This window comes from Heterodontus francisci, chromosome 17 (genome assembly GCF_036365525.1).
Source record: "Heterodontus francisci isolate sHetFra1 chromosome 17, sHetFra1.hap1, whole genome shotgun sequence".
Lineage (NCBI taxonomy): Eukaryota > Metazoa > Chordata > Chondrichthyes > Heterodontiformes > Heterodontidae > Heterodontus > Heterodontus francisci.
In genome coordinates this window covers 22799934-23088291 of record NC_090387.1, presented here as the reverse complement: position 1 = coordinate 23088291, position 288358 = coordinate 22799934, and the positions used below count along the sequence as shown (strand labels likewise).

Sequence of the window (288358 nt, the reverse complement as noted above, 5' to 3'; positions counted from 1 at the left end):
TTGCTCTCCTCCTTTAAGATGCTGCTTAAAACCTACCTCTTTGACCAAGCTTTTGGTCAATTGCCCTAATCTCTCTTTATATCGCTTAATGTGAAGTTTTATTTTATTAACATGCTGTAAAGCACCTTAGGAGGTTTTATTATGTAGAAGTTGCAATATAAATTAAAGTTGTTTTTGTTGATCACTATGCAGGTGCCTTGCTGGAAATTGTCTGTGGATGTAGCTTAAGGACAGGATTAGTGTCAACTGTTATGTCTCACAAGCTTGTTTGACTCACACATAAATAATGAACACCTGGATAAGATACAGAGGTAATAGGACAAAGAACCAGGTGAGGAGGAGATAGAGGAGATACACAAAGCAGATACGGGCAATGATGGCCCCAACCCCACTCTCCAGTCTCCTTCTCTCACCTCTGCCTGACCCCAGTATCCCTTTCTTCCCCTGTCAGTCCCAATCCCCTACCCGCCATCCCCTATAGCCCTCTCTCTCTCTCTCTCTCAATGTCCATGTCCCCATCCACGGACCTCCCAATTCTCTGTAATCTTCTCTCCCACAAGCCCCAATCTCCTCTTCCAGCTTAGCCATGCCACGTTTCTGCAAGTCACACCTGGCCTTAATTGTAAGAATAGAAAAGCAGAATATTTCTTAAAAGGCGTGAACCTTGTAAGTGTTGCTGTTTGGAGGGACTTGGGTGTACACAAGGAACACAGAAAGTTAGCATGCAGGCACAGGAAGCAATAGGAAGACAAAAGGCATGTTGGCTTTTATTGCAAGGGGATTGGAGTACAAGTATAAAGAAATCTTGCTACAATTTTACAAGGCTTTGGTGAGAACACACCTGGAATACTGTGTGCAGTTTTGATCTCAATATTTAAGGAAGGATATACTTGCCTGGGAGGCAGTGCAGCTAGATTCGTTCACTAGATTGGTCCCTGGGATGAGAGGGTTGTCCTATGATGAGAGGCTGAGTAAATTGTGTCTATAAAAACATGGGAACTAGGAGCAGGAGTAGGCAATTCAGCCCCTCGAGCCTGCTCCGCCATTCAATACGATCATGGCTGATCTCATCTCGGCCTCAACTCCATTTTCCTGCCCTTTCTCCATAAACCTTCAACCCTTTACTAATTAAAAATCTGTCTATCTCCTCCTTAAGTTTACTCAATATCCTGGCATCAACCACACTCTGAGGTAATGAATTCCACAGACTCACGACCCTTTGAGAGAAGTAATTTCTCCTCATCTCTATTTTAAATCTGCTACCCCTTATCCTAAAACTACGACTTCTCATTCTAGATTGCCCCACAAGAGGAACAATCCTCTCTACAGTTAGTTTGTCAATCTCCTTAATCACCTTATACACCTCAATTAGATCTCCCCTCATTCTTCTAAACTCTAGAGGGTAAAGGCCTAAACTGCTCAATCTCTCTTCATAAGACAAACCCCTCATCTCTGGAATCAATCTAGTGAACCTCCTCTGAACTGCCTCCAATGTAATTACATCCCTCCTCAAGTAATCTCTGCATGTGAGAAGAATGAGAGGTGATCTCATAGAAACCTGCAAGATTCTGAAGGGGCTGGATGGGGTAGACACGGAGAGGTTGTTTCCACTGTCTGGGGAATCTAGAACACGGAGGAAGTCTCAGGATAAGAGGACGATCATGTAGGACAGATGAGAAGTCTTTCACTCAGAGGGTTGTGAATCTTTGGAATTCTCTACCCCAGATAGTTGTGGGTGCTCCATGGTTGAATACATTTAAGGCTGAGATGGACGGGATTTTTGGTCTCTCGGGGAATCAAAGGATATAGGGAGTGGGCGGGAAAGTGGAGTCGAAGCTGAAGATCAGCCATGATCGTATTGAACGGTGGAGCAGGCTCTACGGGCCATATGGTCTACTCCTGCTCCTATTTCTTATGTTCATATGTTACTCTTCTCTCAATATTCTTCAAGCCAAGTAGAGACAAGCTGGGCCAATGTGGGAGAGGAGCAAACAGTTGTCAACTAATAATTCACATGCAGGAGTGATACCGAAGCAGCAGATGGTCAGCAAGAGTTAGCAGGCAGTGACATCACTAAACAGTGGAGGGCTCACAGCACTGGAGAATGGTGACGTTAAGGGGTGCTGGGTAGTTTGTCTACATTGGTGGCCAGTGACATGATGGAGGGGAGGGGTGGGTCTGCTGGTCCGCAAGGATTTCATCTTCTATTCTGGGAGGCTCCCAGATAAGTCAGGAGGGTTGGCAAGTCCAACAATATTTGCTGTTTTTGGGAGCTTGCTGTGCACAAATCAGCTGCTGCGATTCCTACAATGAAGTACTTTTGAAATGTAGTCACTTGTAATGTAGGAATCGCGACAGTCATGTTGTACACAGCAAGCTCCCACAAACAGCAATGTGATAATGAATCTGTTTTTGTGATGTTGAGAGAAAAATATTAGCCAGGACACCAAGGATGACTGCCCTACATTTCTTTGAAATAGTGTCACAGGATCTTAAATGTTCACCTTAGAAAGCAGACAGGGCCTCTGTGTAATGTCTCATCTGAAAGACGTTGCCTCCAACAGTGCAGTACTCCCTCAGTACTAGCACTGAAGGGACAGCCTGGAGTTTTGTGCTCAAGTTAAGTTTCTGAAGTAGGACTTGAACCCACAATCTTGTGATTCAGAGGTGAGAGTGCTACCAACTGAGTCAGAAGGTTGTGGATTCAAGTGCTGCTCCAGAGACGTGAGCACAATAATCTAGATTAACACTCCCAGTGCAGCCTAGAGGGAGTGCTGCACTGTTGGAGGTGTCATGTTTCAGATGTTAAACTGAGGCTTGGTCTGTCCTCTCATGTGGGCGTAAAAGATCCCATGGCACTATTTTGACAAAGAGCAGGGGAGTTCTTCCCAGTGTCCTCACCAATATTTATCACTGAGTTAACAACATAAGAACAAATTCTGATCTGAAAGTCTTCGAGCTGAAACATTAACTCTGTTTTTCTGTCCACAGATGCTGCCTGACCTGCTGAGTATTTCCAGTATTTTCTGTTTTTGTTCCAGATTTCCAGCATCTAAAACAGATTATCTGGTCATTATTGTATTATTCTGCTATATATTCTGTAGCAAGCCTTAATAGTTACAAATCTGACGATTAAAATAATGGGAGTTTATTGAACACGCCTTCATATATGGTTTCCGCTACAATTCTCTATGAGGTTCTGTACAGATTATGTTACATCACTTCCGGCGATGATGCACACTGTCCATTTACATAATCTGCCCAGTAACAACTCAATGTTCACTATATTACATTTGACTACATCTCCCCCAAGTCTTTGATTTCTTTTTTCAGATTGATAATTGCCGTGGTGTTTTCACAAGTCTGCCATAACAAGCTCTTCTTTCTTTTGAAGGGGTTTGAGGAGTTGAGTTTTCTAGTTCCTCCTTCTAACCACTGTTTGTCTGCTTGCTTTCGTTAACGTGAGATCATTCCTCGACTGTTGAGATGATCTGAAAGGGTGTCGTCTAATACACTGACCACAATCCTGTTTCTAATCATCTCTTCCCATAAGCTGCCGTATTCACAATCCTCAGTGGGTTTATATAAATCATTGATAAATGAATCAATCCTTTGTGCTGAGTATGCTTATTAAATTTGGTGTGTTTCACAATGACATTTTCCCTTACATTAAAGTCTCGAGTGCCTTAATAACTTCTTTACATGTAGTCTTCTCTTCATCTATGCCTTGAGTAATGAGGATGTCATCTGCACACTCCCCCACTGTATACAATAACGTACTGACCTGCTCCTTGTCTGGCTTCTGCGCAAGACCCGATGCAGTACGATACCTCGCAAATCTCCGGAACCATCTTGGCCAAGCCTTGGCTACTTTTTCGAAGAACTCCGGTAAAGGTAAAGATTTCTCCATCTTTTCTAATTTACCGCTGGCCAACAGACCTGTCAGCCTTACATCAGTAGTAGGCAAAATGTTAGAATCTGTTCTAAAGGATGTGATAAACGGACACTTGGATAATAATAATCTGATTGGGCATAGTCAACATGGATCTATGAATGGAAAATGATGTTTGACGAACCTGTTGGAGTTTCTTGAAGATGTTACGAACAGAATTTGATAAAGAGGAGTCGGTGGATGCAGTATACATGGATTTTCAGAAAGCTATTGATAAAGTCCCCCACAAGAGGTTGGTTAGCAAAATTAAAGCACATGGGATAAGAGGTAATATACTGGCATGGATTAAGGATTGGTTAACAGGCAGGAAAAAGAGAGTAGGAATAAACAGGTCATTCTCGCGTTGGCAGGCTGTGACTAGTGGGATACCGCAGGGATCAGTGCTTGAGCCCCAGCTGTTCACAATATATATCAATGATTTGGATGTGGGGACCAAATGTAGTATTTTCAAGTTTGCTGATGACACAAAAGTAGGTGGGAATGTGTGTTGTGAGGAGGATGCAAAGCGGCTTCAAGGGGATTTGGACAGACTTAGTGAATGGGCAAGAATCTGGCAGATGGAATATAATGTGGAAAAATGTGAGGTTATCCACTTTGGTAGGAGGAATAGACGAGCAGAGTATTTCTTAAATGGTAAGAGATTAGAAAATGTAGATGTACAAAGGGATCTGGGTGTCCTCATCAATAGGTCATTAAAAGCTAACATGCTGGTCCAGCAAGCAATTAGGAAGGCTAATGATACGTTCACCTTTATCGCAAGAGGATTTGAGTACAGGAGTAGTGAAGTCTTGCTTCAATTGTATAGAACCTTGGTTAGACTGCACCTGGAGTCCTGTGTATAGTTTTGGTCCCCTTACCTTAGGAAGGATATTATTGCCATAGAGGGAGTGCAACGAAGGTTCACCAGACTTGTTCCCGGGATGGCGAGACTGTCCTATGAAGAGAGATCGGGGAAACTGGGCCTGTATTCTCTCGAGTTTCGAAGAATGAGAGGTGATCTTATTGAAACCTACAAAATGCTTAAAGGGATTGACAGGGTAGATGCAGGTAAAATGCTTCCCCTGATTGGGGAATCTAGAACTGGGGACACAATTTCAAAATAAGGGGGAAGCCATTTAGGACAGAGGTGAGGAGAAATTTCTTTACTCAGAGGGTTGTGAATCTTTGGAATTCTCTACCCCAGAGGTCTGTGGAAGCTCAGTCATTGAGTATGTTTAAAGTAGAGATTGACAGATTTCTAAATACCAATGACATAAAGGGATATGGGGATAGTGTGGGGAAATGGCATTGATGTGGATGATCAGCCATGATCATAGTGAATGGCAGAGCAGGCTCGATGGGCTGAATGGCCTACTCCTGTTCCTTTGTTCATATATGATATTCTGATAACCATTAAGGCTTAGTACAGACTATATGAGAGCATGACGGTTAAAATAATGGGAGTTTATTGAATACCTCCACCATCTAAAATTTCCTCTACAATTCTCCACAAGGTTTTGTATAGGTTAGATTACATCACTTCCTGTGATGGTACACACAGTCTATTTACATAATCTGTCCAGTAACGACCCAATGTGCACTATATTGCATTATACTACAATTATCACATTGCTGGTTGTGGGAGCTTGCTGTGCACAAATTGGTTGCCACTTTTCCCACATTAGAACAGTGACAATTCCTGAAGACTCACTGGGTTTGAATGACCTAAAAGTAATATGCCACCAGTAAAAGTTTGGATTATTACATCTATAAGAAAAGCAAATTTTCAAGTGGCCCAATGCAGTACTTGAGTTGTTATTTCAAAAGCATTACTTACCTGGCAGGGGAGAGACCATGATCAGTAGCCTTTGATCCTGTCCCAGGTATGCTTTGAGTAAAATAGCTGTAACCAATTCTAGAGCTTCAGGCCAGGGAATGCGCAACACTGTTCGGGTGGTGGTGAAGGACAAGGAAGGAGATGCACTGGTTGACCATACCTTATTCATCAAGAAAATCCTGATTGATTGCTGTGGATTCCAAGCTATGGACATCTTCTGCCTGCAGGACTTTCCCAGCAGTGGATATTTCGACGTGACATTCAAGAATGTGGCAGCATGAATCAGGTTCCTGAAGGTGTTCAAGGAGAAGGGAAATCAGGCACCACTGTCCATCCTCACAGTGGAGCCACTCTTCACGCTGCCATCACAACGTGACCGGGTGGTGACAATTCACCTCTACAGCCCCCACGTTGCTGTCGTGGATGTACTCACCTTTCTTGCCAGGTACGTCGACGTGGCCGGCAGCAGCACTGATGTCAAGGACCCTTTTGGGATTTGGACCAGCAAGCGGCAGGTCAAGGTGACCTTGAAGGTCGGTGCCAACGGAGCCATCATCCACCCTCCCTCGAGCTTCGCTATCGGGGGAAGTCGAGGCTTCTTGGTCTATGCAGGGCAGCCAGAGTTTGTCGCACCTGTGGCAAATCTGGCCACGTGGCAGATAACTGCAGCACAGTCGTCTGCAAAAACTGCAAGAAGGAAGGCCATCAGACCAAGGACTGTTTGCAGAGTAAGTGCTGCAACCTGTGCGGTGAGGCAGGCCACCTCTACAAAACCTGCCCCAAACGCTGCCTCAGTTATGCTCAGGCGGCAAGGTCCAAGGAACGACCAGGAGAAGGAACGACGAATGTGTCTGGTGCTGGGAAAGAGACAAGCAATCCTCTCCGCAGCGAAGAAAGTCTACCTGAGAAGGAGAAGAAAGGGGAGGCAGCTGAAACCAGTGACCCAACACCCACCCTGTGCCCGGAAACCCCTCCTCCACAGACAGAATCAATGGATGAGGAGGCAGCAGATGGACAAACAAGCCAGTGGCAAGTGATACAAAGGAAAACCATAAAGAAAAAACCTCCAAAAACAGAACTGACCACCACCCAAACCAGTGGCAAGAGGAGGCTACCGTCTGAGACAGACTACGGCAGCTCCTCCTCACTGGATGAGGAAGTGCCGGAACAACGGCATCTGCAAAAGAAGCAGCAGAACTCAAAGGAGCTGGAAGATAAAGCACCCCCCCCCCCACCCCGCCCCCACCAGCCCCCGGGCACTGGAAACTGTGATAGGCCCAGCGCGCCCCAAACCCAAAGTGCCGAACCTAGCGACATGCCCAGTGCACCTCAGCTCTGGGACACCAAGAGCAACAACACATCTGGTGCACTCCAGCTCCGGGAAGGCGGGAGCAGTGATGTTTTCGAGGGGGAACAGAGGGGAAAGATACCACAGCAGAGGACAGCCCCATCCTTGCTGCCTACAAGATCCCCCCGATATCACCCCAGCAGAACAAATCCTGCATCAGAAACCAGGAGGGGTTTCTGAGCCCAACGAACATGAAACAGCTTGTGTACACCATGGGTATGCAGGAACATACCGAAGGACTGGGATTAGCAAGGACAAATGGTGTGGGAAGCAACAACTAACTTAAAAATGGGTTTAACGATTGCTTCAATTAATGTGCGTAGCATTAAATCCACTACGGGATGTGTTTCAACCCTTGGACTACCTCGCCAAGGTCAAAGCCGACCTACTGTTTCTGCAGGAGTGTGGAATACCACACCTCAGCACCTACAGGCAATGGTTACGATGGTGGTCCCATGGACCATCGATCTGGTCAGGGGGTAATGATTCCCCTTCTGCTGGCCTGGGTATTCTGCTGCGGGGAGGTAACTTCACCATCTCCGAAGTTAAGGAGGTGGCGGGCGGTTGCCTCCTCGTAGCAGATGTAATTTACAACAATGCTCCACTCAAGTTGATCAACGTTTGTGCCCCAGTTCAATGCAGCGAGCGGCTGACCGTCTTCCAGCAGCTCCCACTGCTGCTGGCAATGTCCAGGCCAGTCATTCTCGGTGGTGACTTCAACTACATCATCGACGCAGCTGGACGATCCGGCAGAGATGACAGCAAACTGGACGCTACGTCCAGATTCCTAATGGAAACAGTAAAAGATGCCACACTGCCGACGTCTTCGGCAAACCTGCAAACGAAGTGTAGCGTGGATACACCTGGTCAAGATCAGACGGGTCTGCCCGTTCCAGGATTGATTACCTGTTTGTGTCCCGTGCTGTCACGGTCAGGTCCACCGACGTCAAGCCGGTGTTCTTCTCCGACCATTGCCTCTTACTGGCTGACTGTGACTTACAGGATGACCAGCGGGTTGGCAGGGGGACATGGAAGCTCAATTCTACACTGCTAACCCCAGAGAACGTTGAGGAACTCAAAAGGGATTACAGAGGTTGGAGAACCGCGAAACCCCTCTTTAAGACTCCGGCGCACTGGTGGGAAACGATCAAGGAGAACATCAAGATGTTCTTTATCCTCAAAGGTGTTCAGAGGGTGAGACAGAGACAGAGGGAAATGGCCTGATTCCAGAAAAGAATGCAGAATCCACTCCGGCTGCAGTCGATGCGGGTCGAGGTCAGGGAGAATCTCCAAGAGGTGAAGAGCCAGCAGGCCTCGCTCTTTGTCGTGAAGGCCTCCAAGATCATCTTCCAGTCCAGAGTCCACTCCGTTGAGCAGGATGAGATGTGCTCGCATTTCTTTTTCCAAAAGGTACACAGAGAGAGCTCTGTGATCAGCAGCCCGAAGGAAGAGGACGGCTCTGTGACGTCATCGCAGTCTGACATACTAAGGATTAGCAAATCCTTTTATGCTGGGCTGTACGACGTGAAGTACGGCCTTCCCCTCCTTCCTGTCATCTATCACGGAGGTCTTAGATGACAGAATGCGGGAGAGTCTGGACAAACCGCCAACCCTGGACAAACTTTCAAAGGCCGTCAGGTCCTTCGAGACAAGTAAATATCCCAGAAACAACGGCTTACAGGCCGAGTTGTATTTGACTCTGTGGGACTGGATCGGCCTAGACCTGCTGGATGTGTACGCGAGTATGCTGTTGGCCGCAGCATGCCAGAATCCATGAGGAAAGGCATCATCACCCTCATCCACAAGCGGAAGGGGGAGAGGGCAGAAATCAGAAATTGGCGGCCCATCTCACTGCTTAATGTAGACTACAAGATTCTGTCCAAAGTCATTACCAGTCGGGTCAAGTCTGCTCTGGAGTTGGTGATTCACCCCGATTAGACCTGTACTGTACCCGGCAGGAAGATCTCTGATAGTCTCGCGCTACTCAGGGATACGATCGCCTATGTACGGGACATGGGGGGGGGTGGACACCTGTCTCATCAGCTTGGATCAGGAGAAGACTTTTGACAGGATATCGCACCCATACATGATGGATGTGCTCTCCAAAATGGGGTTTGGGGAGGGAATCCTCAATTGGATGCAACTGCTCTACACAAACAGCAGTAGCACAGTCTCAATCAATGGGTGGGAATCAGAAAGTTTCCCAATCAAATCTGGAGTCAAACAGAGCTGTCCTCTGTCCCTGGTCTTGTTCGTTTTCTGTATCGAACCCTTCGCTGAGTCCATTTGCCGGGATGCGGGCATAAGAGGAGTGACAACACCAGGCAGCAAAGGCACTCAGGTCAAAGCCTCCCTATACATGGATGATGTCGCCATCTTCTGCATGGATCCGCTGTCCGTTCACAGGCTGATGAGCATCTGTGACTAGTTCAAACTGGCCTCGGGAGCCAAAGTAAATCACGGCAAGCGAGGCCATGTTCTTTTGGAATTGGGCTGACCGATCCTTTGTTCCCTTTACCGTCAGGTCAGACTACCTGAAGGTGCTGGGAATATGGTTCAGAGGGGCTGGGGCGTGCGCAAAAACCTGGAAGGAACATATAGCCATGGTAAAACATAAACTGAGCATGTGGGAGCAGCATTCCCTCTCCATTGTGGATAAGAACCTGATCATCAGTTGCGAGGTGCTCATGTTTTTACGGTATGTGGCGCAGGTCTCGCCCATACCCCACTCTTGCTCTGTGACGATCACTCGAGCCATCTTCCGCTTTATCTGGAGATCGAAAATAGACTGTGTCTGCAAGGACACAATGTTCAAACCTCTAGATAAAGGGGGAAAAATGTGCCCAACGTCGCCCTCATCCTGTTGGCCACTTTTGTGTGCGGCTGCATCAAGCTGTGCGTAGAATCCCAAACACCAAATGAGTCTACGTGCTGAGATTCTATCTGTCCCCAGTGTTACGAAGGATAGGTCTGGCCACATTGCCGTGGAACGCTCCATTTAGTTGGACCGTGCCGTACCACCTACCCTTCGTGGAAAAGTTTGTGCCGAGAAAACACCTTGGACCACCAATCCATCAGGCAGCGGTCTGCACAGAATGTCCTCAAAGCCCTACACGAAAAGGAATCTCCCTGCTCAGCATAGTGGGGAAAGTCTTCGCTCGTGTCGCTTTAAACAGGCTCCAGAAGCTGGCTGAGCGTGTCTATCCTGAGGTACAGTGTGGCTTTCGTGCAGAGAGATCCACCATTGACATGCTGTTCTCCCTTCGCCAGCTACAGGAGAAATGCCGTGAACAACAGATGCCCCTCTACGTTGCTTTTATTGATCTCACCAAAGCCTTTGACCTCGTCAGCAGAAGTAGTCTCTTCAGACTACTAGAAAAGATTGGATGCCCACCAAAGCTACTAAGTATCATCACCTCATTCTATGACAATATGAAAGGCACAATTCAGCATAGCGGCACCTCATTAGACCCCTTTCCAATCCTGAGTGGCGTGAAACAGGGCTGTGTTCTCGCACCTACAATGTTTGGGATCTTCTTCTCCCTGTTGCTCTCACATTCATTCAAGTCCTCAGAAGAAGGAATTTTCCTCCACACAAGATCAGGTGGCAGGTTGGTCAACCTTGCCCGCCTAAAAGTGAAGACCAAAGTACGGAAAGTCCTCATCAGGGAACTCCTCTTTGCTGACGATGTTGCATTAACATCTCACACTGAAGATGTGTCTGCAGAGACTCATCGACAAGTTCGTGGCTGCCTGCAATGAATTTGACCTAACCATCAGCCTCAAGAAAATGAACATCATGGGACAGGACGTCAGAAATGCCCCATCTATCAATATCGGTGACCACACTCTGGAAGTGGTTCAAGAGTTCACCTACCTAGGCTCAACTAGCACCAGTAACCTGTCACTCGATGCAGAATTAAACAAGCGCATGGGAAAGGCTTCCTCTGCGATGTCCAGACTGGCCAAGAGTGTGTGGGAAAATGGCGCACTGACACAGAACACAAAAGTCCAAGTGTATCAAGCCTGTGTCCTCAGTACCTTGCTCTACGGCACCAAGGCCTGGACAACGTACGTCAGCCAAGAGCGATGTCTCAATTCATTCCATCTTCGCTGCCTCCGGAGAATCCTTGGCATCAGGTGGCAGGACCGTATCTCCAACACAGAAGTCCTCGAGGCGGCCAACATCCCCAGCTTATACACACTACTAAGCCAGCGGCGCCTGAGATGGCTTGGCCATGTGAGCCACATGGAAGATGGCAGGATCCCCAAGGACACATTGTACAGCGAGCTCGTCACTGGTACCAGACCCACCGGCTGTCCACGGTTCCGCTTTAAAGACGTCTGCAAACGTGACATGAAGTCCTGTGACATTGATCACAAGTCGTGGGAGTCAGTTGCCAGCGATCGCCAGAGCTGGCGGGCAACCATAAAGGCGGGGCTAAAGCGTGGCGAGTCGAAGAGACTTAGCAGTTGGCAGGAAAAAAGACAGAAGCGCAAGGGGAGAGCCAACTGCGTAACAGCCCCGACAACCAATTTTATCTGCAGCATCTGTGGGAGAGTCTCTCACTCTGGAATTGGCCTTTATAGCCACTCCAGTCGCTGCTGCACAAACCACTGACCACCTCCAGGCACTTACCCATTGTCTCTCGAGACAAGGAGGCCAAAGAAGAAGCAGAAGAAGGATCTTGTCGGATGGTTCCCTGAACAGATTACCAAAGTCATTTGACAGAATGCCTCATCAGCAGAATTTTCAAACAAGCACCAAGATGTAGCTTGGCTGGTGGTGAGAAGGGCCCTCCCCATCAAGATCCTTCTTGCATGCCCAGAATATCACCGCCTCTGCACACTGCCCTCGAGGTGGCTTAGGTGGGGAAGAGACTGTTGCCCACCTCCTTCTGGAATATGCCTTTGCAAAGTTGGTGTGGAAAGAGATGCATTGGTTTTTGTCAAGGTTCATCCTGGGCAGCTCTGTTACACAGGACTCTGTGCGCTACGAGCTGTTCCCATGGAAGCACACCCAGATAAACATCAACTGTTGCTGGAGGACCATCAACTCGGTGAAAGACGCACTTTGGTCTGCCCGAAACCTGCTGTTCTTCCAGAGCAAAGAGTTGTCCACGACCGAGTGTTACAGACTGGCACATTCCAAGGTCCAGGATTATGTGCTGAGGGACACACTAAAGCTTGGGGCAGCTGCTTCAAAGGCTCAATAGGGAAAGGTGTAAGATCCTCTCGCCATAGTATACCGAGGTGCTGGAACCCATGGAAAACCTCTCGGGCTGTATGCTGTAAATTGCAAATGTACATTGCATGTAAAATGGAATAGCGAAGGTTGTGAGGCAACTCACTTTCTGTATGGAAGGAAACTGATTTCTTCTGCACTTTCTGGAATGTCAAATTGGAACTGGTTTGTAATGTATTTTTTTTTTACAGATTTTTATGAATAAAGTATATTTTGAGAAAAAAAAGTTATTTCAAAAGACATGAACCGTTTCCCCGCCCCCCACCCAGGTTGCAAGAATTTCTGCAATTTGACCAATGGGAAAGGCGAATAGATAAACAGCGGCGGGAGCCGACCAATCGTCGAGTAGAATGTCTCCAGAAGCGCGATAATTGCCCAATCGGAGTCCGCGCTGTTGGATACCTACGGACCATTAACAGAACAACACAGTTCGTAGAGTAGCCAATTGGAAAACAAAGAGCTCCGCGCTGCCGACCAACCGGAGAGCTGCGGGTGGGGGCGGGGGGGGAGGAGAGCGGCCGGGCGCCCACTGCGCAGGCGCTTCGGCTCTCGCGTAGCAGACAACATGGCGGCAAACGGGGAAGCATGAGTTATCTCATTCAAAAGCAGCAAAATGGCTAGTAACAATATAAAGGTAAGGAAAGACAGGCATGGCAGTCCCGCGTCATGGAAAAGCGTAAACCCAAGTGGAAAATAAACAACTCGGCCGTCGGGAAAGATGAGAGACTTTCTTTCTCTTGAGGATGAGTTAAAAAAAAATCCATGAGGTTCAGGTTTAGGCCCCGGGGTATTTTCTTCAGCCTGACTCCCTTCAGTCGCAGAGTTTTAGCCTTGGGCCCACACGATGCTGTAGTTTCTGCCTATCCGAAAGAAATATACATAGGTATAACAACACACGCCCGTCCTGGTTCGTTACGTTCCACTCTTACTTATCTGAAATGCGCCGCGGCCCTGTTGCAGGCCATTTTATATATTTCGGCTGCGTTCCAAAATGTTCGGTTCAACAAGAAAACATTGGAAGAGATAAGGGGAGGGTGGGGGAGGGGCGCATGATGATTCATTCCAGCTTGTGCTGTGTGTGCCGCAGATCAACCGAGTGCCCCGTGGAATTTAATTGGAAAGAATTCGGGCATGCACTAGGACGGCAGGGACGATGCATGGTTTTATCATTGCACGCCAATGAAACAAAAACATCAGGATCCATTTGTGTTTGTGTCTCTGAACATGTATCTCTAATAGTGAAGAATGGTCAAAATGGATTCCGACATTTGGGGGTTCTGTTTTGCACGTGGTGTGAACGAAATACCTTAGTTATGTCTCAGTGCTATAGTACATCCATCGTACATTATTTTTAAATCTAATTTATTACACACTACAAATAATATGTTGTCTAATCGTGTGTGTGTGTTATACACTTCTTTAACATCTAGGAAGTTTGGTAACAGTGTTGAGCTAGTTCTGATTCGTGCAACGTTTTTTCCGAAGAAATCAAATTAGTGTTGGCAAAAAATGTCCAATACATTAAAAGGTTTAATATGTAAATTGTAATCATCAGCATCACTAATGTATAAACTTTATTTATATTAAAATGAAACCTGACATTAAATATTGTCAATTCAATGCTCAAAAAATGAATTAAGAGAAACTTTTTATGGCGAATATATTCAAAATTGTCAACTTAATTCAATTTCTCACTTTCAACTGTACATTTAGAAAAACGCTAACTCAGCAAAGCTTATTGGTTGTTAGTGAACCTTTTAAACTGGGCTTATTTTGAGCTTTTTGTTTTTATTTCAAGTTAATTTGTAGTCAACTGAAAGGTTTCATAAAGATCCTATTCATTATTGTGTAAGAAAGTTCTGAACTGAAATTCAACTGGAGGTATGCTGACTTTCTGATATTTCAGTTCATGCACTATATTTATATTTATAAAATGAAACCTGACATTAAATATTGTCAATTCAATGCTAAAAAAATGAATTAAGAGAAACTTTTTATGGTGAATATATTCAAAATTGTCAACTTAATTCAATTTCTCACTTTCAACATTACAAGTCCATGTATGCACTAGGTTTTATATACAGAAAATTACTTTTATTGGAGATTAGGATTCGTGGGGGCGAGGGATGACTGAGAATTGGTGAGGTGATGGATTGGGGCTTGATTACATCAGCTTGACGTAAATCACTGGGAGTAACTCAATTTTAGACTTTAAATTGGATATGTTGCTTTTTAAAATTTAAATTAATTTTTACTGTTAATCAGTGACCAATGTGCAATCAATATGGATTTTCAGCTGTAAAAAGGGCTAAAATTAGATTATGGAAAATTTGCAAAGGGAGTATCACTAATAGTTCTCACCACTTATCAATATCAGTTGCTTTTTAAAAAATACTTATGCTTGAGAATGCAACAGTTGAGGTTTTGGTATGCCTTGTAGCACTTATAAAGAAAATCTCCCAAAATAACATCCACAATATGGTATCATTGATTTCTGCAGTCATGAAAATGCTTTCCAATTAATATTTTTATTGAAAGTTCTTTCAATTTTTGCCCAGTTTTGTTTTTATTGCCAAAACTAAAATGCTAAATGGAAATTGAAACTCCACAGTGGTGGTACTTTGAAAACCAACGCATGTTACAACAATAATCCTTTTACATTTATACAGCATCTAAGATGCGTTGGGGATTGTTTTTTGCATACTGAAAAGCAAATTTGTCTTAAACCGACATTGCAAAAGATTGCTACCACAGCAGTCAGTTGGACTTAAAAACAAGAAATGCCGGAACCACTCAGCAGGTCTGGCAGCATCTGTGGAAAGAGAAGCAGAGTTAACGTTTCGGGTCAGTGACCTTTCTTCAGACTTGCTGGTTGGAATGCATCATGTAAAACCTTAAATTGGTCTTGGGCTCTAATTTAAACACGCATGACTTTTAATCAGCAAAACCTATTTTATGACAAAAATGCTTTCTAGATTGGCACTACCGTTTCTAGTTTCGTCCTATTTTAGCCAGCAGCAGATAATTTATGACATTACAGTAACCTAAGGCTACTGCTATATTCAAAGCAAGTTAATGCCAGAAATTGGATAAGTGCCAAACCCTCCACTTTAATATAAAAGCAAAATACTGCAGTTGCTGGAAATCTGAAATAAAAACAAAGTGCTGTAAATACTCAGCAGGTCAGGTTGCATCGGTGGAGAAAGAAGCAGAGTTAACGTTTCAGGTCTGTGACCTTTCATCAGGTGATGAAAGGTCACAATCCTGCACCGTTAATGCTACTCCTCCACTTTAATACTTTGTGTGAAAATGCTATAACAGATAGGGCAAGAATATAGATGTTGAGTGTTATGTGTTAAATGTCTGAATTATTTTCTTGCTTTATTAGTGGTTTGCTTTGGGTGGGGGTGAAATAAGCATACCTTAATTAGGAAATTGTTTTGTCTTTATATTTGTAAGTGTAAAAACAAGATTAAATATAATATTGCAGGATAAAGCCATCATTACAACTGTGAAACTGACAGCAGCTTCTGACGCCTGCACATACGCAGTTAAAGTGGAAATTCAGAAGTTGCTGTTGCTAATTCCTTGCCCTTCCACAGGATGTGCTGTTGAAGTCCCTGCAGACGGCAATCTTTAGGAATCTCTTGAACTGAATGAACTTCCCCTTCTACGCTGCAGCGTTGCTGTTAAAGCGCAAAAGTTACTCATTGAATGAGGTGTAATTGGGCTTTTAATGGATTACTAAGTCATAACTACAGCTGAACAACCTCTTTGGCCCTGAAAAACTCATTTTGCATTTGTAGAAAGTCAAATTTTGACTTTGATAATTCTGTTGGTTTTTTTAAAGTTTGCTTTCTATTTCAGCTTGTCCCTGATTCCCATGTGTATGTCCCAATCTTTATTTCACACTCAAATTTATAAAACACGAATGATGATGAATGCATTTAAGTACTTGGATTATTGTTTGAGAGAACTTTGAAATTCTGTCAAGTATACCCAATTTCAGAGCATTTATTTATGAATCAAAAAGAGCAGTGGTCCTAATACCGAGCCCTAGGGGATACCACTGTACAGTTCCCTCCAGTCTGAAAAACAACTGTTCACTATTTGCTGCTTTCTGTCTCTTAGCCAATTTTGTATCCAGAATACCACTGCCCCTTTAATCCCAGGGGCTTAAATGTTGCTTGCAAGTTATAACTATAGTTTATGAAACATCATGGGTAGAATGGACACGTCCTGTCCAAAGATCTTCCTGTTATGATTTTTTTGACATGCATCTGTCAATACTTACTGTTGTAAATTGCTGTGCCAACATTTCCAATTTTGAAATGTCAACTCATACAATGTAGTTTAAGGTTTCACCATTGGGTGGCTATTTGAGCAAATTGCTGAAGGTGCCCAATTCTGTACATTTTCTATCTGGTTATTATTCATGCTTGTCAACAATTTAGTAATATAGTAAAAGTCAAGTATATATTCACCTGCTGTGAATGCCTTAATTGCTGTAATGTTTATCCTGTCAAAATTAAACAGTATTTCCTTGAACTTGATGTGAGCACCATCATGAGGGGAGAAAACTACATATTGCTGAATAGTGATTAAATTGTTTATTTGCTAATTCCATAACATAACTGTTGAAGATGGTGTGTTTGAAATGTTTGTCTAGGCCTTTTCAGAGTCTGACTTGGACTATACAATATTCACAATGTGTTCAAGCTCCTGGTGCTTTGATTTTATTTGCATTGAGTTGAATTCAGAAAGCAAACAACTTTTTCAGGTGGAGTCAGTGTACTGCTAACCTGGTGCCATGGTTGCTTTGATTACCGTCTAAACCTGTCACCAAATATATGCTAAATTGCATTGTAGGCTCCACCATAGCAGCTGGAGTTGATGTAAATTTTGGTCAGTCTTAACTGTATGGTCTTTAGTTAACACCTCACTCACAGGCCAGTTATCAAGCCAAATAAGTTGAATGTGAATTAATTGAGGTATGTTTTGCACAGAACTGGAACTTTGCACAATTGTTAATTTGTGGGTGAGAGGGAGACACAATGTTGGTGCTGGAAGTAAACATCAGTGTCAGGGATCTTCTCCTGATATTTGCTGCTGCCTTTGTTCATGTTTTACTCTACATAATTTCAGGCTTCTTTTGTTTTCCAGTTCACACAAAAGTTAGCCACTTCTGCTGGCAGAAGTTTACCTGCATAGGAGCCCAGCTAAATATTTTTGGCTACTTGTAGGGGGATCAGCAGTAATTGCATTAAAACCTGGTCCTTCCCTTGTATCCACTGTGCAAACCATTTACAAAATTATGAGGAGCATCGATAGGTTAGATAAACTTTTTCCCTTAGCAGAGGGGTCAATAACCAGGGGGCATTGATGTAAGGTAAGGGGCAGGAGGTTTAGAGGGGATTTGAGGACAATTTCTTTCACCCTGAGGGCGAATGGAATCTGGAACGCACTGTCTGAAGAGGTGGTAGAGGCAGGAACCCTCACAACATTTAAGTAGTATTTAGATGAGCACTTGAAACGCCATAGCAGACAAGACTACGGGCCAAGTGCTGGAAAATGGGAGTAAAATAGTTTGGTGCTTGATGGTCAGTACGGACACAATGGGACTGTTTCTGTGCTGTATAACTCTGACTCAAAATAATTGCAAAATAAATTAACTACTGTTCTCATCAGCATAAATGTATGGATGTCAGTATTTTCACTTCAGTCTGATAGTGGTGCCTGTTACTTTTCACAGCTAATTCATGTTCGCAAGCATTATGTATAATGAAAACTGACATGAACAATTATTAAATTGCATGTATGCTAAAATTCATAATTGCACCATGACTTTGTTTTACAGAATGTGCATTTTTAAGAAATGGCATATTTTTCTTTAGCTTTGAGTAGCATTGGGTCACTTGGCACAGAAGTAACTTGCAAATGGAAAGTGGATATATACTTGAAAAGGAAAGATTTGCAGTGCTGTGGGGAAAGAATGGGTTAATATTTGGATATGTCTTTCAAAGAACTGGCACAAGCATGATGGGCTGATTGGCTACCTTCAGTGCTAGGGTTCTAAGTTTGGGAGTATTTTTCTTTCCCATAATTTTCCTTATTTCTCCGAATGTAACATTATTTGGGTCCTATTTGCTTGTTCAGGCAAACAGCATCTCACTTGAAGGAGATCAGGGAGTTTTTCAGGTATCCTGTCCAAGATTGTTCACTGAACTAACATTTTCCGAAAAAAATTAACCAGCCATTGATCTCATTGCTGTTTGAGAGGTCTCGGTGCGCACAAAATTTTATTTGCTTACACAAGCCACTGCACTTCAAAGTAATTCATTGGAATGAAATATATTTGAGATACAAGTTGCTGTATAGGTGGGTCTTTCTCTTGGCTAAATTGGCACTAATTGAGGATTGAAAGAGTTTTCTTTGTTAGTACGGCCTAACTACTTTTGGATAAACTCCCTAATACATGGGAGGGGCATCCTATAGAAAAATCTTCAATCAAGATGTCTTGACATCTGATACCACAGTGCTCATTTTAGGAAGCTAGGTACTAGGCTAGCTTTGACGAGTATATGATTAAAGTGATAGCATATTCACCACTGTCTGAGCTAAGGCTGACAATTTAAAATAACTTCCAATGGACAAACTTTCCTCTGGCCCACCTTGCCACCATTTGATAGACTGCCTGTGACACTGCAACAGACAGAAGGCTCAAGTGTATCGCATGGTAGCTGGCCTTGGACCAGCTGGATTGTGGTAGTACAGTGGTTATGGTACTAAGTTCGCAATGCAAAGGTCATGAATTTGAATTCCATCTTGCCAAGTTGTGAAATTGAATTCAATCAAGCTGGTTATTTGGGCTTGAAACTAGAAAAATGATTACAATCTGTGGAATTTGTCATAAATCATCCCTACTCACTGATCTGCATGTGACTCCTGTTCCTCACTTCGTACTTGACTTTTAATACCCGCTGAGATGCCTGGCAAGCCAGTGAGTTGCAAAATCAAGCTCCAAAATGAAGGTAGCTCACCTTTTCAAGACAACTAGGGATATGTAATAATGTGGCCTTGCCAGGGTCACCCACATCTGAAGGGGATATTAAAAATAGCAAATAGATTAACATGCCAGTTGTTGAAGGTGAAATATAACAATCAGATCAGAATTCTGAGATGTAAATATATCTTCAAACCTCCTGTTTGTTAATGTTGTCAATTGAATTGCATTTTAAAGAATGCTTAACAATATTGATTTTCATCGTCATTAAGAGAAAGGATGTATATTTTAGTGTTCGTGTTTGCATCAGACACTTTCGAATTAGTTTAGATTTAACAAATCTCTACTATGTTCCATCTGACTGCAGCTGTTCTATACCAGCTACCCATTATAACCTGAATAAGCTTAGTGCTGAATAATGGCCAATTTTTGTGCTTTGGATTTGTTCCGATTTGAAACTGGTTTGAAATGACTTCAGCTATAGCTTTAAGGAAAAAGACTTTAATCATGCCTGCCTGGGTTGGATTTTAACTTGGCTCCCAGAGATAAAAGAATGGTGTTAATGACCAACTGTCTTAGGTTTATATAGATAATTTAAATTTCAGGAATACTGAAAGATGTGCTAGATGATGGAAACTAACTGGGCTTGTAGCTTCTTAACCATCACATGAGCACAAACATACTTCATCATGTTCCTTAGTCTCTGCTAATGCAAACCGTTTGAAATCAGTGCCTAGTTTTCTAAAATTGCATGCAAACTTAAAGTAAATCTGCAATTTTGTGCAATTGCAACAGGGACATAATGTTTTGTGCAGTAACTGATAGTTGTGTAACTGAAAAAAACTGAAATTGAAAGGTAAGACAAATGTATAATTGTAAATAGGTGGACAAATTGCAACTTTATTTCACCTATATAAAAACAACTAATAAGTAAGGTTTTACCAATCTGCATCCAGCATAAACAAAAAGAGCTTTCCTACCTCGCATGAAACCATCTGTGCAATGGTGAAAAGGACCATTTTGCGAGTGAGTAAAGTCTCAATTTTCCTTCATTCATCAAAGACATGCATATTATCTTTTCAATATGCAGACAATATAGCAAGCTAGTTCATTCACATGGTCTTTGTTACTAATTTTAAAAAGGGCCTGTTCCTGTTTTTGTAAACATAATTGTTTTTTTAGTGCCTGATTTATGGAAGCCCATCACCATGTCTAAAGCAGTTTTAATGTTGCAGTAGTGCAGAAGGACCTCATATCCAATATCAAAGTAGTCAGATTTGCTAAAGCATGGCAGATGGGGAGACGACTTGTTTTTGGGTAGGTTTTTCTGGCTGTGCGCGATCTGCAGAGCATCTCAACTAGAATATCATTAGCTTCAATTTAAGAACCTTTAAACTATGCTGCAGAGAAGTACACAGAATATATACCATTGTAGGTTAGTACTTGAATAAGGATGAAAGCTTCCTCTCTTTTGTGAAACTGGTAAAACAACGTAAGTTTTTAAATTTCCATTTTTGAAGGGAAAATCAAAAATTAGAGCTGTAACAATTTTTTCCTTCAGGGGTAGGAGATCCTTGGGTTTCAGTGCATTTTACAATTAAAATGTCTGTTTTGGGGCAAAAGGAGGTAATGAAAGAACTTGCATTCATATTCCATCATATTACACCTTATTACAACTTGGCATGCCTCAAAATGCTTTATAACCAGTGGATTACTTTCTTGATGCAACCACTGCTATGTAGGCTAGCATGGGAGCTAATGTGTGCTGTGCCAGCTACCGCATACTGCCAGTTGGAGTTAAGTTTGCATTGTATGTATTGTGTGAATGACCAGGACACTGTTTTGAACTCTGTCATAAGGTCCCAGGTTCAGTTTTTGATTTTTACTGAGTTAACTGATCTTGGTCATGGAACTAGTTGAACTACAATAGTGCTTTGTGTAAGGTTACTTGGGTACACTGCACTCCATTCCCTCATGATATGTGAAAATATGTTTGCAAATTAATGTTATCCATTCTTATCTAGTGAAATTTCTCACAACTGGTCTTGTCCCATGGTTTCTCTTCATAGCTGCATTACTGCTTTTGTGCTGTATCATGAAGTGAAAGTGATTGGTGTGTAGCCAATAGCCCAGAACTACTGGATGAAACAATATTACTCAATCTACAGCTGAAAAATTGATATCTGAATCTTGTTTACATTGAAGGGGATGAACTATAGAGCCAGTGACATTTGGTTTGTTTTAATGCTGCTTTTGTTTTGAATTACGCTTAAGCTTTTCAGAAATGGGGACTATTGATCAATTTTACACACCAATTTAACAAAATTTAAGTTTTCACTTCATGCTTTTCAATATTCTGGTTTTGAACTTTAAGCAGTTTGTTGGAGAATGGTCTCTATTTTCAGGATATTCAACAGTAAGTGCTTTAAAACTTTTTAAATCCTCAAAATATGAACTGAGAGACTTGTTTTTTTTTATTAATCAGACTCCATTATGCACAACAAAATAAAGTGAGTGACTAGTACAAATTTTTTGTATTTCATTGATTGGATTCCACAAATCTACAACCATGTGCTGGAGAATGACTGAGTTATGGTTTCAGGATAGACGATTGTGTAAGTGACAGCTGGACATAATGAGTAATCACAATTTAAGCATGTGTTTAGGAACATAGATTCCTTTCCACTGTCTTTCCCTTTCTGTTTGTAGGTAATTTTTTTGTGGACTGCTGATTGTTTCCCTGGATTTGCGATGTGCAAACCAAATCAGCAGAGTACAATGGCTAATAACATCATACAGTCTTAGTTATTGGGCCAGTCAAAAGTCAACATGTACAACACTATATGTTAAGATCTTATTTCACAGAGATGGCTGAAGATCAGTATGCTAATTTGCAGTGGCTAATTTACCATTTTGTACATCAACATAACCTCCATAATTATGTAAGCAGTCTTCTGCAGTCTTTCCTGTGATCTCTTACAGTGGTTAATGTAGGATGAAAGTGCTCCTATTTTGTCCATAGTGTGTTTGAATTGGTAATATCACCAACAGTTTAATGGTTCACACAAGCATATTGTGCAGTTTTGATAAACCGGTTTGCATTTGGTGATTTCCCAAAGCAGTCCAATCTGCATAGATCTTAAAATGGTGTTCGGTATGGTTAATAAGTCGATTTGTGATAAAATGAACTTGGTGTGTTTTGATCAGACTTGTTAGACAGGACATTTGCACGTTTGTGCTGTGTAATACATTCCAAGCTGAGTGGTTCTTAGTCAACAAGATAATGCTTTGAGGCTGAAGCCTTGTTTTAGGACTATTAGGATTCTAAATTTCTCTGTCTAGGCATATATGGGCATCTAGGAAGGCAAGGGCAGATGAGTGACCCACTCCCAGGCTGTCAATAATTACAAGCATTAATATTGGTTGTACCATTTTTTCCATGTTGGGTGGAAATTACCAAGCAGTAAGGTATGCATATTACTTTGTTCTAATCTCTGTAGTTATCTGCAGATTAGAAGAATGTGAGTGCCTCCTAATGGAATTCACTAATGTGAAATTGAGCCATTTTGTCCAGGAAGATATCTTAGTCTTGCTAAATCAGCTGAGCTCATCCAAAGTGGCATTAGGCATGGTGCAATTGGTCTTGGAACTCCTGGGCTAGAGTTGAAGCATGCAAGGGTGGGGGTGCAAAAATATCCAAGATTTTGCCAACGGCCTCTGCCACAAACTCTGTGCCCTGATGGTTGATTTATTTTCCCCTCCTGGTCACTGTTTGGGGCTGAAACAGATTGTTTGCAACCTTGCCTGCTATCTGACCTTGAGCTGAGCTTCTGGCGGCACATCCTCTCCACTATCAAGACTGCCTAATTCCACCTTTGCAACATCGTCCTTCCCTGCTCCTGCCTTAGCCCATCTGCTGCTGAAAACTTCAGCCGTGTTTTTGTTAACTCCAGACTCGACGACTCAAATGTTCACCTGGCCAGCTTTCCATCGTCCACCCTCCATTAATGAGCTCATCTAATTTTGCCGCTCATATCCTAACCGACATCAAGTCCTGCTCACCCATCACATTGGGTTCTAGTCCATCAACGCCTCGATTCTAAGCTTCCATTCTCATGTTCAAATTCCTCTGCGGCCTTGTCTGTCCCTATCCCATGTCTCTTTCAGCCTGACAATCCTCCCAAGAATACTGCATTCCTCCAACTCTGGTCTTTTATGAACACTGAACTTCCTGCACCCCACTCTTGGTGGCTGTATGTTCAACTTTCTAAACCCTAAGCTCTGGAATTGTATCCCTTCTCCACCTTTCCTCCTTTCAAGATACTCTATAAAACCTACCTCTTTGACAAATCTTTTACTCACCTATCCAATTATCTTCTCCTTTGGCTTGATACTTTTTATGCTCCGAAGTGACCTGGAACATTTTCCTACATAGGTCAGTGAGCTCGGGTGATGGGTGAGCAGGATTTGATGCTGGTTAGGAATTGAGCAGCAGAATTAGATGAGCTCATTGGTGGAGGGTGGGAGGTGGAAAGCCAGCCAGGAGAATATTTGTATAGTCCAGTCTGGAGATAACAAAAGCAGATGGGCTGAGGCAGGAGCAGGGTTGGCTAATGTTATGAAGGTGGAATTAGGCAGTCTTGGTGATGGAGAGGATGATGCCTTCAGAAGCTTGGCTCAAGGTCAAATAGGACACTTGGGTTCAACCTGCGACAGGGCCCTGGGAGGGGGGTGTAGAATCAGTGGTCAGGGAATGGAGTTTGTGCAGGGGCCAACGACAAAATCCTCCCTCCATCCTTGCATTCTTCAACTCTCGCTTAGGAGTTCCAAGGCCAGTTGGATCATGCCTATTGCCATGTTTTCCCATGGTAAAGTTGCTATTTAAATCCAAGTTGTCTTTTTAATTATTTTGTGTTTACTTTTCACAGGCAGTTCCTATACATTTTAGCGTGTATAAAATTGGGATTCTGAATTATGCTTTTTTGAAATGATCATAGTTACATTGAAATGTACTGGCATTGTGCATGCCAGTAATTAAATGCTTACAATAACTCTAAATGGCTGTATAGCCCATTTCCAAAAATTAAGGAATAAAAGAATAGTCTTAATCGCAGATGCTTCTAACTGTTTCAATCGTGATCATCTATCACTTGAAATCTTTTGTCCTTAAATCTGTATATGAATGACCATTCAAATTGACATGATTGGGTCTTAGTACTTAACCTGGGTACAGGTCTGCAGGATGTGACAGCCATTTTATACCTTATCCAAGAAGCAACTCTGTGAACTTGGGTCATGGGATGTTTGGTATTAATGGATGCCATTGTGGGGGAGTTTAGTCTTACCTGATGGCCTCACATATATTGTTTTGGGAGAAGGAGGGTTATTGAATAGTGAGGAGAAATAGCAAGCCTGACTTGTATTCCTCTTCCCAGTTCCAAATTAAAGTATAGGATGATTACCATATTTTGGCCGAGCGAGCTGATGTGCATTGTGGACAACAGATAGAAATCTGTGACCTTCCAGATCTATGTGGCTGTCTTATTTAACCACTGAGTCTCTGGTACTCGTGTTCTGGAAATATTTATTTAGCAAAAAAAATGTAGATTTTTTTTAATTTTTAGTTATTTTTATTTAAATTATTTTCTTGTCCCTAATTGAAAAAATTTTGGTGGGAAAGTACTTAACTTCTGCCATTTAGTGTTTCTCAAGTGTACTGGTACAATGCTATACATGGGAACCAGTTGGCTTCCTGGGTCTTGCAGAATTTGCATTGCATAGAAAAATCCAAATTGTCTAACTTTAATGTCAGGACTCTTCATAAATTTGTTCATTTAGAATTGAATACACAGCCGCTCGTGCTTTGTGAACCAAATGAACCACACACAAAAGTGCATTTCATTGTTTTTTTTAATCCTGCACTTTATTTGTCCTGTACTTAAATTGACTGCAAATTGCAACTAATGCTTTACTTGCACTATAAAATCCCTGTAATTTGATAGCTTTGCTGTCTTAATTATTCTGATGTCAGGGAGGTTTAGCAAATCCAGACTTGGCCTTCACTCCCCGGAACTCTTTCGTCTCCAGTGCTAGCTTGGCTCAGTGCCTACTTGCCTCCGAATCAAAGTTGTGGGTTCAAGTGCATAATCTAGGCTAACACTTGATAAGTGTTGAATTAAATATTGTGAATGCAGGATTTATGAATGATTTCTTTGCATTACTGATTTTCTGTCACAAAATGTGGGGCTGCCAATGACTATTGTCAAAACTCAAGCCGTGTTATTACAATGAAAGGTACTGCACATATTCTAGCATCTTGGCTTTTTTTTCTTTTGCTTCAGTTTTAAATCCTTTTGAAATGTTGAGTAAATTGGAGTTTTTTGTCATGGCCTAATCTCCAGCACTTCTAGTTCTTTGGGCAGACATTAACTACGATGATGGTCATTATGGAACAGAAGGAGGCCATTTGGCCCATCGAGCCCATGCTGGTATCTTCATGCAGTGAGATGGGTGCTAAGAAATATGATTTTTGATCATTTTGCTGCTTTTCCTATAGGTGTTTAAGGATGCATTGAAAAATCTAAGATTTATAGAAACTCATGAAGGTAGTTTGAGATGTGAGCGCTCGAAAAATGGGGAGACACTGGCAAAAGGAAAACTTTAGTTTGCTGAAAGTTGAGAGGACTTGCAAACTAAATTTAAAAAATGGCAATTAGCTGGATTATGTACAGTACCATTTATTGTGCAAAGTATGTAATATATATGAATATCGCTATGCCGATTAATGTATATTAATATATTAACTTCCCTTTGGTTTTCCCTGAAATATAACAATTTACCACTCTCATACCTGTAATTGGCCACTATATGGTGTATGAACAATGAGTCAGCTTGGAATTATCTTTCCTTCCCATTCATGTATGACTTCTTCAGCCACCATGTTCTTCGGCCTGCTTTGTGTATATGTTGCCATTTAAGGCGTGGGTTAAAACTTCCTTTGGATGGTGCACTCAGCTTCCAGCAGCACACTAAAGTTTCTTCATCTTACTGTTTTGCTCCTGTCAGTAAAGTAAATGTGTGCTGACATACTTTGTTCTAGTGATCATTTCAGATTTGCAAGTTGATTTATTTAAATATTCATGCAATATTTTAATTAATGACTCGATGGAAATATTACCTACTTTGGAACGTTCTTCTCAAGCAGTACCTTGAAATGTAACTTGCAGTTCAGTAGACGTTTTTCATCTTGTGCCTATGCAAGCTGAATGCCTCTGTCCACACTATTGTGCATTTTGGCTGCCACACTGAACACCGAGCATGTTACTTCTGCACCTCTCTGATCCTTGGATCATAGGAAATAGGAGCAGGAGTAGGCCATTCGGCCTGTCGAGTCTGCTCCGACATTCAAACAGATCATGACTGATCATCTACCTCTATGCCATTTTTCCCAACTATCCCCATATCCCTTGATGTTAGTAGTGTTCAGAAATCTATCGATTTCTGTCTTGAACGTGCTCAATGATTTCGCTTCCACAGCCCTCTGGGGTAGAGAATTCTAAAGATTCACCATCCTCTGAGTAATGAAATTCCTCCTTGTCTCAGTCTTAAATGGCTTGCCCCTTATTCTGAGACTCTGTCCCCTTGCTCTAGACTCACCAGCCAGAGGAAACATCCTATCCACATCTACCATGTCACGCCCTGTAAAAAATTTTGTAAATTTCAATAAGATCACCCCTCATTCTTAGAAATTCTAGAGAATATAGATAAGACAATCCCACCATCCCAGAAGTTAGTCTGGTGAATCTCTGTTACACTCCCTTTATGGCAAGTATACCCTTCCTTAGATGAGACCAAAACTGTACACAATACTGCAGGTGTGGTCTCACTAAGGCTTTATACAATTGAAGCAATACATCTTTACTCTTGTACTCAAATCCCTTTGCAATGAAGGCCAACATACCATTTGCTGCCTTAATTGCTTGCTGCACCTGCATACCAGCTTTTAGTGACTCATGAACAAGGAAAGCCAGGTCTATTTGGACATCACCACTTCCCAACCCCTCTCCCTTTAAGAAATACTCTCTGTTTTTTTTTCTACCAAAGTCTCTTCACACTTGGATTATATTCCATCTGCTTTGCTCTTTCCCATTCACTAAGTCTGTCCGAATCCCCTTGAAACCTCCTTGCATCCTTCTCACAATATTCCCTCCTAGTTTTGTCATCTGCAAATTTGGAAATATTACAATTGGTCCCCTTTTCCAAATCATTTATATAGATTGTAAACAGCTGTGGCCTAAGCACTGATCCTTGTGGTACCCCACTAGTAACAGCCTGCCATCCTGAGAATGACCCATTTTTCCCCCACTCTCTGCTTTCTGTCTGTTAACCAATTCTCAGTTCATTGCGGTATATTACCCCCAATACTATGTGCTTTACTTTTGTCTACTAATCTGTGTGGGACCTTCATCAAAAGCGTTCTGAAAATCCAAATACACCACATCTACTGGTTCTCCTTTATCTCTGCTACAAGTAACATTCTCAAAAAAACTCAACATATTTGTCAAACATATAATTTCCCTTTCACAAATCCATGTTGACTCTGCCCAATGATATTTTCTAAGTGTCCATTTATCTCAATCTTCATAATAGATTCTAACATTTTCCCTACTACTGACGTCAAACTAACAGGTCTGTAGTTCTCAGCTTTCTCTCTCTCTCTCTCTCCCTTCTTAAATAGTGGGGTTACATTTGCTACTTTCCAGTCTGCAGGAATCCAGAATCTACAGAATTTTGAAAGATAGCCACCAATGCACCCATTATCTATATCCACCTCTTTCAGTACGCTGGGATGTAGCTCATCTGGTCCAGGGGATTTATCAACTTTCAATCCAATTAATTTTTCGAGTTACTTTCAGTTCCTCATTTTACAAGTCCCTTGGTTCCCTCGTATTTCTGAGAGACTTTGTGTCTTCGTGAAGTAATTTTTAAATCTCTGCCATTTCCTCATTCTCCACCACAAACTCTTGTTTGAAATGCAGCAATACCTGGACAATATCCAGGCTTGGGCTGATAAGTAGCAAGTAACATTCGTGCCACACAAGTGCCAGGCAATGACTTTCTCCAGTAAGACAGAATCGAACCGTCTCGCCTTGACATTCAATGGCATTACCATCGCTGAGTCCCGCACTATCAACATTCTGGGGGCTACCACTGACCAGAAACTGAACTGGAGTAACCATATAAATACCGTGGCTACAAGAGCAGGTCAGAGGCAAGGAATCCCGTGGCGAGTAACTCACCACCTGACTTCCCAAATCCTGTCCATCAGCTACAAAGCACAAGTCAGGAGTGTGATGGAATACTCTCCACTTGCCTGGATGGGTGCAGCTCCAACAGCGCTCGAAGCCCGACACCATCCAGGACAAAGCAGCCCACTTGATTGGCACCCCATCCGCAAACATTCACTCCTTCTACCTCCAACGCACAGTGGCAGCAGTGTGTACCATCTATAAGATGTACTGCAACAACGCACCAAGGCTTCTTAGACAGCACCTTCCAAACCCGCGACCTCTATCACCGTGAAGGACAAGGGGAGAAAATGCATGGGAACACCATCACCTGCAAGTTCTCCTCCAAACCACACACCATCCTGACTTGGAACTATATCGCCGTTCCTTCACTGTTGCTGGGTCAAAATCCTGGAACTCCCTTCCTAATAGCACTGTGGTTGTAACTATCCCACATGGACTGCAGTGGTTCAAGAAGGCAGGTCATCACCACCTTCCCAAGGGGAATTAAGGATGGGCAATAAATGCTGGCCTAGCTAGCGACACCCACATCCCATGAATGAATTAAAAAAAAAACCTGCCCAAATTTCTCACTCTGGATAAAAGCTACGTAAAGCTGTCCATGTGTAAAAACAGGTCACGGAATATAAATACAAATTTGTTAAGAGTCTGGCCCTGTGACTTGTTTATAGTCATAGAATATAAAAGTCTAATTGGGCACAGTTTTCTCCTGAGTTGCAAAGACAGATTTACATCTGATGGGCTCAATATTATTTGAGGAATGAATGCTATTTCCTTGAAATCAGCCAGTTATAATTTCAGAATCTGTCATCTAAGGAAACAGCTTCCTAGCTACCAATCTTGTTCCATGGCAAAGTCCTTGTTCAGGATTTAAGTTTTGTAGCAACATTACGACTGCTCCTTCCTTGAGTCTAAGTTTGTGCAGTGGCATGCCCGTTGGAGTTAGACTGTGTAGAAACTTTAGAGGGTATAAACTGTTATCTTCGTCTATAGAATCAACGCTGATGAATTCTTTTAATTCACCTGACAGCTTTTCTAAAACATCATTCAAAGCTAGTGAATCGTCATTTTTAGCACAAACAATAGCTTTCGAATAAGAAGTTGTATGGAATAATCAAACTTTGTTGGGCTTCCCTTACCATCCACTGTTTTTGTTCTTGGACCAGATGTCGGCAGTCACATGTGTCATGTACCTCGGCATATGCTAGACACTGATCACTAAATATACCCACCAACAGACGTGCCCCTTAAACTGACCAATCCGAACAGTCAGACAAAAACTGGCTATTACAATGATGCAGAGCCATGTTCATGATTGAACTTTTGAGTTTCTGGTTAATTGCACTCGTGGGACGTTGCTGTGTGCAAATTGGCTGCTGTATTTGTCTCTAATGCTGACTGCGCTTAAAAGTATTTAATCGGCAGTGAAATGATTTTGGCCACCCTGAGGACTTGTAAGGTGCTATATAAATATAAAGTGTATATTATAAAAATATTAGAAAAAGGTTAACTACTTTCCTCATATTTTTAGACCTTTTGTGTTAATATGTTGAGCTCTGATCTTAGATTCTCGGATCTCATATATGGACCTAATCGAGTTTTAATGTGGCAGGGATCGTTTGAAAATGATCTTTGCCCATAATGTGCACCATGGCCATGTCATGCTAGGCTCCCACCTGCCAAGAATGAGGCACATCAATTTTGTCACGAATATCAATTTTTAACAGTTGTTGGAGCGAGGAAATGACTTGTTAAACAGATCAGCCATGGCTGGAAAAAAACATTTACATACCAACAGACATCGAAGGTGAGGAAGCGCGTTCCAGGGCCTGCTAAGGAGGATACAATCCACAAGGGCCAGGACTGGTTAGACCAGCTGCTCACATGACTACCTGGCTGTTCCAGCATTTTCTTTTGAACTGGCCACAGAGTTTGAAGAAAGAGTGTCTGGTCCTGGTCTGAGAAGATCTCTTCTGTCTGCTCCCATCTCTTTCTCAGAAGCCTCTGAAGACACATGAACCCCAAGAGGGAAAAGTCTCCTACATCGATCAAGGTTTAAGAAGAATACTGGGCCCCAACGAAAAGCAAGATCTACCTCCAATTAAGGACTCTACAGTGAGCTCGAAGAACCGTAACAGCAACTCTTCAGATATTGCCTCAAACATTTCCACTTTATTTTTCTTCTCTTTTCTGTCTCCATTTGCATATGTGTATCACGTATGCATGCTAGCGTGGGGTGCGTTGTGTATCCAAGGGGTCACCGAATTAGAGTTTGTTCAATAAATTTCAACTTTTCTTCTTTAAACCTAAGAAAACCTGTTTTTGCTGGTTTCTTTGCGTGAGAATTGGAAAGCGGTGAACAGGGATTCACCAAGGGGGAGCTAAGAACACGGTGTGTTTAAAAGTAAAACCCTGTTATGGTAAGACCAGGTGAAGGCTGAAAGAGAACCCTAGACCTCTTTCTCACCTGGTCGTAACAGCCATTTTCATTTTTTTGGGGTTTGAGCGTGGCATTTTGAACACAGACAGGAGCTCCATTTCTCTGTGTTGCACCGAAACTCAACCGCATACAGATCCGCACAGCTAGCATCTGTGAAGTTGACTTCTGATTTACATTTTTGCCATGGACTTATTATAGAACAAAGAACAGTACAGCACAGGAACAGGCCATTCGGTCCTCCAACCTGCGCTGATCTTGATGCCTGTCTAAACTAGAACCTTCTGCACTTCCGGGGTCCGTATCCCTCTATTCCCATCCTATTCATGTATTTGTCAAAATGCCTCTTAAACGTCGCTATCGTACCTGCTTCCACCACCTCCCCCGGCAGCAAGTTCCAGGCACTCGCCATCCTCTGTGTAAAGAACTTGCCTCGCACATCCTCTCTAAACTTTGCCCCTCGCACCTTAAACCTATGTCTCCGAGTAACTGACTCTTCCACCCTGGGAAAAAGCTTCTGACTATCCACTCTGTCCATGCCATTCATAACTTTGTAAACCTCTATCATGTCGCCCCTCCACCTCCGTCGTTCCAGTGAAAACAATCCGAGTTTATCCAGCCTCTCCTCATAGCTTATACCCTCCAGACCAGGCAACATCCTGGTAAACCTCTTCTGTACCCTCTCCAAAGCCTCCACGTCCTTCTGACAGTGTGGCGACCGGAATTGCACGCAAAATTCTAAGTGTGGCTTACCTAATGTTCTGTACAGCTGCAGCATGACTTGCCAATTTTTATACTCTATGCCCGACTGATGAAGGCAAGCATGCCGTATGCCTTGACTGCCTTATCCACCTGCATTGCCACTTTCAGTGACCTGTGGACCTGTACGCCCAGATCTCTCTGCCTGCCAATACCCCTAAGGATTCTGCCATTTACTGTATACTTCCCACCTGTATTAGATCTTCCAAAATGCATTACCTCACATTTGTCCGGATTAAACTCCATCTGCCATTTCTCCACACAAGTCTCCAACCGATCCATATCCTGCTGTATCCTCTGACAGTCCTCATTTTCCTCCAAATCATTTATATATACTACAAACATCAAAGGTCCCAGCACTGATCCCTGCGGAACACCACTAGTCACAGCCCTCCATTCAGAAAAGCACCCTTCCACTGCTACCCTCTGTCTTCTATGACCGAGCCAGTTCTGTATCCATCTTGCTAGCTCACCTCTGATCCCATGTGACTTCACCTTTTGTCTGCCATGAGGGACCTTGTCAAAGGCTTGACTGAAGTCCATGTAGACAACATCCACTGCCCTTCCTTCATCAATCATCTTCGTCACTTCCCCAAATAACTCAATCAAGTTAGTGAGACACAACCTCCCCTTCACAAAACCATGCTGCCTCTTGCTGATGAGTTCATTTGTTTCCAAATGTGAGTAAATCCTGTCTTGTCTCCCTCGGTATTCTGGGGTGGATCCCATCAGGCTCTGGGGACTTATCTACCTTAATGCTGTGCAAGATGCCCTACAGCACCTCCTTTTTGATAGCGACATGACCCAGACTATCTACACTCCCTACCCTAGACTCATCATCTACCAAGTCCTTCTCTTTGGTGAATACTGATGCAAAGTACTCATTTAGTACTGCGCCCATTTCCTCTGGCTCCACGCATAGATTCCCTCCTCTGTCCTTGAGTGGGCCAACCCTTTCCCTGGCAACCCTCTTGCTCTTCATATATGTAGAAAAAACCTTGGGACACTTCCCTGTGGGGTGAGGGTCCAAACAGTCCAATCTTACTGCAGTGTAGCACCTACTTTGTCAGTCAAGAAATCAAGGAGGTCTGCTGTTGAACCATGTGTGTTTCTGTATATTTTCATTCTTTCTTGCTCTTCTCCTTTGGCCTGAGCAAATACTGACCATGTGTGATAACTTTTCTCAAAGATAAGTATTTTTGTTCCTGTAAACAACACTACGTCTCAAATCTTACCTACATTGCAACCCAGTCTTCAACTTTTGCTTTCTTAAGTCATTTTTTGCAACTAACTACCACCTTTCAATCACTACCTGTTCAGGATCCTTCAATCAAGTTTCTGCACTGGTCAGTCACCTTCTCTTCATTTACGTACTATGTGCACCTTTTGATATTTGAAATTATTGGATCATCATCGTCTACATGTATGCTGATACGCAGCATCATTTCCATGTCTCTTTTGTCACCAAAGCTGTTTTCTTTTGCCTCTCCAATTATTACCTGCCTCTATCCCATCCTCTCCTTCACTCTCAACCCAATTCATGTTTTTATCGCCCATATCTGATGTCTCCTTTGTTTTCATTGCTTATGTGATTCAAAAACTAAGACATCCAGAATGTCTGACTCATGCCTAATCTATTGTGGAGTCTTGTTCCCATCATCTGTCTTTGATATGCTGCACTGGCTTCCCATATCTCAGAATTGACTCAATCTTTGCTTGGCGATTTGCTAGAGATAGTAATTGTTGCAGGCACAGTATACAGGGAATGGAGCTGGACGATACAAAGGCCAGTAGCAGGATCACTCATCAAATTAACTGCTCTGATCTGGATGATGTCCAGCTGCTTGAGTGTTGCTGTGGCTGCACGCATCCAAATAAGTGGTGAGCTTTCCACTGTACTCTTGACAAACCTTGTAGGTAGCGGTGAGGCCTGCAGGGATCTGGAATGTTGCAGACATTGCTCTGCTTCAGTTCTTGAGAAATATGGGCTATAGTTTGTTTACATTCAAAGTACTTTCAACAGTAAAACACGTTGAAGTTCTTGGGAAAGGAAGAGGCTGAGGGGAGACCTAACTGAAGTGTATAAAATTGAGGCGTCTAGATAGGAAGGCCCTATTCCCCTTGGTTGAGGGGTCCATAACCTAGGTGGCGAGGGGTTTTGAGAGGATTTTTTTTCAACCAGAGGGTGGTGGGGATTTGGAACTCACTGCCTGAAAGGGTGGTAGAGGTAGAAACCCTCATCACATATTAAAAAAGTACTTGGATATGCACTTGAAGTGCCGTAACCTACCAGACTACGGACCAAGAGCTGGAAAGTGGGATCGGGCTAGATGGCTCTTTGTTGGCTGGTGTGCACATGTTGGGCTGAATGGCCTCCTTCTGTGCTTTAGATTTGTGATTCTGTGATTAAAGCAAAAAAATCACATACTGGCTGTGTGACACCTATAATCAGTTATCTCTTGATGTTTAGTTCAAATTTTTAGGTTATTCAGTGATATAATGGGTGGCAGTTGGAGGCAACTGCAACCAGACATGCATTTCAAATTTGATTCCCTTGGTTCGTATAGAAAACCAGAGAAAATTGAATGGGGTAGTTTAACAAGGGCAAGTTAGAATTCTCTTTTCATACCGCATGTGATAGCAGTCCCAATGAAATTCATAGCTGATCATTGTGACTTGTGGCTTGAACATTTGCTGCATCAGCTTTTTGCATGAACTTTCACCATAACATTCTTCCAAAGCACCTTGACCTAAATGTACGCATTGTACTCTAGAACTTCATAAATAGCAATTCTAATGTAGGTGGATGCAAAATGAATCATTGTTTCCCATAAGATAAGCATTTGAAATAAATTGTGAAGTCTTTTTCAAGTATCATTGGAGTACAGTAGTTGAGGTTTATGTTCAATTTTAACTGCCCATGATGGTTGAATTCTTGTGTGATTTCTGTGCCTAGACAAAGTTGAGTAAAGTTGCCATTGTTTACCAGTGGATTGGAAAGGAAATATTAAATTGCCACTGAAAATTAAAATTTCTGGAGTGTGACATATTTAACCCATCTGGGTGGATTTAATTATATTTGTTAAGGATCTTTTAAGCATCCCTGTGTGGGTAATTTTGTGATTGAATCGAGCTGGATTAAATTTTTTTTTAAAAGCAGAGTTGTCCAACATACGACCCGCAGGCCAGGATCCGGCCTGCGGATGCAAACTTTACCTGGGGCTCCGTGACTGGAGATGGGAAAGTTCCCAATGACTTCTTGCAGAGCAGCCTTTTAAAAGCATTCGCGCTGTCAGTTTCACAGCTCAGCTGCTGAAGCAGGAACGTGCTTACCAACTTTGACAGATTCGGGGTTTTCCAAATTTTTTTAAAAAGCCAGCTGGAAGCATGTTCCTGCTTCTGTAGCTGAGCTGTGAAACACAGCGCAATCTTTTTAAACAGCTCAAAACTGGTCGTGGTTTAACAGAGACAAAGTGTGGGGGGTGATTTAACAGAGGGGGTGGTGGTGGTTTAACAGCGGGGTGGGGAACTGGAGGGAGAGATGGTGGGGAGAACCGGAGGCAGAGATGGTGGGGGGTAGAGATCAGAGGGAGAGATGGGAGGGAACCGGAGGGGGAGAGAGAGAGAAACTGGGGCGGGGGGGGAACCCAGGCGAGGGACAGATGAAGATCACTCCTGACAAATGGATATCGATCCAGAATACCCTGCCTTGCTACATCAAATGTGCGGGCAGAGATTGACTACTTATGCAAGCTGAAACAATGCCAGGTATGTCACTAAATCAGTTTTCAAGGAAGTGACGAGAAAGTAAGCCAATAAATTAGTCTTCTCCTTTAACGTTTCTTCACAAAAATGCACATTTGTTGTTTTTATTAGTAAGATAAATTTTTAATGCCTTTTATCTTCCAAAATTTGTTCATTGGCCCCCTGGGCCGAGCACAAATTGTGTTGCGGCCCTCCGCCGAAAAGATTGAACAACCCTGTTCTAATGCATCCAGTGTTTCCAGTGTGTGGAATTTGTGGGTAATTTTGATGTTATACGTTATGGTGTTGCACTGAAATTGGTGACAAATCCATACTGATATAATTTCATTATGAAGTTCATAACTTGTTACTTTGGTGAGAGGTTTAAAAATTCAGCAGCCATTTTGTTTGACTGGCTGTTATATTGCATAATCTTGAACAGCTGTATTCCCAGTTAAGACCAGTGAAAGTTCACATTTCCAGCTGTGTGGAGGGGGAATAAGGAAAAAAACAAACAACTGCACCCCTTTGTGTGCAATGAATGGGTTAGTTTGCCATAAGACTGTGAATTACCCTTTCATTATATCGAGTGATCATGTGCAATGCCCACCAGCTTTCCTTTTTTTTTTCTCTTTGAAACCACCCGGACGGACTACCCATTTTATTTTCCGGTTGAGTCCAAAAGACAATAAATACCAGGACCTGACTTTTTTGTTGAAGGCACTATTTATTTTACAAGTTTGATAATTAGACAGAAGCAGCAACTCAGAATACAATTATTTGGGAATAGTCATTCTTCAAGAGTTTTAAAATACCTTCAGAATGTATTTCTTGCATAATCTTTTAATTTTCAACACTTGGCAAGATTAATGTTTCATAGACTTCAATGTAATACTTGTATGAGTGAGGTGAAATTCCAGCCCTCTATACAGAGTTGAACTGGCCATTCAGGGCGGCGCAGTGGTTAGCACCGCAACCTCACAGGTCCAGCGACCCCGGGTTCAATTCTGGGTACTGCCTGTGTGGAGTTTGCAAGTTCTCCCTGTGTCTGCGTGGGCTTCCTCCGGGTGCTCCGGTTTCCTCCCACATGCCAAAGACTTGCTGATTGATAGGTTAATTGGCCATTATAAATTGCCCCTAGTATAGGTAGGTGTTAGGGAAATATAGGGACAGGTGGGGATGTGGTAGGAATATGGAATTAGTGTAGGATTAGTATAAATGGGTGGTTGATGGTCGGCACAGACTCGGGCCGAAGGGCCTCTTTCAGTGCTGTATCACTAAACTAAACTATACTAAATTTGACTGAACTGAAAGAGAGTTTGATATTAAGGAAAGATTGCAGGATATATTTTGGAACAATAGGCCTCTGAATAAAAAGCTCAATCAAATTTAAGCAGTACCATTGCACATCTGGTACATGGAATTACTTGAGTTGCTGTTCATTCTGGCTATGCCTTACATATCTACTAATGCACTGACTTAGGTCATCTGATAACCTTAAAACAAAGGTTCTTAATCTTGGCTAATCTGCAAGGGAAAGAGCCTGTTGGCTGCTAATAGTTTGCTTAAAAAACACAGATTCCATCTTAACTCTAGTTATTTCAGAAACATTTTTAAGCAGATCCTGTGTATCTTATGGCCATGTATAAAACATGATATGTAAGTTTTCCAGTTTTGTAAAACTGCTTTGACCACATGGATAATTTGCTAAAATTATCCATCTCTGCCTCCTTGTGTGAGGTCTCCATCATCATAGATGCCAGTCTTCAGTTAATTCAATTAACTTCACATGAGGCTATGGGTCCTGACACCATCCCCACTGTTGTACTGAAGACATGTGCTCCAGAACTAGCTGCACCCTTAGCCAAGCTGTTGTAGTACATCTACAACATTGGCATCTACCTAACAATGTGGAAAATTGTCCAGGTAGGTCCTGTCCACAAAAAGCAGGATAATTCCAATCTGGCCAGTTAGCGCCCCATCGGTCTACTCTTACCTTCCATCACTTTAGTGATGACTTTCATCAACAGTGCCATCAAGCGGCACTTAAACAGCAATAACCTGCTCACTGATGCTCAGTTTAGGTTCTGCCAGGGCCACTCAGCTTCTGACCTCATTACAGCCTTGGTCCAAACATGGACTAAAGAGCTGAATTCCAGAGATGAGGTGAGCGTGACTGCTCTTGACATCAAGGCAGCATTTGACCGAATGTGGCATCAAGGAGCCCTTACAAAGTTGACATCAATGGGAATCTTGGGAAAAACTCACCACTGGTTGGAGTCATACCTAGCATAAAGGAAAATGAGTGTGGTGGTTGGAGGCCAATCATCTCTGCCCCAGGACATCACTGCAGGAGTTCCTCAGGTCAGTGTTCTAGGCCCAACCCTCTTCAAGTGGTCTATCAATGACCTTCCCTCCAACATGAGATCAGAAGTGCGCATGTTCGTTGATTGCCCAGAGTTCAGTACCATTTGCAACTCCTCAGATACTGAAGCAGTCTGTGCCTGCATGCTGCAAGACCTGGACAACATTCAGGCTTGGACTGATAAAGTGGCAAGTAAACAACATTCAAGCTCGACACTACCCAAAACACAGCAGTATGCTTGATTGGCACCCCATCCACCTGTGCACAGTGGCAGCATTGCGTACCATCTACAAGATGCACTGCAGCAACTCACCATGGCTTCTTCGGCAGCACCTTCCAAACCCGTGACCTATAAGAACGAGGGCAGCAGGCATATGGGAACACCCACCTGCAAGTTCCCCTCCAAGTGTCGCACCATCCTAATTTGGAACTATATCTCGGTTCCTTCACTATCGCTTGGTCAAAATCCTGGAACTCCCTACCTCACAGTACTCAGTGTACCTGCACCACATGGACTGCAGTGCTTCAAGAAGGCTGCTCAGCACGACCTTCTCAAAAGGTATTCGGGATTGGCAATAAATGCTGGCCTTGCCAGTGATGCTCCCATCCCATGAAAGAATTAAAAACAAAAGTGGCAGAGTGGGGTTATTGTATTTGGGGAAAATATACATCTGTGCTTCTTAAAAATATGGTGTATACGATTATGTGAACTTGATTTTAAACTGTAAGTGATGCATGATGTTTCAGGTTGTTTATCGTTGAGATGAACCATATTTTTGTAATTGAGATCATGGACTTTTTAAACTTGAAGAATTTCACGACCTAAAATGAAAAAAATTATATCAATTTTATTTTGCTATTTTGTTTAATTTGGTATTATTTCTGGAGGAAATATACATAGGACTACTTTCCTGTTCACACAAATTCAAGTATTAGCGAATTAAAAATGGGTGTAGATTTCAAGTACTATATCTATTCAGAAGATTCTACTTTTGCAGGTTTGAGCGAAAATCAAATTGCAACAATGCATTCAACTGAGTGTTTTGTTATAGTTTAAAAATTCCAATCATCCTGGATCTGAGCAGTAAATATTGGTTTGACGCATAAGAAGCTGAGGGAAAAGTAAGGTATTTTGTCCCTCGAGTCTGCTCAATAAATGCATAGTTATCTTGAAACCTCTATAGACAGGTGCTGGACATAGCACCTTGGGCTTAAAAAAAAATTCTCTTGCCATTTTTCTACAATTTAATTCTCTCCTCTTTTTTGCCCTCCAAAAAAGCATTGACTATGTACCAATGTATGATTTCACAGGCACAGATTTCTGGCTGATAATCATGAGTTTTGGCAGACTATTTGATGTAGGATGAATCGCAGATAAACTTTGTTTCTTCCTCGGCTAATTGCCATGCACACCCACTTCCAACTGTTACTACTGGATAATCCACTGGCTGATTTCCTTCCACTCCATTCCCAGAGGCTGAGGCCAATTGAAGTGCTCCTAACATTGCCTCTCGTTGACTCGGCTCAGACTGGTTATCCAATCTGTAACCTTCCTGATTTGTGTTTCTCAATTGTTTGCTTTCCCCATTGGGTCACTAAGTTTATCCAGCAATGTTCCTTTTGTTTTTAAGTGAAAATGGCTATGAATATTCATCTCTGGAAGGAATTTTAATAAGGAAAGGTTGTTTTGGCTCTGTTTTTGTTGATTTCTATTTTGTCCTTCTCACTAGACAGCAGCAGTATAACTAATCCGTTCTTTGCCCTATAACACGACTAGTTGTTCAAATGCATTTATACAATTTACTTCAACGGCCTTTCACGGTAACTGATTCAATATATTTACCTGAATTCTTACCCTTGCTAATTTTCTAATTTTTAAATTAGATTTCCTAGTTTTTGAAATACAAGTCTCTGCAAACATTTGTCAACCCCTTGTTAATTTTGAATTTTAATTTACTGGCATCTAAGTTTTTTCCCTCTTTAATCTTGCTGTTTAGTGCAGATTTTTGCCTTCCCCTCCTGAAGATATTGACTTCTTGCTGTTCCACATGTGCAAACTTCCAGCAGGAGATGCTAGTTAGTGATCTAGAACAGGAACCCTGGCTTTTTTTTTGATGTCCTCTTTGAAGCTTTTAGTCATATGCAGTAATATTTCTTCGCAGCTCAGTGTCACATTTTGTGTGTTAAACGTGATGGGATGTTTTAGTATGTTGAGGGTGCTATGTAAATGCAAGTTGTTAATGTTAATTATTCCTGTGGCATGCTATCCCACACACAAGATGCACAAAGGAGCAGGTTTTGATTCATTGGAGACTGTCCGGTAACGGAAACTGCATTTCTTCTGTGGTTCTAGTTCAGTGTTGGGAGAAAGCCTAAAATTATAACAACTGTTCTGTGGAATTTGTCAAGGATGAGCAACATGACTATGCTTTTTTAAAAATTAGACTTGCTACTGGAGTCCTTAACCTTGAAGCAGTCATTAATATTAACATCAAAATTCCATTCATTTTTTAAAAAATTAATTCATGGGATGCGGGTGACGCTGGTCAGGCCAGCATTTATTGCCCTTGAGAAGGTGGTGGTGAGCTGCCTTCTTGAACCGCTGCAGTCAATTTGGGGTAGGTATACCCACAGTGCTGTTAGGAAGGGAGTTCCAGGATTTTGACCCAGCGACTGAAGGAACAGCGATATAGTTCCAAGTCAGGATGGTGTGTGACTTGGAGGGGAACTTGCAGGTGGTGGTATTCCCATGCATTTGCTGCCCTTGTCTTTCTAGTTGGTGGAGGTCGCGGGTTTGGAAGGTGCTGTCTAAGGAGCCTTGGTGCATTGCTGCAGTGCATCTTGTAGATGGTACACACTGCTGCCACTGTACGTCAGTGGTGGAGGGAGTGAATGTTTGTAGATGGGTGCCAATCAAGCGGGCTGCTTTATCCTGGATGGTGTCGAGCTTCTTGAGTGTTGGAGCTGCACCCATCCAGGCAAGTGGAGAGTATTCCATCACACTCCTCACTTGTCTTGTAGATGGTGGACAGGCTTTGGGGAGTCAGGTGGTGAGTTACTTGCCTCTGACCTGCTCTTGTAGCCACGGTATTTATATGGCTACTCCAGTTCAGTTTCTGGTCAATGGTAGCCCCTAGGATGTTGATAGTGGGGGATTCAGCGATGGTAATGCTGTTGAATGTTAAGGGAAGATGGTTAGATTCTCTCTTGTTGGAGATGGTCATTGCCTGGCACTTGTGTGACGCGAATATTACTTGCCACTTATTAGCCCAAGCCCGGATATTGTCCAGGTCTTGCTGCATTTCTACACTGACTGCTTCAGTATCTGAGGAGTCACGAATGGTGCTGAACTTTGTGCAATCATCAGCGATCATCCCCACTTCCGACCTTCTGATCGAAGGAAGGTCATTGATGAAGCAGCTGAAGATGGTTGGGCCCAGGACACTACCCTGAGGAACTCCTGCAGTGATGTCCTGGAGCTCAGATGATTGACCTCCAACGACCACAACCATCTTCCTTTGTGCTATGTATGACTCCAGCCAGCAGCGGGTTTTCCCCCTGATTCCCATTGACCTCAGTTTTGCTAGGGCTCCTTGATGCCATACTTGGTCAAATGCTGCCTTGATGTCAAGGGCAGTCACTCTCACCTCACCTCGAGTTCAGCTCTTTTGTCCCTGTTTGAACCAAGGTTGTAATGAGGTCAGGAGCTGAGTGGCCATGGTGGAACCCAAACTGAGCATCACTGCGCAGGTTATTGCTAAGCAAGTGCTGCTTGATGGCACTGTTGGTGACACCTTCCATCACTTTACTGATGATTGAGAGTAGGCTGATGGGGTGGTAATTGGCTGGGTTGGACTTGTCCTGTACACAAAAAGCAGGACATACCTGGGCAATTATCCACATTGCAGCGTAGATGCCTGTGTGTAGCTGTACTGGAACAGCTTGGGTAGGGGCGTGGCAAGTTCTGGAGCACAGGTCTTCAGTACTATCGCCGGAATATTATCAGGGCCCATAGCTTTTGCAGTATCCAGTGCCTTCAGTCGTTTCTTGATATCACGTGGTGTGAATCGAATTGGCTGAAGTCTGGCTTCTGTGATGCTGGGGACTTCAGGAGGAGGCCGAGATGGATCATCAACTTGGCACTTCTGGCTGAAGATTGTTGCAAATGCTTCAGCCTTATCTTTCGCACTAATGTGCTGGTCTCCCCCATCGTTGAGGATGGGGATATATGTGGAGCCACCTCCTCCAGTTAGTTGTTTAATTGTCCACCACCATTCACAACTGGATGTGGCAGGACTGCAGAGCTTAGATCTGATCCGTTGGTTATGGGATCGCTTAGCTCTGTCTATCGCATGCTGCTTGTGCAGTTTGGCATACAGATAGTCTTGGGTTGTAGCTTCACCAGGTTGACACCTCATTTTGAGGTATGCCTGGTGCTGCTCCTGGCATGCCCTCCTGCACTCTTCATTGAATCAGGGTTGGTCTCCTGGCTTGATGGTAGTGGTAGAATGTGGGATATGCCGGGCCTTGAGGTTACAGATTGTGGTTGAGTACATTTCTGCTGCTGCTGATCGCCCACAGCGCCTCATGGATGCCCAGTTTTGCATTGCTAGATCTGTTCAAAATCTATCCCGTTTAGCACGGTGATAGTGCCACACAACACGATGGACGGTATCCTCAATGTGAAGGCGGGACTTCATCTCCACAAGGACTGTGCGGTGGTCACTCCTACCAATACAGTCATGGACAGAAGCATATGCGGCAGGCAGATTGGTGAGGACGAGGTCAAGTATGTTTTTCCCCTCGTGTTGGTTCCCCCACCACCTGCCGCAGACCCAGTCTAGCAGCTATGTCCTTTAGGGCTCGGTCAGTAGTGGTGCTACTGAGCCACTCTTGGTGATGGACATTGAAGTCCTCCACCCAGAGTACATTTTGTGCCCTTGCCACCCTCAGTGCTTCCTCCAAGTGGTGTTCAACATGGTGGAGTACTGAGTCATCAGCTGAGGGAGGGCAGTAGGTGGTCATCAGTAGGAGGTTACCTTGCCCATGTTTGACCTGATGCCATGAGACTTCATGGGGTCCGGAGTCGATGTTGAGGACTCCCAGGGCAGCTCCCTCCCTACTGTATACCACTGTGCCGCCACCTCTGGTGGGTCTGTCGTGCCGGTGGGATAGGACATACCCGGGGATGGTGATGGCAGTGTCTGGGACATTGTCTGTAAGGTATGATTCTGTGAGTATGACTGTCAGGCTGTTGCTTGACTAGTCTGTGGGACAGCTCTCCCAACTTTGGCACAAGCCCCCAGATGTTAGTAAGGAGGACTTTGCAGGGTCGATGGAGCTGGGTTTGCCGTTGTCGTTTCCGGTGCCTAGGTCGATGCCGAGTGGTCTGTCCGGTTTCATTCCTTTTTATTGACTTCGTAGCGGTTAGGTACAACTGAGTGGCTTGCTAGGCCATTTTAGAGGGCATGTAAGAGTTAACCACATTGCTGTGGGTCTGGAGTCACATGTAGGCCAGACCAGGTAAGGACAGCAGATTTCCTTCCCTGAAGGACATTAGTGAACCAGATGGGTTTGTACAACAATCGACAATGGTTTCACGGCTATCATTAGACTAGCTTTTAATTCCAAATTTATTAATTAAATTCAAATTCCACCTTCTGCTGTGGTGGGATTCGAACCCATGTCCCCAGAGAAATACTCTGGGTTACTTTTTCTTTCTTCTTTTGGGCCTCCTTATCTCGAGAGACAATGGATACGCGCCTGGAGGTGGTCAGTGGTTTGTGAAGCAGCGCCTGGAGTGGCTATAAAGGCCAATTCTGGAGTGACAGGCTCTTCCACAGGTGCTGCAGAGAAATTTGTTTGTCGGGACTGTTGCACAGTTGGCTCTCCCCTTGCGCCTCTGTCTTTTTTCCTGCCAACTACTAAGTCTCTTCGACTCGCCACAATTTAGCCCTGTCTTTCTGGCTGCCCGCCAGCTCTGGCGAATGCTGGCAACTGACTCCCACGACTTGTGATCACTAGTCCAGTGATACCACTACGCCACCGCCTACCCGTAAATAAAATAAGACCTATTATAACAGCTTAATCGTAACTCTTCTAATGCTTTCCCACCATCCCATAATAACTCAAGTCATTAATAGAGTTAAAATTATCATAAGCTTATGTTCATCTAAATCGATGTTGAAAATATTTCCTCACAGTCAGCATTTAGTGAGCGGAGATACTTATTGCTTTGTACAGTCCTGAGAAACTGTAGTATATGTATTAAAGAATACATGCAAGGATTTAGTGGGCAGCATGGACTAGTGTTCTAAGCAATTGTGACAAGATAAACAATAGTAAATTATTTATATAATAGTAAATATATTTATATAATTTACTCCAGGTTTTAGAAAGTATGTTTGCAGTCAGTCTGGGCGAATAATCAATTTTTTCCCCCTTTTTTCTTTCAGTACATCTTTGGGGAGTTCAGCCCTGATGAATTCAATCAATTCTTTGTAACATCGCGCAGCTCTGTTGAGGTAAGTGTGCTCATTATGAGAAAAATCTGGAATTTTTCTTTCTTTATTTATCGTACGCACTAATTCTCAGGTAATCATTTTGACTGCATGGTTTTATTATATGTCTAGCAGCTAATTAACATGAATTCTTTCAAAATTTTTGACCAAATAATGGTACCAGTGATTGCTGGAAGTTTGGAGTTTAGTGCTGTATGTAGATGGACTGGTTGAGGACTTTTTAGATGAATAGGATTTTGTACTTTTTAATTTGCTGTTTCCAACCACTTAAAAGTTGTTTTTGGTTGAAACTGGGCAAGACGTTTGGAATGACCTTTGGAGTCCTAAGTAATATGAAGATGATATAAATATATGCATATGATGAATTAAAACTTAAATACATATAATGTCAACTTTCCCCTCTTGCGTTTCTTTGGATTAAAGGCCTGACAAAGCTTCATGTGTCTCATGATGGTTCTGTAGTACTGTCTACATACTGTAACTGCCACATTTCAGCTGCGTTACTGTAATGCCATACCCTTTTTGTTTTAAAAAAATAAAAACTTAGATTTTTACATAATTCAGTTAGGGACCCTTCACATGACTTGATTCGCTATCTACCTCAGATTACGGTTAATATTTACAGTTAGCAAAAGCTTGAGTAATAAACTTTCAAATGACAAAACATATTCAAAGTGGCTTGTACTAACATTTTGGGATTGGCTATGGTAGAACTTGAGACATGCCCATTTAACTGTTGAAATAGAGTGGCACTCAGTTGTCTTTAACTCAAGTCAACTTCTGATTTAGAAAAGGTCATGAATATTTTTAATTGCCATGCCCCGAGAATTGTGGAGCCTTTTTTTTTAAAAAAAAAAGGTGAAAAGTGGGCTTTCGGTCAAAGCAAGTTCACCTCTTGGTGTAGCTTTTTTTCCCCAACACTGACAACTCTATACTTCGTACCAAAAATGTTCATGCAGCATGATTAATAAAGGAGCAAGATAAAGACAGCAGCATAAAGTTTGCTTATTTTTCCTAAGTGATTCATTGCATTTAAAAAGTAACTTATTCTGTCAAGATATGAGGAATTTTGATGATATATGCTGTTTGATGGAAATTAAAGGTATCTTAAGTTGCTTTACGCATTTCCTTCAACGTGGTTATTTTTTTAATGCAGTTTTCTTGTGTAGGATGGAAGCTGTTCACATAATGGTCTGGATTTTGCAGGGGTTTTGGTTAGCGTTCACTTTCATCACCCCTCTGAAACTTACTGCAACTTCATGATTTAGCCCATGGCAGGCCAATGAGGAAATCCTGCAGTTGTGGTCTGTCACTCTCAGCTCCACCACAGGCTTCACTGTGGATGCATATTCCCAGAGGCAGCAATCAGTGAAATCAGTTGATGTGGTGAGAAATTCCTCCTTTCCACTCTCATCATGGTTAGATATCCCATAAACAGTTGCAACTTGTTCATTTAAGTGTAACCGGGTTTTTAACAGCAATGGGTGAGTATTAACTATTCCGGAATAACAGATTGAGTCCAGAAAAAAGAGCTTTATATTTGTGGACATTCTTACATGTTTCCATTCTGATTAAATACTAGATTTTTTAAAGCATCTACTGTCAACCCATGCATATGTCCCATTCTTTAATTTGCTCTAGGTATTAGTTTGAAAGTAATTTGATTTTGGTACTTTTCATTTCCTGGTTGGCTATCTGAGACTTCTTTAATGTAATTGGCTGCTTGGATAACTTAAATGACGTTATTGTAGCTCCACACTGGCGACCCCTGTTAAAGAACATTAAGATCAATTGCACAGCGAGGGAATTAAAGTTCTTACTACAGAGATTACTAGATCTCTCAGCGAGGCATTCTTCGAGGTCAGCAGCGAACGCTGTTGCTTCACCACTGACTGCAGAATCCAGGCCAATAAATTACTTGTGGCAATTGAACATGTGTTTGATCCAAAAGTTCCTCTTTGAAGTGTAGCATGGTGAGTGAGTAAGCATCTTAAACTCAGTTTAACTTTCATTTCCACGAGTGGAAATAGGTAGAAAATTGCATTGTAACAATCTCAGCAATGTTCCACTAGAGACTACTGAAATGTTAGATAACCTGCTAGCAACGTGTTGGTGGTACCTTAGGTCCAGGATGTTTGGACACTGCATTGGATCAGTAAAATGTAGCAATGTGACGGTAGGTCTATGACTTTAAAATTCTGTTCCTCCTGGATTGATTTGGGCTGAATTAGTTTTAAGAATTTTAATTAAAAAAGCAAGGACATCAAGTTATAACTTAATCTTGTGCATTTCAGTAAGTTCTGGACTGGACCAGGTTGTCATTGTCATTAAATTGTGTTGATCATAACAAAAAAAAATGCTGAAGTATAATGAAGTATAATGCTCTTTCTAATTATGTATAAAGAATAATACTAAACTTCTGTTTTCTGTTTGGCACAGCTCCCCCCGTATAATGATAAAGTCTTGCAAGTCAGTCAATCAGCTGGTAAGTGTTTGGTTTGAGTGTATTTGCTAATATTCCATTTCGCATGATAATCTGGAAGGATCTAAGAACTAGGATAAAATTCAATGTCAAATTAACTTTTGAATTTCACTTCTCAAATGAATGTAGTTAAAATGCATAAAAGCGTGCAGAGAGCGGGGATGGGGGGAGCGCGGCCGAAGACCTTGGTGGTGGCGGGTGCGCTCTCCTCCTTCCCTCTACACTCTCCTTCCCCACCCCCACGCTCTCCTTCCCCCCCCACCCCCACACCCCCACGCTCTCCTTCTCTTCAGACCCCACACCCCCACGCTCTCCTTCCCTTTCTCCCCACGCTCTCCTTCCCTTTCCCCCCACGCTCTCCTTCCCTTTCCCCCCACGGTTTTAAAATAAAAATCTTTGTACATTGTACCAATTGGTTTTTTGGAGCAAGAGGAAGGCTAGTTTAAAATTTAATGTGTAGCAGTTCTTAGGGCATGAACATTATGGCTAATTTTTTTTTTCATTTAACTAGGAGACGGAAATGATTCAGACGCTGAAGAAAATGAGTCTGAACCACCTGGATTGCAGGGCAGTGTTTACAAAGTCTCCAGTACGCTGAATCCACAGGCCCCAGAATTTATATTGGGATACCAACCTGTACAGAAATCCTTAGACAATTTGTCGGAAGAAGCTGCCTATAGCTCCATTGACTGCCAGTTTGGAGAGGATAATATTTCTCTGGACAGCGGCAATTGCCCAGGGAATGATGATCTCGTCTACCGAGGACAAGGCCCGAGGGAAAGGAGGAACAAGAAGAAAAGACCTCCTGGTTATTATCGCTATCAGGAAGGTGCGAGTGATGCTGGTGGTCCCCCTGAAACTTTGGGCCTTGTTAATGGACATGTGTTAAACTCAGGGCTAAATGCTATAAGCCCAGAAGAGGTTGAATTACTTGGCCAGAAGGAGATTCCTGAATCTCATGGAGCTATTTCTTCAAAAGCTAATCAGAGGACTTGTGATAGCCCTGAGAATGATGCGGACTTCATTAGTGGAGCCTTCTGTAATGATACAGTCTCTAGTGCACTAGATGAGGCCAGGACTGCTGAGCAGCCTGGATTTGAGCTTGAGGCTAACACTGTGGCTAATAATGAGGTTAATTCCACTCAACAGCCTGATCTCTCTCAGACTGGAAGGAGTAGCCCAGTAAGGACAGCTATTGCACAGTCATATGCAGGCACAGATATTACTGTGGATGTTAAAAATGACAGTGGACAAACACTGGAATCCTCTGGTGATAGTGCTGTAACACTTCCTAATACTTCTGATGGGGAAGGATTACATACGGAGACCGCAGAACGTGAGCAGGATAAACCAGAGGATGTATATGTAGTTGAGCCAGAGCAGACTGCCTTAGCTCCCTCTGTGGCTTCTACTCCTTTGCCTGCCAAATCATGGGCTAGTCTCTTCCACAATTCAAAGCCCTCTTCAGGACCTGTGGCCTATGTTGAGGCAAAATTCACACCAACCAATGCTTCGGTTCAATTCCCTGAAAAGCCACCAGAAATAAGAATGGATGTGCCTGTTCCAGTGTCTGAGGATTCTGCAGCCCAACAGATAGCAGGTAATTTTTTAAAATATCCAGAATAAAGGCACTTAAAACCATCAGTTCTCTTTTGCTATATATCTTGAATGGTACCAAATTAAATATTTGGTCATTTGTTAATAGGGTAGTTCTCAGTGAAGAAATCTGAGATTCGTTAAAGCCAACATTCCAGTACTCAAAAAAAAAAAAGCCTGAGATATGTTTGTTGAGCCATGCATGTCTAAGTAGCTACTTTTTGATTTGTATGTGTTGCTCTGCAACCAGTTGCTGTAATGTACAAGACAGCAGCTTGAACTTCAAAAGGAGGGTAATCTGAATGCCCCTTGCCTTGTGCATGACTAAGGTTGGCAACCGAACAGGAAATCAGACCCATGTTTTCATACCTGAAGTTTGGTCAAGTTGTATGGACTGTAAATGGTACTTCACTGTACATCTATGCGTGATGCATAGAAACCAATGTATTTTATCACAAAAATTTATGAGCTGGATTGTTAGTACTGCATTCATTTGGACCTGCAGCAATGAGCTTTGATGGCTCGTATTTATTAGGGCAAAGTAAGTTTTGTTTCCTTAGCAGTGACCACAACTGATACAGCCAGTGCATCTCAGTTGATGATTTTACACTCTTTGAAATATGTAGAAGATTCCAATACAAAAACACTTTTGCTTGCGATTATGCATAGTATTCTAAATCTGAGACTGAAAAAAATTGAAGCGTGATCTTCAATCACGAGCAGTGTCTGCTAACCACAGTCCCATTTTGTGCTCTGTGCAAATTGTTAAACAAGCATCAAAAAATTTTAGGGCTTGAACGCATCTGGCTAGTGTTATTGTTCCAGATAGCTTAATGAGGGTCTGTACAGATAACATGGCGACAATCATGTATATAACTGAGAGGAATGAAATGAAGTTGCATCTACTTTCCTTGAACATTATTCATTGTTATGGATTGGTGCTTTTTGAAACTAGCTAGCATCTGTTCACTACATTCAGCAGCTAGGCAAGGTGGCAGTGGATGCAGTCAGCAGGGCCAAGATGAAGTATCAGGGATGGACTGTAGGTCCTGTATTGGCTCATTTAATTACCTAGACATGTGGCTATCTGGATACGGCAGCCTTACAGAATAAATAGTTGTTGATACTCTTGCAAAGATTGGGACCACTGGGCAGTAGCCTATGATGGCCTTTTGATTTCATGGAAAAAAACGTTTGTCTTCTTTTCATTACTCTATAGAGAATAGGATGAGGAGTTACAGAAGGCATTAAGATCTTTTGAAGACTTTCCCATTTGCTTTTTAACAATTTTTTTTGCCACAAAAGCAGTAACTTGTGCTAGGTTATAGTTCTGTGGGCACTAGATGTCCTCTGCTACTTTCCATTAGTAACAATTCATGTTTGTGTCTGGATTATGAAATAGAGATTGCAGATCTAAGGTATACTATTTTAATTCCATATAACTCTTTGTAGTAAAATCTGTATTAACTGCAATTATTAATGCAAAGATATATTAAGAACATTGAATCAGTAATTCATGTGCGTGTGTACAGTTGTATTCAGTTTATTTCAAATTAAGTATGTTGGTTTTTCTTGAATAGAATTGCAGCTGTGTGTCATGCTAAGGAGACATTTGAGCTAATTGCTCATGGTTCAGAAGTAATAGCTCCTTTATAAGCCATAGAGCCTTATTTAGTTTCTGCTCAACTGACCCACTTACACATGGCCTGTTTAAAAAAAAAGCTTTTTTTCCCTGTGTAAATCTATCTGCATTAGCTGTCAGCTAATAGCTGGAAATCTCTGAACAGTATCCACTTTGTCAATTTTTAAATTCTGTATCCATCTATTTTTTCAGAAATTAGCTGGTGTGTATTTATTAAGTATAAGTTCCACATTTATATTTGTAATTTTCTTGAACCTACAAACATTTAAATAAATTAAACAGCCCTATCTTACTGTTACCACAAGATGGTGCTAGAAACCCACAATTAGTCCTTAATGCCAGTGATTTTGTTTGACATTGTTTCCTTACCTCCCTGACTGGTAACAAGTTTCTTTCATTCCTTTACTGTTACGCATCCTGTTCTTCTTGTTAGTCACTGGCTTTTATTTTCAATCAAATCATGTTTGATTTACCTTCTCCCACAATTTTTTTCTAACCTGTAACCAGTACTATTTCACTGGCATTATGTTTATGTTCTAGTGATATTAAATCCAATTTCCAAGTTATCCAGCTGTTTCTCATTAACTTTGGTTATATGTTGAAAGGACTAAGTAACAGGGCATTCTTCCATCATCTTTGGAAACTTGCCCATGGTGTTACATTGTTACCAAGTTTAGTTGGAAGTAGTTCAGGGAAGATTTACTGGACTAATACCTGGAATGGGTGGTTGTCTTATGAGGAAAGGTTGGACAGGCTAGGCTTGTATCTGCTGGAATTTAGAAGAGCAAGAGGCGACTTGATTGAAACATCAGATTCTGAGGGGTCTTGACAGGGTGGATCTGGAAAGGATGTTCCCCTTGTGGGAGGATCTAGAACTAGGGGGTCACTGTTTAAAAATAAGAGGCCGCCCATTTAAGACAGAGATGCGGATACATTTTTTTCTCAGGGTCATGAGTCATTGGAACACTCATTGGGAGCAATGTCTTTGAATACTTTTAAGGTAGATAGATTCTTGATAAGCCAGGGGGTGAAAGGTTATTGGGGGCAGGCAGGAATATGGAGTTGAGGTTACAGTCAGATCAGCCATGATCTTATTGAATGATGGAGCAGGCTCGAGGGGCCGAGTGGCCTACTCTTCTAATACATTTGTTCATATGTAGTTTAATTGTTGCTCACTTCCAAGAAAGATACTTAAGTCTTTTCCACTCCATTCGTTCCAACTCTTTGCGGTACATAAATTCATTTAACTTCAATTATATACTCAATTGCCATCTTCAAAACAAATATTATTTTTGTGTTCTTTTACCTTGCCAAATTGCATGTGTTCCTGCTGAAGAAAATAGAGTAGCAGCTTAAAACATTAAATAATGTTGCCTTAGAATCAGCATAACAGGACAGATTCCAGGAAACGTGGAACACTTGCTTGTTATGGTTGCATCAATTCAGTCAAAAAATGACTGTTAAGTGAAGTACCTGAAAAGTGTTATTTTCCAAGGCTTCACCTGTTGCTCACTGACTTTCTGCCGCTAACCATGCCCTCGCTATAGTATGTGATCACAGATATGCTATTCCTTTAATAGTGGTATATTAATGTGTTTTACATATATTGCTGGGAGTAGGATTGAGGAAAGCTGAGGTTCTGGTGTTTATCCTTCCTTTGTGTAAATGGAATTGCTTGGAGAGTAATGAGTGAGCACCACCAGCAAATTGGGTTTGAGCACAAGCTGGATTTGAAGTCTTAAGTAAGAGCCTATCATGTTAGTGCTTGCAGCTTTGAAGTGTAGTCGTTTGTACAGAGCATTTGGATATATACAAATTGCATATCAGTGTGTTTCACTAGTTAACCCATTTTTGGATCAAACTGAATGCACAATTCGTTATGAAAATGGCGATAGTGTGATTGCACAATAACATTCTGCACTTGCAAAGTTGTTCCATATTAGCTGTTCAGTGATTGTTCATCAAACAGTTGTTCATAAAAGGACAGTTCACTGCCCCAGTACCTTGGGTAGCAATATGCTATGCCACAGGGTGTCGAGATACTGAGTGTGCTTATGATGTCCCAAAGAAGGGCGATTCTTAAACTGAGCTAGCTTCCTGGATAAACTGAGACAGTGAGCATATTTGTGGTGTGTTTTCCATATTAGCTAGCCCCCTTAGTCAGATGTTGAAGCCAGGGCTAAAAGGGGGGGAAATATTTCAGTGCAGTGAGGGAAAATAGTTATAAGTATGCAGACGTAATCTTGATTAGAGTATGCTTTTTCGTAGCTGTTGAGCAAAGGTAACTTCAATTTTTTGATGTATTGCATTAAAATTAGTACATGGCATTTCGAGGATCGTATGGATATTGACTTCAATGGGTAGATTCAAATTCAATATATTAATCTTACAATGTAACTTTTTTTCTCCCCATATCTATAGAACTGCTGGAAAATGTGAAACTGGTACATAAACCAGTGTCTTTGCAACCTCGAGGTCTGATCAACAAAAGCAATTGGTGCTATATCAATGCCGTATCCTTAATATCTGAATATCACAATCTATTTGCACAGCTGAAAAACTGGAAATGAAAGCTCTAGTATTGAAAAAACAATTTAATTTTTCTATGTAGTATGATTTGAGCATGCATTTTATAACCATTCTCGTGAAAGGCTTACTGAGATAAATGAATTTTATAGTTCTAGAAATGTGCTGGTGGGTGATGAAGCACATTTTCAGTAAGTAATTGCATGCCACTGCTAAGGTATTGGAATTAACAGAAAGCAGTGGTGGAAATATCTGGAAACAAGTCCAAGGCAGAATTCTGAAACTTTTTTTAAGCTGGGCTCCATTACGATTCTTGTGCCGAAGATAAGTCTCCCTCCTCCCACACCCCTGAAAATGATCAGCAAAGCCTACATTTTTGTGGCCAATAGCAGTTTGCATTTATGTAGTTCATTTGAAGTGGAAATGCATCCCAAGGCATATCAGAGACATAAGTAAACTTAACGTTCAACCAAAGAAAACTTTCAAATGAATACTTTAGGCATTCCGTTAAATTATTAAAATAGAAATTGTGAATATATGCAAGCAAAATGTATAGCTTGAAAGCTATTAAAACACGCAGATTGAACTTGGATTGTTATTCAATAAAATTGAAGTACACCATTATTACAAGTCATTTTAACTGAAAAAGATAAAATACTTATTTGATCCTTGAGAATGCAACACCTATCGTTGTAAAATAATACTGGAATTAATAAATCTCTGAATCATTATCACTATTGAATCTCATTAAAGGGCTGAGATAATGTCAGATCTGGAGCTCATAGTTTAGAAAAATGATCTGAATCTCTTAATTAGATTACAACCTTGAATGCACTTCAGCTGGGTTATTGAGTATGCAGTATTTTGGGATAAAAGCATAAAATTAGCATTTATAGCTCTTTTCTAATATGTTGAAATTAGCAAAATTTAGTTATATTTTCCGAACTTTATATTCATTTTTTTACATTTCCAGAATTTGAAACACTTTTAAATAAGAACTAAAATGTTTTTCAACCCCCTCCCCAATCAAATTTTAGACTTTTTTATATCTGTTTTATCATATTAGCCTGTTTTATATCCGTCAAAGCCATGACATTTCATTTAGGTTTAATCAAGCTAGGTAAGATCGAGGTTTGCATTACATTGTAATAATTTCTGTGTAGTTGATGCGGGAAGCAGATGTAGAAGCTCATTTTAATGAGATGACTATTCATTTTGGATTACAAATTGCATCAATACAACTTTTTTCTCCTCTTTGTCCACCCATCTTAATTTGATATTACCTATCTTTAAAATGCCTACAACCTTGGGAGCATTCTTTTATTTTTAAGCTGCAGAAAATGTCAGCTGATGCCATCTATGAAATTAATCAGATTGTGATAAGCAATTGGTTATTGGGAATTATCAATATTGCAGTACATTCGAAAGGATTAAAATTATTCTACTGCAAATTGTTTTACTGTCCTTTTCCTTCAAACATCAGGATTTTAATTATACTGTACAAACTTAGTATTGGAATGCACTGCCCTCAAATTGCTTAATAGGACAAAACTGCACTTAACGAAAATAAAATTATGAATAAAACAGGCAAGCCAGTCGCAGGTCCTCGTTTGTATGGTCTTCAAAATCCATCAGAACTTTTTATACATATTTTGATGCAGTTTCTAGTTGCACATTAGAAAAATGTTTCTGCTGCTTCCACTTTCCAACTCTTGATGTGCTTTGCTTTAAGTACTGTGGGTTGCAAACCCATAGCAAATCAAAGTGAACTATTATCCCCTTAACTAATATGACATAGACGCTGCAAGCTTTGGTTGCATGCCCACCCATGTATCACCTGATGAAGTCTATTCCGATGTACAATGAGGCACAGAGACCTCGCAGTTCTACACCAATGATTGACAGCTTGTATGTATTGCATATATTTATACATGTACTTGAAATGCTTTGAAAAATGCTCGAGTAGTAGTTGTGGTCAGCTCTGGTCACTTATATAAACTTAAGTAGCTCAGACAGGACAGTTTGTGAATAATCAAATTGTGGTTTATCTGATACTGGTGCTTTCTAAGAATTTGTAGTCCAGTTTATTGATATGTTATTAGAATCACAGAATTGTTACAGCGTGGAAGGGGGCCATTTGGCCCATCATGTCAGTTCTGGCTCTCTGAAAGAGAAATTCCCTCACTCCCATTCCCCTGCCTTCTCCCCATGCACATTCTTCCTTTTCATGTAACTGTCTAGTTCCCTTTTGACTGCTTCAATTGAACCTGCCTCCACCACTTTCTCAGGCAGCGCATTCCAGACCTTAACCACTCGCTGCGTGAAAAAGTTTTTCCTCGTCACTTTTGCTTCTCTTACCAAATACTTTAAATCTGTGCCCTCTCGTTCTTGATCCTTTCACGAGTGGTAACAGTTTCTCTCTATCTGCTCTGTCCAGACTCCTCATGATTTTGAATACCTCTATCAAATCACCTCTCAGCCTTCTCTTCTCCAAGGAAAACAGTCCTAACTTCTCCAATCTATCTTCATAACTGAAATTCCTCATCCCTGGAACCATTCTCGTGAATCTCTTCTGTACTCTCTCCAGTACCCTCATGTCTTTCCTTAAGTGCGGTGCCCAGAATTGGACGCAATACTCCAGCTGAGGCTGAACTAGTTTCTTATACGAGTTCAACATAACTTCCTTGCTCTTGTACTCTGTGCCCCTATTAATGAAGCCCAAGATACTGTATGCTTTATTAACTGCTCTCTCGACCTGTCCTGCCACCTTTAATGACTTATGCACATATACATCTAGGTCCCTGTGCTCCTGCACCTCCTTTAGAATTGTGTCCTTTATTTTATATTGTCTCTCTGTGTTCTTCCTACAAAATGAATCACCTCACATTTCTCTGCATTGAACTTCATCTGCCACCTGTCTGCCCATTCCACCAACTTGTCTATGTCCTTTTGAAGTTCTACACTATCCTCCTTGATTGCTTTGTAATTCCAGTACAAACCTTCCTCCAACCCAATAAACATCCATTAACCACTACTGTTTGTTTCCTGTCACTCAGCCAATTTCGTATCCGTATTGCTACCGTCCTTTTTATTCCATGAGCTACAAGTTTTCTCACAGGTCTGTTGTGTGGCACTGTATCAAATGCCTTTTGAAAGTCCACGTACACATAAACAGCATTGCCCTCATCAGCACACTCTGTTACTTCCTCAAAAAACTTCAAGTTAGTTAAACATGATTTTCCCTTAAATCCATGCTGGCTTTCCTTAATAAACTCGCATTTGTCCATGTGACTATTGATTTTGTCCCGAATTATTTTTTTCTAGACGTTTTCCCACCATCGAAGTTAAACTGACTGACCTGCCGTTGCTGGGCTTACCTTCACACTCTTTTTTGAACAAGGGTGTAACGTTTGCAATTCTCCAGTCCTCTGGCTCCACCCCGAGTCTAAGGATGAGCCAAATATTATGGCCAGTGCATCTGTGATTTCCACCTTCACTTCCCTCAGTATCCTTGGATGCATCTCATCCGGCCCTGGAGCTTTATCCACTTTAAGTACAGACAGCCTATCTAATACTTCCTCATCAATTTTAAACCTCTCCAGTGTCTGTCTTACCTCGTCTTTCAACATTGCCTGGGTTGCATCATCTTCCTTGGTAAAGACAGGTGCAAAGTATTCATTTAATACCTCCGCTATGCCCTCTGCCTCCATGTGTAAATCTCCTTTCTAGACTCTTAATCGGTCCAGCTCTTCCTTTTACTACCTGTTTACTACTTATATGCCACTAGAAAACTTTGGGATTTCCTTTAATGCTAGCTGTCAGTCTCTTCTCATGCTTTCTCTTTGCTTCTCTTATTTGCTTTTTCACTTCCCTCTGGACCTTCTATATTCAGCCTGGTTCTTGATAGTGTTTTCTACCTGGCATCTGTCATAAGCACACTCTTTCTTAATCTCTATCTCTTTTGTCATCCAGGGAGCTCTGGATTTGTTTGCTCTACTTTTCCCCTTCGAGGGAACATATCTCGACTGTGCCTGAACTATCTCTTCTTTGAAGGTAGCCCATTGTTCATCTACTGGTTTTTCTGCCAGCTTTTGACTCCAATTTATTCACCCCAGCTCCATTCTTATCCCATTGAAGTTGGACTTCCCCCAGTTAATTATTCTTACCCTGGATTGCTCTTTGTCCTTTTCCATAGTCAGCCTAAACCTTATGATACAATGATCATTATCCCCTAAATACCCTCTTGCTGATACTTGATCCACTTGACCACCTCATTCCCAAGAACTAGGTCTAGTAGTGCCTCCTTTCTTGTTGGACTAGCAACATACTGCTGTCGAAAATTTTCCTGAACACACTCTAGGAACTCTTGCCCTTCACTGCCCTTTACACTATTATCCCAGTCTATATTTGGATAATTAAAGGCCCCCATTAAAACTACCCTATAATTTTTGCACCTGTCTGTAATTTCCTTGCAAATTTGTTCCTCCACATCCTTCCTACTAGCTGGTTGTCTATAGACAACACTGAGCAATGTAACTGCACCTTTTTTTGTTCCTTAACTCTAGCTAAATTGATTCAGTCCTCGACCCCTCTGGGACATCCTTTTTCTCCAGCACTGCAGTGCTCTCCTTAATTAATACCGCCACCCGTCCCCCTTTTTTCCCTTTCCTATCTTTCCTTGTATTCGGAATATTTAACACCCAGTCCTGCCCCTCTTTGAGCCAGGTCTCTGTTATAGCCACATCATATTTCCACATGGCATCTGTGCCTATACCTCACCAGTCTTATTAACCATACTCCGTGCATGCACATACATGCACATTAACCCTGATTCAGACTTTATTACTTTATCCCTTACTCTGACCCCACCAATTAATATACTATTCCCTACTCTCGTGCTATCTATCTCCCCCAGTATTCTGTGCACCTTGGTATTCCTCTCTAACACTCGCTCTTGGTTCCCACACCCCTGACTAGTTACCAGTTTTGCTTCCCTCCCATCTGAGCTCCCTCTCAGGTTCCCAAACTCCTGACAATTTAGTTTAAACCCTCCCCAACAGCACTAGCAATCTCCCTGCAAGGATGTTCGTTCCAGCCCTGCTAAGATGCAACCCATCCATCTTGTACAAGTCCCACCTGCCCCAGAACTGGTCCCAATGTCTTAGAAATCTGATGCCCTCCTTCCTACACCAGCTCTCCAGCTACTTGTTCAATCGCTCAGTTCTCCTATTCCTATGCACGTGGGACTGGGGGTAATCCTGAGATTACTGCTTTTGGCGTCCTGCATATTAATTTCCTTCCTAGCTCCCTAAAATCTGCTTCCAGGACCTCATCCCCCTTCTTAGCTATGTCAGTGGTACCAATGTGGACCATGAGCTCTGGCTGTTCACCTTCCACCAGAAGAATGTCCTGCAGCCTCTCCGTGACATCCTTGACCCTGGCACCAGGGAGGCAATGCACTATCTTGGAGTCATGTTTACTGCTGCAGAAACACCTTCCTGTTCCCCTAACCAATGAGTCCCCTATCACTACTGCTCTTCCACTCCTCTTCCTCCCCTCCTGTGCAGCTGAACCAGCTGTGGTGCCACAAACTTGGCTGTGACTGCACTCCTCTGAGGAACCATCCCCCTGACCAGTATCCAAAATGGAAAACCAATTAGCGAGTGAGATCATATCAGGGGATTCCTGCACTACCTGTCTGGTTTGCTTAGACTGCTTGGTGGCCACCCATTTCCTATCTACCTGCATGCTCCTAATATGTGGTGTGACCATCTCCCTAAACGTGAAGTAAAAATCGGAAAAGAAAAATTAGAAGTCTAAACACCATAAAACTTTGATAAAAATGTTCTCTAATCTGAAAATCATTTTGTTTTATTAATTAAATAGCGTTCGACTGATGAATGAGTTCAGTACAATGCCAGTACCCTCCAAGCCAAAGCCAGGTGAGTAATTTGGGTAATAATACATGAACTGGTATAGCTTTGTGGCTGTGTACTATCTCCATTTTATATATAAAAAAAAAATTATTCCAGAATCAAACTATATGCTATTTTACACAAAATGGTTTGTTAATTTTTCAAAATGAAAAGCAGAAAATATTCATGATTCAAAGTAATTTATTTTGCTGTGTAAATGCTTTACTTTTTCTGCATTGTATTAGAATCTCTTGTGATAATCTTTCATAATTATGTAAGGTACAGGTGATAAAACTGTTAAAGATATTCGCACTGGAATTCCCTTCGAACCAACCTACATTTATAGACTGCTGACGGTTATCAAGTCAAGTTTATCTGAAAAGGTAAGTTCAGGGAATTGTTTGCCCAAGAGTATATTGTAATTTTTTCCTAAATCCCCAATGGTTTTTTGGAGTTTCAGTAATATTGACACTTATCAAGCCCTTTTTAGTACCACTGCTATTGTTCTTTTGCAGTTTGAATATGCAGTGCTGCAGTGAAACTGTAAACAAAAGTTAAATTGAATGATGTAAGACCCTTGTGCTCATTAACAATCCAGATTGGCTTTATCATTTTTATAATTCATAATGGTAAAATCCTATATGTCAAAATGGAATTTAAAATGAAAAGGTTATTGGTGGCGCAGTGCATGGTGCCATGGATTGGGATGTGAGTTTATGCCCGTGACTTCTCCTCTTCTCTCTCCTCCCCCCACACCTGAGTTGTTCCAATCTCTCTCGTACCAAAGTGGGAGGTGCTGAAGAGAGGCCGTGCCCTTCCTCACAGAGGAGAGTTGTGACCGAGCCATGCTCTTCCTGTGATGATGAAAGGTATTTTTTAATAATCATTAGTTGTTTTCGACTGTCTGTCTGCAACTGAATTTTTAATTTTTCCTGCCCCAAGTTTCTACATATCAGTCGCTTTTCCTGATGAAGAGTGCTGGAGACCTGCTCCAATCTCTCTACTATTGCTGGTGCATAGTCAGCTGTTAAATGAATGAGAGTGATGACCCTCTAAGCTTCCCGCTTTCTAGAGAAATCATCCGGTGACTCCACCCATACTGTGAAGATTGGGAAATCCTCCACCTGTTCTCCCACCAACAACTACCCCCCCCCCCCCCCCCCCCCCCCAACCCCACCCAACTCCCTGGTTGGGAGTCATGGACATTTTGTATCATCTTCACAATGCAATTGTTGGAACACCAACATTGTACATCACTGTGCTACCATGTGCAATTGACTTCTTAATTCCCTTGCACTGCAAGAAACAAATGTCTTGTGGTATCTTAGTCCATCCGCAAGCACTTAAGCCTAAAATTACAAGTGCATTTGTAGCTTTTTCAAAAATGTTTCATGAGTGTTTTTCATCTCACTTCCTTTGCCATAAGTAGTCTGTTGTCAATGATTGAACTGATTACATGGAAGAGAAAATCTCAAAGAAAATGGTAAAAACCTGGTGTGCACATGGGTTAAATTTGTGATCGGATAATAGACCGATCTGCACATCAGTTAATAGATTTCTTTGTATAGAGTGCAGGTTTATTTATATTAAACACACCCAAAAACTTTCCAGCTCGATGTCAGTGGTCATAACATTTCTTGAAAGTTTTGCAAATAAAAGCTGGAACAAGATTGAATGCCTCCAGTGTGGCTATAGCTAAGCTTGTGGTAGCTAAGTAGCATTGGCCTTCAAGCCTCTACTATTTGACTTTCAGTTGGTGATTTCCTATAAACTCAATAAAGAAGGTTCAGCAGGATAAATTTACCATTGTGTTCTCTCCTTTGAATCTAGCAGCAAAGTTCATATATTATTTTGCCTAGTTTTTAAAAACACATCGAGGCATTTGTAACTTACTTATCCCTTTTTATAGATATTTTGGGCTTCATTTTCTGGTGCAAGACTAGCTAGAATTTCAGAAGTTTGTTGTATATTGTCAGTAACCAAAATTGTATCTTCAGCCTAGTTTTTCTGTCCTATATAAGGAATAAAAACTCATTAAAAGAATGCCTTTAATACTTTATCAGAAATTTTCCACTTGCCATTACTTGTTTTTCATTCTTTTTCCACTAAATTCATTTACAACATGGTGGAATGGATTTGGTATCTACATCAGTTATTACTTCAGCTGCATCATGACTGCTTCACTGCAAATTGTAAAGAAAGAAATAACTTGCATTTATATAGCAGTTTTTAATGTTCTCTCCACATTCCAGAGTGCTTCAATTAAGTAATTTTGAAGTGTAGTCACTGCTGTAATAGGGAAAGGCGGCAGCAATTTTTTGCACAGCAAGATCCCACACCAACAATAAAAGCTCTGATTTATTTTAGTTATATTGGTTGAGGGATAAATGTTGGACAGGACATGGGTAGAATTTCCCAGCTGCTTTTTAAATTGTGCCATGGCATCTTTTCCATCCACCTGTGGGGACAGACAGGACCTCAGTTTACTGACTCATCCGAAAGATGCCACCCCTCGGAATGCGACGCTCCCCCAAGTGTCAGCCTAGATTATGTGCTCACGTCTTGAGCGGCTTGAACCCATAGCTGTCTTGACTCAAAAGCAAGCATACGGACACATTTTATATTGGGGTTTCAGTCTGCAATGACTTGTGTTTTTGTGAACAAATGTTTTGACTGTATGTTGATTGAATTCAAGTAAGCCCAACCATCCCCCCCAAAGAAGACATATTTCCTTGCAGGGCGATTTGCCAGTGCTATTGAGGAGGGTTTGAACTAACTTGGCAAGGGTGTGGGAACCAGGAGGAAATATCAGAGGAATTCAAAATTGCACAGAATGCTAGGAGAACTCGATAGCACTAGAGTCGAGAATAGTAAGTTATTAGGTGGGGTCAGAGTAAGGGTGCAAGTAATAAGGTCTAAATCAGGGTTAATGTGCATGTATGTGAATGCACAGAGTGTTAATAAGTTCTGGGCGCTACACTTTAGGAAAGATGTGAGAGCATTAGAGAGACTACAGAAAAGATTCACGAAAATGATTCCAGGGATGAGCAACTTCAGTTATGAAGATAGATTGGAGAAGTTGGGACTGTTTTCCTTGGAGAAGAGAAGGCTGAGAGGTGATTTGATATAGGTATTCAAAATCATGAGGGGTCTGGACGGAGTAGATAGAGAGAAACTGTTCCTACTCGTGAAAGGATTTAGAACGAGAGGGCACAAATTTAAAGTAATGAGTAAGAAATGTAAAAGCGACATGAAAAAATCTTCATACTGCAAGTGGTTAAGGTCTGGAATGCACTGCCTGAATGTGTGGTGGAGGCAGGTTCAATTGAAGCATTCAAAAGGGAATTGGACTGTTACATGAAAAAGAAGAATGTGCAGGGTTACAGGGGGATGGCACTAGATGAATTGCTCTTTCAGAGAGGTGGTGCAGACACGATGGGCCGAATGACCACCACCTGCACTGTAATAGTTTGTGATTCTGAAGACGCATTTAAGATGCCTCATTACAAAACAGTACCCCTTACATGAAGCATTTTCTCTGGGTGGGTAATGTTTTCTGCTTCAACTGAAAGCCAAAGCTGGTAGCCTTCTTTCCTACACCGGTTGCTTTCTATTAGCAAAGGTTATGTAGTTGTGGCCATGTCCCCTGCATATGCACTCCAACTGTTATAGTTGTGTTGCTCAGGTCATACTCAAGAAAGCAGTTTCAGAAGTGGTTATACTAACTGCAACCTGCATTGCACCACACTCTGGGATCATGTCTTTTTCTGCTGAGAGGGAAATAGTTGTGCTCAGGTGAGGCCTGTTAATTTTGCTACTTTAGCAAGTTGACCCTGAAGCAAATGTCTTTCAAAGACTTTTCCTTGAGACAGCCGTTAGTACCATTTATTTTATTGTCTTTATGCATATTGCAGATATCCTTGAAAACCCAGTTAAGTTTTATTTTATGCTTATATTCTGTTACACAAATTTTTGTTTTTTAAAAAAAAAAGTATTCCCTCAGTTGTTACACACATGCCTCGGAATTAGAAGGGTGTTGGTTCAAGGATCGCACCAGGATTCGATGACTTCTTCTGAACTGGCTGTTCAGTGTGGTAATGAGAGAGTGTGAATGAGAAGTGATGAAAGATTAAGCCAAGGCTCTATCTGTCTGTTCCAGTAGCCCATGTGAATGCGAAAGATTTTAAGTCACAAACCTTAGTGGAGCTGGGTGTTGTCCAACATTCGTTGCTCATCAGTACAAAAAGAACTAATCATCTCATTTGCTGTTTGTGGAGCCTTATTGCATGCAACTAGGCTGCTGCATTTATCGATATGCGTGACTACTTCAGAAAACAATCCATTGTATTTAAAAACTTAGGGCGTTCTGAAAGATTGCATAAAATTCTATAATAATGCAAGTGTTATTTTTCCTGCTGAAACTTTATATCACTAGTTTCTTTTTGAGCTTGTTTTTTTTTAAACGTATGTTTTAATTAATGGGTCATATTTTCTTCTTCAGGGCCGGCAAGAGGATGCAGAGGAATATCTGGGGTTCATTTTAAATGGCCTTCATGAAGAAATGTTGGCATTGAAGAAACTGATCACTCCTCAGGATGAAAGTGAGTAATTTTTGCTTCTCTTTGGTTCACTTGACAAATGGCAGATGGAATTTAAAATGGGGAAGTGTGAGGTGATGCATTTTGGCAGATGGAATAGGGTGAGGCAATATAGATGTAATGGTGCATTTCTAAAGACTCTGCAGGAACAAAGGCACCTGGGGGTGCATGTGCATCGATCTTTTAAGGTGGCAGGACATATTGAGAAAGTGGTTAGCAAAGCATATGGGATCTTGGGCTTCATAAATAGACGCATTTATTACAAAAGCAGGGAGGTTATGCTGAACCTTTATAAAGCTCTGGTTAGGCCCCAACTGGAGTATTCCATCCAGTTCTGGTCACCAGACCCCAGGAAGGATGCGAGGGGCCTTGAGAGGATGCAGAGGAAATTTACTAGAATGGTTCCAGGGTTGGGGGATTTTAGTTACAAAGTTCAGTTGGAAAAGCCTGGGTTGTTCCCCCTGAAGCCTAAGAGATTGAGGGGAGATTTGATAGAGGTGTACAAGGTTAGGGCAGGTTTAGATAAGTTTAGAGAAAGAAAAGCTGTTCCCATTAACTGGTACAAGGACTTGGGCACAGATGAAAGATTTTGGGCAAGCGATGCAGGAGGAATATGAGGAAAAACTTTTTTATGCAGTGAGTTGTAATGACCTGGAATCCGCTGCCCATGAGGGAGGTGCAAGTGGAGACAATCCATGATTTCAAAAGGAAATTGGATGGACGCTGGAAGGAAAAAACCTGCAGGGCTATGGGGATTGAGCAGGAAAGTGGGATTGACTGGATTGCTACACGGAGAGCCGGATAATCATGTCCTTGGATAATCCCAATGTGTTACATGTCCATTTAATTACTTGGGGTGGTGGGGGGGGTGGCAGTTGGCGGGGAGAGAGCAGCTGGAGAGCCAGTTGGGTGGGGGGTGTTGGCAGAGCAACCTGGGGTGAGTGGCCGAGGGCTGAGAGCGTTTTCTTGTGCCTGTTAGTCCTGGCCAGGCGTAGGCTGCGCATGCACAGCATCTCAGCGCGTAGGAGACAGTTTGCGCATATGCGCAGCTTGGAGTGCTCTGATGGCGTCAGCGGGCTGCTAAGTTGTCAGCAGTCACTTTGAAAGAGCAAACACTTACCGAGAAACCCAAATAACTTGCATGGTAAAATATGAGCTTCACTCATCTAGGCAAATGGAGAGTATTCCATCACACTCTCGACTTGTGTCTTGTAGATGGTGGAAAGGCTTTGAGCAGTCAGAAGGTGAGTTACTCTCTGCAGAATACCCAGCCTCTGACCCGCTCTTGTAGTCACAGTATTTATGTGGCTGGTCCAGTTAAGTTTCTGGTCAGTTTGACACCCAGGATGTTAATGGTGGGGGCGATGGTGCTGGTAATGCTGTTAAATGACGAGGGGAGATGGTTAGACTCACTTGTTGGAAATGATTATTGCCAGACACTTGTGTGGCACAAATACTACTCATCACTTATCAGATCAAGCCTCTATGTTGTCCAGATCTTGCGGCATGTGGACACTGACTGTTTCGTTATCTGAGGAGTCACAAATGGTAGTGAGTATTGTGCGCATATCCCCACTTCTGACCTCCTGATGGAAAGGCCATTGATGAAGTAGCTGAAGATGATGGGGCCTAGGACACTCACCTGAGGAACTCCTGTAGCTGTATCCTGGGGTTGAGATGATTAGCCCAGTCGCATCTGGGGTAATGTTTCTACTGGTTTATAATACAATGTGCGTTTAACAGGGAACTATAGTAGTATTAGTAACCATATAGATTAGATTAACCTGCAACAACCACAACCATTTTCTTTTATGCTCGGTATGACTCCAGCCTGTCGAGACGTTTCCCACTGAGTCCCATTGACTTTATTTTACTTGGGCTCTCTTGCTGCCTTGATGTCAAGGGCAATCACTCTCACCTCATCTCTTGAATTCAGCTCTTATGTCCATGTTTGGACCAAGGCTGCAATGAGGTTAAGAGCAGAGTGGTCCTGGCAGAACCCAAACTAAGCATCGGTTGGTGAGCGGGTTATTGTTGACGAAGTGCCTCTTCATAGCACTGTCGATGACACCTTCTATCACTTTGCTGATGATTGAGAGTAAACTGACGGGCAGTAATTGGATGGATTGGAATCGTCCTTTTTGTGGGCAGGACATACATGGGCAATTTTCCACATGGGTAAATGCTAGTGTTGTAGCTGTACTGGAACAGCTTGGCAAAGGGCGCAGCTAATTCTGGAGCACAAGTATTCAGTACTACAGTTGGGATGTTGTCAAGGCCCATAGTCTTTGTCGCATCCAGTGTCTTCAGCCATTTCTTTATCACATGGAATGAATCTAATTATCTGAAGACTGGCATATATAATGGAGGGGATCTCAGGAGGAAACGGAGATTGATAATCCACTTGGTGCTTCTGGCTGAAGATGGTTACAAATTCTTCAGCTTTGTCTTTTACAATCTTGCTGGGCTGTGCTATCAATTGGGATAGGGATGCTCACAGAGTCTTCTCCTCCAGTTTGTTGTTTAATTGTCCACCACCATTCACAACTGGACGTGACGGGACTGCAGAGTTTTGATCTGTTATTTGTGGGATTGCTTTGCTGTTTATAGCCTTGTTTAGCGTGGCATATGGTCCTGTGTTGTAGTTTTACCAGTTGCTACCTTATTTTCAGGTACACATGCTGCTGCTCCAGGCATGCTTTCCTACACACCTCATTCAGCAAAAATTGGTCCTCTGGCTTGATTATAATGGTAGAGTGAGGGGTATGCCAGGCCATGGGGTTACAGATTGTGGTAGAATATAATTCTGCTACTGTTGATGGCCCACAGCACTTCATGGATGCCCAGTTTTAAGCTGCTAGATCTGTTCTGAATCGATCACATTTAGCATGGTGGTAGAGCTGCACAATGCGATGGTGTCCTTAATGTGAAGATGGTCTCCACGAGAACTTTGCGGTGGTCACATCTACCAGTACTATCATGGACAGATGCATCTGCGACAGGTAGATTGGTGAGGAAGAGATCCAGTAGGATTTTTCCTCGTTGATCCTCTCTCCATCTACTCCAGTCTGGCAGCTGCATTCTTCAGGAATCGGCCAGCAGCGGTGATGGCAAACCACTCTTGATGGGCATTGATTCCTCCACTCAGTACATTATATGCCCTTTCTAACTTCAGTGCTTCTTCCAAATGTCAGTCAACATGGAGGAGTACTGACTAGGAGTACTATAGCTGAGGGAGGGTAGTAGGTGGTGATCAATAGGAGGTTTCCTTGTCCCTGCTTGACTTGATGCCATGAGACTTCATGGGGTCAGGAGTCAGTGTTGAGCCCAAGGGCCCCACACTCCCTCCTGTACACCACTTTGCTGCCACCTCTGGTGGGTCTGCCCTGCCAGAGGGACAGAACATACCCAGGGACAGTGATGGAGGAATGTGGGGCAGTGGATGAAAGCTGTGATTCTCTCTATGATTTTTGCTTTTGCTTGCCTGGTGATGCATTTTGGGAGGACTAACAAGGCAAGGGAATATATAATGGATGGTAGGACACTGGGAAGTACAGAAGGTCAGAGAGACCTTGGTGTACTTCTACATCGATCACTGAAGGCAGCAGCACAGGTAGATAAGGTGGTTAGGAAGGCATATGTGATACTTGACTTTATTAGCCGAGTCATTAGAATATAAGAGTAGGGAGGTTATGATGGAGCTGTACAAATCGCTAGTTAGGCCACAGCTGGAGTATTGTGTACAGTTCTGGGCACAACACTATAGAAAGGATGTGATTGCACTGGAGAGGGTACAGAGGGGATTCACCAGGGTGTTGCCTGGGCTGGAATGTTTCAGCTCTGAAGAGAGACTGAAAAGGTTAGGGTTATTTTCCTTAGAGCAGAGAAGGCTGAGGGGGGACATGATTGAGGTATACAAAATTATGAGGGGCATTGATAGAAACTTTTTCCCTTAGCTGAGGGGTCATTAACCAGGGGGCATAGATTTAAGGTAAAGGGCAGGAGGCTTGGAGGGGATTTGAGGAAAATCTTTTTTCATTCAGAGGATGTTTGGAATCTGGAATGCACTGCCTGCACAGCCCTTCAAAACACTCCCACAGGGGATGCTGAGACCAAGTGGGCCCACATCAGAGACGCCATCTATGAGTCAGCTTTGACCACCTACGGCAAAAGTGCGAAGAGAAATGCAGACTGGTTTCAATCTCATAATGAAGAGCTGGAACCTGTCATAGCCGCTAAGCGCATTGCACTTTTGAACTACAAGAAAGCCCCCAGCGATTTAACATCCGCAGCACTTAAAGCAGCCAGAAGTACTGCACAAAGAACAGCTAGGCGTTGCGCAAACGACTACTGGCAACACCTATGCAGTCATATTCAGCTGGCCTCAGACACTGGAAACATCAGAGGAATGTATGATGGCATGAAGAGAGCTCTTGGGCCAACCATCAAGAAGATCACCCCCCTCAAATCTAAATCGGGGGACATAATCACTGACCAACGCAAACAGATGGACCGCTGGGTTGAGCACTACCTAGAACTGTACTCCAGGGAGAATGCTGTCACTGAGACTGCCCTCAATGCAGCCCAGCCTCTACCAGTCATGGATGAGCTGGACATACAGCCAACCAAATCGGAACTCAGTGATGCCATTGATTCCCTAGCCAGCGGAAAAGCCCCTGGGAAGGACAGCATTACCCCTGAAATAATCAAGAGTGCCAAGCCTGCTATACTCTCAGCACTACATGAACTGCTATGCCTGTGCTGGGACGAGGGAGCAGTACCCCAGGACATGCGCGATGCCAACATCATCACCCTCTATAAAAACAAAGGTGACCGCGGTGACTGCAACAACTACCGTGGAATCTCCCTGCTCAGCATAGTGGGGAAAGTCTTTGCTCGAGTCGCTCTGAACAGGCTCCAGAAGCTGGCCGAGCGCGTCTACCCTGAGGCACAGTGTGGCTTTCGTGCAGAGAGATCGACTATTGACATGCTGTTCTCCCTTCGTCAGATACAGGAGAAATGCCGTGAACAACAGATGCCCCTCTACATTGCTTTCATTGATCTCACCAAAGCCTTTGACCTCGTCAGCAGACGTGGTCTCTTCAGACTACTAGAAAAGATCGGATGTCCACCAAAGCTACTAAGTATCATCACCTCATTCCATGACAATATGAAAGGCACAATTCAACATGGTGGCTCCTCATCAGAGCCCTTTCCTATCCTGAGTGGTGTGAAACAGGGCTGTGTTCTCGCACCCACACTTTTTGGGATTTTCTTCTCCCTGCTGCTTTCACATGCGTTCAAATCCTCTGAAGAAGGAATTTTCCTCCACACAAGATCAGGGGGCAGGTTGTTCAACCTTGCCCGTCTAAGAGCGAAGTCCAAAGTACGGAAAGTCCTCATCAGAGAACTCCTCTTTGCTGACGATGCTGCTTTAACATCTCACACTGAAGAATGCCTGCAGAGTCTCATCGACAGGTTTGCGTCTGCCTGCAATGAATTTGGCCTAACCATCAGCCTCAAGAAAACGAACATCATGGGGCAGGATGTCAGAAATGCTCCATCCATCAATATTGGCGACCACGCTCTGGAAGTGGTTCAAGAGTTCACCTACCTAGGCTCAACTATCACCAGTAACCTGTCTCTAGATGCAGAAATCAACAAGCGCATGGGTAAGGCTTCCACTGCTATGTCCAGACTGGCCAAGAGAGTGTGGGAAAATGGCGCACTGACACGGAACACAAAAGTCCGAGTGTATCAGGCCTGTATCCTCAGTACCTTGCTCTACGGCAGCGAGGCCTGGACAACGTATGCCAGCCAAGAGCGACGTCTCAATTCATTCCATCTTCGCTGCCTTCGGAGAATACTTGGCATCAGGTGGCAGGACTATATCTCCAACACAGAAGTCCTTGAAGCGGCCAACACCCCCAGCTTATACACACTACTGAGTCAGCGGCGCTTGAGATGGCTTGGCCATGTGAGCCGCATGGAAGATGGCAGGATCCCCAAAGACACATTGTACAGCGAGCTCGCCACTGGTATCAGACCCACCGGCCGTCCATGTCTCCGTTATAAAGACGTCTGCAAACGTGACATGAAATCGTGTGACATTGATCACAAGTCGTGGGAGTCAGTTGCCAGCATTCGCCAGAGCTGGCGGGCAGCCATAAAGACAGGGCTAAATTGTGGCGAGTCGAAGAGACTTAGTAGTTGGCAGGAAAAAAGACAGAGGCGCAAGGGGAGAGCCAACTGTGCAACAGCCCCAACAAACAAATTTCTCTGCAGCACCTGTGGAAGAGCCTGTCACTCCAGAATTGGCCTTTATAGCCACTCCAGGCGCTGCTTCACAAACCACTGACCACCTCCAGGCGCGTATCCATTGTCTCTCGAGATAAGGAGGCCCAAAAGAAAGAGGCAGGAACCCTCACAACATTTAAGAAATATTTAGATGAACGCTTGAAACACCATAGCATACAAGGCTACGGGCCAAGTGCTGGAAAATGGGATTAGAATAGGTAGGTGCTTGATGGCTGGCACAGACACAATGGGCCGAAAGGCCTGTTTCTGTTATGTATGACTCTGACTCTAGTCTGTGGGATAGCTTTCCCAGTTTCGGTGGCAGATGTTGAAGAGGGCTTTGTTGTATCCAGTGCTTAGGTTGATGTTGGGTGCTGCATCTGGTTGGATGTTTTTGATTCTTGTAGTGATTTTGATACAACCAAGTGGCTTACCAGGCCATTTCAGAGGGCAGTTAAGAGTCGACCACATTGCCATGATTCTGGAGTCAGTTGTTGGTCAAACTGGGTCAAGACAATTTCCTTTCCAAAATGACATTAGTGAAGCTGATGGATTTTTACTATATTCTGATAGTTTCATGGTCACCATTACCTATACTAATTTTTTATTTCAGATTTATTTAATTAACTGAATTTAAATTCTGCAGCTGCCATGATGGGATTTAAGCTCATGTTTTTGGATTACTAGTCCAGTCGCATAACCACTTTGGTAATAAATTGGAGTTGCAGTAGATCATCAACTATGATTCTATTGAATGGCAGAGCAGACTAAAGGGGCCATATGGTCTACTGCCCTTTCTTGGGTTCATTGGTCTATTATGTAACTTTTTAAAATCTTTGAATTATACTTGACTGAAACTGGGATAGAAAACTAGTTTGCAATTGACAAGAAGTTATACAGATGCCTTCAGATTAAAGTTTTGTCATGCCAGTGCTGCATTTGGTGCAAAGTATGAATGGGCGTTTTTAAAAAAAAAAAGCAATGCTTAAACTGTGGCTTATTTTTTTATTTTGTCTGGATTCTTTGTGAAAGCGAATACAAGAATAGTGCCAATGCATTACAGAAGATATTTCTGCACATCTCTAGCAGATAACTTTTTTATTATGCCTAAATGACTAATTCAAATTTTGTTGACTTTAGTGTAGCTGAATAGTCTGTACTTCACAAGTGAGTATAGACAGAAGCCAAATATGCACATAAATGTATTTATGACCAAGGCAAGAAGGAGTTTTAATTCCCAGTGTCCTGGGACTATATACAGGGCTGTTATAACATGTGTTTCAGTATAGACTGCAACAAGTAACAAACTGCTAAGGTTTATCTTGAAGTATTTTTTTTGTTTATATCAGGAAATGCTGTTTCAAATGGACCTGAATTGCAACAAGGAGCTGAAGAAGACTTAGAGGAGCAAGGCGAAGGTAGTGAGGATGAATGGGAACAAGTAGGGCCCCGAAATAAAACGTCTGTTACTCGCCAATCTGACTTCATTCGAACCCCTATCACTGATGTCTTTGGTGGGCACATAAGGTAGTTTATGATCCCTGTGCATTTTCATTATTGAATAACTTGTGTCATTGATTGTGTAATGGGAACCCCTCCTTTTACTGCAATTAATGGAACTTTTTAATGTTTTTGTATGACTTATGCACATACAGTAACACGCTAACACTTGATCAAGCATTTGTAACTTAGTTTTTTGCTATCTGATACTTGATTTGGTTTACTTGAATTTGAAAAATAATCTTTTAAAACAATATTTGCAATTTATATGGGCTGACTTACTGCTACTGTCACCATTTAACATGGTGGGAACTAAGGTGATTTAGTATGGCAATGCCAGTCTTTGAATAAAAGAGCTAGTATGTAAAGTTTGGAGTTTATTATTCTTTGATTAGCACTTTGCCAAAATAAAGAGGAAGGCAGTACATTGGTCAGCACATTGGTTGCAGAAATAGTTTGTGAAAAATGGCCCATGAGTTACAATGTGCTAATATATAAACTGAAAAGCTGAGTGACCAGATTCTGCTTCAGCGGGGACCTACATAAGGTAGACCCATTCATAATGACCATTCTTTCTGTGGGTTTTTTAAAAACCAGATTCAACATATAGCAAACTTATTTTTTCATCATTTCATAGAATCATAGATAATAACTGCACAGAAGGAGGCCATTTGGCCCATCATGTCCATGCCAGCTCTCCAAGAACAACTCAGTCCCACTCACCTGCCTTTCCCCCTATAGACCTGGAATTATTTTTAAAAGGGAATAATTTTTTGTGAGGTAGTCGAGGTGGGGGTGAAAAATTAGAATAAAACCCAGAATGTGACCTTTTTGTCGAAAAGACACTGAAGAAAGATGTCTTTTGGAACCATGAAGGTTTACAGGAGAGGTGGAGGCTGTTTGGCCCATCAGATCTATGCTGGAAAACTAATTCAACTACCCTGCTCTCCCCCTAAGTCTTGTATTTTCTGATTCGAATATTTATCTAACTTTTCCATAAGATGTAATTGTCTTGCATCAGCCACTCTGACAAAGTGTTCCCATAACTGTTTGTGAAGAAATCTCTCCAGGCCCCCCCCCTCTATTTTAAATTGACATTTCAAGTACTGTTCACAGTCAGATTTAGTTTCAAGTTGATTCAGTTACTAGTGGGTTTTCCATGATATTTGCTCTGTCAGTTGATAGATTTTTTTTGTATGTATGAGCCAAGGTTAAGTGTAATCTTTAGGTGAAGTAAAGTTAGAGAGCAGGGGACAAATTTACTTGCACAGTTTCCATTGTAATTGTGGGCAGAGGAATGTATAATGGGATAAAATTAATAGGATACAGAGTCAGTAGTTTTAAAGGGCAATTGGATAAATACTTGGAGGAAAAATTACAAGGATAAGAAAAAGTAATGGGAGTAGGACTAACTGAATTGCTCATTGAAAGGCAGCGCAGACATGATGGGCTGAATAGCCTCCTTCTGTGTTGTACTTAATGATTCGAAGTGTACGCTTGCATAAGATTTTAGACTGATGTAAGTCCGACTTCAACAGAATGAGCCAGAGACTGTCCAAATTATACTAGGAGAATCTGCTAATGGGTAAAAGAACACGATCAGTATGAGGGGGTGGGGTGGAGGGACATGTTCAGAAAAGAATTAGATGTATTGCAGAATCGGTTTATATCCCAAAGGAGCAGGAACTCTAAAGAGGTAAAGGACCACATTAAACTAAAAGGACAAGTATATAAGAATTCAAAAAAAAAGTACAGATCCTGGTGACTTGGAGCGATGCAAAGAACAGCAAAGGGTGACAAAATAGATAGAGCTACAAAAAAGGAATCTGAAAAGTAACTTGCAAGGGTTATCAAAATCAACACGAAATTTTACAATTTGGAAAAAGGGGGATTAAAAGCAATGTGGGCCGCTTAAAAACTGGCAATATCAATGAAAATAATGAAATGGTTTGAATTTGAGTCAGTATTTAACATAGGGGATAACTCAAGAAAACTAATATCGCATCAGGGAAAGGGAGTCACCAAAATTAACGTAAGCAAACTAACAGTAATTAAGAAAGTAATGGCACTAAAGAGTGACAAAGACTGAGGACCAGATAGCTTTCATCCAGTGTTTTAACGGGTGTAGCTGAGAACATTGCAGATACCCTAGTTATGATCATCTAAAATTCTCTCTATTCAGGAACTGTTCCTTTAGATTTGGTGATTGCATATGTTACACTGCTATTTAAGAAGAGTGAGAGGGGGGAAACCAGGGAATTATAGATCAGTTAGCCTAACATCTGTTGTCAGTAAATTACCAGAGTGTATAATTGAGCATAGAGTGACTGAACAGCTTGAAAATTTTCAGCTGATCAGAGAGTGCTGGAAGGGTAGATCATATCTGATGATCCTGATTGAAATATTTGAAGAGGTAACTAAAGGAGTGAGTAGGGGAATGTCTATTAAAGGTGTGCAAAGGAAACCCGACCCAAGTCCAAATGCCAGACCCGGAGCCCAGCCTGACCCGAACCCGACACGTCGTCGGATCCCGTCGGGGTCGTCTAGCAGGCCTTCACCCATGTATTGAAGTAAAGGCCTGTCACCCGACGGGTTCTGACAATGTGTTGGGTACAGGTAGGGTCGGGTTTCCTTTGCACGCCTTTAATGTCTGTGGATGCTATGGACTTCCAGAAGGCATTTAATTAATCCCTCAAGAGACTTAACCCCAGGACATTGCTACAAGAGTTCTTCATGATAGTGTCGTAGGTTCAACTATTTTCAGCTGCTTCATCAATTATTATACAAGATAGGAGCTCACAGTTTTGGCGGTAATATATTAACATCGATTGAGGATTGGTTAACTCACAGAAGACAGAGTCGGGATTAATGGGCCTTTTTCAGGTTGAAAAGACGTAACTAGTGGAGTGCCACAAGGATCAGTCCTAGGGCTGCAATTATTTATTATCTTGGAGGAGGCGCAGAGTGTAGTATATCCAAATTGGCTGACGATCCAAAAATAGGTGGGAGGGCATTTTGTGATGAGGACATAATGAGTCTGCAAGGGGATATAGATATGTTGAGTGAGTGGGCAAAAACTTGGCAGATGGAGTTTAATGTAGGAAAGTGTGAGGTCATTCACTTTGGTATGAAGAATCAAAAGGCAGACTTATTTAAATGGAGCGAGACTTCAAGAAAGTGCAGCACAGAAGGATCTGGGTGTTCTTGTGCGTGAAGCACACAAAGTTAGCACGGAGGTGCAGCAAGTAATTAGGCGGCAAATGGAATTTTGGCCTTTATTGCGAGGGGGTTGGAGTTTAAAAATAGGGAAGTCTTGCTACAACTGTACAGTGTGTTGGTGAGGCCGCATCTGGAGTACGGTGTACAGTTTTGGTCCCCATATTTACGAAAGGAAATACTGGCATTGGAGGCAGTTCAGAAGAGATTCACTAGGCTGATTCCTGGGATGAAGGAGTTGACTTATCAAGAACTGCTAAACAGGTTAGGCCTTTATTCATTAGAGTTTAGAAGAATGAGGGGTGATCTTATTGAAACGTACAAGATTCTGAGGGAGCTTGACAGGGTAGATGTTGAGCAGATGTTTCCACTAGTGGGGGAATCGCGAACTAGGGGATGTAGTTACAGAATAAGGGGACACTGATTTAAAACTGAGATGTGAAGGAATTTCTTTTCTGAGGGTAGTGAATGTCTAGAATTCTCTATCCCAGAAAGTTATGGAGGCTAGATCACAAAGTATTTAAAGAGGAGGTAGATACATTTTTGAAATATTGGGGAGTTGAGGGCTTTGAGGAGCTGGCACAAAAGAGCCATGATCTTAATGGTGAGGCCGAATGGCCTCCTCCTCTTATTTCTTATGTTCCCTCCATCATAAGGTCAGAAGTGGGGATGTTGGCTGATTGTATGATGTTCAGTACCATTCGCAGCTCCTCAGATATTGAAGCAGTCTATCTCCATATGCAGCAAGACCTGGACGATAAGTGGAAAGTAACATTTGCGCCACACGTGCCAGGCAATGACGACCTATAAGAGAGAATCCATCCATCTCCCCTTGACGTTCCACAGCATTAGCATTGCTGAATCCCCCACTATCAAACAACCTGGGGTTACCATTGACCAGAAACTGAGCTGGAGCAGCCACATAAATACTGTGGCTACAAGAGCAGGTCAGAGACCTGGGAATTCTGCAGCAAGTAACCCACTTCCTGACTCCCCAAAGCCTGTCGACTATCTACAAGGAGCAAGCCAGGAGTGTGGTGGAATACTCTCCACTTGCCTGGATGAGTGCAGCTCCAACAACACTCGAAGCTCGACTCCATTCAGGCCAAAACAGACTGCTTGATTGGCACCCCATCCACCACCTTCAACATTCACTCCCTCTGCCACTGACGCACAGTGACTGCAGTGTGTACCATATACGGGGTGCATCGCAGCAACTCAACGCCTCTTTCGATAGTACCTTCCAAACCAGTGACCTCTTCCGCCTAGAAGGACAAGGAAAGCAGATGCATGGGAGCAACACCCACAAAATTATAAGGGGCATTGATAGGTCATATAGGAAAAGACTTTTTCCCTTAGCAGAGGGGTCAATAACCAGGGGGCATAGATTTACGGTAAGGGGCAGGAGGTTTAGAGGGGATTTGAGGAAAAAAATTTTCACCCAGAGGGTGGTTGGAATCTGGAATGCACTGCCTGAAGAGGTGGTGGAGGCAGGAACCCTCACAACATTTAAGAAGTATTTAGATGAGCACTTGAAACGCCATTGGGTACAAGGCTACAGGCCAAGTGCTGGAAAATGGGACTAGAATAGTTAGGTGCTTGATGGCCGGCACAGACATGATGGGCCGAATGGCCTCCTGCGCTGTAGCAGTTCTGTGATTCTGTGAAGTAAAAACTGCAATGAATGCATTAAAGAACAATTCAGTGGATACATTTAATCATGCTATTCTCATATGTAATTTTAAAAAAAACTTTGAACCCTTTTAGCTGTTAGAAATTTAAATTGCTGAGGAAAAATGATGGATGTAAAACATTTTCTAGAGTTGTTTGTACAGGAAAACCCAGAATAAATGTTGCCATATGAGTTTATAATGGGAGCAAGTTAACATAAGGTATGATGACAGGAGATCAAGTTGTGCAGAGAGGAATTGCATGCCTACATGATTTTTTATATTTGAATAGTATGTAAGACATATTTGAATGTTATCTTTATTATTTGGTAATTGTGTCAATGGGTTCAGTAATTATCTGCAGTGAGAAAAGAATGACTTGTATTTATGCAACACCTTATTACATCTCATATTTAAAGCATGTCACACAGAAGGCATTAATTTAAATTGTGCCAACAGCCATTTTGAACACTGTAAAATGTCTCAAACAGTGTTAACAATGGGCAGTTTGTTTTTCTTATTTTGATTTGGGGAGAAATCAGAATCATACAATACAGAAAGAGGCCATTTGTCCATCGTGTCTGTGTTGGCTCTTTGAAAGAGCTATCCAATTAGTCCCATTCCCCTGCTCTATCCCCATAGCTCTACACATGTTTCCTTTTCAAGTATATATCCAGTGTAAGCCAGGATACTGGGAAAACTTCCTTCTCTTTGAGCCATTTGGCCAGAAAGCCATTACAGGAATATTTCTTCATTTGTGCCACCAAGTCTTAGTCCACTCTCTTCAGTCTCTATACCCTTTAATATTCCTGTTTTTGAAGAAAGTAATTTTATTATAGAATAATTCATCTCCCTCTACACTGTCCCATCAAACACTCCCAGGACAGGTACAGCACGAGGTTAGATACAGAGTAAATCTCCCTTTACACTGTCCCCATCAAACACTCCCAGGACAGGTACAGTACGGGGTTAGATACAGAGTAAAGCTCCCTCTACAGAAGGTCTTACGAGGAAAGGCTGAGGGACTTGAGGTTGTTTTCGTTGGAGAGAAGGAGGAGGAGAGGTGACTTAATAGAGACATATAAGATAATCAGAGGGTTAGATAGGGTGGATAGTGAGAGTCTTTTTCCTCGGATGGTGATGGCAAACACGAGGGGACATAGCTTTAAGCTGAGGGGTGATAGATATAGGACAGATGTCAGAGGTAGTTTCTTTACTCAGAGTAGTAGGGGCGTGGAACGCCCTGCCTGCAACAGTAGTAGACTCGCCAACTTTAAGGGCATTTAAGTGGTCATTGGATAGACATATGGATGAAAATGGAATAGTGTAGGTCAGATGGTTTCACAGGTCGGCGCAACATCGAGGGCCGAAGGGCCTGTACTGCCCTGTAATGTTCTATGGGCTCATGCTTCAACAAATTCCAGATCTGAACCATCATAGGAGTAGGCATTTAGTCCCTTAAGCCGGTTTCTCCATTCAACGAGATCGTGGCTGATCTAACTTCATATACTCTCCTTTGCTCCATATCCCTTAATACCTCTGGTTAACAAAAACCTATCAATCTCTGATTTAAAATTAACAATTGATCTAACCACAATCACCATTTGTGGAAGTGTTCCAAACTTCTGCTATCCTTTGTGTACAGAAATGTTTCCTAATTTCACTCATGAGGTCTGGCTTTGTGTAAGGATTTTGTTTTTCAGCCTCTCCTGAGGTGAATTGGAGGAAGAAGATAAAAGAGCCAGATAAGATAGAAGTGTTTCGCACACAGTAGTGATGGCTCAAGGTAGACTGCCCAAGGAGGCATTATTTAATAGGATTTGGATAAGCTACTATCAAAAAGAGCGATCGGGGATATGGGCAATGAACTGTGCGTTCCATTTTTGAGTTCTAGGGCCAGCCAGTGGATTACAATGCATTACATGGTCAGGGGGAGAAATTTGCAGGGCTGTGGGGAAAGAACAGGGAAGTGGGACCAATTAGATAATGCTTTCGAAGAGCCTGCACAGACACTTCCATGCTCTATGATTCTATATGGTGCAACAGATTTATCCTTCAAGATCTCGTTGGGTTTGGTGGCAGTTAAAATATATATATTTTTCTAGATCACTATCAACCAGGATATTTAGAACACAGTTGCACAAATTAGATATTCCCATGTTCCCTATCAGAGATTTAGCATTATCCCAAATATGCTTATGTACATTACACTAATCTAAATCTTTCAAAACCTGCTCACTTTTTACATTGCCTTCAGGTCTGTGGTTTACCAGCAAAGTTCCAAGGAATCTGCTACCCTCCAGCTGTTCTTCTCGCTGCAGCTTGATATACAATCTGAAAAGATTCGTACAGTGCAAGATGCTCTGGAAAGCTTGGTGGCCAGGGAGTCTGTCCAGGGATACACCACTAAAACCAAGCAGGAGGTACATATTCCTAATTAAAATGGATTCCAAATGTAAATGGGAACCACTCCAGTCAAATCTACTTAAATTTCAAACTGCAGTGCTTCCTGTGCTACATATAGTGGCATTGCTCACCAAGTAAATACATCTACAATTCAACCATTTTAATCTGAAACCATAATATTTGGGCTTTTGTTGCCACAGAGTTAGCCTGTTCATTAAATGCTTTAAGCACAGATGTGTCAATGGATCATGTATGAGGCATCTCATGTTGGTACTTTAAGCCAAAGTTAGGCTTGCTAAAAACAAATTTATCTTTGAGTATCTTTTGAAAATTCAAAATAATTCATTTGGAAATCTTGCAAAATAATTAGTTATTTCATATTTGAATATTGCACATTATTTTTGGGCTGTGGTTCTAAAAAATATTTTGAAAACAAAGTATTTCTTTAGAATTGGACAAAATATTCCTCCCTTAGAAATGAGCCTAGAGATCTGTGGACTTCAATTCCTAATTCTACATTTTCTATTCATGCTTTGATATACTTATCATTTAATAGAAATATTTGAGACTCTGGGTGGCAGAGAATTTGAGCTGGTTGGTGCTCAAGTTTCTCTGGTATAGGCTGAGGATCTGGAAGCTGGTTGTGGTTGTTGGAGGTCAATCATCTGAGCTCCAGGACATCACTGCAGGAGTTTCTCAGAGTAGTGTCCTGGGCTCAACCATCTTCAGCTGCTTCTTCAATGACCTTCCTTCAATCATAAGGTCGGAAGTGGGGATGTTCGCTGATGATTGCACAATGTTCAGCACCATTCGTGACTCCTCAGATACTGAAGCAGTCTGTGTAGAAATGCAGCAAGACTTGGACAATATCCAGGCTTGGGCTGATAAGTGGCAAGTAACATTCGTGCTACACAAGTGCCAGGCAATGACCATCTCCAACAAGAGAGAATCTAACCATCTCCCCTTGACATTCAATGGCATTACCGTCGTTGAATCCCCCACTATCAACATCCTAGGGGCTACCATTGACCAGAAACTGAGCTGTAGTAGCCATATAGATACCGTGGCTACAAGAGGAGGTCAGAGGCTAGGAATCCTGCAGCGAGTAACTCATCTCCTGACTCCCCAAAGCCTGTCCACCATCTACAAGGCACAAGTCAGAATGGATGCAGCTCCAACAACACTCAAGAAGCTCGACACCATGCAGGACAAAACAGCCCACTTGATTGGCACCCCATCCACAAACGTGCACTCCCTCCACCTCCGACGCACCATGGCAGCAGTGTGTACCATCTACAAGATGCACTGCAGCAATGTACCAAGGCTCCTTAGACAGCACCTTCCAAATCTGTAACCTCTACCAACTAGAAGGACACGGGCAGCAAATGCATGGGAACACCACCACCTGCAAGTTCCCCTCCAAGCCACATACCATTCTGACTTGGAACTATATCACTGTTGCTTGGTCAAAATCCTAGAACTCTCTTCCTAACAGCACTGTGGATGTTCCATCCCAAATGGACTGCAGCGATTCAAGAAGGCAGCTCACCACCACCGTCTCAAGGGCAATTAGAGATGGGCAATAAATGCTGGCCGAGCTAGCGACGGCCACATCCCATGAATGAATTTTTTTTTAAAGCTGCAAATCAGGTACTGCAATTACTGAATGACATGTTTATATAGACGTTTACAATCATAGTTGTGGATGTAAAGAGCTTAGAGTGGGGAAAGCTGAGAGAAATGTGACAAGGAGAGGTTGTGTAGATGGGAAGTGCATGTAGACTCAAGTGCACTTGTCAAGTGAAGCTGGGGTCTCTTAATTTTCTTCTATGCCCTGGTTTAACAGCTATCTTTCCCCCACCATTTGCAACCCATTTTTGATCCTGCACGCAATAGAGGCGGTTAGTCTTGTTCTTGGGCATATGTTGCCCATGATTTTTCCAACCATTGAAATCAATGGTGAGAGAATTCTGTGCAACTTAACTTTTTTCAGGTTGCACTGCCAGCAGCTAAGGTTTCATGCCAGCTGTGCATATGTGTAAAATTATAGTAATATCTTGATCCAAAGGGTGCCATTCTGCTGTCTAGTTTCTGACTGCCATTTGGGATTCAATGTTGGGAGTGGTGTAAGAGCAGCTTTGTGGATTTATCTTGAGGTTCTTAAGTTTTTTTTCCTTTGGCAGAAGTGCTGCATCTCCTCGATTATTCAGGTGTAGTTGGAAGAGTTCTGAGTAAATGCGAGCAGATGTTAATGCCTTGGGAATTGTATACAATTTGTGGCTAATGACAAATCATCCATTTATTACACGCTGTTACTCCCTTCAGTGTTTTGAACTAATGAAGTAAAAATGTGTTGGGAATTTTTGGAGAAGCACAACTTTTATAGGTTGCCATAAGAACTCAATATTAAGTAAACTCTACAGTAAGGAAAATAAATTGCTCTAGTTTCCTAATAAAAAGTAGTGTATGATTTAGTACTTTGTGGATTTTTTTTTTTCAAAGTCACAATGATGGCTAATTTATCCATGAAACCAGTAAACATTCTCAAATATTGCAAGGCTTGAAACTAATTTCCACTTGCTGTTCCAGGTTGAGATTTGTCGTCGTGTTACCTTAGAAGAATTGCCTCCTGTTCTTGTCTTGCATCTTAAACGCTTCATTTATGAAAAGACTGGAGGATGCCAGAAACTGATCAAGAATATTGATTACCCCATTGACCTTGAAATAAGCAAAGGTAAGTGTAGCTTATTTGTAAATAATGATGGTGAATTGATTGCTGCACTGAATGTTGTATCTTTTTAGTCTTTGTATGCTGAAATCTGATCTCTGTGCAGCCATTTAACATATACAGCAGGATTCCCTCACTTTTGCCTTTTCCCTGCTTTGATTCCCCAATGCCATGCAGTTTTGTGGGAGAGAGGGTAGACAGATCTAAGGTTCTGTCAATGTTACTCTGAGCCAGTGGTACATATTCGTGGCCTGAGGTGACCCCCTGTGTAATTTATTTTCTCCTCTTAAAGTGCATGTTTTCTTTTTGGTACTTGGCTCTGGCAAAGTTCAGTTCAATGTGCACTCTGTAAACTTAGATTGCATTTATTTGAATCCTCCATGCAGTAAACCAAACTAAGCATAGAAAAATACAGTACCAAAAAAGAACATGCAATCTATCTGGATCATCCTTTATTTAAAAAAAAAATCAATACCCGTCAATCACCCTTTCATTTGTATCTTGCTTCAATTGTCACTTAAAAGTCACAGAATTGGGAACCACTTTCTTTCTTCTTCACCCTCTCTGCAAACACCTGGCTAAAGGTATATAGAAATGAACCACTTGGGAGAGGAAGAAAAGCAGCATTGCAGACCACAGTGAATGGAAGAATTCATATTGATGTAGTGTCATTCATGTCTGTAGAGAAATTAAGTGAAAGATACAATAGTTCCACTGGCATTTAGGTTAAGATGCAAAGTGCTGGTAAGGATTGGCAGTCAGTTGAGAAGAACTGGAATGAGTGTTCAGCAGTAAGTTAGCAGAAAAAGGAATTTTTTTATCTACCTGGATGAAAGGCAACTCATAAGGGACAAGTGGGGTAGAAATAAAGATTTGCATTTATATAGCGCCTTTCATAACCTTGGGACATCCCAAAGTGCTTTACTGCCAATTAAGTACTTTAAGTGTTGTCATTGTTGTAATAAAGGAAACATAGCAGCTAATTTAAACACAGCAAGCTCTGACAAACAGCAGTGAAATAAATTAACAGATCATCTATTTAGGTGTCATTCGAGGGATAGATAATGGCCAGACCACTTGGAAAGTTCCCCATGCGCAGCTTTGAATAGTGCTGTGGGTTCTTCAGTGTCCAGCTGTGGAACTGACAGGGTCTTGATTTAACATCTCATCTGAAAAATGGCCCCTACATCAGTGCAGCATACCCTCTGTACTTCACTGAAGTGTCAGACTTGATTCTCTGCTTGAGTCTCAAGATTGGGAGTTGAATCCATAACCTTTTGACTCAGGCGAAAGTGCTACCACTGAGCAACAGTTGACGTTGTGATCAGGGCATTGCTCAATTATTTGAAACATTGAATGAATTCTCCCATTCAACATGGTGGGAAAATTCTAGATCCAGTCATTTTGAGAATCGTCATTAATGATCCACTGCGCAAACTTGTATTAATCAGAGTAAAGAGAATTGCTTTGCATAAGGTATTAGTTGAGTAAGTTTTAATTCCCAGGATGATGGAGTGTAAGAATAGTTTGTTCTGAAATCAAAGTACCGTTACGGGTTTCCTGTAATAATTGCTCAGATTTTTGTTCTGGCATTTTATCAGTGTTGTAGGTTCCAGTTGCCATAAGTTTTACCTAATCAGGATTTTAGACTATAGTTAATTTCAAAATACAAAATAGAGCATTTACATTCTTCACTAATTTTAACTGTAAAAGAAGCTGATTTGGGTTAAAACACTCTGGCATCTTGGGGAGCAGTATCAAGAGTTTCCTGTTGGAGCCAACAAAACCCAACCCTGGTCAACCAGAAACCAAGGCAAGTTGAAAATACCACATAGATCCACAACCTTGGTATCAGATTTAAATAGCAACTGAGCACAAATGGGTAATACAAAAGCTAAATCACAATTGAGTTGTCAGTCTGCTCATGCCTAAAATTGGGGTGCAAGCAGAGGGAGGTATAAATATATTAAAGAAATCTCCATCTCACTGTTCAGTTAGTAATAAAAGTGCCATTGAAATATTGTTTGAAAGGCTTCTCGATACAGCCCAAGGGATAGTTGTTTGCACAAAGCAGATTTAAAGCTTTAGATCAGGGACATTGCGTCTATAGCCATTTTGTATGCATGTGTATGAAGTACTTGAAAGGAAACACTATCCTAGCTAGTGCATAGACTAAGAGAGGATCCCTTGCTTCCTTCTGGCAAAGCATTCATTTTAGATGTGTCCCTTGAATTCTTCTAAAGGAGCCCTTTAGTTTCCATTTTAATTTTCTATTTGTTTCAAATCAAGCATGGGGGACACAAGAGTAAACACTTCGCATTTATAATACTTTACCATCGTGCATTGAATATGCTTTTGTAATCTGCCCCTAATGCTCTCACTAAAGGAGATTTGCGGCCCTCTTTCTTGTCTTTTTCAAATGTCCAAGCGTGTCGTCTTTGAGGTTTATACATTTTCAGTGTTTCACATTTTTGATTAATTAACTTGAGGAGTAACGACAGGTTAGTTTTGACCCACTGCAAATTGATGAGACTTTATTGAGGTAAGACACATCAGCTCCTTCATTGTATATTTTTGTTGACCCTCCTTTGAGAAGGGGTTGGTGCCAACTGGGTGTTGACTTCACAGCAATGCCTTAATGCAAAATACTGAGAGCTTTCAAGAATGAGTACTGTGCATACGTTAGGGTTTTGATGTGTATTCAGCTGAATCTACTCCTTCACAGTGCGTACCCCTTCGCCATCGGCACTTCCCATATTGTCTCTGTACTTTGAATATGTTAAAATTTGGCTATGACGAACCTGGCCAGTCTAATAAACTATCATTTGACTAAAGCTGTTGCTTTTCTTTTAGATCTCCTTTCTCCTGGTGTGAAGGGTAAGATTTTCAAAGTCCAAAGAACCTATAGGCTCTTTGCAGGTATGTAAGTTATTAAAAATGCTTTTTTAAAATTTGTAGCAATCAATGCAAAAGTAACTAGAAATTTAAACATTAATCTTTGGGAGTTAAATTAGTTTGGAACTTGCAACACCACATACCAAATTCACTGTTACTTGTCTTGGTGTTGTCAAATTCCATGCATACATGTGGAAAATGTTATTTTGATCAAAGGTATAATGACTGAGTTTTTCCAGAGGCATGGACATTTCAGTCGCCTGATAATTCATCTAGAGTACATTTAGTTCTAATTTATAATTCTGAAGGTAGTTATGAGAATGCAATGTACACCGTGGTAAGGATGAAGAACTCTCTTACCACCCCTGGGGTAAAAAGCAGGTTTAGGCTACTTTTTTGAGAGAAATATATAGGATGCTTTTTTGAAAAATCGTAATTGCCAAAATTTATTTTGCGATGGGAGATGTGTTTTTATAGATGTTTACAAACTTCTCAACAGGGCTTCAATCGTAAGCCTGGAAGATCGGACTCAATGTACTGTAAAGTTTTTTTAAAAATAAGTAAACTCCTAGAATGTACATGTAAAAGAACAGCTAAATAGAAAACAGAGTTCCAGGAATAATGAATACTTGGTACTTAATGTTAACTCTTGGCCTACCATAAGCAGATTTCTGTGCGCATGCATGGTTTTAAAGAAGTGGAATGCTGATGTTCTACTCTTGTACCAGCAATTTTTGTTTAGGAACTGTTAAGTTTTTGTCAGTTGCCAAATTTATCAAATTTCTTGGTTGTTAGCTGGTAGAGGATTCAAATGCAGCTTGTCATGCAGGCCCCCACCTGCCAAGAATGAGGCATATTAATTTCATCACACGGACATTAAATTTCAAATTGTTGTTGGGAAGAAGAGTAGGCTTGATAAAAGGGGCTGCCAAGCCCCTGGCTGGAAGGACACTTTTGCATATTAACCGACACTGCTTGGAACAAAGGACCTGACCCACCCAATACACAAAGCCAGAAGTGGTTATACCAGTCATGTGACTACCCTGCTGGCCAACTTGGAGAGTTTTAAATTGTAGAGACAGTGATTGAACTGGCAGAAAGCTCTTTGCTCCTGGACTGAAAAAGACCTCTTCTCCTGTCTGCTTCCATCTCTTTCTCATGGAACTGAAACCCCCTTAAGACACATGAACCCCAAGAGAGAAGAGTCTCCTACAGTGAACAAGGTTGAAGAAGAATACTGGGCCCCAGTGAAAAGCAAGATCTACCTACAATCAAGGACTACAGCGAACTCGAAGCACAGTAACAAAAAAGCCCTCTTCGGAGTTTGCCTCAAACATTTCCACTTTATTTTTCTTCTCTTTCTGTCCCTATCTGCATGTGTGTTTCGTGTATGCATGCTAGCTTGGGTGCGTTGTGTATCCGTAGGCGTTAACCGATTTCGAGTTTGTTTAATAAAAATTTCACCACCTTTAAACTTTTTCTGAATGCCCCGCTGTAACGTCTTATAATAATAGAAACTGCGATAAATGGGAGGATTTTGAGAGGGGTAGAAAAAGTGAGACCTTGGAGTGCGTGTCCACAGGTCCCTGCAGGTGGGAGGATAGGTGGATAGAGTGGTGAAGAAGGCATCTGGAATGCTTTCCTTTTATTGGCCGAGGTATAGAATTCAAAAGCAGGGATGTAATGCTGGAACTGTATAAAACGCTGGTTAGGCTACAGTTGGAGTATTGCGTACAGTTCTGGTCACCACATTACAGGAAGGACATAATTGCTTTGGAGAGAGTACAGAGGAGATTTACAAGAATGTTGCCAGGGCTCGAAAGTTGCAGCTATGAGGAAAGATTGGATAGGTTAGGGTTGTTTTCCTTGGAACAGAGGAGGCTGAGGGTTGACTTAATAGAGGTGTACAAAATTATGACGGGCCTGGATAGAGTAGACGGGAAGGACCTGTTTCCCCTAGCGGAGAGGTCAATTACCAAGGAGCACAAATTTAAGGTGATTGGTAGAAGGATTAGAGGGGACATGAGGAAAAACTTTTTTTCACCCAGAGGGTGGTGGGTATCTGGCATTCATTGCCAGGAACGGTGGTGGAGGCAGAAACCCTCAATTCTTTTAAAAGGTACCTGGGCACGCACCTGAAGTGCTGTAACCGGCAAGGCTATGGACCAGGTGCTGGAAGTTGGGATTAGATTGGGTGGCCGGTTGTTTTGGCCGTCATGGACACGACAGGTTGAATGGCCTCCTTCTGTGCTATAATTTTTCTATGGTTCTATCTTTGCGCAATTATATGCTTTTTCTTTAATTTTAATACTATAATATTTTTTAGTTAACAATGGATGCTGGGTTCTCACTTTGGAATTTATCTTTCTTGTTGGAATGTATCTATTCTGTGTATCCCCTTAAATATCTGTCACTGCATCTCTATTGACCTATCTGAATCTACTTTGCCAGTTCACTTTAGCTAGCTCTGCTTTCATACCCTCATAATTACTCTAAAAGTTTAAAATACTAGTCTTAAACCCATGTTGAGCATCATTTAATTACCTTGTTATTCCTGTTCTGGCTCTCAGTTGTCAATTTTTAAAAAAAGACAGTTTTAGGTATAGTTCAATAGGGAACTAAATAAGTATGTAAACAGAGGAATATTGTTTGTGCATTCGAAGAAAAATATTTAGGGTAGAGGAAGAGATTTGTATATCTTAGAGAATTCAAGCATTCCAAAAATAATCTGCATGCAGATCAAAGGGATTAAGTCTTCATTGGTTCAGTTAGGTTGCACTCTTATTAAATGTGTTTGACCAGTGTCACCCTAAAACTAATCATTTGTGATTAATGTGCAGGCTGTTTGGAAGCTTTTGCTTTCTGTATATGGATCTGGTGCTGATATACAAAACTAATTGCAAACAGCTGAATCTGGATGGTACTCTGAGCTCAGGAAATGACTTCCATACCATTGGGATTTGAATAAGTATTGAATTGTTAAAAAACTGACATTGTATTAAAACAACCATCTTGTAATAGGTGTAGTGGTGTGTAGACATTTGAGGGGCATTTCAAAATTCTATTGATTTAATTAAGTTGAAAACATTAATACCAGTAGTTAGTGGGAAAATGGAGATTTTTCTCATCAGTCTGCAAGAACCCTTGGAAAATCATATGCGCTAACAGCTAGTTAGGATTTATTAAGTGTACACTTGCGTGTAAAATATGTTACCAGATTAGTCAGTAGTGTGGAGAATTTGTAGATTCTTGCATGACTTGCCTTATATTTTTGGATTTATTTTGTCCCATTGCTGACTATTTTCTTTAGTTCTTAGCTTGTAATCTTTCTGACAGTATTTAATTTTGTCTACTGCACTGACGCTGAAATGAATGTCTCTGTAGCTATTCAAATGAAAACTTCATTATAATAACCAATCCTATTGAATTTAGGAAAAATAAACCACTAGCTCGTCATCCTTTTTCTCTTCCTGTTTTTCTAATGTAACATAGCTTTTAAAAATATTGAAATTCTGATTTGTTCTTGCCTTAAATTTTTTAGTGATCAGAGTCTTCACATCCTCGGCAATTTAGTTCACATGGGTTCTTGACAGTTTCCTTTATTATCAGAAACAAATTGGAAAGTTTCACAACAGCAAACATTGTATAACAGAATACCCCAATGAGAAATGCTTGAGTTCTGCAGAAGTATATTGATATTTCTTAATCTTCAACATGCGATAGGTGTGGCGCAGTGGTTAGCACCGCAGCTCCAGCGACCCGGGTTCGGTTCTGGGTACTGCCTGTGCGGAGTTTGCAAGTTCTCCCTGTGACCGCATGGGTTTCCGCTGGAGCTCCGGTTCCCTCCCACAACCAAAGACTTGCAGGTTAATAGGTAAATTGGCCATTGTAAATTGCCCCTAGTGTAGGTAGGTGGTAGGAGAATTGAGGGAAGGTGGGGATGTGGTAGGGAATATGGGATTAACATAGGATTAGTATAAATGGGTGGTTGATGGTCAGCACAGACTGAGTGGGCCGAAGGGCCTGTTACAATGCGTGAACTTTTAATTGCATTGTGACCTTGTAAGGAATGGTTATTATAATGGTTGGGTTTTTAATAAACAGGATGAAGCCTTATTAACTTTTACCAGATTATTCTTGCAATGGACTCTTGAAGTTTCATCTGGGGATAAATAAGCAACTGTGACCTTGACTCCATCTGTAGTCAAGTGAAGACATGTTTACTTGATGAGATGAGATACAGATGGTGTTTACCATTAAAGACGCAAGCATCTGAATGCTGGAAGCTTAATTTACGTTAAAGTTTCAGTATCTTCAGGCAGGTGCATAAATATAAACAAGAACCCGAGATAAATGTCTTCTATGGATATTGTGCAATTTCTAATCAACGTAATTTAGGACTTGTATTGTCATGAGTTCAAGCAAGTTTTATACCCTGGGTACCATTTGGCTTCATACAGCAGTGGATTTCAAACTTTTTTGTATGAGTGGGCCAAGTGCAAATATTGACACTCTAGGATCTATCTGCAAGTATAAACGTGCTCCTGTCTTCACTTTTCAAAATAAAAAGACTATTAACTGGTCAAAGAGGAGCCATGCTATCCTTGCAAAAATACATTTCTGGTTAATATACACAAACAATCTAGTAACCTAACAAATAGAAAAAAAATATAGTACTGACATCTCGGATCCCCAGGAATTCCCCTGTGAACCACTATGGTCTAGACACCCTAGTTTAGATTGTGCACAGGAAAGCAAAACACAGTAGAAGAATGGAAACTTTATACTAGATCAAGAGAACGAGAAGTAAATTTTTAGTTGGATGCAATTAGAAGTTCAAAGCTGCCAATTAGATGATCCTGACGTATGTTCACACACCTATTATGGAATAAATGAAAAGCTATATGCAGAGTCAATAGCAAGTCCTACAAGTGTAAAATAGAAAGTGGTTACCAGGAACTTGAAATCTATGTTTGGGCAGCATTCCTTCCATTCTTGAACTTTTCTTTCTGTTCTAAATGGAGCCCAAATCCCTCACCACCTAGCCAGTTGATTCCAACTGAATTGACTGGAGCACTTTATTCATTTAGGCTGGAAGATTAGTAGGGTGGGCTCTTCTATTCTGGGAAGCCAACAGAACGGTGGTTGATATTCACTTTGATTGTCCAAGTTTTCTTATGCAAAGTGTTATGTAACTTTAAAAACACTGAAAGCACCATGAAATATTTGGCCCCACCACTTTAACTTCAAGAAGGAAACTGGAGCATGCTCAAGGTTTTTGTTTTATGTATAACTGTTTTATTACCTGACAAAATAAATCAAAACTTTAGATTTTAAAAATAGGTTCTAGAACTAAGTTCTCTTGTAACTTTGTCACATTGTCAAACAAATTAAAACTAAATCTAATTTTATACCATAACAAAGTTAAATCTCCAATGCTTCTCAAGACTCTTCACATATAAATAATTGAATTAACTCCCTCCTGCTTTGTCCTATAGCTGAGTGAGTCTGCTGGGGTAGTTTTCTAGGTGCTAGCAAGTTTTGATGTCAGCATTCTGTATGCAAGAGCTCAGACAATGAGTAACAGAAAGCTTTGATCACGAAATACAGTGCTTGATTCTCCTCTGTCCATCAAGCATACATATACCATTCTAGCAGGAGTCACTGGATAGTGATCTAGACTAGGGTCATTTTGTTCCACTCTTCTGCCATGAAGCCAATATCAGCACCACTGCAGAGGCTTGCTCAGCACAGACAAGGAATCGATCATAGCACTTTACTTAGGCTGCCTCAGTAATACCTTGTATGATGGTACTGCAGGAAATTTGAATTGGTTTATCCCTTGCAATGTTAAATTAAGTACTTAAGAGTTTATGTAGTGAATAAAAGTTGTTTCTCAAAACTCTTTTAGATATAACATTATTTGAGTGTTGGGAGAAAGGATTCACAGTTCGTTGTGATTATAGTGTTTTCAAAATGGTCTATTGATGTAGTGGTTCAAAAAAATCTGCAACCAAGACCTAACCAGTTTAGCATTAAATTCACATTTGGCTGAATTTATTTAAGTAAAAATGCAAGTTCCATGTGCATAATTTTTCAGTAATGCTATAATGTACATTTTAGTACAAATCTAATGATCCTTTCTAATTATTGGCTTTCCCTTACACAAAAAATAAATGTCTATTAGCATTTTCAGTTCTTTTAAATGATGGAATGTTTTTGCAGTTTTATAAGAAGGGATAAAATGTCCTGTAAACTTGTCAAACCACCGGAAAAAAACAGTACTGTGGTTTAGTACAGTACTCTATCTCCAAGTGCGTCATCTTAGCCACTGGTTGCTATGGGATTGTCATGCCTTTGTAAGTGGGTTTGCTGGCTTCTGGGGTTAGTCAGTGGTCTGTTTGGTCTTTGCAGAGATTTCAACTGCTGGATAACATTTTTAGTCCTTGGTGTTCATGAAAGTAAAATGCTGACATAAGCAAACCCATGAAACATGTTCCTGTCCTACAGCTGCCACTTGTTGAAATTTGATCACACTCTATAGTCATTCCATTAAACTACCCTTACTCTTTTAAATGATAGTGTGCCAAATGATAGTTTCTTACCCTTTTAATATCCCTAGCCACTTCCTGGTAGTTCAATACTCATTTCAGTCTAATATAGTAGTCGTATTAGAAATGTGGGCAGCTGTTTTTGGCAGGTTTTCAAATTATTCGATAGTAACTTTCATTTTTTAAAAACTTAATTGAACTTGTTAGAAAACTTAGCACATAATTTTGAAGTGTTTTCACGTCTGACTTTAAACCTGGTAATCCGACACAAGTATATTGTCTGCAAGTGGACATGGGTAATGCTAACAAGCTGGCTCCCATTTTTTTATTGCCCCGTCCCTAATTACCCTTAAGGTGGTGGAATTCTGTGAAATGTTTAATTGTTTATATCAACTTAAAAAGGAAATTTAGGCAGACTGCAGTGTATCTGTTGAGATGCTGCATAACTTAGGCAAAGTTTGACTGCCAGTTGAGCTCAACCCCACACAAATGTACAGACATGAGATATCCTAGTTCTCAAGTCATTCATGCTATTTAAGTTGTGACATAATGACTTCAAAAGAAATTGAAAATACACACTGGTACATCAAGTTTGCTTTTAGTTCACATTGTATGCACAGAACAGAAACAGTTTAATAGATTGTCTCGTTGGCTTTTTATGGAACCTTGCCATGTGTAAATTGGCTAACACATTTGTGTACATAACTTAGAAAAAAGCAATTCACTGAAATGCTTTAGGGTATCTTGAAGATGTGGCAAAATTCTGACCTATATGAATGCATATTTCTTTCCTTTAAGCTCAGTCAACTAATTTTCTAGATCTCATGGTATCTGACCAGAGTTGGCAGACCAAGAGCTATAAAATTTCAATCCTGAAGCTTTTCATTGATTTGTATTACTAAATCTGTACTAAAACTGCAGTTTCCATTTTTACAATAATTATTTGAGAGGATGCCTGAGCCTTTGATTAACCTTTCACCCTCTCAGTTTGGATGTTTGTGTGTTGCAACCAGGTGAGAAATATGTCTAGGGGTCTGTTGCTGTCTTTACCTGGTCTTGGTGTAACAGGGTTTAACTTTTAACAGAGTGTTTTGAGCTCCCCTTTTTGTGAATCCTTGTTCAGTTTTCTAATTATAAAACAAAGAAACTAATTCACATAGGCTTTCTAAGGTTTAAAGAAGAAAGATGAAATTTTATTAAAACTTAAAGCTTAAGCTCTAATAGGGTACATGCCTATGGATACACGACATGCCCACGCTAGCATGCACACGCGATATACACATACAGATAGGAAATGTAATAGAGAGGGATTTGAGGCAATATCTTGTTACTGTTACTCGAGCTCACTAGTCCTTGATTGAAGATATGGTCTTGTGTTTTGTTGGGGCCCAGTATTCTTTGTAAACCTTGTTCATGTAGGAGATTTTTCTCTGAGTTTACGTGTCTTCACAAGATTCAGTTCTGTGGGGAAGAGATGGAGGCAGGCAGACAGGAGAGGAGGTAATTCTTGCTTCAGTTCCAGGAGAAATCTTCACTCCATGAGCGCACGGCTTTGTCTGAGTTCAAATCCTTTGCTGGAAGTTCAAATTCTCTGCAACAGCCAGTTAGTCATGTGACTAAAACTGGTCTGACCACTTCTGTGTATTGGGGAAGACATGACTGGGTCCCCTTTGTTCCAACACTCCTGGTAGTATGCAAATGTCCTTCTTGTCATGGTCTCGCAATTTTAAGTTTTAATGTTCATGTGGTGAAATAATGTGTGCCTGAGTCTTAGCAGGTGGGGGTGGATTTGCCTGACACTGACAGATGTTATAGCCACTGTTTCCTTTTAAGTGCAAACACCTACTGGGAAAGAAGAGAGAGTGTACTTTAAAGCAGCCCCTTGAACATATTGTAGCTGTTTCATTGATATCTGATGTGCTTTAAAATTGCAAAAAGATGTAAAGAACAAAATATTTTTAGCCAGAGACTAATAAAATTATAATCCTACTAAAGACACTGTTCTTTTTAATGAAGTTCAATGAATTGAAATAGCAATGATATATGTATGTCATATCTTTGGCATTTTTGCTTTCTAAAATGAATAATGTGAAGTGGCTGCATGCTGTCTATCTTGAGGGGGTTGGCGGGGAGGATTGGGTACAAACTATAAAACTGGCTGCAGTTGGCTTTAAGCCAGCATGTAATGTGCATGCAACTTATCATTCAAAAGTCAGACTCTGGTAAAACAAAACATTGTACAGTAAGTGTTCAATCTTTATATGCTGCTTTAACCTTTTTAAAAATTATTTCCATATTCACCTGTTCACACTAGTTTTAACATGCGGTTTGTTTTTGTTTGAATAAAATATGTTTTGGGCTTGGAGAGCTGACAAGGTAATATATATATACTGACAAAGGAAGATTCTACTCAACTGTTTGGTTAGAAACCACAATGATTGGGTTTCTGCCAGAAACTGGGGTGCAATGATACTAAAATATGTGACTTTAATTCTATACAGAATTTACTTGCAAATAGTTTGATAAATTTTATCTTCTACAAACCTGATCTAAAATCCTCGGGTGTCTGATGAGAAATTGGTAGAGTTTCTTTCTCTTTGTTTTAAACTTAAGTCAGCTTAATTTAAATAGATATCTATTTCTCCTATTACTAGTCTAAATAAAGTACTTGGGCTGTCTAAGGTGTAATCATTGTTATGCTCCTTCATTTCAATGGAGGTGTATTTTTTTCATATTTCCCACCTGGCCAGTCTTGATTTTTTTACTGGTGGACTGCAAACAGAATAAAGTGTTTACATGCTTGGACAGTTCAGCTACAGAGATTGTTGCTCATTGTCATTACAGCACAGAAGGAGACCATTCAGCTGATCGAGTTCATGGTGGACTGTATATTATGTTAATATGTTTAGATTGTTTTAAAGGGTTCCAGTGCCTGGACTATTGTCACTAATGAGGCCTTTGTTTAAAACCTCATCAGAACTTCTTGGCCCAGTGACAATGAAGCATTCTACTTCAGCCAAGGCAACTTCAGATAGTAAATTTAGATCACCTTCTCTTCTAGGATTTTTCAAAATGCAGGCTATCTCTGTGCGCGCTTTTTCTTGGGGTGTAGGAAACAGGAAAGAAAACTTTAGGGCAGACTTGTGTAGTTTGCTTATCCAGAGACCATTTGAGAAGGTATTGGACATTGATTGTAAATAGTGTAATAGAGTATAAGCTAATGTTGCAATTAAGCAAGTTGCATGGTCAAAGATAATGCATTATTATGACCACATGTGCATAAAGTACAGTCTGTCATTTGTATTGTGAAATACCTGATAAATTGCAGGTTAGCGAGGAATTGTGAACTCTAGTTCCTAAATCTACCATGTTTATAAAAAAAATCTAGATGTTGATAAAAAGTATTATGTAAGATGAACCTGTAAGTTACTGGATGTTAATGAAACAAAATGATCCACAATTGGGAGTGGACTGCAGGTTTTTCAATAAAAGCATAAGCTAAATGGGCTGAGTGATCTTCCTTGTCTTTACTTATCTTTGTAATCTTATTGTTACAAAAAAATTTCAGAATCCTAAAGCCATTATATTAAAATATATAAATCATGTATGTACTTACAAAATTGTGAAAATGTCAGCTAAGGAATATTGACTGTTATTGATTGTAGAATATTACTTAAATATGTTTGTTTTCAGTGCCCCACAGTATTTTTCTTCTCTTTTCAGTTGTCTATCACCATGGAAACAGTGCAACTGGTGGACATTACACTACAGATGTCTTCCACATTGGTCTTAACGGCTGGCTGCGCATTGATGACCAGATAGTGAAAGTGATAAATCAGTACCAAGTTGTGAAGCCCTCTGCTGAACGTACAGCCTACCTCCTGTACTATCGCCGAGTTGATCTGCTGTGAACTGTCACTGCTCTGTTGCTCTAGCATCTTGCTTCCCAGAGCATCAACTGTCAGATAAACCCTTCCCTCCCTCATTGCAATGTTCCAAATCCACTCTCAGTAACTTCAGATTAAAGTTTAAATGGGAAAAACCTGGAGATGTGCACCAGCAACAAATCTTGTAGATTTCTGTCTATATGTGACATCTTTCATAACATTTAACTTCATACAAATCAGTCGCTAATGTTTTCGCTTTTGATAATAGGTAACACTTGAGCCCATGTTTGTGGGGGAGGGAAAAGTGTTCCATTGTACTGAATGCTGTGGTGTTTTGATGAGAAAATCTTGCGTGTGTGAGTAGCAGTAGGACGCTGACAGTTTAAAAAAAAAAATGCTTAATGAAAAAGCTTAAAACTGCACGTTACAAAATAACATGCAAATCCACATTTGAGGTTGAACTGTTGAGTCTGCGTAGATGGGTGATTGTAACCTTACTGCAGTTACTAAGACTTCTGATCGCAATTATGCTTCTGTGTACACAATTGAAACTTGATATAAAAATAAGATGATTGATATAATTCCATTAACAGTTCAGTCTGGCTTTGTTTACTTTCTCTGTGGTTTTGCTCTTTTATTTGTTGAAATGGAGCTGTACACAATTTAGTGATATTTATAGAAAATTGAGTTCGTCACCCATCAGTTAATAAATTCATTATAAGCTCTTTAAATGACTGTTTGGGGCCTGAATTGGGCACACAATCACAATGGTGCAAAGAACATTGATTTGAGAACAGTCTGTTTCAACTTGTCCTGTACTGATGCCAGAAAGTGGTAAACTTTAAAACCCTCTGCAGTTATAGAATTCCATGATAGTTGCCCATTTAAAGACATTCAGACAAACCACTTTTTGGTTTTTATTTGTTTGTACAACTTCTGCAGGGCTGTAACAAAACGAAACACTTCCTTGTGAAATTTTCCTATACTTAAGAAATGTGGGGTTTTTTTTGCTTATTGCAACATTCTTACAAACTGGCAGTTAACTGGCAACTCATTCCACTATTGATTGCCACACAACTATTATGTAGATCTCGCCAACTTATTCAAACAACGGTGGAATTTGTTGCTTGTTTGGGTCAATGAAGTGTTACTACCTGTCCAGTAAGCTAGTAGTTGTCCATCAAATCATTATTGCCATACTTTTCATGAGCTAACAGATTGAGTTAAAGTGCACCTGCATTTTAATGAACTGAATTCGTATTACTGCCATAAGAAATTTCACTCGAGGCATTAGACGATGGCAAATGCTTTTAGTTATTGGTTTTGAGGATGCAGGTTTTCTGTTGGGTTGGAGGGTAGCCGGTGCTGGGGATTGGTCTGTTTTTAAAAACTTTTTCCATATTTAGTTGCCAGGGATTGATAGACAGCTATCTGCAATTTTTGCTTGAAGATCTGTTTAGTTCATGTATTCAAAGATTTATTTTCCCAACTTTTTATCTCTAACTTGTGCATTCCCTAATAAAAACCTTCCCCAGTACCTTGAAATCCTGTCTTAAATGACCAAACATGGCTGACATTTTAATGTGAGATATTTTCAGAGCTTTTTAAGAACTATACGTACGTGGTAACCAAATGATTTGCTTTTAGATTCTGTGAACTTGATCTTGAGTTAATTTGTTGTCTTGCAGAAAAACTACCTTGAATAAAAGTCTATTACTATGAAATATTGCAACGCGTAATCTATTTTACCAAGGAGTTTGCCCCTATTTTCTACTTGAGTCCTCATTTATGTAACGTGCTTTTATTTATCAGAATAATGACAAAAAATTCCATATTTGCGCAGTATCTGTTGCTTGCTATTTGAACATTTAATCTTGCAAATGTTACAATAAATTCAGTTACAACTTTTTTAACCATTTCTTGGTTAAAATGTGTGGTTAATATCAAACCTGAAGATTGACTTATTTTAAAATTGTTATTCCTTCCTAATATAAGCTTAAAATATGGATACCAGTGACACTATTCCCTCCTTTCCCCATTAACTTGCTACCATTACCATTTTCCTATTCTGATGTGAACAGAGTGGTCAGGCTGCTGAACATTAACTAAAAATAATAGGTCAATACTGTTATTAATTGGAACTGGTTTTCACCTTGCTCAAAATGATGCATTATGGTATCAGATCAATTTTACCTATTGACACAGGCAAACTTTCCCATTTGGGGAAATGGTTGATAACGCTTGTAATCTCCGATTAGAACCGATTACACCACAGCAATGGTTTGCTCAAGTAATCTTAGCAGCCCAGTGGCATGCAACAGATGGGTCACTTAAAAAAAAAACTTATTTTTATGCTTTGCTTGCTTTAGTTTGGCAGATTGAAGTGAAGTTAAACGCACCGTCTAAAGCAGCTGCCAGTTTGTGCATGGTGCATAATTATTTGGTGGCACTATATGAACTTCATTCATAAAACTGACATAATTGACCTTCAGTTCTTGGTATAATGTTTGGTTTGGCTGCACAACCCAGGAAACCAGTCCTCCGAGCAAGCAACAAGTTACTCTGAATTAAACTTAAGTGAATGTGTTTTTCCAGTAGTCTTAATTTTGTAATTATGTCTAGTTCCTTCATGGTTTTCATTTAGACTTGAGTTTACAGATTTGCCAGAAGAGAAGACCGAGATTAGAGTTTTAACCATGAGTTTTTATTTTTTGGTTTTAACTGGTAAAGCCAAATAAAATTTCACCGGGCAGAATAACCTGGAATTTGTGTTTATTTCAGAAAATAAACTTTTCCAGAAATATTCTGAAAATATATGATGGCTCAGATTTTGAGTTGAGAATAATGGTGATGCTGAAAACACACTCTGTTGAGTACATTGGACACAATCTCCGGCGTTCACACATGCACAAACGCAGAAATCAGGAAGTTGTCTAAGTTGCCCTGCTCTTCCAGAAGTTTTGCTACACTATCTCACCGAGAGATTCCATTCACATACATGCTTGAAGTTAGATGCACAACAGAAAAAGTTAGGGCTTTGACCATTCAAGTGTTGTGAATTTTTAATGACGTAGTGAGTCTTAATTACTTAAATGCCTCCAGTTTTCCCCACCATTAGCAGTCATGCTTTCAGCCACCTAGACATAACAAATTCCCACCCTAATCTGATCTGCCTTGTTTGCCTTCCTTTAAGACCCTGCTTAATAGGCTTCGAGCAGTTTGTAGACACCCCTCTTAATATTTCCTCCTCTGGAACAGTTCAGTTTTATCCACCTCAATGCAGCAACTTTGAACATTTTTTCTACATTAAAAATGTTATATAAATTAAACTTGTGCATAAACATTGAACCATTTTCTGTGATGTGCAGAAGGTCAATGCACTGAGAGCCAAAGTGCAGGAGGTATCCTATTTTCAGTCAGGTCACATACATTGAATCGAAATAGGTTGCTGAGAAATTGATTCAAAATTGAGCCAGTGTAGTTACACTCCTGAGTTTAGGAATTAGTTTTCATGCAGTGTTTGTGTGATACCTTCCCACTGTTTCTCTATACATCTATCTTTCTGGACCTCAAGGTGCTTGTGGATTGCTTGATGTAATTCTATTTTCGTCCTCCCCCCAGCCCAAGATAAATTGCACCAACATTGGAGCTATTGTCACTACTGAGGGAAACTTTTGCAGTAGAGATTTGGGCACCTCCTGCTTTCTAACATAACTCAACCCTCCTATAAAATGAGTGTGCTATCATTTTTGCAAATGCCATGCCTTATTCTGGATTACCATTATAATAGGTATATCATTCCCATGTCAGCATGTAAATAGTAAGTGGGTAGTAAGGTGGATTGGGGCCTATTGGGGACAATGAGGGTAATATATGCCTAAAGTACTTTGTATTGGTGTTAACGAAGGAAGAGGAATCTGACAACAATATCGGCAGAAGTGGAGCGAATAAAGGCAATGGATAGGGTAAAAATTGAGAGAGAAGAGATACTGGAAAAGCTGAAATAAAAACAAGAAATGCTGGAAATACTCAGCAGGTCTGGCAGCATCTGTGGAGAGAGAAGCAGAGTTAAAGTTTCAGGTCAGTGACCCTTCAGAACTGGAAAAGCTGGCTATGCTTGGGCTAGCTAAATCATCTGGACCGAATGGCTTCCATCCCAGGTTGCTACAGGAAGTGGGGGTGGAGATAGCGGAAGGGCTTGCCATAATCTTCCAATCTTCCCTAGATATGGGGGAGGTGCCAGAGGATTCTGTTCACATTACAGGAAGGACATATTGCTCTGGAGAGAGTACAGAGAAGATTTACAAGAATGTTGCCAGGGCTTGAAAGTTGCAGCTATGAGGAAAGATTGGATCGCCTAGGGTTTTCCTTAGAACAGAGGAGGCTGAGGAGTGACTTAATTGAGGTGTACAAAATTGAGGGGCCTAGATAGTAGACCGGAAGAATCTGTTTCCCCTAGCGGAGAGGTCAATTACCAGGAGGCATAGATTTAAGGTGATTGGTAGAAGGATTAGAGGGTGGTGGGTGTCTGGAATTTGCTGCCAGGAACGGTGGTGGAGGCAAAAACCCTCAACTCTTTTAAAAGGTACCTGAAGTGCGGTAACCTGTAAGGCTATGGACCAGGTGCTGGAAGGTGGGAATAGATTAGGCGGCTAGTTTTTTTTGGCCGGCGCAGACGCGATGGGCTGAAAGGCCTTCTATGCTGTAATTTTTCTATGGTTCTGTCACTGGAGAGTGTCAAATGTGACACTCTTATTCAAGAAAGGATGTAAGGACAGTCCTAGCAACTACAGGCCAGTGAGTTTAACATCAGTGGTGGGTAAAGTTTTAAAATAAATAATCAGGAAAAAGAATCAACAGGCACTTGGAGAGGATTAAGTTTATTGAGAGTCAGCATGGAGTTGTAAAAGGCAAATCATGCTTAACTAATATAATTTTTGATGAAGTAACAGACGGTTGATGAGAATATATTCGATGTTGTCTATGGATTTTAAGAAAGCGGTTGACCAAAGTACCACAGAAAAGGCTATTTAACAAAATTGAGGCCCATGGAATAGGTGATCCGTGACCAATTGGATAAAAAAAAAATTGGTTTAAGCACACAAGACAGCTAATCATGGTAAATTGTGGTTTTTCATACTGGAGGATGGTCGACAGTGGTGTTACCCAAGGGTTAGTACTGGGACCACTGCTTTTTTTGCTAAATGTAAATGACTTGGATCTTGAAGTAGAGTAGAATTTCAAGATTTGCAGATAATGCCAAACTTGGAGGAGTGGCAAACTGAGGATGGTACAAATCGCCTACAACACGACATAGGCTCGCAGAATAAGCAGACAAGTGGCAGATGGAATATAATACAGACAAAGGTGAGGTGATGTATTTTGGCAGGAGAGATAGGGTGAAGCAAGATAGATTTGAGAGAGTGGTGAGCAAAGCATATGGGATCTTGGGCTTCATAAATAGAGGCATAGAGTACAAAAGTAGCAGTTATGCTGGACCTTTACAAATAGGAACATAGGAGCAGGAGTAGGCCATTCGGCTGCTTGAGCCTGCTCTGCCATTCAACTAGATCATGGCTGATCTACCTCAATGCCATTTTCCCACACTATCCCCATATCCCTTGATACCTTTAATATCTAGAAATCTGTCAATCTCTGTCTTGAGTATACTCAATGACTGAGCCTCCACAGCCCTCAAGGGTAGAGAATTTCAAGATTCACCACCCTATGATGAAGAAATTCCTTCTCATCTCAGTCCTAATGCCCTATCTCTTATTTTGAGACTGTCTTCTTCTGGGCCCACCCCCAAGCTAGGGGAACCATCCTGCATCTACCTTGTTGAGCCCTGTAAAAAATTATATATGCTTCAATGAGATCACCTCTCATTCTTTTAAACTCAGGAGGCTCTAGGCCCAGTTTCCTCATGGGACAATCCTGCCATCCCAGTGATCAGTCTGGTGAATCTTTATTGCACTCCCTTTATTGCAAGTATATCCTTCCTTAGGTAAGGAGACCAAAACTGCACAATACAGTAAAGCACTGGTTTGGCCCCCAACTGGAGTATTGCATCCAGTTCTGGTGACAACACTTTAGGAAGGATGTGTGTGTCCTTCAGAGGGTGCAGAGGAGATTTACCAGAATGGTTCCAGGGATTTCATCCAGGGGGATTTTAGTTACAACATTAGGTTGGAAAAGCTGGGGTTCTCCCTGGAGGAATGGAGATTGAGGGGAAATTTATTAGAAGTGTACAAGATTATGACAGGCTTATATAAGTTGTTGAAGGAAAAACTTCCCATTAACTGATGGTACAAGGACTAGGGGACACATTGAAATTTTTGGGCAAGAGATGCAGGGGGAATGTGAGAACTTTTTACGCAGCGAGTGGTAATGACCTGGAACTTGCCCACGAGGGTGGTGGAAGTGGTGGCAATCAATGATTTCAAAAGGAAATTGGATAGGCACTTGAAGGAAATCAACTTGCAGAGCTACAGGGATTGAGTGGGGGAGTGGGACTGATTGGATTGATCCGCGGCATGGATTTGATGGGCCGCATGGCCTCCTATACTGTGAATGACTATCTGTTCACCGAAGAACTTCCCCACTTTTTAAGTTTGAAACTCAGCCAGGAAAACCTGTACAGGGCGTTCTCCCAGGCCATCTGTTGACATAGTACCTGCATCTATCGTATCCTTGGCTCATTGCATGGAAAGCAAAGTTGAACTGTGTAGTGTATTGGATTGAACCTACAAGTAAGGGATTAAATTGTGTTGATGCTATGCCAATTTTGGGTAGTTTGCTTACTAAGAAGCATTAGTCAATGTGCTTAGTAAGCCACGTCTGGAGTTTTTTGGGCAGATAATCCCTACTTCATGTATCGTTTGGCTTTAACTTGCAGTTGAGAGATAAAGAGTTGCATTGTTGATCTTTGCACTTTACACCTGAAAAGAAAACCCATGAAGCCCATAGGATTGAAGGGGCAGTGGCTGCGTGGATACGAAATTGGCTGAGACATAGCAAAGTTGTGAAGTTGTTTCCCAGACTGGAGGGAAGTATACAGTCGTGCCCCCTTGTTCTTTCCCCACCCCTCACTTTCCCCACTCCCCATTGTGGTATTACCTTGAGTACCACTGTTCATTTCAAAATATATATTAATAACCTGGACTTAGATATGGAGGCATAATTTCAAAGTTTGCGAATGTCAAAAATCTTAGAAGTATTGTAAATAGGACAGTAGCAAACTTCACGGGCATAGATTGGGGGAAATGGGTAGATGCATGGGAAATGAAATGTACTGCAGAGAGGCGTGAAATGATGCATTTTGAAAGGAAAAATAAGGAGATGCAGTACAAATGAAATGGTAAAAGTTAAAAGGGTGTGCAGGGTTAGAGGGATCTTGGGTGATGTATATACACAAATCTTTTTGAAGGTGGCAGGACAAGTGATGCTGTTAGAAAATTATATGGGATATTCATATAAATAGAGGCATAGGAATAGGAGTTAGGCCATTCAGCCCCTGAAGCTTGTTCTGCCATTCAGTGAGATCATGGTTGATCTGTGATTTAACTCATTTGCCCCATATTCCATAATACCTTTGGATAATCTCTCATTCGCAGATTTAAAATTAGCAATTGATATAGCATAAACTGCCATTTGTGGAAGAGTTTCAAACTTTTACCACCTTTAGTGTGAAAAAGTGTTTTCCTAATTTCACTCCTAAAAGGCCTGGTTCTAATTTTTAGACTGACCCCCAAGTCCTAGGTTCCCGAACCAGTGGAAATAGATTCTCTCTATGTACCCGATCTATTCATAATATCGTGAAAACATCAATCAAATCACTTTTAACCTTCTAAATTCCAAGGACGAGAACCTTAGTTGTATAATCTCTCCTCGAAATTTACTCCGTGGAATCCCGCTATCATTCCAGTAAATCTATGCTGCACTCCTCCAAGTCCAGTATATTATTCCTGAGGTGTGCTGCCCAGAACTGCTTACAGTACTCCAGGTATGGTCTAACCAGGGCTTTGATTAGCTGCAGCATGATTTTAACCACTTGCATTCTGGTCCTATCAATTTCAAGGCCAGTGTCCCATTCGTTTTTTTGATTTTTTTCTTTTTGTACTTAACTATGGACTCTTAAGACTATGAGGGTCAGCCATTGGCTCAGTTGGTAACACTCTTGCCTCTGCGTCACAAGGTTCCGGGTTTAAGTTCCACTCCAGGACTTGAACACAAAAATCAAGGCTGACATTCCAATGTAGAACTGAGGCTGCGCTGCACTGTCAGAGGTGCTGTCTAAGGGGCAGAAAATGTTAGTGGGCGTTGTATATAGACCCCCAAACTGTAGTGGTGATGTTGGGAAGGGCATTAAACAGGAAATTAGAGATGCATGCGATAAAGGAACATCTGTAATTATGGGTGAGTTTAATCTGCATATAGATTGGGCAAATCAAATTAGTCACAATACCATAGAGGAGGAATTCTTGGAGTGTATACAGGATGGTTTTCTGGACCAGTATGTTGAGGAACCAACTAGAGAACAGACCATCCTAGACTGGGTATTGTGTAATGAGAGAGGAATAATTGACAATCTAGTGGTGCGAGATCCTTTGGGGACGAGCGACCATAATATAGTAGAATTCTTCATCAAGATGGAGAGTGACGTCGTTGATTCTGAGACAAGGGTCCTGAATCTTAGTAAAGGAAACTAGAAAGGTATGAGGCGCGAGTTGACCATGACGGATTGGGAAACGTTACTTAAAGGGATGACGGTGGATAGGTAATGGCAAACATTTAAAGAGCGTGTGGATAAACTGCAACAATTGTTTATCCCTGTCTGGCGCAAAAGTAAAACGGGAAAGGTAGCCAAACCATGGTTTACAAGGGAAATTAGAGATAGCATTAGATCCAAGAAAGAGGCATATAAATTTGCCAGGAAAACCAACAGACTTGAGGATTGGGAGCAGTTTAGAATTCAGCAAAGGAGGACCAAGGGATTGATTTAAGAAGGGGAAAATAAAGTACGAGAGCAAGCTTGCGGGGAACATAAAAATTGACTGTAAAAGTTTCTATTGGTATGTGAAGAGAAAAAGATTGGTGAAGACATGTAGGTCCCTTACAATCAGAAACGGGAATTTATTATGGGGAATAAAGAATTGGCTGACCACTAAATGCATACTTTGGTTCTGTCTTCACAAAGGAGGACACAAATATCGTACCAGAAATGTTGGGGAACTCAGGGCTTAGTGAGAGAGAGGAACTGAAAGAAATCAGTATTAGTAGAGAAATATTGTTGGGATTGAAGGCCGATAAATCCCCAGGGCCTAATGGTATGCATCCCAGAGCACTTGAGGAAGTGGCCCTGGAAATAGTGGATGCATTGGTGGTCATTGTCCTAAATTCTATAGACTCTGGAACAGTTCCCACAGATTGGAGGGTAGCTAATGTAACCCCGCTATTTAAAAAGGGAGGTAGAGAGAAAGCAGGGAATTATAGACCAGTCAGCCTGACATCGGTAGTGGGGAAAATTCTTAGCACTTAGAGAACAGTGGTAGAATCAGGCAGAGACAGTGTGGATTTACGAAAGGGAAATCATGCTTGACAAATCTACTAGAATTCTTCGAGGATCTAACTAGTAGAGCTGATGAAGGGGAGCTAGTGGATGTGGTTTATTTGGACTTGCAGAAGGCTTTCGACAAAGTCCCACATAAGAGATTAGCATGTCAAATTATGGCACATGGGATTGGGTGTAGATAATTGCGATGGATAGAAAATTGGTTGGCGGACAGGAAACAGTAGGGATAAATGGGTCTTTTTCCGAAGTGACTAGTGGGGTACCGCGGGGATCGGTGCTAGGACCCCAGCTATTCACAATATACATTAATGATTTAGATGAGGGAACTAAATGTAATATCTCCAAATTTGCAGATAACTCAAAACTGGGTGGGAGGGTGAGTTGTGAGGAGGATGCAGAGAGGCTTCAGGGTGATTTGGACAAGTTGTGAGTGGGCTAATGCATGGCAGATGCAGTATAATGTGGATAAATGTGAGGTTATCCACTTTGGTAGCAAAAGCAAGAAGGCAGATTATTATCTGGCTATAAACTGAGAGGGGAAAATGCAGCGAGACCTGGGTGTTCTCGTACACCAATCGCTGAAGGTAAGCATGCAGGTGCAACAGGCAGTAAAAAAGGCAAATGGTATGTTGGCTTTCATAGCGAGAGGATTTGAGTACAGGAACAGGGATGTCTTGCTGCAATTATACAGGGCCTTGGTGAGGCCACACCTGGAATATTGTGTGCAGTTTTGGTCTCCTTATCTGAGGAAGGATGCTCTTGCTATAGAGGGAGTGCAACGAAGGTTTACCAGACTAATTCCTGGGATGGCGGGACTGACATATGAGGAGCGATTGAGTCAGTTAGGATTATATTTGCTGGAGTTCAGAAGAGTGAGGGGGGATCTCATAGAAACCTATAAAATTCTAACAGGACTTGACGGGGTAGATGCAGGAAGGATGTTCCCGATGATGGGGGAGTCCAGAATCAGGGGTCATAGTCTAAGGGTACGGGGTAAATCTTTCAGGACTGAGATGAGGAGAAATTTCTTCACCCAGAGAGTGGTGAGCCTGTGGAATTCGCTACCACAGAAAGCAGTTGAGGCCAAAACATTGTATATTTTCAAGAAGGAGTTAGATATAGCTCTTGGGGCGAAAGGAATCAAAGGATATGGGGGGAAAGCCGGAACAGGCTACTGAGTTGGATCATCAGCCATGATCATAATGAATGATGGAGCAGGCTCGAAGGGCCAAATGGCCTACTCCTGCTCCTATTTTCTATGTTTCTATGTCTTTCAGATGAGACATTAAATCGAGGCCCCATCTGCTTGCTTGGGTGGCTGTAAAAGATCTCATGGCATTATTTTGAAGAAGAGCAGGGGAATTATCCCCAGTGTCCTGGCCAGTATTTATCTCTCAATCAACACCACAAAAAACAGATTATCTGGTCATTATCATATTGCTGTTTGAGAGTTTGCTGTGTGCATACTGGCTGCTGCATTTTCTGCATTACAACAGTGACTACAAAATAAAAAGTACTTAATTGGCTGTTAAGCGCTTTGAGACGTCTGGTGTTCATCAAAAGTACTATATAAATGCAATTTTTTGTTGTTGTTGGATATGTGGCTCTCTTCCATCATCTAAGTTTATAAATATAGTAACTATAGTAAATCATTGAGGCCCCAACACAGAGCCCTGTGGATCACCACTAGTCACATCACACCAATTAGAGTACCGCCATCATCCTTGCTCTGTCTTAAGTCGCTTAGCTAATTTCCTAAACGGGTCAATAATTTGCCTTTAATTCTATGAACTTCAACTTTAGCTAACAGTCTCGTTTGAGGGACTTTATTAAGTGCCTTCTACAAAAGCAAGGCAGTTATGCTAAACCTTTATAAATAATTGGTTAGATCTCACCTATAGTGTTTTTATTTATTTTATTTTATTTAGAGATACAGCACTGAAACAGGCCCTTCAGCCCACCGAGTCTGTGCCGACCATCAACCACCCATTTATACTAATCCTACACTAATCCCATATTCCTACCACATCCCCACCTGTCCCTATATTCTCCTACCACCTACCTATACTAGGGGTAATTTATAATGGCCAATTTACCTCTCAACCTGCAAGTCTTTTGGTGGTGGGAGGAAACAGGAGTACCCGGTGAAAACCCACGCAGACACAGGGAGAACTTGCAAACTCCACACAGGCAGTACCCAGAATTGAACCCAGGTCATTGGAGCTGTGAAGCTGCGGTGCTAACCACTGCACCACTGAGCCCCACATTTTAGAAAGGATGTCAAGGCCTTGGAGAGGGTGCAGAGGTGATTTACCAGAATAATAGTAGGGATGAGGGAATTTAGTTCGTGTGGAGAGTGTGAAGAAGCTGGGATTGTTCTTGGGCAGGGGGGAAATGTTAAATGACGATTTAATAGAGGTGTTCAAAATTGAAGGGTTTTAATGGAGTACATCAGGAGAAACTTTTTATTAGCACGAGGGTTAGTAAGCAGAGAACAAATATTTAAAGTAATTGGCAGAAAAAGCCAGGGGGAGTTGAGTTTGTTTTACTGAGTTATGATCTGGAATTCATTGTCTGAAAGGGTGATGGGAACAGAATCAATAGTCTCTTTCAAAAGGGAATTGTATATTAAATTATAAAGAAAAATTTTGTAGGGCTACGGAGAAAGAACAGGAATGTGGGACTAACTGGTAGCTCTTTCAGAAGGCTGATCCAGGCATAATGGGCCAAATGGCCTCTACTGTGTGATTCTATGAAAGAGATAACTATAGAGACTCCAATCTGCTGTATAAATGGATTTTCTCTGTTGTCAGAGGCATCCTGTGCAGTCTCTCAGGCTTTGATGTCACAGCAGCAAGTTAATCTTATTCTTCCATTTAACCCCAAAGGCTGGTAATACAGGAAAAGAAAGTCAAAAGCCAGAAAGCTACTGATTAGGTGAATTGGGTTAGCAGATTACTAATGGACTCCTTGCAAAACAGCTGGACTGTGTTGGAGACAAAAAGGAACAACTGCAAATGTTGGAAGTACATAAGTCTTATCAATGTGTGAAAGAGAGAATAAAATTAATATTTTCTGATTGGTGGGGTGGGGGGCTGCAACAATGGAATCTTTAGTACCAGAATGAGATGAGGCAGAATGAACATCTGGAGGCTCAGGAAAATTACTTCTTTCAGCTAACATTAACACTGGGGATTGAACATGATCATCTGTTTTCCACAGCTGACAGTCCCTAGACCTCATGTACCAGAGCATGCGATGATGAAGCTGCCTAAGGTACTTGTGCAAAATGAGCTATTTATCTAGGGCAGACCCTCAGATGTTTCCTTAGAACAGGATTATATAATGGTAGATTGGTGAAAAAGTGACACCAAGCCACAAAAGGAGATATTAGGTAAGATGACAAAAAGCTTGGTCAAAGAGCTAGTTTTTAAGGAGTGTCTCAAAGGAGAAAAGCAAGGTGGAGAGCGTAGGGAGGGTATTCTAGAGCTTGGGACGGAGGCAACTGAAGGCACGGCCACCAATGGTGGAGCAATTAAAATCAGGGATGCACAAGAGGCTAGAAGAGTGCAGATATCTTTGAGGGTTGTGGGGCTGGAGGAGATTTTTTTTTCATGGAATGTGGGCCAGCATTTGTTGCCCATTCCCAACTGCACTTGACAACTGAGTGGCTGGCCAGGCCATTTCGGAGGGCAGTTAAGGGTCAGCCACATTGCTGTGGGTCTGCAGTCATGTGTAGGCCAGACCAGGTAAGGCAAATTTTCTTCCCTAAAGGGCATTAGTGAACCAGATGGGTTTTTACAACAATCAATGATAGTTTCATGGCACCATTACTGAGACTAGCTTCCAATTCCAAATTTTTTTATTGATTAAGTGAACTTTTATTAATTAATTGAATTTAAATTCCAGTAGCTACCATTATGGGATTTGAACCCATGGCCCCAGGAAATTAGCCTGGGCCTATGGGATTACTAGTTCACTGACATTACCACTATACCATTGTCTCCCCAGATTGGAGCCAGAGGGAGGGGCAAGGCCATGGAGGGATTTGAAAATAAGGATGAGAATTTTAAAATCAAGATGTTGCTTGACTGAGAGCAAATATAGGTCAGTGAGCACAGGGTGATAGGTGAATGGGACTTGGTGCGAGTTAAGACACAGGCAGCAGAGTTTTGGATGACCTCAAGTTTATGGAGGGTAGAATGTGGGAGATTAGCCAGGAGTGCATTGGAATAGTCAAGTCTAGAGGTAACGAAGGCAAGAATGAGGGTTTCAGCAGCAGATGAGTTGAGACAGGGGTTAAGTTGGGCAATGTTACGGAGGTGAAAATAGGCACGAATATGAGGTCAGAAACTCATCTCGGGTCAAATGGGATACCAAGGTTGCGAACAGACTCTTAATCTCAGACTATTGCCAGGGAGAGGGATGGAGTCCCTAGTAACTAGGGAATGGAGTTTGGAGCGGGGACCAAAAACAATGGCTTTAATCTTCGCAATATTTAATTTGAGGAAATTTCTGCTCACCCAATTTTGGATGTTGGATAAGCAGTCTGATAATTTAGCAACAGTGGAGGAGTCGAGAGAGGTGGTGGTGAGGTAGAACTGAGTGTCATCAGCATACATGTGAAAACTAATGCTGTGTTTTTGGAAGAAGTTGCCAAGGGGAAGCATGTAGTTAAGAAATAGGAGGGGGCCAAGGATAGATCCTTGAGGGACACCAGAGGTAACGATGCGGGAGCAGGAAGAGAAGCCATTTGGCTATGATTTTATAAATAAGAATGGAACCAGATGAGAGCAGTCCCACCCAGCTGGGTGACACTGGAGAGGTGTTGGAGGAGGATGGTGTAGTCAACCATGTCAAAGGCTGTAGACAAGTCAAGAAGGATGAGGAGGGAACGTTTACCTTTGTCACAGTCACACAGGATGTCATTTGTGACTTTGATGAGAGCTGTTTTGGTATTGTGGCAGGATTGGTATCCTAATTGGAGGGATTCAAACATGGAGTTCCATGAAAGATGGAAATGGATTTGGGAGGTGAACACGCGGTCAAGGACTTTGGAGAGGAAAGGGAAGTTGGAGATGGGATGGCAGTTTGCAAATGGGGTGGGGCCAAGGGTTTTCTTTTTGAGGAGATGGGTGATGACTGCAGATTTAAAGGAGAGAGGGTCAGGAGCTGAAGGGAAAGAACTGTTCACAATATTGGCTAACATGGGGGCCAGAAGGGAAAGTTGAATGATCAGTTTAGTGGACATAGGTTTGAGGGAGAAGGAGGTGGGTCTCATGGACAAGATGAGCTTAGAGAGGGCATGAAGGGAGGTAGAAGAGAAACTAGGGAAAGATGTGCATTCAGAGCTAGGGCAGGGGAGGAGCATATAGGAAGTTGGGCCCAGGGGGCTAGTGGAAGGGAGGGACACAGTAGAGGCAGCTGATCGAATGGTCTCAATCTTGGTGACAAAAAATCCATGAGCTCTTTACACTTATTGTTGGAAGTGAGGGCCCAGGGGAGAGGGGTTTAAAAAGATGGTTTGCAGTAGAGAAAAGAAGCCAGGGGTTATCTTTTCATTCCAGGACGATCCTGGAATAGCTAGCAGTTTTGGCAGATGAGACCAGGACCCGAGAGTGTTTTCAGTGGTCCAGCCGGATCTGGAGGTGAATGGCTATATCAGTTGTCCAGCATATCCTTTCAAGTCTGCCTCCCTTGGACTTAAGGGAGCAGAGATGAAGGCCATAATGGGGAACGGCCAGGGTGAGAGAGACTGATCTTTTTATTGGGAGCTGGGCATCAAAGGTGGAGGTGAGGGTGTGATTGAGCAAATCAGTAGCTGGAGAAATGTTGTGGCGATGGAGGGCCAGAGTAAAAAGGGGGATAGTATTTTTCCAGGGATAGATACAGAAGGAGGTTCAAAAGGTTTCAGCAGACTGTTTGACTCTCTGTATGCACTTTCTTTCCCATCAAAGTTGCTGGATAGCAATTAGCAAAAACTGGTGAATATTTCCAATCTACCCTGGAATGTTGAGGTCGATTATCCTTACTTTCTGCCCCAGCTGAGATTAGTTACTAACTCAACACATAGGGGAAAGAATCTGAGATATCTGATCTGAATGGTGTAGCCACACCACTGAATTTATTCACTAAGCCATTGGAAGAGTCCTATTATTTATTTTTAGCCATAAGCTCTGGCCTTTGTTCTGTTTTTGTTATTGCAACTATTGAGTAATGTTGCACCAGTTTTGGGCTGCTCATGGAAAATTGTGTAAGTCTTCACAATATTTGAATTGACATTTTTTATGTGTGTGCCTCACCCATATTGGACTCTATTAAATTTTGAATGCTATCTGGAAATGGTTTTCAAATTTAAAGCAATATTTGCTCCTCAGCAAGCTGCTGTGAAATGATATGCCTGCTTGTTATTTGTTAGACTTTTATTAACATTGAGTTCAGCTTAGATTTAAATGATATATCACTGGTGGTTTCTGCTATGCATGTCTGAACCTGGGTTATGAATTGTGCTGGCCTTTTACTGGAATACGGATATTTTGATCGCTGGCTGGCTATTAGCTATAATGTCTGGCCAGATAAGCATAGGAAAAGAATTAAGCAAAATTGCTCAGTCAAGTATTCTAAATTTCTTGGAACTACTCAGATCAGGCACCATCTGTGAAGAAAGAGAGCCAATGTTTCATCGGAACCGATGAAAGCTCAGAGACGTGAAACTGCCACAGATACTGCCTGACCTGCTGAGTACTTACAGCATTTTCTGTTTTTATTTCAGATTTCTAGCATCTGCAGTGTTTTGTTTTTTTTTAATTCTAAATTTCTTGTTCCCTACAGTTGACTACAAAGGAAGCATCCGTTAGAGGATATTAGAGGGATGTGCATCATGCTGGAATGATATGTGTGCGCGAATAGTTTCCACTTTTGTAAATAAGAAAAACTAGTTCCAACTGCCGAACACCAACACTTCATGAATAAATGAGATCAAGTACATTTAGCAGCTCACAAAAACAGGCACTTTTAATAACAAAATAAAGCTATTTAGTCCAACAAGCTCATTTGCTTGATTGATCTCAATCCTACTCATTTGCCTTCTCACAATAGCCATTAATCACTCCCATCATCAGAAACAAATCTGGTTCCAGACTGAATCTACACAGTTTGCTTCAATGACATTACCTGGTAATATATGCCACAACTCTATAGTCCTTTGTTCAAAAACTATCTTCCATTCTTATCCCTAACTTTCTGATTTTTGACTTATATCCTTACACTTGAAATTTTGCCATAATGAACAATTTGCTTGGATTAGTTTAGGAACATAGGAACAGAAGTGGGCCATTATATCCCTTGATCCTGCTCTGCCATTCAATTAAGATCATGGCTGGTCTGTGACCTAACTCCATATACCTGTATTTGCCCCATATCCCTTAATACCTTTGGATAACAAAACATCAGTTTTAAAATTTACTATTGATATGGCATCAATTACCATTTGCAGAAGGGAGTTCCGAACTTCTACCACCCTTTGTGTGTAGTGGTGTTTCCTAATTTGACTTCTGGAATGTCTGGCTCTAATTTTTTGACTCTGCCCCCTAGCCTAGGACTCCACAACCAATATAAAAATGTGTTTCTCTCTTTAAACTATCTGATCCCCTGAATATCTTGAAAACTTCAATCACATTTCTCCATAGCTTTCTAAATTCCAAGGAATGCGATCCTAGCTTATGTACTCTCTCCTCATAATTTAAATCTTGGAGTCCGGGTATCATTCTGGAGTAAATCTGTACTCCTTCCAAGGCCAATATATCCTACCTGAGGTATGGTTCCCGGAACTGTTCGCAATATTCCAGGTGTGGTCTAACCAGGACTTTGTATAGCTGAAGCATGGCATCCACCCCCTTGGCTTCTAGACACCTAGATATAAAGGCCAGCAATCCACTTGTATTTTTGATTATTTATGTACTTTTAACATTTTTATCTATGTACCTGCACCTGTTTCATAAATAGAGGCATTGAGTACAAAAGTAGGGAAGTTATGCTAAACCTTTAGAAAGCCCAGGTTTGGCCCCAACTGCAGTATTGTGTCCAGTTCTGGTCACCACACTTCAGGAAGGATGTGAGGGTCCTTAAGAGGATGCAAAGGAGATTTACCAGAATGGTTCCAGGGACGGGGGATTTTAGTTACAAGGTTAGGTTGGAAAAGCTGGGGTTGCTCTCCTTTCAACAAAGGAGATTGAGGGGAGATTTGATAGAGGTGTACAAGATTATAACAGGCTTTTATAAATTGTTCAAGGAAAAACTGTTCCCATTAACTGATGGTACAAGGACTAGGGGACACAGATTTAAGGTTTTGGCAAGAGATACAGGGGGAATGTGAGGAAGAACTTTTTTGCACAGCGAGTGGTAATGACCTGGAACTCACTGGCCCATGAGGGTGGTGGAAGCAGAGACAATCAATGATTTCAAAAGGAAATTGGATGGCCACTTGAAGGAAATATACTCGTAGATCTACAGGGATCGAGTGGGGGAGTGGGACTGACTGGATTGCTGCATGGCGAGCCGGCATGGACTTGATGGGCTGAATTGCATCCTTCTGTGCCATATATGACTTGATGACTCTATGACACCCCTAAGTCTCTTTGGACTATCACTGTTTGTAGCTTTTCACCATTTAGAAAGTATCCTGATCTATCCTTTTTGGTCCAAAGTGGATGAGCTCACATCTGCCTACATTGAAATGCATTTGCCACATTCAATTATTCTATTAATATCTTTGTAATTTTATTCTTCCATCTACACTGCTTACAGTGCTATCTATCTTTGGGTTACCTACAAATTTGAATATGTGGCTTTCGGGGAATAATTGAGGCCCACCACAGTTCCTTGCGGGCCACCACTAGTCACATTCTGCCAATTAGAGTACCTGCCCATTATCCCTACTCTCTGTCTTCTGTCGCTCAGCTAATTTCCTAACCAGGTAAATAACTTGCCTTTAAATTCATGGGCTTTAATTTTAATTAACAGTCTCTTATGAGGAACTTGATCAAATGCCTTCTGGAAGTTCATATAAATAACATCCATAGACATTTCCCTGTCCACTACTTTAGTCACCTCTTCAAAAATTTCAAACAGGTTCATCAGATATGATCTCCCCCTTATAACTTTGTCAATTCTCTTCACTATCTCTCAAATTTCAATTTGGATATCTTAAAGATTCTTAACAAAGAAAGCATATACAACTTCTTTATTTGTACCCAATAATCTATGGTTTTATTTTGCTTGCTTTCTTCTGTACCCCTTTTGTTTCTCCTGTTCCTCTGTTGTTTCTATAACAAAGACCATTTTTATATGAACGAGTTGCTGGTCTGATTCACAACCAACAACCTGCATTTATAGAACACCTTTGGATGTAGTAAAATGTCTCAAGGTGCTTCGCAGAAGCGTTACCAAACAGATATGACATCAATCCACATAAAGCGATATTAGGGCAGATGACAAAAAGCTTGATCAAAGAGGTGGATTTTACAGAGTGTCTTAAAGGAAAAAAGAGAGGTAGAGAGGTTTAGGGATAGAATTGCAGAGCTTAGAACATAGGCAGCTGATGGTGGAGCAATTAAAATCAGGCATGTGCAAAAGGCCAGAATTGGAGGAATGCAGATATCTGGGAAGGTTTAGGGCTGTAGGAGTTTACAGAGATAGGGACAAGGCCATGGAGGGATTTGAAAACAAGGATGAGAATTTTAAAATCGAGACATTGCTTAACTGGGAGCCAACATAGTTCAGTGAACACAGAGGTGATGACTGAATGGGACTTGGGATGTTAGGATATAGGTAACAGAGTTTTGGATGACCTTAAGTTTGTGGAGGGTAGAAGAATGGAAGATCTGCCAGGAGTGCGTTGAAATAGTCAAGTTGCAAGGCATGGATAAGGGTTTTAGCAGCAGATGAGCTGAGGCAGGGGTGGAACTGGCAATATTATGAAGGTGGAAATAGACAGTGTTAGTGATGGCATGAATAAACGGGAGGAAGCTCAGCTCAGGGTCAAATATAACACTGAGGGTGTGACCAGCCTGGTTCAGCCTCAGAGAGTTGCCAGGAAGGGGGATGGAGTTGGTGGCTGGAGAACAGAGTTTGTGGTGGGAACCAAAGTAAATGGCTTCAGTCTTCCCAATATTTAATTGGAGGAAATTTCTACTCCATCCAGTACTGGATATCGGACAAGCAGTCTGATAACTTAGAGACAGTGGAACGGTCGAGAGAGGTGGTGGTGAAGTAGAGCTGAGTGTCATGCGTGCCTATTGAACCTGTGCTCTGCTTTAGGATGGTGTGGCTGTAGATGAGAAATAGAAGGGGGCCAAGGATAGATCCTTGTAGGAGCAGGAAGAGAAGCCATTGCAAGTGATACTCTGGCTACAGCTGGATAGACAAGAATGGAACATGGGTGCCTAGATACAAAGGATGGTGGAAGTCCCACTCTGCTCCCAATGGATACGAGTACCCGACTGGATGTCCTATATTCAGTGCCTAGAACATTCGACTCTACTCACCAGGGCTGCCTGGTGTGGGGTTCAAACCCATAATCTTACAACTCAGGTCGGAATGCTAACACCGAGCAAAGGATCATTCAAACTGAATGCTACCTACAATATAATCTTGTTTGATTTGCCTTATGTCATTTTGCTAATGCAAACTAGTACCCAATTTGTCTTTTCATTAACCATGCACTAGATTTATCCACAATAATGTCTCAATCTTTTCCCTAATCGGCTATATGATTTTTCCATTTGACACATTTCCTCTTTTGCTTACATGCTAATTATTTTACAATTATTCATATTTCTTAAAAGATTTTTGATGCTGACTATACTTTCAATGCATCTTCACTGTAGTAAAACATTCCAAAACACTCTCAAAAAGATGGGTGAATGTAAATGAACATTGAACAGGAGTTAGAAGTGGTAACTGAAGATGCAAGTTGTGAGCTGTTTGAAGATAGAACTAAAAATCTGTGATGGAACTTCATTTATTTGTGCATTCATAATATTTCCCTGAACGGATGCCTATGTGGCGTGGCATTACTATAATTACCTGCTCAAGTACTCTAAAATGTGTGGAAGTTCTGCACAGTTGAATAGTTTGAGTTTTATTTATAATTTGGTCCCTATGAGGTCCGGTAAAACCTGATAGCACTGAACAGTCAGGTCTTGTGGCTGAAGTGTGTCACTGCTGATCTTTTACCAGTGCAGGACAGTTGATTGTATAGTATGTAGTTTGAATTAATCACTGCATTGTATTTGGGCTTTGCAGTAATTCTACGAATCACTCTCGCAAAATTATGTTTGCCAGAGGTGTTTAAAATTATGGGACAGGGCGGCACAGTGGCGCAGTGGTTAGCACTGCAGCCTCACAGCTCCAGGGACCTGGGTTTGATTCTGGGTACTGCCTGTGCGGAGTTTGCAAGTTCTCCCTGTGTCTGCGTGGGTTCCCTCCGGGTGCTCCGGTTTCCTCCCACATGCCAAAGACTTGCAGGTTGATAGGTTAATTGGCCATTATAAATTGCCACTAGTATAGGTAGGTGGTAGGGAAATATATAGGGACAGGTGGGGATGTGGTAGGAATATGGGATTAGTGTAGGATTAGTATAAATGGGTGGTTGATAGTCGGCACAGACTCGGTGGGCCGAAGGGCCTGTTTCAGTGCTGTATCTCTAAACTAAATTAACAGATAAAAGATGGACCGTTTCCAATCATTGAGAAGTCTAGCAAGATTAGACATAGATATAAGCTAATGTAAGAAATTTTGGACGGGGAGCTGGAGAAGCGTTTATGCAAAGGATTGTGACATTGGATTGAACTACTGAAGTTAGTGATTTACACAAAGATCATGTTAACATTGAAGAATAATTAGATTGATGCTTGAAGAGGAAGTAAAGGGATAGGAAAATATGAGATTAGCAGTCCTGTTCACGTGGAGGATAATTGTGTTTTTTTTTGTTGCTGAACTTTCATATGTGTGATTTATAAAAAAAGCCATATTTTAAAGATAAATGTCAAACATTTTAAAAGTTTATATGATCTTTCAAGTTTTTAAAGATCTCTGTATTAAGACTCCCTGATTTGTTATTCGGTAATGTTACCAACATAGGTAGATTCATGAATTGGGAATTTCTGACGTCTTTCAAATATCTCAAAGACTAATCCCAAACTTTTTACTATCTTTATTTTGTAAATTTAGATCTGCAGAATTAAGTGATAAAATGGTACTACATTGGAAGTAGCTATTAAAAAGGAATTTTAATTAATGTTAAGAAGGACTTATAGAATGTGGCCTCTGTGAAATAGGATATTGCCCTCTGAGTGTCATTTATGTGAAGATTATAGCTTTAACTAGATTTATTATTGCAACCGAATGAAAGGCAAATATTGGGAAAATCTAGTTAAAGTACAGATTTGAATGAATAGCCCGATGACGAATGTAACGCACATATCTATGCTCAGAAAGAGCACTGGAACAATCAGTGATAGCAGGACAGAGAATTGCTCAGAGGTTCACAGAATCTTAAGAGCACAGGAGGAGAGCATTCCGCCCATTCTACCTGTGCCGGCTCTTTGAAGCAGTTGTACAATTCATCCCACTCCCAGCTCGTTCCTCACAGCTCAATATTATTACACTAATTAGTATTTTGTATTATATTAAATTTTATTTTCTTCTTGGAATACAAAACAAGGCAGAGTCAAAACTTTTTTTTGCAACAATTTGTGTTCCTGTCTTTGATAATCATTTCTCTTTCAGCCTAATCGAAGTTCTTAGGTAACTGGGAGAGTAGATCAGCCCTTTATCATGAATCTCCAATTAGTTACTGGTCTCTGTGTGTTTGTAATAACAATGTTAGGTAACAACCAGAAAAGCTTTGATTTTTTAAAGTACATTTTTAAGCTGTAAATACTGTATTGGGAGATTACTTCACTGACCCGATCTACGGGCACGAAAACGTGAATTTAATCTGTCATCGCTAGAGGGCAGCTGCAATAGAAATAGAAATATGTAAATAAAACCAAATAATCCCATCCAAGCAAAATTCAGATCGAATTTTCAATAACGCGGAAAACTGGACTGTCCTATTGTACACGTATCTTGTCCAGGCATAATCTTATTTAAGTTTAAACTGTTCATCAAATATCCGGCGGTTAACGTTCAGCCAAAGTTTTCTGGGGATCAGCTGATTATTAGGTTTATTAGTTTTAGGTTGTTTCGACAAAACATCGGCACTTAATGCTCCATTCAGCAATGTGCGTCTGATTGAACGATGGAATGTTTTATTAAGTGGTTCTTTGTATATGTTATCTAGAAAGTTTAGAAGAACAAGGATTACGCATTTTAAGGGAATTATAAGTGAAATCCAGAAGTGATAATTTTGCTTTCGTAAAATACAATAATAAACGGGCACCAGTCTGCCAAATATCATGTTAGATTAGATTAGAGATACAGCACTGAAACAGGCCCTTCGGCCCACCGAGTCTGTGCCGAACATCAACCACCCATTTATACTAATCCTACATTAATCCCATATTCCTACCAATCATCCCCACCTGTCTCTATATTTCCCTACCACCTACCTATACTAGTGACAATTTATAATGGCCAATTTACCTATCAACCTGCAAGTCTTTTGGCTTGTGGGAGGAAACCGGAGCACCCGGAGAAAACCCACGCAGACACAGGGAGAACTTGCAAACTCCACACAGGCAGTACCCGGAATCGAACCCGGGTCCCTGGAGCTGTGAGGCTGCGGTGCTAACTACTGCCGCCCATGTTGCGATAAGGATTCCTGTAAATTACCACTAAACTAAGCATCATCTAAGTCGATCAGTTCGTGGCACAGTACGCTATCTTTCGTTAATCCCTTCATGCGGAAATATTTACTATATATTCTTAATCCCTGCATTTCGGAAAAAACACAAGCATTTGAAATCCTTTACAATATTACTGAAGCGTAACGACAAACCAATGTATGAAAGTGAACATTAATTTTCAGTGCATTGAGCCCGCAAACACTAATAGGGCAGTAGTTCTAATATTGTGCAATGCAAATGCATATCTATATTTAAACTGCACTGTTGAATTATCTCTGGCCACCTGTATTTAGAACCACGTATTGTGAAAGTGCATTGTTACAGATTTTTTTAATTGTGAATAATAAACTTTGACGTACTTTAACTTTGGCACAGTTCAGTGTTTGTGACGGAAGGAATTCTACCCAACTTTCTCCCCCAAAAATAACACGTTCACATTAATGAGGATGAACGCGTTTGCCTCGGCAGATAATCCGGAATTGGGAAGAGATCAGTAGCCAAGGAGATTCACTGCTGCTCGCCAATTCCCTCTTCACATTGGCATCACTCAAATTTAATGCAGTAGAAACCAGTCCGGGGAGAACCTTAAGTTGCCCCAGGGCTTGCATATGAAAGTTGCAGTCGTGGAAAATAAAAGCCTAAACTTTAAACAGAAAAGCCCCCGGCTTGTTTGGAGACTGGATCAGGGTTCAAGCGAGCTCGTCACTTCTCCGTGTGGCGTCACAGCCAGGTCCGGAGCCAACATCATCACTTTGCAGGATATGACTAGCCTGCCTCCCCAGCACAAAGATATAAATCCAGCAATCCATTTGTGCAAAGACGGAGAGACGGTCATCAATCCGATTGCCCTAGTCCAAGCTGGCAAATCCACCTTAAAAGCAGCGAGCAGACCGGTTGACATTGAGTGGCAGCTCCTTCTACCTCCGGATCTCCCGCTTTCAAACCAAACCTTTGCAGAGCAAAGGTCAGGCGGTGCAAGAAAGTGGAGTTTCTCTCTCATCTCTGTTCCGCATTTGAACTCGGCGCAAGGTGAGCAAGAAGCAGGGGAACGATGGATTGGGTCAAATCCATTGTTTGCACAAACTCTGCAAACTGCCCTTACTTTTCAAAGGAAAAAAAGCCAAACAGCTGCCACAAGTGGTTTGTTTGGTATTATTTACTGAAATATTTTGGGTCGCGAAGGTTTCTTCCTGTCTTTCGGGCACAGGAGGTGGTTAAGTTCTGGGAAGAGTCTGTAAAATCCCCATTGTGTTCAATAGCCGGCTGTGTCCTACCGCCCGCCCACCCACCACTAGTTTCTGGACGAACAAGCTGTTCAGCTCTGGGGGGATAACTGTACACATTCCGTCTCAGTCAGAAAGCATGGTCTCCAATCAAGCAAATCGGATCGAGAGGGGTCATTCAGAATGAGAGATAACACTTGAGAAAAGAGAAACGGAGAATAGAAAGCAAAGATTCGTAATTTAAATTGTCAGTAATCGCCGGAATTAGCTTTGTTTTACTGCAGTAATTGAGATGACAGTATTGCACACTTCCTTCAGATCCGGGATCAGCAATCTGCCTGGAGTATTTACCCTTCATGTAGAAACACCCACTATAGCAAAGGCGTCCAGTTTGTACCAAACAGAATGCCTTCACTTAATTGCTCCATCTGAATAGGCAATGTGAACCTTTCAGCTGTTGGAACCATGTTGATGTTAAGCTGTGTTTCAACATCAGTGCTGACAAATACTATTTTCTCTGTTGAACTCCAGAGTGTATTGGCACAACAGGTATATACTCAATGCGAAACATATGGTACAGTTATTTTCGCACCAGGTAAGTCTGACTTTTTTCATCTTCATTCCAGATTGTTCCCACTAAGTGTTCCCATTAAGTCCTTTGGCTAAGATCGACCATTTGCCAGCCATGAGCCCTTTCCCGTCCTGGATCCTCCTCGTCGCCTTGGTGCACAAATCATGCTGCTGGATCTTGCCCAATGCCTCACATTTCGAAAGTTTGCATGAATATTTCCATTCCAGAAGCAAGCGAGCCATCAGCCAGATCGACAAAGATGAAATTTTGCAACTTCACAACCATCTGAGGGGACATGTCTACCCTTCATCCTCCGACATGGAGTACATGGTGAGTGAATGCCATGGCTTTGTAGAACACTGCTGCGTGAGCTGATGACCACAGGTCTCACCATTGCTGTATACTCTGCTGGTAATCTTAGTGTCCTAAAAATGGAAGGGGATGAGGGGGAAACTCTCAAATTGATGACTAAAAACAGAAGACACCTTGGATACATCCACTGTGAGCAAATGGAAGTTTAACTCTGTACTTTTGTTTGTTCTGTCCTTTTCTGACATTATTTTTTTCATTTTCAGGCTTTCTTGAATGTTGAGCCCACTTTGTGTATAAGTGAGACAATAACCTTGGGCAGATAGATGTCATTGTTGTGTGAAGAACAGCATTGCTTCATGAAATGCCCTTTTTTGGCCTTTTAGTTTATCAAATCATTATAAAAAAAGGACATGGGGCGCTCCATGCATTCCTGCGTGGGATGCTTGATGCATTGCTGTGCAGGACGGCCCATGTACTGCTGAACCAGGGCTCGGCTGTGCTTGTCCTGTCCCTGAAGCTCCCGCATTAGGGGGCATGACTTCCTCCTCTCCTCACACGTTAATGGAAGCATGGCTTAAATGCATCTGATTGGTCCAGAGTGGCATGCGGGCCTTCTGGTGATGCAAAACTAGTAGAATAAATATGGGGAAAGTATGAAGAAACCACATTTTTATTGGCTTCTGCAAGAGAATGCTGAGCGGTTGCTTCCCCTCGTGGGGGAATCTCGATCTAGGGGGCACAGTTTCAAAATAAGGGGTCTCCCTTTTAAGACAGAGATGAGGAGGAATTTCTTCTCTCAGAGGGTTGTTTATCTTTGGAATTCACTTCCCCAGAGAGCAGTGGAGGCTGGGTCATTGAATATCTTCAGGACTGAGTTAGACAGATATTTGATCTACAAGGGTGTCAAGGGTTATGGGGGACAGGCAGGAAAGTGGAGTTAAGGCCACAATCAGATCAGCCATGATCTTATTAAATGGCAGAGCAGTCTTGAGGGGCCAGATGGCCTACTCCTGCCCCTATTTCTTATGTTCCATTAAATCCCTTTGTTTATAACACCTTTTCAATTTTCATCTTGTTGAACACTTATTTTTTCCATAGTGACTGTTTCTCGTAGACTGTGGGCGCCGTCAGAGCTAAATTATAACCCACGTGAAGAAGTTAGGAGTAGGCAATAAATAAGAGCAGGAAAAAAATGATAAATATTTGTATAAGTAATGTAATTATTTTCAGAGCAGTTAATTGAGAAAACTAAACATTTTAATATTGACTACTCAAGTTACTCAGTCGTTACAGCCAACGACTCTTATTTATCCTTTTCCTTACCAGCAAAATGCATTCTTAAAATATAATTGAAATGTTAGATAATTTAGATGCAGAACTAAAACAATATAAAGGGATTGTTAAAGGGAACTTTAGAGGAGGTGATTTGTAGGGGTGGTAACTTCAGCACTTTGAGAGTTACTGTGTTTTTGTCTTTTAATTCAGATGATTCTCAAACATTATTGCTGCACTAAACAGAAAGATATGTGAGAATGCATGAATGAACAGTAAATGTAGAAGTCTGCAATAAAATTTCATGATTGGGCAGTAGATGTTGTAGGCCTCATGATAAGGAATATTTTAACTGTAGGTGATTCTGCTGACTCACAATGGGTCGTTATTTGTACTTTATTATTCAATGTATGGTGTGTTGTTTTGCAGGAGTGGGATAATGAATTGGAGCGGTCTGCCGAAAGCTGGGCCCAACAATGCATTTGGGATCATGGCCCTACCAATCTGATCAAGTCAATAGGTCAGAATCTGGCAGTGCACTGGGGAAGGTGAGAGGCTTGCACAGGCACATTGTATCACATTTATTTCAGAACACAGTTACAACATGGCTTGCATGGATCAGTTTGAAACAAGTAAAAGATCTTTCTTCTAACAGAGGACCTGATCATATGGACAATGACAAAGGGGAAAAAACCCTCTGGTCCATCCAACTTGCCTCACATAATTGTGACACCTTGTGCATCACAATATTTACACTCCCCACCCCACCCAAAACCAACTGCTTTCCTAGGAGAAGCAAAAATAACAGATAAAAACCCAGGCTAATTTGGGGGAAGAAATGACAGAGAATTTACTCTCTGACTCCTTTAGGTGATCCAAAGAATCTTTGTATGGAAAAATGTTATGATCCAATATTGATCTACATGAGACTAAAAATGTATTTCAGTGCATACTTCCTGTCATCAAAACGGTACACATTTTGCCAACTTTTTCCATAATACATTTTTGTGCCTGCATTCATAATGAAGACTGCAAAAGTAACCTTGTAATTCTGTAATTGAACAAATCCACCAGTGGTGGCACAGTAGCACCTCAGTGTTACATCTCCCAGCTCCTCAGCCTGTACTGCTTATGCTCCAACCAACACTACCACACTGCATCCCAAATTGTCATAGATTTTGCTATTTAACTATAAAAAAATTTTAAAATGTTAAACTGACCACACTTTCTACAAAACCTTGCACATTGTCACACTTTAGTGTGAACTTTTTACCATGACAGATTTCTATGCCCACATCTATAATGGGTTTTGCTGACGTAATTACCCTGTAATTGCACCATCTGACCAGCTAGTGGCTTTCCCCCACAAATTATTCAAAATATTTTCTGGATAGTTTTCACCCAAAAAATTGACTATCTCTCTTTCCCAGCAATTAAAATCTTTAATGCCCAAAATAAAGATTTAGAAAAAGAATAACATATGTTTTTCACAAGTAAAATTACCCATCACATTGTTTCTTTAGTGCCCTCATTCAAGTGTTTACTTGAAAACTTCAAGCTCTCCTAAAAGATTAGGGTTAGATTTGATATTTTTGCCCAGAGCTGACTGAATTGTTGCAAACTGCTCACATGCAGTGTACCTCATTTCCCAGGATGCATCAACACTGCACTGTGAGATGCATTGATGGAATATTTTCACTCAGCTCCCAGCACTTTTCACTCTGTTGCTTTTATTCTCATACTTTTGAAAATCCAGAGGACAAATTCAACATTCCGTTGAGGTAAAGTTTATACTGAATTTTTTTTCATAAAGAGAGGCTGTGTGAGTGAGATAGGGAGAATAATGACCGCATACCTGCAGCTTTTGTTTTGGATTCAGTAAACCTCAGAAAGTTTGTTAAACTGAGGAAGAGAGACTGAGGTCAGAAAAAATGAGAGAAGATAAGAGACAGAGGGTAAAATATTATGTCTTTTTGTGCTGATCTTCGTTCAGTCTTCAAAAAGAAACAATTGTTGAAGCCAACTAATTATATCACTTGTATTTTTTTAAGATCAACTAGTAATATGTTAAAAATCTTACTTTGGGTGAACTTATAAATTGCCCCTTTTATAATGGAAACTCTGCGTAAAGTTGCCATACTGTAATTACACCCTCTCACCAGTGGTGGCATTGTAGAACCTCAGCTTCTCAGTTCCTCAGAAGGCCTTTGGTACAAGCTGTATTCCAAATTGCTGCAAGTTTTGCTGCTGAACTAAATAATAACATAAAATCAAAATATATAAAATTAAGGACAGAGTTTAAGACTTTAAAAAGGGGATTGAATATTATCTGCACATATTCCCTTCCTAACAGCACTGTGGGTGTACCTACCTCACATGGACTGCAGCGGTTCAAGAAGGCAGCTCACCACCATCTTCTCAGGGGCATTTAGGGATGGGCAATAAATGCTGGCCTAGCCACCGATGCCCACATCCCATGAATGAATAAAAAAAAATCCTGTTCAAATTATACCCTGCCCTCTAACCCTTCTTCACTTGAAGACTCTACTTGCTCTTGACTCATTGTGTTCAACACCTTGGGAAATCAACTGGTATTGAGATAACTTTAAGATGTTTGTGTGGGATTAAATGGGTATTTATGAGTCTGATTCATCAATAATATGACTTGTAAGTAATGCCTGTGACAGATTAGTGCTACTGTTGTTTCAGATATCGTTCTCCAACTTCCCATGTGCAAGCATGGTATGACGAAGTCAAAGATTACACCTACCCATATGCAGATGAGTGCAATCCTTGGTGCCCTGAAAAATGTTCTGGTGCAATGTGCACCCACTACACACAGGTAAGTGGAACGGCCAAGAACTAGATTATATTTCAAAACAAGTACACAAAACAAAAAACAGGCGTTGGCTGAATGGTTTTTCTGAAGAGCAAAATGATGGGATTTTAGTTGGAAACATTTATGGATCATATCACTTCTGGCAAACATATAGTTCATTAGTTTGAAGCAACTGAATTTTAATCTTTGTTGCGATATTATATAGTGGGATAAGCGAGCAAGAAAAGTCAAACTCCAGAAGGAGAGGTGTGTAATTGTCTGTGACAGAGATTTAGGGGCTAAAATAATGATTGGTAGGGCAATTTTAAAGCAAAACAATTTTGGTTTTGCAACAATGCAAACTGCAGTATAATTTGGACTTGAAGTTGCCTGAATCAGAAAGAGGCTGTTGGCACAGGATCGTATTGTTGAGGCAGTCTTGCAGTGCTTTGGTTTGCTAGTTTCAATATAACTACAGCTGTTATGAAGATTTAAAAGTTCTCAGGGAGCTTCATAAGTATTATTTGTAACCATATTAGTGTTAGTGGACATCTGACTGTCCAGTGAGCTCTCTGTTAATGATAAAGTTTGATCAACATACAGATGCTGGTGAATATGTGTATATGCTGAAAAAAATTGTTTAATTATGCTATAACTTTTTTGTGCATGTGCATATATGACACAATTGTTAATTACTTTAATATCAATCACTTATTTGAGATAGTTGGGGCAAAGAAAGTGATATGTAAGAACAAGCAGCACTATGTGGAACAAAAATTGTCAGTTTAGGGAATGCAGCACAAAATGGGATAGAGGCCATCAGACAGTGCAGAGGAGATGGTGAAGTTCAGTACATCTGGCACTAGCTATCTTGTCCAGGTTGTTAAGAGAAATGTATGTACAGCTCCTTACTTGGTTCAGTGACCAGGCTGCATTCTACTTAGCCAAGTTTTTTTTTTAGGCAGTTACTTTAGTGCCAATATTGTAAATGGATAAACAACATTCATTAGAATGTGAATAATACTCTAATTGTCACAAAATCCCATTGTAAGATGAAACTTGCCTCAAGCCTTTGGAAGCAATCACTGTGCCAAATGGGCTTGGCATTTACTGAGACTTGCAGCATATTTCAGCTGAGGCGGCTTCCTATAGAGTTGCATACTAAATCTTAAAATGATTTTTTCCTGGATATCCTGCAGTCTCCCTTTGGGTAGGGGTGAAAATTTGTTTTACAGGTTTTAGATTTTTGGAAACTACATTTACCCTGAGACTTTTGTTCTTAAATTTAAAAAAAAAGGAGGTTTGGACAACACTGACATGCTGTTCCAAGTGTTTTTGACCACAATATAAACATCTTGTAAAAGTTAATGTACCTTGCCCCAGGCTGTATCTTGATTCATTTCATAATTAAGATTAGGCTACCCACCAGATCATCTGCCTTTGATTGCATTTCACTGATGCACTATCCTGAGCATCTGCAGGCAACAGCTGCAGACCATTCACTCATAGATCTGAACATTAACCATTCAGTTATCTTCCAACTTGGCCTTGTATCAAAGAATAATTCAGTATTTTTGTGCATATACTTTGCTCTCTTACTGACCCCAACCACATTTCCTCCTATAATCCCTTACTATTATTATACGTTGTTTATTATTTCACATTCTGTTAAATCAAACTTTTGTCCTGAAGTGAGTCAGGCTAGTCAACTAAGTTGCCTTTCCTTTTTCAAGCACGAACATTGAAGTTACCAGTGCTCATTTTCACTCAGTTAGCAGTAACCTATGTTCTGTGTATAGGAAGTTCTTAAAGCTTGATGCTCTGTTTAACATATATTTTGTATTTGTTCTCAGTTGGTGTGGGCAACAACTAACAGAGTTGGCTGTGCTGTCAATGTCTGCGTAAGAATGAACGTATGGGGAGAAATCTGGGAGAATGCTGTCTACTTAGTGTGCAATTATTCACCAAAGTAAGCTATTGATCATTGCCATATCATTTATTTAGGTTTCTTGTCATTTAATCGATAAATGGAGATGTAGCATGAAGTCCTTGGATCTGTCTAACTTGTGTTTCTTTTACAATGCAGTTGGCAGACGTGAGGGGGTAAATCCACCACTTTGTTTTAATCCTGATTTTTTTTTTTTGTTTGTTCATGGGATGTGAGCATCGCTGAAAAGGCCAGCATTTGTTGTGCATCTCCGTTGCTGTTGAGAAGGTGGTGGTAAGCTGCTTTCTTGAACCACTCCAGTCCATGAGGTGCAGGTGCACCCACAGTGCTATTATGAAGGGAGTTCCAGGTTTTTGGCCCAGCGACAGTGAAAGATCGGCAATATATTTCCAAGTCAGGATGGTATGTGGCTTGGAGGGGAACTTGAAAGTGCTGGTGTTCCCATGTGGCTGCTCCCCTTGTCTTTTGAATAGGTAGAGGTTGTGGGTTTGGAAGGTACTGCAGTGCATCTTGTAAATGGTACACACTGCTGCCACTGTGCGCCAGTGGTGGAGGGAGTGAATGCTTGAGGTTCTGATGGGGTGCCAATTAAGTGGGCTGCTTTGTCTTGGATGGTGCCGAGCTTCTTGTGTTGTTGGAGCTGCCCTTGGTGAGTATTCCATCACACTCCTGACATGTGCCTTGTAGATGGGGGACAGGTTTTGGGGAGTCAGGAGATGAGTTACTCATCGTAGAATTCCCAGCTTCTGACTTGCTTTTGTAGCCACTGGTCAGTGGTAACCGCAGGATGCTGATGCTGGGGTATTCAGTGATGGTGGGTAATGCCATCAGGGGGAGACGGTAAGATTCTCTCTTGCATGCTCCCTATGTTTCCACTGTCAATTTTGCTCATGGTGCTCATTCTTGGGACACTTTGACATTTTTGCAGGCTATATTCGGGGTTTATAGCTGCAGTTTATAGCTTCTCTTCAAATGCATCTCCCTAGTTTTTCAAAGTTGTTTTTAGGACATTTTCTGTCAAAGACTCACTGACATTAATTTGTGGGCTTTCCCAATGCCCCAGTTGCATAGTGTGTGGCTGAGCTATACAGGTGAATAGGCTGTCAGGTTTGATACCTGACCTAGCAGCAGTCGGTGTGCCAACTTTGACTTCCGCATCCCCATGTTAGGGAGCTGGAAATCACTCAGGGATCCATTAACAGTCTAGTGACACTGCCAGAAAATTTGCATATGTATATATCGGGAAAGAATCAGATTGGACTTGGCTATGACACCTTTCATGGTTGAATAACTTGCCAACACTGTCATTCTCTCTAAAATAAAAGCAAAATACTGCCGATGCTGGAAATCTAAAATAAAAACAAGAAATGCTGGAACCACTCAGCAGGTCTGGCAGCATCTGTGGAAAGAGAAGCAGAGTTAACGTTTCGGGTCAGTGACCCTTCTTCGGAACTGCCGAAGAAGGGTTCCGAAGAAGGGTCACTGACCCGAAACGTTAACTCTGCTTCTCTTTCCACAGATGCTGCCAGACCTGCTGAGTGGTTCCAGCATTTCTTGTTTTTATTACTGTCATTCTCTCTGTTGACCTGATCAATGGCCATTTGGGTAAGATACCAGAGGCCTCCTGACCTGGAACTATAACCCAGCATAAGTCACTGATTTCAGGAGAAGAAGGAAGAAAAGCATTGGGAGTGGGGACGGGGCAACATTTATTTTGAATTCATTACAGCTGCCTTCACTTTTGTTTAGGCATGGATTCACTTTTTTGCTTGAGCAAGTGTAGTAAATTGATTTCCAGTTAACTAGTGAGATCCTTATTTCATGTGCTACCTTGAACCATTCCTCTGTCAGGATTGAAAGTGGTTAGAAATAGCAGGTTTCCCTTCTGTACTCCTTCCGTTTATTACTATGATTGATAGGTGGAGCATTCAATATATTACATGATGACACTGCTCAGGATTAAACACAAGTTTGGAACCTGTATTTTGATAACTATTCACTCCTTCATTTAAGAATCAAAGACCTACAGATTCATCATGAAACTTTATTTTAGATGATTTCATCTGAACTGAATCTGAATTCACACAAATTCTTTTCTGTTTTTAACTAACCAGGGGCAATTGGATCGGAGAAGCTCCTTACAAACATGGCCGGCCATGTTCAAAGTGTCCACCCAGCTATGGTGGAGGCTGCAAGAACAGTCTCTGCTACAAAGGTATATAAATCTATTGTACTGGTCCCAATAAAATAAATCAGCAAAGAAACTTGGGACTGTCCAATCCAAAAATAACCCAGACCCATCCTCAACAAGAAACGCGGGTGGTTTGAATGCTCACTTATGTTTTGCTGACATTATTATTTGTGTCGCCAATACAACGTAGGTCACTGAGTTAGCATTGGTGAGCCATCACTGGCTGCAACAGAAACACAAGTAGGTGTAAGGTCTCAGTCAAAGGGCGTCTTTCAGGTGATAAATAGGGCTGGATTTTAAGAAGCCCTCGACGTCGGGACCGTGGCGGGTGGTGGGCGGGTAAGGGCGCCCTGAAGATTGTCCCGGATGAGGCCCGCCACGGACCTCGACACTGGCAGGGCCCAGCACGATATTACCGGTGGCGGTGAGGCCTCGTGGTAGACACCCCACCCGCCTTCCCCCCACCCTCCCCACTGGCCACTTGGCAACGGGACCACAATTTAAATATTTAAATACATTAAAATACCTGAATTAATTAATTTCATGTTGCCTCCTGATGTCCTGCCGCGGTCTTCGGTCTGGCAGCGGTGCTGCCACAGCTTGGGATCCCCGTCTGGGAAAACAATTCTGAACACTTGTGGGGAGGGCTGGGGTGGTAAGTTTAGCAGTGCGGTGGAGGGGAGGGGGTAGGTTCGGAGTCAAACTAGCATCATGAGTGTAGGGGATGGTGGGAAGGGTTGTCGGTGAAAATTTGTGAATTTTGGGCGGTGGGGGTGGGGGGTTGAGGTGATGGGAAGGTCAGAAGGTAAAGGTAACTGTTTTTTGGGGGGAAGGGCAAATAATTAATTGAATTGTTATGGGGGCGGGGGTAGGAGAGGGGCAAAAGAGATGTATTTGTAAAAATTCCATTTAACTTTAAATTTCCCGGTACGGCTGACAGACCTTTAAAAATGGTGTCAGCGCCTGCGCACAGGCAGCTGATGCTATTGCCGGGGACGGACAGCTCGCCCCCTCCACGTGATTAGGGGGAAGCGGGGTGGCCTGCCCCAGCTATTTAAATGAGCCGCCGAGCTTGGAATTGTGTTGGCACTTTGGCGTGCGTCCTTTGCGGGCGGGCTGCCATTTTTTTCACCCTCCGCTGAATTCAGCCCATAGCGTGAGCTGAAACGTGAAGCATAACGCGTCCACGAGAAGGTGGAAGGAAAGGCTCAGGTTCAAAGAAGAATGGAACCTGAAATGAGAGTAAAGGAGAGATAAAGTGTCCAAGCAGGCGAACTTGCAATTGACTTAAAGCTTTCAGCGAGGTCATGAAAATAAATATCTATAATCTGGAGTGAGAAATGGCCAACATGCGCAATAAACCTGCTCAATTGGAGTCCACTTATGATTATATTCAGGGATTGAAAGTTCTACCTCCCATTCCGATATGAGGGAATCAAAATGAGAGATCAGAACAGAGCAATAATTATAACAAAGGGAAGCATAAACGAAGAATAGGACAGACATCATTTTACATCAATGAGACTAAAATGAAGAGTTTTTGAATGGAATATTCTATATATCATTTGTGCAAAAATGGCTGAAGGAAAAATGAAAAATAGCAATAATCAGAATTATATTTTTTTATATTTTCTTTCCACTATCAATTTAAATTTGAGTTGAACATTCTAACAATTAGTTTAGTGCAATACCATATTTCCGAGGTTAATTTTTTGTAACACTGGAACAGGCAACACAGCATTTTTACATTGTCTACACAATGTTTAGTTTACTAAAGGGGTTTAAAATTTACCTTAGTTCAAACAGAAATATGGCCTTCAGAAGAAAAAAAACAGTGTAGTTAAAATCACATTATGTGGTTTCCAATATATTTTTCTATTTGCTACAAGTAAAAGATTTCAATGTTTGCTTTTCCCATTCAGCCTAAATTAATATAATTTTCAGTCTACTAATTTTGAATTCTTAATCCAGTTGATTTTGGCTTGCATAATCCACTTCTGTGATGAATAGCTGCTTGTCTCTAAACAGAACATTCCACTTTGAGCTGCCAGGTACTTTTTTAACAGTTGATTTGACACGAAATGAACTTTATGAGCAGAATTGGGAGGCTATTGGGCTGCAGTTAATTTCTGCTAGGGACAGATGAGGTGACATCCAAATACAAGGGAATACTGGGGCAGCACAGTGGCACAGTGGTTAGCACCGCAGCCTCACAGCTCCAGCGACCCGGGTTCAATTCTGGGTACTGCCTGTGTGGAGTTTGCAAGTTCTCCCTGTGTCTGCGTGGGTTTCCTCCGGGTGCTCCGGTTTCCTCCCACATGCCAAAGACTTGCAGGTTGATAGGTTAATTGGCCAATATAAATTGCCCCTAGTATAGGTAGATGGGAGGGAAAGGTGGGAATGTGGTAGGGATATGGAATTAGTGTAGGATTAGTGTAAGTGGGTGGTTGATGGTCGGCACAGACTCGGTGGGCCGAAGGGCCTGTTTCAGTGCTGTATCTCTAAACTAAACTAAAATAACTAAATCAGAGAATCAGGAAAAGGACTCTACGGCTCCCTCAATGGCTCAGACCAGACAGGGCCACACTGACCAGTAAGGCCCCAGGCTCAATCCCCACCTTGTAATGAGTTGTTTGATGTGGCCTAATTTATCAGTAGGGTCATTAAAATTATCTTTTATGAAAGGGAAAAATGGCCAAGATCCTTGCTCCTTATTGCTATGCAAAGACTACTACTGGAAGTGGGTGTTTGTGTGGGCTGAATTTAGTTGAGCTGGCAGGGATCCCGGCACCAGGCCGAAAAGGCAAAGCAAAACCCGCCATGGCCCTTCAGAGCCACCCCCACCCCTCCCCCCTCAACCGCAATTCAGTGGTACTCTTAACTGCCTGGTGCTGGGGTCCCTGTTCCTTTAAGGATGGGGATCCTGCCTCTCAGTAGATTCGGCAGTGGCACCAGGCCCAGCGCTGGAGCTCCAGACTCAAGGTGAGTGAGGCGGGGTTGCCGAAGCCAGTCCGACAGGCCCTGGCGATGGGGAGAGGGTGGTAGTGTTAATGGAGGGGTGGTAGTAGACTTCAACAGCCAAGTTTTCTCTCAGATTGCCCACAGAGGAGGACCCCCCTACCACCCCAAGCCCGCAGGGAAGCTGCCTTGTTTCTCCGGATGACCTCCCTGTGTGGCGGAGGCCCTCCCCGCTGTTGGTTTAATTGCAGCGGCGGCGGGAAGAGCCCCTTAAGTGGCTGCTGATTGGCCACTTAAGGGCGTCAATTGGCCTCTGGGCGGGAAGGCCTTTCCTGTCCCTGACTTAATTGCGATGCAATGGGAAGGCGGTGGGCCCTCTGGTCCCTGCCTTCCTTCGCAATTCTATGGCTCCCCCACCCACCACTCCCCCCCCCCCCCTCCCCCCCCGCCACCCTCCTAGCCTGTCTGCCGGGGACCATTAAGTTCCTCCTCATGGTCAAGATTGAGATTGGATGTAATGCATCCTGTGGTTTGAATAGCCTCCTGCCCCTTATAGTACTCTGCAGTCCTGTTCAAAAGTGAATGGGACTGTGGCTGAGACTGAGAGAAAACTTGGGTGTTGAAGTCTACTGTCACTTCACTCCTCTAACTGGAAATACCCTCCTCCCTGCACCCCACCATCCTGTGGAAGGAGAGGGTCTTGTAAAGAGAGGTCCCTTCTCCCTCCTGTTTGGCCTGCCAAATTCCACTTTCAAGGAGAACAATTCCAGTCTCAATGTCAAGACTTTCAAATGGATAATGGCCACCCAGGACAGGTAGATTCTGAAGGAAGACCAAGCACTCATAGAACCTAAGCCTAGGAATGAGTTAATGCCTTCTGGAGAGATGGGGAGATAATTGGTGAGAAGAAATGAGAAAAAAGCTTTCTGGGTGCGTATGGGAATAGAAAGAGGGATCTAATTTCTGGAAGCTGGCCAATGTATATCTTTATAACCAATGTAAACCTGTTAAGGGTTTCTGTTAGGTGATACATTATCTCATCAGTTTAACTTGATGACCAAACCTAGTTTAATGCTAGTCCCAGATACCCACTAATACCTATAAACATCTCAATACCTCATAAATATGCACTCAGAAGACTCTGCTAATATATTTAGATGCAGCATTTTAGTTGATAAAACTAGACTGCACATTTAGATGGAAAAATTTTTTGACTTCAGTGAGCTTCATCATTAAGGTTAACATTTATATTTCCATAGATAGTGCTTTTGCTTTTTGATATGTAAAGCTAAATTTGGTTAAATTGAGCCAGATATTGTTTCATTATAATTATACACAGTGGCGCAGTGGTTAGCACCGCAGCCTCACAGCTCCAGCGTCCCGGGTTCAATTCTGGGTACTGCCTGTGTGGAGTTTGCAAATTCTCCCTGTGTCTGCGTGGGTTTTCTCCGGGTGCTCCGGTTTCCTCCCACAGCCAAAAGACTTGCAGGTTGATAGGTAAATTGACCATTATAAATTGTCACTAGTATAGGTAGGTGGTAGGGGAATATAGGGACAGGTGAGGATGTGGTAGGAATATGGGATTAGTGTAGGATTAGTATAAATGGGTGGTTAATGGTCAGCACAGTCTCGGTGGGCCGAAGGGCCTGTTTCAGTGCTGTATATCTAAATCTAAAAAAAATATATAATTACCTGACACTGGGAAACGTGATGCTTTTACCTTTTAAAGTACTTAAATACTTCCAAGATGTCCATTTATATTTGGGGATATTGTGTTTTGTGTGTGTGTGTCACAGAGCATAGGGGCTAAGGTACTTATTTAACAAAGATATGCTCAGTAGTTCAGCTAGTGTCGGATGTATAAATCTAGCTACTAATACTTGCACATATTTTGCAGTAGCTTTTTGGTGTCATCAGATGGACTTTCCAATCTTTGGGGGGAAAAATAGACAATTCCTTACGTTTTCCCAAAATATAGACCTTCTGTTGTCTAAGGTGAGGTGTATTATCAGCGAGGAAGTTGCATGGGCATCTGCAGGTCATGCATTGAGTCTTCCATCTGCTGAAGGGTGCATGGAAGTGAATGGGGTGGAAACTAGGAAGTATAAAAAACACAGGAAATTAAACAGTGAAGAAAGATCTTGATTCACTGCATCTGAATTAAATTTCTGGTCCCATGTGTGCAAAACATTATTTAACTTTATTTCAACATTTGTTCTTAGACAATGGAATGAGAAGACTGGAGCACGAACAAACCAATGAAGTAGAGCCTCCCCAGATCAATACAGGTGCATCAATCCCTTGGACAGTGCCATATTCCCAACCAAAACCACAACCACAACCACAACCAAAGGAGGAACCTAACAGCAAGGAGTACATGAGTAAGGAAGCATTTAAGTTATATGCCTAGTTCACTTAAATGCTACAGAATTCATCAGAAGTTTTATGTGCTGCTTTTAAAAAAAAAACTTGCACAGCTCTCTAGTGTCTCAGGAGTGCAGGTGACGATAGGTCTTTGTTAGAAAATATAATTCCAAATAAGATTCAGAAGCTGAGAATGGGCTAATCAGCACTTTGTTAGTAATGCAGCAATAAAGTATTTGCATGGCTGGTCCATTTACTTACAAAAGGGGCAGTGAGAGATGGCTGTAACTGCAAATGTAGAGCCAGTGGTCTGCTGGGATCCTCAATGCACATGGCCGCAAGGATCCTTGGGATAGTGACTTCATTGCCCCTCATGCGCACCTTATATTCATACTTAATACAGAAATGCAAACATTGTACTTATTAGTGTCTAGGAATGTTAGTTCTCCTCCTTTACAAGTATATAAAAAGGAAGAGAGTAGCTAATGTAAATGTTGGTCCCTTAGAAGTAGAGACAGGAGAAATTATCATGGGGAATGAGGAAATGGCAGAGACATTGAACAAATATTCTGTGTATGTCTTCACAGTAGAAGACACAGTTACATATCAGAAACAGAGGGAATCTAGGAGCTAATAAGAGTGAAGAAATTAAGGTAATTAATATTAGCAGAGAAAAAGTACCAGAGAAACTCAAGGGACTAAAATCTGACAAATCCCAGGACCTGATGGCCTATATCGTAGGCTTTTATAAGAGATAACTGCAGAGATAGTGGATGCGCTGGTTATGATTTTCCAAGATTTCATAGATTCTGGAACAGTCCTAGCAGATTGGAAGTTAGCAAAACAAACACCGCTCAGACAGGAAGCAGTGAGTAGGGATAAATAGGGCATTTTCAAGTTGGCAGGCTGTGACTGGCGGAGTGCTGCAAGGATCAGTGCTGGGGCCTCAGCTATTAACAGTCTATATTAATATCTTAGACGAAGAGACAGAGAGTAATGTATCTAAGTTTGCTGATGATGTGTGGGAATGCAAGTAATGAGGAGGACAAAAAGAGGCTGCAAAGAGATATAGACAGGTTAAGTGAGTGGGCAACAAGGTGGCAGATGGAGTATAATGTGAGATTATTCACTTTGGTCATAAGAATAGAAAAGAAGAATATTTTATAAAGAGCATGAAACTTGTAAATGTTGATGTTCAGAGAGACTTGGGTGTACTCGTACAAGGAACACAAAAAGTTAGAATGCAGGTATAGCAAGCAACTACGAAAGCAAATGGCATGTTGGCCTTTAATACAAAGGGATTGGAGTACAAGAATAAAGAAGTCTTGCTACAATTGTACGGGGCTTTGGTGAGACCTCACCTGGAATACTGTGTGCAATTTTGGTCTCCATATTTAAGGAAGGTTTACTTGCATTGGTGGCAGTACAACAAAAGTTCACTGAATTGGTCCTATGATTAGAGGCTGAGTAAATTGGGTCTATATTCTCTGGAGTTTAGAAAAATGAGAGGTGATCTCACTAAAACATTCAAGATTATGAAGGGGCTGGATATGGTAGACACAGAGAGATTGTTTCCCCTGGCTGGGGAATCTAGAACAAGGGGGCACAGTTTCAGGATAAGGGGCTGATTATTTAGGACTGAGATAGGATAAATTTCTTCACTCAGAGAGTTGTGAGTCTTTGGAATTCTGGAGGTTTATGGATGCACCATCATTGAATATATTTAAGGCTGAAATAGATAGATTTTTGATCTCTCAGGGATCAAGGGATATGGGGAGTGGGTGGGAAAGTGGAATTGAAGTGGAATTCAAGATCAGCCATGATCATTTTGAATGGCGGAGTAGACTTGATGAGCCTATGGTCTACTCCTGCTCCTATTTCTTATGTTCTTATGTTGTCTATGCCAGTCTTATCTAGTTCTGGTGTCAGATTTCTATCTTCTTTTGCTGGTCAGTATTTCCTCTCTCATCCTTCATTCCATCCCCCTTTCTCACATGTTAACTCCTCTCCACTTCCATAACATTCAGTATTCTTTGCTCATTCTCAGGCAAGAGTTAAGGCTTCCTAGCCATTATTTGCCATCACATGCCCAGTATGAAAACAGTACATATGCTTAAGCTGAGAGGGTTTTTAAAGAAAAAGATCCCTGGACTTTATTAATAGAGGCATAGAGTACAAAAGCAAGGACATTATGTGAAACCTTTATAAATCACTGGTGAGGCCCCAGCTGGGCTATTGTTCTCAATTCTGGGCACCACACTCTTTAGGAAGGATGTCAAAGCATTGGAGAGAGTGTAAAGGAAATTTATTAGAAAGTTACCAGGGATGAGGGACTTCAGCTATTTGGAGAGACTAGAGAATCTGGGATTGTTCTGCTTAGAACAGAAAAGGTTAAGGAGAAATTTAATAGAGGTGCTCAAATTTATTAAGGGTTTTGTTAGAATAAATAGGGAGAAACTAAATGAAAAGGAAAAATTTGCTGTGCCATGGGGAAAGGGCAGGGAAGTGGGGCTAATTGGATAGCTTTATAAATGTGCTGGCACAGGCATGAAGGGCCAAATGATGACCTTGTATGCTGTATAACTCTATGACTCTGTAAGATTCTACAATTCTATACTCTTTACAGCAAACCACACTTTGATTTAACCTATTTGTTGCCAACATTCTCTACATGGTAACCCTGGGATCTTTCTCAAAGGTTCACTGACTTTATTTCACATCTCAATCCCCAAATAACTGTAGCCCTTCCAGTTCCACTCCAGAGCCCTACTTATTCCTTATTAATGTAATAGTTCCCATGGCATTCTTCTTGTATCTCAACAGTCTTAGGGTCTGTTTAACCAAGAAAACAAGATGGTTAAGATTACTATCGTAATTCCCTAGGTGAACCCCCAAGACATGATTCTGATTGGAGGATGCTATCCCACTTTATATACTACCTACCACCATATAAGATCTTCAAGATGGGAGACAGATTGCTCTATGTTAGCATTCATTAAATACTTCCGGGAGATGCAACTTCATTCAGGATAGATTTAAGACTCAGTGATGGTGGAAGTATTGGGTATCCAAATAGAACCTAAGAACCATAGAAAAGTTATGGCACAGAAATAGGCCATTCAGCCCATCATTTCTGCGCTGGCTGATAAAACTAGCCCAATCTCATCTCACCTTCCAGCACCTGGTCGTAGCCTTGCAGGGTACAGCACTTCAGGTGCATATCAAGGTACCTTTTAAAAGAGTTGAAGGTTTCTGCCTCCATCACCAATCCAGGCAATGAACTCCAGACACCCACCACCCTCAGGGTGAAAAAGTTTTCCCTCATGTCCCCTCTAATCCTTCTACCAATCACCTTAAATCTGTGCTCCCTGGTAACTGACCTCCCCACTAGTGGAAACAGGTCCTTCCTGTCTACTCTATCTAGGCCCCTCATAATTCTGTACACCTCAATTAAGTCACCCCTCAGCTTCCTCTGTTCTAAGAAAAACAGCCCTAGCCGATCCAATCTTTCCTCATAGCTGCAACTTTTGAGCTCTGGTAACATTCTTGTAAATCCCTTCTGTACTCTCTCCAGAGCAATTATGCCATTCCTGTAACTGTGGTGAACTGTATGCAATAATCCAACTGTGGCCTAACCAGCATTTTATATAGCTCCAACATTACATTCCTGCTTTTGTATTCTATACCTCCGCCAATAAAGGAAAGCATTCCATATGCCCTCTTCACCACTTTATCTACCTGTCCTGCCACCGTCAGGGACCTGTGGACATGCACTCCAAGGTCTCTCACTTCCTCTACCTCTCTCAATATCCTCCCGTTTATTGTGTACTCCCTTGCTTTGTTTGCCCTCCCCAAATACATTACCCCATACTTCTCCTGTTTGAATTCCATTTGCCACTTTTCCGCCCACTCAACCAAACCATTGATATCATTCTGGAGTCTACAGCTATTCTTTTCACTATCAACTACACGGCCAATTTTTGTGTCATCTGCAAATTTCCCAATCATGCCTCCCACCTTTAAGTCCAAATCATTAATATATACCACAGACAGCAAGGGACCGAATACTGAGCCTTGTGGAACGCCACTGGAAACCACTTTCCAATTGCAAAAGCATCCGTCGACCAATACCCTTTGTTTCCTTCACTGAGCCAATTTTGGATCCAACTTTTCCCCATTCCCCTGTATCCCATGGGCTTTCATTTTTCTGACCAGTCTGTCATGTGGGACCTTGTCAAATGCCCTAACTAAAAGTCCATGTAGACCACATCCACTGCATTACCCTCATCAATCCTCCTTGTTACTTGCTCAAAAAATTCAGTCAAGTTAGTAAGACACGACCGTCCCTTAACAAATCCATGCTGACTATCCCTGATTGATCCGTGCCTTTCTAAGTGGCAGTTTATCCTTTCTCTCAGAATTCATTCTAATAATTTACCCACCACTGAAGTCAGACTGACCGACCTATAATTATTTGGCCTATCAGTCGCATCCTTTTTAAACAATGGTACAACGTTCGCAGACCTCCAGTCCTCTGGTACTTCGCCTATATCTAGTGAGGATTTGTAGATGATCCTCAGAGCATCCATTATTTCCTCCCTGGCTTCCTTTAACAACCTGGAATACAATCCATCCTGCCCTTGTGATTTATCCACTTTCAAGGATGTCAGACCTTCTAGTACTTCCTCTTTCATTATTCTTATCATATCTAATATTTCACACATGCTTATCATATCTAATATTTCACACTCTTCCTCTTTTACTACAATGTTTGTATCATCCCTCTCCTTTGTGAGGACAGAGACAAAAAACTCATTAACAACCCTGCCCGCATCTTCTGCATCCACACATAAGTTCCCTGTACATCTCTGATAGGCCCTACCCTTTGCTTAGTTATCCTCTTGCTCTTAATGTACTGATAAAACATCTTTGGGTTTTCCTTGGTTTTACCTGCCAATAATTTTTCATGTCCTCTCTTTGCTTTCTTAATTTCCTTTTTTACTTCACCCCTGCACTTTCGATACTCCTCTAGGCTTTCTAAAGTATTACGTTTTTTGTGACCTTCATAAGCTTTCTTTTTCTGCTTAATCTTACCCTGTATGCTTCTTGTTAACTAGGGGGCTCTAGATTTGGTACCACCCTTTATCTTTGTGGGGACATGTCTACACTGTGCCTGTAGTATCTCGCTTTTGAATGTCTCCCACTGATTTTCCTTCAAGTAGCTGTATCCAGTCCACTTTCAAATTTGCCTTCCCAAAATTTAGAACTTTTATTCCTGTTTTATCTTTGTCCTTTTCCATGATTATGCTAAAACTAACTGTATTATGGTCACTATCTCCAAAATGGTCACCCAATGCTACTTCATTAACTTGCCCAGCTTCATTACTGAAGACTAAATCTAGAATTGCGCCCCCTCTCATTGGGCTTGTTACATGCTGGCTAAAAAAGTGCTCTTGAATGCAGTTCAAGAATTTTGTGCCCTCTGTGCCCTTCACACTGTTTGTATGCCAGTTGATATTACGATAGTTGAAATCCCCAACTATTATTGCCCATGGTTTTTGCACTCAGAAATTTGCCTACACTTTGTTCTTCTATCTCCCTCTCGCTATTTGGGGGTCTATAGTACATTCCTAGTAGTATGGCTACACCTTTTCCTTCTGAGCTCAAGCCATATGGCCTCATTGGATGATTCATTTAGCATATCATTCGTCCTCACAGCTATTAAAATCTAACCATTGACCTAAATGCCTTTGTTTGGAGGGTCATGTTTACCTGAATTTCAGTCACATTGTTGGCTTGCACAGGTACTAATACTTTATTCCCAATTTTTAAAAAATTCATTCATGGGATGTGGGTATCGCTGGCTAGGCCAGCATTTATTGCCCATCCCTATTTGCCCTTGACTACTGAGTGGCTTGCTAGGCCATTTCAGAGGTTATTTAAGAGTCAACCACTTTGCTGTGGGTCTGGTTTCACATGTACCAGACCAGGTAAGGACAGCAGATTTCCTTCCCTAAAGGACATTAGTGAACCGGATGGTTTTTTACAACAATTGACATTGGTTTCATGGTCACCAGTAGACTAGATTTTAATTCCAGATTTATTAATTGAATTCAAATGTCACTATCTGCTGTGGTGGGATTCGAACCAATGTCCCAAGAGCATCAGCCTGGAAATTCTGCATTACTAGTCTAGTGACATTACCATTATGCCACCGCCTACCTTAATTTGGGAGATTTCAGTCGGTGTAACACTAAACATTAACTTGTGAACTAGAGAACTAGCTGCACCATACCGAAAGTATGAGCAGTGGTGATATTTGCCCTGCTGTAAATATCCACTATTTGTTAGATTTGGGCCCCTTTCTTAATTTGCCCAGTACAGATGGAGGAATTCTTCATCCAAAGTAAAGCCACAAGCTGGTGATGCACGTCAGAACTGGGACAGCCTACTCCATCTTTCGTGGAACAGCATGAGGTATCTGCTGCTTGCCACGCTCCCCATTCCCCTCTTACCAGTGGTGTTGGATGATTCACATATTAGTTCAGTGCATTGAAGGCTCAGGAATTCTCCAATACCCCTCTTTAAACGTTTATCATTCTCAGTCAGCATTGGGAAAGCCATCACTATCTGCATTGATCCAGTTGCATCAGTAATCTGGCTACAAGCTTTACGGGCATAATAAACTGCTCTGTATCGCCTTGTTTTACATCGATCTGGATCTGATTATGTTTATTAATTTTAAAAGGGATTCAGTTGTCCTCTATGCCATTTAAAAGTGTTTTTGGATCTGATTTAAGCGTAACCTTCTATTCAAGCTGCGCATTATGGCTTTTGATATATTCTGGTCTGTATACTTATTATTGTTCAGTTTAATCATTTAATTAATTTTATCCTGAATATTCTCCATCTCACCGGCTATCCTCTTCAATGATATTAACGCATTCTGTTGTTCCCGATAAGCCTGTTTACTGCTTTAATTATTCCCTTTATTTTCTTTCTCATCGTCTCGTCATGCTCCCACAATGATTCAGTGTCTATCTTGTCCCACGCTGCAGTACCTGCTCTTGTTCCTATTCCTATCCATTCTCCTACATTCCTCTTTTTGAAAAATCTTCCGTGACCTCAACCTGAGTTACATGATTAGAGAAATGCTATGCAAGTTTAATCATTTGCAGATACAATTGCCCATGCTTTTGAATACACAGGCCTTTTGACTTAGTTACAACAGTGAAAATGAACAAAACTGGAGCAATGTCAGAGCTTCACATAACTTCAAGTCCATTATTTGGGCCACTCTTGATATCATCTGGGTATCCCAGTTCATCATCTGGCTTGTTCACTGCTTATGCTCGCTACTTAGGGACTCATTCCTCATGTACTCACTGTTTCAACCCTTCCTTGTTTTTGTTCATTCTCCAAAATTTTATGAGATGGCTCTCGGTGTTATCCATTCTTTGGTTATCAATCATGCATATTATCAGTACTGGATCACCTTCTTGTACCAGCATCTTTTCTGGCAAAGGCTGTTCTGTAACACTGTGGAGCTACCATCCTGTAAAAGAAATACTGTCAGTGGGCCTCTTCCATCATCATCAGCACAATCCTGAGAATCATGATCGCCTACAACAAAGAACAAAAAAAATCTATCTGGCTCGTCTGGAGAAACCTTTGAATGGTTTAATCTGCATCGCATGCAATGCCTTTGTCAATGTTCTGATATCCTACTGTCATTTGGGGAGTACAGTTGCTAAATATCCACTCAAATTAAGTCCTGAAACTTAAAATTTAATAAAGCGTGATACCTTTACAATCAGCGCTGCAACGTAGCAAGAGTCGTTGCTTAGCGAATCTTCAAGTAGAACTGATCTGGTATTAGGAAACAATTTTTAAAAGCACGCTGCCTATGGAAGTAAAGAATTTAATTTCTCTATATGTGAACAGAGGGAGTGGAGCTAGCTTCATCACAGTAGCTCCAGACTCAGGCAGATATCAAGTAAATATAAAGAATTGAAAAAAGAAACAATCAGTTTAGATCTCAGATCCCTTGGACATAAAAAGGACACAGTCCTGTAACAGTGTGATTCTTCAAGCTCCCTTTACCCTTTTTTTTCAGTGGAAGATGCTTCCTATGAAGTTATAAAAGTTGCAATCAATTTAATTCTAAATAAATCTGCAAAAGATCTTACAGTCAAAAATATGATTTTCCTAATCAAGTACACATGAATTCTGCCAAATAAATTTCATCCTAAATTAATCTGGGCTACTCATTTTTCAAACAAAATTTGTTTTCAAACATTTTCATTTAAATAATTTTCAAACAAAAGTTTTCCAAATTTCTATCATTTCAACTTAAGTGACAGTACCATAGGTAGGCTTTATATCCAAACAAGTAGAAGGGTTCCAAAATTGAAGAAGTTGCATTCTTAAAGAATGCAAAACTGTTAAACAAGCAGAAACTATTAGTTGATTAATCACATTATCAACTATTGTTAACCTTCACTGTGCAACACAATCCTGTTGGGGAAGACAGAATTTTATTTGAAATGAAAAATGGTATTTTCCAGCACTGTCTCATGCACATGCAGTGATCTGAGTCAAAACAAAATCATCCAAGATTCAGGTGTACTATGTTAAATTGAAATTAATGTCTTTTTCCTTAACTAATTTTCTGAGATATTCATGTTGCATGATGCTTCACATAAGGACTTAGTTACCTTAATAATACAACATTCACGTTTTCTTCATTCTCATCTATCTTTCAAAATATTGATTCCCTTTATGGGTGATGAAATTAAAAGTGCCAATTGCTAAGTGAAAATCCCAGGTCATGAACCAGACAACAGTTAGATAATTTATTTAACCAGTTTTCCACAGTGGCCACTAAGAAACAAGTATTCATAATTTGACAATTTGATCAGGCTTGGTTTGTAAAGTCATTACAGTCAGCCTCAGTTACTCCAATTCCGTTCAGAGCCAGGAAGTCAGTAGCTCAAAAGACCCAGTGCAAGAGAAACAAAGATTAAAATTTGAAGTATTTGTCTTGTAGGAAAAACAAAAGACTGAAATATTTGCAAAAGCGTTTCACACATTTTTAAAGAGACAATACACTGAAAACAACATAAATCTTGTAGCTTATTGATTTACCCTTTCTCATCTCAATTTTATCTTTCAATTTCTGATGTTTGCTGCACTCAATAAAAGTAACCAAGGGTTCTTTACATTACTGCATGACAGCCTTGTCATTGTGAAAGAGCTGCAGTTAAGGCTTCATTGTGAAGGCTTCAGGGAGGGTGAAGAAAAGATTTACAAGAATATTCCAGGGATGAGGGACTTCAGTTACAAGGACATATTGGAGAATGTTAAGAGGAGATTTGATAGAGGTGCTCAAAATTATGAGGGGTCAAGATAGAGTAGATAGAGAGAAACGGTTCTCATTGGTGGAAGAGTCGAGGACCAGAGGACACCGATTTAAGGTGATTGGCAAAAGAAGCATCGGCAACATGAGGAAAAGCTTTTTTACGCAGCGAGTAGTTAGGATCTGGAATGCACTGCCTGAAAGTGTGGTGCAGGCAGATTCAGTCATGGCTTCGAATAGAGTATTGGATAAGCATCTGAAGAGGAAACATTCGCAGGACTACAGGGAAAGGCCGGGGGAGTGGGGCTAGCTGAGTTGCTCTTGCATAGACACAATGGGCTGAATGGCCTCCTTCTGTGCTGTAACCATTCTGTGACTCAATAACCACTCAAGAGTCCCAGTCTCTTCCTCATTCATCTTTCAGAACTGCTGCTACTGCCTATCTCCCTGGTCCCACACTTTGCCTAAATGTTCCTCTCAGCTCTGCTACTTCCATTTCCTGTTTTTTTAGCCTATGTTTAAGCTCCTTATTTTCTGTCACCATCTCCTGTATTCTCCATTTAAGTTTCTAATTCATCGTGTCCTCACATTTCTTTAATAAGCTCTTCCCACGAGGCAGAATATTGAGCTTGCAGCTCAGCCTTTCCTCCTAACTCCTCAATTGCTCTCTCTTTATCTTCTGAGAGGTTAACTGATTGTTGTATCTCTTACACTCCGCTATCAGGCACATAACTTGGTTTGGAAGGGCTTTTTCTGCCAGAAAGCAGGCCCTGCACCATTGTGAACTTTGTCTTGCTCTACCTTGTCTTGTGCTTCCTGAAGAGGTCTCTCTCTAGGGCCTGGGCAAGTTCTGTCAGTGAATCTCCCTTCCTCATAAGGGCCCCGATATTTAATGAACCTCTGCCATGTCCAGGCAAGTAATTGTTAATATATTCATCTAACTTCTACATTATGCCTCCCCTCAAAAAAACAATTGCAGTGCTACCAATATACCTGTAACGATTGTGATCCCTGTTATTGGAAACGCTTTTCAGTGTCTTTGCCGCAGTCGCCAGCTGTTGGGATGTAACAATCTTGTAGCCCATTTGTTGGTATATAGCCTGCACTCTGCCTGACTATAGCTTTAAAGATTGAGTCCAGGAAATGGCTGATATTTGTGCGAAGAATCTTTTTAGTTCTCAGCAACATATGGCATTCAACTTTCATGGGAGGAAGATGGCTCTATCCAGTCCCATTGCTTATAGATGGAATCTTGCTGTTGGCTGATGCTCAGGGAAGCCTGTGGTTTTGGAACCACAAAAGGAACTTGTGTACTGATAGCGTGTTCTTCCAGCTGCAAGAGACTAGTGCAGATTGTGAAACACTGAAGAACAAAAGCACAATAACTTTTAAAGTCTTCACTAAGTAAACAATTCTTATACTCAAAAAGTGCTGAGCAAGGTGGAGCAATTGCTTCCTGAGTGTTAACATGGCCCCTATCATTTTGGATTGACTTACTCATCGTACACTCATGAGATGCCCTTACTGGGGTCTTAGAACAGGTCAGTATAGGTTCTCAGACAGAAATTTTGTTGTACAATTCAAATAATGCAATGCTTTCAAGCTGAACCAGGAAGTTCTGCAGAGAGTATCAGATTGGCTGGTACTGCTGCTGGGATCAGTTGGCATTGCTCGGTGGAATAGATTCCCTTAATTTGCTCCAGATACGGCACTTGGCTTTGAGTGTGATGGTTTGATGAGCTCCCAGACTGCTCAGCCTAAGACTCTGCCTGATCTGAACTTTCCAACCCAACATGTATCTCCCCTCCCCTTGCTACAGCTACCCAGTGTATAGCTGGGAGCCAGGTATTGGCATCAACATGTTGCACAGTGGACATTTGACAAAATTATTGACTCAGCTATGGACATGGGGCCAATTAATTTGTATAAAGTGTATAGCCAATCTAATGCCATCAAGACACAGTCCGATTTAAAACACATTTCTCTCTATTTAGTGAGATACCTGGCATTGTTTTTGCTTGCACAAGTAGTCAATGTCTGCCCGCTCACTTGATGAGCGATGCAGAGAATTCGGATAGATGTCCATCTGCCAGGAGTGATCTTGATCTCTTTTTTTCTCACTCTCCCTTTAATACCCTCTCCCTCTCTCCTCTCTCCTCTCTCTCTCAATCTCTCTCCCCTCTCCCTTGGTCCTCTCTGTGTCCAGCCATCTCCCCTCTGTGTTCCCTTCTCTTTCCCATCTCTGTGTTCCCCTTCTCTGTCACCCCTCTATGTCCCCCTCCTCTTTCCCCTCTGTGTCTCCCTCCTGTCTCCCCTCTGTGTCCCCATCTCTCACCCTCCTCTCTCCCCTATGTGTCCCCCACTCTCTCCCCCATTCTCCCCTCTCCCCCTGCTCCCCTCTCCCCCTCCTTCTCCCCCTTCCCCTCTCTCTCTTTCTCTCTCTCTCCCCATCTCTCTATCCCCCTTTCTCTCCCGCTCTCTCTCCCACTCTCTCTCCCACTCTCTCCCCCATCTCTCTCCCCCATCTCTCTCCCCCATCTCTCTCTCCCCATCTCTCTCTCCCCATCTCTCTCTCCCCCATCTCTCTCTCCCCCATCTCTCTCTCCCCCATCTCTCTCTCCCCCATCTCTCTCTCCCCCATCTCTCTCTCCCCCATCTCTCTCTCCCCCATCTCTCTCTCCCCCATCTCTCTCTCCCCCATCTCTCTCTCCCCCATCTCTCTCTCCCCCATCTCCCTCTCCCCCATCTCCCTCTCCCCATCTCCCTCTCCCCATCTCTCTCTCCCCTATCTCTCCCCCTCTCTCTATCCCCCTTTCTCTCTTTTCCACTCTCTCCCCATCTCTCTCTCCCCCATCTCTCTCTCCCCCATCTCTCTCTCCCCCATCTCTCTCTCCCTTATCTCTCTCCCCCCTTTCTCTATCCCCCCTTTCTCTATCCCCCATCTCTCTCTCCCCCATCTCTCTCTCCCCCATCTCTCTCTCCCACTCTCTCTATCCCCCTTTCTCTCTCTCCCACTCTCTCTCCCTTCTCTGTATCCCCCCCATCTCTCTCTCCCCATCTCTCTCTCCTCCGTCTCTCTCTCTCCCACTCTCTCTCCCCCCCCCCCCATCTCTCTCCTCCCCTTCCCCCCCACATCCCTCCCGCTCCCTGTCCCCGTCCCCGTCCCAGCCCGGCCCGGTCTGTCTATAAAAAAACAGCTTGTTCTGACTCGGAGAAGTCTTGCTTTTCCAGTTCTGTCATTTGTTCCTTTGCACTATCCTATCTGTTCAGACATAGCCAGGGAGCAGCTGATTGATGTCCCCCGTCATGTCAGCGAGTCCTGCTTCCCCTGCGCGCTGATTGGATGGAGGTCTGGACTCAGACAAACCATTCGCACTTTTGATTGGCGGGCCAGATACAAAATTTTGGCGGCTGTAGGAACTAGCCCAATTCCTTGATCCTTGTAATTACCTTCGCTCCTGATAATGATAAATGTCAGTTTAAAGGCTTGGAGCAAGACATTTAAAATTACCATGGACCTCAAAATTTTTACCATGGACACTGGTATTCATGTACGGATGCGTTGCAGACCCCTAGTCCAAGCAAAGAAGTCTCCAAGCAAACCCAGGAAAAGAAAAACTGGCGAATCAATACCTTTCTCTGCACAGTGCAGAACAGAGCAAAACCTGTAGAAAATTATGGAGGCACTTAACTAGACTTTACGTATTTTCCTGATATTGAAACAGACAAATTGGGCTGAATTTTATTTGGGCGCCGCGCTCTGCGGTGATGCTCTTTGAACTCGGCGAGGTGCCCGCATTCGGTGGCCACCGCAGAGCGCCTGCAATATTTTGCATGGGGGCTCATTTAAGTAGTGGGGGCGGAGCACCCGCCCCCGATGGCCTGTCGGGGCGACCTCCGCGTACCTGGCAACTGCGTCCCGCGCCATCGTTCAGGCGCCAGTGCCATTTTTAAAGGGCTTTAAGCCCTTAGAATTACTTTAAATTTTTAAATGGGCAGCATTATTAAATATGTGGATGGCCCTTCCCCAACCCCCCCAATGGTCATTTCGATGTCCAAAATGACCAAGACATTCCTTTCTCCCTACCCGAACTTTACCCCCTAAACTTATAACATTTGGCCTATAACCCCTTCCCTCCATCCCCACATCCAATAAAAATTGATTTACTTGCTCCTCCACCCCTCCCGCCCTGAAATTTTTGTTACTCCACCCTCTCCACCAGGTTCTTGCCTTGGAACTCCATGCGGAGTTCTGAAGGTGCATGAAGGCCAAACAGAGGCTGTAAAATCGGTGTGGGATAGCAGGTAACTTAATTTGAATATCATTACTATCAATTTAAATATGCAGATGAAGGACCCACCGCCAGGCAGCTGGGGTGAGTCGGGGGTGGGGGGGGACGCACCGAGGTCATCCTGCCGCTGTTAATCTGCGGTGGGCCCCTCTTGACGTCGTGGGTCGAGGCAGGCCTCTCCCCGCACCATTTTATCAGCCCCCACACTGCAACCGCTGGCATCGAGGGGCCGGTAAAATTCAGCCCATCTTGTTTATGTTGCTATTTGCATATGAGTTAACATTCTTTTAACAACTGTTGTATCCATATATTTAATTATATTTTCTAGCCTGTTTCTTCATAAACAAACAACTGTTCTTAAAAATGTTTTCAATCTAAATATATTTTATCTACTATTTAAAATGTGGGATTATGTGGTATTTTTGTGTGAATTAATATAACAAACAATAAAAAGGCATTTTAGAATCCACACTGTGGATTTGTTCGCATATCAAATGAGCTGTGTGAAAATGAATGGAATGGATGAATGGCTTATTTTGATCAGTTATGTAAGGATCTATTAGTTGCACAAAACAAAACCTGTAATTTGATTGATGTAATGAAAGACTGTGCTCCCTTCACACTCCCACCGTTTGCAGCCAGAACAGATGGAATGCCTTGAGAGTGGCTTTTCATTTACAAATGGCCTGCGCATCTGACTGCACAAAATGCACCATAATAATATCCTTCAGTGTTTTCCACAAGTTGATGTCTCTGCCATGATCTTTAAAAGTTGCAAGAACAGTGAGGTTCAGCAATCAATATTTTGGAAGGACTCTATGATGTGGGTGATTTTTGTGTCTCTACTGCACCATTTATCAACATGAGCAGGGCAGTAATAAAGTGGGAATAGTAAAATAAACTAACTGCCTTTTTGTTATCTGCCCACTTGTAAAAGCAGCCTGATCTTTGTTATGTTGATTTCATGCCATTGGATTCTACAATGAATGGGCAGTTCGCTCTGCTAGGTTATAACCCGGATAGCACAGTTTAAAATTGTCCAAGTTGTCTCTTTAACCTGTCTGTTTCTAGGTCTGCTGAATCAATCCAACAGCATTCACTGAAAGACAGATCTAATATCTCCTAAGGGACCACTGAACTGATTTTGTTCCAAGATATCCCCAAAATAAGATACATAATCTGATCAGCATGATTGATCTTGACATGTGTCTTCCACCTGGGGAGTAGTTCCAAACCCATGTGCTCACTATGTTCACATATCTATTTTATTCCCCTTTCTTTCAGTCACCTAATTTATTCTTAAATGTTGGCATGGTTTCTGCTTCAGTCACTAACTCTGGTAGTTAATTTCCATAATTGTTTATGGAAAAATATTTCTCTTGCTCTCTGTCTTAAATCTCTTGCATTTCATCTTAGATCTATGTCCCCTTATTCTAGACCTTACAATTAAAGTAACAGCCCATTTCTATCTACCCTGTCTCATCCTTTCACAATTTCAAAAACCTTCATCAAATCAACTGTAAGCTCTTCTAATGAAAACTGCCACAATTTTTCTAGTCTTTCCTTGTATTTGTATTTTCTATAACAGGCAGCGTTCTATTGAATATGCGTTGTACTCTCTCTATTGTCGCAACATCCTTCCTTTAGCTTTGAGCCCAAAAACTGCACATAGTGCGACAACTATGGTTTTACTAAGGTTTTATATAGATTCACCATCACATCTCAACTTTCCTATGTTCACAATTTCCTTTTCTGTTTGTCTTAAATTGCTATGCTTTTAGATTCTTATATAACTTTTGATTGCCTTCCTACATTCCAGCTCAAGTCATCAATTGCGAGACTAAAATGAGAGACAAATGCAAAGGGACAACTTGCAACAGGTATTGTTGTTAATTCCTACATCCGTATTATTTATGTCTATTCTTGCATTTCCAGTTTATGACTTTACAGGATATAGTATAGACATGAGTAATAAGAATAAGAATTGTGACTGGAATTCAGGTACCTATATATGTAAAATGGTAGACATCTAGTTCAACAAGTCTGTACTGTATGAGGACTGGACATATAAAGATCTGCAATCCTGGAAAAAATAATTAATTCGATGCTAAATACTTGAAATTGAGTAATGGCCATTGCATCTTGATAGCATACAGCTATTGGTTTGTCCAATATGTCACATACATTCTGCAACAGCTTGGCCTGACAGTTAAGAGAACTTGCTTTAGAGGTGTATATCTAATCATTTGATAAAATTTTATCCAATCATTTCTGGATCATATTATTACAGGATATAGCAACAATGTAAGGGATTTATGTGGAAATCCTGATGTAAAGGGGATTTCCCTCTGATGGATGATTTGTCAGTCATGTGTTTACAAGATGCAATTATATAATTGGTAATAGCAAGTCTCCTGTCTCTTTCTGCATTACTTTCTTATAAATCCCCTGGTTTAGTATAATAATAGAAAACCCTTCTTGCTATCTGACACGCAGCTGGCAGCCATATTAGCACTTGTGGTATGAGGAAAATTTAGTTGTTTTAGTGGAAGATGCAGAACTCAATCACATTTATGTCATCCGAGTGTTTCAAATTTGTTACAGTTTTGTAACATGTGTTCTGTAAGTCTGTTTTTCCCACAGCGTTGTTTTTTTTTGTTTATTCGTTTCCTGGGCGTTGCTCGCCAGGCCAGCATTTATTGCTCATCCCTAATTGCCCATGAGATATTTATACTTTTGTTACACTAATACTAAATGTTTTAAAAGCAAATTGGCTATAGAGTAGTTGTTGTTGCCATTAAGTGTTACTGCAGAGCTAAATGCCAAAGCTTGCCATTTGTTATGCCAATACTGCATCAATAGAAGTTTTTATTCAGGAGTAGAGGCCAGAAGAAACACAAGGTTCAATAGGTAGTGAGGGCACTTACTATTAGTAAATATTTTTAACTTTTTTGAAAAATTCATTTGTTTATATATATCTTCAAAATGTTCTGTGACCTGATGATATTCAGGCGTTGTGTAGTAAATGCAGAGATATTGACTAACAGAGTGCATGTTGTTGATTAGGTATAAGTGCCCAAAAAATTGCCAGTCGTCAAAGGCTAAAGTAATTGGAACACTCTATTATGAAATGGTAAGTGCTTGGCTGTCTCTCAGCTTATTTAGATGTGTTAAGTTTCATCACCTCAAAGATCTACAGAAGTCTGCTTTCTGACATAAATCATGGGATGTGCCTCCTGAGCTTGTCAAGAGTTATGGGTGGGGCCAGGAGAAGCAGAAGCAGGCCCTTGGTGGATGGGGAGCAGGGTGCATCTAGGGTACAGCCTGAAGCCCCCCCCCAACGACCCTGAGAGAAGGGGCATTAGGAGCCAGCTTGAAGGGGGTGCCAATCTCCATGCCTCTGCTGCCCCCAGGAAACAAATATATCTTGGCTGTCACCCCCTCCTTCTTTGTAAGGAGGCTACTTGTAAATATATTTTTGAAACATTGAGTTGTCCTCAACTCAGACCTGGAACTCCAGGTCGGTCCCACTTCTGCGGGGGTCATGAGGTATGTACATCTGGTGGCGTTGATGCATTGCAGGCTCCCAATTGAGGGTCATGGAGTGAAAACACCTGCGTTTGGTGTTCCCATCTTCCCTGATGGCCATTTAGGGACAGGCAGTGACTGCATTTCTACTAAACCATCCTGGAATCTCTGACTTAAGACTGGGAGTCCTGGCAGAGTTTGTGGCATTACAGCAGGCACCTGGCGGAGCTTGTCAGAACCAATGTGGATTTTTAGGGGCCTGTCATTTTCTAATACTTTGTCAAGCTGTGCAGCAGATGGACAGTTAATTTGTTTTGCCTATTTATAGCAATCCAGTATTTGTCGGGCTGCAATTCACCAAGGGATATTCAAAAATGAAGAAGGTGGGCTTGTGGATATCACGCGCCAAGGAAAAATCCCATTTTTCATCAAATCTACCAGAAATTACATTCAATCTCTGAGGTGAGAACCTCCCCGACATGGGTAAAAATATTCAATGCTAAGGAGATGTTTTCCCAATTTACTGACTTAGCTTTGATGCTGCAGCAAAATCTTAATGGTTATGCTTAAATTAATCGGGGTTAACTGGGCTTTTTAATTTTTCCAAACTTCTATATGTAAAGACTTAAATTAAAATGGATTAGGATTACTGATTATGTGGAGGATAAACACCAACAAGGACTGGTTGGACTGAACAACCTGTTTTCATGTTGTAATTTCTATGTCATGCTATGTAATTGCTTGTCACAGTTAATAGTTTGTTGGATGTCAATACACGCTGTCTAGACAGAAACGTTAAAAATAACCGTGTGTGCACCCTGATCCAATTTCTGTCGATATGAGATGTGAGCACAAAGTGTGGTGCGACATCACACTAAATGGAGGAACTCACTATGACAGGTCGCCGAACAGAAGTGGAGGAAATTAAGTTCTTACATCCATCATCATGGGAGTAAGATAGAGTAGAGAAGAAAACTTCACATTTTCACTCAAATGGTGACTATTCGTAACCAAATCAATACTCAAACACACAAGGTTGTGCAGTTCTCCTGATCACTTACCATAGCGTTGTCAGGAGATTGGCAAAAACTCTGAAAAAACTGGATGAATGGTTGTTTTTAGCCGCTTACATTGTGTCTCGGAGGGTGGTGCTGATCTGCTCCCTGAAAATTTCAAGTAATTATATAGAACATGTCTGGGCATGTGATCACTGAGTAGCTTAATCAAACAAATATGGCTAATAAAGCTGTAAATATCAATAATTCAGGCATGCCCATTGCTCCTTTTTAGTGATCCTTTTGTTAGAGGCTTACACCCCCCCCCATGTCTCTTATTCATTCATATACACACACACACACACTCTCAACATGAGGGATATGAAGATAGTGTACATGTGTGTGCTATTAATCTGTTCGTTATTAGCCAACTATGATTTTCTTGGCAGTAACATTTCACCAGGAGGCAGAATAACAGAAGTGTAGGCATGAGTAGTCAGCATTGGATTCAGGGTGTTTCATTTTTGGTTGGTCTCCAGTACAGTACATGATATCTGATTAATTGAGAGATAGAAATCATGACAATAGTGGCGATAACTGTATCATTCATAAAACCATCACTATCTTCAGTTTAATTCAGATGATATTTATTTACAGCAAGTTCAAGCCAGCAAATGGATTTAGTGTTTCCAAAGTGACCAGTAAGTTTATTTCTTCAAATTTTAATACGTTTCAAAAAGTTTTAGTTTATTGTGTATCACCTTCACTTTAAGTGGTGTCATTTTAATGAATGTAATTGTATGATCTTGTTTTATTAGCCCAAACAGTTGACTGTTATACTACAGTGGCTCAGCTGTGTCCATTCAGAAAGCCAGCTACACATTGTCCCAGGTAAAACAGTTACAATGCCCACCAATTATTTTCCCCCCAAAAAACTCAGATCAACATTGTAGATTGTTATGAAGAACTGTTATGAGTGTTAGAACGAACAGATTATGCAGTGATGCTTTGTTAAAACATACCGGATATTTTCTACCTGAGATTTAATTTTATTCCCAATCCATGGGTTTCTCCCTCAGCAACTATGCTTTGTAACATGTTCAGATAGGCTTTATAAGGACAATGAAAGTGTCCTGTAATTCCAATGCAATAGTGATTTTCTGAAGCTTGGACTGAGAATATTGAGGAGGGTTGTCTTGAAAATTCTCAGTGTTAATAATGCCATGATCAATCAACCATAGCGTGTACTAATTTCTTACCCAATGAAAACATCTTTCTTTCTCTCTCATTCACACATGCTACACTCCCACAGAGTGAAAGTGAACTAAATCTGACCAGAACACTCAGGCTGATGGTGAATAACTCTTTATAACTTTATTCTTTATAACTCACTTCCGAGCATCATCCACAGCCAAATATGCTGCACAGAATATGTCATCAGTTTCCGTCTTCCTGCAGAATCTGTTTATGCTGTTTATCATTTCGTTGCTATGTGTAATATGTCTACTCAAGGTTGAGCATACCATTTTCCTCTAATCCTGCAGCTCCGTGGGACTATCCTTAATGTGTTTCCACTTCTGCCTGTCCAAATACAGCCAGTGCGTCTCCAGCACTGGTTTCTCTTTTGGTTCCTAACATCCCCCACTGCCCCCCGTAACCCACACAGTCACCTCAGGAGTCCCACCAGGGTCTATCCTTACTCCCCTTTATCATCTACATGCAATTATAGGGTCAGCTTCCAAATGTATGTTGATGACAGCCAGCTGTACTTCTTTACCACTCCTCTCAACATCACAACATCCATCATGCTATCAGATTGCCTGTCACATGTCACAACTTCTAACATCAGGAAGATCAAAACTCCCACCATAAATTCTCCCTTGCCACTGTTTCTGTCTCCAGTCACTTCTGTTGACAGAGCTGAGCTTGAAAACCCACATCCTATCCATCACCAAGACTTATTTCCAGCATTTCCCACCTCCACAGCTACCTAAGCCCTTCCACAGCTGAAGTCCTTATCTAAGCTTTGGTCACCTCGATAATTGGTTACTCGTTTCACTGTCCATAAACTCCAGCTTGTCCAAAATGCAGCTGCCTGTATCCTGCCCTGTACTTGGACTAACTCATTCCACACCCTTATCTTTACTGACCTACATTGGCTCCATGTCCCCTAATATATCAAAACTCCTCATTCTTAATCTTTAAATCCCTATGTGGCCTTGCCCTAACATATCTCTTCAACCTCCTTCAGGAATATAATCCCCTCCTACACTCTTCAATCCTCTGACTGTCTTTTTGTGTACCTTTATCCCACAATTGATGATGGTGCTTTCAGCAGTCTCAGCCTCACTCTCTGGAACTCCCATCCCTGGATCCATTTCTCTCTCTTTAAAAAACTTCCCCAAAACCTATCTATCTTATCAAAATTTTGCTCACCTCTACTCATCTTTTCCTTAAAGTCTTAGACATCTGTTGTCTTTATGTATTTCCATTTATCAAAAGCTTTGACGCCACATCAATGCAAGTTGTTGTGGAAGTGGTATCAATCACTGAGTTATACTTGACTGTAACATGTCGCCATGAACACTGCAACTCTGGGAGCTAGGCCATTCGATAAAAACTGTAGCTTGACTGTAATACAAAAGTTAAACAGGCGCTAACCCTTTTTCAGGTCCTTAATGCAATATGCTTTACCTCAACCTTGTTTCCATCTGTCACTTTGTTGTTTCTTTTACATCATCCTTTCACTCCATTTGAGCTCTTGGTAAAAACTGGATTCAAGATTGCTCATTTGCAATTAATTTGAAGAAGTTTTGTATCACCCATTATATTTGCAATAGGAGCTTGTATTGATTAACCAATAATTAACTTCTACAATAAATATTTCATTGTCCACTTCCCAAGTTATAGACTAATTTCTTTGATTTTTAGAATTAACTGCCCACCAAACTGTTTGGAGGAGTTTCCCTTCTGGGCACGGGTCATCGGCAACAAGATTTATTCTGATGTAAGTGTATTTTGCTTTCTGTGGTTGTTATGCATTATCTAGGTTCCGTTAGAAAAAGTAATATTAATAAAAGCAATATTACTTGGAATAAAAGGACATTTTACAATATAGTAGTAGCACGGAGAGTGGAAGCCAAGATCCTACCTTTGTGGGATGGATTGTGCAGCTTGCGTTCGCAATATCTGGAGCTAATCCAATGTAACATCTCATGAGAAAAGGAAATTTGTTCATCTACAGGAAAGGTTTCACTGAGTATTCTGTTTCATTATGTACTATACTTTCATTAATGTCATAACAGTGTTTCTAAAAGCTGGATAACAGCAATAAGAAAAGTGAACACATGAGCAGGAAATTTCTATTGTGGTTGCTTTATTCATCACAGAAAGCTTGAAGCCTCCTGGGGGGTGGGGGGGTGGGGGGGGGGGGGTGGTTAATCTCTTTCGCAGTTTTGTTTTCTGTTTGATGACCAGTTGTGGTTTTGTTCTGGTTCATTCCAGCAGATGGTGTTCTATTTTCTAGATCCCTTTGTTCTTATTTTGCTGCTGATGCCATTTTTCAGAGCAAAAAAAAACTGAAGCCATGAAGCCTATTCCTTCACATTACTGATATTTCTTCACATTACATTGATACGATGGATTTGTCCAAACCAATAAGTAAAGTGTCTTTCCATATAATGTGAAATGGCAATGTAAAGCACTCCTTTTCGGAATTGGGCTCAATAATCGCACTGCTCAACTGTAGAAGGAACAAAACCAGAAAAAGCTCATTAGAGAATAGGATGATTACCAGTGAAACCTTTCAGACTGGAAATAGACATGACAAATTCAGAATTTAATAAGTATTTAATTGGGCTGTAATGCTCATATGCTTTGATTTAATAATTGAGGTTAATAAACTTCTATCCAAATTTCTATAATCTCTCATCAGAATTTTTAACAATTCCTTTTTTCAACATTAATGGAAAAAGTTGGTTCACTAGATTACATTTTAGACTCTAATTTACCTTAATAAGCAGCTTTTGTGATTTCTTCTCTGATAGCTCTGGATATAGGACTAATTAAGTCAAAAAGTAGAATTCAGGGTTTAGCACATGGTCTATTTTAGTTTAATAGTGATTTCCATCCTTTTAGCCTCTGTTCCACTTATACTACCCACATGTGAGACAAACAGAAATGTTAGTAAAGTAATTGGTTGAAGGTGGAATCCACAATGAATGGTCACATATTCTGATAATGTCAGCGAGGTCAGTTTTGCTTTAAGAGGGGCAAAACTAGGGTAGCATGGGACTCAACTGAAGCCTCGCAATTGTGGAAGTTCCCAGAGTTAATCCATTGTGTTCCACTTAATGAACAGCTTTTGCAGGACTTGCTGAATTATGTGTCAAAACGCATTAGGAGGAGATGAAAGGAATGCAGGACTCACATCGAATAGTTGTGGTTTGCCAAAAAAAATCACGCGCAATGTCAGATGTGAGCTCAAAGGAAGAGGAAGGGTGTACTGTCTGATAAACAGGCTGAAAGCAAGCTAGTGTGAATGGAAGAAAAAAGAAGGAATGAGGGAAGCAATAAAAGTTTTACATGGACAGACTGTGGCCACATAAGCATTGCTATAAAGGAGAGAGAAACTAATGATGAGGAAAGAATTGGAGCTATAGTGAATGAGTAGGAGAGAGGGAGCGAGGTGAGCCACTGTGTGTACTGCCATTCACTAAAGTTGACACTGTGACCATGAATGGTGCTGAAATAATAATGTTCAATTAACAAGGACATTAACCTGGATAATACATACATTTTAAACATTAATTTACCTCTAAAACATCTTGTGAATTTTTATCCATTTGTTAGAGATGAATTTCAGTACATCTTGTTGCACAGTGCCTTGACAAAAATAAAGTATCTGCACTTAATGGTGAAAAATTTCTTTGCAATAGAAATACAGGGTTGTTAGCGGGCAGGTTTTGATTCTGTCATATTATTGCAGTACACAATGCTAGATGTCTTCATGATTGCCCATTGATGCATGATGCATATACAAATTAGAAAGATTAATGTTTATGTTAGTGACTGTTTTTTCCTAGAAGCATTTATTGGCAAAGTTCAGCTAGATAAACTAAATCATCATGTCACTCAACTTTGTGCTGATTATAAGATCATATTGCACTTGTGGATGAAAATTCATCCATTCAGAGAGATCCTAAAGTTTTTCCCTTGCAGCACCAAAATGTTTCCAGGGTTTTTTGCTGGCCCATCTGGAAATGTATTCTCTATATTCACCACTGTCTGGGTTGGATTTAGTTCCCTTCCCGACGTCGGGCTCCGTGGTGGCGGGGTAGGGGTTGGCTGGAAGATCGAAGCGGCAATGGCTGCCACGGAACCCGATGCCGGGATTGCCGGGCCCGATCTTCCGGCGGTGGGAAAGCTCTGTGTCGGGCACTCCGCTGCTCTGCGACGGGGCCAGACTTTACATAGTTAAATTAGCTGTTTAGGTTAATTAAAATCTAATCTGCCGTGATCTTACCGTAGGTTCCGGATCTTCAGCGCGACAGACGGCACTCACCTGCCTTCATTTCCCGTCCAGCGAAAACTGGCGCTACCGAGGCGGGGAAGGGGGGATCTCTGCATTTGTGAAGTTGAGGGGAGAAGGGGTCAACTCTGCATTGGTAGTGTAGTTGGTGGGGGGGGGGGGGGGGGGGGAGAAGCGGGGCAAATATGTATTTTTAGTGCAGTTTGGGTGGGGGCAACTCTGCAGTTTCTACGCAGGGCTGGTAGCTCTTTAAAAATGGCGATAGTGCCTGCGCAGATACAGTTGACTCCATTCATGGCGTTGTCGAGGCCGCGCCTGCCACGTGATTGGTGTGGTGGGGAGGGGGCAGCTGCCCTGCATATGATAATGAGGTGCCGGGCTCAAGATGGTGGCCCATGCGTGCCGGCTGCCATTTTTCTATGCCTGCCAGGGACTACAAAATCCAGGCCTCTGAGTGTCGAAAATTTTCCCAATTTACGTTTTATTAATTTGAACCTGTGCATCCTTGTCCTAATTTAAAGTTAAATTCCAGATTTACTTTTACCATTCATAGAATTACATAGAAATGACTGCATAAAAACAGGCCATTTGACCCAACTGATCTATTCTGCTCCACATGAGCCTCCTCCCACCCTACTTCATACCACCCTATTAGAATAGCTGTTTATTCCTTTCTCCCTCATGTATTTATCTAGCTTTCCCTTGAATGCATCGATGCTATTTGCCTCAACTACTCAATCTGGTAGTACATTCCACATTCTAACCACTTTCTGGATAATGAGGTTCTTTCTGAATTCCATATTGGATTTATTAGTGACTATTCCATTCACTATTTTATATGTCTCTGTAAGGTCATCTCTTGGATACCTCCTTTCCGGATTGAAAAGTAAAAGTATCTCCAGTCTTCCTTCATAACCCACTCATGACACGGGAAATCACCCTTGTGGCTTTTCTCTCTGCTGCCTTCAGTGTTTCAATGACTTTCTTGTGTCACGGTGACCAGAACTGGACACAGTACTGAAAGTGTGGTCTGACAAGAGTACTGTACATTTGATCGTGGATTTCTTTGACTTATATTCCACAATTTTGGCCAAGTAGTACCAACATTAGCTAATTGCTGTGCATTGGTTGGACATGTTTAGCAGGCTTGAACTTTTAGATTGCCAATTGAGATGTTTACCTACAATCTGGATGAATTAGGGTGAATTGGGAAATTTCCAAGCCCATGTTTAAAAAAAAAGGACAGTAAGTGGATAGTGCCGAAGGATGTTGTAGGTTACAGAGGGACATAGATAGGCTGCAGAGCTGGGCTGAGAGATGGCAAATGGAGTTTAATGCGGAAAAGTGTGAGGTGAGTCACTGGAGGGGGGAGGGGGAGGAGTGAAATTAGCTGGGCTGGGTGGGGGGTGGTGAGCCGGGAAAACAGTTTGTATTGGCTGTGGGGATGGTGGAAAGGGGTTGAAGGGCAAAGAGCGCAAAGCTTGGGGTTCAATGGTCGGGTCTGTCAAAAATGGTTTCTCGGGGGGGAGGGGGGGGGGAGAGGGAAATAAATTTATTGATTGATCATTGAGCGGATGGAAGAAGGGCTTTTATGTTCAATTTAATGGTTTTATTGAAATTTAAAGTGCTGGTCCCTTCAAAATTTTACATCAGCTGTCAGGGCTTGCAGCCCTTTAAAAATGGCGCGGGCACATGTGCAGTAGCGCCTGACGCCATTGCCAGGGATGGAGTTCCCACCCGCCCCCCCCCCCCCCCCACCGTACGTCATTAAGGGCGGCCGTTCTGCCTCCTCCATTTAAATGAACCCCTGCTCGTAATATCATGGGGGCTCAGCGGTGGTGAAGTCACGCGTGGTGCAGGCCTTTCTACAAGGTCGCTGACGAGAATGGCGGTGAGCAGGTAAAATACAGCCCAATATCTCAGAGTGAGGATACACGTTAACTTTATGAAACTACTGTAGGAAATGGGCTATGAATGAACAATAAAACAAAATAACCGGACATGCATGTATGCCATTCTTTTGGGTACTCTAAAGGCAAAAAAGCATCTATTGCAATATTTTAATTGGATCATTTTAATGATCCCAGTTTAAGGAAACAACGGCATGTAAGATTAAAATCAAAATAGGGTTGGCCCATTGCGAAACAGCTAAGCCAAGAGCTTGGCTTAAAAAGCAATCCATTTTGTCATACAAACTCTGTGTAGTTCTTAGGGAAAAGGCCTGGATGTGTAGATTCTTATGATTCTTCAAAATCCAGGTTCTGCTAATGTATGAAGACACTGTGTGACTCTGATAAAGTAAACTCATTCCTGCACGTCTCCAGAGTGCTCTGCTATATCCAATGGCAGTAAATCAAGGTTGACGGATGGAGCAGTGCCAACTATTGAGTACAGCTTCTTCACCAGTGTCCAAGATAGAAAAAGAACAATGAGACATTAATGTTGTCTAGCCTGGGTGTAATAACATTTTTTAAGAATACACCCAGTTCTTTTATTGCTGTACTTGCAGGCCTGTGTCATACTGACCAAAGGCAATGGTTGCTTTATTATTTTACAGTTGGGAAACTTGACTGTTCTATAGTGTTCTCTAAGTAAACCTGTGTCAGAAAAACAATTTTTTTTGGGTGGATTGTGATCCTGGAGTAAAGAAATGCTTCCTATTGCTAAGTGGTGGTGATAAGAGGAAGTGTGACTTTATATCGAACATTTTGGCATGGACTCAATGATCTGAATGGCCTCCATCTATGCCATAAATGATTCTATGATTCTTCTATTTTGAACTTATTCATGAATGCTTGTATTTGGACATGGTATTTGAAGACATTTGCCTTGAATAATATTGGGTGTGCCCCAGGATTCTAATCTTGGCCCTTTAATTTTCCTCACCTACCTGCTGCCCTTTCATGACATCATCTGTAGGCATTAAGTCGGTTTTCATATGTATGCTCATGGCAGCCAGCTCTACTTCATCACCACCCAGACTCCATGATCACCACTGAGCTGGCTGACTGCTTGTTCAATATCAAGTCAGGCTGAATCAGATAGTACAGTCTTGGGCTGTATTTTAAGAGCCTGCAGTTGCTCCCAGCGGCGAGCACAAAAAAAAGCAACCCGTCCGCACGGGCCATACACCAAAGAGCTGCTGCGGTCTCCCAGGCGGTGGCTCATTTAAATAGCCCGGGCAACCCATCCCCCCAATCACATGGAGGGGGCGGGCTGTCTGACGCCAGCAATAGCATCAGCTACCTGTGCGCAGGCGCTGGCGTTGGCGTCATTTTTAAAGGACAGCCAGCCCTGCTGGCATATTTACATTTTTAAAGAAACCATCCCCTAAAATTTATCAAATAAATTTCTGACGCCCCTTTCCCATCCCACAATAACAATTACATTAACTATTTGCCCTACCCCCCCCCCCCCACCACCCCGCAAATCACTTTTACATCTGACCTTCCACCCCCCCCCCCCTCCAGATTGCACAAAGTTTAAAGTTCATCCCTTTTCATCATCCCCTACATCCATTACGTTTACTTGACCCCGTTTCCCCCCCACCTCCGCAATGAAAATCTTAACTCCTCCCCCCGTTCCCACCAGTGCCACGCCGGCTTTCCCCAGAAAGGGAATTGAAGGCGTGGGAGTGCCGGCTGCCACACTGAGGATTCGTGGCAGGCCCAGAAGATTAAAGGCAAGTTTATGTAAATTTATACATCCCATTCGTTTAAATATTTTGATTCCGCTCCCGTCGCCCAGTGGTGGGGGCCGGGCACAGAGCCCGGGGAGGATCAGGACGGGCCCTCCCGACGTCAGCCTCCGTGGCGGGCCTCTGCTGGAACAATACTCCAGCCCCTCCCGCCACGTAGCCTGATGTCGTGGGCTTGGTAAAATCCAGCCCCTTCAGTGTATTGTTTGACCCTGGGCTGAATTTCAAATACCACATCCCAACCACCTCTAAAACTGTTTAATTCCACAGATGCAACATTGCCCATCTCCAACCCATATCTCATTCTCATGACTGTTGAAACTCTGATCCATGTCTTCATCACCTCCCGGCTGGACTGCATTAATGCTCTCATTGTCAGCATCTTAAGCCCAACCTTATATAAACTACAACTCATCCAAGACTCTGCTGTTCACATTGCATCCCATGCTAAGTCTGAGTCCCTTGTCAGTACTGTCATTGCCCATTGGTTCTCTATTCCTCAACTCACCAAATTCAAAATCTTTGTTCTCTACAAATTGCGTCACAGCCAGACCTTTCCTTAACTATGCAACTTTCTCTAACCAAAACAAAAAGAAAAACCACTTGCATTTATATAGTGCCTTTAATGTAGTAAAATGTCCCAAGGCGCGGCATTGCACACACTCCACTGTTTCAGTTATGGCTTCCTTTGTATTGTCTCCTCTCTTTGCTCTGTTTAGTTGCAGATCCTTCAGCTGCCTTGGCCCTGCACTTTGGAACAGTCTCTTTAAACACCTGTACTTTGCTACTGCTCACCCGTCTTTCAAAGGCCTTCTTAAAACCTACCTCTTTGGCCATTCTTTTGGTCATTTTCCCTAACTCTTTTTCCATCACCATTGGCTTTCCTATTGGGAATGTTTTATTGCATTAAAGATGCTATTAGATGAATCTTGTGCACCTTAGAGGGACAAATAAGTTTTTCATATCTTGGCCTTAGTTCTGATGGGTGAGGAAGGGGGACCTGACAAGTGGTTGCTATCTGGGCCAGGAGGGGTCTGGTGAGGTGAGACCATCTGAATCTTGTTGATCTAGCAGGGAGTGAATAAACCTCTGATCCCTACCAATCTAGTTATGAGGGGTGAAAAGTATGAATCTTTTTGTTTGGTACAGGTGGAGTTGGGGGGCGGGGGGCGGAGGAGTGGTGTGGGGTGGGTTCTGATTTCACTTGACTCATGACAGAGTATACCTCTGATTTACCAGTCATTGGTGGGCTAATTAATTGAATTGTGTCTGTATCCAATGTCTATTGGTATAGTGGTGACTATATACTTGCACTTTTAGACATTTCATCAGATAATGGCAAAGAGTCTTCGTCCCCAGTTCCCAATTATGTATTATCCTATAGATTCAGGATTATTCTTTGGTTTTAGGTTTTATAGAAAAGTAAGTTTTAAGAGTTCTATTTTCCAAACCTAAAATTCTATCCCTATTGAAGTAGCTAGAATGGTTTGTTTCTTCTGACTTTTCTGATCAATGAGCTGTTATGTGCACTGGGAGTACCTTTTAATAATTTAACTGCAGTTGTGCTTCCTTTCTGGTCAGAATTGTATGGCAGGCATAATATAAATGGGTTAGCACGTATATTAATAGCAACCTTAGTCAGCTTCATCCAGACTCACACTGTTCACTGTAGGGAGCGGAAGGACTCCAGATGTATAAAAATTATATTAATACGCACAAGTGGAAGCCTAAACAAATGAATTAAGTTAACAACCTGGTAATGCAGCAGTTTATAAGAGCTACATGCTGCAGGTTTGTGCTCTGCAATAGTTGACTTGCCCATTAGTTAGCTTTTGTGGTTTTTGACACGCATGGTACACAGATGGTTACACCCATTGCCCTTGCAGTAAGAGAATGGTTGGAAAAAACTGAATAGCAAATGGTGAGCAATCCAGGAAGGATGCCTTAGTTTGACTTTGAACCTATCACAATAGAACCTATCAATACCTAGTAAAAGTACTATTCCCTTCAACTGAATGACAATGGAAAAAGATGACATAATGTCAACCTGAACCTCTTTCCTGTGTTCCTACGTCACCATGATGAAGAAAAATAACTGGCACCTTTTCATGTTAGATTGAGGAAACCTCTGTTTTCTTTTACTCCCCCTCATTCTACCAGCCAAGTTTAAGAAAGATGACAGTGGCTTTTCCTTCTAATTTTCTGGTACCACCTCAACCACTCAGTCCAAGCAGTAAACTGAGTTGAGAGCATAAAACAGCGGAATAGAAAAAGAAAACTAGCTGCCAGAAATGAGGTTAGAGTTTAAATATAAATTTAGACTGAGTGAATAAAAAGTACCAGCCATTTTACACTAAAACTGATAAAAGTCTTTCCTACTCAGTTAATAATGAAACAGATATATTAGAGGTAAATGGCATTAAGATCATTTCTTTCCTGAGAGTGTATGCTAAAATGAAAATGTGTTTTATCTTTGCCATATATAGACAAATTTTTAACTGCAAATCTTGCCAAGAGTTGAGCTGCACAGAGCACTGAAGGACTCAAACTCATTTTTTTGCTAATCTTCCAGAGATCCAGTATCTGTCGATCAGCAGTACATGCTGGTGTGATTAAGAACCACATTGGGGGACTTGTAGATGTGATGGCAGTGGAGAAGAAGAAACAATACACAGGAGCTTCCAAAAATGGAATTCAGTCAGAGAGGTAAGCTTCAGAAAAGGGGAAGAAAAATTGTTACTAAAGAACAAAGAGAACAAAGAAAATTACAGCACAGGAACAGGCCCTTCGGCCCTCGAAGCCTGCGCCGATCCAGATCTTCTATCATTACACCCTGTTACAAGTATGGCTGTTTTCACATGATGAGGGGTGGCTGTTTAAACTTCTCAACTGGAGAAGGCTGTGGTGAGAGGAAATATTTGGGGAGAAATATTCTTTTCATAGAATGGTTACTCTACAGAAGGAGGCCATTCGGCCTGTCGTGTCTGTACTGGCTCTCTGCACGAGCAATTCAGCTAGTGCCCCTCGCCTGCCCTTTCCCTGTAGCCCTGCAAATGTTTTCTCTTCGGAAATTATCCCTTTTGAAAGCCACGATTGAATCTGCTACCACCACTCTCTCAGGCAGTGCATTCCAGATCCTAATCACTCACTGCGTAAAAAGATTTTGCTCTTGTCACCTTCGGTTCTTTTACCAATCACCTTAAATCAGTGTCCTCTGGTTCTTGACCCTTCCACCAATGGGAACAGTTTTTCCCTATCCACTCTGTTCAGACCCTTGATGATTTTGAATACCACTATCAACTCTCCTCTCAACCTTCTACTCTAAGGAGACCAGTCCCATCTTTGCCAATCTATCCATGTAACTGAAGTCTCATCCCTGGAAGCATTTTCATAAATCTGTTCCGCACCCTCTCCAGTACCTTCACATCCTTCCTAAAGTGCGGTGCCCAGACACAATACTCAAGTTGAGGCCAAACCAGTGTTTTATAAAGATTCACCATAACTTCATTGTTTTTATACTCTATGCTTCTTTTTTTAAAGCCCAGGATAATGTCTGCCCTATTAAGCAATTTCTCAACCTACCCTGCCACCTTCAACAATTTGTGCACATATACCCACAGGCCCCTCTGTTCCTGCACCCACTTTAGAATTGTACCCTTTATTTTATATTGTCTCTTCTCATTCTTTTTACCAAAACGTGTCACTTCATACTTGTTTACATTAAATTTCATCTGCCACGTGTCTGCCCATTCCACCAGTCTATGTCCTCTTGAAATCTATCACTATCCTCGTCACAGTTCACAATACTTTTGAGTTTTGTGTCATCTGTAAATTTTGAAATTGTGCCCTGCACACTCAAGTCTAGGTTATTAATATAGGTCAAGAAAAGCAGGGGTCCTAATACTGATCCCTGGGGAACCCCACTATGTACCTTACTCCAGTCTGAGAAACAACCATTCAAAACTGTTTCCAGCTACTCAGCCAACTTTGCATCCATGCTGCTACTGTCCCTTTTATTCCATGGCACTTTATCAACGCCTTTTGGAAGTCCATGTACACTACATCAACTGCATTATCATCATCCACCCTCTCTGTTACCTCATGGAAAAACTCAATCAAATTAGATAAACATAATTTGCCCTTAACAAATCCATGCTGTGTTTGTTAAACACAATGAAATGGACTAGTAGATAGTGCGCAGTCCTTATTTACTGGACCATTACAATCTCAGTTAAACTTTATATGCAAATCTGATCTAACAATTCCCACCTTGCTTGGCTAAATAAAGGTTTTTTGGCAGGGTGGGGATTGTGCCTGTTTGATCGGATTTCATTAATTGGGCTGCATTTTAAAAGCCCGCCGCCAAAATAGGCAGCGGGCAGAAAGATTTGCGGCCTGCACACATGGGGCCCATGTCAAGGAGCCAGCATGATTCCAAATGTGGCGGCTAATTAGCATGTCCGGGGCGGCCGCCACCACCCCCCCCCCCACTCCCCCCCCAACTCGGCTCCATTTTTAAAGGGCTTACAGCCCTAAATGAGCATTTAAATTTTAAATTAAAAGCAAAATACTGCAGGTGTTGGAAATCTGAAATAAAAACAAGAAATGCTGGAAATACTCAGCAGGTCTGGCAGCATCTGTGGAGAGAGAAGCAGAGTTAACATTTCAGGTCAGTGACCTTTCTTCAGAACTGACAAATATTAGAAATGTAAAAGGTTTTAAGCCAGTTTTAAGCAAATATCTCTTGCCCCACCCCCACTTTACTTGCTTAAAACCTTTTACATTTCTAATATTTGTCAGTTCTGATGAAGGGTCACTAACCTGAAAAGTTAAAACTGCTTCTCTTTCCACAGATGCTGCCAGACCTGCTGAGTATTTCCAGCATTTCTTGTTTTTATTTAAATTTTAAAGGTACAGTGCCTTTTGAGTTTTTAAAAATGAGTAAAATAAGCTTTCCATGACCTCTTCCACCCCCCCAGTGGCATTACACATCATTCCTGCCCTTCTCCCCCCAAACCCCTGAATACCTACCATGAGAAATTGACCTTTCCCCCCCTCCCCTCAAAGTACGGAACCTTTGTTGTTTACCTCTTCCCATCACCCTCCCCCCTGACCAATCCGAAGCGTTTTAACTCCGCTGCCCCCCCACCAGCACAGAGAAAGTCAACTCCTCCCCCCTCCCCACAGGTGTCGTGCCTCATTTCCCTGAACGGGGATTCGATGGCGCGGCATTGCTAGCCGCCCGAGTGAAGATCAGTGCGGCGAATAAGGAGACGATGGGACCGTCATTAATTCATGTGGGTAAATTAATTTAAATATGGAAATCACGGTCCCATTGCTGAGTGTCGGGGTGGCCACCACAAGGCCTCTGCTGCTGGCGCCGAGATCTGTACGGGGCCTGCTGGCGTCAGGGTCGGCAGTGGGCCTCCTTCGTTCCTATCTTCATTCCCCCCCCACGACCATTCCCGGTGTCGGAGAGCCTTTAAAATCCAGCCCATTGTATTGGTTGTTCAATTTCGTGATTACATAAGTACTACATTCTGATAGTATTCATTATTTAAATATTATTCCCAGATCATCAATTCTGTTTAATAAATGGGAAGTGATTTTATATGTCAGGACCTTATGTTTGAATATGACTGGAATTGACTGAATTCAAAGCATTCTTATATTGTAAATCAACATTAATTTATAGAATTTTATGGAAAAGATGGATTTAATGAATTTCTATCTTTTCCCCCATTGCCACTCAGTTTCCTTCTTCAATCTGAAGTGTAGAGAGGTGAAGACATATACAGCCACCTCTGTTCCTTCTCGAACAGTGTGGGTATTAGTGATATTTGTTTTAAAATCTATTCCCCTCCTCTTCCAAGATGGACTGCCTTGTTGTTAAGTAAGGTTCCAGTGAGAGGGAACTGATGAGACTGACACATTGGAGGGTTTTGACATTTCGAGATCAGTTGATTACCTGGGCTGAAACCTTTGCATTCTGCTACAAGAGCTCATCAAGGACTCTGACTGTCATTCTCATCTTAATAGACATTACACTCACAAATACCGTATATTTTTTCCAGAGCTTTACAGACTAGGAAACAAATGCCCGCCTTCTTTCAGCAGTTGCTGAAAAAAGTGGTGATAGGTGAAAAATAAAACACTTCAGTTTGTTTTTCCAAATTTGCTCAGTATAAATCTAATCTCATCTTTTTAATGGCTGCATATTGAATTGGGGCCAAGGTGTCAAAAATTAAAAGTTTAAAGAAACAATTTTCGTACTGTTTATGCCCCAGGACTGGGTGCAGATAAGGGATTGAGGATCTTGCCATTCTTTCTGGGCCTGGTGGCAGAAGCTACCATCTGAAACAATTGGGAGTTTGAATATTGGATGGGAATGTCCTTCTTGCAATTGTTTAATGTTTGCGCATGCGGGAATTCTCATAAATAAAGATGAAGAACCTAAAGGGTATAGTTCTGTCTTGGGCGGTGATGCAAAACAGGCAATAGCAAATTGACAACCTGTTTCACACCCACCCAATTTTTTTTCCCATTGAAATCAATGGACATTGTATCTGCTTCCTTAACTTCTCTGGAAGTGTGTCAGCAACTCCCCTTGGGTGCATAAGTGGGACTTCATTCCACCTACACAGTAAAGTTACTGCGGTGCAGCGGCATATACATTACACTGGATGCTAACTTGATATTGATCATCTGTCGTTTGTTCTCTTCAGTATAAAAAACCCTCTTGACGGGAAAGCTTTCAGAATATTTGCTGTGGCATGAATGAGAAAATAACGGAGAGAGAACTCTTCTGGGTTTACCAGACTGATTTCCGAGGGCAGGAGCCATGAGCATAAGAAATATTAACAAAAACTGTGCACACTTGACAATAGTGATCATCTTCATCACAAGAAGAACTAAACAACATTCTCAGACGACAAATCTTGCATCTCATCTGCCAAAAAATACTGGACTCTGGTTTGAACGTGCCTATCATTTTTGTACATAATAAATTTAATATTTTGTTTAAAGGCAGAAATAAAGTTATTTACAGCAGTGCTGGTAAGTCTATAAGTTAAATTGCTCAATATTAATATAGTTAAAGTATGTACTCTTAGTTTGATATATATTTCAATGCAATCTATTGGAATTAGGGTGTGTCTCTTTTGCATTTGTTTGCTTCACTGCAAATTGGCAAAGCACCATGTGCGTTCATTTTAGGAAACTAATTCTAGAGAACAGTTAAAGGGAAAGCCTTCAGCACTTCATGAAGTTTTTGAAGCCATGACAGCTTTTCCTTGACCTGGAAATGCACATGGGTTTGAAGGCTGGTAAATATTGGTGGACATCCAGGCTAATCTACCAAAATGTTAGTAATGCTACTTCCATTTGCACAACCAAAACAATGGTAACTTTTCTTTGAATATACTTGGAGCCTGAATTTCACCTCAGAGGTTAGTAGCATGGCATTTGGCTTGAATAATTTGAAGTTACAAATATCCAAATATTGTTGAAAGTTATTGTCGCATGTGACTGTTACATTCTAATGTGTGTCAACTCCATTTTCATTCTTTGTTCCCAGAAATAGTATCCTTGCAATCTGTACTTACATCAGAATATGTAGATTCTCTCCCTCCCCTTCAGATGTCCACAGGCTCATTCTTGGACTTGCCAACCATAAGCAATAGCAAAATAACAGCCATGGTGCATGACTTGAGACAAAAGGAAGGAACTTGTATAATTTATACAAATTACGGTGGACAAGGAATGAATTACACAGATGTATAGGTGGTACCTCATTATGTTGGGCTTTGTAAGGTTCTTGTGGCTGTGCCACTCATATAAATACTGGCTCAAGCTAATTGAGGACCACACATAGCTTTGTATTTCACCTTTGCTCATCTAGTATTCCACTTATAAACTTGGTTAAAACATAAATTAAACCTAAATGGAACCATTTGTTTCACAACAATACTGTTGTAATTCCCCTTTCATTTAATTATTCTCAATGCTTGTCATAAATTTCTTACTTAGCTGATTAGAGCATTATTGCTCAGTTATTTAGACCACATGAACCTTTCATAGCATTTTTCCTGTTTGAATTATGTGTATTTGATGTTCTTATGAACTTAATTTATTAGCATCCCACACGATGCAGCGGTGCGCTTTGAAGTCGGCAGCCTTCAGGTGCGGATGCGCCATCGCTGAGCCCCAAAATATTTCACGCGGGGGCTCATTTAAATGGAGGGGGTGGAGCGACCACCCCCGATTACATAGGGGGGGCAACCGTTCCATCCCCAGCAAGGGCGTCCGGCGCCACTGCGCACGCACGGTGTCATTTTTAAAGGGCTTCTAACCCTTCAGTGCCATTTAAATGTTTAAAGAGAAAGTGTTGTGAAAAAAGTGAAATAACATTTTCTTAACATTTTCAATCCCCTCTCCCACCCCCCCCCCCCCCCAGTGAATAATCAGTTGATTTTTTTTTTTGTCTTATCCTCTGCGCCCCCAAAAAAGTATGTTTTCACTCATAACTTCCCCCCCCCCCCCGAACTTTATTCCCTTTGACCCTAAACCCCTTCCCACCATGCCCACAACCAATCGGAGTGGTTTTTCACCACTCTCCCCCCACTCCTACCCTGAAATTTTCACTCCCCCTCCCTCCTCACCAGTGTCACTCCTTTCTGAAGGTGCGGAATTTCCAGCCGGCGGCCGTAATATTGGTGTGGGATGGCCGCTGGGACAAGGTAAGTTGATTTGCATGTTTATTCATTAATTTTAATATTTAAATGACGTCCCCGCTGCCGATTTGCGGTGGGGGGCTGCACCGAGGCCTTGCCACCGCCAATAAAATGCGGCAGGGCCTTCTCAGATTTGGAGGTTGTGGCGGGCCTCTCCCGGAAGAATTTTCTGGAGCCCCCCCCACCACGACCCCTGATGCCAGAGGCCTCGTAAAAGTTAGCCCAGCAGTTCACGTCCGTTACTGAAACTATTATCATGGTTGGAAGGCTGGGATTAAGAGGGAGATAGAAGGAACCTTATTGCAAAAGCAAGTCCTCAGTCACATTAGTGATTCGTAGGAAAATACGCAATGACAGTGAGGTGACAAACATAAGCAATATTTAAATGAATAATGGATTAACGTATTGGATTCACCACTGTAGTTTAGTTTTCTTTTAATTCGTCAATATAAAAAGTGAAGTTCTCTTTCTCTCTATTGCATACCTGCAAACCATCAGAGATCTGGGCAACACAGTGGTGCAGTGGTTAGCACTGCTAACCTCTAGTGACCTGGGTTCGGTTCTGGGTACTGCCTGTGCGGAGTTTGCAAGTTCTCTCTGTAACCATGTGGGTTTCTGCCAGGTGCTCTGGTTTCCTCCCACAGCCAAAGTCTTGCAGGTTGATAGGTAAATTGGCCATTGTAAATTGCCCCTAGTGTAGGTAGGTGGTGGGGATGTGGTAGGGAAAATGGGATTAGTATAAATGGGTCATTGTTGGTCAGCACAGACTCAGTGGGCCAAAGGGCCTGTTTCAGTGCTGTATCTCTTTATGAATCTGGAAGATGTTTCCAGAATTAATTTTTGCATGTGCAAATCCTGATTATATTATTAAATATAATTTATTGTGCTGCGTCGGGCCAACAGGGATGAGGATAGCTGCTCATTTGAATTTTGTTATGGCATTACATTGTATATTTTTCCATAGACATATATAAAACTATATAGACTTGCAACCCACATCAACTATTTTAATACACTGTAAAATGAAGTTCATTATTTCACAAAATAAAAACAAATATTCCAGCGACCCGGGTTCAATTCTGGGTACTGCCTGTGTGGAGTTTGCAAGTTCTCCCTGTGTCAGCGTGGGTTTCCTCCCACATGCCAAAGACTTGCAGGTTGATAGGTTAATTGGCCATTATAAATTGCCCCTAGTATAGGTAGGTGGTAGGGAAATATAGGGACAGGTGGGGATGTGGTAGGAATATGGGATTAGTGTAGGATTAGTGTAAATGGGTGGTTGATGGTCGGCACAGACTCGGTGGGCCGAAGGGCCTGTTTCAGTGCTGTATCTCTAAACTAAACTAAATTAAACCAAACTAAACTAACGCAGTCCGTTGTATCTTGGTTTAGAGCTTTTAAAACTCTCCCTGTCAAATGAAGTGGAATTGAGTGGAAATATTTGTTGGCTGTAATGGCAAAGGAAGTTTCAAACTGATCAGAAAGCTCTAGAAGGGTAAACAAAAATGAAACTGTGTATATTATAAAACTAAACTGTGCTTGGAAGGCAACTCAAAACATCTGGTTATATAAACTTCATTGCCATGTTTATGCCATCAAATTCTTACTATTGTGCATAACCTTCTAATATATTCCCAAGTAGCCTTATTCTCTATTTAGTACTCTGTCCATTACCACCTGACAGAGGCTGCCACCTTTTTTGTCTGTAAATCCCTCATTAAAAACAAAATGCCCCTGTTCGTGATCTCTGGGACATGCACCAACTCTGGCCTGGGGAACTAAGAGTTGATCCTACACCAGTGCCAGTGCAGTTCTGAAATAGCCACTGTGAGGTGCACAGAAACTCATAAGGATTTCTCTTTCTCATTTTCCATCCACTTGTGGGGAATCTGCACACAGCCACGATTGTGGGAACTATGATCCATCACTTTGTGGCACTGTACATTGGTGCTCAACAGAGCTGTGATGCTCCACACCAGAGCTTCTGCAAACATTTAATGTTAATATATCAACTGTGCACCATTTTCAAATACTGTGATGTGATTCAGTGTGACAAATAGGTTTATACCAACAGATAAAATATTTTATGTATGTTTATTTGTGTTGTAACTGCTTTCTTAATAAGTGTGGCATTATATTAGGCTGAAATTGGTTATATCTGACTGTATGCTATATAATTTCCCATAATCTGCACTACTTTGGGAAAAAATTCTGGAGTGTAAAGAAAATTTGACCTAAAGCACATTTTACTTTCGATATTTCCCCATGCTTTTTGAAATTAATACATTATCACAACTCAGAGAGATTTAACTCTCGACAAATAAAGTGCTTCGTGTGGATGGTATTTACTGTTTAATGATTTCTACATTTCTAATTCCTAATATTTTTTCAAATTCTCATACAAATAAAATACAGCCACTGGTTAAATGTATGTTCTTTAAACTAGTATTAATAGCTTAAGCATGAGGTAAAGTAGGACTCTGAACATATCGGGTATCTACCCGTCTGTTTTCTCACAGTTGCTGAGCAGAAGATTCAAGTTGAACTTGCCCAGAATTTACTGCTGCAAAATACTTTTTTAAATTACCTAATGTCTTCACTGAACAGTTAATTTTTAAACTTACCAGTAGTTGTTTGTTAAACCTTAAGCAGTGAAAGTCAATCATTAAAAAAAAAAATTATCCTTTCAGTATTGACAAGAAATTTATCAGTGGTCCAAATTCACAGTATGCTTAAAAATTAGACCATGCATCATTTGCGTATGATTACTCTCTGCAAGAACATTAAAAAATGCTCAGGCTGAGGAAAGGCCCGTTGTATCTCATTCCTCTTTGCATAAAACAGTCAATTAAATAGGAACACAACCAAAATACTGCAGATGCTATAAATCTGAATAAAATAGAGAATGCTGGAAAATAATCAGCAAATCTAGAAGCATCTGTGGAGAGAAAAACAGAGTTAACATTTCAGGTCACTAACCTTTCATTAGAACTGAACAATATTAAAAAATAATAGCTTATAAGCAAATAAAGATCCAGGGAAAATTGGGGGGAAGGGATTAGGTGGAGGCAGGAGTGATTAAATGACAAAAGGGTTGATGGTACAAGGCAAATGGGACAATAGATGGTCCAGAGGAGGTATAAAGGGTTACAGCAGAATAGCAGTGGGGGAGCAAAGCATGAAAAGTCTTGCAAGGAGGTGAAGGCTCCTGTTGTCTGGGCATGTTGAGGAATAGGGTGCTTAGACCCCAGGGTTGCAGACCACCCCACCTGCTATGTATCGATAGGGAATCCCCTCTCCAAGCACTAGCCCACACTTTCTCCACTCCCTTGGCTCTGGTGCAGCCATTCTCTGTTGCCAGCACCTGCTGTCTGAGAAAAAAGATATAATCTCCTGGCTGACCAGTCCAACCTTACTTCAGGAAAGTGCACACTTTCAGAGAAGAATGTGGGCTATGACAATACGTTCTAAACAGTGTTTAAATTTTGGTTTGCTACTTAGGGATAATTCTGCCTACTGTTGGGGTCATGTAACATACACTAATTTCAAAGAGCAATATCTGTTTTAAGAGGACCAATCTTAACCACTAGACATGAGTTTGCTCACCAATAAATTTATCACCTCCATAATTGCATTTGGCTGTCCATCAACAGATTTGCTTTATTATTTGCTTCTCTGTAAAGTGTTCCGGTATTTCTGACATTACTGCTGGATCTGTTCCAAGTATTATGTAACTTAACAGTGACAGTGTTTTTTAGCTGTCCTATGTCAAATCCTGATTCAACGCCATTGACATTGTTTCTTTAAAGGAACCACTTTAATTAGAAATCTCCAGTTTTCAAGCAGTGGGCAGTTTAGAAATACCAGGCGACTGCAATTTTTTATAACAACTAAGTTTAAAATAGTTTAAAAAGGCTACTATTTAATTGACAAACCTTAACATGATTAATTACCAATACTTTTAAGTAATTCATACTATGGTCATGAGCATGTTGTATGAAATAAACTCCTCTAATTTATACTATCAAAGTATTAGGATTGAAAGTACAATCCCTTTAATGGTATGAAGTGGAGTTTATATAAACTGCAAAGAAAACATGAAAAAAACAAAAGGCACTGTACCTTTATGTATGTATTACTTTTCTATTCCGAAGCACTTACAGGGTACTGGTTAGTTTTGAGCTCTTTGCTACCTCAGCCTGCTATTCTGTTATTACTTGTATGTGATTACTTTCTATGGAAGAATTTGAATATCTTACTATTATCTGGGTACAATAAATGGATAAATAGTGTAAATACATTTTCTGCATGTTCCTTATTTAACGAATGTATTGGTAATCATTTTTAAGTGTTGCTAAACATAGAAATTTTAAATAAATTATCATTTATATTGTCAATGACAGAAGTGAATGTTTACTTATTTTCAACCAGTAAGAAAGTTTTATCATTTACTTCAGCAGTATGAAGCTTTTGTTGTTCTAAAATCCTAACTGGTTCAGTTATGTTGTTCAGGGAAGTAAACCTGCTGTCCTTACCTGGTCTGATCTATATGTCAATCCAGTCCCATACCAACGTGTTAGACTCTTAACTGCCTTCTGAAGTGCTCTTGCAAGTCACTCAGCTGTATCAAATTTCAAGAAGGCAACCCATCATTGTAGTATAAGAGTCTGAAAGGGTTAATAATTAAGACAGTGTAAGGAATACCTCCCACCATGATGACATAAGAGTTCACATGTGAGAGAGACTGGAGGGAGATGCAGTGTGGTTTCAGAGGAGTCACACAGACTTGTGTAAAGCTGTATATAGTTAGGATGTAAGAAAAAAGTTAATGTTCAAAACACTGAATACTCGGTAATCTCCCTAAGCTAGACTAACCAAGTATACTACGATGGAGGCAGGCAAACCAATCATGCAGTAGGGTGAACAGTGGTGGTTCTTACCCTGCAACACCCAGAAGAATTTGAAGAAATACTTTGAAGAGGACTGACCTGAAGAAAGTGCCAAAACTACAGAACTCGAGAAGAGGCTATGAAAAAGTTCCAGAGCTGCTCCGCAGATGAAGGACGCAAGGAGAGTCTGGGAATTGGCCTGTAGAGGCATACAGGCTGCACCACAGAGGTGGGTAGTTTGTGAAAAAGAAATTCCGGTCCACGATTGCAGGCTCCGATTTGGAGAACCAAGCAACAATCGGGGATCTGGTGACAAACCCTTAAAGAGGGTAAAAAAATTTGTTCCTAATGGCACTAGGCAGGCAGCACCAGGAAAACCAAAAGTCCTTAGTGAAGGCAGATTCCAAGGTCGGCACCATTACATGTGGCGACCTGAGCGAGTGAAAAAAAAGAGGCTGCAAATACTCAATACTCTAAGAGAAAGGAGTAAAAAGAATATAGCAGAAATGCTACAAAACTATGTGCATAGAAAAAAGGGAATAAATATACAGTCTAGTGGCAGAATTTCACAGGGAGAAATGGTGACCATAGTGGGAGTCAGTGCAAGGCTGAAAAGCACGGGAAACTTCCGATACTGGAAGGAAAATTTTAAAAAGAAAGTAAACAAATAGAAAGCCATGGATCATAAATTCACAATACCAGAGAGGCTTTGACACATGGAAGGACCAAATTAAACTCAAAATTGGTCACTCTGGTGAAAAAGAATTTAGAGATACAGAATTGCTTCGAAATTAGACAGCCAGTCTGAAGCAGAGAAAGTTAACACATTGCTGTATTCTGTTGGAGCAATAGCAGACGATGTTATTGCAAGTCAAGGCATTAATGAGACATCAGACAAATTTGATGAAGTTTTTAAAGCCTTTGATAACTATATCAACCTGAGGAGCAATGAGATTCTGAAAAGGGCAAGATTTAACAGAAGGGTCCAGAAATCAGGTGAAACAGTTGATGCTTTTATTATTGACCTTTACAGACCAGCTGAAGGATGTGAATATGGAGAACTAAAAGCAGAATTAATAAGAGACTGCATTGTAGTAGGTATTGCTGATGAATCCTTATCAGATTTATTGCAGTCTAAGGAAGACCTCACCCTAGACAAAGCAATTCAGCTGGTGAAACAAGCAGAGGTCTGGAAGAAGAACCGAGCAATCCTCAGAGGTGAAGCAAGACCTTGATTCCAGAAACCTCTAGCCACCATACAGTTCCTTAATCCGAGGGCGGTAAAAGAAACACCAGAAAAGAAAGTACACTGGCTTGGTGGAGGTGGTAATTGGGGGGAGGGTTGTGCGGCTAGTGCGAGTGGAAGTCTAAGAGGCCATGAAACCCTGCCAGCATTGTGGCACCAAAAAGACCTACAGGCACCAACAATGTCCTCCAAACAAAGCAGAAAATAGGGCATTTTGGGAAGGTGTGCCAAAGTAAAATCTCTACTCCCACAAGTTCGAAAGAAACAGTCTGCAAGCATAGAGTTGTTAATGAAGTTGAACAATCTTCATCAGGAGGGAAATCAGAAAATTTACTTGGTGAGATCAATGATCCTAATCAGGCACTTTGGTCTCTGAATGTTTGTCAATGGACATACCACTAATTTTAAACTAGACATTGGAGCAAGTGTAACGGTGTCATCAGGCAACAAACCATGGTTATCAATGGGAATGTCTGGTGATGGATCTATTCATGTTTAACGGAAAATCCTACATGATTGTCATCAACTATTTTTCCACTTGGATTGAAGTCGAACGTTTGTACACAACGACAATGGAGACAGTCATTGAAGTATTACAGGAAATCTTTGCACTACACGGTATACCTGACCAGATATTTTCTGATAATGGACCACAATTTGCAAATGACAACTTTATGGAAATCTGTGGATTTGTACATCTTATAAGTTCCCCTAGATATTTTTTATTTTTAAATTTTATTTGGAGATACAGCACTGAAACAGACTCTTCGGCCCACCGAATCTGTGCCAACTAACAACCACCCATTTATACTAATCCTACATTAACCCCATATTCTCTACCACATCCCCACCATTCTCCTACCACCTACCTACACTAGGGGCAATTTACAATGGCCAATTTACCCATCAACCTGCAAGTCTTTGGCTGTGGGAGGAAACCAGAGCACCCGGCAGAAACCCACGCAATCACAGGGAGAACTTGCAAACTCCGCACAGGCAGTACCTAGAACTGAACCCAGGTCACTGGAGCTGTGAGGCTGCAGTGCTAACCACTGCGCCACTGTGCCACCCTCAATCTAATGGTGAAGCTAAGAGAAGCACTGTTAGAGAAAAATGAAGATTTTCAAATGGCACTCCTGAACTACAGATCTACTCCATTGCTATGTGGATTAGCACCATCAGCAGTGTTGATGGGACTGAAGCTTAGAACATAACTTCCAATCCTACACAAAAAGTTACTTCCAGGACTAGAAGTCCAGGATTATCAAAGAGTTCAAGACAGAGAAAAGTCTTACCGAATGCCACAAGTTTATGACTATAACAAGAGATATCGTACCAGGAACCTACCCAAGTTGATGGAAGGAGGCAAGGTATGGATATGAGACCAAGGCAGCGAAGGAGTAATTGTCCAGAGAGATGAGAATCAACAGAGATCTTATTGAGTACATGCTTCACTGGTACTATAAGAAGAAACAGGAGGAATCTTATTTCTATTCATCAAAGACGTCAATCAGTCATACATTTGGATGAACCAGATGTTGAACCTGAAACTCAGAAAGCACTGGATACCACAAACCTCAATGAAGACCATCCAAGTCAAGAAACAAGAGTTCAGAGAAAGACAGCTGATCTTCTGAGTCTGATAACAACATGATCAGGGAGAGTTGTAAAGCTTCATGACAGATTGAATCTATGATGTCAGAGACTTGTGGGGAGATGGGGTATTGTGTAAAGCTAAAGAATATGCAAAAAATAAATCAATGTGTATATATATATATATATGTATATATGCATAAAGACTTGGGGGGAGATGTAGCATAAGAGTCTGAAAGGGCTAATGATTGAGCCAGTGTAAGGAAAACCTCCCACCCTGATGATGTAAGAGATCCCATGTAAGAGAGACTGGAGGGAGATGCAGCATGGATTCAGAGGAGTCATACAGACTAGTGTAAAGCTGCATATAGTTAGAATGTAAGAAAAGAGTTAATGTTCAAAATACTGAAGACTCAGTAATCTCTCTAAGCTAGACTAACCAAGTATTCTAAGGTAGCAGCAGACAAACCAAACATACAACAATCATCACCTCAGGGCAACGAGGATGGGCAATAAATGCTGGCCTTGCCAGCGACACTCACATCCCGGGAATTAATTTTTTTTTAAAGCAGTTATGCACATATCCTAATTTTCTTAGTCAGATTTCTAAAATTCTGATGCCTTCAAAATTACATTGGCTCTATAATCAGTTCTGAAACCAAGGTTTGCCTGTACCTGGTGTTTAAAACACCACAGGCCAGCCCTGGCTAAAACCGGCCATGAAACCAAATCTGCTTAAATTCAACTACTTCAATCAAAGCAAGTCCCAAAGCCAGACTTTATAAAGGTTCAATTGAGAATTTTTTTAATGTTAGTTTTAACCGTGAAATGAATGGTTGAGCTGGAGCAGAGAGCTGCTTTCTCAATGCAACATATTCAGATTAAATAGATCTGCTTCGGTTTGGATTGAGTCAGACCAATCTACTGATCTTGGATCCCATTCAAGACTTCCAGATAACTAATGACCAGTTCAATATTTTTATTTTCTCATAATATTATCCGTAATATATGTAGTAAAACAATTAACAGTGGTGGGAGGAGGCTCGTATGGGATGGAAGGTGTGGAGCATAAATACTGCTATAGAGCAGCTGGGCTGAATGGGGTGTTTCTGTGCTGTAGCCTCCATGTAATGCGATGTAATTCATTGCCACATTAAAACTGTGGGACTGGAATTGTGAAAGACTGCTACTATGTTTTTTTTAAAAGAAATTGATATTTGATAAAGCTTAGAGTAACTAATGATAGATCAACACTCTAGCAGCACAGGCTCAATTTGGTACAACCCATTAAACCTGAACTTGGGATGACCCAGTCACTTCTTTTGCCAACTCTAGCAGTTTCAGACATGCTGCAGAAAGGCTATGAAACAGATGTCATTCAATGTGCGTGATGTCTGGGGGACTAGCGGTGTGTAATATTGGTGTACCAATGTGGTGTGGCACAAAGTTGTCAAACACAGGCTGAGAGCCGCAACTCTCTGTGTGATGATTTTTTGATCTCTGCTCTGCCATTGGGGTAAGGTGCCAACTATAGGCAAAGCATTTCCTCACAGAGAAGGGAGAGGGCAAAGAAGGAGGAAATTTCTAAGTGAGTCAGAACTCACTGCTCCCTGAGCCTCCTAATAGCTGACTTGAGCCTCAGTGGAGCAGTTTCCAGAGGGTTGGAAGCAGGACAACTACTCACTTTTTAATCTGGTTGAGGGTGGCATATAGTGCAGACTGATCATTTTTATTCATTATTTTTGTCAACAACTTCATCTTTTAAAAGCTGGAAAACATACACAATGGATAACATAGACGGATAACATCCGTGGTGGGGCGGAGCCGGATGATCGTTCTGGCCATGGCCTGCCACGGAGCCTGTGCCAAGCGTGCCAAGCCCGATCTTCCTGGCGGTGGCGAGGCTCCATGGCGGCTCCCACCCCGCCCCCCGCCAATGGGCGACGGGATCTGGGTTAACATATTTAAATTAATGAAATGAATACATTTAAATAAAGTCAACAGCGGTCTTCCCTTCAGGCTGCGATCTTCCGAGCGGCGGCCTGCACTCACACACCTTTGCTTTCCCATCCAGGGAAAGCAGGCGCCACCGTGGTGGGGAAGGGGGGATCTTTTGATTTTTAGTACAGCGGGAGGGGGGAGCGGGAAAGGCTCTAATGCAAATTACTAGTGTAGGGGAGGGTGGGAAGGGGAGACCTCTGCACTTTGATCGGTTAGGGGGGTGAAGGTCAAGTGTTGAAGTTAAGTGCTTTGTGGGGGGAGAGGGCAAATGTTGAATTTAATTGTTATGGGGGGGAGGGGCGATAGATTTATTGGTGGTACATTTGGGGGGGGGGGGGTTGCCCTTTACAAATTTAAATGAGCCGGCAGAGCTGGCTGCCCTTTAAAAATGGCGCCAGCGCCTGCACACAGGCAGCTCCCGGCGGCAGGCGAATAAAGTTCAGCCCATAAGGTGATATATGTAGTGCATTTGGCCTTAACTCACTTATTTGAAATATGGAGCAAGGAATCTCTGAACACGTTAAATATTCCTGCATTAGTATCCCACGTAACTTTAGGACCTAGGATTTAGGGAAGAGTGGGCAAACTTCTCCCCTGACACCACTTTATTAAACTTACTCGGTCCTTTTCAATGATGAGGATTTTATGAATTTTTAAATCTGCTCCAAACTAATTAATCTCTTCTAACAACATGCCAGTGCGGCCACAAAATTTGATCACTGTTAAAAATGAACATCCTTTAAAGTTAATTTAGAACACATTTTTTAGTGCTTCATATGCAATGAATTGCTTTGAAATGCAATGACTGTTATGCAGGCAATCACACCAGCAATCTTGCACACAACAGGATATCACAAACACAATCAGGTGAAGATCACTGCTTTTGGCAGTGTTAGCTGAGGGAGAAGAGTTGGACAATATATCAAGAGTATGCTTTGCTTCAAATACTTCCATGTGATTTTTAACACTTAATTGAACCAACAGAATAGGCAGTTGGGGCCTCGGGTTATTGTCTCATCTGAGTTATAGCATATCCAACAATCTGGCACTTTCTCAATACTGCCTTGAAGTGTCAGCCTACATTATGTGCTGGAGTGAGGATCAAACCCGTGACCTACTGAGCCAAAGGCAAGGGCATTACAAGCTGACAACTAGGATATTTGAAAAAGAGCTCATAATTCAGACAAAAATAAATTCATATGCTTGCCTCTGATGGTGTCTTGTGGAAGCATTGTAGTGCTTTGCAGTGTTGGTGTTAAAAAGGTGATAAGCCCAGCTATCCTGACTTGAAGCTATGAAAGCTCCTGGCTGAACAAGGAAAGGCACTGTGTCAGCAATCATTGGTAGTGGCTGATGCTTGTTTACCAACCTTCCCAGCTGGAGGAGGTGTATGAAGGCCTGGGGTTGTAATGGTGAAGAATAAAAAGTAGAAATTGTTCGGATTAAAAAAATAAACTGGAGCAGCACTAGACGATACTGAGCTCCGCATGATGCTGCTGTGGCCTTTTGGACTGTGGGCAGCGTTTAAACATAAATGCTGTGTGCACAGGTTCTGTCTGAACAGTGACTCATGTTTTCAAAGTAAAAAATAAACACAGGTTTCCACCAATTGAGTGGGCTGCAGTTTAACAGCAAATAAATGCTTTGACCGTCCTATTATGTTTCACCCATAAAAGATGAGATCTTACAACGCTCTCCGTTACTGATCTGATAGATAAGACTTAAATCCTCCCAAGTTTCACCAATAAGTACACTGTGTGGTCAGACATTCTGCATGAGGTTGGTCTTTCAGGCCTCCTTGGCTTAGATTGCTCTCTGCCACCAAATTTAAAATGGAATTAGACATCTACAGTGCGTTTGTCTGGTCTGTGGCTTCTAAAGCTATTTGGGTGCAAATGCAGAGCAGCCACCCACATTTACCACCCAGGCAATAATACACAATCTAGTGCATATTTTTTGCATGTATATTTGTCATCAAACATCAATCTGCCTGTCTGTCTATGTACTTACCTAGCTAAATACAATTTTGAGATATGCCTACTAGTTTTGTAAAGCATATAAATTTCTGTGCCACTTTTAAAAAACTATAAAAAAAGAAAGAAAAATTATCCCATCCTGCTGGTTTCTTCTGACTGCTAATTGACCTCAGGATCTGCCCAACAGTAATTAGCATCTAATTGACATTAGGAAGCATAGCAATTGGACTATTTGGCCTCAAAGGGACACACTAGATTATGCAGAGCTGCCTTTTAGCAGTAGAATAATGCAATGTGTTATATCTGGCAAAATGCTGCTGTTCCCATAAAACAGTGTATCCTTAGACTCAGTGTGAGTAGTTCCATGAGAGATCTACTTGTTAAATAAAATTAAAAAAAAACTAAATAGCTCAGAAAGCTCCTAGATTCAATCCCAGGTTTGTGCTGTTGATGGAGTCCAGCAAGACTCGCGCTGGATGCCATTTTGGCAAGGTCAGTAGCGCAGACATTAGGAGCATGTGCCAGCAATATGCAGAGGAGGCAGATCGAGACATCAGCTGCCATTTTCAACCTCGTTGCTCCAGTTAATGCCCTGTTTTAAACATGCACAGCTGAACATGCGTTCAGCCGTAAGAAGTACATCCCCCCCCAGCCCTACTTAAAGGGAACTTCAACCAATCTCAGGTTTGCTTGAATGTGTTGACACCTCCCAAATCCATGCCCATCTTTCCTGGAAAGCTATGTTTAAATCCTTCAATCAGATTTCGCCCTGCCACACTGTTAAAATGGCTATCAAAGTTACAAATTACATCCTATGTGACTGTGACAAAGCATTCGACTCCTCACTGTTGCTAAATTATTGGATTTTTTATCCAACATCCAGTACTCGATGAGCAGAAATTTCCATTTCCATTGGGCTGGAATTTGTGTTGGAGGCGGGGCTCCTGGCACCAGCTGAAAAGGCGGGGGAAACTCCGCCTCCGCCTTTTTGTGCCCTCTCCCTCGGCCTTTTTGTGCCCCCCTCCCCCACGGACCAATCCTTCAGTCTTTTAATCTCCATGTTTCCTGCGTTGGGATCCCTGTCCTTTTAAAGACGGAGATCTTGCCTCCAGGAGTTGCCAGCCAATCAGAGGGCTGGCAGCTCAGTAGTATTGGCAGCACCACCAGGAGCGGTGTCCAAGGTTGTTATTGCCGAGGCCTCAGACCCAGGTCCAGTGCTGGAACCCCGGGCTAGAGGTAGGTGAGGTGGGGATGCTGGGGCCAGTCCAGAAGGCCCTGGTGAGGGAGGTGGGGGGATTGGTCGTGCAGTACAGGGGGAGGGGGGTCCCGGGGGCTAAAGTGGTTCCCAGTGGGGATCCTCTGTGGGCCACAAATTGCCCCCAAAGGAAGGACCCCACCAAGTTTGCAGGGAGGGCACCCCGTTTTACAAGGCAACCTCTTCGCATCGCAGAAGCAACCCCCTACTGCTGGTAAGATCCCAGCGCTGGCAGGAGTAGGCCCTTAATTGGCCAATAATAAACCACTTAACGGCCTCAATTGGCATCTGGGCAGGAAGGCCGTCATCGGCGTATCCCGCCCTCGGGAAGGTTGCTCGGCGATGGGGTGGTGACGGGATCGCTGCGTCCCCGCCATCCATTGTGATACTCCATGCCCCCCCACCTCCTACCCCACTTCAGGGGGCCACATAAAATTCTGGCCATTATCTTTGGCCTCCACTCTAAACGCTGTTCCCTAGCCACAGTCTCCATCCCTCTCCCTGGCAACTGTATGAAGCTGAACCCGACTGTTCACAACCTTGGTGTCATATTTCATCCCGAGATGACTCTGACCACATATTTGCACCATCAGTAAGACCGCCTATTTTCCCCTCTGTAACATTGCCCGACTCTGCCCCCGCCTCAGCTCAGCTGTTGTTGATACCCTGATCTATTCCTTTGTTATCTCTAGATGTCACCATCCCCGGGTATGTCCTGTCCCACCGGCAGGACAGACCCACCAGAGGTGGTGGCACAGTGGTATACAGTAGGGAGGGAGTTACCCTGGGAATCCTCAACAGCGACTCCGGACCCCATGAAGTCTCATGGCATCAGGTCAAACATGGGCAAGGTAACCTCCTACCGATTACCACCTACCGCCCTCCCTCAGCTGATGACTCAGTACTCCTCCATGTTGAACACCACTTGGAGGAAGCATTGAGGTTGGCAAGGGCACAAAATGTACTCTAGGTGCAGGACTTCAATGTCCATCACCAAGAATGGCTTGCTAGAACCACTACTGACCGAGCTGGCCGAGTCCTAAAGGACATAGCTGCTAGACTGGGTCTGCGGCAGGTGGTGGGGGAACCAACACGAGGGAAAAACATACTTGACCTCGTCCTCACCAATCTGCCTGCCGAAGATGCTTCTGTCCATGACAGTATTGGTAGGAGTGACCACCGCACAGTCCTTGTGGAGACGAAGTCCCGCCTTCACATTGAGGATACCGTCCATCGTGTTGTGTGGCACTATCCCTGTGCTAAATGGGACAGATTTCAAACAGATCTAGCAATGCAAAACTGGGCATCCATGAGGCGCTGTGGGCCATCAGCAACAGCAGAATTGTACTCAACCACAATCTGTAACCTCATGGCCCGGCATATCCCCCACTCGACCATTACCATCAAGCCAGGAGACCAACCCTGGTTCAATGAAGAGTGCAGGAGGGCATGCCAGGAGCAGCACCAGGCATACCTCAAAATGAGGTGTCAACCTGGTGAAACTACAACCCAGGACTACTTGCATGCCAAACTGCGTAAGCAGCATGCGATAGGCAGAGCTAAGCGATCCCATAACCAACGCATCAGATCTAAGCTCTGCAGTCCTGCCACATCCAGCCGAATGGTGGTGGACAATTAAACAACTAACTGGAGGAGGTGGCTCCACAAATATTCCCATCCTCAATGATGGGGGAGCCCAGCACATCAGTGAGAAAAATAAGGCTGAAGCATTTGCAACAATCTTCAGCCATAAGCGCTGAGTTGATGATCCATCTTGGCCTCCTCCTGAAGTCCCCAACATCACAGATGCCAGACTTCAGGCAATTCGATTCACACCACGTGATATCAAGAAATGACTGAAGGCACTGAATACTGCAAAAGCTATGGGCCCTGACAATATTCCGGCAATAGTACTGAAGACCTGTGCTCCAGAACTTGCCATGCCCCTAGCCAATCTGTTCCAGTACAGCTACAACACTGGCATCTACCCTGCAATGTGGAAAATTGCCGAGAATGTCCTATACACAAAAAGCAGGACAAGTCCAACCTGGCCAATTACTGCCCCATCGGCCTACTCTCAATCATCAGTAAAGTGATGGAAGGTGTCATCAACAGTGCCATCAAGGGGCACTTGCTTAGCAATAAGCTGCTCAGTGACGCTCAGTTTGGGTTCCGCCAGGGCCACTTAGCTCCTGACCTCATTACAGCCTTGGTTCAAACATGGACAAAAGAGCTGAACTCAAGAGGTGAGGTGAGAGTGACTGCCCTTGACATCAAGGCAGCATTTGACCGAGTATGGCATCAAGGAGCCCTAGCAAAACTGAGGTCAATGGGAATCAGGGGGAAAACTCTCTGCTGGCTGGAGTCATACCTAGCACAAAGGAAGATGGTTGTGGTTGTTGGAGGTCAATCATCTGAGCTCCAGGACATCACTGCAGGAGTTCCTTAGGGTAGTGTCCTGGGCCCAACCATCTTCAGCTGCTTCATCAATGACCTTCCTTCAATCATAAGGTCAGAAGTGGGGATGTTCGCTGATGACTACACAATGTTCAGCACCATTCGTGATTCCTCAGATACTGAACAGTCCGTGTAGAAATGCAGCAAGACCTGGACAATATCCAGGCTTGGGCTGAGAAGTGGCAAGTAACATTCGCGCCACACAAGTGCCCGGCAATGACCATCTCCAACAAGAGAGAATCTAACCATCTCCCCTTGACATTCAACGGCATTACCATCGCTGAACCCCGCACTATCAACATCCTGGGGGCTACCATTGAACAGAAACTGAACTGGAGTAGCCATATAAATAGCGTGGCCAGAAGAGCAGGTCAGAGGCTAGGAATCCTGAGGCGAGTAACTCACCACCTGACTCCCCAAAGCCTGTCCACCATCTACAAGGCACAAGTCAGGAGTGTGATGGAATACTCTCCACTTGCCTGGATGGGTGCAGCTCCAACAACACTCAAGAAGCTTGACACCATCCAGGACAAAGCAGCTCGCTTGATTGGCACCCCATCTACAAACATTCACTCCCTGCACCACCAACGCACAGTGGCAGCAATGTGTACCATCTACAAGATGCACTGCAGCAATGCACCAAGGCTCCTTAGACAGCACCTTCCAAACCCACAACCTCTACTAACTAGAAGGACAAGGGCAGTAAATACATGGGAACACCACCACCTGCAAGTTTCCCTCCAAGTCACACACCATCCTGACTTGGAACTATATCGCCGTTCCTTCACTGTCGCTGGGTCAAAATCCTGGAACTCCCTTCCTAACAGCACTGTGGGTGTACCTACCCAACATGGACTGCAGCGGGTCAAGAAGGCAGCTCACCACCACCTCCTCAAGGGCAATTAGGGATGGGCAATAAATGCTGGCCTAGCCAGCTATCCCCACATCCCATGAATGAATAAAAAAAAATGTGACTATTGTAATACACTGCTGGTCGGCCTCCCACATCCCACATTGAACCCGGGTTCAATTCCGGGTACTGCCTGTGTGGAGTTTGCAAGTTCTCCCTGTGTCTGCGTGGGTTTTCTCCGGGTGCTCCGGTTTCCTCCCACAAGCCAAAAGACTTGCAGGTTGATAGGTAAATTGGCCATTATAAATTGTCACTACTATAGGTAGGTGGTAGGGAAATATAGGGACAGGTGGGGATGATTGGTAGGAATATGGGATTAGTGTAGGATTAGTATAAATGGGTGGTTGATGTTCGGCACAGACTCGGTGGGCTGAAGGGCCTGTTTCAGTGCTGTATCTCTAAAAAAAAAATGAACTTGAGTTCATCCAAAACTCTGCTGCTCATGTTCTTACTCACACCAAGTCCCATTCACCTATTGCCCCTGTGCTCATTGACCTACATTGACTACCAGTCAAGCAACGTCTCAATATTAAAATTCTTATCTTTGTTTTCAAATTTCTCCATGGCCTCATCCCTACCTATCTCTGTAATCTCCTCCAGCCTCACAAGCCTCTGTGATATCGGTGCTCATCTATTTCTGGCCTCTTGAAATTCCCTGATTTTAATCGCTCTTTCGGTGGCTGTGCCTTCAACTGCTGAGGCCCTAAGCTCTGGAATTCACTCCCTTAAACCTCTCTGCCTTTCTACCTTGCTTTCCTCCTTTAAGACACTCCTTAAAACCTACCTCTTTGACTAGGCATCTGGCCATCTGCCATATTATCACCTTATGTGGCTCAATGATAACTTTGCTTTCTAACTCTCTTATGAAGAGCCTTGGGATGTTTTATTTCAGTAAAAGCGCCATATAAATACAAGTTGTTATTCTAATTGCTGATTAATTTCCACTGGTTCTGCTTGATTTTGTGAAGTGCTTTGTGGTTTTAAAGTTGCTGAAGTTGTCAAGGTGTGGTGCTGCATATGAAGAAGGCCTTGGTTCTGACTTCAAGGGTTCTGGTCGGACCACCTGTTCCCAGTCCTATGTGTTATAGTTACCATCCCCCGTGGCCTGCAGCATGAGAGGGAGAATGCTGAAGCGTTTGCAGCCATCTTCAGCCAGAAGTGCAGAGTGAGTTCCCCAGCATCACAGGTGCCTGTCCTCAGCCAATTAGATCACTCCACACGATATCAAGAAATGACAGAATGTACTGGATACAGCAAAGTTCCCAATAAGATCCCGGCTTTAGCACTGAAAACTTGTGCTCCAGAACTGACCACATCCTAGCCAAGCTGTTCCAGTACAGCTATAACACTGGCATCTACCCGGCAATGTGGAAAATTGCCCAGGTATGTCCTGAACACAGCAAGTAGGACAAATCCAATCTGACCAATTATTGTCCCATCAGTCTACTCTCAATCATCAGCAAAGTGATGGAAGTTGTTGTCAAAAGTGCTATCAACCGGCACTTACTCAGCAATAACCTGCTCACCAAGGCTTAGTTTCAGTTCCGCCGGGGCCACTCCACTCCAGATCTCATTACAACCTTGGTTCAAACATGGACAAAAGAGCTAAAGTACAGGGTGAAGTGACAGTGACTGCCCTTGAAGTCAAGGTGGCATTTTACCGAGTGTGGCATCAAGGAGCCCTAGTAAAATTGAAGTCAATGGGAATCAGGGTAAAGCTCTTCACCAGCAGGAGCCATACCTAGCACAAAGGAAGATGGTTGTGGTTGCTGGCCAATCATCTCAGTCCCAGGACATCACTGCAGGAGTTCCTCAGGGCAGTGTCCTAGGCCCAACCATCTTCAGCTGCTTCAACCATCATAAAGTCAGAATTGGGGATGTACACTGAAAATTGCACAGTGTTTAGTTCCATTTGCAACTCCTCAGATATGGCAAGTAACATTCGCACCACATAAGATGCCAGACAATGACCATCTCCAACAAGAGAGAATCTAAGCACCTCCCCTTGACTTTCAATGGCAGTGCCATTGCTGAATCCCCCACCAACACTATCCTGTTGTGTCACCATTGACCAGAAGATTAAGTGGACCAGCCACAGTCTGTGGCTACAAGAGCAGGTCAGAGGCTGGGTATTCTTGAAGTGATTTATGACTTTAATCCATTATAGGGGCTAAACCAAATCAAGTGTACATCCCTATGAATCTCCTTTAATTAAGTTCAAACCAGACAAATTCTTATAGACACTTATTTGGATCTAAAGAATTTAACTAGTCTTCCCTCAAAGAAAGAAAACTAAAAGAATATTACCATCTTTCGGATATCCTATTTTAAAAATAATTATGGCTAAGTCATAAATATCCCCGATATTATAAGGGTCTGGGAAACTCTCTTCAATATGTATCTCTGCACCTAAAGAGACAGGTAGAGGGGGTTCCTGTCGTTGTACACAGAATGCTACATGAGATGCTTTATTAACTTTTATATATTTATTAAAGAATTGAACATGCAATACACTTTAAGTGGATAGGTACATCACAATATCAAAGATTACTAAGAGATGTAACACATAATCTTATTTCTAAAATAGAATCCAAAAGTTCAACCTTGATAAGGTTACAGCAAAATATCTTAGAATATCAATCAAAATTTAAAGTAAACTTTTACTTTAAATTCCCTGAGTAAGCCATAGGTTGAGAAGCATTGATGAGGAATTCAATACCTCTAGTTTTTTGTTTCAAAAACCCTCATGTTTATACTGTTTCTAAACTATCATCTGACCTTTTAGCATATAAGTGTTACCTTTCTGTGTATGTTTTTCCCGCTTTTGAGATCCATATATGATAATATCATCAGCTACCATCCCCACTGAATGTTTTTGCTGGAATTCCCCTGCTTTTGAAGTTGTGAGCATTTAACTGGTCAAAGCGTTTATAATTGGGTTTACTTGGCATCTGTTCCTGTAAGTACCATTCCATTTTATTATTTTATTATCTATAATTGTCTTTTTATGTTACCTTGAACCCTTCTTTTGAGTCAATCTGTCTACATGACCAACACCATCAACTAATTAAGTTTATAGCTACCTCTAACTGATGTCACACAGGATGTTTCAATGTGTGTTCATCCTCCAATTCCCTGGCAACAGAAATGCTGAAATGCATTTTCCAACTTAAAGGGTGTTTCTGGTTCACTTCTATTGTAACAGGGACCTTGAAAGACCTTGAAATTTTCTAACTCTACCTTCTTAAAGGGGAATTTCAGTGAGTCTTGAAAACTAACCATTTATTCAATCTTTAATTCTAAAAGGTATAGTATATTAACTATATCTAAATGCTATCTAATTAAGCCCATTTTACCTATGCTTCATCAAATTCTGCAGTCAGTAAGTCACCTCATGACTCCCCAAAGCCTATTCACCATTTACAAGGCACAAATCAGGAGTCTGATAGAATACTCCCCCCTTGCCAGGATGAGTGTAGCTCCAGTAACACTCAAGAAGCTTGACACCATCCGGGACAAAGCAGCCCGCCTGATCAGCACGCCATCCACCATCTTAAACATTCACTCCCTCCACCAGCAAGGCACAGTGGCAGCAGTGTGTACCATCTACAAGATGCACTGCAGCAACTCGCCAAGATTTCTTCTTCAGCACCTTCCAAACCCATGACCTCTTCCACCTAGAAGAACAAGGGCAGCAGGCACATGGAAACACCTGCATTTTTCCCTCCAAGTCACACACCATCCTGACTTGGAACTATATTGCCGTTCCTTCACTGTCGCTGGGTCGAAATCCTGGAACTCCCTTCCTAACAGCACTGTGGGTGTACCTACACGCCAAGGACTGCAGTGGTTCAAGAAGGCAGCTCACTACCACCTTCTCAAGGGCAATTGGGGATGGGCAACAAATTCTGGCCTAGCCAGCAATGCCCACATCCCATGAATAATTAAAAAAAGAGATTGAGCAGAGGCAGCACAGAAGAGGACAAGTTGCTCACAGAGGTAGGAGGAGGAAGGGGAGAAGGTGGCTTAGCAGGAGGCTTCATCCACCCGGGGTCTTCTGGGAGCATTTCTCTTGCCTCAACCTAAGCCAGGAGCAGTCTGTGCGCCATTTTCGTTTTACAAAGTAGGTGCTTACGTTTTGCAGGCAAACCTCAGAACATGGCAAGAATGATGGTGCCAGTGACTGTGAAGGTGACTGTAATTATTAATTTCTATACATTGGGATATGGGGCGGCACAGTGGCGCAGTGGTTAGCACTGCAGCCTCACAGCTCCAGCGACCCGGGTTCAATTCTGGGTACTGCCTGTGTGGAGTTTGCAAGTTCTCCCTGTGTCTGCGTGGGTTTCCTCCGGGTGCTCCGGTTTCCTCCCAACAAGCCAAAAGACTTGCAGGTTGGTAGGTAAATTGGCCATTAGAAATTGCCCCTAGTATAGGTAGGTGGTAGGGAAAATATAGGGACATGTGGGGATGTGGTAGGAATATGGGATTAGTGTAGGATTAGTATAAATGGGTGGTTGATGGTCGGCACAGACCCGGTGGGCCGAAGGGCCTGTTTCAGTGCTGTATCTCTAAACTAAACATTTCCAGGCTGGAGCAGGCGACATTTGTAACATCTCCTAGTTCGCCATCTGCTGCTGCGTAAGGGGGGTGACTGATGCTTGTTATGCCAGGAGAGGGGAGTACAATTGTGTTCTCTCTGACCAGAGAGATGCAGGTGGAGCATGCACGTGGCTTGGGCAGGATAGCATATAAATCATTGCCATAGTTGAATAGAGTGATGTTTTAATTTGAATAATGTTAATAAGCAACCCTTTTAAATTACCTATACTGGACAATACAACATAATATAATCAGTATAGCTAGTTTTAGGAAAAAAAATACATTCTTTAAAAATTGTAAAACTTGCCTGTGAATACAGTGATAAAAAGTTCCACTTGTTCTGGAATTTAAAGCATTTTCACATACAGCTCAATATATGTAGCAGACCTGTGATTAAGTGCTGACATTTGAGTGACAAAGGATAAATGAAGCTTTATTTTAAATTTGCCTTAAAATATACTTTTGTTTTCAAAAATCCCAGTTTTCCTCTTCGCTCTATTAATGTGTTGCATCTCAGATTTATTATAACTGAAGTAGAGAGGAAAATATGTCAAAAATGTTGGGCTACATTAGTCAGGGTCAGATCTTAATAATTAATTTACTAGGGAAAGTTATTGCTTGTGACTAATGCTGCAAAATGAGAGGTTGTGGTGATTATGCCAAATTAGCCATTCCAATGTAAGTGCTAAACAGATGCTAATATTAACTCAGGCAGGCCAATTCCGCCCTAGGTTGTTTAAAATGACATTTTATCCAATAATTAGTCGTTTATGTAATCAGATTAAAATGTGCTATGACTGAGTTAATTGTTTTCATTTGACTTGCTCTCGTGTTAACTCTATGGAAAGAGGTGGAAAACCTACATAAATGACTGGTGAAAACAGCACTGAGAACATTTGAAAAAAAAATGGGAAAAGCATCAAAGGACTACAACAACAGTCCTTAAAAGAGACAATTCAGATCTGAGGAACTCAGTCATTATTTATATGCACTTTTAGACATCCTTGTCTATATAGATACTAGTGCACTAAGCCCTTCTTCCCAGAATATAGTTTGACTTTCACCTTAACAGATGTGTTCTGTTTTCAGGTTGGCTGTTCTCCAGAACAGAGAGAAGAGGCACATTGTAAGCTCTTGTGTAAACTTACTGTCCTGACCCAGTTGTGAGGACTGTTGGCATAGTACTGTTACCATTGCGCTGAAACAGCTGGTCTCCACTTAGCTCATATATTTTTTATTTTTATTTGTCAAGATGCTTGACTGCAGATACTTCTCAAATTGTGATACAGCCTCGAAGCAGCACTACAACTCAAGCTTTTGAAAAGTGACAAAATTCAAGTTCTCTGCAGTTCAAATTGATTCTTGTCAGCCAATTGCAAGACAGCACTGATGCCTCCAGTACTCTTATTACTGGTGCATGCCTCTGCCATTGAAATGAAATGTGACAAGTGCTCTTTTTGCCTGCCGGTTAGAGCTTTTCTGTGCTCTTGTACTCAAGGACTGAAAACATAGTAAAGATTAGCTGGAGACCAGCAGGGGGACAGTTTTAACCCCCATGAACAGATTGGTTGGGGGAGGGTGGGTAGTTAAAATAATAGATTTTTGGATCAAAACTGCAACCCAGCTCCAACATTCCCACTTCCGGATATATTGGAGGTGTGTTTAGATACCTGCGAATAATCGATTCACTGAAATCGGGGCTTTAATCAGTGCAGGTGGGCGGGGACTTCTTGCTGCAATTAACATCCTTAAGAGACATTAATGAGGTCTTTTGTATTGAGGTTTAAGTATAATGTCTTCAGCACAGGTTTCCTGATGCTTGGGAAACTGACCAGTGAAACAGAAGCGAGATTGAGCCGCAGTTCAGGTGGGTGTGATTGTCCCATCCGAATATAGCTCACTTATTACAGCTGGTGTCTCAATTCCCTCTGGGAATGGTTTGGCAGAGAGTGATTGTGTGGATACAGCTTTTTCTAAACTTTCAAACTGACCAAATTGGGGTGGGTGGTGGCATTGTTTGTGTTTGTCAGCACATCAGAGAAGACTGCAGGTGAAGGAGAACAAAGGGGCTCATTACTCACCTTTGGTTGAGGAGAACTTAGAGGAGAAGAAGGATGAAAACGAGGCATCCATCACCAGACCAGCCATGTACATGGCTGCCGGGGATGCCAGGGAGACCCTAATATCGTGAAGATTCATCTAGTGCTGAAATCCTGCAGTCTGTTCCCACTACTAGGACCAAACCCCAATCCCCACTCCCTTTGTACTAAAAAGACCTTCAAAACACTCATCCATCATGACACATCTGCCTAGTTGGTCCTGGCATTCACCATGAAACAAGTCAAAGGGTGAGATGCCACTCAGGACTCAATAATGGTGAAGATGTGGAATTGGCACTAAACAATACATTTTATGCAGCATTATAAAGAAAGGAAATGTAGCAACATAACATTTTGTCAAACACCCATGTCCATACCTTTAGTATTTCTTTAACTTATGCTTCCTACTGCTTCTACTTGGTGTATCCTGTATGGTTTCAGCAGTGGTGGTGCCAGGCTGCTCAGGTCCCTGTTCCGACTGCTGACATGCTTTTGGTCTATGCTGTCTGGATTTTGGAGACCCTGAGGGCCCCAGTAAAGACTACTCCACCTGTGCAGGGACAGACTTGGCCATTGCAAGACAAGGCAGCATGTTGGATACTGGCAGGGAGGGATGGGGACATCGCAACGGGTGAAAAGTGGAAGTGGTTTGAGTGGATTTCCACTTTAATTTCTCCTTTTGCTATCATCCCTCTTCTAGACCAGGCCCACATTATTCCCACCACTCTGCTGCAGACCAGCTTAGTGGAGATCAGTGACATGTTGTAAAGCTCCTGTCTCTTCATCTCCCATTCAGAGGGATGCAGATGAGCCACTTATCTCCAAGCCATTCTCCCCTGTATCTGAGTTGGATGATTTGTGGTGGCCCTCCTATGGTCCTGTGTAATTTGCATTCTCTTCTCTTACAAGGGTTGAAAAAAAACGACCTATGAGTGAGTGAAGGCCAGGGATTCACCTGATAGATGAAGTGCATTCAGGGAGGGTGACAACAAAACATTGCATCACATTGGATAAGGATTGGAGTGATCGGCAACAGTGGATGGATAAATGAGGAGGTGGTGAAGTGCACAGAAAGTGAAGGCTGGGTGCTGCTGAAAGTTGAGTGGGTGTGATGCAGCGTGCATGGCAAGATGGAATGAAAGAGGACGGGGGCGTAAACCACAGGATGTAGTTGAATTTGCAAATGTACTCACTTTTACTGACATGGTTAGGTCATTCAACCACTTCCTACATTGCATCCAATGCTCCTGCTGCTCATCTCCTCAGCTACCTCCAACCACACCTTCTCGGTGAATGCAGCAGATTTCTTCCTTCTATTGCAGGGGAAAAGTATGTCTGTTCTAATTCTGTTTGCATTCATTAATAATTTGAGGGATGTGTCATTAATTCTGGTTGCTATCCTTGCTCTAGATCAGGGTTGTTCAACACACAGCCCGCGGGCCAGATCTGGCCCGCCAAACATTTCCATCTGGCCCATGGGTGTAAACTGTTCCAGGGGTCGTTCCTCATCCTCACCGTGACTGGAAATGAGAAATTTCCCTTTGTTTTCTTCCTATAGAGTGGCCTTTTTAATAACATCGCGCTGTCAGTTTCAAGCCGACAGCTGCTGACATCAGGAACAGCTGTTTCATAGAAGCATAGAATCATAGAAAGTTTAAGGCACGGAAAGAGGCCACTTGGCCCATCGTGTCTGTGCTGGCCGAAAAACAATCCACCTATTCTAATCCCACCTTCCAGTATTTGGTCCATAGCCCTGCAGCTTACGGGACTCAAGGTGCATATCCAGACTCTTTTGAATGAGTTGAGGGTCTCTGCCTCAACTACCCTTTCAGGCAGTGAGTTCCAGACCATCACCACCCTCTGGGTGAAAAAGTTTTTCCTCCTCTCCCCTCTAATTTTTCTACCAATCACTTTAAATCTATACCCCCTCTTCACTGACCTCTCTGCTAAGGTGAATAGACCATCCACCTCCACTCTATCCAGGCCCCTCAAAATATTGTACTTTTCAATCAGATCTCCCCTCAGCTTTCTCTGTTCCAAAGAGAACAACCCCAGCCTATCCAACCTTTCCTCACAGCTGCATTTTTCCAGTCCTGGCAACATCCTTGTAAATCTCCTCTGTACCCTCTCCAGTGCAGTTACATCCTTTCTGTAATGAGGTGACCAGAACTGCACACAGTACTCAAGTTGAGGCCTAACCAATGAGTTATACAGTTCCAGCATAACCTCTCTGCTCTTAAAGTCTATACCTCGGCTAATAAAGGAAAGGATTCCATATGCCTTCTTAACCACCTTATCGACCTGTCCTGTTACCTTCAGGTATCTGTGGACATTCACTCCAAGGCCCCTTACTTCCTCTACGCTTCTCAATATTTTCCCATTAATTGTGTATTCCTTTTCCTTGTTTGACCTCCCCAAATGCATCACCTCACACTTCTCCAGGTTGAATTCCATTTGCCACTTTTCTGCCCATCTGACCAAACCATCAATATCTTCCTGCAGCCCACAGCTATCCTCCTCCTTATCTACCACATGGCCAATCTTTGTGTCATCCGCAAACTTCTTGATCATGCCCCCTACATTTACGTCCAAATCATTAATATATGCCACAAAAAGCAAGGGACCCAGTACTGAGCCCTGCGGAACGCCACAGGAAACAGCCTGCCAGTCGCCGTCAATTTGTTTCCTGCCACTGAGCCAATTTAGTATCCACCTTGCTGCATTTCCCTGGATCCCATGGGATTTTATTTTTGTAACCAATCTGCCATGTGGCCAGCACGTTCTCACTTTTTTTTTTAAAAAGCCCACCGGAAAACCCCGAATCTATTGGGAAATGGCTGTTCCTGATGTCAGCAGCTGTCGGATTGAAACTGACAGTGCGATGTTTTTGAAAAGAACTGACCAACCATCTGCTGAGCATCTGCTCTCTGCAACTGTGTAAGAGAGGGAGTGGGGGGGGAACAGAGAGAGGGAGAGGGGGGGAACAGAGAGAGGGAGAGGGGGGAACAGAGAGAGGGAGAGAGGGGGAACAGAGAGAGAGAGGGAGAGGGGGGAACAGAGAGAGGGAGGGAGAGGGGGGCACAGAGAGAGGGAGAGGGAGCGAACAGAGAGAGGGAGAGGGGGGAACAGAGAGAGAGGGAGAGGGGGGAACAGAGAGAGGGAGAGGGGGGAACAGAGAGAGAGAGGGAGAGGGGGAACAGAGAGAGGGAGGGGGGGAACAGAGAGAGGGCGAGGGGGGAACAGAGAGAGAGAGGGAGAGGGGGGAACAGAGAGAGGGAGAGGGGGGAACAGAGAGAGAGAGGGAGAGGGGGGAACAGAGAGAGGGAGAGGGGGGAACAGAGAGAGGGAGGGAGAGGGGGGAACAGAGAGAGGGAGAGGGGGGGGAACAGAGAGAGGGAGAGGGGGGAACAGAGAGAGAGAGGGAGAGGGGGGAACAGAGAGAGGGAGAGGGGGGGACAGAGAGAGAGAGGGAGAGGGGGAACAGAGAGAGGGAGAGGGGGGGAACAGAGAGAGGGAGAGGGGGGGGGAACAGAGAGAGAGAGGGAGAGGGGGGAACAGAGAGAGGGAGAGGGGGGGAACAGAGAGAGAGAGGGAGAGGGGGGAACAGAGAGAGGGAGAGGGGAGGAACAGAGAGGGAGAGGGAGAGGGGGGAACAGAGAGAGGGAGAGGGGGGAACAGAGAGAGAGAGGGAGAGGGGGGAACAGAGAGAGGGAGAAGGGGGGAGCAGAGAGAGGGAGAGGGGGGAACAGAGAGAGGGAGTGGGGGGGGGAACAGAGAGAGGGAGAGGGGGGGAACAGAGAGAGGGAGGGGGGAACAGAGAGAGGGAGAGGGGGGGAACAGAGAGAGGGAGGGGGGGAACAGAGAGAGGGAGTGGGGGGAGGAACAGAGAGAGTGAGAGGGGGGGGAACAGAGAGAGGGAGAGGAGGAACAGAGAGGGGCAGAGAGAGAGAGAGGGACTGAGGGGGAGAGAGAGAAAGAGAGAGAGAGAGACAGAGAGAGAGTGAGGAGGGGCAGAGAGACAGAGGGGACAGAAAGAACTGGAGCACTGAATGGGGAGTGGGGAACACTGGAATCACCGGGATGGAGAGAAAGGGAGGAGAGAGGGCTGGCGGAGAGGGTCACAGAGGGGGAGAAGGAGATAGGGAGAGGGAGACAGAGACAGACAGACAGACAGAGAAGGGGCAGAGAGAGAGTCAAAGAGCCATTTGCGTACGGCACAGAAGGAGATCATTCTGTCCATCGAGCCCATGCTGGCTCTCCACAGAGCTATGCCGTCAGTCCCATTCCCTGGTTTGATCCCCAGAGCCATGCAAGTCTATTTCTCTCAGGTGGCCATCTAACTTCCTCTTGATGTTATTGATCGTCTCCGCTTCCACCATCTTGTGGACTGCAAGTTCCAGGTCATTACCACCCGCTGCATAAAAAAATGCTTCCTCATATTCCCCCTTCATCTTTTGCACAAAACTTTCAATCTGTGTTCCCTGGTCCTAGAGCGGAGGGGGCGGGGGAGAGAGTGAATGAGACACACATACAGAGCACAGGGAGAGGGGGAGAGAGAGATCAAGGTGTCTCCTGAAAGATGGACATCTATCCAGAATACTCTGCATCGCTCCATCAAGCATGAGAGCAGAGATTGACTACTTATGCAAGCAAATATAATGCCAGGTATGTCACTGAATCAGTTTTCAATATAGTGATGAGAAAGTAAGTCGATAAATTAGTCTTCTCATTTGAAGCTTCTTCACAAAAATGCACCTTTGTTGTTGTCTTTATTAGTAAGATAAATTTTTAATTCCTTTATCTTTTGAAATTTGCTCACGATCCCCCAGGCCGAGCAAAAATCGTAATGCGGCCCTCCGCCCGAAGAGGGGCTTCTTGAAAGCCTCCAGGAGGGCTTCTTGAAACAATATATAGATAGTCCAACTTGGGATGGGGCCGTACTGGACCTGGTATTGGGGAATGAGCCCGGCCAGGTGGTCGAAGTTTCAGTAGGGGAGCATTTCGGGAGCAGTGACCATAATTCCGTAAGTTTTAAGTTACTTGTGGATAAGGATAAGAGTAGTCCTCGGGTGAAGGTGCTAAATTGGGGGAAGGCTAATTATAACAATATTAGGCAGGAACTAAAGAATTTAGATTGGGGGCGGCTGTTTGAGGGTCAATCAACATCTGACATGTGGGAGTCTTTCAAAATTCAGTTGATTAGAATCCAGGACCAGCATGTTCCTGTGAGGAAGAAAGATAAGTTTGGCAAGTTTCGGGAACCTTGGATAACGAGGGATATTGTGAGCTTAGTCAAAAAGAAAAAAGAAGCATTCATAAGGGATAGAAGGCTAGGAACAGACGAAGCCCTTGAGGAATATAAAGACAGTAGGAAGGAACTTAAGCAAGGAGTCAGGAGGGCTAAAAGGGGTCATGAAAAGTCATTGGCAAACAGGATTAAGGAGAATCCCAAGGCTTTTTATACATATATAAAGAGCAAGAGGGTAACCAGGGAAAGGGTTGGCCCACTCAAGGACAGAGGAGGGAATCTATGTGTGGAGCCAGAGGAAATGGGCGAGGTACTAAATGAGTACTTTGCATCAGTATTCACCAAAGAGAAGGACTTGGTGGATGATGAGTCTAGGGAAGGGAGTGTAGATAGTCTGGGTCATGTCGTTATCAAAAAGGAGGAGGTGTTGGGCGTCTTGCAAAGCATTAAGGTAGATAAGTCCCCAGGACCTGATGGGATCTATCCCAGAATACTGAGGGAGGCAAGGGAAGAAATTGCTGGGGCCTTGACAGAAATCTTTGTATCCTCATTGGCCACAGGTGAGGTCCCAGAGGTCTGGAGAATAGCCAATGTTGTTCCTTTGTTTAAGAAGGTTGGCAAGGATAATCCAGGAAATTAATAGGCCGGTGGGCCTTACATCAATGGTAGGCAAATTATTAGGGAGGGTTCTTTGGGACAGGATTTACTCCCATTTGGAAACAAATGAACTTATTAGCGAGAGACAGCATGGTTTTGTGAAGGGGAGGTCTTGTCTCACTAATTTGATTGAGTTTTTTGAGGAATTGACAAAGATGATTGATGAAGGAAGGGCAGTGGATGTTGTCTATATGGACTTCAGTAAAGCCTTTGACAATGTCCCTCATGGCAGACTGGTACAAAAGATGAAGTCACACGGGATCAGAGGTGAGCTGGCAAGATGGATACAGAACTGGCTCAGTCATAGAAGACAGAGGGTAGCGGTGGAAAGGTGCTTTTCTGAATGGAGGGCTGTGACTAGTGGTGTTCCACAGGGATCAGTGCTGGGACCTTTGCTGTTTGTAGTATATATAAATGATTTGGAGGAAAATGTAGCTGGTCTGATTAGTAAGTTTGCGGACGACACAAAGGTTGGTGGAGTTGCGGATAGTGATGAGGATTGTCAGAGAATACAGCAGGATATAGATCGGTTGGAGACTTGGGCGGAGAAATGGCAGATGGAGTTTATTCCGGACAAATGTGAGATAATGCATTTTGGAAGATCTAATACAGGTGGGAAGTATACAGTAAATGGCAGAACCCTTAGGAGTATTGACAGGCAGAGAAATCTGGGCGTACAAGTCCACAGGTCACTGAAAGTGGCAATGCTGGTGAATAAGGTAGTCAAGAAGGTATACGGCATGCTTGCCTTCATTGGTCGGGGCATAGAGTATAAAAATTGGCAAGTCATGCGGCAGCTGTACAGAACTTTAGTTAGGTCACAGTTAGAATATTGCGTGCAATTCTGGTCGCCACACTACCAGATGGACGTGGAGGCTTTGGATAGGGTACAGAAGAGGTTTACCAGGATGTTGCCTGGTCTGGAGGGCATTAGCTATGAGGAGAGGTTGGATAAACTCGGATTGTTTTCACTGGAACGACTGAGGTGGAGGGGCGACATGATAGAGGTTTACAAAGTTATGAGTGGCATGGACAGAGTGGATAGTCAGAAGCTTTTTCCCAGGGTGGAAGAGTCAGTTACTTGGAGACTTAGGTTTAAGTTTCGAGGGGCTAAGTTTAGAGGGAATGTGCGAGGCAAGTTCTTTACACAGAGGGTGGTGAGTGCCTGGAACTTGCTGCCGAGGGAGGTGGTGGATGCAGGTACGATCGTGACGTTTAAGAGGCATCTTGACAAATACATGAATAGGATAGGAATAGAGGGATATGGTCCCCAGAAGTGCAGAAGGTTTTAGTTTAGACGGGCATCAAGATCGGCGCAGGCTTGGAGGGCCGAATGGCCTGTTCCTGTGCCGTACTGTTCTTTGTTCTTTGTTGGACAAACCTGCTCTAGATGCACCATCCATCGTGAATGCCTCCAATTTCCATCTGTACAGTGTCCCTTTAAATACAGCTGAGATTACATCATGCGGGTGTGCATCACACCTGCTATGCAGGCTCGAGACACGAAACCCAGATGTCAAAATTAATTGCTTCAATTCAGCTGCAATCTCAGATTCTTACCCACTGAGTTGACTTCTGGATTCACTTGCCCCACTTGGAAATGGCCTTCAGATGAATATTGGGAGACAGAATTCTCAATCTAAAGAGGCACTGGGCAAGCCATTCTCTCCAAGACCTTCTTCCCAAGCTTTCTTCCTTGTATGTTTTTGAAGCCCTATGTCTGATAGTTGCTAAGTGAGTTTGATAAATGTGGCAAAGAGCATAATCATAACAAATTTAAAATTAATGATTGACAATTTTAATACATGTGAAAGCTGGACGAATCACAGGAATAATTATCTTTCCCCTGACATTTGTGGAAAGAACTGATTGTCTTGTACATTATTTTTTCATCAGCTAATGCTTTTGAAAAAATTTCTACCCTTGCAAGAACTGATGTGTGCAGCAGTTAGAATGAAGAACCCACAATGTTCCTGGATATGGAACTTTTGTGGGGATGTGAAATTCCATTAGTTACTTCCTGTCCCTGGTCTGTAGCTGACAGGGCAAACAGATAACTCTCTTCAAACCTCTGCTGATTCTGTTCTATGGCCAGTTAGGGAGACCTGTGCCAATGTTCCCTCCTTCTTGTGAAGAACACTGAATGGAGTTCAGGCACCACTGAGATCAGGAACCCAGGACAGTGTGATGATAGAAATAAACAAAATGGCTTGAAATTCAATTTTAAAATGCATAATAATGAAACAACGAAACACATTTTACTTCATTTAAAAAGGCCAATAATATGCACGATTTTATAATTCTTTATATTTTGTTAACGACTGTTTAGAATGCTTCTATTACTTTGGAAGTATATTTTATTCTCACTCTCAAATAGTCGTTCTGGATGATTAGTGCCTGCTCTTGACTTCTTTATATCCAGAAAGAGAAGCAGTATAAAGAGCAGCTTGAAAATCTCCTCTGGCAATGTTATTTAATTTATTTCTTTGTTATAAATATCTTTCCTAACCATCGTACATCATCTCCTCAGTGAGGCAGGATTCCAGGAAAGTCAAATAGTAGCAAGTGAGGGTGGTAGGAATGTTTCTGTTGTTCCCATTTACTGCTTATTGGTTGCATCATCTCTCTTTTAGTGATGCGCTAAGAGTATGGATTTTTTTTCAGGTGCTGAGCATATTCCTGGTAATGTTAAACACTTACAGGTTCTTACCACCCTCAATAGACAACAGCTGGAGCTGAGACCAGTCTTACTACGGCAGATGGTAATGCCTTGTATCCACCCATCTGGATATCAGCCCCATGAAGTCTCCATTGATGCGTTATGGCTAACACCTCAAATCATTCGACAAGTTGTAGAAATGCTGAAGTTTCCTGAGAGAGATTCTCCATACATCAGAGCAAAGTAACCTAGTTGTCTGCTTGAATTCTTTCCCAATCCATTTCCTTTGAATTGGACTGCCTTCTGTACTGCATGGCTCTATGATTTGTATGTATACATTCATACAGAAGGAAAGTCCCATCTGCTGCAAAGAGGGAAACTTGAGGGGAAAAAACAGTGGAGTAGGCAGAGTTCAGTCCTCATTAAACAGGTCAAGAACTGGATGCGGAGGCTGGGGAAGTGAACAAACAGCTGTATGAGATCCCTGAGGGCACCAGACATAAATATAAACATATGTCTTAACAGGCCTTCATATCTCAAGTACTGCAATTAAGAAGATGCAGTACTGGCTGACAAAAGAATGCAGTTGATGTGCAGGTGTATTTCTACACTATATTTAAATCCCAAATGTCCTTCGAACTTCTTGTTTGCATGCAATTTATCTTTGTCGGTAGAATCTCTCATTATGGCTGTGAAGTGTATTGGGGCTTCCTGAGGACATAAAAAGGTGCTATATAAATACAAATTATTTTTTTTAACTTAACATTAACTCTGCTGATACCTTTCTTAAAATAGCAATTATTGTAAACAGTTGAACAGCTTTTTTGAAATGATATGCAAAGAAATTTTACATGCATACATTAGTACGATTTTTACTGAATATTGGACAGGACAATTTCAATTCCATAAAACAGCTTTTTTAATATTATCAATGATGATGGCAGCTTAAATCATTCAGCTGCAGTCTTACAATATACGTCATTCTGAACTATTTTTCAATGTTTTTCTTTTAAATATGCTTATTCTTTTTTTTACTTTACTTCTGTTTTCTGTAACTGATCCACCTTCTTTACCCACCCGATCTCATGTACCTAAAACCAAGAGGGAAAGTACAGGCTTACTCTCATGTTGCTGCCAGTGACCCTGGCAGACAAATTTAAGGAGGCTCCGGATCTGCTTGAGATTGATTCTTCCCTCCAATTATCTCCCTGATCAGTGGTTTCCCACTTGACAGCTCTGGAACTAAGCACAACAGCATTCTAAATTGCACCCATCCTGTGCCATTGACCATTAGTGTTGCTGTTATGACTGGGTGAGGAAGGGGTCTCAGGCTCCCCTCTTGCCCCTTTTCTGATTTGGCTGTAACAGGGTTTATTTAAAAAACCCCCAGTGATTTTAACTTACCACCTCAGTGAGTCTTTGCTCACTGCTCTCCAATTGTAATTGCAAATGAACCAATCAGACAGGTTTTCTTAGGTTTAAACAAGAAAGATGTAAGTTTATTAACCTTATCTCTCTAACCCTGTTAAAACTACTAAAATACGCAACGCAACCACACTCGTATGCACACAAGAGAAACACACAAAAATAGATACAGAGAGGAAGAAAGATTGGGGGTTGGGAGGAATTGAAGTGGGGTTGGCAATAAATGGAATTCAGTTACTGTCTTTTGTATTTGATGTAAAGTCCTTGGTTGAAGTTGAGGTCTTGGAGTTCTTGCTGGGGCCCAGTGCACCATTTCTGACTTTCTTCTCTGGTACCAGAAGGCTGAAGAGGTGCTCTGTCTTGAGGCTTAAACTGCTACCCTGGGTCCCTGGGGCTTTGTTGGAGAGAGAGACATGGAGAGAGACATTCCTTTTGCCAGTCTAGTGGCAGTCTTCCTCCTTTCTGTTCAAATTGCAGTCTGTTTTCTTTCTGTGTGGCACAATTCAAAAAAGCCCCGAGTCTGGCCAGCAGGTAAGTCATGTGACCATCTCTTTGTTTGAAACAGCATCTTCTGGGAGGGTTGTTGGATTTCAAAACTCTCCAGTCACACTCGGTGGAGGGTGGAGTTCTGGCTCTTACACAGACAAAGAATGTTGATTATCATGATTGCCCAGACCAATCTTGTTAATTGAATCAGTGAGCACTCCCATTGTCTCTCTATTCAACTGTGTCTCAGAATGCAAATGTGCAACCATGTTTTCAGCTGGTTAGCTCTATTGTTTTTTTTAAACAAGTTATGTGCAATGTCCAATAATAAAAAAGGTTCAAGTAGTGTTCCTTATGATGAAATTAATATGTTTCCATTTGGCAAGTGTGATTTCCATCATAGCTGCAATATTAGGTATCATGTTTTTGAATAATATTAATAACAAGACCTTGATAAATGTTCCTGTGACATGCCTTACGACATTTTACTATGTTAAAAGTGCTATATAATTCTAAGTTGTTGTTGTTGCTAAACACATTTTATGAGAAGATTTAAATAACATTAATAGCAAAAACCCAGCTGAGACCCAGCTGCACCCAGTCAAATCTACTGAGAGTCAGCACCTGATGTTGTAATTATTTCAAGAACAGAATTTTGTAAAGAACTGTGTTGAAAAAAATGTAAAAGGCAGGACATTATTCATTGCATTTGAATTAGACTTGGTGAATTTCTTCTGAACTCCTCTTCACTTTGTCACATTTTTGGCCAGAAATCCCGAGATATATGCCTTTTCTTTGCCATAATAGAATTTCTGTTTGACTGTAATGACAAATGACTGTTTAAAGTTCAATTTTAAACTTTAGGTATATACTTGAAGCTGTGAAAACTTACGTTAACCTCAGTGACTGTTAAAAGAGTTGAACATAAGAATAAAGGAATTGTCTTCTGGCAGTCACATAATGCAATGATAATGGAGTTGTTGACTAAACATAGTCGTCAATCACCATCAATTCATCTGCAACAAACTCAGAAATGAGATGACGAAAACCCCAGTGGTGGAGAGCTTGAGGAAGCAAAGGTTCAAAGTCACTTGTTCCTCCTAAGCATGCTGAACTTACCATGTGTCCTGTCCCGAATTATGAGGGTTGAGATGGAAAACTCCTCCACCACATAAAAACTGACATCATGTATAACTCCATAGCTGTCCTTCCTGATAGTGTGCAATGGCAATCTTTTTCCGAAAGACATGGCTTTGAGTCACCTCAGGATGTTTTTTTAATTATTGGATGAATTTCCAGTTTGTCTGAAAATTAAGCCAATATCATTGTATGTCTGTCCTGAAACCAAGAAAAAGCAGCAGAAACTGTGAATTTGGCCATTCACCTTAAGAAGGCTCTGCCTTTCCATCTGTACAACTCAATGAATTTACACATGAGCCCAACTCATTGGACATCAAAATTCCACAAGATTTGAAAGAACTTACTCCTGGATAGAGGAATTTTCAACTGTTTCTTAGGTTCCTTCCATTTTGCTTTAGGCCTTTCTCCTTAATGCTTCATATATTCTTCGCCCATCTCTTCACATTTTTCCTCCCTGACCTTGTTTTTCTACCTCAGTGAGTTCACTTCCTCCTTGGTGTCAATCATCCTAATTGTTATCAGTCATGGGTATTTATGATAATCAATGGACAAGCAGTAACATTAGTTGTGGCCATCTTGTCCTTTCATGTTATCATAAGGGTATTTCCTTGTCACTGGAATCCTATTCTAGTATTCCTTGTAATAAGCAGGGACTGGCATTGTTAGAAGCACTTGTCTCAAACCAATGTAAGTTTTATCTATGTATTAATTTGGTGGAATAAAAGCAAAATACTATGGATGCTGGGAATCTAAAATAAAAACAGAAAATGCTGGAAATGCTCAGCAGGTCTGGCAGCATCTGTGGAACAAGAAACAGCGTTAATGTTTCAGGCTGATGACCTCTCATCAGAACTGGCAAAAGTTAGAAACATATTAGGTTTTGAGCAAGTGAAAGGGGGGAGGGGAAAGAAGAACAAAAGGGAAGGTCTGTGATAGGGGTGGAGGGTGGGAGAGATTAAATGACAAAGATGTCATGGAAGAAAAGGCAAAGAGAGTGGTAATAGTTGCAGGGAAAGACAAAGCATTTGTTCAGAGAGAGTGTTAATGGCAGAATAATGAACTACTCTGTCCGAAAGCAAAAACATGAAAAACAAGTTTAAGACTAGGTCATGGTCTGAAATTGTTGAACTCATTGTTGAGTCCAGAAGGCTGTAAAGTGCCTAATTGGAAGATGAGATACTGTTATTTGAGCTTGCATTGAACCTCACTGGAACACTGCAGCAGTCCGAGGAGAGAAATGTGGAATGACAGCAAGGTAGTGAATTAAAATGGCAAGCAACTGGAAGCTCGGAGTCATGTTTGCAGGGGTTCCGCAAAGCAGCTACCCAATCTGCGTTTGGTCTGCTCAATGTAGAGGAGACCACCTTGTGAGCAGTGAATACACTATACTAAATTGAAAGAAGTATAAGTAAATTGCTGCTTCATCTGAATGGAGTATTTGGGGTCTTAGATGGTGAAGAGAGAGGAGGTAAAGCGGAAGGTTTAATTGTTCTTTTCAGAAGCTTTTTCCCCGTGTTGAAGAGTCAGTTACTAGGGGAAATAGGTTTAAGGTGCGAGGGGCAAAGTTTAGAGGGGATGTGCGAGGCAAGTTCTTTACACAGAGGGTGGTGAGTGCCTGGAATTTGCTGCCGGGGGAGGTGGTGGAAGCAGGTACGATAGCAACGTTTAAAAGGCATCTTGACAAATACATGAATAGGATGGGAATAGAGGGATATGGTCTCCGGAAGTGCAGAAGGTTTTAGTTTATATAGGCATCAAGATCGGCGCAGGCTTGGAGGACCGAATGGCCTGTTCCTGTGCTGCACTGTTCTTTGTTTTTTGTTCAATTGCATGGGAAGGTGCTGTGGGAAGCGAACGAGGTGTTGGGGTGATGGAGGAGCTGACCAGGGTGTAGTGGAGGGAATGGTTCCTTTGGAATGTTGACCAGGGAAGGGAGGGAAAGATGTGTTTGATGGTGGCATCATGCTGGAGGTGGTGAAAATGGTGGGGTTAGACGTGAGAGAATGGAGTGCGGCAAGTTCAGAGGGAGACAGGTTATAATGAGTGAGGGGAGCAGAGAAATTAAGATGATCAATGGTCATGCCAACAGTTCTCAATGGAAAGATTAAGAGTGGGTAAGAGGCCAGAGGGAGGAGTGCAGGTGGAGGGAGAATACTGGCCAAACATGTGATCCCGGAGGCGAAGGCGACAGAAGAAGAGCTCAACATTGTGGCGAGTGTGAAATTCAAGAGGATAAAGCTGAATTCTTTACTAAGTACAGATTGTTCACCCCATCAACCTCTATATCCAAAGGATCATTCTCCGCCATTTCCACTATCTCCTGCATGGTGCCATCGCTAAACATATCTTCCCCTCCCCTCTCCTGTCAGCATCCCGAAGGGGCCATTCCCTCTGCGACAGCCTGGTCCCCTCCTCCATCACCCCCGATACCTCGTCCCCTTCCCACGGTACCTTCCCCATGCAATTGCAGGAGGTGTAACATATCTCTCTCACCCTCCACCCCTATCACAGACCTTCCCTTTTGTTCTACTTCCCCCTTCGCACCTTTCACTTGCTCAAAACCTATTACATTTCTAATCTTTGCCAGTTCTGATGAAAGGCTTTGACCTAAAAAGTTGGGTGGAATTTTATGCTCTCCCTTGGCAGCTGGTTTGGAGGTGGGAGAGCATAAAATTGGGTGGGATGGTGGCGGTGGGGGGAAACCATGCTACTATCCCACCTCCACCGAAATTTAGTCCGGGCCGGGAAGGCCTGTGAACGGCTTTCCCGCCCCGCTGTCAGTTGAGGGCCTTAACTAGGTAATTAATTTTTAAGGGCTTCTTCCTGCTGCAGCAGCAATTACCCGTGCAGCAGGCGGCCCTGTCATCACTTGGGAATCACGGCAAGAAAAACCATGAGGGCAGCTTCCTGGCTGCGGGTATAAGGAGAGGGTTCAAAGGTACTTGGTGCCTGAACAAGGGACACAACATCGGGAATGGAGGGGCTCACTGAGGGAAAACTGCCTGCCCTTGCTGCCGATCCACCACACCCCCTCCCCCGTGACCCCCACCCTGTGAGACCCCTCCCGCCCTGACCTACTTGAGCCTGGTTCCAGCACCACTCCTCAGTGTCTGGTCGCTGCAGCTATAGCAGCAGTCACTACCTTCATGGTGGTGCTGCAGCTGCCAGCCTCTGTTGGCCGGCAGCTCTGCAAGGCTTGGATGTCTGGTGTCGGGGTCCTAATTCCTATGGAAGTCCCGCCGCTGTCCAGTTAAGTGCCTGATTGGCACTAAATTCGGCGGGCCTTCCGTACAAGAGGCGATGTGGGAATCTCAGCTTCAGTTTCCCCTGTCGTCAAGGCCCCTGCTGCCAGCATAAAATTCCACTCCTCAACTCTGTTTCTCTCTCCATAGATGCTGCCAGACCTGCTAAGTATTCACAGCACTTTCTGTTCTTATATTAATTTGGCGGGCTTGGTTATCCTGCATACCATTTGGGTATTCACATAACACCCATGGGAAAGGGGTTGGATACAGAAGGGTATGAAAAGCATTCAGCAACATTTGTGGCACCAATGGCTTTCCTAATGGGAATCTCCAATTGGCAGTTCTTGGAAGAAGATGAGGAGAATCAACAGAAGCATTACACTAGCTCTGGTGCTACTGAAGCCCACATCTCAAAAAATGGCAGCCAGAATGCTTCCACCACTTCTGCCATGGCCTGCACAGTGTGCCCTGACTGTAAAGGTGCTAGTGTGGGTGTGCTGTGTATGCGCTGGAAGCATGCAAAGTGGGCAAATTGGAATGTCAAGCAGTCTCTAATGCTAATTTGGTGCATGATCTACTATTTTGGACCTTGCAGTTCCTATTAACACCCTCTTTTAAGCACTGCTACCTGAACATGCTGCATGCTAGATCTCTGTTTAGTGCTATTTAAAGGGATAACCATGGAATGTTTAGATGAGATGCTTTTGATTTTCTTTTGTTGGTATCGAGTTAGTGGAAGGACTGTGTTGAGTGTTACCGGAGGAATTTTGCAAACCTTCTGGATTTACAAGGGAGTGGTGCTGGATTTTGACAGTGAGGTCAGAGGAGTTCGAAGCCCTGTCAGGACAAGCCTACATTCTGGGGGCTGTGGTTGCATTACGTCTTGGGTTGCAGCATGACTTGGAAAAGGAACAGAGAGAGGGAAAGCTGTGCATAGAGGGAGGAGGAGGAGGCCTCTCAGTAGAAGGCCCTACCCACCTAGGGTCATTAGATAACACTTCTACCTCCACCTCAGCCAGAAGGAGTGTCTGAGGCCCCTACATTTCAACAAGAAATGGTTCCTGAACTGTGCCACCTCCTACAACTGGACTTGCGGCTGCACAGCAGGCTAAGGAGAGTGCTGCCAGTAGCTTCCAAGATTACCATGGCCCTCAATTTGTAAACTAGATGGGAACATATGACATTAACAACATTTTATAGATTGCTTCCCATCACTCCATCAGGGAAGTGACAGAGGCCCTGTACAGAAGGAAAGGGGACTTCACTATCCTCTCACTGACCAGAGAGAAGCAGCAGGAGACAGTATGTGGCTTTACCAGGTTAGCGGAATTCCCAATGGTGCAGTGTGCAATCGACCTAAAGCACGTGGCTCTGTGGGCCCCAGACATTACCGGGGAGATGTACTGTAACTGCAAGGGTTACCACTCCATTGACCTGCAGTAGTGAGCGACCATGTCCAGGAAGTCCTCTCGGTGAATGTCTGCTCTCCTGGCAGCAGCCACGACACATTCATCCTGTGCCAATTAGTTGTGTCTGCTATCTTTAGCCCACCACGATGAACCAGAGACTGGTCGCTAGATGACAAGGGATATCTGCTCTATACCTGACTCATTGCTCACCTCCACCACCTGACCATGCATGGGCAGCACACGTACAATAAAAGCCATCAGACATCAGAAACACTGGGGAGGAAACCACTGGCACCCCGAAAGAACAGTTCCTCTGGCTGGACTGCTTGGGGGGAGCCCTCCAGTACTCGCTGCAGTATGTCTCCAAGTTTGTGGTGGTCTGCTGTGGCCTCCATAACCTTGCTATTAGGAGGGCGCACCCCTTGCCACCAGTCCTTCGGAGGCCACCACAGGAGGAGGAAGAGAATGAGTAAGAAGATGAAAGGTGGAGGCATTTGGAACCCCTTCACTCCAGACTGGGTGTCCATGACTGGATACTGAGACTTCAGTTCCTGAGGTCTCATCCCCACATACTAGTAAATTTTATATAGTATTGCTCACAGTCAGTTGATGAATATAAGTTTTTTTGCATATGGACATAAAGGCCAAATTTTCAGGTGAAGCAGAGTTGTGGGAAGAGATTAATTGGACCAGGGAGTGCTGGTGTATTTCAATCACTACAAATATGTTATATATTCTGTCCTTATATTTCCATTGTAAATCCAGACATAGGGAATTATAATGGAAATTGTCCTTGTAAATGTATTGCGGTCTGGGCCCGCATGGGAGAAAGTATGGATCTCATGACCTTAGTCTGCTTTTCTGCTGCAGCACTGAGACACCACAGAGAATACCTCAGCAATTGTAATGTTGAATGCTTCCTTGGTAGCATGTCAATCACAATACATCATACCTTCAGTGGCACTGCAGGAAAAAGGGCAAAGGTGATCAACAGCCAGTATATCGTGATATATGGTGATTAACCAAAAACCTGCCAAGATGTCACCAATCAGATCTTCAGGCCCTACATGGTAATGACTATTGGCAACTGTCTACTCAGCAGCCATCATGTCACTAGAGAGTCAGATGCAGAGTTGTACCATCTACAGCAAGAACATCTGCATCTACCTTGAAGCAGAGGGGTAGAATATCGAAAGGTAGGAACTGTCAGCTCCAACTTTGCCCCACCTTGTTGCTGACCTATGGAGGAGGAACCTGGAAATGCTGAAAATTCAGAGATCCCACTAAATTTGATGAATTTAATGATAGCATAGTGGTTATGTTACTGGACTAACAATCCAGTGACCTGGATAAATAATCCAGAGACATGAGTTCAAATTCCACCACAGCAGCTATAGGAAGCTAAGTTTAGTTGATTAAATAAATCTGGAATAAAAAGCTAGTATCACTAATGGTGAATCACATGAAACTACTGAATTGTTGTAAAAACACATCTGGTTCTCTAATGTCTGATAGGGAAGGAAATCTACTGTCCTTACCAGCCTTGTATGTGAATCCAGACCCATGACAATGTGGTTGACTCTTAAATGCCCTCTGAAATGGCCTAGCAAGTCACCCGGTTGTATCTAATGTTACAACTGACCGCTCCTGTCAAAGCCCCCAATCAAAATATATGATTCTGATTGTGGCGGGACCAACACACTGTTAATTCAATCCCGTCACTCCACAGATCGGCTAGCATATCATTTAAAACTTTCCAAATTAAAGAAAGACCCAACCAAATTGTACCACCTATTAACCCCCGAATGAGGTGAACCAAACCAGGTGTCTTTAAATCAATAAATTAACTCTTTAATTAGAAGAACTAAATTCTTAAACACTATGAAGATATAAACAACATTTAAAATAGAAAAAATTAGAGACCTTGCAAATTTACAGTCCAATGTTGCTCGAAGTCCTCACATGATGTTGCTCGAAGTCCTCACAGAATGTTGATTTTCTTCTCCAGCGAATTTCAACAATTAACGACTTGCAAACACTTTCAGCAGAATCAATCTGACTTTAAATGTTTTGAGGGATAAAAGATTGTCACAGTCTTAACTTCCCTTTCTTCAATTTAAATTACCAGAGATCTCTGTTTTGGCTTGACTTTTTTTTTTAGAATTTTGAGAGATAATAATAAACAGACTAAAATCCTCTTCCTTCAGTTTAAATGGTTGAGAGCTCTTTTTCAGGTGTGCTCATCACAGTTGTCTGTATCTGTCTGTGTGTGTTAGAACAAACTGTCTTCCACTCAAAGCCAGTTCAAAACTGAATTGTAACAAATATATCACATGAAACACACTCCTAGTGGCTGTTTCTATGGTAACAAAAGTGCACCTTCCTATAACTCTTGAGGCTTGCTGGTTCTTAAAGCAATACTGATGCCTGCAATGAATTTGGCCTAACCATCAGCCTCAAGAAAACGAACATCATGGGACAGGACGTCAGAAATGCCCCATCCATCACTATCGGCAACTACACGCTGGAAGTGGTTCAAGAGTTCACCTACCTAGGCTCAACTATCACCAGGAACCTGTCTCTTGATGCAGAATTAAACAAGCGCATGGGAAAGGCTTCCTCTGCTATGTCCAGACTGGCCAAGAGAGTGCGGGTAAATGGCGCACTGACACAGAACACAAAAGTCCAAATGTATCAACCCTGTGTCCTCAGTACCTTGCTCTATGGCAGCAAGGCCTGGACAACGTATGCCAGCCAAGAGCGACATCTCAATTCATTCCATCTTCGCTGCCTCCGGAGAATCCTTGGCATCAGGTGGCAGGACCGTATCTCCAACACAGAAGTCCTTGAGGCGGTCAACATCCCCAGCATATACACACTACTGAGTCAGCGGCACTTGAGATGGATTGGCCATGTGAGCCACATGGAAGATGGCAGGATCCCCAAGGACACATTGTACAGCGAGCTCGTCACTGGTACCAGACCCACCGGCCGTCCATGTCTCCGCTTTAAAGACGTCTGCAAACGCGACATGAATTCCTGTGACATTGATCACAAGTCATGGGAGTCAGTTGCCAGCGTTCGCCAGAGCTGGCGGGCAACCATAAAGGCAGGGCTAAAGCGTGACGAGTCGAAGAGACTTAGCAGTTGGCAGGAAAAAAGACAGAAATGCAAGGAGAGAACCAACTGTGTAACAGCCTCGACAACCAATTTTATCTGCAGCACCTGTGGAAGAGTCTGTCACTATAGAATTGGCCTTTATAGCCACTCCAGGCGCTGTTCCACAAACCACTGACCACCTCCAGGCGCTTACCCATTGTCTCTCGAGATAAGGAGGCCAAAGAAGAAGACTGATCCCTTGCAAGCCTTAAAGGCAAATCACATATTCTGAAAAAAAAAAACTACAGGACCATGACACTAACCAGTACAAAATAGCCTAATAAGAATAAAACTGAACAGTCCACCCAGCATCGACTTAGGCACCCAACACGACAAAGACATACCCAGCCCAGGTAACCCTGCAAAGATGTCCTCACTAACATCCGGGGACTTGTGGTGCTACCTGGAAGAACAAGGGCAGCAGGCCATGGGAACATCACTACATGCAAGTTCCCCTCCAAGTTGCACAACACCCTGACTTGGAAATATATCACTGTTCCTTCACTATTGCTGGGTCAAAATCCTCGAATTCCCTTCCTAACAGCACTGTGGGTGTACATGCACCACAGAGGCTGCAACGGTTCAAGAAGGCGCCTCACCACCACCTACACGAGGGCAATTATGGATCAGCAATAAATGTTGTTCTTGCCAGCAATGCGCACATCCCATGAATGAATATGAAAACCTCATAATTATTTTTTACTCTCTCCAGAAAGGCCCTGCCAGAGTTAAAATGGAAGCAGACACGTTGGTGTTGGCTTGGCATTGGGTTTCACAAATTTGCCGATTTGAAAAGCCCTCCAACCTTCTCCTGTCCATTTTGGGAAGGGGGTGTTAAAATTATCCCCATTATTGCCCTTACGAAGAGGTTGTGACTGGGACAAAGCTTAAAGACCTGGCGATTTTGGTCATTCCTTGATTTGATAGAAATTTGATATATCAAAATTGTTACTCAGAAACCTTTCGCTACTTGTTCCAGCAACTTTAGCTTGTAAATTCAGGCCAATTGTTGAGCTTCTATCACTCAGTGAACATCTTCTCTAGCAGAGTAGCCAGCCACTTAGGAGGAAAAAAAACGCTTTTCAACAGTAGGAAAAAATAATTTCAAATCTTGCTTGCATTTTGGAACAAAATGTGGATTCTTAACCTTTAATAATTTATATGCAATTTTTTTCAAAATATGGCTCTCACTAGCATCAATTCATTTGCTAAAACTTTTTGGAAGAATTAACCGATGCAGCTGATGCAGAGCTGTCACTCTTTGAGATTCTATTACTCGAGAGCCATCTGTTTCAAATTCACCCAAAATCCAGCATGAAATCTGTGGCTCAGCAAAGTAGTTTCAAATTCAGTTGGTCGTGAGGTAAGTGAGACAGAATGGAGGCCTCCTGGAGGACAGTAAGCAATGGTCCCATTTCTTCTGCTTTGTTTGGATCCTTTGACATTGGGGAATTGTAACTGGCTAAGTTTTCAGACATGAGGAAGATAACATTTCCTGAACTGGTCATCAAAGGAATGTCTGTGGGGGCATAGTGTGGCGTCATACACCACAAGGATGAAACAACACATAAACACTGGCTCTTTTGCAAAATGGGTTCTTAATTTCTCAGTTCTTTCTCAGGCCCCATAAGTTTTGAGGTCCTAGAGTATGTATGCACTCCAAATTAAAAAAATAATTTTACATGGTAGTTTGTCATTGTTACTAATGGAAAACAGCTTCATAGTTTATAAATTCTCAGTGAGCCATATTTAACTTTTTTTCCATTTCTATTCTGACAGTGGAAACCTCTTAATGGGAACACCCATAGAAAGCACAAAGTTCCTTCTATCCAGCTGTTGTAAGATAAACACTGCAGATGTATAGTGAATTACTGCCTAAGCAAATGTTTCCTTCAAATAAATACCCCCATTGAGATGGTGCCCACTCACTGGCATGTACTGTATAACCATGTTTTCTTTATATCTGACTCATAATCAGTGCCATAACCAACGTAGAATCATACAATCAATAATGGAATAATACTAATTAGAGAAGAGCAGCTGACTTAATTTGGGCCATATTTTAGTAACTTGCATCACAGCTCTACCTTTTCTTTTCTGACACTTTCCCACAGTCACTCAAATACACTTTTATGACACACAAAGGGTAGAGAGAAGATACTAAATAATCTTTTCTATGATACATTATTCTTTCTGTGGTTATAAATAAATCAGTAGATGTATGAAAAATCTGTTACAATTCTGAAATTTATTCCATGTTATTAAGATATATTCTCCCTTTCACATGCTCCCGGCCTGGTGGATGTCTCTGCTCCAACATTTTTCACTGCATCTCTGAGATCTGCTCCTTCCATTTATTGGCAACTGCCCATTCCTTGTCTTTCTCTACATCCCCTTTTGGGATTAGTGTTGCTGTATCTCGCTCTCCAGAGAGATAGAAAATTGTAACGAGATCAGCTGTTTACAAGATTTCCCAGGAATAGTGGAAAATATTGGCTATTTTGGTGCAGTGAGCCCACTGGTCACTGAAGTTTAATGAAGTGAAGTCTGTCAGGTAAAATAATAGGCAGGCTCGGTCCTCATTTCTTGTCTTGCCTTTGTTTCAATGTTACCGTGCAATAAGCAGGATACAGTCAAGCCTACACACAAGCTCTTCAGACAGTATTATGCTTTAATAGAATCATCCTTTTTTATGCATTCAGTCCTTCTTAGTTCCCTGAACTCCATGATTGGGTACAAATTTGTGCATTGCCTTATATGGTGTATCATCCTCTTCTGCTTTTGCTACCCTCAACTGTCTCAGCCATTTGCAGTTTTGACCTGTGGGAAATGAGTTTTCAAGCTGCCAAGTTAATCAATTGCTGAGGTGATCAGGGCCTTTGTCTTCTGCTAATTTAATCATGCACACATTATTATATTTCCTTACTGTCTTAATTGTCCTACTTACTCCTTTTCAAATTACCTCCTTCCTTCCCTATCTCAACAGTTACCATCACAGATCTGGACCTCAGCTCACGGAATGAAAGAGAAGAAATTTACAATGATAAAAAGCAAAAGAGTGAGGAGAGCAATGTTTAATACCATGCTAAGTTTCAAGAGGAATTACTGGAGTGACATATGATGTATCTTACGGGGACACAAGTTAACAGACGACACGAATGATATCCTTGACTATTATCTATTCTATGTCAAAACATGCCTCTACAAGAATATGTATTACCACATGCTCTACTTAAGAATTACTCAGCAGTTCAGTGTACTACATGGTGTTTGAAATGAACTTAACTGGAAATAACTGTATGACAGGGAGCCTGAAGCATTTTTTGAAAGGATTTATTAGTATGACTTCATATTAACTGTCAAAATTTCAGTAGTATTACATCTTGTTTAAATTTTATATGAATTCTGTACATCCTTAGACTCTGATAAAGATAGAGAACAAGAATGAAAGCATAAAAATGCAAGGAAGAGAGAAAGCAAAGTAAAACAGTAGCAAAAAACAGGGAAAACCAGCTGCTACATTTTTGGGTCTGTATTGCAGATACCTTTGGTTTGACATCTTAGGCTATAACCATTGGTGAATCTCCATGCTTTACAACTCTCAATGCGTGTCTAATTGCCTAACATCTAGGTAATCTGTAGTGATTCCAGGGATCGAACAGAAAATTAGTGCTACTATATTAGACTTGCTGGTTATATCATGTGGCCTCAATTTTGGAGGCCAGCAGAATAAGCATTTTATTAGACCACGGATTTAACAATAGAGCCTCAGAAATCCGTGGTGGTTTCACTGATTTTTTAATAAATTCTTTTCATGGGATGTGAACGTCACTGGATGTTGCCCATCCCTAATTGCCCTAAGAAAGTGGTGGTGAAGTCTTCTTGAACCACTGCAGTCTATCCTGTGCTGTTGGGGAGGGAATTCCAGGGTTTTGACCCAACAACAGTGAAGGAATGGAGTCAGGATGGTGTGTGTCTTGGAGGGGACCTTGCAGGCAGTGGTGATCTGGTGGAACTCCTTGAAAATGTCAAGGCCAATTTGTGACGGGTCCCTGTTGTTTCCTGGATTTTCTGACATGCCTTGTGAGGGATGGGTGGGGGGAAGAAATGGGTTGGGCCTTTCCTATACTGTGTGTTCCCACTTGCCTGGCTCAATCAGAACCCTATAGAAGCTGGTAAACCAAGCTTTGGCTTCCATATGTGTGAAAGTGGGCCACACTGGTGGGGTCAAAGTCAGGGAAGCTACCTGGATTCCCAAAGAAAGGGAGCATTTCATTTTTAAAAATCTTCTTGATCGATTCCTTCATGAAAAAATACATTGCTAGTCATCAGAAAAGTTTCTCTAACCTATCCATCTCGCTCTCTCTCTCTGGTGGCTTCAGTAGGATTACCCAGTTTGAACAAGACAGGCTAAGAAATGGAAAATCTAAATATGTATTTCTAAAATTCAAACAAAGCTGTCAATTAAACATGTAAGAAGAACAAAATAACTATCATTTATATGGCACCTTTCACAATCCCAGGACATCCCAAAGTGCTTCACGGCTAATGAGTTACTTTTTGAAATGTAGTCACTGTTGTAATGTAGGGGAGTATGACAGACAGCCTGTGCAATTAAGGTCCCAAAAACAACAATGACCGGATAATCCGTTTTCGTGATATGAGTTGAAAGATACTTGTAAACGAGGACAACAGTAGCTTGTTTTCCCTGTTTCTTGCTACTGTTTTACTTTGCTTTCGCTCTTTCTTGTATTTTTTATGCTTTCATTCTTGTTCTCTACCCCTATCAGAGTCTAAGGATGCACATATAAAATTTAAACAAGATATAATACTGCTTAAATTTTGACTGCTAATATGAAGTCATACTAATAAATCCTTTCAAAAAATGCATCAGTCTCCCTGTCATACAGTTACTTCCAGTTAAATTAATTTCAAACACCATGTAGTACATTGAACTGCTGAGTAATTCTTAAGTAGAGCATGTGGTAATAAATATTCTTGTAGAGGCATGTTTTGACATAGAATAGATAATAGTCAAAGATATCATTCATGTGGTCTGTTAGCTTGTGTTCCCGCAAGATACATTATAGGCTGAGTTTTATTGGGGGGCTGCTGTCTGTGGCGGCGCCCTTTGAACTCAGCGCGGTGCCCGCATTCAGCGGCCATCGCAGAGCCCCCACGATATTACGTGGGGAGAGGCGGGACATTCGGCGCAGTAAGCAACCTTTTGACAGCTGTGCAGCAGGTGCTGGGGTCCTATTTTAAGCGCCTGTTGCACACAGTGCACAGGCTGTGTGTCATGCTACCCTACATTACAACAGTGACTACTGAAGAGTGAGGCTGCTGTCAATCTGGCAGCAAAGCAGTAAGTACTGCAGAAATCCAGCAGTTCAGGCAGCATCTGTGGAGAGAGAAGCAGAGTTAACATGTCCAAGTTCACAGACCTGAAAGTTAACTCTGCTTCTCTCTCCACAGATGCTGCCTGACCTGCTGAGTGACCCCAGCACTTCCCGCTTTGCTGCCACATACTTACCCTGCTGTGTCCCAGTGTCCTGTGAAGTTGCGATCCTCTTCTTCCACTCAAGTATAACATTCCTTCTTGTAGGCGCGCCGCACCTGGGTGAATAATCTTAAATTTGCACATTCCAGGACGTGAGACTTAAATACACAATAAAAGGTATTACAGAGGTTTACAGAGAACACACTGACACAAATGGGAATGCACAGGTATCGCAGCAATGTAAATACATCTTTCACTAAATGTTCCTCACTAATATGTGTGTCCTTTTCTCTGTGAGAATGATGTGTGCCAGCATGTAGCGCCAATGTCACATCCCTTTGCACCATTGGTCCTTCAGAAGAGCCAACATATGCAATAACATCATTGCCATGCCACCATTACACATGAGCATCTCCATAGATGCAGTGACATGGACATTGTCTCAGTCAGCTGCTGCCTCTAATGGTTTACACAGGGATGCTGCAGATGTGGACTGGTGCACAGCAGATGAGCGAGGGTAATGTGTGGCTTGCAGAGCTCATGTCAGTTCCTATGGAGCAGACAGCCTTTGTCTGATAAGCCACTTCCGTACATCCCTACCTCACTGCTAGCCCTGTGTGCAGAGCCTGTGTGCCATCTGCCCTCCCATGCGTCTTTCATACTGTAGGTCCTCAGCATCCTCATAGTCCGAGGAGGAATCCTGTTGACATCTCTCCTCATCGTGCCAGGCCTATTGGGTGCATAATTGTGCAGAGCAGCAAAGAAAAGAGCTGGCCTTTTCGGCCCGTAGTACAGGGCATCACCCTATCCATACAGGCATTGGAGGCGCTCTTTCAGCATGCCAATCTCCTGCTCAGTGGTGGCTCATAGAGCTCAGTGGCTGGCGTTGTATCTCTCCTCTGCAACAGTGGTGGAGTCTCTGACCGGTTTCGGGAGCCATGTCTGCAAAGGATAGCCGTACCTCCAAGAAGCCACCCCTCCATCTGAGCCAGTTCAATGAACAGCGGAGGCAGCTGGGACTGGCGCAAGACCCAGGTGTCATGGCAGCTGCCTGAGAAGCGGTCACACATTCGCACCAAACATCTGCGGTGTTCACATACCAGCTTCACCTAGTTTGAGAGGGCTCCTTTAATGGTGACGTCTGCAGGTGGTAGCCTGGCAATAGGTCTGATGGCAACTTGAGTGCAGTCTATGAACATTACAACCTATGGTTCTCCGGCAATGATGCCAGAACCAATGGCCCTCTGGGCCTGGCTGTGAGAGTCTGTCCTGAAATGGACATACTCACTGGCCCTCCAGTTCAGGGCATTGGTGACCTCCCTGATGCAGCAGTGCACTGCTGACTGTGTGACCCCACAAAGAACAAAGAACAGTACAGCACAGGAACAGGCCATTCGTCCCTCCAAGCCTGCGCCGATCTTGATGCCTGCCTAAACTAACACCTTCTGCACTTCCGGGGCCCATATCCCTGTATTCCCTTCCTATTCATATATTTGTCAAGATGTCTTTTAAACGTCGCTATCGTATCTGCTTCCACCACCTCCCTTGGCAGCAAGTTCCAGGCACTCACCACCCTCTGTGTAAAAAACTTGCCTCGCACATCCCCTCTAAACTTTGCCCCTCGCACCTTAAGCCTATGTCCCCTAGTAACTGACTCTTCCACCCTGGGAAAAAGCTTCTGACTATCCACTCTGTCCATGCCACTCGTAACTTTGTAAACCTCTATCATGTCGCCCGTCCACCTCCGTCGTTCCAGTGAAAACAGTCCGAGTTTTTCCAACCTCTCCTCATAGCTAATGCCCTCCAGACCAGGCAACATCCTGGTAAACCTCTTCTGTACCCTCTCCAAAGCCTCCACGTCCTTCTGGTAGTGTGGTGACCAGAATTGCACGCAATATTCTAAGTGTGGCCTAACTAAGGTTCTGTACAGCTGCAACATGACTTGCCAATTTTTATACTCTATGCCCCGACCGATGAAGGCAAGCATGCCGTAAGCCTTCTTGACTACCTTATCCACCTGCATTGCCACTTTCAGTGACCTGTGGACCTGTACGCCCAGATCTCTCTGCCTGTCAATACTCCTAAGGGTTCTGCCATTTACTGTATATTTCCCACCTGCATTAGACCTTCCAAAATGCATTACCTCACATTTGTCCGGATTAAACTCCATCCGCCATTTCTCCGCCCAAGTCTCCAACCGATCTATATCCTGCTGTATCCTCTGACAATCCTCATCATTATCCGCAACTCCACCAACCTTTGTGTCATCCGCAAAGTTACTAATCAGACCAGCTACATTTTCCTCCAAATCGTTTATATATACGACAAACAGCAAAGCTCCCAGCACTGATCCCTGTGTAACACCACTAGTCACATTCCTCCATTCGGAAAAACACCCATCCACTGATACCCTCTGTCTTCTGTGACCGAGCCAGTTCTGTATCCATCTTGCCAGCTCATCTCTGATCCCGTGTAACTTCACCTTTTGTACCAGTCTGCCATGAGGGACCTTGTCAAAGACTTTACTAAAGTCCATATAGATAACATCCACTGCCCTTCCTTCATCAATCATCTTCGTCACTTCCTCAAAAAAACTCAATCAAATTAGTAAGACACGACCTCCCCTTCACAAAAGCATGCTGTCTCTCGCTAATAAGTTTGTTTCTTTCCAAATGGGAGTAAATCCTGTCCCGAATAATCCCCTCTAATAGTTTCCCTGCCACTGACATAAGGCTCACTGGCCTATAATTTCTTGGATTATCCTTGCCACCCTTCTTAAACAAAGGCACAACATTGACTATTCTCCAATCCTCTGGGACCTCACCTGTAGCCAATGAGGATGCAAAGATTTCTGTCAAGGCCCCAGCAATTTCTTCCCTTGCCTCCCTCAGTATTCTGGGGTAGATCCTATCAGGCCCTGGGGACTTATCTACCTTAATGCTTTGCAAGGCATCCAACACCTCCTCCTTTTTGATAATGAGATGACTGAGACTATCTGCACTCCCTTCCCTAGGCTCATCATCCACCAAGTCCTTCTCTTTGGTGAATACTGATGCAAAGTACTCATTTAGCACCTCGCCCATTTCGTCTGGCTCCACACATAGATTCCCATCTCTGTCCTTGAGTGGGCCAACCCTTTCCCTGGTTACCCTCTTGCTCTTTATATATGTATAAAAAGCCTTGGGATTTTCCTTAATCCTGTTTGCCAATGACTTTTCATGACCCCTTTTAGCCTTCCTAACTCTTTGCTTAAGTTCCTTCCTACTGTCTTTATATTCCTCAAGTGCTTCATCTGTTCCTAGCCTTCCAGCCCTTACAAATGCTTCCTTTTTCTTTTTGACTAAGCTCATAATATCCCGTGTTATCCAAGCTTCCCGAAACTTACCAAACTTGTCTTTCTTCCTCACAGGAACATGCTGGTCCTGGATTCTAATCAGCTGACGTTTGAAAGACTCCCACATGTCAGATGTTGATTTACCCTCAAACAGCCGCCCCCAATCTAACTTCTTCAGTTCCTGCCTAATATTGTTATAATTAGCCTTCCCCCAATTTAGCACCTTCACCCGAGGACTACTCTTATCCTTATCCACAAGTACCTTAAAACTTATGGAATTATGGACACTGTTCCCGAAATGCTCCCCTTCTGAAACTTCGTCCACCTGGCTGGGTTCATTCCCCAATACCAGGTCCAGAATGGCCCCATCCCTAGTTGGACTCTCTACATACTGTTTCAAGAAGCCCTCCTGGATGCTCCTCACAAATTCTGCCCCATCCAAGCCCCTAGCACTAAGTGAGTCCCAGTTAATATTGGGGAAGTTAAAATCACCCACCACTACAACCCTGTTACCTTTACATCTTTCCAAAATCTGTCTACATATCTGCTCCTCTACCTCCCGCTGGCTGTTGGGAGGCCTGTAGTAAACCCCCAACATCGTGACTGCACCCTTCCTATTCCTGAGCACCACCCATATTGCCTCGCTGCATGACCCTTCTGAGGTGTCCTCCCGCAGTACAGCTGTGATATTCTCCTTAACCAGTAATGCAACTCCCCCACCCCTTTTACATCCCCCTCTATCCTGCCTGAAGCTTCTAAAGCCTGGACCATTTAGCTGCCCTTCCCTCAACCAAGTCTCTGTAATAGCAACAACATCATATTTCTAAGTACTAATCCAAGCTCTAAGTTCATCTGCCTTACCTGTTATACTTCTCGCATTGAAACAAATGCACTTCAGACCACCAGTCCCGCTGTGCTCAGCAACATCTCTCTGGTGGGCCCCTAAAGGGCTGCGGAGGCATCGGGCTTGAGAACCGTTGCCACTATGAGGAACAAAGCCGTGGGATGTCCACCGGAGCCCATGGGCTGCAGATCATCCTTGAGCAGGGCACAGAGACGTGTCATCACCCTCTCTATATGTGCAATCTCCTCTGACACTGGTGGTCTGACATCCAATGGCATGTCATGTTGGGCCTGTAGATGCACAGCAACCGTAATGGCGGGCTCCCCTTGGGGGCTGCCACTCACACTAGTGACCTCTACGTGGATCACACCTGCCTGTTGATATTGCCTCTGGGGCATACAGGTCCTCATGCACAAAGGATCACACAATGTAGGATGAGCCATACCTATTTCCATGTGATAAATAAAGTTGAACCCTGCATGTATTCAAAGGCTCCTAACAGGGCATGGATTGGTGTTGACGGGTACATCAGCTGCTTTCCTGGTTCAACTATGTGGCATGCAATGGCATTGCCCATCTTGGCCAACTCAGAGTGGCACAACATGACCACATCAAGATCCTACCAGCTGAATCGATTGCCCCCACCATCCATAAAACCTTAATGTTCCAGCCCTTTCTGGCAACCTCCCCACACACAGGGTGCCTAGTGTGCCATTGCCCCCTCACAAACATAGATCGTACACTGTTAACGGAGGAATGGTACACAGTACCTCCCTTCACGCCAGCACAGCTTTCCCTACAGTAATCCCAGACCCCCTCCCTTTCAGAATGCAGAGTGTGACCCCTGTGTATGCCCGCTCCCTCCTCCCTTTAGGAATGCAGAGTTATACCCCTGTGTATCCCCCCTCCCTCCTCCCTTCCAGAATGCAGAGTTAGACCCCTCTGTATTGACCAACCCCCCTCCCTTCGGTAATTCACAGTGAGGACCCGCCGGCTTTTCAGATCGTGAATGGGACGGCACGTGACGGCCGCCCATTCAACAAAAAATCCGGCAGTGTCAGTGGAGAGGCAGCAGGCTGCGTAATCAGCATAGGTAAGTAATCATTACCACATGTTGATTGTGGTGCCGCCGCCGTGCGGTGGGGGGCTGCACCAAGGTCCCACTGCCGGCTGTAACATGCGGCGGGCCCGTCTTGATGTTGTGGGTCGAGGCGGGCCTCACCCTGCAGCATTTTACCGGCCCCCATGCCACGATCCGCGGTATCCGGGGGGCCGATAAAATTCAGCCCTATATGTCACTCCAGCAATTAATAAGAAACTTAACATTAAACCCTGCTCTTCATCGAATAGTGCCATTGACACGGTTTTACACTCAAAAAATGGCACCTCCAACAGTGCAGCACTGTCTCAGTTCTGCACTGAAGTGTCATCATAGATTATGGGTTCAGGTCTCTGGGATGGGTCTTGAATCTACATCCTTTTGTCTCAGCGGTGTGAGTACCGCCACTGAGCCAAGACTGACAAAAAAGCTTCATTTTTTTACTCTCGATGTTCTTCATAATTATAACCTTCCATTTCTGACATAATTCTGCTGAATCTTCACATTATTCTCTTCAGAGTCTAATGTCTTTCCTATAATCAGGTGTCCAGAAATCCATGCAATATTGTAACTGTGACTTCACCACTGTATAGAACAAATTCAGAATCATTTACATGCTTTTATATTCAACGGCTCGGTGTCTAAAACCTAGAATTGCAGTTGTCTTTTTTATAGACTTTTCTACCTTCCATCTTTTAAAGATCTATGCATAACTGTACCTTTAGATATTTCTGTTACAAGTATTCCCTTTTAAGGACCATTTTAAACTTTTTTTTCTGAAAATTTACATTACATGTCTCTGTATTAAATGCATCTGCCTATTCACCCCACTCTGCTCACATGCCTATGTCTTCCTGCAGTCTTCCACAGTTTATCATCCTCTCTAATTAGATATCAGAAACAAACATTAATATCATTTTTCTTGTGTCTGTGTCAAAATCATTCCTATCAGTAGAAAACATGAGATGCTTGCACAGATTCTCAACATCACGACCCACACCCTCCCAATCCAAAAAGAAAAAATCCCCCTCCTTGCTTTCTTTACCCCAGCCTCCCACAATCTGTCTGGCCACATTTCCTTTAATGCCATTAACAAGTCTTTTATGTGGTACCTGATCAAATGGCTTCTGAAATTCATGAAAGCATCACTTAAAAGTACAACCTTTGTTTATACACTCTCATTTCCTCGAAAGACATTTGTCAAGCAAAATCTGTTCTTTTTGGGCGGAATCTTCCCAATCCTGCAGGAGCAGGCTTGAAGGCGGGACTGGGAAAAAATTCAGATATAGCGTCAGCCCAGTGGGCCGAGGTGTTCCCGCAGAGAGCGATCTTCCCAGAGAAGGGTCGTCATTGGCAGAGGCTACCTGCCCGGCAGCGACGGGGAGCCAATCTATATAATTAAATGCCCATTTGTGGGCTGATTAGGCATGCCGCCAGGATCTTCCCAGTGGTAGACGGGCCCCCCATTGAGGGCCAAGCCCAGCAGGTGCCTGGAGATGGCTTGCTGGTGCCTGGCCTGGAGGGCCCACAAGGCCTCCTATACTCACTGCAACCCCCTGCCCCCCTCCACCCCCACCAGAGCAACAGCCTTCAGCTGGTCGCAGCTGCAGCCAGCAGTCATCCTGTGGCCACCAGGGATGGTCTGGCAGCTGTGGCCACCATTTGTTTCAGGAAATTCTAATCTCTTCAGTCTGAAGATGGAGGCACCCTCGCGTGCCCCCTCCCATATTGGCTAGGCCCACCTCTGGCAGAGGGGCTGTATTCCTTTTCACCTCTGATTGGGCCTGCAGCCTCGGGAACCCGCCTGCCATCCTTAACTGGATGGCGGATCCGAAGGTAGCCTCTTAATTGTCTGCTTCCGGGAAAATATCCCAGTCTGGTGCCCTGACAGCCAGTGCGAGGTTGGGACCTGGAAATGGTCCTGACTCTCAATTATTTTTTCGGGTTCACAAGATTCTCTCCTACAGGTCCACACCATACAGCCCCCGATTAGCCAGCACCATTCTAAAGGCTGTGTTTTCCCAAGCCCATGATGTCTGGCTCCGTGGAGGAAAGATAGTTGTGGCAGCGGCCCGTCAAGGAGCTCGGCGCCGAGAGGGCCCCCACCCGATTCTCCTGACAGTGGCGAGGCTCCGTGGCAGCGCCCCCATGCTGCTGGACAAGGGGACCTGGATATAAATATTTAAATTAATGAGATGAATACATTTAAATCAACCTACCTTGAATCTTACGGGCCTGCTGTGATCGTCGGCATGGCGGCCGGTACTGCTGCCATCAATTCCCCGAATGGGGCAAGGAGGTGTGACACTGGTGGGGAGGGTGGAGGAGCTAAGATTTTTACTGTGGGGTGGGGGGAACACGGTCAAATAAGCATTATCAGTGCAGGGAATGTTGGGAAGGGGCATTACTTGCAACTTTGTGCAGTTTTTGTGGGGGGGGAAGGTCAGAATGCTTTTTGTGCGGGGGGGGGCAGTTCTCTTTAAAAATTTAAATTTGCTTTAAAAATGGTGCCTTTGCCAGCGACGGTCAGCCCGCCCCCTCCACTTGATTGGAGGTATTTAAATGAGCTGGCGTGCGAGAGAATGCGGCGACTCTTCGGCATGCAGCCCGTGCGTGCTGGCTGCCATTTTTTAGCTTGCCGCTGGGAGCGACGGCGAGCTCTTAAAATCCTAAGTGTTGATAAATTACGTCATAATTACGCAGTAGTTTAGGATTTAAAAGAAAAAAGACTGATTGATTTTTGTTTTGAGTGTAACTTTTTGTCAGTGACTGAAATGCAGTTCAGGTGAAGGGGCACACCCAAAATGTAAATCGCCATTTGGTCTTTCAGTGGCTAATTGCCCTGTTGCATGTTTTCCACTTTCTTTTTCTCAGGCTTCCAATATTAATAATTTCTTTTAATCTAAGTATACACCAAATTTCATTGTTTCCAGACTTCTTTGTGATGTGTTTGCACTCATATAAATACAAGACAAACTAATAGAAAACATCTGAGAAATATATGAGGGGAAACATGTGGTTTGCAGTAAAAGACCGCTGAGAGGTAAGGTTTGTTAAATAGCAGAATGTAAATTGGCGGGATACCTCACAGGAAAATATTTTTACATATACCAATATATGAGTAAAAACAGAATTGTTAAATGTGATGTTGGATCCATGAGAGGAAAGGATTGTAAGTTAGTAGAGGATAAATGGCAGTTGAAGGGGAGATTTAACAAATACTTCATATCAGTGTTTACAAAAGACAGGATACTGGAAAGCAGGTAAATTGGTTTAAATCAAAATAAGAGATATCCCTGAGGAATTTGGGGAAGAAATAGCAGAGGCCGTAGAAATTATAAGTCTGATTTTGACTCCCAGACGATAGTCATGTGAGCCAGGGTGGGGAAGCCAAGGCAGGTGGCAAATAGTCAGGCCCTGCACAGCTTGAAGCCTGGGAAATTTAAACAACGAGACTTCATCTGGATAGGCCCATCTGTCATCCACAGGGAGTGGGAGCTGGCCAGCTGGGAGCTGGGTGTTGGGCGACAGGAGTCTGTCACTGGGACCTGAAGGAACTATCTTCAGCACTCAGGTATGCGCTTGAAAGTGTTATTGGGATGGCCTCACAGTGGAGGCAGGAGAGTTAAACCCAGGGCAAGGGAGGCCCAAGGTTTCCTTGTGGGGCCTGAAGGAACCTATTCTCCTGGCCCCACAACACTCTTAAAAAAAATGAATACAATACAGTTCCGATGAAAGGTCACAGACCTGAAACGTTAACTTTGTCTCTCTCTCCACAGATGCAGCTAGACCTGCTGAGTATTCACAGAATTTTCAGTTTTCATTTCAGATTTCCAACATCTACAGTATTTTTCTTTTGAATAAAATACACTTACCTTTCTGGGGCTCATCTGGCCCCGGTTCCTCTTGCCACGAGATAGGCCTGGTGGGGAGCAAAAGCAGGTTCCCTTGCAGGCCCCTGTGTAAAATTACAGACAAGCCCTGACAACATCATTGAAGTCTCATCTGAATATTAAAGATGGACCTCGTAGCTTACTGGTGGGTGTCTCTCTCACTTGCTCATAGGCAGATAGGGACAGAAGTAGACCATTCAGCCTCATGAGCCTGCTCACCATTCAATTAGATTATTGGTGATACTTCCTTTAATTTCTCAAATTTCTCCAATTCCTCAGACTTCCTCTAATGTTCTTCTCTGCCTTAGCCCTGAATTCATATCTTTCTCTAGTTTCTCTCTTATCTCCCCTCATGCCCTCTATAAGCTTATCTTGTCCATGAGACCCACCTCCTGTTCCATCCATCCTCTTCCACTAAACTGCTCATCACCAACCTCCCCTCCTGGTCCCCATGTTAGCCTATTATTATTAACGGTTCTCTCTCTTCAGGTGTTGTCCCTTTCTTCTTTAAATATGCCGTCATCACCCCCTCCTAAAAAAAGAAACAAACCCTGAACCCACCATCCTTGCAAACTACCGTCCCATCTCGAATCTTCCTTTCCTCTCCAAGGTCCTTGAACGTGTGATCGCTTCCCAAACTGTTCCCATCTTTCTTGGAACTCCATATTTGAATCCCTCCAATCAGGTTTTTGCTCTGCCACAGTACCAAAACAGCTCGTATTAAAGTCACAAATGACATCCTATATGGCTGTGACAAAGGCAAACTTACCCTCCTCCTCCTTCTTGACGGGGTAGGCGGTGGCGTAGTGGTATTATCACTGGACTAGTAACCCAGAGACCCAGGGTATTTCTCTGGGGACATGGGTTCGAATCGCACCACAGCAGAAGGTGGAATTTGAATTTAATTAATAAATCTGGAATTAAAAGCTAGTCTAATGATGGCCATGAAACCATTGTCGATTGTTGTAAAAACCCCATCTGGTTCACTAATGTCCTTCAGGGAAGGAAATCTGCTGTCCTTACCTGGTCTGGCCTACATGTGACTCCAGACCCACAGCAATGTGTTTAACTCTTCCATGCCCTCTGAAATGGCCTAGCAAGCCACTCAGTTGTACCTCACCGCTACGAAGTCAATAAAAAGGAATGAAACCGGATGGAACACCCGGCATCGACCTGGGCACTGGAAACGACAATGGCAAACCCAGCCCTCCCGACCCTGCAAAGTCCTCCTTACTAACATTTGGGGGCTTGTGCCAAAGTTGGGAGAGCTGTCCCACAGACTAGTCAAGCAACAGCCTGACATAGTCATACTCACGGAATCATACCTTCCAGACAATGTCCCAGACACTGCCATCACCATCCCCGGGTATGTCCTGTCCCACCGGCAGGACAGACCCACCAGAGGTGGCGGGACAGTGGTATACAGTAGGGAGGGAGTTGCCCTGGGAGTCTTCAAGATCGACTCTGGACCCCATGAAGTCTCATGGCATCAGGTCAAACATGGGCAAGGTAACCTCCTACTGATTACCACCTACTGCACTCCCTCAGCTGATGACTCAGCACTCCACCATGTTGAACACCACTTGGAGGAAGCACTGAGGGTGACAAGGGCACAAAATGTACTCTGGGTGGGGGACTTCAATGTCCATCACCAAGAGTGGCTTGGTAGCACCACTACTGACCGAGCTGGCCGAGTCCTAAAGGACATAGCTGCTAGACTGGGTCTGCGGCAGGTGGTGGGGGAACCAACACAGGGGAATAACATACTTGACCTCGTCCTCACCAATCTGCCTGCTGCAGATGCTTCTGTCCATGACTGTATTGGTAGGAGTGACCACCGCACAGTCCTCGTGGAGACGAAGTCCCGCCTTCACATTGAGGATACCGTCCATCGTGTTGTGTGGCACTATCCCTGTGCTAAATGGGATAGATTTCGAACAGATCTAGCAATGCAAAACTGGACATCCATGAGGCGCTGTGGGCCATCAGCAGCAGCAGAAATGTACTCAACCACTATCTGTAGCCTCACGGCCTGGCATAACCCCCACTCTACCATTACCATCAAGCCAGGAGACCAACCCTGGTTCAATGAAGAGTGCAGGAGACATGCCAGGAGCAGCACCAGGCATACCTCAAAATGAGGTGTCAACCTGGTGAAGCTACAACACAGGACTATCTGCGTGCCAAACTGCGTAAGCAGCATGCGATAGGTAGAGCTAAGCGATCCCATAATCAACGGATCAGATCTAAGTTCTGCAGTCCTGCCACATCCAGCCGAATGGTGGTGGACAATTAAACAACTAACTGGAGGAGGTGGCTCCACAAATATCCCCATCCTCAATGATGGGAGAGCCCAGCACATCAGTGCGAAAGATAAGGCTGAAGCATTTGCAACAATCTTCAGCCAGATGATCCATCTCGGCTTCCTCCTGAAGTCCCCAGCATCACAGATGCCAGACTTCAGCCAATTCGATTCACTCCGCGCGATATCAAGAAACGACTGAAGGCACTGGATACTGCAAAAGCTATGGGCCCTGACAATATTCCGGCAATAGTACTGAAGACCTGTGCTCCAGAACTTGCTGTGCCCCTAGCCAAGCTGTTCCAGTACAGCTACAACACTGGCATCTACCCTGCAATGTGGAAAATTGCCCAGGTATGTCCTATGCACAAAAAGCAGGATAAGTCCAACCCAGGCCAATTACCACCCCGTCAGCCTACTCTCAATCATCAGTAAAGTGATGGTTAATGAACAGTGCCATCAAGCGGCACTTGCTTAGCAATAACCTGCTCAGTGACGCTCAGTTTGGGTTCCGCCAGGGCCACTCAGCTCCTGACCTCATTACAGCCTTGGTTCAAACATGGACAAAAGAGCTGAACTCAAGAGGTGAGGTGAGAGTGACTGCCCTTGACATCAAGGCAGCATTTGACCGAGTATGGCATCAAGGAGCCCTAGCAAAACTGAGGTCAATGGGAATCGGGGGGAAAACCCTCTGCTGGCTGGAGTCATACCTAGCGCAAAGGAAGATGGTTGTGGTTGTTGGAGGTCAATCATCTGAGCTCCAGGACATCACTGCAGGAGTTCCTCAGGGTAGTGTCCTAGGCCCAACCATCTTCAGCTGCTTCATCAATGACCTTCCTTCAATCATAAGGTCAGAAGTGGGGATGTTTGCTGATGATTGCACAATGTTCAGCACCATTCGTGACTCCTCAGATACTGAAGCGGTCCATGTAGAAATGCAGCAAGACCTGGACAATATCCAGGCTTGGGCTAATAAGTGGCAAGTAACATTTGTGCCACACAAGTGCCAGGCAATGACCATCTCCAACAAGAGAGAATCTAACTACCGCCTCTTGACATTCAACAGCATTCCCATCGCTGAATCCCCCACTATCAACATCCTAGGGGCTACCATTGACTAGAAACTGAACTGGAGTAGCCATATAAATACCGTGGCTACAAGCGCAGGTCAGAGGCTATGAATCCTGAGGCGAGTAACTCACCACCTGACTCCACAAAGCCTGTCCACCATCTACAAGGCACAAGTCAGGAGTGTGATGGAATACTCTCCACTTGCCTGGATGGGTGCAGCTCCAACAACACTCAAGAAGCTCGACACCATCCAGGACAAAGCAGCCTGCTTCATTGGCACCCCATCTACAAACATTCACTCCCTCCACCACAGACGCACAGTGGCAGCAGTGTGTACCATCTCCAAGATGCATTGCAGCAATGCACCAAGACTCCTCAGACAGCACCTTCCAAACCCGCGACCTCTACCAACTAGAAGGACAAGGGCAGCAAATACATGGGAACACGACCACCTGCAAGTTCCCCTCCAAGTCATACACCATCCTGACTTGGAACTATATTGCCGTTCCTTCACTGTTGCTGGGTCAAAATCCTGGAACTCCCTTCCTAACAGCACTGTGCGTATACCTACCCCAAATGGACTGCAGCAGTTCAAGAAGGCAGCTCACCACCACCTTCTCAAGGGCAATTAGGGATGGGCAATAAATGCTGGCCTGGCCAGCATCGCCAACATCCCATGAATGAATAAAAAAAAAAAACCTTTCTGCAGCCTTTGGCATGGTTGACCACAGCATCCTCCTCCACCGCCTCTCCACTTTCATCCACCTGGTTCCATTCTTATCTATCTAATCATAGCCACTTGAATGGCTTCTCTTCCTGCTCCCACAGCATTATCTCTGGTGTTCCTCAAGGATCTATCATTGGCCCTCTCCTATTTCTCATCTACATGCCGCCCCTCAGCGACATCATCCGAAAGCATAGCATCAATTTTCACACGTACACTGACGACACCCAGCTGTATCTCACCACCACCTCTGTTGACCCCTCCAATGTTGCTAAACTATCAGACTGCTGATCCAACATCCAGTATTGGATGAGTAGAAATTTCCTCTAATTAAATATTGGGTGGACTGAAGATATTGTTTTCAGTCCCCACTCTGAACTCTCTTCCCTAGCTACTGACTCCATCCCTCACCGTGGCAACAGTCTGAGATTAAACCAATTTGTTCACAACTTTGGTGTCACAGTTGGCCCTGAGATGAGTTTCCAAATTCATATTTGCACCACCACTAAGGCTGCCTATATCCACCTCTGTAACATTGCCTGGCTTCGACCCTGCCTCAGCTCATCTGCTGCTGAAACCCTCAAACCCTCATTCATGCCTTTGTTACCTCTAGACTCGACTATTCCAATCCACTCCTGGTTGTTCTCCCACATTCTCTCCTCCGTAAACTTGAGGTCATCCAAATCTCTGCAGTCCATGTCTTAACTCATACCAAGTCCTGTTCCCCTATCACCCCTGTGCTCGTTAACCTACATTGGCTCCTGGTCAAGCAATATCTTGATTTTAAAATTCTCGTCCTTGTTTTCAAATGTCTCCATGGCCGCACCCCTCTCTATCTCTGTAATCTCCTCCAGCCCCACTACTCTCCAAGATAACTGTACTTCTCTAATGTTGGCCCGTTGAGAATTCCTGATTTTATTTGCTCCACCATTGGTAGCCGCACCTTCAGTTCTCTAGGCCCTAAGCTCTGGAATAGCCTTCCTATACCTCTCTACCTCCATTTCCTCCTTTAAGACACCTTAAAACCTACCTCTTTGACCAAGCTTTTGGTCCTCTGACCTAATATCTCCTTTTGTGGTTCAGTGTCATATTTTGTCTTATAGTGCTCCTGTAAAGCACCTTGGGATGTTTTATTACGTTAAATGTACTCTACCAATTTAAGCTGTTGTTGTTGTTGTTGCTGTTGTTGATCAGAAGAGAAGGTTAAGATCATAACTTAGGGGACTGATTGAGATCGATGTGGATACATTGCCTGGGTCAGTTTAGCCATCTACCCAGCTGGTTACAGCTGGCCAGGCAGGGTTAAAATCAGCTGTTGTATTTCAGAGCTCTATTGAGAGTTGATTTGTGCCAGACGACTGAAGAGTGGTCAATGTAACACCCATTTTCAAAAAGGGAGATGGAGAGTAATTACAGAAAGCTGGTTTCGCGTTTGTGCTTGGGGGAAAAAAATTTAAACTTTACGGGTAAAATTACCAACAATCTAGATGAAAAGTAAATAGAAGCAGAAAGATCTTGAGATGGTACGGAGAGGGATATGGAAAGGCCATTGTGTGGAAAAAGTCACAACCACAGTAGGGAGTGTGGGATCAATTATTGAAGTGTCCTTTGGCACAGATAATGAAAGAAATATTTGAGTAAAATCCAAAACATAATAAGGAGCATATATTTACTTATGATACCAAGCAGTGAGACACAAGTTAAAATCAACAAACCTGCACTTCCAGTATGAAGCCACAGGCAAAGGGAATGTGGGTTGGAGATAAGAGCTACATGAGAATATAAGAAATAGGAGCAGGAATAGGCTAGCTGGCCCCTCGAGCCTGCTCCTCCATTCAATAAGATCATGGTTGATCTTCTACTTCAACTCGACTTTCCCACCTTATTCTCCATATCCCTTGATTCCCTGAGTGTCCAAAAAGCTATGACAGTGATAAACAGTGAGGTTCTCTGTTGTATTATTGGTTTTCAACACAAATGTACCAAACACTGAGACTGCTTGGTAAGTTAAACAAAGGGTTCTTTATTACAGAATTACAGGAGAGCTCTACGATACACATGCTGCGTGCTGACTATCACTGCTCCAACTACTATGTCACATGCTCGCTTGCATCACTTCCTGTGATGATGTATACCAATAGTAGTATGTTAACTTGTATGAGAGCAGTTAAAGCAATATCACAACATCCTCTTTCCTTAAATTGAAAAGTTACATAAGTTATAAACTATGTACATAATGAAATAGGATAATTGTGAACAATATTTACACATGGATGGACGCTCACACTGATTACTAAAGTGTGTCTGAAACGTACAGGTGGTCTGCTGACTCGAGCTGATCTGTTAACAGTGAAACGTTGCTGAGATCTGGAATTGTCAATTCTTTTCTCTTGACTCATAGGTCTAGACTGACGGTTACCTTGTACTTGGGTGTTGTACATGCCATTTTCCTTAACTCCATTCTTAGAACTTCAGTGTGAACATATTCTTCATGCTACAGGAGTGTTAGGTATGATGATGTTGGATAATTCTCTCAGCTGATATCTGTTTCTTCTCAACGTTGCTCCATTTGGGGTGGTTACCTGGTCTAACCATAGCTCATTACAGATCTTGGACACTTCCACAGGGAACCATGTCTTCTCTTGCAGGTGGATCACTCTGACATTCTGCCCTACCTGCAGAGGAGGTAACTCCATGCTTGCATGTTTGTCACATGCGATTTTCATTTTCTCTTGTCTTGCCAATAGTTTATCTGACGAAGATCTGACTAAATGATGACTTGGAAGAGTTGTCCTGACTTGCCTTCCGAACATGCTCTCTGCTGGGGATGATAATCTTGTGTCTAGTGGTGTTGCTGTTGGGGGCAACATTGCGATTTGGATATCTTAGTCTGCTAACATTTCAAAATTAATGACTTTACCATTCGCACCATTATTTCTGCTAGTAAATTTGACCTTGAATAATGTGGAGCTGATATAACGTGATTTACAGCCCACTTGGCGCACATGTCTTGAAATGGCTTACTAGTGTACTGTGGACTGTTATCCGACATTATGTCCTCTGGGGAACCAAAAAAACTAATTGTACTCATCATGTTTGCTATCAATGTGCTTGATGTATCCCTCAGTTGAGTAAAAAATCATCACCTCTGACAGTAAATAAGTCAGTAGCTATTCTTGACTATGGATGTGATGGAACATCATGAGGATGGAGTGGCTCTCTGTGTTAACTCGGCTGATGCTCTTGACATGCATCACACATCCGTTCTATGCTCGTTCTATGTCATTATTGATCCCCGGCCAACAAAATGTCTCACGTGCAAATTGGCTTGACTTTTCAATGCCCATGTGACCTTGATGTAATTGTGTAAATATATCTTGATGAAGCGTTTTTGGAATCAACACTTGTCTACCTTAACAAATGACACCACTAGATATACCTAATTTGTCACAATATGGCCAAAAGGTTCTGAGGTCTGTGGGAACCTCTTGCATTGTGTCTGGCTATCCACTGATGATGCGCTGCCATAATGCCCTGAGGACAGGATCTTTGGAAGTCTCTTCCTGGAGCTGTTCATGTTTCTTCAGTCCAAATTGCATTAAGTCAATGTTATATACATCTTCTAGCTCTACATCTATTTTGTGTACTTGGACATCTAATAGCAGTTGGGTAGTCTGCTCAATATGTTAGACCATGAGGTTTCCAGGTTTGTAATGGATTTCACAATTGTACCCCTGTACCTTGATTAGTAGCCTTTGGAGTCAAAGTGGTGCACTGGTGAGTGATTTTTGCCAAATTATTACCAATGGCTTGTGATCAATCTCGACAACAAAGTGTTTGCCAAATTGGTATGTGTGGAATCTAGTAATACCAAACACTAATGCTAATGTTTCTCGTTCAATGATTGAATAGTTCACTTGAGTGGATGACAAACTTTTAGAACTGATTGCAATTGGTCCACCTTCCTGTAACAGACATGCTCCAAGACCCTTTTGCAAAGTGTCTACTTCAAGTGTAGTTTCTTTCCTTGGTTTGTAATATTGTGACCATGCTTCAGCAGAAAGTGACTGTTTTAATGAATCGAATGCATGCTTTGTGCCATAAGAATGGCGTATCTTTCGAGAGAAGTTCATGCAGTGATGATGCTTTCTCAGACAAATTCATGATATGTGGCACTGGAAAGTTAAACAGGCCCAAACATCTCTGTAAATTTTCTTTGTCTTGAGCAGTAGGCATTGATTGTACATTCTCAACCTTACTGGGATCTGGTCGTATTCCTGTATCAGAATAAATCAAAATTAATATGGCTCACACTGATAGCACATTTTTTTGCTATTAAAGATGAGACCTTCTCTTCTAGCGGTCTCCATCAGAATGTGAATATTCTAGTCAAACTCTTCTTTGGTACTTCCCATGACCGCTTTGTCATCCACAATGCAAACACAGCCAGGAACACTCTCAGTAATACCATCCATATGCTGTTGGAACAGGTCTTGGCGTACTAACAAACCGAATGGTAACTGTAGAAAGCAATAGTTTCCAAATGGTGTTCTGAAAGTTGTTCGTTCCTGTGATTCTTCAGAAAGATGGACTGACCAGTATTCATGTTTCACATCCAATTTTGAGAAAAACTTGGCTCCCACAAACTTTGGGTTGAGCTCTTCTAAAGTAGGAATCTTGTGAGGACATCTTTTAAGTGCTCAATTTAATCTTCTTGGACCTAGGCTTACTCTAATGGTAACATCTTTCTTAATTACAGCAGTTATCGAGCTACACCAATCAGTGTGATGCTGAACACGGCAAATAATCCCGTGTCATTCCATCGTGCCAAGCTCAGCCTTTAGCTTGTCCTTTATGTAGACACTGCATTTCAATGGTGGATCTATGGAGGGAAATGTGTTGCTTTTCAAGTGATGATCAGCATCTCCGATAAAACTGCCTATAGTGTCAAATCTATCTGGGTACTTCTGTTGCAGATGTTGAATAGATTCAATAGGGTCAGACTTGCATTGACTATCTGGCATTGGCGCTTTACTGATCTTGTAAATTTTCATGATCTGGAGTTCACTGCATGCTAGTAATCCTGCTAGTGCTGGACCATTGGTGTCAACAATGTAGAAGACTTGTGTTGACCATGCAGAACTTCCACATCTGCACGTCAATATCAATGCTCCCATGCAGTAGGTTGGTGAACCCATTTTATGCTGTGAGTCTAGCTCTAGTGGCTGTCAGATAGACTCTCATTTCCCTAGGTATATGTCTTTGAGTATCTGCAGTGGTAAAATGTTGGCACTTGCTCCAGTATCAATCTTCAGTCATAGAATGTGCTTGCCTATTTTGTTAGGACATATGATGTCTATTGTGGTGAAGGCTTCCAATTGTGTGATTGCATCCGTGTGCTATGTAACTATCACTGTATAGAAAGCTTGTTCACCTTCAGTGCCTTCTTGGCTGTCCAGGTCTTTGCCTATCTTGTGAACATGCCAGTGCTTGGACTGGTACTTGGCAAGCCCTTTTTTGTATTTGCCACTAGGCAGCATCAACTTTTTATTCAGCTGTGGCTTGCTGTGGCTTCTGACTGCTTCCTCGCTGCCAGATTTTCTGGACAGTGTCTCTCCGTGTCCCTTTAGACCACACACCTTGCAGGTATCTCTGAATGCAGGACAGTTATGTGGCTGATGCATTAGATCATACTTGCTGTATGCATTGCCCTGTCGAGCTGTCTTGGCTACCTCATCTGTAGTTGTTGCTTCTCCAAGCGCTTGTATATATTGTATGCTTGCAGCTATGACTCATATTTTCTGTCATCTTGGAGGAGACTGTCAATGTCATACCCTTTTCTCTTATCAAGAAGATTCTTTTGGAACGTCTCTATTGGAGTCAATGCGATTATCAGTTCCATTGTTCTCTCAGAATTCTGCATCTGCGAAATCACATCCTTGCCTTTTTCTTGACATCTACTGATGAACTGGTCAATAGTTTCCTTGGACTGTTGTCTGTAGGCCATCAGTTCGAGTAGATGGATTCCAGAGTTGGCTTTGACCCTTATTTGGTCTTCCAGTGCTGTCCAGAGTTTAGACGGGTCTTTCTGGTCTGCTTCTGAAAGTTGAGAAGTGCTGATGCAATGGAGAACTTCATTCACGATCTTTATCGCCCGCTTATCGAATTCTATAACTGCAAGATCTAAAAAGCATAACTCCACACACTGTTTGAAAAGTTGGAATTCGTGAAGGACATCTGGAACCTTCCAATTCATTGTTGGGTATTTTGTTGTCATGGTGTTCAAATTATTTGCTCACAGAAATTTTCTGCCAGAGCTGTCCCTTTAAATTATTTCCTTTTCAATAGCTTTCTTCCTAGGAAAGCGATCAATGCAGCTCTGCTGTGCCTGCAGCACTGGACCCCTGCCATGCCCTGAGCTATGTGGCTGCAGCACAGGCTTTCAGCCTTCGCATGGGGAAATGCTACTCTTTTGGTGGGCAAACCTCAATGCTTAATGGTGGTGCAGTCTCGCAGCCCCGACTCACAACGGCTCTTTTTTTTCCTCTTTTAGGCCCAATTCTGAAAGAATACTCCCTCTCTGGCCTGTTACTGTTCGTTAAAATATCCCCTTTTGGTTACTCACACTCTCTCAGAGTACCGATTCCTGAGCGTGCTTCTCGACTATGGCCCTATGTCGTGCTGCTGCTGCTTCCCTCCGCTATTTTCAGTGTTGTTCCAGGCTTTTATGGCTTGCGTGGGAGAAACCGTTGTCAATGATGTTGCGCTTGTGATCACTGCCGCCGCTAACAATATGCATTCTTCTGTGTTTCTGCTCCCCTGTTGTCTTCCACTGCTACCATATTGTGTTATTGGTTTTCAACACAAACGTACCAAACACTATGAGACTGCTTGGTAAGTTAGACAAAAGGTTCTATATTACAGAATAATAGAATTACAGGAGAACTCTACGATACACGTTCTGCCTGCTGACTAACACTGCTCCAACTACTGTGTCACATGCTCGCTTGCATTACTTCCTGAGCTGATGTATACCAAACTATTTACATATTCAGTAGTATGTTAACTGGTATGAGAGCAGTTAAAGCTATATCAAAACATTCCCCAAGGGTCAAAGCTAGGACTACTGCTTTTTTTTGCTGATGATACCAAACTTGGAGCAGTGGCAAACAGTGAGGATGATACAAACCACCTGCAACAGGATATAGATAGGCTAGCAGAATGGACAGACAAGTGGCAGATAGAATTTTATACAGACTAGTCTGAGGCGATGCATTTTTGCAGAAGGGATTGGATTAAGCAATATACACTTAATGGCACTGTTCTAAAGAATGTGTAGGAACAGAGGGACCTGGTAGTGCATGTGCATAGCTCTTTAAAGGTGGCAGGACATATTGAGAGAGTGGTTAGCAAAGCATATGGGATCTTGGGCTTCATAAATAGCGGCACAGAATACAAAAGCAGGGAAGTTATGCTGAACCTTTATAAAGCTCTGGCTAGGCCCCAACTGGGGTATTATGTCCAGTTCTGGTCATCACATTTTACTTAGGATGTGAGGGTCCTTGAGAGGGTGCAGAGGAGATTTACCAGAATGGTTCCAGGGATGGGGGATTTTAGCACGTGTTTTTCCTGGAGCAAAGGCGATTGAGTGGAAATTTGATAGAGGTGTACAAGATTATTACAGGCTTAGATAAGTTAAACAAGGAAAAGCTGTTCCCATTAACTAATGGTACAAGGACTAGGCGACACAGATTGAAGGTTTTGGGCAAGAGATGCAGGCGGAATATGAGGAAAAATGTTTTTGCACAGCAAGTGGTAATGACCTGGAACTCACTGCCCACAAGTACGGTGGAAGTGGAGACAAATCAATGATTTCAAAAGGAAATTGGATGGCCATTTGAAGGAAATAAACTTGCAAGTCTACGGGGATCAAGCGGGGGAGTGGGACTGACTGGATTGCTCCGCGGAGAGCTGGCATGGGCTGAATAGCCTCCTTCTATGACGTATATGTTTCTATGACTCTGGCAATATTGTGCCTATTCTCTGGCCTGTGTTTCCTTCAGTGTGACTCCCCACTGGGAATGCAGGGCTGGTGAAATTTTCCTACAGTGCATTGTGAAGAAGATAGCAGAAAATTGCACATGGACATAGAAGTGAAGAAATTCACCATGCTGTTGACCTGTAGAGGTGCACTGGGCTGGGACAGTGGGGTGGTGGGGTGAGGGGAGAGGTGGGGTGGTGTGATATGTCTTTCACTCGTCCCTTTAATGCATTGCTAACCCCATTCAAACGACTCAGGGTAGGTGTCCATGTCTGTTGTGGTGCAGCATGTTGTCTGATGCATAAAGGAGAGGCACCCTGTTGTTCTGAGAGGGGAACTAAGGCTCCAATCAGACCAATGATAAAAGTTGGTATTAATTTTTCAAATTTCCTCCCCAGACTTTGATCAATTGCAGTGAGTGCATGTTTCCCACCAGTGATTTAATAATTAGACTTTCACAATTTAAAAAATCTTCAATAAAACTCCTCTTATCCTTCTCAGTCCTACATGCTGTACTGATGTCTCATCAGGATGTGATAGTTAAGGTCAGGGAGTTTCCCACAGGGAAAGGGGGAAAACTGGACAGAGAGTCAACCCAATCCGCTGCACGCATATTGGAAATCGGTTACAGAGTCCTCTTTGTCAAGGACTGTATGTGGCATGGGGTGACAAACAGGAAAAGTGAGGGGAGACCATATAAATAAAATATAAATACCTTAAGAGGGAGTTTCAGCCTTTTTTGTAAAAAAGATACACTGTACTTTAGGTCTTATTTGGAACCATGTTCCTTATTAATGGAGGCTGTGGAAGTGCTCTTTATTTTAATGTGTTTTTAATGGGTGGTGGAATGTTTAATTGGGCTGTGTGTATAACCCACATTGTATACTTTGCAGGTGGAAAGAAATGCAGATCTACACCTTGGACGCAGGAGATATGTTTCAGATATTTGGCAGCACAGACTGCAATGTAAGGTAATGCATGATGAGACTGTGAGTTTAATCCCAAATTTAGCAAAGTTATTAGGAACTGAACAGCAACACCTGGGATGTGAGGCCATTCTTCCTGACAATATTTAAAGGGAGACCATTTTAGAGTAAGAGTCTACCAGAAAACAAAGGATCATTTAGATTGTGACTCATTTCAGTGTAAGTCTGACCCTCAGCAACATTCAAGGCTTGTGGAATGTAGTTAAAAGACCGGGGAAATCCCAGTGAAGGGAATGTACACTCAGATGTACATGATGTATAATAATGTGTGAAGGAAGAACAGATTGCAAAATTATTGCATCACAACCATGTGATTTCTAATACTGTACTATCTGTGCACTCCAGTGCATTCAAAGATTAGTGTTTAACATGAACAATAACCCTTTACTGCCACATGTAATGCCAAAAATTGCACAACTACAGAAATATTTCAATATATTACAGTTCTCAATCTTGAAGAATCCTTGGTATACTACCATCAACAAATAGTTTCAAAACTCCGATTTATTTCTTCATGTCAGAAGCAGAAAATATTGTTTTGAATTTACTATAATTTTGCTGATCAGATTTTTTAAGTACCTCGATTGGCGATTGCAGTCTTACAGTTGTTACGACCAGGTGAGAAAGGGGTCTAGGGGTTCCCTCTCAGCCTTTGCTTGGTTTAACCGTAACAGGTTTAATTTTTATCAATACCGTGTTTTTAGCACCCCCCCAGTGAATCTTTGTTCACTGCTTTCCAATTGTAAGGCAAAGAAATCAATCAGACAGGTTTCCTTAGATTTAAACAAGAAAGGTGGAAGTTTATTCATCTTAAACTCTAATTCGGTTAACGACTACGAATATGCAACGCGACCACGCTAGCATGCATACACGATAAACACACACGCAGATAGAAACAGAAAAAGTAGAAAGAACAAAGGGAAAAGTTTGAGGCAAAAGCTGGGTTTTATTTACGGTCCTTTGAGTTCAATGTAGAGTCTTTGTTTGCCGGTAAGTCTTGACGCTTCATTGGGGCCCAGTGCACACTTTGATGTAGGACTCTTTTCTTTCTTGAGGTTTAAGTGACTCCACTGGATCCAGAGATTAGTGAGAGAGAGAGAGAGAGAGAGAGAGAGACTTTCTTGTTCCAAGTTCAGTTGCAATCTGCAGTCTGACCCATGCTGTCCTGTGAGCAGTTCAAAACCAGACCTGGGCCAGCAGGTTAGTCATGTGACTTGCTTTTTTAACAACCTCCTGCGTTTATGGATTCCAAAGCTCTCAGTTGGGGGTGGGGAGCGGGTATAGTGCTGTCTCTTACACTGACAAGATGTGGATCACCAATGCCCAGAGTTAATTGAATCAGTGAGCAGTTCCTAGGCGACTGTCTCTTAGGATGCAAATTTTTTGCCAGCCACTGCTGATCCCCTATAAGCAAGTCATCTCTTCACTCCAGCAACAGTTTAAAATTAATGTTCATGTGACGAAATTAATATGCCTCATTCTTGGCAGGTGGAGGTCTTCATGACACAGTAAATAATAAACCTCATCTGCTACAGGACCAAGAATGTTGCCATGAAAACGACCTGTTACTACCAGGTGAGAAATGTGTCTAGCGGTCTTTTGCGGTCTTTACCTGGTCTTATTCTAACAGGGTGTTACTTTTAAACACGCTGTGTTTTGAGCTCCCCCCTTTTGTGAATCCTTGTTCACAACTTTCCAATTATAAGGCAAAGAAATCAACACACCGGGTTTTCTCAGGTTTAAAGGAGAAAGATGAAATTTATTAAACCTTCAGCTTAAACTTAAACTCTAATACGGTTCACGCCTATGGATATACGACGCGCCCATGCTAGCATGCACATGCAATATGCACATGCAGATAAGGACAGAAAAGAGAAGAGGAAAATATAGTAGAGAGAGATTTGAGGCAATATCAGAAGAGTCTCTTGTTTACTGTGCTTCAAGCTCACTTGATTGTAGGTAGTCTTGCTGTTCGTCAGGACCCAGTATTCCTTTTAAACCTTGTTCACGTAGGAGACCTTTCTCTCTCTGAGGTGCACGTGTTTTCACAAGATTCAGTTCTGTGGGAAAGAGATGGAGGCAGGCAGACAGGAGGGGAGGTAATTCTTGCTTCAGTTCCAGGAGCACACGGTTTTCTGAGTTCAAATTCTGTTTTTCCAATTTAAAACTCCCCTAGTTAGCCAGCAGCTGGTTATGTGACTGACTGGTTTGACCAGGTCTCTTCTGTGTATTGGGGCAGGGACTGGTTCCTTTGATTCAACACTGTCTGGTACTATGCAAATGTCTTTCCAGTCTGGGGCTTGCAATTTTAAGTTTTAATGTTTATGTGATGAAATAAAGTCTGCCTCAGTCTTGGCAGGTGGAGGGTTCGCCTGACAGACCTATCAATACAATTGTTTCCATGGAAGCCATGAATGTTACTTTTGGTTTTAATTGGGAAAGAGGTGTTTGTGCATCGTGCAGGACATTGCTAAAATTGAGTAAAAAAAGTAAACGGAGATGGGAAAGTAAATTAGAGAGCAGCACAATGGTTAGGTGATGCCAAGTTTGTGCTTTTAGGGGAGATTTTCTGCTTTGGGCTGCATGTCAGGAAATTGTACTCTTTAAAAATTCATTCATGGGATGTGGGCATCGCTGGCTAGGCCAGCATTTATTGCTCATCCCTAATTGCTCTTGAGAAGGTGGTGATGAGCTGCCTTCTTGAACCACTCCAGTCCATGTGGGGTAGGTACACCCACAATGCTGTTATGAAGGGAGTTGCAGGATTTCGACCCAGTGACAGTGAAGGGACGACAATATAGTTCCAAGTCAGGATGATGTGTGGCTTGGAGGGTAACTTGCAGGTGGTGCTGCCCTTGTCCTTCTAGGTGGTCGAGAGCGTGGGTTTGGAAGGTGCTGTCCTGAGACTGTGATTTGTTTGAACACTAATAAGGATGTATAGTTGTCCAGTTGAGCACATCGTGGGAGCCCTGAATCAGAACATCTTTCTTTAAAAGCCCAACATTATTACAAAATATTCATTAGGTTAATTATTACAAGTGGTTCAAATCCAGGTTTTGGAGCATTCATCTGATTCATTTAAAAAAAACCCTCTAAATTAGATATGGTAAAAATCCATACTTGAATGAATTCCTGGGTTGCTTCGGGGTGATTATATGCATAGATGATACATATATAAAAGAACATGTATAAATTTAAGACTACCAAGGTTCCTATTAACAGAGGTTTTCTTGCACTTTGCTTATTTGGCACAGTGAGTAAGTGGCAAGGAAATCATTGTAACAAAGCAATGTCCGAATGGACACATTTCATAGGAGATGCAGGGTTACAGAACAATAACATGCTCAGATGTGAATTTTTCCCCTTGAGAAATACCTTTTTTTGGTAAATTGTTTTGTTTGCCAAGGTGAGTGATGCCAGTACCGGGAAAGGGAACATTTTCCCATTTTGGGGAAGAAATAGGTAACATTCTTATCGTGCACAGACAGTGTGGAATCTCACCTGCTGCCAATGCATATCAGAAAGTTATGGTCAGCTACCCCTCGATACTTTAATATCCATTAGTAGTGGGTGAGATAACCTTCTGCCAGCATGTACCTGTAAAATTGCTTCCCTAGTGTAATCTTCAAGCACTCACAAGTCAGGTAGAACATAATTCGATGCAAAGTAAAGTTTCCATTTCTTTAGCTTCAAGGATAGAAAGTGGTTTATGCAGCCACCTTTTTGGATGAAGTGGAGGCAAGCAACATCTTACATTCTGGAAAATATAAAGTAATTCCTTTACTGATTGGTGCTTTACAGCACCTAATTTGCGACAATCTACAGTTTGTCCTTCAAGATATATCACCATGGCACATGATTGAGAACACATGATGGCTTGTTAAGGTAAAATGCCAAGAAACTGTATGCAGTTTGATTACTCATTTTTCTGTGGACAAAACAGATCAGATCTGGTTATTTTCAATGCACTTTGTAACTGCCTCTTATTTTTGATTGGTGATAGATGCTGTTAATACTTTAAAGGTTTGTTTTATGTTTATATGACATATATTGATGGGGGACTGAAGTTGGCTTCAGTACCCATAAAATTTGACTACTTGTGATGCCAAATCTTATCCCAATTACTAGCAGATGGGTAAAACAGACTGTAAAGAAACACAGATGCAGACTAAGAAATAGATTGGCAGGAGTGAAAAGCAGAGTAACAAGAAATAGAATCACAGAATCATTATAGTGCAGAAGGAGGCCATTCGGCCCATCATGTCCGCACTAGCTCTCCGAAAGAGCAATCCCCTCAGTTCTATTCTGCTGCCTTCTCCCCATAACCCTGCACATTCTTCCTTTTCATCTAACTAATTCCCTTTTGAATGCTTCAATTGAACCTCCACCACACTCTCAGGCAGTGCATTCCAACCTTAACCACTCACTGTGTGAAAAAGTTTTTCCTCATGCCATTTTTGCAAACTACTGTGAAAATGCAAACATTGATGTGTACTATTACAAAATGGATAGAAATGTGTCACAATGCAGCTATGAAACCACATCAGAGAGACAAACGCAGACAGAGACCAACAATAGGACATCAGATAGACTCGCCAACTTTAAGGGCATTTAAGTGGTCATTGGATAGACATATGGATGAAAATGGAATAGTGTAGGTCAGATGGTTTCACAGGTCGGCGCAACATCGAGGGCTGAAGGGCCTGTACTGCGCTGTAATGTTCTATGTTCTAGATATTCGATGGCACCAGAGTTACAGTCACAAATTCGACCCACTCACCCACCAACTGGTAACCACCTTGAAGCAAATTGCTTGTAATGATTGGCGGCTAAGATGGCTGCTTGAGTGAAGAGAAGACAGCCAGACAGACTTACTTTTTTAATGAAAGTCACCTAAATTCTATTCTTTGAGCCAAAATGTAATTGACAAATTTATCCAAAGTAATTAGATACAAAATCTTGTTTGGCACTCTTTGCAATTTATACATAAAGTAACAATTTTTTTTCTGGCACAGGAGTGTAAATTCATCTTCTTGCACAGATATGACCATGATATTACCTAAAGTCAGAGAGGTTACCTATAGGTTTTCTGATTTAGTTACCATAGACCTAAGGGGCCTAGCTGCCCAAGAGATCAGAAAAACCAGCAGAGATTGCTTGTCTGGGGGAGGCTTTGGGGGTGGCAGGTCCCACCCAAATAATATTGTTAGCTCCTGTCCTCAGCCTCCTTTGTAAAGGCTTGCTGTAGAACCATTGCCTGTGCAGGCAGCACAGTGGCGCAGCAGTTAGCACTGCAGCCTCATAGCTCCAGTGACCTGGGTTCAATTCTAGGTACTGCCTGTGTGGAGTTTGCAAGTTCTCCCTGTGACTGTGTGGGTTTCCACTGGGTGCTCTGGTTTCCTCCCACAGCCAAAGACTTGCAGGTTGATAGGTAAATTGGCCATTGTAAATTGCCCCTAGTGTTGGTAGGTGGCAGGAGAATTGAGGGAAGGTGGGGATGTGACAGGGAATATGGGAGTAATGTAGGATTAGTATAAATGGGTGGTTGATGGTCAGCATAGACTTGGTGGGCCAAAGGGCCTGTTTCTCTATGACTTTAAGAAAAAGATTTTTGTTTCCAGGCCACAGCTCTGTCAAGACTCCCATTTCAAATCTTCCATTAAAAAAAAAGATTTGGAATGGAATGGGTGTTCTGACAGAGCAAGTGGTCTGAACTTGAAGACCCACTGTTTGGCCAGTATACCTGGGCGAACTAGGCAAATTTTCACCATCCATTCACCAGGTCCTATTGAAAAACCAGGAGGTGGAAACTATGATGTTTGGAGTCCCATAACTATCTCTTATGATGATGGTCACTTTGGAGGGGCTCTGGTCTCATCAGAGATAGAGGAAGTTTTGCCATAGGGCTAGGAGCAGACATAACCAGATCCTAGTCTAGTTTCCAACTATTTCGTTTATTAGCTTATTTCAATCACCACTGATTCCTATGCCCAGAGGCCCAAGAAAACCTGACTCATGTAAGAGTAATTGTTTCAGCTGCTATTTTAAGCTAACAACCATCTCAATTGGTTAATGAAAGTAATTTTGGACAATTGAGGCCTGAATGTTTTGGGGATGGGTAGGATGAAAAAGGTGGCCACTATTTGGGTCTGGGGGGGGAGGGCATAGTTTGGGGTGGAAGCTTAATACACTGGCCTTCTGTTCCTTTAAAATTTCACCCCATATTTCAGAGTGGCGACTCAGCATGTTTTCTGTCGGCTCCTCACTTCATCTTGGATGGGGTGTTGGTGGGGGAATGTGGAGGAGTTCCAAAGCAACCCCAGGAACTCCATCCAGTACATCCTTGTAACCCCAACAAAACTTTCACCACCTGTGAGTTGTGAGAACCTCATGTGCACTTAATAAAGGCCCTACGACTGTACTAGAGAAAGGTAATCAATCCCAGATGGGACCTATTTCTTTTCTAAAGATGGCCATTTGCTGCATGAAAAACATTTAACATTTTTTACAGCACTTTCTATTTGGCCCTTCTTTGGCCTCAGCCTCCATCATTGGAGCAGCATAGAGCTAGTCTAATTGGGGAGGGCACCTCAGAACTACACTTACAGATATGTGAGGCTCCAGACTCAATTATAGGAAGGGATCAGCATCACAGACCAGGGATGGATGGGTCCCACTCCCACTTGTGGAGCGGGACTCAGAGAAATTTGGGTCCTTGAAATATTAGGGTCACCACTGATACTGAGCCACATTGGGAGGGAGTGCTGGTTAGAGATAGGTGCCTAGGATTTCTGAACAGTTTAACTGAAAAACAGGCATAAATTGGGCAAAAACAGCGAGAAACTAGGGTGGAAACCTATACAATTTTTCAATGGCACTTCCTTCTGGCAGATGCCAATTTGATAGCCTTAATACATGAATGACCCCGCATCATGGATGAAGAGCCTATATGCAATCTGATGGTTTTTACTTCAGGTTGTCACCGTTTGTTTATTCATCCCTTCAGACAAAATGGGCATTCATGCTTGCTCGGGCTTGAACTGTTTAAAAAACCCTGATTGAAAATTTACATCTCATTTGGGCGGCACAGTGGCGCAGTGGTTAGCACCGCAGCCTCACAGCTCCAGCGACCCGGGTTCAATTCTGGGTACTGCCTGTGTGGAGTTTGCAAGTTCTCCCTGTGTCTGCGTGGGTTTCCTCCGGGTGCTCCAGTTTCCTCCCACATGCCAAAGACTTGCAGGTTGATAGGTAAATTGGCCATTATAAATTGCCCCTAGTATAGGTAGGGAAATGTGGGGATGTGGTAGGAATATGGAATTAGTGTAGCATTAGTATAAATGGGTGGTTGATGGTTGGTACAGACTCGGTGGGCCAAAGGGCCTGTTTCAGTGCTGTATCTCTAAAAAAAAAAATTTGCTTGTGTGCTTGTTTTTCTTTTCACCTCCACCATTGAGATAGCTTTGTGGCAACTATTGCATCAGTGCTACTTTTGCCCCAACGTTAACACAATGGGCTTTCCTACAGGAATCCATCTGCACTTGTGTTGATTGAAGGAAGAAGAAAAAGACAAATGATACAACATGGGTTGCAAAGCAGGTCAAACTGGACTAAACTCACTCAGCATCATGCTCTTGCATCTACGTTTACAGAGTGAAGCACACATATATCAGAGATTCAGTTCTTGTGTAGATTGCGGTGGATGTGACTGGAAAATTGTGCAGAGTATTGTTTTTCTTTGTAGTTCTGATGAATGGCCATCAACTGAAATGTTGGGCTGAATTTTGTGGAGCCGGCAGATGTCCCGACGCCGGGCCTGAAAGGTTAGGGGTACCTCGTCTCGGCACTTTGGAGACCCCCCCAGGTCTATTTAATGGTGCTCGGGCAATTAGCTGCCTGGCGCCATGGTCCCTGTTATGACACGACACCAGTCTTGCTTGTACTGTGTCTTTATTGAACTCTCTGCTGATGGATGCCTACAGTGAGTGCCTCATGGTAGAGGTCACATGAGCACGGCAAGCCAGGAGGCACGTTAGTACAGTATTGCATTTCTATCCCAAACAGTCCCCATCCCTCTAAGGATGGGATTTCCACCCCAAAGAACTGCTGGCCGATCAGAGGGCTGGCAGCTCCATAGTATCGGCAGCGCCACCAGGAACGGCGGCCACTGCCGGTACTACTAGAGGCTCAGGACCAGGCCCATTTCTGGAGCCCAGTTAGGTGTGGTGAGGTTGCTGGGGACAGTCCAGCAGGTTCCAGTGAGGGGGTGTGAGGTGGTGGTCGTTGAGGGTGGGGTTGGGGGGGAGGTGTTCGCGGAGTCCCTCTGTGGGCCACAGATTGCGAGGAGGTCCTCCCCCAAGCCCCCAGAGAGGCCACCATGTTTTACTGGGTGACCTCCTCACGTGTTGGTGGCCCCCTGCGGCAGCAGGAAGAGACCCTTAAGTAACTATTATTGGCCACTTAAGGGCCTCAATTGGCCTCTGGGTGGGAAAGCCATCTTCGGCCTCTCCCGCCCCGACAAAATGGCTGGCGACGGGCACTCCACCTTCAGTAGCTATTTTATGGGCCCTCCTGCCTCTGCTCCACTGATGCTGCCTTACCTGCTGCATGTTTCCAGTATTTCCTGTTTTTATTTCAGATTTCCAGTGTCTGCAATGTTTTGCTGTTGTTCCTCTTTGCTTGGCTTGAAAACCTATCCCATTTCTACTTCGAAAATACATCATTACCTGAGCTGGCCTTCTCCGAAAATCAGTTTTGCAACCAAGCTACATGTTGTAAGCGTGCCTCCGATTAGCAGTGTAAATATAGTTCTAAAATTCTACAGAATCTCGTCAGAAACCACATTATGAAGCATAAACTTTGAGTATATCCTAATGACCCAACTTTTTAGTGTTTTCCTACTTGTATGTGTACGTTTATGATAGCAGATTACTTCTGCTAATAGAACTGGCAGACCTGCCATCATAAAGACTCTCAAGTACTCTCTTAACTTCTGCACCAAAGGAAAACATGATGCAACTAATCACTTTCCTCAGCAGTACATGGACCCAGATCTCGCTTTCAGCGACAAAGGAATGGCACTCGCATTCACCTTGCGGAAAGCTGACACAGACTTTTTGAGGACTTGTCAGCGGAGATTTACTCTAATCTGGTGTCTTTTCCAGCATGGTTCCTTTTACAGAGGATCTGTGGCATCTTACAAATAGTGCAAGGATTTCCACTTTCGTTTATGTTTGGACTCAAAATTTGCTTTCATAGGTGACTCAGCACAGTACCATGTACTGTTATTTTCATGCCAAATACTAAATCTACTCTCTGGCACTAAGAATGTTTGTGTTTTTTAGCAGTTCAATATTGGTGTTACAAATTTTGGGTCTGTCTTAGATGTGTTAAGCATCACTGATTTCTCCCTTAAGTGGCCCCTTTTCCTTTATGACGAAGAGTTTGCTTTTGTTACCCATATATCGAAACATACAAAGACATGAACCGAGGTGAGGGAGTGCTCACAAAGGTGTAACAGTGAGAGCCCTTGCTCCTCATGTGCACTTCTCCAGTGTTCCAAAAAGTGGAACGATTAACTCTTTAGTGCTGCATGGCCAGATACTGAATCATTAAAGCTTCTTTATTTCACAGTCAGTAATAGAATGTACAGAGCAACAGTTATCACAAGCCTTACCTTATTTCAAGTTACCTTCTGTTCCTTCTTGTAATAAAGAAAATAATGAACCATATCCTGGTTGATAGGCTTATCCCTGAATCAGACTATGCTTGCTTTTAGCCTGGGCGGCTCTCTTCTCATGTAGACTAGTCTCGGCTTCACCTGCATCTTTCAGCAGAACTTAGCAACTGACCATGTTCTTTTGCATGTTGAGGACCTGCTCCCCAACTCCTTTCCTGTCCAGGGGTTGGGCAGCAGAGCTGTCAGTCTTCTACTGCACTTTGGATGTGGGCTCATTGAAATGAATGCCTGCTGTTTTCAGAGTGAGTAGTGTTATCTCAACACTATGAACTTGGATGATTCATAGGAGAGCTCTCTACCTCATTGTTAAATCAGAAGGCAGGCAACATTCCAATGGCTGATTTGACTACAAATTTCCTTCCTCCTCCTGTTCTGGCTGCAAGTGTCTTTTAAAACTTTGTGGTCTCACTTTAAGTTAGATATATTTTGATATGAATCATATCCATTTTTTTCTTTGTTTGCATACCAAAATGTAACAACTAATAATGTCCCTTTCTAAGGTCATTGGATATGGCATGGAGGATGTAGGACCCTATCCATGGTCCATCTGAAAATATAGTCAATTAAATAGATTTCACACTATGAAGCATTTTGAAAACAATAGCTAAATGCTATGTAGAATGTATTGGAAAATTAAGAATATGCAGGCCAGCTAAGGACAATTGTAACATTTGCTTAAATATAAAAAAAGGCTCCTGGAACCTGGTTAGCACTAGGAACTTATGCACAAATTTATCTTGTATGTTGACAATGACCCATTTTTCTCAAATTTGGGTGGCTTGTAGTACAAACCAACACAATTAACACAATACAGGGTCAACAGATAACTTAGTTTTTATTCTAGAGTACACCTCAGAAAGATATTCTATTCCATTGTGCCAGGGGAGTGCTGAGTTTCTAGTGTAAAGGAGAGGGAAAAGGAAGACAACTGATATTGGGTTTCCTGATTCTAGCTTCCTTTGCATTTCTTGCAACCACCTCTCTGTTTTTGGCCTCAGAAGCTATAACTGTCACGAACCAATGGGCCTGAATTTTCTGGGCCTCCTAGTGATGGGAACAGAGTGGGGGGTGGGGGGGGGGGTGGGGGGCACCCATAAAATTGTGTGGGAAGGTGGGAAGTGGAGTGACTGTCACCTTCCCGATGGCTTTGAATTTAGTCCAGGGACGACCTTCCTGCCCCATGCTAATTAAGACCCTTAAATAATGGCCATTTATGGGTCTCTTCCTGCCTCCAGCCCAATTCAATGGAACGTGGAGGGGCCTTCCGCCGCATGGAGACACCGCCAGGTAAAGCCTGATGGCTTCCTAGTGGGGTTGGGGAAAATCTAGGGTCCCAGAGGACCCCCACAGTGTCAAACGCCAACCCCCCTCCCCCCCCAGGGAAGACCCCCTCCCACCCTCACTAGCAACTCCCACCCATCGCTAGGGCTTGCCTGAATGACCCCAGCCACCCCAACCCCACTTAGCTCTCCCGGGGTCTTCATCAATCTTCTCTCCTGCAGGGCCTCCTGTAGTACTGGCAGTGGCCACCTCTCACAGTAGCGTTGCCGGCCTTCCGATTGGCTGGTAGCTGTGGAGGCAGGAACTGCCCTGATGCGGGCAGTTAATTAGCTGCCACCCGTGAAATAGCAATGGGGGTCCAGTGGAGGCCTGCGACCGTCTTCCGGCCTGCTGCCGGAACCCCATCGCTGGAATAAAATCCAACCCATGATCTGAAATGCTGCCCCTAAACCATTTCCTCTTGCTACATCTCTCCCTTCCTTCAAAAGCCTCCTCAAGACTTACCTCTTTGAGCATTTCATCACCATTCCTTCTCCTTCTCTGATTATTTTTGCCTCTGTGAAGCACTTTGGGATATTTTATTATGTTAAAGATGCGAAATAATTTCAAGCTGTTGTTAATATGATTCATCTCCAGTTGCAAAACTGGGCTGAATTTTATGTGCGGGCGGGTGCAAAAATGGCCTGCCCCATCTCGTGGAGCTGCTGCAATCTTCCGTTCGGTGGTTCATTTAAATAGCCAGGGCGGGCCGCACCCCCTCCAATCACGCGGAGGAGGCAGGCTGTCCATCTCCGGCAATGGCGTCAGCTGCCGGTGTGCCCATTTTTAAAGGGCTGTCAGCCCTATCAGGAAATTTAAATATTTAAAGGTGAAGTGAATAAAAATAAATAAATACACCTCTTTTGCCCCTCTCCCATCCCCCAATAACAATTAAATTAATTATTTGCTCTTTCTCCACAGCCCCCAAAAGACTTACCTTTACAATCTGACCTTCCCCCCCACAAACTGCATTAACTTTCAACTCCAACCCTTCCCACCATCCCCTCCACCCATGACCTTAATTTGACCCTGCCCCCCCACCTCCCGTACTGATAAGCTTACCTCCTCCCCCCTCCCCACCAGTGTTGCACCTCGTTTCCCCAGATGGGGATTCAAAGGCACGGGAGTGCCGGCCACCGGGCTGAAGATCGCAGAAAGGCATCAGGCGGCGAAGTGAGTGTCATTAATTCATTCATTTAAATTTATTTAAATATTCAAATTGGGGTCCTGTCGCCGAGCGGCGGGGGACTGCCACAGTGCCTCGCCGCTGTCGGGAGGATCAGGCCGGGCCCTGCCGGTGTCGAGGTCCGTGGCGGGCCTCATCCAGGGCCATCTTCAGGCGCTACCACCGCACCCCCCCCCCACCCCCCTCCACCCCCCGGCCACAGATCCCGACGTCGAGGACTCCTTAAAATCCAGCCCACTGTTTCTAGAGTACATTAAATGGATTCGCTTAGAAAGGAATTTACAATAATCATCTATTTAAGGATGACAATCTCGAAGTCATCATTGATTAAATCAAATTAAAGTTTATTAATAAGCATAAAAGCAAAAGCTCCAGCTCATTTGCATGTAGTCAATGTAGTGTATCAAGTTCCATGTAAAGCATTACATAATGGGTCACAGGATACGGGGTATGCCATTTAGAACAGAGATGAGGAGAAATTTCTTCACTCAGAGGATGGTGAACCTGTGGAATTCTCTACCGCAGAAGGCGGTGGAGGCCAAGTCATTAAATATATTCAAGAAGAAGATAGATATATTTCATAATGCCAAAGGGATCAAGAGATATGGGGAGAAAGCGGGAACAGGGTACTGAATTAGACGATCAGCCATGATCTTTTTTGATTTCAGAAGTATTTAGATGAGCACTTGAACTGTCATAGCATACAAGGCTACAGGCCAAGTGCTGGAAAATGGGATTAGAATAGGTAGGTGCTTGATGGCCGGCACAGACACGATGGACTGAAGGGCCTGTTTCTGTGCTGTATAACTCTATGATTCTATGAATGGCGGAGCAGGCTGGAAGGGCCGAAGGGCCTACTCCTGCTCCTAGTCTCTATGTTTCCATAATCTGTTTCCAGTGATTTAACACCTCATAAAATATAAACTTCTTATCAACAAATTTAGTTTGACTAATTTTTACAATTGTTCAAAGATTTCTTCATCTTGATAATCAGGATGATTAAACTTCCTTGCAAATTGGTTCTTGAATATTTTATGATTTAGAGTCCTTAATTTAATGACTAGTTCTTAAAATGGCATGATGTACTGGCATGGGTTATTTAAACACTGGCTTGGAATTGAGTGCAAACGTTTTGGAAACATTTCCTCTCAGCACTTAAAAGACAAATACAGAAAATTGCTCAATAAAGCACAATTAAAAATTGTTTGCATCTCGTCATCAAACCATAGAAACTAGTAGCTAACATAGAGGAAAGATTTCCTTTGTGTGTTATGTGTAACAAAATCTTGAACCCGTTTAAAACAGAGTTTCATGATTTCATTGCACGTAGCACAACGATTAAATCTCCTCCCCCACCCCAAAGCAAGCATACTTTGCCTATGTCAGACTTATATTTCATTTGAAGAACTGTTTTATAAGAGAATTTTACAGATTCACTTAAATTGAAGTACACCACTAAACTTCATTACCATTCCACCAATATTATATAAATACAAATGGTTGCAGCTTATTGTACTATTTTCATTAACTGCTTCCGATTACTTTGATGGGAGCATAAGAACAGGTGTAGTATCTCGAGACTGTTGCACCATTCAATTAGATCATGGCGGATCTGTAGTTCAACCCAATTTATCTACCTTAGATCCATACCCCTTGATACTCCTAATAAAAATCTGTCAAACTAGGTCTTGAAAATTTCAGTTAACCCTGCATCCACAGCCATTTAGGGCAAGGGGAGAGGGGTTTGGGGGTGGGGTGGATGCAGAATTCCATACTTCCACTACTCTTCGTGTGAATCTGTAATTTTGGATTTCACTCCTGAATAGCATAGCTCTAATTTTGATATTATGCCCCCTTGTTCTGGATTCGCCCCTCAGAGGAAATACTTTCTCTGTTTTTACTCTATCAATTCCTTTTATCATTTTGAATCACTCCTCAGCCATCTAGACTCAAGGAAATGCAGCCAAGTTTATGAAACCTGTTCTCATATTTTAATCCTTTAAGACCAGGTATCATTTTGGCAAATCTGTTCTGTACCCTTTCCAAGGCCAATATATTCTTTCTGAGGTATAGCACCCAAAACTGAACACAGTAATCCAGATGGAGAAACAAGAACGTGCATCCCATTGTACCTCTGTCAGCCATTGTCAACCTCAGTCTAATGACAATTCTTGACTGCAGTCGCCAGCTTTACAGCCAAATCGGAGAGACTTTACTTTCCTTCAGCTGCTCAAAACCTTGTGGTTGTCAATTATCTGTTTCAAATTTAAGTCACAAATCTTGTTCCAAATGCACCATTTCAACATACACAGTGTGGTTGAATTCATGTCTTATAAATGCAGTGCAACCAGTCAGGTCTCCAACAGTCATGTCTGGTCTTGAGAATCCTGCCTACAGATTCCAAGAATAACTAAGCCCATTATTATGGTTCAGCTTTAATTTTATTCTTCAAACCCTCACATTGGCTACATTTTTCCTTTGATCCCTTTATGCAACCGTGCAATTTTTTTTAAAGGGTTTATGTTATAAGTTGCTTATTGAAGTGCTCTGCATGCTTTCTTCCTCTACTGAATTTTTTCATATTTATTTCCCAACATCTCATGAAAATGCTTATTTTTGCTAGGGCACCCCATTAAAGAGCAATAGAACAAGTACGTGTAGGTTCACTCTGATGTTTCCAGGAATAGGAAGCTACAGCTATAAAGCAATGTTTAAGAAATTAGTACTAATTTCTCAGGGGTGTCCTGAGAAAGAACTTCAAGATAAAGACCGGCTCGGGTCTGCAAATGAAACTCAACCCAAGCCCGACAGAACCACATCTGACCCGAGCCCGACCTGGCCTGAGTCCTTTTATTTTTTCCCACGTCCAACCCGACCCGACCCCACCAGACCACCAGAATGTTCTGTTAATCAAGCTTTCATTTTTCACTTTTTAAGCTCGTGCAGATAAGCAACAAAAACTGTAACTGGAATTGAAAGGTTGTTTAAAAAGTACATTAAGATTGGAGCCACGTACCGGAGGTGGAAATAGAGTGAGTCCGACCCGACCCGACCCAAGCTCGACACATGTCGTCGGGTCCCGTCGAGTTCCGGTCGGGTAGCCGTGCTCTACTTCAGGAATAGGAAAGGCTATATAATAAGTGATAGATCAGCGCCATGGTTACTAAGCGGGTACATATTTAAGATAATCAAAAAAGAAACAAAAGGGAAAGTTAGAAAAAAAATTCTTTATAGGCAGGGTAGTTGGAATATGGAATTCTCTTCCATAAGCCTTTGTTGAAACAGACTCCATGCATTCTTTTAAAAGGAAATTAGATAGTAACTCATAAAAGAGGAGCATTAAAGGGTATGAGTAGCAAGCAGGAAAGTGAGATTATTCTAAATGGCTCGTGTGGAGAAAAGTACTGGTGCAGATTTAATGTGGCAATGTCCTATGTCTGTATTGTTAAACTGGATGATTCTATGCTTCAGGAACCTTTGGTACGTCACCCGGGAGTCCATTATTAATAACATGCTGGTTATTGGAGGAAAAATAAGATTTTAAAAGAAAGTGCTCTGACAGTCATTCGACAAAGTGGGTTGCACTGCTTTGCCACATAAATAATATCATATTGAAGTACTTAGCTATCTCCCATGTGATGGGACTATATCTAAAATCACTCAGATTGGAGACCATCTGGACCATTGTCATCAGTTACTGCTTTCCACCTTCTGATAGGGGAGATGGTGTAATCCAGAGGTGCAGGCTAATACCCTGGGCATAGGGGGTTCAAATCCTACCATAGCAGCTGATGGAATTTAAATTCCATTAATTAAAAAATTCAATTAATTAATATAAATCTGAAATTGAAAGGTAGTCTCAGTAATGGTGTCATGAAGCTATCATTGATTGTTGTAAAAATCCGTCTGGTTCACTAATGTCCTTTAGGGAAGGAAATCTGTTAACCTTCCTTGGACTCCAGACCCACAGCAATGTAGTTGACTCTTAACTGCCCTCTGAAATGGCCACTCAGTTGTGAAGGGCAAAAAATGCTGGCCCTGTCAGTGATGCCCATATCCCATGAGCGAAAAACAAAAAATGTTATGGTAAAAATGATTTTGCTGGGGCTGAAAGCACCTACTAGCCTGCACCTTCCCTATTGAGTGAAGTAAAACGTATTCTATGAATTATTGAACTATTTCTATAACCTTGTGACACTTTCTATGAGTAAATCAACATTTTGTTCATTAAGACTGATTTCAAGAAACCGCATACACTTTTAGCAGACGCCAATGTTTATTTTGGCAATTCATGTTCAAATTTTACTCAGAACTGTAGTAAAATGCAATTGAAATGGGACATTTAAATAAATACCCCAGAACACTGATTTGACAAAATGACTAAGACTAATATTATTCATTAAGTAATATAAACTAAAGTCATGATTTTTATACAACTCCACTATTTAGTGTTAAAAGCTCAGAAAACAACTCACATTTCTTGTTTGGTAAATAAGTCCAGCAAAAGATTTTACTAAGATTATGCTATAAAATGGCCAAGTGCCAGGTACATTACATGCAAAGGCACTAGTCAGTGGATGTTTATGTATGAGGTTTTTATAACTAGTGTATTGTAAGGTCTGATAACACCCCGATGAAAATTGTAAACTGCATGGCTGCACTTTTCTGCAGACATGGTCCGCTATAATTTGAAACCTTAAATATTCTTGAAGGATTAGGACTTTGCTCCAAGATTTTAAAGGGAATTGATATAATCGACGGAGAGAAACTTTTTTTGCTGGCAGGGCATCTAGGATAAAGGGACATAACATTAAAATCAGAGCCAGACAATTCAGGAGTGAAGTTAGGAAGCACATCTTCACACAAAGGGCTGGATTTTGTTGAGGTCTTGACGCGGGATCTGTGGTTGCGGGGGGCTGGAAGATTGTACCGGCAGTGGCCTGCCACAGACCCCGACGCCAGGAGGCCTGGGCCTGATCTTCCCAATGGTGGTGAGGCTCTGTGGTGGCCCCACCCCCCCCAAACACGCCTCTGGATGACGAGACCCAACTTTGAATATGTAAATTCAGAAAATGAATACATTTAAATAAAATTGTCAGCAATCTTACCTGCTGCCTGGGATTTTCTGAGCGGCGGCTGGCACTCACACGCCACCGAGGTGGGGAAGGGGGGTATTTAGGAATTTCAGTTTAGTGGGGTGGGGAGGGTGGTGTATGGGGTCAAATGTGCATTAATTGTGTAGGGGGCGGGGCGAAGGAGTGTACTGTGCACTTTGAACATTTTGAGGGGGCGCGGGGAAGGTCAAGTCTTGCATGTAAGTCTTTTGGGAGGGGGAGAGAGCAACTGTTATCTGTAAGTGTTTATGAGGGAGGGGGCGACACTTTTTATTGTGGTGTACTGCGGGGAGTACAGTTTTAAATATTTAAATTTAGTGGCAGGTCTGGTTGCCCTTTAAAAATGGCGCCAGTGCCTACTATTGCCGGAGTCGCAGAGCCTGCCCACACCATGTGATTGGGGGGCGGCAGCTCAACTGGCATATTATCTTGAGCGGCTGCACGGTAGATCGCAGTGGCATGGCGGTGTGGGCCATCATTTGTTTTGCCCGCTGCTGCTCCCGGTGGCTGGAGAATAAAATTCAGCCCAAAGGGTGGGAAGAGCGTGGAATGCTCTCCCACAAAGAGCAGTAGATGCAAGATCAATTAATAATTTAAAACTTGAGAGCGATAGAATTTTGCTGGACGCAGGTTTAAAAAAAAAGTTTTGAAGCCAAGGCAAGTGGTGAAGTTGTGTAGATCAGCCATTATCTCACTGAATGGCTCTCGGGGCTGAATGGTCTGCTCCTGTTCCTATGTGCCTATGTTTTACAGATAGAGTACTGGAGATGGAAGGACAGAATACTGCCAGTCCATTCATCACAATGAGGAGAAAGTTTCTATCAAATGAAAATGTGTTTTTTCTCTGTATTGTAATTGAAGATTCTGGAGTTGGTCTTGCAATGTTGCCATTTATAGACTTTTACAATCAGACAGATCATATTTTACTCCTTGAAAAAATTCAGCTAACCTCTCTGTATTTTTATTCAAGAATGAAATTATAATCATTTGGATCATTGGGAACTCTTGCAGTTATTCCAGTGTCAGTCTATAAGAGGAAGGAGAGATTTTCTGCCTAGGTGGTCCTCGAGCAAAACCCTCCCACTGGGGACCCACAAAGGAAAAGTTCATGTCTAGATGAATGGATGGAAGATTCCTGAGTATGCCCTCCCATGGCAGGAGTGCAAAAGCAGAAAATTCTCCCCTAAGGTTATTCAAGTCACACCAGTCATGCAAAATTGTCATAACAGCAAGCACCTGCCATGCTTGGGATCTTTGTAGCAGATATTTTCTTGGGTCAGGATCACTGGCTATTAACGTAAGTGAGCATACTAGTCTTAGAAATTTGATGATGCTGTGCCCATTTTGCAGGTGTAAAACGGGTGCCAAAGCATCCAACATGACATGCGGTGTGCACACGAACATTTGTGTAGGATGTGTGTCGCCTGCCATATTGGTATATGCATCAAAACAGGCACTAGGCCCTGTTACATATGCACATGAGAGACCTAATGCCAGTTTAATGCCTCCTTTACCAAATTGGTTTGACCTGAACTCAGCCGGGGTGGAACTGGCTGTGTTCAGGAAAACCATGTGGCCTAGGAAGTGGTTCTTAAAGGGACCGCTGCCACCAGAAAGCTATGTTTAAAAAAAAAATTAACTGAATGCGGAGCCAGAAGGTGCAGGAGTGCTCCTCCTGGCTCCACATTAAAACTGCAGGCCCCGTGGGCCACTGCTTACCTCTTTCCTCCCGTTAGAGTCCTCTCCTGGCCTCTCCCTGTTGCAAGACCCACCTGCAACACTGGCATCGGCCCAAAATCTAAGTGGTTTTCAGCGGGCGCTGTCTGTGGACACACAGCTGGCACCTGCAGCTTGCTGGTCTGATGTAAATAAGGCCTGAGGCCCAATAAAGCATGGACTTTGGGTCTACCTGTTCCAGTACAGGGATTGATCTCTGCATCCAGTTCGTGAACTAATTCCAAGACCAGTGTGTCTTTTGTTTTCCCACTATCCAGATAAATGATAGTGGGATCCAGTGATCATAACAGAGAGCCATTATCTTGCCCATCAGCTCGTAGAATTCATCATGTGCAACCACATGATTTTACTTTATTCGAAAGGCGAACTGAGTACACACCCTCACCAGACCACGACTCGGGCTCTGAACCAACAAATAGTTTTCTTTATTCAAGACAGATGAATGAACAATAAAAGTATAAAACAGTAAACATTTCTGCTGTACGGTGCAGAACTTCAACTCAGAACTCTTAGGTTGCGGTTGCATTATTGAGCCCAGACTAAACATATGAAGGGGCCAATTTTAACTTTCTGTGGAAAATGGGCAGTAGTGGACGAGATGTATAACTGGCAGCGAATCTGCTACCACCAATTTTACACCACCGCTACAAACAAAATAGGCACTGAAGTCTCATATAATTGCATAATGGGAAAACCATGGGCAGCAAGTTGAAAATCTATCCCAATAAGTCTTTGTGAGACTTATGAGACTTAGACCATGAAGCACCTCAAGTTATTTTCTCCTTGTTTATTGTGCTTCAATAAATGAAAAATATGGCACCTGACAACTGAGATGTGTTGGTTGAATCACCATCCCTTTTGCACATGGATAATGTCAACAACAACAACTTACATTCCACAGGAGCGTAATCAGTCAAAAAAATTGACACCAAGCCAAAATGCAGACATGAGGACAAGTGATTCATTTTGGTAGGAAGAACATGGAGCGACAATATAGAATAAAGGGTACAATTCTAAAGGGGGTGCAGGAGCAGAGGGACCTGGGTGTATATGTGCATAAGTCATTGAAAGTGGCAGGATAGATTGAGAGAGCGGTTAATAAAGCATACAGTATCCTGGGCTTTATTAATGGGGACATACAGTGCAAGAACATGAAAGTTATGTTGAACTTGTAAAAGACACTAAGTTGGCCTCAGCTGGAGTATTGCGTCCAATTCTGGGCGCTGCACTTGAGGAAAGATGTGAGGGCATTGGAGAAAGTACAGAAAAGATTCAGGAGAATGGTTCCAGGGATGAGGACTTTCAGTTATGAAGATTAGATTGAGAAGTTAGGACTGTTTTCCTTGGAGAAGAGAAGGCTGAGTGGTGATTTGATAGAGGTATTCAAAATCATGTTGGGTCTGGACAGAGTAGACAGAGAGAAACTGTTCCCACTCGTGAAAGGATTGAGAACGAGAGGGCACAGATTTAAAGTATTTGCTAAGAGAAGCAAAAGTGACATGAGGAAAAACTTTTTCATGCAGCGAGTGGTTAAGGTCTGGAATGCACTGCCTGAGAGCATGGTGGAGGAGGTTCAATTGAAGCATTCAAAAGGGAATTGGACCGCTATATGTAAAGGAAGAATGTGCAGGGTTATGGGGAGAAGGCAGGGAAATGGAACTGAGGGAGTTGCTCTTTCAGAGAGCCAGTGTGGACATGATGGGCCGAATGGCCTTCTTCTGCACTGCAACGATTCTGTGATTCTGTGACTAAATGTTTGGTCAAAGGGGGAGGTTTTAAACATTATCTTAAGGGAGGAGTGAAAGGTGGAGAGACGGAGAGGATTGGGGAAAGAATCTCCAGAGTGTACCAATTGAAGCTACGGTCTTCAATGATGGGGCGAGAAGATTGCGGGGTGCACAAGCGAGCCTGAGCTGCATGAATGCAGAGTTCTTGGAGAGTTATAGGGCTGGAGGCATTACGGAGATCGGGAAGGGTGAGGCCATGAACAGATTTAAACATGAAGGGATAATAATTGAGGAAAAATAATTTGATTAGCAACCTTTAAAGCAGTGTAAGATTACTTCCAGAATCCATTTAAAATTCAGAATTTGTCAGAATATGTTTAAGTTACATAAATTATATATTGAGAGTTTATTCTGGTGAGCTCTTCATTCTACAGCTATAGAATTTTGAATGAATACACAGAAATGAATGCTGTTCTCTTTTGTACCTCAGCAGGAGAAAAGGAGAAAAAATGGAAAATTTACTCTTCTCCACATTTATGGCAGTGCTGTTGGTTTTTATTGCTGCCTGAGGTGATTTCCAATGGAATTTGTATGTTATTAAATGTGGGACACGTATTCAGTAGGGAAGGGTCATGCAATTCTAGCTCAACCTTAGTAAAGTTTTGTAATGTGCGCTATCTTAAGTTTTTTCTCTCAATGCTCGTAAAATATAATTCTGATTTTTTTACTGACAGGCTCCTTTCTAACATTTTTATATACAATATATATGGATTTTTTCCATATCTATCTATCTATCTATCTATCTATCTATCTATCTATCTATCTATCTATCTATCTAGATCTGTATATATACATATGGATCTAAACTATAAAATGTTCTAACAGAGCAAAGCACCATCAAATTATCAAGACTACACAATGGTTTGACAAAAGAGAATGCCAAGAAAAATATGCACAACAGTTTTGTAATAGTTATGCTGCTGGTAGATTTTCTCAGAAAGAATGTGAAATAAAATATAAGATATACAATACAAATACACTGCAATCTGAAACAAAAACATCTGGAAACACACAGCTGGCCTGACAACATCTGCAGAGGAAACTGCAGAAGTTTTGTGCCCCTACTCTTCAGAATTGAAACATAAATAAATGAGCAAGCATATTATAGAATGATACAGAATTATAAAAGGATACAGCACAAAAGGAGGTCATTTGGCCCATCGTGAACGTGCCAACAAAATGAGAAATAACAGCAGGGGCAAGAAAAACACAAAGGAAAATTTCTCCTATTTTCTTGCCTTTTCCTTTGGTTTGTCACTCTTATTGATAGTTAGTTCAAATTTCATTCTTTAAAATTTAAATCCGTTGAAATGATCGGCTACTTTGTCCAGCAATCATTCCAACTGGCCGTAAGCTCTCTTGTGTTTATTGACCTATTTGTTTTTCTCTTCTGTTATCCTGCTTTTGATAGCATTAAAGTGTTTGCTTGTCATCTGCCTGTTACAGTCCTGATGAAAGGATGGGAGCCTATAATGTTGGCTGCCTGCTCTCTGTCCAGAAGCTGACTGACTTGCTCTGTCTTTCCAACTTAAGATTTCCAACATATGTTCATTGCGTGTTTAGCTTTCGTGACCTCACAGGCTGACTGAGGCACAGTCCTTGGGCTCATGGGCTTTCTTCTACCATAAATAATTACTTTTTGAACAATTTTTCTCACGTCCTCCTCTGAATGTGCTCACTCCAGCTGGGTACAGATCATGGATATCAGCTACCCACTACCCCTTGACCCCATACTTCACCGCAGTGGCCATTTTTTATGTGTGGATTTTGATAGTGATTGTTGACAAGTTGCTTAATTATAAAGGGCTTCATAGCCAAACTTGATCCTGTTCTAACCTAATACACACACACACACACACACATGCACATATCTGAACCTGAGCAAGTGTTCACCCAACGGCCAGCTGTTGGCTGCACACACACACACAATTTTCAGCAGAGATCACCCAATGGCAATTAGGAGTTGGAACTGTGGCTGTTTCATTTTCCTCTACCGAGCCCAGTAACGCTCGATGAATTGTTATGCACTCATGCCAATCTGACTGATATTAGCTAACAAAGCACAGGTCAGGAATTGTGCCCAGCATCCTGTATTCTTTAGTTGGTAATGTTATTGTTGGTGGTACCACTACCCACTGGGTTTTGGAGAGGTTTAAATGATTGCTCTGAATTACAATGGAATGGAAATATAACTGTTACAGAATTCGAGAAGACCTGCTGCGGAATTCCACCCTTTGCCATAGGACTCCTGGGATTCTGATCTCTGGATAAATTAAAGCTGAGAAAAACAGATATTCCTCATGTTTGGTTATAAAGCACTTCTCTGAGTGGAAAGTTTGTCAAGCAAGCTTTAGAATATCCCAATTAACAGCAAGATGATGGAAACAGAAACTACAGTGAGAAAGCTTTATTCAACAAGGCAATCTAAACAAAGTCATTCTTTAAATGATCCAAAATGTATATACAACACAGATTAACAAGCCAAATAATTTGCATATTCCTATAATCTGGACAAATCTTCCTATGAGCCCAGACCCCTTAGAAATCCTTATTGTTCCACATTGGAGGGAGCAGGATTTATTGCCATAGCAATTCTTATGGGTTCAGACAGTAGGCCATTTAGTCTCTCAAACCTGCTCCACCATTCAATGAGATCTTGGCTGATCTGCGACCTAACTCCATATAGCCATCTTTGTCCCAATTCCCTTAATACCTATAGTTATTAACAATTGATCTAGAATCAATTGACATTTGTGGACGAGAGTTCCAAACGTCTACCACCCTTTGCATGAAGAAGTGTTTCCTAATTTCATTCCCAGAAGGTCTAGCTCTAATATTTTGACTATGACCCCTAGTTTTAGACTTCTCAATTAGCAGAAATAGTTTCTCTGAATCTACCCTATCTGTTCCCCTTAATAACTTGGAAAATTTTGATAAAGTCACCCCTTACCCTTCAAAATTCCAGGGAATACAACCCTAGTTTGTTTAATCTCATAACTTAACCCTTAGAGGTATCATTCTGGTAAATATACATTGCATTCCCTCCAAGGCTAGTATATTCTTCCTAAGGTGTTAGTGCCCTGGACTCCTTGCAGTACTCCAGGTGGGGTCGAACTACGGCTTTGTACAGCTGAAGCATGACTTCTACTCCCTTGTATTCTATTCCTCCAGATGTGAAGCCAGCATTCCTTTAGCCTTTCTGATTATTGATCTCAGAAAGCCACCATACTTGCTCTTTATGTAGTTGCAGAGGTACTCTCAACATAACATTGGTGGGAGAGTGAAAAAACCCTTTGGATTTTGCAGGCCAAACATTTTAAGAATATTTTATGCAATTACATTTTTATCCAATAGTCACAGGAGTACTGTTGCTATCATTCATTTGCTAAATGCTTGGCTGGAGGGATAGACAGTAAGATAAAGCATGATTATTGAATAAAGACACACATTGACCTTGCAAATTAAGTGTTTTTGTTTTCAATTGTAATCAAATTCAACACTTCAGAACATCTGGTGGGTTTTCCTTTTAAGAAAGGTTTATTTTTGATCTCTTTCAGAACTTCCTGTTCACAGGATCAACTTTCTGTATTCGTCATCCTAAGAGTTGTAGTTCTCAATAGTTCAGCCTATCACTTCACCATTGGGGTTTTCCGACTGTATCTTCTTCATGATGGGTCACCAAGGGCCACTGAAAGAGACTGATCACTCTGGAGCCCAATTTGTACCCTGCTAATGCTTTTAAAAAAGTTGTCTGTTTCAAAGTGGGATTGCAAAGAAGCCAGTACACAATTCTCTTAAAAAAACACTCAGTCAGCTGTGGTTCAGTGGTAGCACTCTTGCCCGAGTCAGAAAGTTGTGGATTCAAGTTCTACTTCAGAAATTTAAGCACATAATCTAGGCTGACAATCCAGTCAGAGGGAGGGAGTGCTGCATTGTTGGAGCTGTTGTCTTTCAGATTAAACCTCATCTCCCCTCTCAGGTAGATGTAGAGAATTCCATGACACCATTTGAAGAAGAATCGGGGAATTATCCCCAGTGTCTTGGACAATATTTATCTCTCAATCAACATCACTAAAGTATATTATCTGGTCATTATCATATTGCTATTTGTGGGAACGTAGTGTGAAAATTAGCTGTTGTGTTTCCTACATTGCAACAGTGACATTCAAAAAGTACTTCATTGGCTGTAAAGTGCTTTGGAATCTCCTGAGGTTGTGAAAGGTGCTATATCAATGCAAGTCTTTATTTCTTATTGTATTGCTGATTTTGGGAGAATGTTGATTTCCTGTATTTCCATTTCATTCCAGCACTATTCTCCACCAGCCACAGACAATGGCAAATCAGCCCACAGCCTGTAAGATCCACAAAGGAATGAATCTCTGCTGCTGCTAGAACAATGTAAATCAGACCATTTATATTTCCAGTGCCAGCCATCAGTGAGAGAATTGCATACTTCCTGTTGGCTGCAGTTGTACATGGAAATGAATCATCAAAAGATTTGTTGTTAGAAATTTGGAACAAGCTTCCGGGAACAGCTGGGAATGGCCTGCAAATTGTTATGACAGAGTGTCTGCACTCCACTTAACCTGTGGGATGGGATTATCTTCTTTGGGGATGAGGTCTGGTGGGGTTTGACCTCCACCCACCCCTTCAAACCTATCTAACCCTGACTCATTTTCATGCAACAGGACGAATTGTGGTGCTTGGCAGTCTCTGCCACCAAGAGAGGAAGAGAGGATATCAATAGTGCTGCAACAACTAAAGCACAAGTTAACTGGCCCAAGACCTGAAAAGGGCAGAGGTACCCAAAGAGCCGTGCCAGTGAAGGCCTCAACTGAGACCAGGGCCTTTTTTATTCAATCATGGGATGTGGGCATTCCAGGCTAGGACAGCATTTATTGCCCATCCCTAATTGTCCTTAAGAAGGTAGTTTCCATGCATTTGCTGCCCTTGTCCTTTTAGGTGGTCACAGGTTTGGAAGGTGCTGTTAAAGGAACTTCGGCTAGTTGCTGCATTGCATCTTGTAGATGGTCCACACTGCTGCCACTGTGGGTTGGTGGTGGAGGGAGTGAATGCTTAAGGTGGTGCATGAGGTGCTGATCAAGTGGGATGCTTTGTTCTGGATGGTGTTGAACTTCTTGAGCGTTGTGGGAACTGCACACATTCAGGCAAGTGGACAGTATTCCATCACACTCCTGACTTGTGCCTTGTAGATGGTGGATAGGCTTTGGGGAGTCATGAGGTGAATTACTTGCTGCAGAATTCCCAGCCTCTGACTTACTCTTGTAGCCACAGTATTTATATGGCTGGTACACATATGTTTCTTGTCAATGGTAACCTCCCCGGATGCTGGTGGTGGGGGATTCAGTGACGGTAATGCTGTTGAATGTCAAGGGGAGATAATTAGGTTCTCTGTTGTTGAAGATGGTCATTGCCTGGCACTTGTGTGACGTGAATGTAACTTGCCACTTATTAGACTAAACCTGAATGCTGTCCAGGTCTTGGTGCATCTGGGTATGGACTGCTTCAGTATCTGAGGAGTTGCAAATGATACTGAGCACTGTGCAATCGTCAGCAAACATCCCCACTTCTGACCTTATGTTGGAGGGAAGGTCATTGATGAAGCAGCTGAAGATGGTTGAGCCTAGGACACTACCCTGAGAAACTCCTTCAGTTATGTCATGGAGTTAAGAAGATTGACCTCCAAAGACCACAACCATCTTCTTTTGTGCTAGGTATGACCCCAACCAGTGTAGAGCTTTCCCCCGGATTTCCATTGACTTCAATTTTGCTAGGGCTTCTTGATGCCACACTTGGTCAAATGCTGCCTAATGTCAAGGGCAATCACTCTCACCTCACCTCTGAAATGTAGCTATTCTGTCCATGTAATGAGGTCAGGAGCCGAGTTGCCCTGGCGGAACCCAAACTGAGCATTGGTGAGCAGGTTGTTGCAGGGTAAGTGCGAGCACTGACAATGACAACTTTCATCACTTTGCTGATGATTGAGAGTGGACTGATGAGCATTAATTGGCCACATTGGATGTCCTGCTGTTTGTGCACAGGAGATACCTGGGCAATTTTCCACATTGTCGGGTAGATGCCATTGTTGTAGCTGATAAGGGCACAGTTAGTTCTGGAGCATAAGTCTTCATCAAAATTGGTAAGTATTGGACATCATAGTGGTGGAGGGGGGGGGGGGCACAGTGTCAGGGTTGGGGAAAGAACGATTCTGGTCAAGGTGATGAAGTGGCATTAGGTCTCATCTCCTGACTTTTCCCTCATTCTCTGCCCTGATCATTCCCCCTCCCACTAATTTAGGGATGGCAGAGGAAAACCCCAGTCTAAATATCTGCTATACTGCGAATCTTTCCAAAACAGTTTTCTTCTAATTTCCAGGTCAACTGTGCTAAACTTCAGTAATTGTGGCCACAGATGTGAATAATTTGCTCACTCCTCTGCTTACAAATTGAGTAAAATACTTTAAAAGATATTTTAACAAATGACCAAAACTATTTTTTGCTTTAGAAATATAGAGAAAGAAATTTATTTAGTGGAATGTTTAATTTTACAATTAATTTAGTGGAATTTTTAACCTCTAACAATCACAGAATCACAGAATTACAGAATTGTTCCAGCATAGAGGGAGGCCATTCAGCTCACCGTGTCTGCACTGGCTTTCTGAAAGAGCAATTCATTTAGTGCCATTACTCACCTTCTCCCTGTAATCCTGCACATTCTTCCTTTTCATATAACTGTCTAATTCCCTTTTGAACCTGCCTCCACCACACTTTCAGGCAGTGCATTCCAGACTTTAACCACTCACTGTGTGAAAAAGTTATTTTTCATGCCGCTTTTGCTTCGCTTACCAATTACTTTAAACCTGAGTCCTCTTGTTCTTGATCCTTTCACGAGTGGGAACAGTTTCTCTCTATCTACTCTGTCCAGACCCCTCATGATTTTGAATACCTCTATCCAATCACTGCTCAGCCTTCTCTTTTCCAAGGAAAACAGTCCTAACTTCTCCAATCTATCTGCATACTGAAGTTCTTCATCCCTGGAACCATCTCGTGAATCTTTTCTGTATTCTCTCCAATGCCCTCACGCCTTTCCTAAGGTGCGGCGCCCAGAACAGGTTGCAATACTCCAGCTGAGGCTGAACTAGTGTCTTATACAAGTTCAACATAACTTCCTTGCTCTTGTACTCTATGTCCCTATTAATAAAGCCCAGGATACTGTATGCTTTATTAACTGCGCTCTCAACCTATCCTTCCACCTTCAATGACTTAAGCACATATACACCCAGGTCCCTCTGCTCCTGCACCCCCTTTAGAATTGTAACCTTTAGTTTATATTTTCTCTCCATGTTGTTCCTAACAAAATGAATCACTTCACATTTCTCTGCAATGAACTTCACCTGCCACCTGTCCGCCCATTCCACCAACTTGTCTGTGTCCTTTTGAAGTTCTACACTATCCTCCTCACAGTTCACAATGCTTCCAAGTTTTGTATCATCTGAAAACTTTGAAATTGTGCCCCGTACACCAAGGTCTAGGTCATTAATATATATCAGGAAAAGCAAGGGTTCCAACACTGACCCCTGGGGAACTCCACGACAAACCTTTCTCCAGCCCGAAAACCATCCATTAACCACTACTCTTTGTTTCCTGTCACTCAGCCAGTTCCATATCGCTACTGTCCCTTTTTATTTTGCTCACAAGTCTGTTGTGTGGCACTGTATCAAATGCCTTTTGAAAGTCCATGTACACCACATCAACAGCATTCCCCTCATCAATCTTCTCTGGTACCTCCTCAAAAAACTCCAGCAAGTTGGTGAAACATAATTTTCCCTTAAGAAATCCATGCTGGCTTTCTTTAATTAACCCGTATTTGTCCATGTGACTATTAATTTTGTCCTGTATTATTCTTTCTAGAATTTTCCCCACCACCAAAGTTACACTGACTGGTCTGTAGTTGCTGGGCTTACCTTTACACTCTTTTTTGAACAAGGGTGTAACGTTTGCAATTTTCTAGTCCTCTGGCACCACCCCAGAGTTTAAGGAAAACTGAAAAATAGTAGTAGTAATGTCACTATTATATTAATTCTGTACAACATATCACAACAATAATAAGAAAATATAAGGACATTTTTAAAACATTGAGCATTTTGTGCACTTTTCTTTTCAATTGACCCAAAGTGTATTATTTGACATTCCTGTGTCCTTTATCGAGGCAAATTCACAATAGCCTTTTACCAAATGACTGTCTCTGACAAAAGAAGTCCTGGGCAGTTCCCGTTATATTGAAGAAGCTGATATCCATTTGCCCTGGGCAAAGGTGAATGATTAGAGTGTAGACTGCTAACATTAGCATTCCTGTGATAACAGACTATACTGTCCAGTTGTGAGAAAATATTCACCTTTGCGTACAAAAACATACGTTGTAATCCAACATAGCTGATAATGAATCTTTTGTGTAGATCTTTTAAGCACCTGGCAGATGCTGTAAAAGAGAGTCATTGGAATGTAATCCCTCAGGCCTTTTCTGACAATACAAGGTACAATGGGTAATTTTTAATAGTGGAAATAAAGAAAAATGATTGTCACTCTTTGTGATTCATTGCTAGTATCTTTTTTAACCAATAAGGTTGTTAGCGTTATCTGCTGTTCATTGCTGTGCCATCTTTCTTATTGACACTACAATATTACAGTGAACACAGTTTATAAAGTTCTGAGGACTCAGCACCATAGTAAAAAGTTCAATTCACAACTTTGTCATGAATTTGAGTTGAAGAAATAGAAATTGTTTCCAAATCAATTCTAATTCAAATTGTTCTGCATTTGAGCCAAATGATTTTTCTCCACATTGTTGAAGGTTGCATTATGTGCAATGAAGCCTCTTTGCATCATGTTACATTAAAGCATCATTTTGAGTGGGTGCATTCAAACTCATTGCAAATGGAACTGGGACAAGCCAGGTCTGCCTCAATGTGAATACATTGAGGAATGCTAGATCAATAAGATAATAAGGAACTGCATATGACTGAATTTGGCTGATTCGACTTCAGCACATCAGGGGCATCAGAATCTGAGCGTTCAACATTGTTTTGGAATTGGAACATTATTGTTTTTGGATGAATTTGTTTTGAAGATTTTTCAGCTGTTATAAATCATAAAATTGCAATGCATTGATAGTGAATAAAGTCTCCACATACACCAATATGCAGTTCATATCAATTTTGGGCCAGTTGAGACCCGTAAAACATTTGTGGTCAAGTTAGTCCTTTATTGCAACAGTACTTCTTTAAATAAGCAATTTCTAGTTATTCTTTCACCAAAGGCTTTCACAAAATCAAAACTTCTCACTCTGGAAAAAGCTACATAAAGCTGTCCATGCGTAAAAACAGGCCTAGGAATGTAAACTGTCTCCATACTCCACAAATCCCGCCCCCGCAACACCTCTTCGTTGCCGCGGACACTGCCAATTGTTCACAGCCGCACATGTATCACATGGTCCAGTTTTCTGTGTGCCCTATGTGCCTCTGTGCCCATCAGGCTTTGCCTACCAAATCAAACCACCAACAGACACGTTCCTTAAACTGACCACTCAAAACAGGCAAAAAATGACTATTATTATTCCAGAGTGTAATTCAATATGTTAAAATATGGCTTGAATTATACTGAATTTTAGTCTGTAAGTGTTGGCCAATTCCAACATAACGCAATGATTCGAGTATAAACTCTACCTTCTGTTATTGTCTCAATTGGTGTTTATAGTCTGCGGGTATGAATCACCCACTGGAACTTTCAACTTCACTGGGGGCATAAAATGGATGGGCTACGTTTATATGACCCACCTGTTTTTTCATTCCATTCAAGTCAGGAGAATGGAAAATTGGGCTCATCTGTAATGCCTAATGGATTCAATATCGCTTGTTTTGCCTCCCGGCCAAAGTTCCGCCCACCATGTTAAACTGATAAACTTGTGACCTTGGTCCTCACCAAATATCCACTCACTTGCTGTATAGCAACTAGGCCCAGGAACCCCTGGTGATGCTTCCCTTCCATGTCAGGAATTTATTTGAATAGTGTTCATGCTGCTCCTGTGATGGTTCAGCGAGTTTATCCGGTGAGTAGCTGAGCCATACAGACAGATTCCTGGTTTGAATTGTGCTGTAAGCTGATTTCAGGCAGAGCAGGGTTAGGGATACAATGATTGGCCTCAGCGTTCCTGACATGGGAGGGGAACATCAGCCAGCCATGTAGCGAATGCATGTGAGCGGATATTTGATGAGGATTGGATTGACCTTGGCTATGATGCCCCAGCAATTGGAAGGCCTGCTCGCTTGGGTGAGGGACCAGAGGATGCTCTTTGAACCAGACATCAACAGAACCTCAGAGAAGGTGGGTGTGGGCGAGACTTTTTAAACCAAAGAATACTTCTGAAAGTAGCTTTATTGCTTGATGTAGAATTTTCTGCGGAGCAGTAAGCCAGTTTAACAATTACTGACACAATGTGTGTAATATGTGAACAGTGATTTTCAAATGGAAATTCATCACCATCTTAGATTATACCAGCTGCACTTTTTTTTTAACAGCAGTCACTTTTGAATTGCGACAGCAGCCCATAAGCTCTGGACAATGAACAAATCAGCCAACACCGGCTGCACTTTTACGTTAGAGCTTTTCCTGGCTCCTTCACTTGGACCCAATTATCCACATGCAGTCAAGTTTAACATGGACAGAACAATTTTAGGATTATGTTTATATGTAATAAAAAGAAGATAAAAGCCCTGCAAATACTGAGAATAGAACAAGAACAAAGAACAAAGAACAGTACAGCACAGGAACAGGCCATTCGGCCCTCCAAGCCTGCACCGATCTTGATGCCTGCCTAAACTAACACCTTCTGCGCTTCCGGGGCCCATATCCCTTTATTCCCTTTCTATTCATGTATTTGTCAAGATGTCTCTTAAACGTGGCTATCGTATCTGCTTCCACCACCTCCCCTGGTAGCAAGTTCCAGGCACTCACCACCCTCTGTGTAAAAAACTTGCCTCGCACATCCCCTCTAAACTTTGCCCCTCACACCTTAAACCTATGTCCCCTAGTAACTGACTCTTCCACCCTGGGAAAAAGCTTCTGACTATCCACTCTGTCCATACCACTCGTAACTTTGTAAACCTCTATCATGTCGCCCCTCCACCTCCATCATTCCAGTGAAAACAATCCGAGTTTTTCCAACCTCTCCTCATAGCTAATGCCCTCCAGACCAGTCAACATCCTGGTAAACCTCCTCTGTACCCTCTCCAAAGCCTCCACATCCTTCTGGTAGTGTGGCGACCAGAATTGCACGCAATATTCTAAGTGTGGCCTAACTAAGGTTCTGTACAGCTGCAACATGACTTGCCAATTTTTATACTCTATGCGCCGACCGATGAAGGTAAGCATGCCGTATGCCTTCTTGACTACCTTATCCACCTGCGTTGCCACTTTCAGTGACCTGTGGACCTGTACACCCAGATCTCTCTGCCTGTCAATACTCCGAAGGGTTCTGCCATTTACTGTATACCTCCCACCTGCATTAGACCTTCCAAAATACATTACCTCACATTTGTCCGGATTAAACTCCATCTGCCATTTCTCCGCCCAAGTCTCCAACCAATCTATATCCTGCTGTATCCTCTGACAATCCTCATCGTTATCTGCAACTCCACCAATCTTTGTGTCGTCCGCAAACTTACTAATCAGACCAGCTACATTTTCCTCCAAATCATTTATATATACTACAAACAGCAAAGGTCCCAGCACTGATCACTGCGGAACACCACTAGTCACAGCCCTCCATTCAGAAAAGCACCCTTCCACTGTTACCCTCTGTCTTCTATGACCTGAAACAAATCTGAAACAAAAAAAAAAAATTTCACAGCAGATGGTTGAAATTTCAATCAGTGGACTTCAAACAGTCGTACTTAAGGGACTTGTATTCCATTACTGTGGGTATCATTTTTACACAGGTGTTAATCAATTTAGAATAGGTTACAATGATCCCCTTGGCCTGCTTTTGGAAATGTCTTTTACACACTGAGCATAAGACAAAAGAGTTGGGAATGAGCGTGAATCAGAACAGTCATGTTCTTCTGGAAGATTATGGCAGAATCAGTAATTTTGAACATTTAGATCACCTGGCAGCTAGTGTTTCTCCTATTGCTATTCAAAATTACCTCACTGAAGTAATGGGGAAAAAAAACTATGATTTCATTTGAAAAGGTAAGAAAGATCACACTTGTAACAAATCAAATGGACAATAATAAGGGGAAGATAGTCCTTAATAAAAGGATATTGCATGGAATAAATCAAATTTGTAATGCACTAAAATAATTTCAAATTATCAGTGGTAGACTTTATATGGTAGAGATTATAGTTTCTACTGTATAAATTTCTATTCTATAAATTCTGTCACTGATAATTTGAAATTGTTTTATTGTGTTACAAATTTGAATTATTCAACGTGAGTAACACAGCAAAGTGGAAATATAATAGTAGAAAATTGAATTATTGGATAATTTGAACTAAGCAACTTTGAAGTAATGGACAGCTGAAAAGAACAAAATAAGTAGGAGGGCAAGGGAAAGAAAGAAGCAAGTGTTGCGGACAGATGGTAAGGGGTGTGGGTGTTCCCACTGTTCACTTCCCAATTGACTGCAATTGTGTTTTGTTTAAAATGATGAGTTAGCCCCCGAGTGTTTTACTTCCCAAATAAACAGACAGCGACAGGTTTTCTTGTAGGTTTAAACAGAAGATTAACCATTTATTGAACAATATTCATTCCCTGAAATGTTTGCAACATCACTCACACACACATTCACTCACACATGCACTCTCAAGAGAAAATAGATAGAAGGTAAAGGGTAAGGGTTCAAGGTGTGATAGGTGGTTGTGGTTTACGGTAAACCTGTTGAATCTTCTAAGTAGGACAGTCTCTTTTAAAGGTGCAGGCTGGGTTGTTTGTAGTCTTGAACATGTTGCGGTTTTACAGATTTCTGGCAGTTAAGATTTCAGACTGGAAGTGGCGGTCACCTTCAGTTCTCTGCTGCACCAAGTTGAAGCATAGAATTAGCAGTAGGGTTTCTTCTTGTTTAGGCTGGATCTTTCCACAGTCCGTGCCTGGACTGTCTTATGTGAGGTTGCTGTGACCTCTCCCTCTCCTTTTGACGTCAAAATCCATCAAATTAGAGTGTTTGTTAGTTGACACATGGTGCTGAATTTTAGAGACCCCTAACATTGGGGGTTGTGACTGGGGGGGGAGGGTGGGGGCAGAAAATGCCTCTTGCAGAGGCCTGCCATAGTGATTAAATTTTGTATATTAAAAGTAGGAATTATTTTAGTGCATTACAAATTTGAATTATTCCATGTCTTTACTGGACATGACACAAGATAGATATTTATTACAACTGTAGAGGCCCATCTGCTAGATAGTGGGTGGTTTAACAATGAAGATAGATTGTATACTGCCTTAAATATGCAGGGAATCTCGTTTATCTTTTTACTAATATTGAAATAACTGTTATAATAGAACCATAGAAAGTTATGGCACAGAAAGAGGCCATGCAGCCCATTGTGTCTGCGCTGGCTGAAAAAACTAACCACCCAATCTAATCCCATCTTCCAAAACCTGGTCTGTAGCCTTGCAGGTTACAGCACTTTAGGTGCAGGTCCAGGTACCTTTTAAATGACTTGAGGGTTTCTGCCTTCACCACCGATCCAGGCAGTGAATTCCAGACACCCACCACCCTCTGGGTAAAAAAGATTTTCCTCATGTCCCCTCTAATTCTTTTACCAATCACCTTAAATCTGTGCCCCCAGTAATTGACCTCTCCACTAGGGGAAACAGGTCCTTCCTGTCTACTCTGTCTAGGCCCCTCATAATTTTGTACACCACAATTAAGTCGCCCCTGAGCCTTCTCTTTCTAAGGAAAACAATCCTAGCTCATTCAATCTTTCCTCATAGCTGCAATTTTCAAGCTCTGGCAACATTCTTGTAAATCTCCTCTCTCCAGAGTAATTATGTCCTTCCCGTAATGTGGTGACCAGAATTGTATAGAGTACTCCAGTTGTGGCCTAACCAGCATTTTATATAATTCCAGCATTGCATCCCTGTTTTTGTATTCTGTACCTCGGCCAATAAAGGAAAGCTTTCGATATGCCTACTTCACTACTGTAATCTGCCTGTCCCGCTACCTTCTGGGACCTGTGGACATTCATTCCAAGGTCTCTCACTTCTTCTACTCCATTTAATATTGTGTGTTCCCTTGCTTTATTTGCCCTCCCCAAAGGCATTGCCTCAAATTTTTCCGGATTGAATTCCATTTGCCACTTTTCAGCCCACTCAACCAAACCGTTGATATAATTCTGGAGTCTACAGCTATCCTCTTCACTATCAACTACACGGCCAATTTTCATGTCATCTGCAAATTTCCCAATTATGCCACCCAGATTTAAGTCCAAATCATTAATATATACCACAAACAGCGAGGGACCGAACCCTGAGCCTTGTAGAATGCCACTGGAAATGCCTTCACTCGCAAAAACATCTGTCGACCATTACCTTTCGTTTCCTGTCACTGAGCCAATTTTGGATTCACCTCGCCACATTCCCCTGTATCCCATGGGCTTTTATTTTTCTGGCCAGTCTGCCACCTGGGACCTTGTCAAATGCCTTACTAAAATCCATGTAGACAACATCCACTGCACTACCCTCATCAATCCTCCCTATTACTTCCTCAAACAATTTAACTAAGTTTGTAAGACACTATCCTTCCCTTCACAAATCCATGCTAACTATCCCTAATTAATCCGTGCCTTTCTAAATGACAGTTTATCCTATCTCTCAGAATTGATTCTAATAATTTGCCCACCACCGAGGTAGACTGACTGGCCTATAATTATTTGGCCTATCCCTCGCACCCTTTTTAAACTGGCACAATCTTTGCAGACCACCAGTCCTCTGGTACCTCGCCTGTATCTAGTAAGGATTTGAGCATGATCCTAAGAGCATCTGATGTTTCCTCCCTGGCTTTCTTTAACAGCCTGGGATACAATGCAATTCATATAACAAAATCAATGCAATTAGAGGAAGTACCAGGTATTCTTACACTGGGTATATGGATATTTGTAGCTGTCGGCTGCTTCTGTGCACAGGTGAAAGGAATGAAAGCTAAACACTGAGTTTGGACAACAGATTGCAAATTCGATAGAATATTTACTCCCAATGTGTGTAATTATTTCATGCCAAAGGTATCCCAGCAACTGCTTCCTCCAGATGGAAAAACTGTCAACTGGAAATGATAAATGTCGAAAACGTAAGAGGTCATGGTTATTCTGCCAAAAATGTACACTGAGGGGCCTGAGTTTTAACTCTCAGACAGCTTTTGGAGTTAAAATTGCAGTCAGGACCTGATGGCATCATTGGGGCATTACGTGGTGTCTGCCAGCTTTGGGTGGGTGTGTTTGCTGCCTGCTCAGTTGAGAAGGTTAAAATCATCCCCGAGAGTCTCCAGGGCAGGGAAGTGACAATTTTAACTTGGTTTCCACCAGGTGGGGAGGATTAACATTTCTCCCAGCTGTTTCTGATTGATTCGACTCATCCATGAGTACAAAGCAGAAACCATGAGGATGTTTTATTGTTTAGCATCAGGAGTGTACTCATCATTCAGCTGGGATGATATTTGTTGTTAAACAATTCAGACAAGCCAATTACTGTGTTCAAATACAAAATGAAGCTAAGAATCTAGACAACAATATTGTGGCACTGAAAATACCACTTCTTGGCTGTTAATCTGTGGACTATAATTTATCGTTGCAAATACTTAACAAGAATTATGTCCCTGTTCCTGTTTAAGAATTTCAAAAGTGCTGGCTTGTGGATGAGAATTTTAGGAATGTAACAATTAGTTTCAAAGTGGAAATTCATACTACTATCTTAAAGTAATCTTAATGGACTGGATAAAGAGAAGATATGAAAACATACAAGGACTGTGGAAGATGTACATCAAGCAAATGCTACCAAGAAAAGTACAAGTGAACCAGGTAGGAAGACTCCAGAAAGGATTAATCTCTCAGTCAATCCTCTCGCAGTGGCTGTGACCAGTTCAATATAGGAGTACTGGTGTTCATAAAACACAAAAGATGGAATTTTTTAGCGTAGGAAAGAATAACAGCCAGCTAAGAAAGAGACCATATTGATTTATTGTTCAGCTATGTAGTACCAAAACTTGAAGACCAATGGAGGTGAAGAGGGAAATAAATATGCTGACTTGGAAATATATTGTTGCCCCTTTATCGTCACTGGGTCAAGATTTTGGGACTCTCTACCAAACAGCACTGTAGGAGTACCTTCACCACAGGACTGCAGCGGTTCACGAAGGTGGCTCACCACCGCCTTCTCAAGGGCAATTAGAGATGGGCAACAAATGCTGGCCTGGCCAGCGATGCTCATATCTCAGGAACGAATAAAAATAACGACGGACTTCATCCATGAACATTTTGTACCAGAAGATCGTGGGAAATGCACCTGGCTTTTTTATATATGTTTTTGACAGGTGAGCCCCTTACTGCTGACAAGGATTCAGAAAACTTCCACCATTTTGTGGATCTGGAGGATAATATTAACCTCGAGCGCATTCTGGTTGGGTGGGAATGGATTGAGTGCAAAGCTGGCCCAGATTTCAGATCTGGAGTATGTGTCAGTCAGGGATCAGTGGTAATAATCTTTGCTCTGAATCAGAAGGTTGTGGGTTCAAGTCCCACTCCGGAGATTTGAGTACAAAAATCTAGGCTGACCAATGATGTAGCCAGAAAGAGGGATGAGGTCCTGAAGGCAGCATTTAGGGAGCTAGGAGAGAGATTAGAAAGCAGGATCTCAAAGGTAGTAATCTCTGGATTACTCCCAGTGACATGTGCTAGTCGAACTAATGAATATGTGGCTGGAGAAGTGCTGCAGGAGGGAGGCTTTAGATTCTTGAAGCATTGGGACTGCTTCTAGGGGAGGTGGGACCTATACAAGCCGGATGGGTTGCACCTCAACAGGGCAGGGACCAATATCCTCACAGGGGCTTTTGCTGGTGCTGTTGGGGAGGGTTTAAACTAGCTTGGCAGAGGGGTGGGAACCTGAGAGTAGATTCAGAAGGGAGAAAGGAAAAGTTGGAAAAGGAAGACAGAAAATTAGTAAGGTGCTGTGGTTCAATGCAAGAATCCTGGGCAATAAGGCAGCTGAGTTGAGAGCACAGATTGCCATGTGGGAGTATGATATTATAGCTCAGGGTTGTCCAACATAACGGTCCGCAGGCCAGGATCCAGCCCACCAAAGGTTTCCATCCGGGCGGTGGGTGTAAACTGTATTCATCCTCGCCAGGGTTCCGTGACTGGTAATTTCAGAGATGAGAGTTTTGCCATTTGCTTCTTTTTCCTGAGCAGCTTTTAAAAAATTCGCAAGACAGTTTCACATCTGACGAGTGCTGGGAATGGGAACAATGGTTTCCCAACTTTGGACAAAAATGGGGTTTTCTGGCGGGCTTTTAAAAAAAAGTCGGAACCCGCTAGAAAACCCCAATTCTGTCCAAGTTGGGAAACCGCTGTTTCCACTCGCAGCACTTGTTAACTGCGAAAATGATGAGATCTTTATAGAAAAAACTGACCAACCACAAAGCTGCTCTACTGAGCCTTCCTACGCTCTGCAACTGTCAGAGAGAGACAGTGGGACAAAGAGAGAGGGGACGGGGGGCAGAGAGAGAGAGAAGGGGGACAAGGACAGAAGGGTGGACACAGAGAGGGGGAAACACAGGGAGGGGGGCACAGGGGGAGAGAGAGAGAGAGACAGAGAGAAAGTGATCACGATCACTCCTGTCAGATGGACATCTATCCAGAATACTCCGCATCGCTACAACAAGTGTGCGAGCAAGATTTGACTACTTGTGCAAGCAAAAAAATGCCAGTTATCTTTTAAATCAGTGTCCAACATAGTGACGAGAAAGTAAGTCAATACATTAATCTTCTCATTTATAACTTCTTCACAAAAATGCTCATATTTTGTTGTTTTGACTAATAGTACATACATTTTTAATGCCTTTATCTTTCCAAAAATGTCTCACTGGCCTCCAATGTAAGACTAAAATTGTAATGTGCCCCCCCCCCACCCCAAGCAAAAAGGTTGGACAACCCTGTTATAGCCATTACTAAGAAAGAAGGGCAGGAATGGCAGCTCAACATTCCTGGTTGCAGAGTTTTCAGAGGGGATAGAGAGAGGGATAGAAAAGGAGGGGGGATCGGAATATTGATCAAAGAAACAATTTTAGCTGTGAGGAGGGATGGTACAGTAGAAGAATCACCAATGAGGCCTTTTGAGTTGAACTGGGGAACAAAATGGGGCAATTACATGACTGAGAGTGTACTATAGATCCCCAAACAGTCATCGGGAGATAGAAGAGCAAATATATAGGCAAATCTCTGAGAAGTGCAAATATAATAGGGCAGTAGTAGTGGGGTTTTCAACAACCCTGATATTACTGATATTAGTGATTAGGGATAGAATTAGTGTGAAAGGCACAAAGGGAGCAGAATTCTTAAAATGCATTTAGGAGAACTTTTTTTAGCCATCACGTAGCAAGACCAATAAGAGAGCAGGCAGTTCTGGACATAGTTTTAGGGAATGAAGCTGGGCAGGTGGAAGGGGTATCAATTGGGGAACACTTTGGTGGTAGTGATCATAATTCAGTTAGATTTAGGGGAGTTATGGAAAAGGACAAAGACAGACCAGGAATAAAAGTTCCCAATTGGGGAAAAGCTGATTTTACAAAGCTGAGATGTGATTTGGCTAAAGTGGACTGGGAACAACTACTTTAAGGTAAATCAGTGCCAAATCAGTGGGAGACATTCAAGGAAAAGATAGCAAGGGTTCAGAGAAAATATCTTCCCTTAAAGAAAAAGGGTGGGACTAAAACATCCAGAGACCCTGGATGTCAAGGGGTTTAAAGAAGAGGATAAAGATAAAACGGAAGTTTATGACAGATACTGAGGGCGCAGAAGTGCAGAAAAACTAATGTAGGGTGAAATTTAAAAGGAAATTAAGAAAGCAAAGAGAGGGTATGAAAAAATGTTGGCAGGTAAAATTAAGGAAAACTCAATGATCTTTTGTAAATACTGTTATGATTAGGTGAGGAGGGGTCGAAGGGCTCCCCTCTTGTTCCTCTCCTTGTTTGACTGCAACAGGTTTATTTATTTTTTAAAGTGGATATAAATGCCAATGCAGGGAATGTTTAACAATTTATATTCTTTGATCATAAAAAAAAAGACTGGTTTTCTTGAGTTTAGCAAAGAAAGAGGTTACCTTTGTTGTACTTAAACCAATCTAAGTAAAATAATAAACTTTGCTCCAACTTTCACACACACTCAAGCTTCATACACACACACAAATTGGTTACAGAGTGGGGAAGGATAGATTGATCAGATTAGAGTCCGGAGCAATAAAAGGGGTGTATAGTCTGTGGAGTTTTATGACTCGGCTGGCTTCTGGCTGAGTTTGGTGGCCCTGAAGCTTCTGGTTTGCAGATGTGGACAGCTGGTTCGGTGGTCCTCCTGGAGAACAGCGATGTGGATGATTTCCTTCATGGAGTCTGCAGCAGTGATAGGCCTGGGTGGTTATGGCTAGCAGGCAGGGTTCGAAGCTTGTAAGGTGGACTGGAGAGACAGAGAGGGAGGAGGGTCCCCATTTGGGTCTTCTCTTTCTGGTGTCTAGTTGCTTGTGTCGGTTGCTGCAGAGAAAACACCAGCTTAAACACACAGATGGTGGGCCTGTCACATGATCATCACCCAGTGATTCAACATGATGGCTCAATGTGTATTCCCTCTTGCAACTTAATCGGTTCATGTCTAGGAATTTCATTCACTCAACCAGGGTCCCATTGTTCAAGTGATTATGTTTGAGTACAAAGAACAAAGAACAGTACAGCACAGGAACAGGACATTCAGCCCTCCAAGCCTGCACCGATCTTGATGCCAGTCTAAACTAAAACCTTCTGTACCTCTGGGGTCCGTATCCCTCTATTCCCATCCTATTCATGTATTTGTCAAGATGCCTCTTAAATGTCGCTATCGTACCTGCTTCCACCACTTTCCCTGGCAGCAAGTTCCAGGCACTCACCACCCTCTGTGTAAAGAACTTGCCTCGCACATTCCCTCTAAACTTGACCCTCGCACCTTAAACCTATGTCCCCTAGTAACTGACTTTTCCACCCTGGGAAAAAGCTTCTGACTATCCACTCTGTCCATGCCACCCATAACTTTGTAAACCTCTATCATGTCGCCCCTCCATCTCCGTCGTTTCAGTGAAAACAATCTGAGTTTATCCAACCTCTCCTCATAGCTACTACCTTCCAGACCAGGCAACATCCTGGTAAACCTTTTCTGTACCCTCTCCAAAGCCTCCACATCCTTCTGGTAGTGTGGCGACCAGAATTGCACGCAATATTCCAAGTGTGGCCTCACTAAGGTTCTGTACAGCTGCCGCATTAGTTGCCAATTTTTATACTCTATGCCCTGACCGATGAAGGCAAGCATGCCATATGCCTTCTTGACTACCTTATCCACCTGAGTTGCCACTTTCAGTGATCTGTGGACCTGTACGCCCAGATCTCTCTGCCTGTCAATACTCCTAAGGGTTCTGCCATTTACTGTATACTTCCCACCTGTATTAGACCTTCCAAAATGCATAACCTCACATTTGTCTGGATTAAACTCCATCTGCCATTTCTCCGCCCAAGTCTCCAACCGATCTATATCCTGCTGTATCCTCTGACAATCCTCATCACTATCCGCAACTCCACCAACCTTTGTGTCGTCCGCAAACTTACTAATCAGACCAGCTACATTTTCCTCCAAATCATTTATATATACTACAAACAGCAAAGGTCCCAGCACTGATCCCTGTGGAACACCACTAGTCACAGCCCTCCATTCAGAAAAGCACCCTTCCACTGCTACCCTCTGTCTTCTATGACCGAGCCAGTTCTGTATCCATCTTGCCAGCTCACCTCTGATCCCGTGTGATTTCACCTTTTGTACCAGTCTCCCATGAGGGGCCTTGTCAAAGCCTTTACTGAAGTCCATGTAGACAACAACCACTGCCCTTCCTTCATCAATCATCGTTGCCACTTCCTCAAAAAACTCGATCAAGTTAGTGAGACAAGACCTCCCCTTCACAAAACCATGCTGCCTCTTGCTTATAAGTTCATTTGTTTCCAAATGGGAGTAAATCCTGTCCCAAAGAATCCTCTCGAATAATTTCCCTACCACTGATGTAAGGCTCACTGGTCTATAATTTCTTGGATTATCCTTGCTACCCTTCTTAAACAAAGGAACAACATTGGCTTTTCTCCAGTCCTCTGGGACCTCACCTGTAGCCAATGAAGATACAAAGATTTCTGTCAAGGCCCAGCAATTTCCTCCCTTGCCTCCCTCAGTATTCTGGGGTAGATCCCATCAGGCCCTGGGGACTTATCTACCTTAATGTTTTTGAAGACGCCCAACACCTCCTTCTATTTGATAACGACATGACCCAGACTATCTGCACTCCCTTCCCTAGACTCATCATCCTTCTCTTTGGTGAATACTGATGCAAAGTACTCATTTAGTACCTCGCCCATTTCCTCTGGCTCCACGCATAGATTCCCTCGTCTGTCCTTGAATGGGCCAACCCTTTCCCTGGTTACCCTCTTGCTCTTTATATATGTATAAAAAGCCTTGGGATTCTTTTTAATCCTGTTTGCCAATGACTTTTCATGAGCCTTTTAGCCCTCCTAACTCCTTGCTTAAGTTCCTTCCTACTTTCTTTATATTCCTCAAGGGCTTCGTCTGTTCCCAGCCTTCTAGCCCTTACGAATGCTTCCTTTTTCTTTTTGACTAGGCTCACAATATCCCACGTTATCCAAGGTTCCCAAAACTTGCCAAACTTATCCTTCTTCCTCACAGGAACATGCCGATCCTGGATTCTAATCAACTGATGTTTGAAAGACTCCCACATGTCAGATGTTGATTTACCCTCAAACAGCCGCCCCCAATCTAAATTCTTCAGTTCCTGCCTAATATTGTTATAATTAGCCTTCCCCCAATTTAGCACCTTCACCCGAGGACTACTCTTATCCTTATTCACAAGTACCTTAAAACTTATGGAATTATGGTCACTGTTCCCGAAATGCTCCCCTACTGAAACTTCGACCACCTGCCGGGCTCATTCCCCAATACCAGATCCAGTACGGCCCCTTCCCTAGTTGGACTATCTACATATTGTTTCAAGAATCTCTCCTGGATGCTCCTTACAAATTTTGCCCCATCCAAGCCCCTAGCACTAAGTGAGTCCCAGTCAATATAGGGGAAGTTAAAATCACCCACCACTAAAACCCTGTTACCTTTACATCTTTCCAAAATCTGTCTACATATGTGCTCCTCTAATTCCCACTGGCTGTTGGGAGGCCTGTAGTAAACCCCCAACATTGTAACTGCACCCTTCCTATTCCTGAGCTCCACCCATATTTCCTCGCTGCATGACCCCTCCGAGGTGTCCTTCCACAGTACAGCTATGATATTCTCCTTAACCAGCAATGCAACTCCCACACCTCTTTTACATCCCCCTCTATCCCACCTGAAGCTTCTAAATCCCGGAATGTTTAGCTGCCAATCCTGTCCTTCCCTCAACCAAGTCTCTGTAATAGCAACAACATCCTAGTTCCAAGTTCTAATCCAAGCTCTAAGTTCATCTGCCTTACCTGTTATACTTCTCGCATTGAAACAAATGCACTTCAGACCAGCAGTCCTGCTGTGCTCAGCAACATCTCCCTGCCTGCTCTTCCTCTTAGTTTTTACTGGCCCTATTTACTAGTTCAGCCTCAGTTATTTCACCTGCTGACCTACTGCTCTGGTTCCCACCCCCCTGCCACACTAGTTTAAACCCTCCCAAGTGACACTAGCAAACTTCGCAGCCAGGATATTTGTGCCCCTCCAGTTTAGATGCAACCCGTCCTTCTTATACAGGTCCCACCTGTCCCGGAAGAGATCCCAATGATCCAGTTATCTGTAACCCTTCCTCCTACACCAGCTGTTTAGCTATGTGTTTAGCTGCACTATCTTCCTATTTCTAGCCTCACTGGCACGTGGCACAGGGAGTAATCCCGAGATTTCAATCCTAGAGGTCCTTTTTTTTTAACTTTCTACCTAACTCCCTGAACTCCCCCGGCAGGACCTCATCACTCTTTCTGCCTATGTCGTTAGTACCAATGTGTACCACAACCTCTGGCTGTCCACCCTCCCCCTTCAGAATGCTCCCTGCCCGTTCAGAGACATCCTTGACCCTGGCACCAGGGAGGCAACATACCATCCAGAAGCGCCTATCTGTGCCCCTGACTATATAGTCCCCTATAACTATTGCTCTTCTGCGCTTTGTCCCTCCCCGCTGACCAACAGAGCGAGACGTGATGCCACTGCTCTGACTGCTGCTGTTGTTTTCCCCTGATAGGCCATCCCCCCCAACAATATCCAAAACGGTATACTTGTTAGAGAGGGGGATAACCACAGGGGATTCCTGCACTGACTGTCTGTCCCTTCTAGCAGTCACCCATCTATCTGCCTGCACCTTGGGTGTAACCACGTCTCTAAAACTCCTGTCTATGATGCTTTCCACCACCTGCATGCTCCTAAGTGCATCCAGTTGCTGCTCCAACTGATCCATGCAGTCTGTGAGGAGCTGCAATTGGGTACACTTCCTGCAGATGTAGTTGACTGGAACGCTAGAAGCGTCACGGACCTCCCACATCTCACAGGTGAAGCACTTTACCCCTCTAACTGACATTTCTAGCACTAATTAATGAATTAATTTCAAATAAATACTTATTAAATCCTTACTAAATTCAGTTACAATTAATGGTCCCTAGCGCTAGATTTCTACTATAAATATTAAATGCTAAATGTAGTAATCTCCTCCCTCTGGTTTAGTTACTCCTCTACTTATTAATTAATTAGTTAATTAGGGTTAATTAGTTTATCAATGTTTTATTTTCAAATTCCCTACTTATTTCCTACCAGCCAATCAGGTCACAGCTTTCCTGTGACGCCACTTTTTCAGTTTTTTTTCCACCCGAGGTAACTTACCGGTCCGGAACTCCGCCCTCCGAGTCTTCACCCTGGATGTAGGCCGCGAATCCCTGAGGTAAGGTTTTTATCCTTACCGGTCCGGAACTCCGCCCTCCGAGTCTTCACCCTGGATGTAGGCCGCGAATCCTCGAGGTAAGGTTTTTATACTTACCGGTCCGGAACTCCGCCCTCCGAGTCTTCTCCCTGGATGTAGGCCACGAATTCCTGAGGTAAGGTTTTTATACTTACCGGTCCGAACTCCGCCCTCCAAGTCTTCTCCCTGGATGTAGTTCGTTTCCTCTCCAAGCGATTGCCTTGATATCTTGTTCATGGGAGCAGGCTAGTTAGTTCACTCAAAATTCCCCAGGTCATTGTTCTGGAGGGGACTGGGCAGACTACTTGTCTCCACCTCGATGTACTGCAAATTGTGTTGGCCATCATAGCTGTTAGCAGTCACATTTTATCTGTTCCTTTTTACCTTTTATAAAAATTTTATTTAGTTTTCCAGCCATGGATTAAAAAAAAATCATCATTCAGCATAGCATGTGTTTGTGACAATACATAAAGAGCAAGAGGGTAACTAAAAAAAGATTAGGGCCTATTAGGGACCATAAGGGTAACCTATCTGTGGAGGTGGAGGTTATTGTTGTGGTTCTTAATAAACACTTTGCACCTGTTTTCACAACACGAGTGACGATCAGACATTGCAATCAGGGAGGAGTGTGAAATATTAGATGCAATTAACATAGTGGCTGGGATTTTATGGGGCCTCCTGAGGCAGAGAATGAGGCAGGGGAGTGGAATATTGTGACGGTTGGTGGGGGGTTGGGGGGAGGGGGGCGTCGAAGCAGAGGACCCGTCGCTTCCCTGTCGCCAAGTGATCTTCCCAGGGGTGGGATAGGCTGACAACTGCCTTCCCACCCAGAGGCCAATTGAATCTGTCAAATAGCCTATTAATGGCCAATTAAGGGCCTGGTCCCACTGCTGCTGGGATCTTACGAGCAGTGGGGGTGCCTCCGCCACGCGGGGTGGATGCCTTGCAACACGAAGAGCCCTCCCTGTGGGCTTGGGGGACCCTCATCCATGGGCAATTTGTGGCCCACGAAGGACCCCCATTGAGAGCAACTTTACCCCTGTGGACACTCCTTTCCCTGGAATTCAAGATCATGCCCCCACAATCCCCCCCCCCCCCTTTACTGGGGCCTTCCAGACTGGTCCCGGTGACTCTGCCTCACCTACCTCTTGTCTGGGTTCCTCCGCTGAGCCTGGGTCTGAGGCCTCTACAGTGCTGGCAGTGGCCACTGCTCCTGGTGTCGCTGCAGATACTGCTGAGCTGCTGGCCCTCTGATTGGCCAGCAGCCCCTGGAGGCAGGATTGCCATCTTTAAAGGGATGGGGATCCTGTCTCATGAGTCTTTCATTGAAAAACACTGGAGAATTGCTCCAGGGAGCTGCGAAAATTCAGAGATGGGGTTCCCCCGGCCTTTTCCACCCGGCGCCAGGAGCCCCACCTCCTACAGAAAATCCAGCCCTGTGAGAGAGGACGGATTAAGGGAATTAACATTGTTGAAAGTAAATAAATCCCCAGGCCTGGAACCAATGTATCTGAGGCTGTTAAGGGAACAAGAGAAGAAATAACGGAGGCTCTGACCATCATTTTCCAATCCTGTCTGGCTAAAGGCCTGGTGCCGGAGGACTGGTGGACAGCTAAAGTTGTACCATTGTTCAAAAAGGGCGAAAGAGATAGGCCGAGTAATTACAGGCAAGTCAGTCTAAACTCGGTGGTGGGAAAATTATTGGAAAATGTTCTGAGGGACAGGACAAATCTTCATTTCGAAAGACATGGATTAATCAAAGACAGTCAGAACAGATTTGTTAGGGGAAGGTCATATGTGACTAACATGATTGAATTTTTTGAGGAGGTAACAAGGAAGGTCGATGAGGGTAGTGCATTTGGTGTAATCTATATGGATTTTAGCAAGGCTTTTGATAAGACCAGACACAGAAATAAAAACACATGGAGCTGAATTTTAGAGGCCCCTCAACGCCGCAGGTCGTGGCATGGGGGCTGGTAAAATACTGCGGGGAGAGGCCCGCCTCAACCTGCGATGTCGAGAAGGACCCACCACATCTTACCGGCGGCAAGGGGACCTTGGTGCGGACCCCTGCCGCACAGCGGTGGGCTCTTCATCTAAATATTCAAATGAACCTAAATTACATGCTAATAAACTTACTTGCAGGCGGTGGACATCCCACACCAATTTTACCGACTCCGAACGCAGCTCACGCACCTTTGGAACTCCATACGCAGTTTCGGGCAAGAACCTGATCGGGAGGGGGGAGGAATAAAATTTTCAGGGCGGAAGGGGTGGCGGAGCAGGGAAATCAATTATTATTGGTTCTGTGAATGGTGGGAAGGGGTTGAAGGGCAAATGATTGAAGATTGGGGGGAAAAGTTCGGGTAGGGAATAAAGTGTTTTATGTCAATGAGGGCCAGTTAAATGACCATTGGGGTGGTTGGAGAAGGGCCTGCATAACATAAGTGTTTGTTTAATAAAGGTCTGCACTAAAGTTCCTTTAAAAATTTAAATTTCAGCTAAGGGCTTAAAGCCTTTTAAAAATGGCACCAGTGGCGGCTGCCCCCTCTACATCATCAGACGTGGCTGCTCGGCCCCCTCTATTTAAATGAGCCCCCGCGCGTAATATTGCAGGGGCTTAGGGACAGCGCACTGCTTGGGATGCACTGCGGCGCACTCATAAAATTCAGCCCATGGGATCCAAGGCAAAGTGGCAAGTCGGATCAGAGGCAGGAAGCAAAGGGTAATCTTCAATGGGTGTTTTTGTGACTGGACGGCTGTTTCCAGTGGAGTTCCGCAGTGCTCAGTACTAGGTTCCTTGATTTTTGTGGTATATATCAATAACTTGAATGTAGGAGGTATGATTAAGAAGTTTGCAGACAATACAAAAATAGGCCATGTGCATAATAATGAGGAAGAAAGCTGTAGACTGCAAGAAGATATCAATGGACTAGTTAGGTGGGCATTACAGTGGCAAATGGAGTTCAATCCGTAGGAGTGTGAGGTAATGCATTTGGAGAAGGCTAACGAGGCAAGAGAATACACAATAAATGGTAGAATACTTAGAAGTGTAGAGGAACAGAGGGACCTTGAAATGCAAGTCCACAGATCCCTGAAGGTGGCTGGACAGGTAGATAAGATGGTCAAGCTTGCATGTGGGATACTTGCCTTTATTGTAGTATAAGGATCTGAAAGGGTTAATGTTGAGAGAGTGTAAAGAATACCTCCTACCATGATGATGTAAGAGATCACATGTGAGGGAGACTTGAAGATAGATGCAGTGTGGCTTTGGAGGAGTCATACAGACTGCTGTGAAACTGTACATAGTTATAATGTAATAAAGGTTAATGTTCTAATTACTCCTG

At 42.5% G+C, this 288358-nt stretch overlaps 2 protein-coding genes and 2 long non-coding RNA genes across 7 annotated transcripts; 3 read left to right on the top strand and 1 right to left on the bottom strand.

Annotated features, from left to right (window-relative positions):
• Nucleotides 1-12886: 12886 nt before the first annotated feature.
• On the top strand, nucleotides 12887-96131 carry usp10 (ubiquitin specific peptidase 10). Of its 2 annotated transcripts, none has more exons than XM_068049141.1 (14): nucleotides 12887-12995; nucleotides 44433-44501; nucleotides 46938-46983; nucleotides 47492-48580; nucleotides 52640-52731; nucleotides 54543-54652; nucleotides 58631-58686; nucleotides 58945-59042; nucleotides 63161-63260; nucleotides 70904-71081; nucleotides 78198-78363; nucleotides 80936-81080; nucleotides 83928-83993; nucleotides 94244-96131. In XM_068049141.1, the coding sequence occupies exons 1-14, from the start codon at nucleotides 12975-12977 to the stop codon at nucleotides 94429-94431; spliced, it is 2424 nt and encodes an 807-aa protein (XP_067905242.1). In that variant the 5' UTR covers nucleotides 12887-12974; the 3' UTR covers nucleotides 94432-96131. The 2 variants fall into 2 exon arrangements, with proteins under 2 accessions (XP_067905242.1, XP_067905241.1); XM_068049140.1 differs by having other exon boundaries at nucleotides 58939-59042.
• Nucleotides 96132-118629: 22498 nt separating this feature from the next.
• Nucleotides 118630-174014, top strand: LOC137378760 (cysteine-rich secretory protein LCCL domain-containing 2-like). Its single transcript, XM_068049142.1, has 15 exons — nucleotides 118630-118857; nucleotides 119678-119952; nucleotides 121636-121754; nucleotides 123916-124048; nucleotides 125878-125993; nucleotides 128087-128187; nucleotides 133344-133502; nucleotides 148955-149015; nucleotides 150202-150268; nucleotides 150992-151125; nucleotides 152316-152359; nucleotides 152477-152549; nucleotides 154590-154665; nucleotides 163458-163591; nucleotides 167611-174014. Exons 2-15 carry the CDS (start codon nucleotides 119737-119739, stop codon nucleotides 167660-167662), a joined length of 1485 nt encoding a protein of 494 aa, XP_067905243.1. The 5' UTR covers nucleotides 118630-118857; nucleotides 119678-119736; the 3' UTR covers nucleotides 167663-174014.
• Nucleotides 155018-157505, bottom strand: LOC137378761 (uncharacterized). 3 transcript variants are annotated; one of them, XR_010976652.1, is made up of 3 exons: nucleotides 157183-157505; nucleotides 156473-156542; nucleotides 155018-155400 (listed from the first exon to the last, which is right to left on the bottom strand). It is a non-coding gene; the product is annotated as an uncharacterized lncRNA (long non-coding RNA). The 3 variants fall into 3 exon arrangements; XR_010976654.1 differs by having other exon boundaries at nucleotides 157222-157505; XR_010976653.1 differs by lacking the exon at nucleotides 156473-156542.
• Nucleotides 174015-174384: 370 nt separating the features above from the next.
• On the top strand, nucleotides 174385-266910 carry LOC137378764 (uncharacterized). Its single transcript, XR_010976655.1, has 4 exons — nucleotides 174385-174735; nucleotides 239772-239849; nucleotides 241353-241439; nucleotides 265052-266910. It is a non-coding gene; the product is annotated as an uncharacterized lncRNA (long non-coding RNA).
• Nucleotides 266911-288358: the final 21448 nt, after the last annotated feature.

Bases quoted from the DNA above. Each gene is read 5' to 3' on its own strand.
- usp10 (XM_068049140.1), top strand. From the start codon at position 12,975: ATGGCTAGTAACAATATAAAG. The intron at 63,261-70,903 runs GTGAGTAATTTT...TGTTTATATCAG, and splicing joins GATCACTCCTCAGGATGAAA to GAAATGCTGTTTCAAATGGA. The intron at 83,994-94,243 runs GTATGTAAGTTA...TTCTCTTTTCAG, and splicing joins AACCTATAGGCTCTTTGCAG to TTGTCTATCACCATGGAAAC.
- LOC137378760 (XM_068049142.1), top strand. From the start codon at position 119,737: ATGAGCCCTTTCCCGTCCTGGATCCTCCTCGTCGCCTTGGTGCACAAA. The intron at 150,269-150,991 runs GTAAGTGCTTGG...GCCTATTTATAG, and splicing joins GAACACTCTATTATGAAATG to CAATCCAGTATTTGTCGGGC. The intron at 151,126-152,315 runs GTGAGAACCTCC...ATTTATTTACAG, and splicing joins AATTACATTCAATCTCTGAG to CAAGTTCAAGCCAGCAAATG.